We start from the raw sequence: 222377 nt of genomic DNA on the forward strand, positions 1-222377 counted from the left end.
AGTTGCTTGGAAAGGAAATAAATAAACGGTGACCCAGTGAAAGAGTACAAAACAATGAGTGGTTTTGGGATGTAAAAATTGGGGGCTTGTTACTCTTTTCTCATAACACAAGAACAAATATATTCTATGAAATTTTAAAGGTTGGATAGTCAAAATCAATGAAATAAATGTTACTCTTATAGTGTCTGAGTAAACTCCAGAATTCAGAGTTATTGTTATTGAGGCTAAAGGCTTAACAAGATCCCAAATTTGACATTTATTTAGATAACAGATGAACTTTGCACAAAGTAAGAGATAGTGGTTATAGAGAATATATATTTCAAAGGTCAGATGTATAATAATGTATAACAATAATAATCTTGATATCAGAAAGTTTTTGTTCTTGACTTTAACAGCAACAACAGGAGGAAAGAAATCTGATGTTGCAAATCCATCTGGCTGGATATACAGAGAGAATCAGGAAAACTATCTGAGAGAGAAAATAGGCAGATGTTCAAAACTACAGACAGGAACTCTGGAAAGAGAGAAAAGAATAGGAGGGACTTCTACATCCTCATGAAAAGTGTCTCGACAGAAAGGAACTAAGGATAAGAAAATTTGTCTTATACCAACTTATAACTGGCCCAGTATTGTAGTGCTGGACCGGTGCAGCTGTGTTGGGCAGGAAAAGGTAAATTGTTTTACCTTCTTTCTTTGTTATATATCAGTAAAGCACTAATACTTAACAGCCTTTAATGTGCAAGTACAGGCAGGGTGCTTATGCAGGTATCCTTAAGCTAACAGAGTTTTAAAGCATGAGTTTAAGTTTGAACTTGTGTACTGTTCCTGTGACTGCACTTGAAGTACAGATATATTAAAGCTGTTCTGCAAAACTGGGCCAGAATGCACAGCCCTTTGCCAGAGAGAGCCATCATGCTTGGCCTGTGACCTGTCAGAAGGAAACCAAAGAAATAGAAAGCCTGTGAAACTGATTTGCATCAACACATCCTATAATTTTTCTGCCTTTAGTAAGGTACTGAAACATTCACTGTTCTTAAAGAGAAGCAATTAATATATTTACATACACAGTACCCTCCACTGCTCGCACTATTAGATGAAATATTGTCTGAAGCCAGTTCATTTACAGGGGTTAGGATTTCTCACAGTGCTTCTTCCTTCTAGGGTATTACAGAAATATATTTCAACAAAGTCTTCTAGGATCCAGCTGCTTTATTTGAAATAGTAGCACCATCTAGAGGACTAATAATTCTTGTTCCTTTTGTTAAACAACATCATTCAAGGCAGACATCATTTTATTTCATAGAGTTTTGCAGAGTATAACCACAGAAATTTGCCAAAGCATTTGAAAGAATTCCTTTGAAAAAAATCGTAATTTAAACCCAACAAGCCATTCGTTTTGCCTCTGGTGGAGAAGGAGACCACAAAAGATGTTTGAAGTAGGCATGTTCAATTTTGTACCATGACAAAGGTGCATTTCTATACACTCGGTAGCAGTCCCTATAGAGGAGATAAGGGCCTCGTTGTGCTCCACACTGAACATGGTAAAAGCCCACATGTTGAACAAGTACAGCTAAGTAAACAAGACAGGCTGAGACAGTGAAACTATAAATATTAATCATAAATGTAGAAAGGGGCTGACTCTATGCCTTTATGTGCCAGGGCAAATTTATGCTTGAAAGCATGACGGGAACATGACGTAGTTGGAAAGCTTTCATTAGATAAAGTTCTTATATCCCCTGGAAGCATTACATGTCTTGTAATTATTGGCTTGTGTAGAGACCTGGTCTTATCCATTAAATTCCACCTTGATTTACATCAGGTGCCAAACCACAAGGACTGATCTCCTGCCATGGGTTACCTGAGCAGAATATAGACCTCTACTTTCCTGTTCCTTTTTTTTTTTTTCTTTTCTGTTCCTGTTTTCAGGATTGCAAAGACCACAGGAGACTTTCTAAAAAAAAAATGAAATGCTAAAGTTCAGAGTAAAAACATACATCAATATAATGCTGTGGTTAAAACTGTAAATACCCTGTAGTTGCAGTATAGGGTGGTGCTGGTGGGTTTTTGGTTACATTTTTTTAAAATCCTTTAGCCTTCTCTGGGAAAGCAAACAAAATTATCTCATTTTTCTAAAGTAAATTATTAGTAAACTGTCAGAATTTCCAGTTATATCATCATTTAGTTACTGCTATGGGCAGTAATTCATTTCCCACAGGTAGGGAGGTATAGCTCGGCAGTGGCTCTAGCCCAGTGCCACACACATTCATTCCGATTCAGCTGGCCATGCCTCTGTTTGCTACAATTTACTTCCTTCATCTGCTTTCCACTTAAGTGCAGAGATTTGCCTCTGGAAAAGAAGGTGCATCTCTGCTCTGGCAGATTGGGTGGGATGCCTGCGGGGAGCACGCTGTTTCTGGACGGACAGAGAGCATGAAGACACGCTCACAGAGTGGAGGGCTGCAAGTAACCCCTGGGCAGAGAGGTGGCTTGCCAGGAAATATTCATGCTTTAAGAATAGCTTTGTTAGGACAGGCATCTTGCTATTCCTGACTGCTAGACACCTCCACTGGCTGAGGAGGAGCGTGGCTAAGGGCTTAATATGAGATGACAACAGCTGTATATATCTACCAGATCCCACTAGCTTAAAAGCAAAGGCAATGAAGGATGCTGATGCTCACCTCCTGTCTGTGGGTGATGACTAATTACAGATGAGTGCAAATGTGCATGCACTGGGAGATAATGAGAAGAAGTGAGTTAGACTAGGATGAGTCAGGCTATGCTTCTTCAATAGTTGAAAACAACCAGATACGATCCCAGTATGTTGCAGCGTTGCAACACCTGAGATGTGACCTGTGTATAGTCAAGCACATGAGCTGAGCTGTCATGTCTTTCAAACTCTAGTAATTTCTGAACTAGCTGAGAAAAACATACATCCTGCCTGTAAGACCTGGAGCCACACAGCCTGTATTTGTGTCTGTGCTCACTGTGCCCTCCGCAACAACTGGCACTGGCATCTAGATAACCCTTGTCCTAATTAAACACTAATGTTAATCCCTCCTTGTGCAGCTCGCTGGTAGTTTCTGGTGGGGTCCATGGGAGATCCAGGGCCCACAAGAGGGCCCCCAAGCCATGTGCAGGGATGCTACCCAGTCCCTCTGGGATACCCCACAGCTAACCTGTCCCAGGAAAGCCCCTCTCCCTCTGACACCACTGCCCTGCTTTGCTGCCCCCGATCAGATTCATTAAGCAGAATCATATTTCTCTTTGCCAAATGACAGCTACTCCCATCATTCTTCTGTGGCAAAGGTCTGTATCATACTAGCATGTTACTCAGCCAAGCATCTTTGCTGGAGTGCTCAATACTCAAAAATCCCCAAGGTGTGTGCCCAGTGAGCACTGCAGCGTTACAAAACACAACGGATCCCACCAACCCCATAGCCTCATGGGATAAAGCCAGTGGACTCAGGTTCTGGCACTAGAGCTTTTCATGTCCCCATCAGTAGGAATTTTGTATATTTTAGAGCAAGCTGTTGTGGTAAATCTTCCAAGCCAAAAGAATTCATGTACGTTAAAAATCCCAGATAAGCTGTACTCAGAGCAACCCACTGTCAGCCAAAGTCTTTGGATATTTAATGTCAGCTTGTATGTTTTGCTGCATTAGAGACAATCCTCTTGTTGTGAAGGTTCTTGTAAGTCTTGCTCCATCAGGCTACAGGCACGGATTTACTAGGGCCTAGGAGGAAGTTGTCTTCACTGACACTGCCAGATGCAGCATGGACATCCTGGGTCTTCTGATGTGGTTACAGGGCTCTGAAGTGCTTCCCATCATGCAGACTGAGATCACTTCTGATGCTGAATTAGTTTCCAAAGAGACAATATGGATGCCCAATTTCTCCTACATCTGACATTAAACTGTGCAAAGCACTTGGAAATGGACAGTGGAGAGCACCCTGTCTCTCTGGCAAGAAGGAGAAATCAACCAAATGACCTCATGAGACTTCTCTCTTTCTGATGTGTTTGTGATTCTGTGGCAAAGCTACATCATCATTAGTAACACTTCCTGTTTCAATACGCAGGCAATAATGAATAGACATGAGGAGACATGAACATTTACGGAATCGCTGTGGTTTTCAGAATCCATCATCATGCAGAATTAATTATATTTCTCCATCATTGCTATATTGGACCTCTGTGAACATTTTAGTCACCTGAACACTGACATGAAAACTCATCTTTCCTGGAATTGCCATGTTGGCCAGCTGTGGAGTAGCCAGCGAGAGCAACTTCCAATTACAGGAACTGGAAGGAAGTATCCTACTCACTTGGCCAGTAAGAGCAGTTTTAAGCCATGTCACCAAATGGAAGTCATTCATTTCCAACCTGACATAGCAGGTTTAGCCCAGACAGTTCCTCATATTCCAAATGAGAATTTGGATGATGAACCACACAGAGAAAAGGGATGGTGTCCTCAGTTGCTCTTAGTCAGAGGGAGAAAGCCAAAAGTGTTTAATTGGTGTAGAGGAAGATATAGGGAGGACATCAGTTCAATGTCCCTCATTACCAGAAGGATATTGAAAAGTGAAGTTCAGTGCTGGAAATGGGTAGAGAGTTCTCAAAAGATTGATTTGCAAGGGCAAGTGGCAACAGTTAACTGTATCTTAGCTAAGTGCTGAATAAGAGAAAATCGAAGCGCTGACAAAGAGAGGAAATGATTTACATAATAAAAGGGGTTTTACTGAGAAAAATAGGTTGAAATTGAAACAGGGAAAATGTATCCTGAAAAGATGATCTGTTTATGGAGAGTATCTGATGTGTGTCTGCCCAAAGAACTCCCTTTGGAAACCCTGGAAGATTCAAACTTCAGCACATGTAAGCAAATATATTCAGTGCCATCATGACAGCAGCAACATGAGACCTGCAGGTTTCAACTCTCTTATTTTAGGGAAACCAAAGTATCAGAGGATTAATTTTGACTAGTAGATGGTCACCTTGAATTCTGCTTTACTTATTTCCCAGAGAGGTCATGATGGTAAATGGAAAGAATCTGCAGGGACTTTAATTTGTTATGGTTAGTGAGTGTCCCATATGCTGCTGCAGTTGATGCAGAATTTAACTCCCAATGTAGGACCTGATAGTGGGTGAATTTTGTTTGGCCTCAGCTTTTTTTCTAGCTCTAATCAGCTTTTTGTGGGGGGAAGGGAAAAGAAATGTTCCCCAGATTTAGATGGAGGAGACAGGTGACATTTTTTTCCTTTTAGAAAAGGAGGCTTGATACTCTTAAAATCAGATGACTGAACTATAAATTCAACCTGAAATTATTATAATATTAAAGTGCCTCCCTGGGTTTGACGATTACCCTCAAAAGGCTGCTTGAGTCAAACAGTAGCAGAACAGACTTGAGCAAAAAATGTGGCACATAGGTGGGGCACATGTTGTACATGGTGTATTCCTTGAGGCATTTTCATATTGCTTAATTCCTCTGCACTGCTAAGTGTTACCAGAAACTACGCACCACAACTGAAGATTTACTAAGGGTACAAACTCTGGCTGAAATAGTTGGAGAACAACCCTGACCTAGTTGGGACTGTGCATCTCAGAACAGCCAAGCAAAGTTTGTACTTTGAAAGATCTGAAAGAAGTGTTACCTGTTGATTCATGTAGGTGCCCTTCTGGGTGACCCTGAAGTCAGAGCCAATGGCCATAAAAGGTGCCTATCTCATGGTCTTAAAACTGGCTTTATTTCTTCCTAAAACAGAAGCCTCAGAAGGTCGCATATACACGTGAGCATCACCCGCTGACTGCACACAGCCTGTGACCTACAGCACCAGCAGATGGCACATGCAGGACAGACACAAGGAAAAGTGCCCAACACAGCACTGATGGATGGAGTGACAATTGGCAAAGGTCTTTGTAGGTCTGCAGTGTCAGTTTGTTAGTTTGCGCCTTGGGAATGGCAGAGAGCACCACCAGTAGCACAGATACGAGAAAAGAGGCAGGAAAAGAGTGACAGAATCATTCTTCCCATCATTTATTATTATCTGGTGTTTATGTAGTCTCCTGTAATTTTGCCAAGAGAGGGGTTAACTGTGACCTGAAGGCAAATGCTGGTGCCACTAACACAAAGTGGATTTTTACTCCACTGATTTCAACCAATTCATGACTGAGCTACTCCCTCTGTAGGGAAGTAGCTACAGGTGTCTACACTCAGTGCAGGAATTGGAGTGATTCAGGTGGAGATGACTGCACTAGCAGGTGGAGAAGGAGTATAAAAAGGGAGAAAGGGAGACTACCCTTTTCCTTTGGCAATAGGGAATGAGTGGAAGCTGGGAGATAGGATTGGGCTGTCTTTTTTTTTTTTTTTTTTTTTTTTTAAATCTCTCTTTCTTATATGTATTAGAATAGTCTCTGTGAGCTCCAGCCATGATTCAGGGCACAGCTATGCTAGGTGCTGTGCAAATACAAATAGAAATGTCCTTCTTTCCAAAGCTAGCAGCTTAGCTATGAAAGACAAGGCAACAGCAGATTAGAGACAGGCTGAGGAGTGTCATGGGCAGTATTACTCATTGGGATAGGCAGGAGTCTCAGGGCATCGGAACCGCACCTGGAGGAATCTGCTTGAGTTGAGTCTAGAAGATTTAGCTTTTGTGTACAGCAAAATAATTAAAGTGTCTGGCTGCTGGGTAATTTTGTCAGTCCCAACAGTGGTGCTATTCCTTCAGTGTACCAGGCTCATCCCTCTTGCTTCTCCTGAGGAAAAAATTGTCAACAAATAAGCTGCATGCATGGTGACATAGTTGCAGAGAAGATGCTTGTGATGGAGGGAAACTGTAATAACACTTCTCTGTCCTCTCGTGAATGTGACTGCTATTCTATGCCAGGAATCCCTGGGGAATAAAAAGTCCAGGTATGGATGCTAAGCAAATGTGCATAATGATATTGCTAAAGAAGCTGACTTTCCCCTGGAGTCTGGACCGTACCAACTGTCAGATGATATCCTAGTATTTTCCTGGAAGGATTTTCCCCCAGGCAGTCTCTTGTTAGGCGATAGCAAATATGTACAGCTTAATACATATCTCTACTGCTCAGCTGTACACAATAATCTCTTATCTTGTAGTGTGCCTAATACTTAAATATTTGCAAGTGCCATTCAGTTGTCTGGGGGTGAAAAGCTCTTCATACAGGTCCAGTTCACAGATATAATCTTATAATGAGTTTAACTTTAGGACTGGAGGAATTGGGGAGATAATGTTACTGAAGCTGGGTACTTAATGCACGGTCAGGAATACACTAATTCTGCTAGCTGCAGTCTCTGCATCTGAAAATGTGTTTTTAACTAGTTGCTTGGCATATTGCACAGTGCATGTGTCTGAAAGTGTTATCACTGTAAAAACAAATTCAGCCCAGAATTCAGCTGTTTCTCAAAGTCCCTTATTTTCCACACTTCAGAGTGAAAATAGCTAAACAAAGTGAGAATTTCAGCAACATCCGGAAAACAAAAGGAATGATTTCGTGAAAAGTTAGGTACAATTATTAAAAAAAGAATCACTTATAGAACTGACTAAAAGCTCATATTGCTAAAATAGTACTTGCTAAGGGGAATTTTTCTGTCTGGGACAACATTTGTATGAATTACTGTGAAAATGGAAAAGCAACCTTTAAACAGCAGCATACATCTCTCTGAGTTCAGGTAAAATTCTGTATTATTAGACTTTCATTTTTTTGCAGTAGGAGAAATTGAAAGAGATAGTAACAGTGATCTGTTAAGCAGTAGTTATTTCGTTATTTTTCCCTTATACAGTTTGTGTAAAATGCCCTGTGAAGGAAAGTGTTAAGGATCAAGGTCAATTTGTTGATTTAAGATGTGTGGATAGGTATCTTTTTTCTTTTCAGCTATGTTTTCTGGTAGCACAAAAAGAACTGTTGCAAGGGAAACAACTGGCTGCTTATATCATAGTTAACTGAAGAGGAATCAATAACACAAATCCCCTCAATGCTGGGGACTAAACATGTATGAAGAAAATCTGACTCCTAAAATCAGGAGTTCAATGTTAGAAAGCAAGCCCATAAGATCAGGAAAGCTCTGCCTTGCTGCATTCCCTGTGGAATGGCTTCTGCATTTACACTCTCAAAGCACACTGTCAACAGCAAAGCGCCCTTTCCATATGCTAGTCGGGGTAGCACAGCAGCACGCTGTTGTAACCTTCCTTTCCTCTCCCTTCTTCCCTCCTTATATCTGGTTTCAAGTTAGCTGAAAAAAATCTATGGGAAAATGATAGTATCTTATGCTTCTTATCATACCCTACTGAAGTACATCTTCATGTGGTTCTTCAACATAAACTGTGCTACTAGCATCAAATACATACACACTATGGTTTTAAAAGAATGTGTATGTGATCTCTTGTGGATTCTCCCCACAACAGAGCAACAGTTCTGAATTCTTTTCTACAGAAATGAAGAGAATTTAAATGCACTTTTTCCACAGTGAAAAATCATGGAGTCTCTTGTGAATCAATTAAACATTAAGCTCAGGGGAACTGGCTGGTACTGGTGGTTGGCATGCACAGTGTTTTAATACTTAAGCTTTGGATTATTTTTTAAGGAGTTTGGGGAATGGAATGCTGACAATAAGTAATTTACAATTATTCTCGCTGTTACCCATTAATGTTAAAAATGCTTTTTGGACAATGGCTTTTCCTCTTAGTTAGTCCCTGTTGGAGCAGTGAAAATCAGAGTTAAATATAACATCTGAATAACTTCCTAATGCGAGTTTGACTCTGATCATGTCACGTAACAGCAGAACAGAAAATGCTGCTCTGACTCCCTGATGTCCGATGGCAGATCTCCAAATGCTCAATCCCTCCCATCTGGGGCTTCCTTCATCTTGTTCTTTTTAGTTTCTAGCAAGTCTAGCACTTGTTAGAAAAACAAAATAATGAATGCCAAATAGGCTGCAAATGTGCTGCTTACTGGTACTGCACAGACTATCCAAAGCTAACTTTTTCAAGTAATTTTTCATAGGAGATCTGTGCCTAGGTATTAACGTTTCTGACCTTTATGGCATCTCTGTTAGTAACTGGTAAAAAGCAGCATAACATTATTGTTTAAGGCCCTTTTGACATTAAAGCAGCTGGTAACTGTTGTAAAACTCTGTAAAATGGTCTACACAGCCATGATACAGCCTATTGCAAAACCCTCCATGGCGTCTGAAAAATGCTAGCCTTGTCAGAAATCTCAGGGTGGAACAGGTCTGGGAACATAAAGGTTAAGCAGGTTAATGATTAAAACCGTAAGAAAATGTTTGCACAGATGTGACTTACTGTAGTTCTGCCTCTCATTTCCTGCCTCTTAAGTCTGCCCTTAAAAATAACTCAGTTCAAGCTCACAACACCTATGTCTAACATGTGCCATTCTCATCTGTTTTCAGGAGGATTAGCTAGGAACAGTCTGGGCTCATGTTTCCTGAATCTGACAGTTGCACAGAAAAGGCCATGCTTAGGTATAGCGAGTCAAGGCTGTCCTCATAATGGAATGAGAAGCTGTTAGCACATCAGGTGGGATGAAGTGTAATTTCCAAGCATGTGAACTGTTACAGCTCTTGTAATCCTCTACCCCTTTTCCTAGGCAGGTTTGATGCAGGGGTCCAGCTCTCTTGCTGTAGCTTGTCCTAGTTTTTCTTTTGGGGTATCTGGCACTACATTACAAATAGGCCATACTGCTAGATCCTGTATTCTGCTAAACCATGCAGATCTGTGTCCTTTCAAATCTAGCTGCTTTCTGAGTTCAAGGTACTGCTTGCTGCCAAATTCATTTTTTCTCTCTCTTTACCAGAGGAATTTCTTAACCAGTCTATTACTGTGGTTTAGATGAGAGTTAAAGCAGGAGTCCTCAAATGCACCTTCCCACAGTTTTAATCTAACTTTGCCTGTTTTCACATGTGGCTCTCCCACATAAAAATGACTTCAATTAAACAGTCTTCTGCAGTTTATGTGGACAGCTAAGTCAATTATCTCCCAGGCAAGCTTAAATGCCAGGATTCAGCCCTTATTCCAGGTGGGTAGAGCAGCACCTGGGAGACTATCAAAGCAGCTGACTCAATATTGTAGTATATTAGCTTAGGCACAGTCATTGGACAAGGTGTGAATCACCTTTCTGGTACAGGATTTGGAGTATATCATCATAAACTTGCCTCAGGCAAAGCTGGATGTGTGCTCAGCACATCCGACCAAAGGTCTTGCGGTGCAAAATCAAGCTGGCCTAGGCATGGCCCATTTCACCACACTGCTTACGGGAAGCTAATTCACTTCCAGAGACAGGGCAGTGCTCCCTGGTATTTCACACGTTGATTTGAGGCAAATATAATGCTCAGCAGTCCTCGTCTTTAAAGAGATCTACTTAATGAACAGGAGGGGTTTGCCTAGTTTGCAGATGTATTTTCAAGCCATATTCTTCAGGTTTCAAATGTCTGATTTTAGGTCTTAACATTCTAAGGTATTTTATATTTTGCTTTCCAAGCTCTCTATCCACCTTCCACCCAACTCCCCCCAAATTTGGAGCTTTCTTCCCTTGTCTATAGCCTGAGGAAGCTTTCTGTTTGGCTGATGTGCATAAATCCCCTTAAACCCACATAAGTATATATAAGTCTGTAAAGGAGAGAGCAGTAGCCATAAGAACATCTCTTAGGCATCACTACAAAGATGTGCAAGTTTTAAATATGCTGTTTCTAATGATAAAGGAAAAACTCTGTCCAGCATGTCCGATAAAGAAGTCTGTATTAGCAGTTGCTCAAGAGCTCAAAATGAGCAAAGCTGGAAAATGCCAATTCCTGCAGATGGCACAGCAAGAAATAACACCACTACTGTTTACATGTAACATGCCTGTTTGTATCCTTGCAGAGCTTAAAAGTACACGTTCATCAAAACCTAGATAGGGAAGGATCTAAAGACATCCGCTGGGTTTTCACTGCCATTGTCCCTGTGAAAATGTAAGTTTTTTCTAAGTCCATTTCTATTTTCTCAATAACAGCAAATATTTTTGCTTTCTGGAACACTTACCATGATCTTTTCTCATTTTTACCTTGTGCTTTCTGAAAGGTACCATAATATACAATAAACTAAGCATGACATAAAGGGATGTCATTTGTGACCCAAATGCGTGTGCGTAACCATTTTCTTCTGAAAACAGTATGTGAATTGCAGAGGGCTGTGATCGCTTTAGATACTCTACTGCTGCCATTAAGTCATCCTTAAGTGCCTCAGCCTTAGTAACACTTTGGTATATAATTATTGCGTGTGTATGTGTCATCCCAGTTTGGCAGCTATGAAGTAAAGAGTTTGTTGTCTAGCAAGTTTCTCTCAGCTCCCTAATTTAGGATGTAACAAATCCTGTAGGGCTGCAGTACTCCAGCACTGTACTTCTCTGGGCTTTCCATCAGCCGAGAAAACCCGTCGACTGGAGGAGGGTGTTTTTGCGTTTTTCGGATAGTTTTGAGCCTGATTATAGTTTTACTCATTTGGCAGATTAGTGTCTTTGGATGTTGTCGCAGTGTCAGCGGGATCCTACAGTTCTGAGGTGCCTTTTCTACACCTGAATGTGAGTTTCATCAGCGTGGTAAGTTCTGTGAGCGCTGCTGTGAGTGTTTGGTGTAGGTGTGATGCTCTTATGGAGAATGAAATCTTCAAAAGACAAAGACTAAACCTACCTTTCAACTGGAGAAAGCTGTTCTGTTGTGCTGCTTGCTGTTTTTCTGGTTTATTAATCTTTCTCCTGAGCCATGTCACATTGACTCCTTGGGCATTCAGAAGTTTAAAAAAAAAAAAAAGAAACAGCTGATTTCATTTATATTTTTCAACTTGATGCACCATAGCATTTCCTAATTTCTGTGCTAAGGGGATCCAAAATATAATCTCATACAAACTAAACTTAAATAATAGTTTCACCTCCTATTGAAAGTCTCAGTTACTGAAGTGGCTGTTAAAATACCTGGCCAGGTGGAACAATCTTTATTTCAACTCATTAAAATGTCTTTTTTTTTTTTTTTTCTAATATGGGCATAGGCAGGTGAATAATTTTAAAGCATTTTCCTCAGGGAAGAAAGGTTGCTCTTCACAGAGATTTTTTTAAATTCCTCTTTAAAAAAACCTTCTTAGAAAGGAACAAATTTCTCACCAAAAAGAAAATTACTTTTAGATAGCACCTAATCTCTACTACAGCCTCTCAAAAGTTTGTAAATCTTACAGAAAGGTGAAACTCTTTTTCTATCAAGAATAACTTTCTCTTGATATGATTCATACCATATCATAAATAATACACAAAAGCCAAAATGGAGTTTTATCATCTTTCCCTGGGGAAGGGGATATTTTTTCTATGAGCTAGTAAAAATTAGCTTGTAGGTGCTGGAAAGAGTGGTCTGTGCTGTGGATTTTCAGAGGATCCTGTGAATTAAATGGCTATTAGTAGTCACTTCTGCTCCTCTGCCCCTAAGGAAGTAGAGTTTGTCCTGTGATAGCACAGCTGAGTGTTTCTTGTCATTTGTATGATTCTCTCTTCAGCTACTGTGTTTGTGCTATCATTGATCTATAGAGATACAAATATGTATGATTTTTCTTGGTCTCAGATAAGCATGAGAAGAGTCTGTGATAATGCATAAAGTACCACTTGCTGCAAGAGTGACAGTGTCTCATTCACCATTACGGATAAATGGCCTTTTCTTATCCCCAGCACACCGGAGGTGAGATACTAAGTCCTCAGTGTACTCACTCTCCTCTCCAAATTAATTCTTAATACTGTAAATCAACATAGTATTTTTGTCTCATTGCCCACTTCAAATAAACCACGTCTCTGGTGGCCTGAAGGTAACAATTAACTAGATAATGAGAGTAAAAGATAGTTACACCAAAAGAATGCAGTCCGTATCAGGTTATGGAAGCTGCACTACATATGATTCGACATTCTCTGGACTGTTGCACTATTTTACTCTATATACCATAGATCAGTGATAGTGCAGGGTGAGAGCTCGGATAATGATGAAAGCAGCTGGTCATTAAACTAACAAGGCAGAGGGAGGGAAGAAGCTGCTAAGCATAAAAAAGCTCCATTAACTTCCATGAGATTTGCATGAATAAAGCTAGAACACGAAGTGAGCTCCATAGGCCATACTGTCAAAAGCTCTGCCTTGGTTTTCATCCGAGCATGCAATTAATTGTGATTGCAAATGAGAAACAGATGCTACCTCAGCACAGTAGCAAGGTGGTACTTCCACTGTGCCTGCAGTTATTTACCTGTGCAGACTTGAGATCTCATTTAAAATCGTCTCTGTGGCTGTGACAGCACAGTCCAGTCTCCCAAGTGCCTCTGAAAGCTGTAGTCCATGTATGCAAAAATGAATCTTTCTTCTTTTTCCTCCCCAGATTGTTTCCTTAAATCACTGATGGTTCAGTAATCTTTCATTACACAGTACAACCTCAGTGCTCTAACATTACGTCTCCTAAACCACCTCACCTACTCTTAAGCCATTGCTAAAACCTCTTCTGTGAAAACTGGCTGCAGACGAGGCTTAAACTTGCTCTGCTGCAGCTGGCCCAAGCAGAAGCATGGTGGTGTATCTGGACAGCTCTGGCATCACTCACAAATGAGCGGCTCTTCCCTATGTCCCTTGTGTGCTTTACAGGCGTCAACCACAATTTTTATTTTCTCCAGCTCTTCCCAGCGCGCTCTCTGACTTCTCCAACTCACGCACACCTGCCGGCCGGGCCCATCTCAGCTCAGCAACTCCTTTTGCGCAGCCCCCCGTTGGACTTGCTTTTCCACCTCTCGGTCTGTTTCCAGCTATTCTTTCTCTAAAGTCGCTGCTTCTGTGAAAGTATTTAGTGCCAGTCTCTATCTTATTCTAGTCCCCTTTATTTGATTTATGTCAAATATCTCATTTATCTCTTCCTCCGGATGGGAACCATGTCTTTAATGCGCTCATAAACTGCAGTGTATTCTTATGGCACTCTGCAAGAAATAAATGGCAGAATTATTTGTCAACTAAACAAGACAACAGTAATTTGTTTTAGTTGTGTTTTAATAACTGATACATGTCTGCAGATCTACAGTAGTGCATTTTTCAAAGGCATGGACAAAACTCTATTTCCTACCTCAAATTATGTAATATCCAAGTTCTGTTCTTTTGTACACTTACTGCTGTGAATAATACTGTGTCCTTTGTTTGCAAGTGTGTGAAGTAACAACAGATTTGCCCTTTATGAATTATTTCTGTGAGTGTTGTGCTGTGAATTGTCAAGAAATGCATCCAAATTATGCACATTTATGAGTTGCGCTAGTGTGATTTCACATTTGTCATGTAAAAATGTCTACCAATGGTAGAAAAGACAGTAACTTTTTTTGACATGTTCATTTTTTAAACAATGTTCAGGGTAAGGAGTACTTTCCAGTATTTCAGATTTCTTCTCTATTCCTGTTAGTTACAAGAAATTTCAACTGCATTTACAGGTGTTTGTGCCTTGCAAATTCTCAGTTCTCTATCCTTGGGACTGAAAATCTTCCTATATTAAACAATTGTCGTATACGCACTAATGGATTTTCATTCAAATATCAATGTATTCCATGTGTCCATTTCCTCTGTAACACCAGCAATCATGTCCGTTCAAACACACTCCAGAGTCTGCTTTCTGCATCTTGTTATTCCCATAATGAACAAATTCTAGTTGACAACACTGTGACAGGAATATAAAAAATTCTTTGTACATTTGTCACATTAAGGAAAGTGGAGACAGGAGGGGAAAAATCATTTTGTTCAAACCTGCAGGCAGTGATTATTGTATGTCCTTGGTTGTGGAGGGCACTTCCCCGATTTGCTCGCGAATGAATCCATGACCTCGTAAAACCTGCTATTTCTACATGCAATGAATTTTAAAGGATCTTAAATTTACCCTTTTGCTTTTAAGCTATCCTTGGTGATTTAAAATGATGCCCTTAAGTATTATATTGAGAAATAGGAAGATAATTATTCATTATTACTTACAGAATTCATGCTGTGAGTGTTCATAGGCAGATACATGCATTAAGGTCCTTTTGTGTCACATGGTGGTGATTGTTCACACTTAGTGATGATTTTTCTTTTTCCTGAAGAAATGTTAAGAGGTGTCACCAGGACACAAATGTCCTTGGTGTGATCCAGGTCATAGTTCGTTTTTAGCTGAGCTCTGCTTGGGGTTAGTATTCAGATTCTGTTTTTTCTGTTATTCCCACACTTTGAAAAACTTCAGGGCTTTTTTTGTGCTCACTGCACTTCATGTCCAAAACCTTCCTTCGCACATTGTACCTGTTGCAGCAGATGTTCCCAGAATTTACCAGTTTCCTAAAGTTATCTTGGATAAGTAAGAACGGATTCCTTAGATTAACTGCAGAGATGCACAAACTTTGGGGCTACTTATAAAAGTCATTCTGCTATTTTTGTTTCTCTAAACAACATATACTGTCATTGTGATTGACAGGCTCCCTTCCGTTTATTTAGGTGCATGCTTGAAGTTACAGTTCTTCTGGATTTATGGTATCTCTCTTTATGCCACTTGTGTTAGAATGTAATTTAATCAGTCATGAATATAACCTTCCAACCTTGACACACAAAACAGTATGTATGTGCTTAACTGAAAATGAAAAACTTTGAAAAAAAGTCAAGATTTGTGTGCTTACATGTGAAGAGAGTGAAAATAGGCAATTTAGTAACCATACTTTCTTCAAATGAACAGGGAGTTGAATAACTGTAAATCTATCTACTGCAGAAACATGATTAAAGATAACAATGAAATTATTCCACTAATGGGCAAGAAAGCAAATCCGTCTGCTATTCCCCCTTCAAACCAGCAAGAGAAAAAGACGACTGAAAGCACTCCCACAAAGAAAAGGTAGGACTTCAGCTTAGTCTAAAATAATAAAACTACCTTTTTTATCTCCTTTAGTAGATGTTTGCACTGAAATATCACTAACAACTTTATTCATGTAGTGTATATGAATGAGATGGGCCTGAGGAACACAAGGTGCCCTAAATAATAGTGTGCTTATGCTGTTAATAAGTGGAAGATTATCCTGGTAGTTCGGTAGATGTATAATGTGCTCACTTTAATGGGACAATGACTTAATCCCTATACCAGAGATGATATACTTGTGCACTAGTCTTAAGCTTGAGTCTCATGTCAGCTGGGCTTTCTGCATCTACTCTTTATGTCTGTGTAAGCCTACAAGAATTACAATGGTCTAACAATGGTCAGCGCTTTGATAAGAGAAGGTGGAGAGACCTTTTTAAAGAGATCACACGGCAGGGTACTCTGGCTTTTAAAAAAGAGGAATGCTGACCTGGAGAAAAGGAGTATTTCACACTTAGCCTCACATGGGAACATGACAGATAATGGGGAGGCAGAGGTCAAATTAAAAGATGAGGGCTGGCAGAGCAGGCGGTTTGAGAAATCCCGTCACAGACAGAAACCTGAATTCACTCTATTTTTCGTGACTCTGATTAATGAGTTTTCTCAACTATTTTATTTTATAGAATAAAATATTGATTTTCATGTATAATTTATGCTGGAGAATTAAGATGTGGATTAAAGGTTTGTATTTAATATGAATAGGGAAATATAAGTAGTCATTCATCCCTGATAGTTACTGTGGAGTGAGCATGAATTTTCATTCATAAACTTTTCACTCTGTGGCTAATTACTAGTTATTAGAGCAATTTTTGAAACTCTCAAGGCCCAGGGAACTGTGGCTGTTCTGACATTCATAATTCTTAATAATTGGAGGAATCACTTTCTACAGAAATGGTGTAATTAGTTATTTGAGACCCACCGCCTGGGTGACCCAATTTCTCCTTCTGTCATTAAGTTCAAAAAGAGAAGTTCTTCATTTGTATCATCACAGCAGTTGTAAAAGAGTGAGACAAGGTGTCTGAACAGCTCACAATATACATAGTACTTCAAAAAGAGGCAATTCAATGGAAGATTATCTAGTTACAGCAAATACTGACAAATATTGCCCCTCAGTTACTTAAGCTCCTATCTCACATTGAGTTTTGTGGCATCAATAACAGTAACCTAGGGGTTTTTCCCATCTCACAACCAAGAGCTCAGGGTGTGGCAGACAACATTCCTGTAATATAAGGAATGAAGATCACATGAATTTTAATACAGAGGCTTAGCATGTTCTATTAATTATATGTTTCCATGCTGCTGTCCTTCTGTTGCTTCCTTCTGGTGTACTGTACCACTAAGCAGCTAGTACACTTCCACGGGTGGCATTTCTAACTTGTCAAATGTGCTGACAATATATACTTTATGACGACAATGACTTCTCCCTTCTTGAAGCCCCTGGTATTTGGGTGAACTAACAGTATATAATTAAGTACAGGAAAACCGACAGGCAGGCTGGGAGGAGTGCTGCCAATTTTGTCAGAGCCTGATTGCGTTTGTGGGCAGTGTTCCTGACAGTGAGCACCACGGCCACGTAAGCCCTTGGGTATTTGTTGGCAATTGTCCACTTGTTTTGCATGGCTTTTTTTTTTTTTTTTTTTTTGCATGTAGTGTCCCCAGATAACCTACATGCTGGGATAGGTTAGATATGTCAACCTCCAAAATAGGGCCCACTTCATAGCTGCTATAAATCCATTGAATGCCAAATTCTTCAGCATGAAGGCACTTTTGTGAGAGCAGGAGCTGCTCTCAGGGACATCAGCTGGTGGCACGCACTTCCCTTCCAGTGCTGAGCCAAGGGCAGGGGAGATGGTCCACAAAGCCTCAAGTGTGGCACTTCTCCAGGCTTTCCATAGGTTCCCTGTGGCCACCAAAAGCTGTTTGCCTGTTGGGGCAGATCCTGCACATCATAGTTAGGGAATGCAAAAAAACAGGATGAACCCATGCTTTTTCCACTCCTTAGTCTCTGTGCCAAATTCAGATCCCAAAGAAGCAACAGTGATTTGCAGCAGCTGTGAATCTGGCAAGTGTGGTATAAGTAATGGCAAAGGTCCTGTTTCTGCCTGGGTCCTTCCTACACTGTGAAGAGCACCCCCCTGCCTAAGTGATTGCAGGGACACAGTGCTGCTAACCAGAAGTGACATTTTATTTGCTGCATGCTTAGAATGCGTTCACAGGCATGTCTCAAATGTTAAAAGGTCATATAAATTTAAACATCTACACACAGTGAATTAACACTTGGATCACCAAGACACTGGAAAATGAGATGGATGTTAGATCATGCTATTTTTAGCAGGCATCAACAGGTTGTTCTGTAGTATCCTAATAACGTACTGCTTTTTAACATCAATATGTGTACTTTAATTCAACTGGATTCTTTGTGGGGGGTGAGGAGAGTGCAAGTAAAAGAAAGGAAGAAATATCCCACTGTTTAAACTACAGATATTAGGTGAATTTGAAATATTTTCCAAGTGATTACTGGAACATTTTAGAAATATAAGATAGATTCTAAACTATAGGCCATGTGGGAATCGCTGCATTCACCACTGAAATTCCCATGTCTTAGGTGAAATGTAACAATGGTTTAATGAGACATAGTAATCTCAAGCCATTGACTTTTCCTCTGAACTCCACAGGCTTTTAAAGGGCTAAATCTTACTATTTTTCTCATGCTCCTTTTCCCTGTGTTGTTTCACATTTCATTTCTTTTCCCTATAAATAGCTATCCATTAGCTAGATATAGTTAAATGTCATGCTCTGACTGGATTATGCATTCAGTCCTGGAGGGTGGAAATGTCTTATGTCATTTAATGTGTGACCTTTCCAGCTTTCTGATTTAATGTTTATCACTGCTGATGGGCTTGGAACGATCCATTTTGCTGGTTCCTAGCTGGACATATAGGGGCTAGAATGCAGTAGATTAAAAAGCATATGCATATGTATGTGTGTACACATACATGTGTGGCTGTTCAAAAAATGGCTGGTGTTGCATTTAGCTATTTGCACAGAGGTTAGATGCAACGCTGTTTTTAGACTGCTGGGGTGGCTGCTTAGATGCATCAAGATCTGATGCCATGTCTCTTAAAAATATCTCAGGATCTTTTGCCCATCTGCCAGCACAAAAGTGCTGGGCATGATGTTTGAGGCTGGGATTCCCCCAGGGAGAAGTAGATATGCCTCTATTCCAGCATCTTATTAGACATGATGCCAGAAAATATAAACTGTCAAGCTTGTCCAAGGCATGTGTGTGTATTGCTTTGTTTATTTTATGGTCGTTTGCCTTTTTACTAACAATTTTTTAATGCAATGTGTTCAACAGTTCACACTTTTTTCTAGAGATTGATGGTTTTGAAAGCAATGCAACTCCAAATAATACATCTCCCCCCGTATTTTCAAAACCCATGGATTCAAATATTCGTCCGTGGTAAGTTATAGATGCATAAGCAATAGTCATATTGGAAATATAGCTACTTTCTTTTCAGCATTTACTCCTCATTTCTCCCTATATTTCAGAGCTAAAATTTCAGGTGGCTTTTCATAGCTTTTGATTACATCAGAGACAGAACTCTGGATGTCAGTTGTTGCCAGATGACTTATCTTTATATATTGCTGTCATTTACTCTGAATAAATTAGGCCTCAAATTTGAATAAATTTAAAATCAATACTTTCTATTTTAGTGGGGGGGTTTTCTTAGCCCCTTATTTGTGATATAGTAGGAGGAAATCCACTTACCCATTTGTGTATTTTCTGCTGCAAAACCAGCATGAAGACCTCAGCTTAATTTAGCAAGCCCTATTCCCAGCTGTGTGCCAGCACCCTCCCTCTGTTGCTCATCAACAATCAAACAATAGGAAGATGCTGAGTATGAGATATTTAAAGATAGACGTTTATGCCCAATGAATAGAGAATAATTATGACTGGGAAGGATGCACTTAATTTTTAAAATGTTGAGAGGTACTAAAAGCCAATAATTATGAATAAGGGAAATATGCCTCAAATCTAGCATAAGCCCAGAATGGCCAAATGTTTTTGTCTGTTGGGTGTTTGGTCAACTATGTGGAATTAGCTGACAATCCTGTTTAGGTTTCAGAGAGGTATCCAAATATCTTCCTCTCATTCAGAGTCAGACCTGCACACCACACACGCGCATTGTCACCAGATTCCTCACGGTTTTCTGCAGAGAAGTGATGGACTGAATAAGAATGGATTCTGAGCTACCAGCCTTATTTCAGAGGGATGGGAATATCTGCAGAGCAGTGCAGAATTTCTGCATTACTGTCCGTGTACCCATTTTGTCAATAATAGTTCAGTCTCCTACATCATTAACCTGAGGTTGTTCATAAAATATAAACCTTATAGAAAACCAAAATACAAGTAAGAAAAACTACCATCAATTCATCTTTAAGTGAGATCTGCATTCAGAAATATCTGGAAAAGGGTGTACAGTAATTACAGAATACCAATGCCACTGGAATCCTTTAAACTTATTACCTAAATATGTATTTAGGGCCCAGTCTTCAATTTCTTTTAGTTGAAGCTTCCATTCCAGTCAGCTGCCAAATTCCTCTTCAGTTACCTACAGTGTACTGCATAGTAAATCTTTAGGTATATCACTTTCATTGGGTGTTTGCAACCCATGCACAGTAACTGCTTTAATATTTGTTTTGTGGTAGATGACAAATTCAGCATGCAAAAAGAAAAAACATAATCTTTGCATTCAGGGAGATGCATAAAAAGCAGTGAACTTGGAAAAAAAAACCCACAACTTCAGGATCTGTAATGAAATAACATAGAAATACACAAAATAGGTTGTTTTCATAATGATTTTTAACATAATAAAATCCTGCGAGTCTTCTCATTTTTATCACTTATTTTAAAATACACAGGGGAGATAAAATGATAGAATTAAAAAACACGTCAAATTAGATTAATTTCAGCTCTACTGTAGATACTGCTTCCTAGTATTGACTGTTTCTTCATGCAGTTTGCCAAAATGTCTGCCTGACTTAGCACTTATCCTCTTCTGTGCTGCTTTTAGTGCATCTGGAAATGGGGAAGATATGGATTCCCCACAGTCTCTTCAGGATGATGTGACTGAATATAGCCCTAATGTGGAGAGCTGGTGAGTGGAGACATGAAGTATTTCTTAGGGCATTTTCTGTGGATTAAGTATAGGATAGGGTAGGTATTACTGATTTTTACCTGCCATTATTTAGAAATAAGGTCATATGTACGTATACATTTCTGAATCTTCAGTAATTAAACTAAGAAATTATATATCAAGCATCCTTACACTAAATATGAGATCTGAGAAAAGCAGAGGTTAGAGTTAAGTTTCACTGAAGACAATGCAGGACCTAAACATCACACAAGAAGGCATGAGCAAAAGCTCAAATATCAATATTCTTTAGCAGCAGTACAACACTTTCTTACTTTGAAAGCAAACTCTTCTAAATATAGAAAATATTTATTTTAGAGGTGAAGTATTGCCCTCTATTTCAGTCAGTATTAAGAAATATTTGTTAGCTTGATGGAATGAACAAAATGCACTCACTTAACTTGCTTAAGGGGGGAGATATTAAATTCTTGTTCCAGAATAATGTTTCACCAGGAAAGCTGTGTAAGATGATGTGAGGTTAAAACTTATCCTCTGCTGCAAGTGGGGTGGTCACAGCTGGCATGCAGCATCAGGTCTGGGCACCGAGGACAGGTGTGGACAGGTCAAGGAAGCAGGGAGAGCAGCAGCACTGAAGACACTGTAAAGAAAGGTGGAAAGAACCGAGTTCACTAGGATTACTTAGCTTTTGTATTAGAAGAATGTACAAACTGACAAAAATGCAAAAAAATCGCGTGAAAAATATACACTTTTTATAGTAAAAACTTCTAATTGCTTAACTGTAGAGAAGTGGCTATCTGCAGAAACATTTTGAGATACAAGTCAAGAATATATATGGTAATGGGGCAAGTATTTATAGTCTGGGGCAAGTAATTCTATTTCTTTTTCCTCTTCTCTTACCTAGAAAATAAAACACAGTAAATTGAATTGGCTATTTCATTGTTATTTTTGATAATTCAGTGCTAACGTATCGCAAGGACCTGAGCAGACTGGCGCCCGGAAGAAGTTGAAAAAGTATATATTTAGGGCAGTATCTGAGGGGAATATAGAAGAATTGCAATGTCTGCTTGCAGAGCTGAAGCAAAGATCGAACACATGTACAAACATGACTGTGCCAGGTAAGCTGTGGAGTTGCCTAATGGAACATTGTTACCTCTTCTGGCGGCATCTATATAGTCTAAAACTGGTAAATATCTCTGGGCAAGAGCTACTTGCCTGTCAATATGAAGTCAACTGGTTGCAGTTTAATGTCTGTCACATGTAAGCTTTCATTTAGAAATAAGAAGATATCCAATAAGCTACCTGCTCGCAGCCTCTGAGGCAATGCTGGAGAGCATTTCTCTTTTGTTTGTGATATACCGAGGGTGTATCTGTGCCATATTCCCACAGGCGTACCCGAGCTAGCCTGCTGCAGCGTGAGACTCAAGGCTGATGTGTCTATTCAAACCGCAGCCAGTTTAATTGCAGTAAACAGTTTAATTGCAGTAACAGAACTTGCAATGCAGGTAGCCTGGAAGAGCAGGCAGAGAAGTTAGGAACAGCTATGCTCTTCTGGCCTTTCTGCCAGGGAAACCTATGCTTAAAGCTGGCTTTGGGTTTGTCTAGAGTTAACAGGGCAATGGGATGTCAAAGAGAAACCTAGCCCATTGGTTAACTTATTCACGAGTACCCATCTCTGAAAATATTCTCTTGCCAAGTAAGCATAACTCAAATAGAGCACATAGGATGGAATAATTGTTTGCCAAATAGTTTATGCGCATATATTTCCCCCAGGTTCCACCCATAATAAACAAAAGGTTGGAATTTCTCAATACACTCAATAAATAATGAAGCCTACCCTGATTTAATCTCAAAATTCACTCTTGCAGATTATCTGATGAAAAAATTCACAGCTTCAGATACTGGCAAAACTTGTTTGATGAAAGCTCTGCTGAACATCAACCAAAACACAAATGAGATAGTGAATATGCTACTATCCTTTGCAGAAGAAAATGGTATTTTGGAGAGGTTTATCAATGCGGCATACACAGAAGAGGCATATAAAGGTATTGATATTTGATACCAATTTCAGGTATGGGGTCAAATGTACCATCCATAAATATAATAGTTTCCTCAAGCATTCTAATGATGGTTTACATTTTTTTAAACAATTTTTATTCAGTATTACTGGTGCTATCTGTTATGAAACATCAGTGTGCTTAATGCTGTAGAGAGATTCAACGCTTTAAATATTGTGTCTGTTCCAGGTCAGTCGGCTCTAAATATTGCCATTGAAAGAAGACAATCTGAAATCACTCAGATCCTTATAGAAAAAGGAGCTGATGTCAATGCTCATGCCCAGGGTATTTTCTTTAATCCCAAGCATAAACATGAAGGTTTCTATTTTGGTAAGTGGAAGTGCAATCTCTCTGGAAAAGTTGGGAAGGAACAACCAAACAAGACACTATGAAAGAGGGGGCAAGTGCAGATCATTACTGTAGCTAAACCTAGATTAAGAAACTCAGGCACAAGATACAATAATGGCACAGTACTTTTATTTTTTAAAATTTAGTGTAAGTAGAAGTAACTTGCTGGAGTGCAATGTATTACAAACACTCAGAAATGATTGTAAAGCAATTACTTTTAAATGCTGAATGGTAAATAAAATGTAACTAATTTGCATTTGAAGATTTTTCTCCAAATAATGTTTTCATGCAAATTAAGCTTTTCTATAAACCGAGAGCTAAATTCTATGTAATCAATATGTAACTGTGCCTTAACATATTAAGATGCTTAAAACAGTCACTCTCTTGTAACATGAGTCGGGTGCCGTGAACGCTTGTTATGTTTTGTAATTTTGTAGGTGAAACTGCACTGGCATTAGCTGCATGTACCAATCAACCAGACATAATTCAGCTATTAATGGACAATACCAGGACAAACATTACTTCTCAGGATTCCAGAGGAAACAATATCTTGCATGCACTAGTCACTGTGGCAGAAGACTTTAAAACCCAGAATGACTTTGTAATCAGAATGTATGATATGATTTTATTGAAAAGTAAAGATAGAAATTTGGAAACTGCGAAGAATAAGGAGGGTCTAACACCACTACAATTAGCTGCAAAAACTGGGAAATTGGAGGTGGGTCTTATTTCAGTAGTCTCTAAGAGAAAGTAAATATGGTGAAGGAGTCTCGGCCAACTGTATACTCAGACATTAGTGCTCTGATACGTAGTTTTCCATGCTGGTTATGCTGTACTAAGCATCCGTTGTATTTGGTGAGCCAATTTTATTCAAAATGCAAGCAGATGTTTCTACTGTGATGTTGCTTCTACTCTTCAAAGTTTTATCTAACAACCCCTCTGCTTTATTTAAAAGCAGCCTTGCAAACCTTTCTGTTGTATGGAGGGAGGTTCTGGAGGAGGAGGTGGACGCTCATTGTGTTAAACGCGCTCACAGTAACAAGATGCAGAGACATTTGCCTGGTGCTAAACACTGTGCTTAGTGCAGGGGCGAGCGGCATCACCCCATACCAAGTTGTACTTGTTTTTCTGTCCTGTGAACGTGGTGTTTCAGAGAGAATGGGCCTGACACAGCCAAGGAGGGGTGTCCTCAGCACTGTGTGCTGCTTCGTGTAACCGAGAAGTGATTTGCTCACAGTACAGATCTCACTATCATGCTGAGTGACTGTTTTGGTATTTTGTGCTTCATTCCTGCTTCCTGCTGGGCGAAGAAATAAAAACACCTTCGCTGAGAGCTTAGCAACAGGAATGAAATCTATTCTCAACCTTTCTAAGTAAAACATGTAATTTCAATCAAGAATTTTAGCTTCTGAAAGCTGATATTGATAGTATGGCTTTAAAGATTAAAATAAAATTTGCTTTTATGCAAATATAACTTTTTTGCAGTATTTGGAATTTTGTGCTGGTATAAAAAAAAGTGAAAGAAATCTGGGAATCTTGGAGCTGAACTTCAAAATCTAAACAAACAATTACATATGTAGTTTAAAACTATTCTAAGAGTGTTTCTGGCAGATCTTGAGAGAATAAATGATAAATTGAAATAATGTTTAGCTCAGAAATATTGCATTTATTATATTACACTTGTACAATTGCAGAACCTATGAATAATTCCAGAAAACTCACCAGAAATGTTCTGTTGCGCTGCTATAGAATTCGGCCCTCAGAAATCAAGTGGTTGTATTGTGGTAAATAACTGAAAATGGGACAGTTTAGAAAGTTATTGACTAAGTTAACAGAAAATACAAGCGTGAACATAAGGAAAACTGCTTTCATTTCTGAGAAAAATGTCTCTCTAACAGAAGATCCAGAGGCATGAAAAATACTGTGTTTATTTCCCAGGGATCTGTCACCTCTAACACCACTTACTGAATGACAGAATTACAAATACATTGAATTGCACCACTGTAGCAAATGTGATAGTTATAAGGTACAGGTTTGGCAAGGATGTATGTGCACTCTCCCATGAAGAAGAATATATCTGCTTACAAATGATTTTGTTAATGTTTTAGGTTCTGAAATACATCCTCAGCAGAGAGATAAGAGATAAGCCTAACAGGAGCCTGTCAAGAAAATTCACGGACTGGGCTTATGGTCCTGTTCAGTCTTCCCTTTACGATCTGACAGAACTAGATACCACCACAGACAATTCAGTACTGGAAATTATTGTCTATAATACGAATATTGGCGTAAGTTGCTTGTTATTAAAATCTATATATTTTCTAGCAGAACACTCATTTCAAGTATGTTAACCTGTACATTTGATTGAAGAACCTGTAAAACAGGAAGATATATAACTTTTAGTTCTTGGTTTTCTATTGGGAGCAAGATGAATTTTATACCTCTGCGGACTCTCAAATGTTAGCACATATGCATTCAGCTCCTGAAACTTTGGCTAGGCATTTGGGGAGCACCTCTTCTACATTTGGAGCATTAATTTGCCATGCATAAGAACATAAAAATGGCCCAGCTGGTGAGACCAAAGCTAGTATCTGGACTCCTTCAGTGGCCGTTAGCAGCTGCCTAGGAAGGGCGTTGCTGCCCCAAAATGCTCTGCCTGTCCCCAAGTTGCACCGTACCGGCTTCCTGAGTCAGAGGTGGCAGTTTTCTGTTTTGTGCCCTGATGAAGTGTCTGTCAATGTTTAGCACCCATAAAAGCCTGTGGACAGGAGTTCCCTGTCTCTGTTAATAGCACTGTTGTTGCTGTGCTGCTGTTTCTTCTCATGGCATATAAAATGTTTTCAGGCTGTCAGAGAACACTATTTTTTTTCTGGTTAATACAGCTAATGCAATTACTACCATTAACTGGTACATTGTACACAGCTGATTTAAAAGAAGATGCTATTAAGAGTCAATACAATGTGGCTTTACCTAAAACAGTTGCAAACTTTTCCTAACATGTATATTCTAGGTGTTTAAGCAGCACCTTATCACAGAATTTTAGCTTTTTAAAGCTAGTGTTTGGCATTTGTTTAAATACTGCAGTAAAACTTCTGTAGGAGGCCAGATCAGAAGTTCACACTACAGTTTTAGCTCAGTGACACTTTACTAGAGTATGGCTGGTTATCTCAGTGTGAGTTGGAGTAGGCGCCGACTGTATTTTGCCGGTTTAGGACCTGACATGTATCCTTGAGCATAGATGTGTTTCTGGATCAACAAGGACAGATGAAACACAAAATACACGCCTGAAATTGTCTCAGTTTCCTTACAAGCAACAAGTTCAAATATTGCTCTCTTTCTTCTACAGAATCGTCATGAAATGCTGACTTTGGAGCCTCTGAATTCACTTCTGAGAATGAAATGGAAGAAGTTTGCACGACACATGTTTTTTATGTCATGTTGCTTTTATTTCCTGTACAATGTAACACTCACATTAGTTTCCTACCACAGGCCTAATATAGATGAAGTGAGTACAGCAACTTAAAAACTCAACCAACTTCCCTGCTTTAAAATGCAATAGTATTTCCTGATTCATATTTAACATGTTAGTGAATCTAAAAAACAAAAACAGATGTCAGAATATCTGACTGTAGTGAGACCAGGTTCTCCCACACTGGATCTATGCATCTGGAAGGAAGGAGAGCAGTAATAGAGGAGATAATTCCATTTACATTTTGCGAAAGCATTCCAAAAGCCACTTAATATAAAGAGAGGTAGTTAAATTTCTAAAAGCATGGGAAGCGTTTTTTTCTTTTGCTTAATTTCTAACAAACTGAGAAAGAAACTTCTGCCATTTCAAATATGCGTGTTAGGAGTCTGATCCTGTAAATCCTCCATGAAGAAAACTTTGAATGAAATGGAAGAAATTGGGTACCCAGAGGGCTACATACATGAGGCTTCCTATTATTTTGCCTTTTACCCTACAGATATTGAACTCAGAATCTTTCCTGTCCATTTTGGACCTGTCTTGCAGGCTCCACCTTATCCACTAGCACTAACACGTGGCGTGGGATGGCTGCAGTTATCAGGACAGGTGATGGTTATGTTAGGAGCAATATTTTTAGCCATAAAAGAGGTAAGACTTTTTAATAACAAATACATAACGAAATATGTAAAGAACTTCTCTGGATCTGTGAATGTATTGCTGATAACCTTGGCAACACGTTGGCAATATCTTTGTCATTTCTATAATGTCGAGAAGTCTTTGGCACAATACATCACTCATTCCGAATGACCCTAGATATATATCTGATCATAACTGTATTGCTCCGTGAAACAGCTATGAGAGTTCTTTCCTTTGGACAAAGAGATTCAGTATTGGTTTTAAGGACACTGCTGAATTAGACCCTGCAACAGAAAGGACCAGGATATATTGTTTACCTTATACTATAAGTAATTAAAAATAATTAGTAACTCCTTTTCAAAAGTTAACTATTAAATTATGCCAGAGATGACAGAAACTCATACTCTCATGTTGTGCTTTGTAAACTTCTGTAAAAGTATTTTTGAAGTTACAGCACTAGGAAAAGATTTTTAATTCTAGAGGCTATCATATCTTATCAGCAGACAATTTTTTTAAAAGATCAACTTCAAATACATGATTTTGAAAAATCAGCTATGATCCCTGCTTTCTCTTATTACCATTTCTGTATTTTATATATCTGTCTACCTAGAGTGTAGCCATCTTTCTGCTTAGGCCTTCAGACCTGCAGTCTATTCTCTCTGATGCGTGGTTCCACTTTGCATTGTAAGTCTGGCTTGCATATATTTTATATTTGTAGGTAATATGTAGCATCTGTTATCTGTCCCATGGTCACAAAGAATGTACTCCTGTAGCAGATACTCACTTTTTCTTTAGACTATCAGTTTTCAGAGGGATGGATGTAATGTTACATGCAGCTTCACTGTAACATGCAAAAATGCTTTTACTGGTCAATAACAGTACTGGGGGTTCATTTGTACAGACTGCTTGTGTTTTTGTTCTTGTTTTTTCCACAAGTACAGTACTGTCTTTAGCTTCTCTAGGTGTTTTATCTCTTAAGAGCTTTAACTAGAGAAAAGTACTTAAAAAACTGGTTAATAAACCAGATCTAGCTTCCAACACTTCTTGGCTACTCCAGGAAGGAAAAGTAGCATAAAACTGGTTCAGCTGGCCTAGATACAACATAGGTGATTCCTTCTTGGTCCTGGCAAAATAAGTATTGCCAGAGCTAGGTCTGCCCAGTTTGCTATTGTACTTCTGTAATCTGACCCTCTGAAATGACCCTCTGGGAAAAAGGTTTATTCCTGTCTGGTAGGATTTAAGGTAGCTCTAAGGTTGATCTAAATTACTCTGCATTTGGTCTGGCTCCTTCTGGTTGTAGGACCAAGGAAAAGAGAGCTGGCTTAACTCTACCTTTCCTCCTGCTTCTCCTGCCGCACCAAGATCAATCTTGCGCTGCCGAGAGTCTGGCCCACGTGCTACCACAGCACATCACGGGTTCTCTTAGCAGATAGCGTCTTCCTTGCGTAGAGGTTCATGGAAACTCTGTAATGATTTTAACAGCTTGTTAAACTAAACCATTAATAATTGCTTCAGAGATACTGTTCAGAATTCCTGACCTCTCTTGTCAGCAAAATCTACATTGACCAGCTGTTGTTGGGAGAATAGTTTAATGAAAGTAAACTTTAATGAGCATTACAGTATGTTAATATACCTACCTTTTCTGTACTCATCTACATAATTGTTAAATTATAATAATGTTCATAGGAGAGAATGGAATGAAATATGAAATTAGAAGTGAAGCATAAGAAGCGAAATCTTGTTTTCGTATTTTTCCACTGTATTGTTGGTTTTGTGCTAGTGCATTCCTTTTACATAATGTGTTTGTTTTTTAACAGTTTTATACAAGCTGTGCTTGTGATCTTCTCTGTCTTTTTGTACTTGTTTTCCTACAAAGAACACCTCGTGTGTCTTGTTTTGGCAATGGCCCTAGGATGGGCTAATATGCTCTATTTCACCAGAGGTTTCCAGTCCATGGGAATTTACAGTGTTATGATTCAAAAGGCAAGTATATTTTTTTACCTGCCTTGTTATGATGTTTACTTATTTATACAATTTCAATCATGCATGTTCAGCAATTTAGACATATTTTATAGTTCACATTAAAATTTCCTATTTTTAGTCAGCAGAATGCACTATATAATGCACTTCAATGGCAGAAATTAGCTTATTTCTTAAAAATAACAACATTGTATTAAATACGCAAGCAATTTGTGGGTTTTTTTCCATCTAATAGAGTTCTGCAGTTTTTTTGCAGCATCCTCTGTGATGCCACTATCATGCACAGTTGTATTCACTCTTGGAAGTGCACAAACAGACCAGGCTGTCAGTCATATCATGAAAAATCAGACCTATATCTTCTCTAGATTTCTCACTGAGACTACAACCAGTTTGCTTAATGAAAACAATCTGATTCTGTAGTGTGTACCACACCTGTACCCCTGCAGAACACATACCTGTAAAACTAGTTCTCAATTTTCATTTCTGATAAATATTTAATTTAATTTTTAGGTCATCCTTCAAGATGTGATAAAGTTTTTAGTTGTCTATATCGTGTTTTTGCTGGGATTTGGCGTAGGTAAATATTATTGGAGAAAAGCACTGATGCTCTGTGTGAGTAAAAATTTTGGCATTATTATGAATAAGAACCCTATTGTCATGATGAGAGCTCATGTCAGGGTTTCTGCTGGATATTAAAAAGCCAAGTTTAGAGTTTTAAACTCTGTCTAGAGAATATCTGAACAGATAAGTAATTTGGCTCTTGTTCAATTACCTGCAATTTCATTTGGATGTGGGCTCTTCTTGCTTCATTTTGCTAATCTGTCATCTAGCTGCTGCTGGGCATGTTGCTGGGCAGCTGTAGCTCTTTACTATGCAGTGCATCTTGATTTCTTTAGCATAAAATGCAATGTATGCATAAAGCATTATTACGATCAAATTTTTCTCATGTTTTTTTCTCAGCTCTTGCTGCGTTGACTGAAACTTGCCCAAAGGGCAGTGAATGCCATTCCAACAGTCTGGGACCTGTTCTGATGGATCTTTTTAAGCTCGCCCTAGGACTGGGAGATCTGGAGATCCAGGAGAATTCAAAGTATCCTGTGCTGTTTCTTCTTCTCCTCATAACTTACGTTGTGTTGACTTTTGTTCTTCTCTTGAACATGCTTATTGCATTAATGGGAGAGACTGTGGAAGACATTTCTAAAGAGAGTGAGCACATTTGGAAACTCCAGGTTTGTTTGCAGGCTAGTTTGCTTAGTGAAGTAGAAATGCATTGGCCAAAATCTTCTGAGCTGTACCTATGATCACTTACCACACTGATAGCTGGGATTATGTATTAATTATGGGAGTCATCAAGAATTATATGAATGTAAATAATGGAAATTATTTAATTGTAGTATTGGGGTAACCTAATAACTCTGGAATTAACAGCTATTCTAAAGGTAATTTTGTGGCTCAGATTTTCAACCTCATGCATGGTCACATACCTTTATGACATTCCCCTTGATACGTCCCCAGGAAGATGTGTGTTATGATCTGCCCAGATACCTGTAACATATTGTGTTCTGCTACTCCTTCTCTTGAATTTGCACAATGCATGAGTTCACTCCCGTTTCTCATACCCTCCCTGAGTCTGGTCTCTTACCAAGACTAGTCAGCTCAGAGCCCCAAGCTGCCAGCGAGGAAGCAGTCAGAATTAGGACTGGAGTCGCTCTGTGTGGTTGGCAGCATCCTACTACAGGATCTATATCCCTGTGGCAGAGCATTGCATGACGGTGTTAGAGTTAAACCCTAACACTGACTCTAGAGTCAGCTTTCTTGATTCATCTCCGAGTATGCCTCCTGCAGTGGGACTGATTAGAGGAAGCTGCAGACTTCCTATTGCGCATGCCAAATAACAAATGGTATGAAATAATATTTGCTGCTGTTGATATCAGTGTGGATTACGCGTGGTGGATGGAGGCATGATGCGTTATAATGAAACATGGAGCCTGCAAACTGTATATGCTATGAAATCAGGCAATTTTGAATACGGTTAGCCATACTTGTGTTACTTCTTGTTGTTAACAGAGAGCCAGGACCATTTTGGAATTTGAAAAATTCTTACCAACATCTTTGAAGAAAAAATTCCAATTGGGAGAACGGTGTAAAGTGGCTGAAAATGACACAAGGGTGTGTTTAAGGTAAAGCAAAGCTAGAATATTGTGCTACTGACTCTTCTTGAATGTCTCTTCAAGGTTATTTCTATTAAAAGCCTCTTCGAAACATTCTCTATACTTATTTTCTGCTTTTAATGTTTAGATTTTTATATGAAGAAATAGTAAATATATTAGTTGTACGAAAATCCAATTAGGGTCTTTCAGCTGTGATCAATGGTTAAAATAGGGAAAAAGCATAGCTTTTTATGTAGACTTTTTTGGCAGAAAACAGGTTTTCTTCAACTTCATGTATGTTTTTAAAGTATGAGTACCAAGTCTTTGCCAGTAGATGTTATTTTGTTGTAATCTCCTTTGAATGTTAGTTTAAAAGAAATTATAATTGATTGCTAATTGATGAGATTAGCATATTGAAAAGATGTTACTCTGCTGTTTTATGAAAAATACTCATATGTGTAATGTTAATTTTGAGCTTGTGCTCATAATGTGTGAAATTATTAAATAGTCTGAGCATTACTCTCCTCTGCATACAGTATGTAATACTGCAAAAGACATTCATCCTTTTAGTACTAGTAAAGCAGGTATTGATGGTAAGCCATGACAATTCCAAGGAGGAATGCAGAAATAAAAGGGGAAGTGCAGGTATGTAGCTGGAAGATAATGCATGCTAATAACACACTTTATATATAATATAAACAGAATTAATGAAGTGAAATGGACCGAGTGGAAAACACATGTTTCATTTATTAATGAAGATCCAGGGCCAACAGGTACTGCTGAATTTTACACCACCATATTTGTGAAACTGTTTTCTTTAAATGCTGTAATAATTTTATATCCTTTAAAATATAAACTCTCATAATCTGGATCCTCTGCCACTCTCTTTACTGCTAGGGAAACTGGTGGCTAATATGGTGGGGACGTAAACTTATTTTTAAAGATTTGGAGAGAGAGTTGATCACTAATTCTTATTAGTTATGTCGTGGCACCAAAGCATCATGTTTTTACCTTTTCTTTATTCATTTTTCTCTAAGCAGTTATGCTTGATCCAAGCGTTACATTTTCTTACGGCATTTGAATGGTATAAGGCCAAATAACTTTTCAACAGTCAGAAAACACTAAATTGCCATAAATTACATTGCTTTACTCCTTGCATAGTCATATATATCATTGCAAAATTCGTCAAGAAGTCATGCTGACTCTACCCAATAGCGTGCTGTGTTTTAGCCTTGGAAGATTCATGTTTACATTTTGTGATACATTTTGGATGACAAATTGCCCCTTGAGAATGTTAACCAGGAAATTCAAGATACCCATCTGCTGACATTGTTGGAAGTGTAATACATAAATGACCTAACTTTGAGGTATCAGATGTCCTTCTGGCAGCCAGCCTCAGAGTTTACCATAGGGGCATATGAGGATCAGAGAGATTAGTTTAGAATTTGTTCTTTAGTCAATTAGGACATATGATTCTTAGTAGAATGATCTCAGTAATAGCCAAAAGGGGCAGACAGAAAAACTTCTGTATAAGATATGGTAGTAAACTGACAGTTCACTTTTTAAATAAATGCATGGGGTTTTTTTTAATTTGATCTTGCATGTACACAGTTTCTACCATATCCTGTTTTGTTTATAATGCATTTTTTTGCAGATCCAAGTAAAGTTCAAGATAATTCAAGAAGTAATAGCAAAAACACCCTGAATACATTTGATGAAATGGATGATTTGCCTGAAACTTCTGTTTAGTTGCACACTGTTTCTGTTTAGTTGCACATCAGCATCAGGAGCTGATGTTGAAATCTTTGTTGATATTTTGGACAGCTGTAACCAGCTGTAACACAAACTTTCAGTGACACGATCCAATAACTTTAACCCATCAAATCAGGGCAGCTAAGCTGAAATAAAGTGCACTATTTCAGTTTTGAGCCTCTTGGGGAAAAAAAAACATTGTCCAAGTTTGCACGACATTACTCAAATTTGGCTCTAGACTTTGTACTGTTTGAAAGAGAGTCAAATGTGAGATATTTCTTCCTTTTGTGGAAAGTTAAGATCTTTGATCTAGTCCACTGTCTTTTGTTTTGGAAACTTTAACTCATGAGGGACATTATGCTGAAAAAAGTTCTTGTTACGGAGAAAAGAAAGGCATTTCAATTTTGAATACTACCAAATGAAGTATGTTGTTTTGAAATAACAATGTTCTGAATATATTTGAAGCTTTCATATTGACTGTCAGTGTTACTGGGGGCCTGATCTAGCAAGCTGAAGAAAGCCTCAAGTGAAAAGACACCCTCTTCAGTTCTCATTAGCTTTGCCTGATCTGTATTCTTGTGTATAATGCCTAGGGTATAATGAGTTTACTGCTTTTTATTCTGGAGGATATATATACACCTTGCTATAAAATAACAGGGCAGAAACATAATGCATTTAATGAAGAATACTTCTGAGTTGGTTCAAATCACAGTGACTTTAATTTTCCTGTTACTACTTGGATTTTCCATGCTGTTACATCTTGCTTAAAAAAAAGTAATCGTATCTGAAGCTCTTCAGGTTTAAGTAAATTAACTTCTACATTGAACTACTTCACAAAAATTGGAAGTCAGTATTTTTTCCCAAAGAAACAAAATAAGTTAAGTGCAATGCAATTACAGGCCTTTTAAGATTTTTTTTTTATTCAGTTTGTAATGCATTTCTGTAGTACTTTTTATTTCATTATCTGTGATGACCTAGGACTATGAATTATATTTTTAGTTTTCTATTTTATTTGTGTATGTATAAAAAGAAATATTTGTGTTCTGTGGACTTTCAGTATTCAGTTAATACAGTATGTGTTTAAACTGTCATGAGTTTTCATCTAATATATTGATTTGGTGCCTGTTTTAAAGGTGCTATTTAGAAAACAGGTGAATTCTGTTCTATGTTTGAATGATAATATGAGTTGCATTGGATTCTTATAGTTAATCCTAAAGTGGGCAAAATGATCCAAAAGACTGTCTCGCCACAAAAGGGAGCATGAATGAACTCTGCAGCAGAGAGGATAGTGCAAAGCTATTTGCAGGAATGGCGAACATGGTTCTCGCTCCCACCTGGTCTTCTCTGGATGGCGTATCCTGTGTTCCCTACCGTGCACGGCCTGATGGAGAGGTCAAAGTGAAATCTTCCATTCGGTTACTTTTTTAGAGGGGATAGGAATCTGAGGGCAAGAATAGTCATGAGTATCAGTATACCAGTATAATATCTAAGCATTGTTTGGTCGTCTTAGTAGAGTATGTGAGTATGAGAAGAAAAATTCCTGCCTTCTGGGAATCTTTAATCTCTGCTGGTTAATTTTGCATTGAAACTGCCAACAAAGAATATTGCTTTAGGGCTATGCAGTTCTGTTTGGATTCTTTCGAATGCCAGTTTTTGTACCAAAAATACCTCTTCACATATACTCAGGAACCAGAATAAACTAGCTTGCACTGTACTCCATGTTGCTATGGTTAGACTTCTCATTTAAAACAAGTTCAGATGTCTCTGTGCTATATTGAGGTCGCTATGTAGGCATAGCCATAAAATAGAGAAGGCACAACAAATGCAAGGAACTTGCTGTGATGATGTCCAGGTACAAAAGTGTGTGATAAAACTGAGGAAGGAGCTAGGGGATTGTTTCTAGAAGTTCCTCACTAAGAAAATACTTTGTGTTTGTGGCCACAGAGCCTTGCCAGATCATGCAAACCAGTTGTTTCCTATCTCATATGATTGCTGAGGCTCTGATCAAGAACTCTATGAATGACTACAACAGATCAGTCTGAATTTTTTGTACAATATTTATTTAAATATAAAGAAATAAAACATGTAATTCAATAAACATCTCGTTCTGCCCTGTGTTTTTATTTTATTGCCATGGCATCAGAACTGCAGAAAGCAAGGAAAAAAGGATTTTGACTGAGAGTAGTGAATAAGGAATACATCACTTTCCAAATGATATAATTTGGGGGTTATCTGGACAAAGAACCTTTTAGTAAATAGCTAATTATTGTATGCTTTCAAAATTTATGTAAAGTTTTTAATGTTTTCTCTGTCCCTGATTATTGTCAAATATATTAAAACAACTTTAGAAAGTTAATTAAATCCCCATTTTCCTCCTCAGCCACTCTGACAGTCAGGCTTTGTTTCTACAAATACAGAACAAGTGAGTCTCGAAATTCTGAGAAGTCTCCAGAGATAGAATCCTTCTCAATTTCCCTTCTGAGATGCTTACATATGATCTGTGCATTGCTTTTCATCAAAATCCAAATAATTTTACCTCATCCTGTCACCTTCTTTAAAAGCTTTTGGGGTACAACAGTTGATGAATATTGTATTTGGAAAATGTTACAAGCAGTAGGTGGATGCAGCTAAAAAAGTTATAAAGCTATGAACAACTCTTGTCTCCATTGCAATAGAGATATCCTTGGAAAAGGATAAACACCTTTTTCATAAAGTGTAGAATACTGCTCCAGTATGTTTTTAAGTACTGGATACTTTCTAAACTCAAAACTATTTGTCTTTAAAGATAAATCAGAAACAGCTTGAATTAATCTTACAATACTCTGTTTCAACAAGTATTTTAATGTATTTTTTTCTCAAAAATCATATGTTTTTAGCATGTACTATATCTTTATAAGCATAAAAAGCAGAATAAAACCAACCCTAAGCCCTCCACTTCAACTGCAATAGGGGTTAGTCACATATGCAGATAATACGAAGGCATTTTAATCCACAGCTCCCCTCTCCCAGTTTCTTCCTCCCAGCTTATTTCTTTTGACTCACATCATGTATGGGTTATCTGAGGAATTATTTTCAAGAATCATCCCATCTTTAAAGTGTGGGTTATCTTAGGTTTGGGATTATAAAGGAAAAATTCTGTAGTTTTTTATATAATGTAATTTGGGGAATAAGCATGTTTATATGTGACTCTGAAGGAAGTTTTATAGCTACTAATCCATATATGTGGTTTATTGTTTAAACATTTTATATAGCATGAATTAACAAACTACATAAAAATATTTATTCTTTGTATCTATAGTTATCTATTAGAATGGGTAAACAGTAGTCATAATTCATATTATGACAGTAGTTTTGGTCTTAAAAGTGCTCAGCAATGTTAATTAAATTACTATTTTAAACTAGATTCTGCATTTATTTATTCAGTAAATTACTACTATCTGAAACTCAGTTTCACAGAGGAGAAATACACGCTTTGAACATAAAATCTGTAATCAGCTTTTAAGTGTTCTGGTCTAAGATCTGATGTGTTCTGCAGTGAGTTTTACTTTGACTGTTTTTACAAAAGCTTGTTTCTTTTCGTAATATGCAGCTTCATTAATAAATGTTGGATAGACAGTACTGTCCCCTTTATATGCAATTACTTCTCCATCAAGAGTCAAAAATAGAGGATCGCCTTTATTCAGTGGCTGCCAATCTTGATCCTTTGAGAAAGAAAATAAATAGAATATATTTATTTTCAAGGTTTTGTAACTTTCATGTGATTTCTAAGCTTATGCTCTTAAGAGACATTCTCTGCAGTTTATGGCAAAAGCTTTTAAAAGAATTCCTTTTAATCTTTACTACCTAAGTTTGGTTTCTGGCCTTTGTTTTCAGGCTTTTATAGAATTCACTGGTAAAGGTGAGCTAAAAGGAAATTGTATATGTTCACAATTGATTAAAAACAGACCTTCATTTCAGAATCTAAAATTAGATTCACCTTTTAGTAGAATATAAGCTATCATTCTAGATATAGTCTTTTCCTTTCAGTTTTGAGTTCAAAATTGGATTTAGGTTCAGAGATTCCCAAGTCAGTTACTGAAATACTGTATGACTTTAGTGATACAACTTACTAGATGGAGAGCCTAAAGTATTCAGTAAATCCACTGGCAATATTGTCATTTTCAATATCTTATTTGCTATTAAAAATATACTATACTATAAAATAAGCAGCACATGAATACTTACAAACTGTTTCAAATGGAAGTATTATAGAATTTACCTGCAGTTTAGGGTGAATAATAGCAATAATTTCATCATTTTTATTCCTGGGATAATCTACTTTCTCCATTATTTTGTAAACCTCAATTGTACATGGTGGAAATTCTTTTCCTAGAAAGAATAAATGTAATTTAAGGTTGAAATGAACAACTGCCTGTTAAAAAGAGCATTGCATTACTTATTCTCTTTAGAATGGCTTAAGTCATAAGGTTGTAACTCATCAAAGTTTAGTGATTAGAGTAAAGATTAGTGGTTAGCTCATGTATCATAAAAATGTCCAGGTCCAGATTTTTAGTCGCCTGAAAGCCAAGTTGCAGAAAGAGGATCCAGTTGCGTACTGTTGCATACAGAGCCCTGATCTCAATTTGATCAGTAGTGCTGAAATGTGACCTTCCAGTCAGTTCTGTATACTTAATTTCCTCATCTATAAAATATATCTTCTTAATGTAATACCTGTGTTTGGTAGTGTTGCATAACATGGAATGATATCAGTGCTATCGAATCTTTACCATTTCAGCACAATAATGGCAATCCTGACATGCACAACTATATTCTTTTCCTTCTGCTTCCAAAAAAAACCCTGCTGACAAAATGTACTCAGAAGCAACCTTCAACACCCATTTTTGTCAGTATGTATTTTATATAGTACATAGGTGTAGAACAATCGTACAAAATTTCTTGATAATTTGAGATAACCATGCACAGAAGGCATGGAAATTAAACACTTTTCTTAATATTAATTTATGTATATAGTGTTTTCCATGTACATACTACTATACAAATACTGCTAACTACTATTTCAGTTTTGCAAAGCAACTTTAAGATCAAGATTCAGAATACTTACTGAATCTTCAGAAAGGGGAAATATCCTTAAAGCTATCCTAAGGAGCTATGCAGGTGTTCTTCTGACCTAAAACTAACATGTAGGTGGTATACAGAATGTATGACAGTATTAATGAAAGATTAGTTAACACTGAGCATTTCTGATTTAAGTATCCTAGCTGCAATTAGCCAGCAAAGATTAGAGCAACCCTGAGACTAACTCAGCTCTGAAATATGTACCCACCACATACATGCTGTTAGGGGATAAGTACCCTTTATTGATTAAAGCTATTATGGAACTAATACACTTTTACCAATATTAGCAAAAAGGATGTAGTTTTGTAATTTATCTTTGGTACTACTGAAATTAATGCAGTAAGTTTTGCAAATTCTTAGTTCATGAATAATAGCTTATAACTTAAATAAAAGATCACTTATGGTCACAAATAGCTACTGGCTTAAAATCCCCAAATTTAACCCGTTTAACTGTAAAATGTCGTAGCCCAATTTTTATTTTTATTATTATTTTTTTTTAACTATTCTCTTGCAATAATCTACTGACATGACACACGGGAATTTATTCTTGCATTACTTACTCTACCTTTATTGAAAAGGTGTACAAAATCAAGACCATGTTTGACAATCTTCCTCATTTTCTCCAAAATATCAGCTCTAACAACACCGTGTGGTTGCGGACCCACCTCCACGCCTGTTTACAAATGAGGGAGATTATTAATATAGCCATCACATATGACATGCTTAGAAGACACAGCAGAAATACATCACTCTCTGTTTTATGTTTAAGAGGAATTTTAAAGTACAAAAGTATGTGATTGTGTAAAGTAAGAAGGAAATTTAGCTCACTAGTCAGTATCAGTTAAAAGAACTGTATGTACATTTTTGGATGTGCTACTAGGGTAAGAGGAAAGGGTCACAATATATGTTCATTTCTCTTATTCTTTTCCCTCCTTTCCATGCTACCTTTCACAGAACTCATTGTTTAATATGAAAGGCAAAATAATGATTTTTTTTTTGTTTATGGCTATGGTTTGATTCCATAAATGGAAAAGTAAACCACTTCTATCCAGAACATCATTTCCCCCTTCCTTCCTCACATCAATTCTTTTCCCCTTCTTGGCTAGCAAACCACATTTCATCCAAGGCTTATTTAGAGGAAGTAAACATTTTTTTTTCTGAAGCTGATATTTCTTCCTTATCCTCAAATATTATAAATATTTTCTGAAAACAGTGGGTTAACTCAATTTATGAAATTCCATCAGGCTTCTGTATTTTGTAAGCCAAGCAAAAATGAGTGCTCTTTAGAAAGATAATCATGTATGTTTTATTTGGTAAATACATTGTCAAACAAATAGTTACTGCTATCAGAGCACTCTGTAATGTAATGAAATAAACAGATAAGGACACAGGCGTGTCTTTAATCATTTCTGGTTGGTTAAAAATGGTCTTTATTTTTCATATTTACCAACAGGATGTTTTGCTACAGAGCGAGTTGTTGCATATTTCAAGGTTGGATGTTCAATCAGCAAAATAGGACAGCATTCTGGAGCCAAAGCGTTCTGTGAAGATTGTTTAAAAATGTCTTTGTTATGCAAATATTTTTAAATGTTGTGCTACAAAAGATTACTGATGCAGAAGTGATTTACACAATGTCTTCAATATGTTGCCTTTATTTCATGGCCCTCAAAGAAGTAGGACATCTTTAGAAAACAAACAAAGCTGTATTTGTTGGTCTCCTTTCCGTTAGCTCATGCCAGGCATGCTCCACTGAACTTTGCTGTCTGCTAATATAAATGAACACAGTTCTAGTCTTAAATTGCTAACAGGAAAAAAACCCTACTCGTCAATGTTTCAAAACAGAATCAAAACACTGTAAAGCAGATTTCAAATATTTTTCATGTTAAATTTAGACATTAATTGTGAACTAACCCTTTTTTTCAACTTTTTTTACATAGAATCCTCCTTCAGACCTTTTTCCTCATTGCTGCCTACCACTGCTTTATTGGATATCAGTCTTCATATGATTTCAGCCATAAGCTGTCTGTATCTTCAAATGCTTTATAAAGATTTAAATAGGATACAGGTAACAAGAAAAAATCAGATCTTGTATATCTTCTTTCTAAAGTAAGAAATTTTTAAAAAACTGCTCTATTGGCTTAATCTTGATGTCATCAGTCACTGTCTAAATCACTAATTGCTTCAACCAGAATACACTTAAGCCAGCACTTTTGAAAGCCCCACTCTTCCAATACTTATCAGCTTCAGGAATAGCAAAATCAAGCAACTTTCAAAGACATATCACTATTCCTATGAATACTGATCAAGGGAACATTTGCCATTACCTAATTGCATTATTTTTTTCCATATCTTTAATTCATAAAAGTAATGTTTTAACTTTTCAGCATCTGTGACCCAAATTTTTCTAAGTTTCTGACAGAACAGTGTAAAAGCAGATTCAATTACATTTATTTTCATATGTATTATTTATTTTCATATATATTATTTGAGGCGTTACTCTTAGCCCCTCAATTATTAATACATGAAGATTAAGAGAATTCAAATCTGAATTATCTGGTACTACAATCATATTCTTAATTATCTCTGATATTAAATAACCTGTCCTATGAGTAATTAGTTTAAACAGTTTTGCAGAAAAAAGTGTAAAGAAACTACAAAGTAATATATAGTAATACAATATTACAAATAAGAATCTATTTTAATAGTTCATTTAGTTTTACCTTGATATAATGAGACATTTGAATTGTAAAGTCATCCCTGGAGTTTTCAAGAATAAGAGTACAACCCATGTTAGAAGTGGTGTTGTGAAGGTCAAAAATAAGGTCATAGGCATCATCACTACCTTTTGGACCAAATATATGATTGATTTCCTGAGCCCTTCTCACTTCATATGGAATATCTTCCACCACTGTCCTGCTGTTAATATTAGTACAAAGAAATTAGCAAACTCATTCCATGGCTTTACAGTCAACAAAAATACGTACAGCCTTTTCTTTTTATTTTAATTCCATATTTGACTGGAATTGAAACCTCCTATTTAATTACCAATCTGTTAGAAGTTGATGAATTTGTGCTTGAACAAAGCAAGTATGACTGTTAATATAAAACAGGCCTTATTGTTATGTATCTCGTGCAAATGGTAGTAAGAATTTTTTAATCTGATCTTAGCTGGAGAACTATTTACTTCTTTTATTTCTTTACTTTGATTTCTAGTCCATATAACTCAGAATTTCTCTATATGCAGAAAACTAACTCCAAATTTATCGAACTTAAAGCCTCTTCCAAGATTAGATCCAGCTCCTACTGAAGATGATAATCACTCAGATAATGGTTCATGCCCTTTCATCTTGGACCTCAGTTGCAAAGTCTTTCATAACTTGCTTCATTTCTTGTCTTCTCATGTTCTGATCAGACTTTCACAATCTATTATTTGGAGCCTTCTTGACCCACAAAGCTCATAGCTTTGTGAGGTAGCTCATCTTGCTACCTCAGATCTGTTCATCCAAGGTCTTGATATTTTTAATCACAAGTGACTAGGACTATACTACACTTAAAGAATGGTCTTAGCCTAAGGAAAGGTCTAAGATCTTCTATTTCCTGTCTGTATTGGGGCCCTACAGGCAATTCATGTATGACACAAGATATCTTTCTTACATTAACAGTGTACAAAACTACTCTAGGTTCAGGCTTGTTCTGCATAGACAGCAAACCTGTTTTTGATGACAGACTTGGGATAACACACATATGCAATATAGAAACACCTATTATCTTTTGGGCTAAATCAAGCTTGCTTTCTTACTACAGCTCAAGCTTTATAAGACTTTATTAATTTCATAAGACATAATGGTATTAAGTTGCATAAAGAAAGGTTTGTTAGATATTAACAAAACACCTTACTAACTGCAAGTATATTTACGCATCAGAAGAAGTTGCTGAGGAAAATTATGGGATCACCATTGCTGGAGTTTTCTAAGAATCAGCAAGGCACAATCTATTAGGAATGGTTGCCATGAATTGATCTAGTAGTGGGACAAGAGATGGTTAAGAATTTTTATGTGACCACTCAAGCTCCTTTTCTATTTTTATGATTCTGTATATAACATATTCTACCTTTGTATTCTTTAGTTCTGCCTTTGAAATTAAAGGTTTCTTCCAGTAAGACTCTTACAGTCATCTTATTAAAGCCAATGGGACATCCACCATTACCTTCAGTAGTATCAGGATTTCATTCTCTTTTTTCTTATTTTGTAAAATCACTTGTAATCTTCAAGAGTCTACAGTTGGAGGGGTCAGGTGAAAGTCTTTCAAAAATACTCACTAATGCTGCAAAAGGACTGGGCAATGGAAGAGGATTTACTAAGAAACATTAGTAAAAATTGCAAAAAATGAAGACAACCCACAGGTGTCTTAACCTAATATTTACTCAAGCCTTTCATGTTCAAAACAGCTGAAAACAAACAAGCCCACCTTTTTCATATATATTTATCCTAAATATTTCATATATGTTTATCCTAAGTAAGCAATTAAAAGAATGGCCTAAACACTTGTCACATTTCTTTAAAAGTCTGTTTACCTTATATATAATAACTAACAACAAAATTCTCTGTAGGATAAAAAGTCAGATGAAAAGGCATGGATGCACTGTAAAAAGAACCATACTTATAAAATATATGTGATGTATATTTTTCCTTCAGTGATATTCATCCTTAAGACCTTTCTGATACATTATTATCTCTTTATCCTGCAACTATATCAAGTATAAAAATGTTTGGTTCATACAGCAAAGTACACATCTGGAAGAGCTTCCTCAAAAGCAGAATAACATAAAATCCCATTAAAAATTTAAAATAGATTTCTCAAATATGAACAGGTGGATTCATGTCAATTTTCATATTATAGATTGTATTCCTTCTTTTTAAAATAATGTGTCAGTTTGTGTACCATTTTGCCATAGTATACTTATTTCTAACTTGGCTAATTTCAAGATTTCATGTTTTATTATATATAACAGAAATTAAATATACTTCCCCAAGTGCAGGCCATTTTTATTCTTTTTTTCAGATGCATAGTAATATGTTTCTATTTAAATGGCTTTGTGTTTTCACATCTGCTACCTTCCTGCAAATATAATTGTATTCAGAAGAGATCCAAAGGTGAATTGCACGACTCAGAAAAGCAACAATGCTTTAACTTTACACAAATACAGCTGATCTAATACTGATTTAAAATACAATGTTTAAGACTGATGTTTTGGTTTGAGACTCCTTGTACTAACAATATTTTTTAAATGAATCTGTTACATTAAGGCAATTTGTTATTTTGGGGTTAAAGGTCAATAATTTCAGTTATGTGACTCCACAGTTAAAATAGTAGTGGAAGTTGTGTTAACATTTAATCTAGAAGGGAAACTCCTGACAATTTTAAAAGCAGAAAATTAAAACAACACAAAGAACAGCTATTCTTACCCAAGATTATCAGGGTCAAAAACACGGTTCAGATCACAGTCAATGTATCTAGTACATTTCTTCACAGCTCTTGGGTTGCTTATAAATGGTTTCACTTCCATTCCTGCTCTTTGAATCTCAGCTCCATGCTCTTGCCAGTGCTTGACCAAATATATCCCTGATAACTCATTACCATGAGTTCCTCCAAAGATAGCAACTTTTCTTACCGGAGGTTTATGAACAGAACGGGAAGTCATGTTATTCAGCAGCTTTAAGAATTGCTGAAAGCAAAACAGAAAATAATGATAAAGTAAAACTTTTGTTTTCAAGAAAAAATTATTTTAACTTTTTGTAATAGGAACTTCTTTAAGCCTGTTTAGGTCAGATGTGAATGAAAGCGTATTAACATTTCTGCAACAGTTTTAGATTCCCGTTGCAACAGGGGGAGTTGCTAAACTGACACTCCTCCCTCTAAAGGTTCCCTCCCCTTTATTTACCATATTTAGTAATATCTCTAAGTCTGTTAATGGTACTGTCATACAGTTCAAAAGTTAACTTCTTCAGGCAATCTCCATTAATATATGAAATATAGGTAAATAATGTACTAATGAAAAAAGGTATGAAAAGACTTTTCTAATGTATGCTTTAAAACAATATTCACTTAAAAGTCTGATAGTTTTGCATTTCAAACTAGGTGTAACAAGTATACTCATGTATGTTTTAAATTGCATAAACATCACAGTATATGAGAGCAGAATGATTTAAACTGAGCAAAACCAGTAAAATATGAATCATATCTTGGCTTGAGATCAGCACATAATGATGAAACATCAAGTACTTCCATCTATAAAACAAGAACAGCTGAGTTCCTCAAAACGTGTTGTTGCTTGTATGACCCTTTTGTTCGTTTGTTTTATAGTATCTGAAGCACAGTGATTGGACGGAATACTAACTAAAATTAAAGTGCAATTTAGCCACAATTTATCTAGTATTCTTCACTATAGTTCTGTATGGGGATCTGCTAACACAGACCTTTGTGACATTGAAACAACTTAGTTGGTGATGACCCTTCTAACTTCTGTAATCCTCTTATAAAAAAAGGAAATAGCCACAATGGAGCAAGAGTTGTGCTCTCCTCCCCAAAAACTTAGTCAACAAACCTGACTTTTTCCAGTTCTAACAGTATTCAGATAGATAGGTTTACTCAAAGGAAACTTAAGCTAAACAGCAGCCAGAACTTCCATTATACTCCTACAACCTGATGCTGATCTAGCCTTCCGTGTACAGTCCAGCTTCAGCCTTGAACTCCTTGAGTGCATGACAATAAACACTTTCATTCCCAAATGCTTTACTATAGACGGCTAAAACTTTTCAAATAAAAGGTCTCAATAACAAACAATAAGTTTTACCACTATACACAACAGAAGTACTTACAATCAGTGCCTGGCACACAACATAAACATAAAAATAGTGCATTTAAAGGAATAAAAGTGTTTATTAAAACTGAATTCCTTTTTATTAAGATTATACTCCAGTGATTTAGAAGATTTGGCTAGTATCTGGGAGAGGTTTTGTAACCCCAGATTGATAGGTTATAGGTATACGAAAAGAAAGCTAAACACAGTACTTACACATCCAGATGAATTCTGCTGTGAGTGTACTTCCTACAAAAGTTATTCTCTGCATTTCAGCTTATGCATACAGATTTGCTGAACCGTATAGTGACTTAATACTGTGTTTACTTAGTCAGCTGTATTACTCCTATACTTGTACGTTGTTAGATATGCAATCATAGTAAGTAATTTATTAAACAAAGCAGTAAAGCTGTATTTTACAACGCTGGACAGTTTGTACTGTCCTTTGACCCTCTTCTCTTTAGTGATGGTGCCAAAACTGCTATTTACACGCCGCCTGAAAAAATGACTCACACTTTGAATCTTGGTTTGTTGAATTTCAACAACACAGCACTTTGAAGAGTAAATGGGAAAATGCAAATATGCACTGCTAGTAAATATAGTGTCTTTCATTTCTGATGGTATTGTAATGGTTATAATTCCTTGCAAAAGGTTGAATGAAATACAGAGATCGTCTATGCACTTACCTCATTTAATATGCAAGAAGTATGTCTCCTAAGAAGGGCTTTCTTAGGACAGATACAGTGCATTTCCAAACATGAGTTTAGGAACTAAAGCCATGGAAGCCTCTTTTATACCCTTAGAGCAACTTAACTTCCAAACAGTTTTTAACTCCTGGACTCCCAGGACATTACTAGTGCCTGTGAACTTACGGGCGTAAATGAAAACACTGGAAAAGTTTTCATTCTGCTGAATTAAATGCTGGGAACAATTCTTTATTACTGTGCTTGGGCAATATTCATACTTTGAAAAAATATTTACAGAAGCATGTGGTTTATTAAGAATTCAGTATTGCTTTTGTGCACGGCATTTTTTCTTTTCAACAAAACTAACGGTCTATGAGTAAGGAGTGTAGGATGATATACAGTTATCGACAATGATACTACATAGCATAAAATATTTTATGTACCTCTCTCCCCACTGAGTTGACCTGCTCTAAACTCTGTAGAAGAGAACAGGCCACTCTCCAAAGCATATCAACTTGGGATTGAATCTACAAGGCAGCGGAGAGAGTTGCCTGTTGGAAAAAGCAAGTGGGAACCTCAAAACGTTCGGTAAGCCGTATGGGCTCAGCACGGGTCACCGCAGACAGGCAGCAGTCGTTACCTGCAGCACCAAAACCCCCTAAGCCATCCCATCGCCACTCCTACCTAGAGCACAGCTGGGGGTTTCACTACAACAGGAACCCCTCGGATGGACAGCGCAGGCTCTGCAGCTCCTGCCAGCTCAGAGGTGACCCGTACTTTCGGTAGGATCCCCCTGCGTGAATTAAAAGCAACTGCTGTGAGCTACTAGATGGACCTAGATCGTAATTGTAATGGTGCGTACTAGAAATGCCCTTCCCCAGCCAGTCCCAGCTGGTGTATGCAGAGCCCACCGGGGACGCTTGGACATTTTTACTCGGTCCCTTTCCTTAACACCTCACCAGTAGTTGCATTAAGGGCACTATACAGCTTCACTTTTTTTTGTTCTAATACTATGTACTTGAGTATCTGGCAGTGCATCGGAAAGCTCAGAATGTGTGCCAAATGAGCTGAAATACATAAGCAATAATAAAAAGAAAGTAAATGAGATAAAGGCTGGGTATCAAAACGACAAAGGTATACATAAATGTAGTAACACTGCACGCTTTAGTGCCTAGCCAAAGCCTTCCCAAGTACCGGCTGAACAAAAAGGGATTATGAAAAGACGACAGGCTGAAACCCTGCCTAGAGCTAAGACTTTACACAGGAGCCAGTCAGAAGTTAAACGTTTGAAAACAGCGGTGGGTAAAACCCAGCCCAGAGCTAGTGGTCAAGGAGCAAAACAGCCTGAAAAACGAAGGTACATTTATATCCACATTTGTGTGTCCTGGAAGTCCCAAATACGCCACCACGGGCGGCACTACCACGAGCAGGGAGATGCTCAACGAACCCTACAGACAGCCCCCCTGTCAGCGCCCTCCTCGCTTCGCTCTCCCCCGCCGGGCACGAGCAGCTCCCAGCCAGGCCGGTGGCCCCGCGCAGCCCCTCCCGCGGGGCGCGGCTCCTGCCCCCCGCCCGCCCCCCTCGCCAACGGCCGCCCGCCCGCCCGCTGCCAACGGCGGCTGCGCGAGCGGCGGGCGGTGCCGCGCCGCCTTCCCGCCCTTTTCCGCCTCGCGCTGGGGGAAGCGCGGGGAGCGAGGGGGTGACCGTTTTTTCCGTTAATGTTTGGCGGGCTTCACCTCAGGCGTATCCTTGGGGTCCAAAGCGTTTCCTTTAGCCTGCCGCTGAGTACCGCTGCTGTCTGAGCACTGAGGAGGGTTACACTGAGGGATACCCTTCCATTCCCCATCTTTAGATCTGCTTTTTTCCCTCAACATTTAGCTCTGAGCTTTTGTTTTCTGTTTACTCAGCTTCAAGAAAAGGCAATAAGCAAAATAATTCAATCTAAAATACTATACAACACCAAAGCTGGCTTCGTAAACTGAAACGTCAGGTTTATGGGGCTTTATTTTACAAGTATATTACTTACTGATGGCTATTAAGCTTTATTGTGCCACCAAAGCAGTTTAAATGTAAATTATATTGCACCAATGAACCAGAAGCTGCTCTAATGTTATCGAACATGTAATTCATGTATATCACAGAAGGAAAGAGCAAATTGACCAGCTCTTCTGGTCTAGTTGTGGTAGATACTTGGGCTTAATTCTGATCAACATGTTTAATAGCTGCATGCAGTTAACTACTGAATCAACAAAATAAATGTAGAGGCAATGTTTTATATTGGTGATGTTCACATGCCATTAAAAGCAAGTATACACAACTAACTTCAATAGAATAGCAACTGATACAATATTCAAGCTGTGTAGTGACTTCAATGTAAACAATAATATATGGATGTTTACTTTAGAAGTAGGTTAATCAGAAAGCAAATACAGCAAGCTATCTGTTATCTAACATGTACTTTTTCTGTTCATAGTCATTAAAGAATGTTTGTTGGGTAATAATGGTTTCTTATATGTAAAATGTCTTCTATATGAGGAAATCAGTTAAAAGTTTTAGGTCTGCACTATAACATACAGAAAAGTAATTTATTTTTTGAAGTATGACACTATTTTTCACAGAATAGTTAAATCATCAGTTTTGTATTCAAAGCCATATACCTTGCCATCACAGTTTGCAGCAATGTTTAAGTGAAGTATTCATTTTCTATTAATACTGTATTTTCAGGAATTCAGAAATATATCTTGTATTTGAGTGTATAGATACGTTTGAATTCAGAAGTGGATTCAGTATTTTTACAGCATTTATCTTTTTAAAAAAGGTAGAGAATATGACTTCTCCTTCAGGAATGCAATCATTTGGGCCTTTGCTCTGCAAAGACCAATTTGCATGTTACTTGACTGCCTGTGAATGCATCCTAAATCCAGTACAACTACTCACACATTTTAGAAATGTTGTCTAAATTGATGCATGCAATGGGGTATACAGAGAATTAAGACAAATTGCCACAACTTTGCATATAAATTGGATGTCTTTAGTGCATGAATTGGTTTACTTTCTCCACTTATATAACTTTCATACAGTGAATTTGGAGTAAGCAATATGTTCTTGTTTATTAGGATACACAAAGAGAAATGAAAAGGAGTTTAACTGACACTTCAACTCGTAGCACAGCAGGTACCAGTCATTCTTTTGTACCTTACAGTTTACACCTCATTATGCTTGTGTGTGTGTGTGTACACTATATATAGAGAGAAACTATATATGTTATATATATAGTATATATACTATACATATATGTATATGTAGTATTCAGTCTAGACTCCGTTTCCAGAGTGGACCAGTATGGATTGTCTGTTTTATTACAGCCCAAGGCAAAATTCAGAATGGATTCGGGGGACTGGTCACCAAGTGAAAAGTTCAACTGAGGGAAGTATTTGCAGGACAGAGGTCTGGGCATATAAATTCTGTAGAACAATAGCCAGTCTATCTTACCTTTTTATGGAATATCATTCCTCGGGGTAATGTAAAATAATAGAATTGTTAGGTAATTATTATTCACATATTTAAGTATAGGTTGTGTATCCTTTTGCTGCTGATATGGTATTATTATGTGAATTTTAATTTTAGGTTGTCTGCCAGTACCTCTGTTCAATCAGAAAAAAAGAAACAGACAGCCTCTCACTTCAAATCCACTTAAAAATGAGCCCTGTACCAGTTCCGGAACTCAGGCTTATGACTTTTCTGTCACATCACTGGGTAAATAAGATAGTTATATTTTTAAATGGCTGTACATCCATTTAAACGTTAACTTTATTATGTATTTTATTAAATTAGACATCATCCTTATCAAGAACTATATGCCTCCTTTATGGTTATTGCTGAAAAGTTCATTATGTAAAAAATGTCCTCCAGGAAGTTTCTTTCTCCTCTACACAATTGAGCTTTTTTACTTTGTGCCTGGAGGGAGGTTGACTCTTTGTGTGTTAGAGAATGCAGTAGCATGCTGGCATTTAAATGGAGTCTCTTGGAACTCTGACCTTTTGTTTTCAGTTGATTTCAATCAAAATTCAAGGCCTGTGTTACAAGAAGAAACATTTATAAGATGTCTTTTTTGTAATCCAGAAGAGAACTTCTGTTCCCCAAATCGTGCTTTGAAAGAATGATACAGAAATCTATCTCTATTATTTTCATTGTTTATTATGGTTCACTTACAGCAAAAATGTCTCTTTGCTAACAAGAAATAAGTCTAATGTTTGTAATTTAAGCATTGTCTAGAAAAGGCCTATAATTACAGATATCAGAGGATCAGATTCCTTCTTTTTTTTTTTTGAATGAGTGAGACTATTTGTGGAGTATTAAGCAAATAAATGATAGGAGCCCTAAGTATACTTATTGCCTTTCAGTCTTTTCAGTTTGTATCCATATGCAATGCTTTGTCTTTTGAGAATTAGGCTGGGGAATTGCAAACCCAGAAGTGGCTGAACTACAGAAAGCAGCAAACGATGGGTATGTAAACCAGATTATTTTGCTTTTTAATTTTCATCTGGTTATTATTTGTTTCATAAACTACAATTCATGTGTCTATCTTACAATAAAGATGGTACTATGTCTCTGATACTTTAAATTTATCTTTAAAAGTCAAACAGAACATCAGATGGCTCCTTCCCTTATGAAACCACAAAATGCATCACAGTATAATTCAGCAAATACTGGAAAAAACTTGTATGCCTTCAGGTTGGTAAAGTCTGTAATTTTTATTATCCTTAACCCAAGCTATTCTTATTCTCATATGAAAATATATCCTGTATCATTCTATATTCTAGTAGCATTCAGAAATACCCTTTTAATCCTCAGATCATCACTGTACTCCTAAACGATTAAATTCTGCTTATGAGCCAAAACCAGTGAAATCAGTGAGTATCTTTCCGGTGTACTATTGAGGCCTATTAGTTAGACCTAATATCTCGCCTTATTATCAGGCCTGAAATTCAACCTTGCAATAAAAGTTGCTAGAATTCTGCTGTTCTTGTATGTTACTGAGTTATGGCTTAAAGTATCAGGCATGTCTGAGATTAACTAGATAAACTACTTTACTAATTCTAATTTTCATAGTACAAAAAAATCATAAGTTTTTGAGACTCCACTTTGCTTGCATTGAAGTTTTGCCCACTTGCAACCTATATTTGTTTTTTTATTGTGATGGTTTCATATCTGCAAAACACTCAAGCACATACATAAGCCTCTTTGCTGAATCAGAACCTTTACAAATAAATGCTTTAGAAAGGAAGGGGATCAACAGAGAGCTAGGAGAGAAACTCAGAATTAGAATTCCAGGAATTATTTATCAACAAGTTCAAAAAAGTTTCTCTCAGTGTGCAGTGGGGCAGTTATACATCAGAACATTCAATCAAAACTGAATTTAATTGTGAATTCTATGGTCTTGCAAACCAAGCAAAAGCTTACAGGCTCAGATGCCCAGAGCTGGTAGAAAATCTTCCAGCAATGTTATAATTATCCTTTTCTCTCTTCCCTTCCTCCTGTTCTTTTCAAATGGCAAGAAGAGAGTGTAAGTATCTTTCAAAGAAGTGCCTTCTAAGGCAAAATGGAATGGAAATGGAAGCAATTTCTGGACCTCCTTTTTAAAATGTAGACTTAGGAAATCATAAAGTCAGCACTAGAGTTTGATGTAAATGGTTTCTTTAGTAATGGTGGTAGAAGGATAATTCAGAAATATCATGCTCAGAAGAAATTTTGCTTATTTTATTTTAAAGTTAAGAAAAACATGTAAATCTTAGGTCAGGAAAGCCCTTATGCAGGACAGAAATTAAGAAAGTTTTTAAGTCCTAATGAATTCAGCGGGATTTAAACACATGTAATTACAGCTCTGTATATGGACAAGTTTAAGTGCACAATCAAGTGGAGTCTGTTGGAGTGGAGTTTATTGGAGTCTAAATATATGCCAGATTTTTTTTAAAATCTGAAAGAATGACACATAGAATTCCTTTACTTTCCTATACTTTATTTACTTATCTGAATATTCAGAATAGGTATTGTAATATTGAATTATATATTATGTTACACTGCAGGGCAGAAGAGAAGACTACCAGTACTAAAGGTTGGAACAGAAATGCGTATACTCCTTTAAGTAACAGAACAGATTTAATATCTGATAGTGGAATTATTCGAAAGTTTGAGAACATTTCAAGTAGTTTGAAAACTATTCAGCAGCAAAAAAACCCTGGTAACCATAATTCTTCTCAGCATATCAAAACAACAGAAATCAGCCAAACATACTCATCTAAAGCACAATGGCCAGCGAAACCTAACACTGTATCAAGAAGTCTGCAGGATCATCATAGTGTGGCATATAAATTTAACCACAATATGCAGCAAAATAAAATGAATGAAAAACAATTTGTTTGTGTTCAAGAAGACAAAATTCAGGTAAATTTATGCAGAGAATTAACAGGACGGTACAATGAGGAAAACAGTAAAGGGAAAGAAAATTGATGAGGCTTTTATCAATTCTAGCTGTCTTAGTAAACCCTTAAGTTTCTGAAAATTTAAATTTGAGATTTTTGTGTTATAATATCCTAAAATCCCCAGCATGATCATATAAATTGACAGGGAGTTATTTGTCCAGTCTGAAAAAATATTCTAATGTTAATGTAAATATTGCATATTTAACATAACATGTAAATGGCTGTCTGCCTTTTAAAAGTCTGTAAGTGTTTCTAACTGGAGTTTTCGTCTTTCTCTGAAAGGAAGTTTCATCATCTCAATTAAAACTTAAAGAAAAACAGAATTCTTTGCGAATCATATCTGCAGTCATTGAAAGTATGAAGCACTGGAGTCAGTATACTTATAAAACTGCACTATTATTTGAAGTTTTAGGTAAGTGTGGTAGATTGTGCTGTAACTGTTAATAATGGTAGGACAGCCACCAAGAAAAAATGTGTTATTAACTGTAGGAACAATAGAAATACTTTGAAACCCAAAATACTGGCATGAGTGCCATTTAATTTTTCTGCTAGGAGATCCATTCAGCTATTAAAGGTGAACAAAATAGGAACAAAATTAATAATACAGTCATCCTCCAATATTTAAACTCTATCCTGTTTCTTTTCTTTCCTTTTTTTGATATGTATTACAATGAATTTTCCTACTAAATAGGGACCTTTTGTAGGGAGGTACAGTTTTACAGTAATTTTTAATAGAATTAATCTGGGAATCAGTCCAAACCTGGAGTGCTTCTAAATGTAGATGACGTTTAGTGGCTTCACTTTCCATTATAACTGACGTTATCTGAGAAATGAACATAACCAGAGATGACAGAAATGACTGAAGTCTTTAAATCAAGATGAATAAGAATATACATTATAATGGGATCTCAGGAGACTCCTATATTGACAAGACTGCAAATATTTGTAAAGTTGATTTGCATATAAAGATAAACAAAGCTTTAAGAGAATTTTGTTTTGCTCTGGTTTAAAGTGATGGTGATGAAAACCACATTTGGTCACTCACTATGTAAAACCCCTAATTTGCATTGGAACTTCCAGTATTGCCAACATGAGTTGTGGTAGAAAGCTGATGCTAATATATATCTTAGTGCTTTTATGTAGTAGATGTTGTCACAATATCTTTGTATATCGTATTTAGTACTGCACTGATATTAACGTCCTAACTTATTTTTACTAAATGGTGTAGGCACACTCGATTCTGCAGTCACACCTGGAGCATATGGGGCAAAGAATTTTCTTTTGAGAGATGGAAAGGAGAGTCTGCCATGTGTGTTTTATGAAATTGTAAGCATTTCCATATCCATACATAATGCAGACACCACTAACTACAGTCCCTTTTATGAAGTTAATAATGCATGTTCTAATAAAAGAGAAAGTTAATGTATAAAAGAAAAGCTGGAAACATATATACTGTATTGCTCCCAAACTGGTCTAGAGCAATAACACAGCCACTATTTAAGCAGCCTTAGACTTCTATTTTACCAAAAATATTGAAGATGTAGATGGGAATTTCATTTCAGCTCCTAAGTAGTTGATAATGGCCAAGAAGCTGGCATGGAGGTAAATGCCTTCTACATTTGATACAGTCTTCAGAAATCCACTAATAACAAACAACATTTATTCCCCAGGTATTTTGAAAGCTTTTTTCATATCAGAAAGGTGATTTTTTGTTTGTTTGTTTATTATGCTCATTGTGAAGGACCGGGAGCTTCCAAGACTGATTAGAGGTCGAGTGCACAGGTGCATGGGAAACTATGACACAAAAAGGAACATTTTCAAGTGCGTCTCTGTAAGACCAGCAACTATTCCAGAACAAAACACTTTCCAAGAATTTGTTAAAATTGCAGATGTTGAGATGACAGCATATGTAAAAACAATGAACGAAATTTAAAACAGTTGAAATGGTTGTCCAAAGCTTATTTTCATTCATCACTACCCATAAAGGCTGGATATCCTAAAGCATTTACCAAAACTAATACTGAAAATCTTATTAAATAATTCAAAATGTCACTAGGCTGTATTATCCAGCAAATATTGATAACAATGTTTTGATGTTTCCACATGTTACTTTTCAGAGTTTATCTTTGCTAGTTATCAATGCAATAACAGGTTTTTGTTGCTTACTTGATTAGAGTTCATTGAAAAAATTCTGAATAAAAAATGTTGAATTTATAAGTACATTATTTATACAAACTGTTCCTGTTTAACTAGGAGTAACCAAGTCCTATCCTTTGTAATGGAATGGATTTTTTACTCAATTTTGTCAAAAAAAATAATACCCTTACGGTCCTTTCTGACTGAAAATTGCAAGGAGTATCCCATTCATAGCACTTCTGTCTGTTATCCCTTGTGGATGGAGGTATATGGATCACTGAAGCTGTAGAAAAATTGCTCAAGGGCACAAAAGAGTTTGGGGAGAGGTGACGAACACAGAACTTCCCTGCCCTTGCCATGGGACCATCTTTCATGATGGATGGACCAGGTTCCTGTTTATGTGTCTTTGCCTTCAAACATTAACTTTCATAGATTATTCCTGCTGTTTATATTTCCTTTCCCCTTATACCATTACCTTACTTCAGAAGCTTTTAACCAAATCTGATGGGAACTGTAAGCCAAAAAAAAGTCAAGAAAATAGTGAACAGTGTGATTTTTTTATTATACAGTGTTGGCAATTGGAAATTTCACATTTAAAATAATTGAAATATTGTATCCAACAAGTCAAATACAGAAAACAGTTAATATTCTAAAAAGGAGTCAGCTAGTCAACGCAGAAACACATTAATGGAAAATACAGCTTTAGTTACACTTAAAAAATTATATATTTAGAATAAAACTTGAACCTGATCCAGTAAATTGTTTGACTTTTAACAAGAAAACGCTTTTACACAATTTAACTTCCAGACAGTCTTTATAAAAAAAGTGATCTGTCAGTGTTAGAAAATGTATTGTTAACAACATCCCACTCTAAGTTCCAATTGAGGATCTAAAGTATATGCTTTACTAACTGTTGTTAGAATCATTTATATTATCAACTCTAGCTTCTGTGGTAAACTAATTCTGAACATGGACATTTACATGACAGTTTCGTCTATCCAGTTGTAGAGGTCATATACATATCCTCAATTTCCTTTAAATATAAAATATTAAAGAAAGTTCCAAATGGAGGCATTAGTTTAATTCATAAAAGGTGAAGAAGGTTACAGGAAGTAGAGCTTGAAAATGTTCAAAGCAGAAAAAATCAAGTTTTAAAAAGTAAAGGGTTTGGTACAGCAGTGTTGTAAATTGTAAGACTCCATTGTAACAGTAAGTTAAAATTACAAAGGAAGCTTGAAGGATGGGACCAGGCCTGCAAGCCCACGTGCACACAATCAGCAGCACACAAGTGTGGTGGTCCTGCTGGTTCTATTGAATGAATGATGGTTCCAGTCTTGCACGTATGAAAGTTATATTAACAAGCAGTGACAGGAATGGGCCATTTATGTCTACTAGGTGTGTTATGGATATTAATAAAAATCTAACATAATTTTACTGTCAGTAAGCATTTGGATCTTTGCAAAAAATGTTTTCTATTTTACACTAACAAATCACTTTTTCTAGCGAAACATTAAGTGAACAATCGTAAACATTACACAAAACAAAAAACCCTACATAATACAGTTTTTACACATTATTCAACATTTTTCAGTTGTTGATTTTTTTTACCGTATTGATCCTGTCTTGTATAATGGTTCTAGTGTAAAGGCACAGGTCGGTTAGGAAAGAAAAGCCTGCATCTCTTTCTCTCTCTTTGTTGCAGTTATGATTTTCTTTTTACCTGTTTTTGTTCATTTTTCCTCACTTTTCTGACTTTTATATGAAAATTATCAATTTCAGCCATTCATAAAAAAAAGTGTAAGACATTACTAAAAAGTACATTGCTATAAAGAAATGACTGGAATTTATTCTTTTTACTTTAGAGACTTTCCTTCAACCTATTTCGTTAAATATTTGGAAGATTTAATTCCTTAGTTACTGTGGGTAAAAACACATAGCTCTCTATGTACTTACTTCTACTATGAAATCTGTATTGTAGAAGATTAGTAATGGAAGTTAATAAGTTTATGTGCAGAATTGGCTTTTAGAGTGCATGAAAATGTAAGAACAGACAATTATTTTGGAAAATAATAACGTTCCATTGACGTTCAGAAGGTGGAGGAATGTAAACAAGACTGTAGAACTCTTTGACATGTATTAAAATAAAACTATCTGTTCTGTCTGTTTGCATTTTCTTAAACATCCTCAACATTTCTCTATCAGTCCCTTCATGTACACTTTTAATTAAAAAAAAAAGAAATTCACAAATTAGTTGGGTTCAACTAAGTGAAGAATAATAAATTTGATCACTTGGTTTGTGCCAAAATACAAAACTGAGAAGTACAGCTCTGAATTAAATATAAACTATGCTGTTTATTTCTTTATTAATAAATAATAGAAAATAAAAGATTATGTAGTAAAATGAAAATAGGATTAGAATTCAATTTCTATTTTAAATGAAAAACAAAAGAGTGGAGTGAGATTAGAAGCCAATGTTTCTTCTGCATAAGGCAATCAAAAGTGCACTTATTTCAATCCTTGATAGTAATGAATCCAAATGCTATTGTGGAAATTAGACTTCACAAATTTCGCATGCAAATACCCATGAAATAGGGTCATTTGCTTGTTCTGACATGGCATCAGATTCTTATTCATGTTAAGTAGCATTTCACTTCACAATAATTTTAGTTAGGATAATGGGCTATTCGATAGGAATGGAAATATCAGAATCCAGTCCATTCTCACTTGCATTGTCACTCCAGAAAAGGGCCTATGGGCACATATGTTTTTTAAACAAAGTATTTGCTTTTCCAGCCTTAAAAAACATCCAACAAAAAACAAAACCTACAGTTGTCATAGTTCAAATGATTTTGTAAAACTCCACATAAAATTATAATCTAGACAAATATGTAAAACAAATTCTTATCACTTTTTTTCCTGTTGTTAAACAGATCATCATTGAGCCTTTGGAAGTAGTCAGATCCCTCTCTGACAAAAAGTCATCATCTAAAACATATGCAAGTCTCCATTAAGATGACTTTATATCTTGAATATCAGCTTAATATTAAAAAAGTATGCCTACAACTTACAATATGCAGGTACTACTAAAACATATAGATTAAAAAGAAACTGTTTGCTTGTATACAATTCTTTTTAGATATCAAGCTTAATTTTAGGCCACAGCTACTAGCAGGCTTTTTTTCACAAATCAAAATAATCATAACAAAATATTATTGGTTTTAAAATTATTGGGTTCATAAAAGTTTTGACTTTAATAATATATAAAAAGTGAATCGAAGCTCTTAAAAGACTTAAGGTTTTGAGACACAAAAGAAACTGTTTGGGAGGTAGACAGATGTATTGAGGATAAACAGATTTTTTTTTTTGTCTAAGGCATTATGCCAGTATATGTTTAGAGCAGTATAAAGGCTGCTGATTAATCTTAGTTCAATTCCAGAGTGTTCGCTACTCATACTTACGGAAGACTATCAAAGCACTTTTGGTCTTTGTGTGTCTGACCTTCTCTCCCCATCTCCTTTTTTCTTTAGCCATACAGCTAAATGGAAGTGCTATAATAATTTCTGCCCGTTGCCTGTAGACAGGGATGTTTTGTTCTTAAACAATAATAAAATACTATAAAATAGTAGGTATTGGAGTTGGAGATATGTGCTCTTTTGGTGCATATTTTGCAAAGAATGGTAAAAAGACAGACAACATGACCCCAACAATTGCCAGCATGTACCCCCATCCAATCTGGCAGTTTCCTGCATAGTAGATGTCTGAATTCTCACAGAATCTCTTCACAGTAGCAGAGTTGAAACCAAAAGGATAAACCAAAAGCCCGGAAGCCATTATGAACACTAGAGAGGAGGAAAAAAACAACAATTATTATCGAGCACTTAGTTGCTTGAAAAAAAAAAATGTTTACTTTAGAAAGGCAAATGTATGTTATATTAACGGAAAAAGTCAAAGCTTAAAAAAACACTTATGATTTGTCTCAGAATATCTTCCCTTTCATAATTACCTCTTAAGGACAGCAATGTCATAACATGGTAGCAAGTTGGCATAGGGATTATTTTCGTGAGAATTGCTGCCCATTGCATAACTTCAAAAGTGTTGTAATCTAAATTATGTAGCCATTTACAAAGTAAGGTTCAAATATGAGGGACTCCAGAGGAGAAGAATTCCTAAGTCTGCAGATTCTAAAACAGCTTGATTTTCTTCTGAATAGCATTTTTGCACTTGTGAGAAACTATTACTTCGTTCTGCCAAATAAAAACTTTCAGTGAAGGGTTTAAATGTAGTTTTTCAGATTCTGCTAATTAGGTTCTAATAATATAAGCATTTTCTCATTATTCTCAATATAACAAACTTATATTGTTAAAAACAATCCTGTGTTTGGCCCAAAGATCATGAGATGAAAAACAATATAGTCTGTGTTCTTTTTAATTGCCTTTTAGCATTTCAGCCTTTCAGAGAGTATTTTTGTGGAGGTTTCTCTGTAAACTTGAGGATAAGAAAAAAATTCCAACCTAAATTTCCCATATCATCCAGTTTTGACAGCTTGGGCTCTAAAAAACCCACACTAAAGCCTGTCCTCAGCATCTTGGCTCACGCTGAAGCTAAATACACAGAATAAAGGTGTATATGATGCAGAACTTTTCTAACTACACACATTAGACCACTGAAAACAATACAAAACTAAAAATGAAGCTAAACTAGATGCACACGAACATCTAGTCTAGCAAAGGTCACTGAGCTTCCCCAGAGGAAGAAAAAGCACCAGGACCGGCACGCGTGCGCTGCGCAGAGCTGAGCCCCAAAGCTGTGTCGCACTCCTGCCCGCCCAGGAAAACCCCGGAGCGCCACCGCTGCAGGAGAAACACACCCAAGCAACCCTGGAGAACGACCAGGAGCGGAGACTTTTCCTGTTGGAAGGTCTGTGTGTGTTTAAACCACTGAAGTTGAGCAATAAACCGTGTTCACCCCTAGGCCTATATGTGCTGCAGCATTCACTCGTGGGCTACTGCAGCTAAGAAGCCGAACAAGAGACTGCGATGTAAACTGGATACGCCGCGTGGCCACGCTCCAACACCAAGCTGCACAAGAGTGTCACGCTGCAGGAAGGCTCCTGAAATAGCCCCACGGTGCAAAACCTTCTGTAAAATGTTGGGCCCATTTGTGAAAGAAACTGAGCCAGTTTTAAGAGAAACAGCAACTGTTCTGAGCAAGAAGCAGCTCTAAAATTTAAATTTCAGTGTGTTCATCTATTCAAAGCCAAAATAGTCCACACATCTCATTCTGCAAAACAAAACATTATGCAGAATTGTAAGCAATGATTTTATCATAATCCTTTAAAAACTTTGTTAACTGTTAAAATTTGGTATTTTTCTGACACTCTCTCAAACCCTTGCTCTACTTCACATATCTGTCCATATAGATATTTTCTTTTCGATTGGTTTGCACAGAATTATGCTGAAGGTTGTGCTTTATAGTGACAACCAGTGTTTTGATTACCACTTGGTGCTGATGTTTTATAGTTGGATTTAATGGAAGAAGATTGGTTTTTTGAAGGCTGGAAATAATCTGTCACAGGAGAATGCAATGTGTTCACATATCAAACAGGCTAAAAAGTTACCCAGGATTTTATATCCTCAGGCATGTCATAGAATGCCCTCATTATTCTCATTTAGGTGCCCTTTTTCTTACAAAGGCTCAAAATACTGAATGGCCTGTTATTATCGGCAGAAGCCAAGCTTGCGGCCGTGGTGCTAATGACTGCGTAATGGTGCTGTCCATCAGGGGGGCCGGTAGCTGGGAGCCGCACGAGGAAGCAGCAGGGCTCCATTTGGGCTCTTCATATAACACTCAGCCTTCTGCACCGTTTTCCGGCAGCAAGCATCGCTTTTAAAGGTGTCAGAGTACGGCGGTGAGCGTGTATCACCATTACATGGAGTATAACCGCCCTGTCATGCAAGATGATCAGAAAGCTGTAAGTTACTTTTTATTTCTGCTTTCTGATCTTCTGCCCTCCCAAACAGCTGCAGTCTCAGCCCCTTCCTCTTCACTTTGCTGGGGTCCCGCAGCCAGGCAGTACCTGGCCGCTGCTCCTCGGCGGGGTTTGGCAGCCGAGGCAGTGCCGCGGGGCTCTGCTCTCGCTCCTTGGGCTGGCCCACAGCTTTAAAAAGGTGGTTTTCCTCTTTTTCTTTAAAAGGGGCTCCCGAATTTGTCAATTTTTAAAGCAAGTAACTTTAATTAATAGGAATAAGAGAATATTAGGAAGGCACTTCTTTTTATGGGAACCTCGGCATTTTGTACAAAAAGTTTTAAACGATTGGTGATAATAGTAATGAATTAATGTCACTTCTACTCGGGAAAAAAAGCAATTTTTGCTATTTTAAAATCCAATAAACTGTAGCTCTCTATCATTGCACTGGTTCATTCATTTCACTAAGCTCCTGAAGCAGTGGTTTGCAGTTCACTAGAGTGTGTGTAGAGGGCACCAATGTACAACTCTCTTAAATACCAGGCACAAAAAAGCCCAAATGGCTATTCTTTCTCTAAGACTGCTGGAGTTTTCAAGGTACAAAACAGAAATAATTGGACAGTTTTCTGTACCATGAGGCAGGAGTATGAAAGTTTACTTACGCTTATGTTTCTGTATCATTCCAGAGAACAACCACAAGTGCAAACAGGTTAAGAAAATAATTTCCATCAGCATTAATCTCTTGCTTGTTCACATCGTCTTTTCACACATTTTCTAATTTAGAGGCAGTACTGAAAACACATCTTTTTCTTCCAGCGGGTTTCCATCCAAGTTATGCAAGAATAAACTCTTAATCATGATTAAGCTAAGTATTATCAGGAATCATTGATCATAAAAATGAAATATTTCTTGTCACTCAAAATGCTCCATTTCTACAGGGCATATTTACCGTTTTCTGTTTCTGCGTCTGGTGACATCAATAGGACAGGAACCCAGAAGGGTTTCCAACCTGATTCCCATTCCAGGTTCACAAACATCCTTCCACTGGCTACCAACAAAGACAGTGGCAAAATCATATCATACATTTCCATTATTTTCCTTGTGTATTTAACGTATGGATAATCAACAGGAATTGTAACTGAGCGTTCATCACCTGTTGTGCGTTCCTGGCGATCATGCCTATACCAGCTGGCCGGCAGTAGGCAACCCATAACGCTGTTTTCACAGTTAATTCTCAGAATATACCTGAACAATGATCCACGTTTAGGCCATCTCTTTTCTAAAACACAGCCAAGCCCCCTGTGACTTCCCTCCCCCTTTTAGACTGTCAAAACACTACTGAATTAATACAAAAAGAATGATAACTTCTTCTTTTTAGTGTAGGATTGTGCTTTTTACATTCCTTAATGAAAACAGGGACCAGGAGGATCTGTACCTTCGGTATTTGATAATGAAGGGCACTGTAACTAACGTTTGAACTCTGCGAACTGCGGATGGAAATCCAAAAAGGGACCATAAATGTGACAGAGATCAAAAAGAACTGTGTGTGGGGGGGATTATTTTATTTTATTGTATTTGCTAATACGTTCAGACGATGTGTCCACTGTCAGTCAGACCAGTGACCATCTACCTTCTATATCCTTGGAGCTGAGAGCCGGTATCGCGCCTCCCCATGGCATCCATGAATTGAGAGCCCTCTCAATCGAGTGATTCTCTGCATGGGGCTAATAGCCCATGGACAGGGCGGCCAACGCACAGGCTCCCTTCTGAGCGACGCCGAGCCGTCCAGTAAACTTCAGGTCTTTATTTATACTTTGCTGCATTTGTGATTTATCAGGACTCGCGATACACTTACGAATCTACTGGCTGAAACAAAGATTCATCAGAGAGTCAGCTGCCTGGACTGGATGTGAAAACGCTCGGAATAGAACTGCTGACACTTTTAAAAATAAATGTATTTGAAAAAGCAATGGCCTACTTTTGCTCATTGCTTTGAGGTTAGTTTGATCCTATTAAGCCATGAAAGGAACGCCACAAAAGTGAGAGGTGAATTCAAGGAATAGGATAGTCATTTTCTTCTGTGGAAGGAATTTTAAAATCAACTCAAGCGTCACACAGGACCCCTTCTAATGCAGACTAGGAGAGGCTACGTTAGGAAACGGCACTGCTCCGGGCCCCAGGGAACAGATGACCATGGGCGGCGTGGGGATCTGTCTCTAGTCCAGCTAAGCCACTGGTGCTGTGGCTTCAAAGGCAAAAGAGCGAATATGGGTTATGGCCTTGGCAAGAGGTAACAGCAAAATATACTTCTGGAAAAAAATCACATTTCCATTTCACTTCATTCCGTACCCAATATGCATGTAAAATATAATTGACATAGCAGAGCTGCAAGGGTTTGCAAATAACACATGATGTCAGGGATTTCTAATTAAAAGTCTACTTGTTACAAACAAACTGCTGAAGCCACAGGTAGCAAAATATGCTGTGTGCCTGAATTATCTTCCTGAAAATACTTACTGTAAGAAGATTAGTTTGTCTTAGAATTTTAATTTGCTTATTTTAGCAGTATGTTATATTCCTGACACTTGTGACTGTGATGGATTAATTGGAAATTGCAGGACGTGTCAGCCAATCAGTAGAATTAGGGCTGAATCGTAGGCCAGCAAGAGTATTCTTCCAGCCCTATTACAGATTATCACAGTTTTATCTCTTCCTGCAACATTTTTATTGACAGAGCTTAAGCTACCAAAGCAGTCAGCTATACTTTCTCACTCATCTCATCAGGAAGTTTCCTCTCACAGAAAATCCATTTTTGCTCTTCTCAAACCTGGTGGTTCTTCTTATGCACCCTCAGCTGACTTTGAATAACACATTTCCTTTCAGCTTTACACAGCATTTGCTAATCATTTTATTAGCTTTTCTTAAGCTTTCCTGAGGTTTATTTGATTTTATTTCTGTCATTTTAAATAAGAAAGCAGATGCTGATCAAAAGCACAGAGACCCTAATGCAAAGCCAGGAGTGCAGCTGACATCTGAGCAGCACCAGGAAAACCCTTCAGCCGTAACCCAGCCAGGCAGCGACCAGACCAGCACCTCTTGCTCTCCCGCACTGCCTGGCCCGCGCTCAGTAATTTCCAGCACTCTTCCCAAGCGTATATTTTTGTAGCATGTCTGAAAGGCTACCACATTTAGGGCATTTTGGACACAGGTGGTACGAGTTCCCCTAAAGGCAATGCTAAATAAGATCAAAGCACAGTTGCTCTCCATGGTAATATTTGCACACGAGTGCACAAAACAAGCAGCAGGACGGAATTTGGGGCGATGCGCAAGTTACTGATCCTCCGTGGCTACTTCAGAAAAGGACAAATTACTTCGGGTAATTTTGGTGAAAGCTGAAATGCACCCAAAATCAGCAGGCAGCGTTTTAAATGTCAATCGAGCGTAAATACAATGCACAGGAAAGTGACTTTTCAAAGATAAAACCAAACCAGACCGAATCCCGCTGTTACGGAGGGAAAACTTTGGAGGGATGAGACACAGATGCCCCGGGTTTCTGCGAGATGACTAGCAGTGCAGGTCAGGCACGCACAGCTCGGACTCCTGAGAGCAGCCCCAGCAATTATTCCCTCCAAGGGAAATGGAGAGCAGGGAAAAGGGATAATAACACCCGCATATTTGGCCTCAAAATGCAGCTATCTTCCTTTGTAACTGCACAAAGAGCTGGAACGAGTAATAATGACACAGCCACTTCTGACATATTACAGCTTAGCTCTTCTCTTTTGTAAAAAAATTATTCTGTTGGCTTCATTTCAGTCATGTTGTGATTTGAAGAACATGTATCAGTCCTGGACTGTTGCCAAATAAATAGAAGATTATGCCAGGTTTTTTTCTAGCTTGTCTAAATGGTGCAACTCGCAAGGTAGCATTTAACAGCTACAGTATAAATGTGGTTATAAAGCAAGCTATAGAGCTTGTCAAAACCCTTTGTTAGCTAACAAAGAAAATGTACTAGTTTGTGTAATGTCTCCAAACTCTATGATTAAATAAATGCCAGATATGTTACTGCAGCTCACAAGCTAAGTTACTGCATCAGATACAGGAATTGGTATTTTTATTTATGTACGTGTGCAAAACTGCTGGGAAATACATGTATGCAGAAGGCTGGACAACGTTACTGCAGCATTCCAGTTTGTCTGGATTTGGCTGAAGTTGATTAGGAACAGATGATTTAAACAAAACCAACACAGAGGAGCACCCACACATCTTTGTACCCATCTTTTGGGGACTACTTAAACATTCATCTGAGCTCTGTTGGCACAACCTCCTCGTTCAGACAGGCCCTTGTTGCACAAATAGGCTAACAGTGTTTCAGAATTGTCTAACAATTGCACAAATAGCTAAATCTATCCCACTTTTTTAACCGAAGGGAGTGAAATCTAACTAGCCAGACTTTGGAAGAGCAACACTGAAGCCGGCACAGAAGTAATTGGGTTTGGTAATTGCTGCATTAGCTGCAAGTTTATTAAGGGCCGCAAAAGGAAATGCCATCCCAGTGACCTTTGAGGTTGCATTTCCCGGCGTGTTTTCTACATGAGGACAAATGATGAAACTTCACTACTTCTGCCAAGTGAGTGGTAGCTATGGTGGAGATTTATAGGTGTAATCTGGTAATCTATGGGCCTAATCATGCAGTTATAGAGTTGCATGCCACATACTCCAAAAGGCTGAAATGATCTAGCACCGTGTGGTCTGAGGTGAAGGAGTGCATTTTGTCATCTGCAAGGTTAGAAGACATACGGCCTATTTAGCCGACTGTAAAGGGGAGAGACAAGTGCTAATGTGTCTCAAAACGGGAAACTGTGTTACACAAAATCTTACAAGACTCAGGGAGTTAAGAAATGGGGACTGTCAGATACACTCTAATCTGGAAGCCTTTACAATTTTCTTTTTGTGTTGCTTCAATAATTATATATATTTTCTATTTAGCTTTTTGGAAATTAGATAAGTCATGCTCACTTTAGCTTTTTCAGAACAGCAAGCACAGAAGCAGACTAATACTATAATATTGACTTGTTTAAGTGTTGCATCCTTTAGGTGAGAGCAGCAGGTTCAGACTGTATTGTGCCTGCAAGGTGCCTGTATTCCCTTATCTCTGTGCTACATTTTAGTCAACAGTTAAGAAGTGCTAATAAAATGTGTATCTTTTACTTTCTCTGTTTTAGATAAAAATAATATGGTGCACATTTTCCAAGCAATGCACACTGCTTAACTGCTCAGCTCCACTTCTACTAATAGAAACAAAGGGGGCAAAAGCTTTGCTTCTCTTTGGGTTTTACCCACCCGTGCCAGCTTCTACCGCGTTCTCCCAGCGCAGGCAGGGAACGAAAGCGATGACTGAAAAATTAATTAATATTTCTTCTTGTGAGCTTTTGGCTAAGCACAAGCGCAGCTTCAACTCGCTGTTGGACGCGCTGGCTGGCAAGGAGGGGCACCAGCGTGGGCCCGCGTGCCGCCGGAGGCAGCGAGGCAGCAGACGCTTTCCTGGCAGCGCATCGGCTCTCCCGAGGAGCCGGCTCGGCTGGGAAGCGACGCTCTGCCCGGCCTACGGCACGGCTTGGCTCTTGCCAGCTCCAAGCTCCTAAAGAACCCCTATTTAGGGCAGGGGGTGAGGGCCGGAAGAGGGGCAGCGATGCGCAGCTCACCCGCAATGGCATCGTTTGGCAGGACCCGTTTGCCCCCTTCTCTTCCCCACCTGCTCGCCTCGCAGGGCTGCTTTAAACCAAATTTTCCCCACCTCTCCCAAGACTCACAATTTAAGCGGCGCAGACGTTCAGGAAGACGGGATTTATAATGAAACAGGGAGCCATTAAATACCGGTCTTACATCAGAGGTGGCCTTCCCGCACGGGCACTGTGCAGCGCATGCATTTTGGCTCTGCACCTCGTCCCCCTCGGGGCTGAGCCGAGCCGGCCGGCAGCCGAGCCGGCGGCGGCGGCAGCAGGCGCGGAGCCTCGGGAAGGTGCCGCGGCTCCCGGCGCTGCCGCCCGAGCCTCCGGGCTGTCGCAGTCGTTGCTTCTCGCAGAGGCGGGTAGTTTACACAGACGCCTGAGAGGCGATTAGAAACCCTGACGGCAGAGCGTTTTACAGGGAACGCTGCCATGAAAAATGCACGCCGGCACCAAAAAAGGCATCCGCAGCCTCCTCCTCGTTGATCCAAGCTACAAAGACGAGCTTCGGCTTTCCCAGGGCGCGGGAAGTACCAGGAAGACGCAAATTGCTCGTTTTCATACTTCCTGATGAAAACTCTTCGACAGAGGGGTCAAAGCCAGAGAGTCCTACTCCTCGGACGTCCTCGCCCTGTGAAAGTCATCCCTCCGGAGAAGCGAGCACGCTGCCACCGGCTCATAAAACCCCTTCAGTAACAGCCCTCATTTCACGCTCCCGATTCCAGCGCGCCGTAAATCAGCAGCGCCACAAGCAATGTGGGAAATCACGGTCCGCTCCGGGGCTCCCCTCCTTCTCCGGCCCGGGTGCCGCGCGGCCCTCACTGTGCCGGGCACCGCGTCCCACCGGAGCCCGCTGCAGCCGCACCTCCGGCACCAGGCTCCCTGGGTGCTGCTGGGCTTCCGGATGCTGCGGACTGCAAACGGGCGGCTTGGATCGTGCAGCGATTTTTCCCGGCCTGCAGCAACGCTGCGGGAGGAATCCGCTCCGCCTTGACCCGGACGCGCTGCGAGCAGGGACAGGGATCGTCGCCGCGGGTCCGCTGAGACCTGCCTGCCGACGCGGCGGGTCGGTGCAGGCGCGAATCCTCGCACGGGGCCGCCAGCGCGCGAACGGCGCCCAATGCAGCCGTCCACAGCGCCGGCAGAAACGTCCCCCGGGACCGGCTGGATACAAGGGGATTTGGGATAGCTGGCGTCGGGCTGGCCCCGCCGCACGCGTTCCCGTCTTCAGTCGCGCCGAAAGGGCCCACACGTCCCCCTTCGTTAATGCACTTCAAGGGTTTAACGGATTACTTTGCGAGGTTAATACAGCCCTCCGATAATTTTATTACGCTTCAATGCAATTATTCAAGCGGCGCAGCTAACAAATGATCATCATTTATATTTCTTGACAGCATAACTTAGTTAACGCATTTGGAGCATGAAATGCAAAGGCCATAAATAAACTGCGGGGGCAGCTGAACGTCCTTCTGGGGAAGGGAATTCTTGCACCTCCGCTCAAGGCAGCGTGCGAATCCTCTCTGCCTCGGGCAGCGGCCCGGCACGCGGCCGGCGGGGACGAAGCCGGGCTGGTTCGTTCCGCCGCGTGGCCGGTGCAAAGCCCCGCTTCGCCGAGGCGAGGCCGCTCCTCGAGGCTGAGCGCCGCGGCTAACGGGGGCAAGGTGCAGCGACGCCGCCGCCGAATAATACCCCGTTCCGGGAATTGTTTTAGAGCGAAATTGAATTGGCTGCCGTGCCGTCTGGCTGTCCTGTGGCGTGATAGTAAATGACACCATCAGCGGAATAACCTTAGGGGCAAGGATGTTTGCGGGGCCTGAACCGCCGAATGGGCAGCTACCGCTTCCTATTACCAGAAACAGTATTTATGGGCGGTAGACTGCGGGAACAGGCCCGTACCATTTATTTACTTACGCTTGATAGCCACCTCTGGCAAGAACAAATTTTCCATTAATCACCCTCTTATCTCTGTAAGAAACAGTTACTCTCAAGGACATCTGTATTGTTCCCTTTGTTTTATTAATATCGGGAATAGTGCTGCTATGGATCATCTGCCACTGACATTTATTTGCTTTGGAGGCTTCCTCCTCAACGGAGAGCTGAGACGCTTGTGTAAAATACGCGTTGATCTGTCTTGAAAAACAAACTGCGTAAGGCCCCAAGCCACAGAGAGGGGCATCGGCACTGGAAATTTGTCTAAATACATAAAGAAACTGAAAATCGGTCTCTACCTCTTTGTTTCTATCTGCCGGCCCCCGTCAGGCACCGGGAGTCTCGGCCGGGCGTGCGGCTGCGCTCGTCCGCGCGCGGCGGTGCCGGAAGCGCGGTGCCCTCCCGGCCGGCGGCGCGGCGCTGGGACAGGCTCGAAGCTCACGTCTTGGCTTGTACTAAAAAAAAAAAATGCAAATTCCGCTTCCTTGGCAAACAGTCTTCAGCTGCGTTTTTGCACTGACACGCTACGCTGAGCTGCAGAGCGATTTGCTTTCCCGGTTTTCCCGGAGCACCGCGTCACGTGTTTTCATCTTTAAGAAAGAAATCAATACGAGCCCGGCACGAGACGATATTGGGCAGCCAAATTCGCTCATGTGCGAAAAGCGTTAGCGGGAAGACTTGCACGAGCTGAAATCTGCGGCGCTTTCTCCCAGCCCGGGTGTTTGCTCCGTAACCAAATATAAAGCGATGGAGAGAGGCGTCGCTGCAGGGCTCGCTTAAAAATGTTCCGCATCTCTAGCAGGGATTATTTATGGGAAATAAAAGCAGTTAAAGAGTGGGAATGAAATCCTGCCCGGATGGAAATGCGGCCGCTGGTGTCGCTTGGCCAGGTTTTGCTCCCACGTATCTACAAAGAACCACAATTCTTCTGCAATGGGACAAGCAGATAAATATGCAACACCACCAGGCGTTTCTGAAGCTACAGTAACAAAGTGCTTACAGTTTATCCTTCCCTACACAATCCTTTATTTTTATTCCTCTGGCCTGAAAATTTTGCTCTACAAGTTTGTTTTCCAGTGCAAGACAGACGCTGATCCGTGCCCCTTTTTTAGCCCGTTTGCCTAACGTGGCCATTTCCGCTTTGCTTAAGCACCTTTTGAAATTATTATTTTGTCTCCATCATCCTTATAACATTCTTTTTTTTTCTTCTGAGGTATCTACTTTCTCGTCAGCAATTCTGAGGCATTTCAGGCTACCGAAAGACTATAAAATTAACACTGTGCTCGTATATAATGCCATAAAGAACATGCTCCTTTAACCCCGTCCTTCAAAAGCCCGTCAGCACTTGCCGTGCTCCAGCGATCTGCCATATGCTTTCGCAAGGAACATTTTGCACCTGCCACCGCAGCGCAGGGAAAACGCCAGTCCCGCAGAAGAAAACATTAACTAATTTACGCAAAGCCGGAGCTGGTCTATTAGCCCGGCACGAAAACAAGAACGTGTCGTTAGCAGAGCCACGGACGCCTTGAAATTTGATGGACTACGACGAAGGAACGAGGGGAGCAATTAATGCAGAGCCCAGGCTGCACCTCCGGGCTGGGGACCCACGGCCTCGCCGAAGGGCGCATGGGACGCGTCCGCCCAAAAACCCGAACGAAGCGACGGGCTGAACGTCAGTCAGGGCCAGCTGTGGGCAGATTAACTTCGTTAGGGTAATTGTCACTGGGCAGAAACACTTAAATTTGGGAGGGCAAAGCCTGGCTGTTCCCACCTTGGCTGCCCTCTGGGCTTTGATTTAACGCCTCCCGCCAGCAGCGGCACCTCGGGGCTTGTAATAAGCAAATGTCGCAGAGGCGCCTGCCTGGTGCGACCGCTCCCGGCTTTGACAGCTCAAATTTACAGCTTTAATTCAGGAGCCGGGAAGCCGGGTGCTCTGTACGCACGTAGCCGAAGGAGCAATATTTCACGGAACGACCCGCCTGTGGCCGGGGACCCGTCGCAGGTTGCCCCCTCGGCCGCGCTGGGGTGATGTGCTGAGAAATTTGGAGCCGGGATTTTCCAATGGCGAATTGCAAAGTCCTAGGTCATCCCCCGCGTGCCGGGGCGCCGCGGCTGGACCGCTTCGCCTCCGTACTCCGCACTCAGGTAGGCGTGAGCACGCTGCGCTTGGGAGCTGCTCCGTCCTTACTGTGTCCTCTTTTGGTCTGCATTTTGTCGTGTGTTCTCCATGCATGTGCACGTCCTCAAAACCCCTTCTGGAACGGCTTTGCTCCTTGCTTGCATCAGAACAGTTTAACCCTCTGCTCCCAAAGTGCCTGTATGTCCCCCGTTAAAAACAACGCAGGGAGTATTTGCAAGCTCGGATCGGCCGAAGCCGCACAGAGATGCATGCGGCGGCGAAGGGAGATGGCACCAACCCGTGCCGTACGTGCGGCTGTTTAATGAGGCCTGCTGCCCTTAGAGCAAAGGGACTCGGGACTTTCTTAAAAAAGCCTCTTCTTTATAGTATCACAGATTACCTTTTCACTTGCCTTTTCACTGGGAGGTGCAAACATCACAAAATGGTCCCCAAATAATGTGAATTTTAACAGAAGCTAACAAGGAAAGCAAAAACACTAGGTGGAGGAGAAAGCATTTGCTGAAATATATTTTTGGCAAGGGAATATATATATTTTTCTTTTAAATATGCACTTTTGAGCTAGAGTTTTACAGTGCATCTTCCACATGGGCATCAGCACAAGCAAGTGCTCAGGCACCAGCTCCTGATGGGCAGCTCCATGTGCGAAGGGTAAAGATCAGCAAGAATTTTCCCCTACCAGCAAAACAACCTAAAAAAAACAACATTACAGGGCAATGTCATTATTCATCCATAATCTTCAGAAGGAGAGAAATAATTTTTCCAGGCAGCATCTGTGCTGGAAATGTGCAGAACAGTTTTCGAAGCGAACATCAAAAACCTTTATTAATAGCCACATCCCTCCAGAGCTCTACATAACTCTATCTATAATCTAATTTTTCATCTATACCATCTCACCCCAAAGTTTTCCTTCTTACTGACTTTCATAAGTTTCCTGTCCGCTCTCATTTTTATGCCAGCCGCTATCCTGTGGTTTACCAGGAATTATCTGACTTTTGTTGGCACTTCGGCCTCCTTCCATCCTTCCCATCACACTTCTACCACATCCTCGCTTCTTCACAAAGTACGGACTGAGCATTTTTGTATTGCGTCCTCTTCTTATTTTATGGCATTTGTTCTAGTTTATGCCTTAATCTGTAACGGGGAGATGGATAATTTAATTGGTACCGCTGCGCGTGTGCGTGTTAGAGGAGACTTTCTCACTCCAGCTCAACCACTAATAGCCCAGATCAACCCTCCACGTAGCTACAGCTCTGCAGCCTGGTTTGAACGGGAAGAATATCTGAAGTATGCGGCTGGTGGAAAGATGCCCTAGCCAGGGCGTGCTGGTTATAACCCGGCCAGGTCCTCGTGTTCACACCGCGGGTAATTCCAGGTGGAAGCTTAAATGGAAACGTGTTTATCAGACCAGGATCTGCTGCCAGTGCCCTTCCCGGCAAAACTCACCAGCAGCAAGGAAAATGAAGTGCTCACGAGAGAGGCTCCACTTGGTCTCCGAATCTTTTTGCTTTGGCTATCCATATTTTAATGAGATCGATACGCTTTTTAATGTAGGAGAGGTTAAGATGATCTTAAATCCAGTCTCTAATTAAACAGTCTCTAATTAAACTTCTTGCTTTATCTATGTAAAATGCCAAGAAACTGGAGCAAGCCTTATTCCGGCAGGTGAAGCCCTGCTTCAGCTCCAGGCCGTGCCGGGCAGCGGGTCTCCAGCCTCGGGAGTCACCACCAGCCGCGGGCCGGCGCCGGAGCAGAGCCGCAGGCACGCCAAGGCACGAGACACGAGACTTTTTCCCCAACCTTTGATGAGATTCCCCTGTGGGATGTGGCATTTGTGAGCCATAGGCTATTTTATTCAGAAAAGAACATTTTGGACAACATGCAGAAGACGCAGGGATACTGGGTTCTGGCTGTCTTCGCTCTTACATGCCGATGTATAACCTTGCATCTGTTCAAAATACATTTTAAATAACCACTCTAATTAATTTGTGGCGGGCCTGGCTCCCGTCTCGCAGGCAGATCCGTGCCGTATCCGCCTTTGTTTGTGGCATCTGTGAAACACCCATTACTCTTCCCTGCGCATAAGCCATCTCGGGGCTGCTGTTTTCCCTGCAGCATGGTGCCACGTGCGTTCCTCCTCCGAAAATTTCAGAAAGCGAAGCAATTCGTGAGAATGACAGAAAAACGGCTTCTTACTTGTGTACAGCCCAGGGATCTGCCGCACGGAGGGAGGCTCAGCTAAGGCGCCTTGCGCAAGCCCCAGCTCTCGCCGAGCTTCAGGCAGCCCAGATTTAAAAAAAAAAATAAAAAAATCACGGCAGCCAATTTGATCATAACGATCCTAATTCGGCGCAGGTTAATTGAGAAGTCAGATTTCACGCCCTGGCTCCTGGGAGGCGGGAGATAAGGCTGCACAAGGACGCTTTATCAACAGCACCGCGGCTTCATTTAAAGAGCGCGTTAGGTTACGGGCTGGAAGATGAGGAGCAATCGGGCCGCTCTCCGCAAAGAAAATGCGCTGGGTAATAAAGATAGAAGGCGCGAAGCAGGATGCGCAGAAATGAGGTTTGATGCCGAATATTACAGGTCAGAGCTAAGCTATCTGTCAAGTTGGCACTGATCATCTCCGTGCACGCTTATTATTGCTCACCTGTGATCAGGTCATTTACCACTATCAAGCCAACGGCTCCTCCCACCCATTCCATTAGAAAATGGCATTTTAATGGAGAGAAAGGGAAAAAAAAAGTCCATTTATTATCTCTTTAAGATCACTAATCATTGCATTATAGCACGGAATACATTTACTTTTTCCCAGTCTCCCATAAGAAGATATCAGCTGTTACTGTTTCTCAGCCCCAACCCCATAAATCTGAGCCCCGTCCGGTGTTTAAAGGCGGCAGGCTGGTTTTCCCTTTTGCTTTGTGCGCCATGTGTTTCCCATACCAAAAAGTGCCTGTTTTGTTGCAAGTGACAGAAGGAGAATTTAACGGGATGCTGGAGGATCGTAAAGGCCTCCCCCTGCCCGGTCCCCAGCACGCATCTGCCTTAGTGTTCTGCTGACTAAAGAATTAGAAACTATTAATATTGTCTCTGCTGGCAGGTCGGAAAAATACTTATCCTGTAGGCGAGGAGATTAATCCGAAGGGGGAAATAACCCCGCGAAGCCCTGCAGAAGCTCGCTGTCTAACCAACCCATTTGCTAAACCCAGCTGCTCTCAGTCTGGAAGCGTTAATCTCGCGCTATTTCTTTTTACGCCTAGCGAAACGATTTCCCCGTGCGCGGGACTCGCAGAGGACGCGCGGCTTTAGCGCGGCCGTTTCGCCTCCCGCAGGAGCCCTTCGCGGAGCCCGGCGCCCGGGAGCGGGCCGGAGGAGCTCTGCCCCGTGGCGCGGGCAGCCGCATCCCTGGCACCGGTGTAGCCCGGTTTTGACGAAATCGTGTCGGTTTAACCTTTGCAAAAGGCCCCCGGCGGCGGGGCGGCCGCTTCGCCACCGCTCCTTGTGCCTTTAGCTCCCCTTTGCATTGCTTGCGCTACGCTAAGCAGAATCGCCCTGGAAATGCAATCTTTTTCACAAAATCCAGCCCGCCGGGCCCTCGCGGGCAGGGAGAGGTCCGGCTCTGCGCGGCGCCCCGCATTTTTTTCCCCGTAGGAAAGGAAATCCCCCGGCGACCGAAAACGGACGTTTGCATTTCCAGGGCGCCGCGTCCCTCTCGCCCCTTGGCGTGCCCGGCGCCTCCTTCGCCAGCCGGCTGCGTTTAAAAGCCGAGTTAACCAACCCCAGCAGATTTCCCAGGAGGCGGCAGCAAGGCGGGCGGGCGGCTCGCGCGCTCGGCGGCTGGCCTCTGCGGCGTGACGGCTGCATGCACCAGTTCAGCGCGATTTTTTTCCCCGGACGCCGCGTGCTGATAGAGCAGCGCCGGTTCACGGCAACGCGTCGCGGCGTTTCGGCAAAATAGCATCACCGCGTGTTGCTTGCCGGGACGAGCCCTCGGCGGAGGCTTGCGCACGAGGACAACCCCCGCCACGAAGGTGCATCACGCCAGGTTCCTGCGACTTTGCAACGAAATCAAAACCTCGGTGGAAAATAAGTACAGTTTTTCTTTAAACCTTATTTTCGGAGTCAGGTAGGATGGCGTGCGTTTAGCGCTTTGATAAATCTAACCGTCAGGTCGGCCCTGCTGTATACCATATCTAATACTTGAATTAATAAGCAAAAATGCATGAACAGTGCTTTCCTCTTAATACGGCACGGGGAACTGAAATTAGAGCCGTGCCAATGACAGATCACTTGACATTATAATTGAGGAAAGTACGCAACGGCAGATTACAGAGGAGAATGATCGGTCTTGGTGACACAGAAGAACTGGAAAGTGCCAATATTACAGGAGAAAGAAAGGCAGATGACAAGGCAAGGATTCAAGGATAACCGCTCATAAAGGATGACATGTCACAGCAGTTGGCTGGGTCACAAGACATTCATAAAATACTTGGTTTCTATTAAGTCGCTGGTGTCCCATTGACTCAATACTGATAAATGGCCCAAGGTAGGTTGGTGGTGGGTTTTGCTTTTGTTTTTAATTGCTTGGTATTCAGATATGAAACCAGCATTCAGCTCTTAAAACTTAAAGTTTCCAAAGGATTTGTCCCTAAACTATACATAAATTGTGAGGCCAGGCACCGGCTTCGCAGCCTGGTGGGAGACGCCTTCCCTCGGGAAGTGCTCCGGCAGCTATCCAGGACGAGCCAAAGCCTCCGCCGGACGCGGACAGGACGTAGTGATAACATACTCTTTCTAGCCATGTAGCCTCGGCTCTGTTATTTTTTGCATTTTGCAGAATCTTTTGACTTCGGCTATTGATAAATAAATTGCTTTACGCACCAGCGAGTAAATCGCCATTCACTGCTGCGCCGCGATTGCGCCCCTCACCTGTAAGGCAGCTCTCAGGCTTGGTTTTTAATCAGTTTGGCTTGACGTTTTGTTTTCCCACTATTACTTATGAGCTGTATCTTATGAATGGATTAGGTAAAACAGTTTGATGCCAGTTGCGGCGGACAATTTCTCACACAAGCTTTCTGGGAGCAGCACACTCAGGTCCGGATTTTGTTCTCAGTTGGGCCGATGCGAATTAGACCGTCAACCACTGAGATCAAGAGGACTTTCCTCAGATTTCCAACCATATGATTGCTTTTAAAAATATATATATATATATATATATATATATATATATATATATATATATGAGCAATGCTCTTCGGGGAGCGTGCGAAGGCCCGTCACGGCTCCCGGCAGGGCACGCTGCAGGTGGGTTAACCCGCAGGGTCCGCAGCTCCGCGACCCAACGGCTGCGTCTTCTGCAAGGGATTATCAGCTCGTGCGGCTTTCAGCTGCGACTCGCTTTGGTTCGAGCACGTCAGAACCACGGCACCACTCGTGCTGGGCGGGTTTTATAACCCTTGCTTTCCAAAAGCCGGGATGCAGCCCCTTCCGAGCAACCTCGTTGGATATACCAGCTCCTCTGCAGCTAATTAAAGCAAGTGCATTAGTGCCTTGCGCTGAGGGTGTTGGCTCTTTTCTTCGAGAGAGGAAGCAGAGCGGCAGCACTTGAGCTTTTGCTTGCAAAAACTGTCTCCAGATGCCAAAAGCTTTGCCAGTTATTACACTTGGATTTCACAGGTTTCTCTGATCTCTCACTGTCTGAGTTCACACCTGAGTGTGGAACAGCAAACGCGTGAAAACGGGATCCGAGGTGCTAAGGAGCAGCTGGCGTTTATTTTTGCTGTTTATTTCCCTGTTCTAAATTCATTTCTCCGGAAGAAACACGTGCCGTGGCCTGAAGTGGCTGCAGATGAGGTGCCGTATTGAGCACATGGAGGTGAGCGGAAAAGCGGCGACTAGAAACCCCAGCTCGGCGCTGGCTCGGTGGGGCCGGCCCAGGGCTGCCCGGAGCCGCGGCCGGAAAGCGGCCGGAGTCGGGGGCCCGCAAGCCCAGCTGGTTGCGTTTTTCATCTCAGCACGCGGAAATAAACGTGGTTAATTCCCATGGCAGCGCTGTGACAGCGCGGTGCCGCAAAGATGACGGATGTCGCCTGAGCTATTAAAGGGCGGTTTTTCAAAGATGCCTGCAAACGTGGTGCCGTGCAAAATGCACAAAACTTTGCGCACGTAACTGAGGCAGGGACCACCGGAGGCGCGCGGACCGAGCGCTTGCTGGAGACGGGCCCCGCGGTTCAGCTACACCCGGCTGTTCCCATGTGTCCTGGCACGATAGAGGGAGCAGCGGCAGGAGCCGGCCGTTCCCGCGTGGCCTGGACACGTCCCGGCGGTCCCACGCACGAGACCATCCCCGCTCCTCGTCCTGCAAGCTGCCGAGCTCCCGGCACCAGCCTTTCCTGGGAGCAGGGAGTCCTCCCGCACGGAGCAGTCGGCAGTAACCCACCCCTGTTTGTAAGCGCGTGTTATTCCGATGGCACGCGTGCCAGGCGCGACCCGGCTCCAGTGCTCCCACCGGCTGCAAGCGCGACCTTCGTTAACTTGCCGTTGCGCGCCTGGTCCTACGGGAACAGCTCATTGCACTTCCAGTCTAATTTAATTTGGGTGATAATTTAAAAGTTGTTGGATGCAAACGCGGCCATCTGCAGCCTCGCAGCTGACGGGGTCTTAAAAGCGAGCTCGGCGGCGGGGGCGAGCTGGAAGCGCTCGGCCGACTTTGCGAGCATCGTCCTGCCGCAAGCCCGGATGAGGGAAGGAGGAAAATGCATCTTCCCGGTAAGGAGGAGCCGCGTCCTCGCGTGCTGCCTTCTCGGAGGGAAAGTCTGCGCTGCTTCCGCACCGTGCAGAGGAAATGCGACTCGTGCCGAAGCAAGGAGGACGCGAGTCCCAAACCACGAGCTCGCCGTCGCGGACCTCGGCGGTGAACGGGGCATCACTGGAAAAACGCTGCAGCAGCTTTCGGTTGCAGAGACTCAACTACCGGTGCATTTCCTTGCCCGTCATTAAAAATATGTTTTCTGTCACTTCTCTTCTCCTCCCTAAACTGGGGCATGAAAAATCACAGCACCCGCGACAGCAAGAGCAATTGCCTGCAGCTCCCCGTGAGGCTCGGCCGGCGGCGGCGTTTCGGGCAGTGCCGGGAGCAGCGTTCGCCGTCGGCCGAGCGCAGAGACGCTCGCGTGGCCGCGCTTTGGGGAGCGAGGGGCACAAGCGACCGGGCTGAGCTCGGTCCCGCTTGGAGCCGCCCTCACAAGGAGCCTGTCGGCATCCCGGGCTTCCTGTTGGGCAGGAGCGACTGGGTTTCTGCACTTCTAATGGATGGTTCTTATGCTGCAAACTGCGTTTTTATTGTGTTTATGGGCATATTGAAAAAAATGCGATTTACACCTAATTTTTTTTTCTTTCCCCATGCAAGAGGCCCCTGGTTTTCCGAGGGATCCAGCCGGGCACGCTGGGTGCAGAGGCTTTAATTCGCAACCGCACAGCTGGTTCCCGGCCCTGCATCGGCTCTGCGTCGGCACTGCTGCTCACTGAACCCATTAGAGAAACACTTAACGGGGGAAAAAGCCCCCCCCGGGAGCACCTTCCACCTCCCCGAGAGCCTGGGAAGGAGCCTCGCAGCTACCCATTAGGGGAAAAAGTACTTTTAGCTTTTAAGCTCAAATTAGGGATCCAAACAGCATGTGCTGGAGCTGAACCCAGCCTTGCTGAGAGCGGATTCGCCAAATCAAAGGCTGCTCTAGCGATAAATAATAAACCTAATTAGGCTCCTTCCCTCCGGAGCACCCGATTTTGCGACGGTGATACACCAGGGCATTGGAGCCTCTCCTCCTAATAGGTATTCGGGACAGTGCTGAAGCGCAACAAAAAAAATCCACTTTTCTTGGACAGCCAGTTATAGACAGCTACATTATTTGCGGTTGCATTTTCCTACCATTGTACATCAGCCGCTGCTTTAAAAAAATAAAGAGAAGAAAAATTAAAGAGCAGCTGGTCTGACCACTGTGCAGCTCTATGCAAGATGGGGGAAGCGGCTAGTTTGTACGAATGCTGAGTGAAACGTGAGAAAATTATGCTCACTCCTGCTTTCCCTCGCAGCGCTTTGTTTCCCGGTACCAAACGTCTCTCTGATGGAAACCTCACAGTTCGGCTTTCAAGGGGGGGGGGGAAAAACTGATGAAAATGTAGAACTAGCAGAACGTACCATTTTTGCCTGCTCTTCGGTGCAACCCAAGCCCTCCGTCCCGCTACGAGGCTTTGCGGCACGCCACGGCAGGTACGCCCGCCCTCGCTCTGACTTGCCCCAAAAGGGTTCAGCGCTCCAAAATAACACGGGATTATTCGGAAAATGTAAGCCAAGAGCTTACATCTGCTCCTCGCCAGCAAAGAGCTCAGACTGGCCCAGAAATGACTTTCCAGGGGGATCTGTGGAGAGCACGAGCTTCGTCTAATCTCCGGGAAGCAGCTTTGGGGCATCACAGATGCTCCGAGGCTTTGTGGCATCGGGTTTTCTTGCCCCGCGGCCGTGCGACCCATGAGCTGAACTTGCCACGGAGGACGGAGCCGCTCGTGCAGCGCTTCGCTCCCGGCACGGCCGACAGCGCAGTTCAGCCCCGGGCAAAGGGAAGCCGATTGCCTCTGAAACCGGAGCATCGGTTTCCCCACGGCCCGAAGAGCGAGCGGGAAGCTGCGCGGAGGCAGAGACCCGTCAGGCTCGTTGCAGGGGCGGCTGAGGGCAGGAACGGGGCACCCGGAGCCCAGCCTGCTCCCAGCAGCATCCACGGAGCCGGCTGGAGCACCCGGAGCCAGCAGGGGCCGCGGTGCCGGGGAAAAAATGGCAAAAAACGCAGCAGCTCGGAGCGCTCATGGCGGTGCGAGAGGGGGAAGAGCGAGGCCGGGCGCGGGGGGGGGACAGGAAAAGAAAGCAAAGAAACTAAAAAAACCGGGACGGGACGCTCATGGCCACGCTCGGCACCCACAGGAAGAGGAGCCGCCTGCGCTCTGGGATCAAGGACTGGATGCTATTTTTAAACCAGGAATTGGAGGGGAGGGGGGAGCTTTGGGTTGCTTTAAATAAAAATCAATGCCCGGACGACAGGGCGCTGCTTTTCCCCTCTCTCCCAGCTGCCAAATTTCCTCTTCCAAATCCCAGGGTCGTTTTTTTCGGACAAACAATCCTTCGGCATCAACAGGACGGGGCGGCCACGGCGGCGAGGGAAAAGGCCCGTCGGGAGCCGGCTGCCGTGCGCCACCTCTGCCCGCTCGGCCCCAAAACCCGCCCCGGTTTTGCAGGAAGATGCACTTGCACTTCCAAACCGGGGGTTAAGACGAGGTGAAATAAGGGAATTGCATAACTTTTTTTTTTTTTTTTTTTTTTGGTTTTTGCCCATTTTCCTTAGGGCTGTTCTCATTCTGTCACGACGATGCCAGGAAATCGCTTTCTGAGACGAGTGGAGCCGTCGCACAGCGCGGGCAGGTGGAGGCAGCTGCCGGCGAGCGCGGGGCGCCGGCTCCGCTCGCAAAGCAGGGCGAGGACGAGCCGCCAGGGAACCATCCGGGGGCGCCTCCGGTTGTGAAAAGCCAACGGATCGGCCCCGCTTTCCGCCTGGCAAAATGCCTGCAAAAAAGCGGCGTGATCCTGGCTTTTATCAGGGGATTTTGCAGCAGCAAAAGGGCGAGGAGCCGGGGGAGAGGCTGCCCCCGGCCAGCACACCCGGCTTTTCCCAAGCAGCCTCCTGGGGCAGCTGCCGGCAGCCTAATCCAGCCCTTTGGGGCTTCCCAACACGCCGCAGCTGCGGGGCCGGCCCGGGGATAAATGGGGCTGGTGGAAATTCAGCCTTAGCAAGCTGGTGCTGGGCTCTGCGAGGTTTGGGGGATGAGCTGTGCCCCTGGTCTCGGGGCAGCTTTGGCTTTGCTCGTGGGCTGTATCGGTGAGCGAATGCTCCTGCTTTTATCTTTCCTCTCCCTGATGCTCGTCCGCCCTTTCAGAAGGGATCGTGCTCTTGCAATTCGTTTGGATGGGTTTATTTTGAACCACATGCAGCAATTATCCCGGCTCTCTGGACCCTGATGGCGCAGTGGCGGCGGCTGCAATTAGTGCTCTGCTTCATCTGCATGGGGTTTCTGGCTTTATTCCTCCTGCAGCTGGAAAGGGCACAGCTCCGGCCTCTAAAAATAGCAGGAAAGTGCTAAATGCATGGCCTGAGTCTTGCTCTGCGGGGCTGCGCTCGGGATCGGGCCGCTGCGCTGTCGTAGGGCTCAGCCTGGCCTTGCACAGGCATCTCCCGAGCTCTCGCGTGATGGGAAAGCGGGAGCAAAGCGCCGCTCTGGGGAGGAAAGCAGCAGCGGAGGCGGTGCGGGGGGCACGGGCCGGCGGGCACCGACGGGGCGAGCTGCAACGCGGTTCAGAGCAGAATTCACAGCGCTGGCGACTCTTTTTGGGGCCGTGCAGCCCCGCGGGGCGGGAGGCGTTTGCAGCTGCGCTGGGGCCGAGCCTGCTCCCCAGGGAGGCGCTCCAGCGGGAGCGAAGCCGGGGGCTGGTGCTTCCAAGCCGGAATAACCTCAGCCACTCGGTTTTGCCTCGGGACCACCTCGTGCTGAACAGGAATTTATCCGCCAGGAGCCGAAGCAAGACGGGCAGTGCAAAGCGCTCAGCCAGGCGCGGCCGGGAGGGTAAGAGAAAACCATCAGCCTGAGCGAAGGCGCCCAGCGAGTTTTCACTTGCCGCTAACGCCTGGAGCCTGCGGTTTATCCGCAGCCCGTTCAACACCGCCGAAACGCGCGGACGGCCTCGCCTGTTCCCGTCGGCTGCGGCCGGGGGCCGGATCCCAGCCCCACGCGCATCGTCGCTCCGGCATGAGGAAGGTGGGCGCAAACTCACCGCCCCGTGCCGAAAACACCGGTCTGTGAAGCAGATTCCTGGGATCAGCCGGGAGCGAGGGGCCCCCGGCGCGAGGGCCGCAGGAGCGGGACGCGGCTGAGCCCAAGCAGCCGGTGTTAAGCGGCTCCGGCCGCGGGAAACGGCTCCGGCCATCTGTTCCTCAGTCAGCTCCCTTGGGATTGGAGGCGGGAGGCCACGTAACGGGATTTCCCCCGCCGCCCCAGAAAGCCGGGTGGCTTCTGCCAGGCCAATGCTGGCCAGCAGGAGGGTTTCTCCGAAGCAAATTTATTCCCAGGCACGGACAGGACGGGGGCACAATCCCCTGCGGATGCAGCGGGGGCGACTGTCCTCGCTGGCGCGGTGGCAAACGGGGCAGTTCTAGCACGGTGCCGGGTGCTCGGGGCTCCCCAAACCGCCCGCGGCCTCCCCTCCGCACCAGCCCTTCCCCGCGGCATCGCGCGGGACCCGCCGGTCGGGGCAGGTGACACAAGTGCGCCAGGTCTCTTGGGGTCCCGCAAAACCCAGGAGGGACGATGCAGCGCGGCAACGCGGACCGGCCGGCGCCGCGCGGGTCTGCAGCCCGGGCGCCCCGCGGAGCCCCCCGTAGGCATCGGGGTGCGGGGAGGCTTAGTGCGTTTCTCCGGGGCACGTGCAGGATGCGGCCCGACAGCGGGGGCTGCTCCCTCCATCCCTCCCTCCCTCCCACCGTGGGAATGAACTCGGCTCCGCGCGGGAAATGCAAAAACAAAAAATCCCGCGCAGGGGGGGAACCCGTCCCCCACCCTCCCCCCCCGCAAAGGGACCCCGTCACTTGCCTGCGGCGGTCTGCACGTAGCCGGCCAGGGTGCACGCTCGCCTCTCGCAGGCTCCGGCGGGCAGCAGGACGGCGACGAGGGCCAGCAGGGCGCCGAGGGCCAGCAGGGCGCCGCCGCCCGCGCACAGCACCGCGCTCGCCTGCAACGACAGCCGCCGTCAGCGCCTGCTCCCGCCTGCCCTTGCAGGTGGGAATAATACAATTCATCTACATAATTTTTTTATATATATTAAAAAAATAAAAAAGGTGTCTCGACAAGTGTTTCGGGCTCTCCCCGTGCCCGGCGCGGGGGCGTCTGCCCCTTTTCCGGGGTTTCGAAGCCGTTGAGCTCCACCGAAGCAAGTGATGGGGCCCATTAAATATTTAGCGGGATGAATATTTCAGCGGAAAGGGGCCACGGGAAGCCGGCCCGCTCCTCTCCCGCGCGGCACGCGTTATTTTTAATGGCCTAGGCTCGTCTCGGTTCCGTTGGCGCCAATCCCTGAAAACTCGCAGCTCCCGCTGGCAGCGAGCTCTAGCAGCTCGCGCTGCCGATCCCGGCGAAGAGGCTGCGGCGCAGAGGCCCGGGGTGGTTTTCGGGCCACTGTGCCGGGAGAAAAGGCCGGATCCATGCGGATCAGAGTTATATCTAAAGAAGAGCTGCTTTTTATGTGGGTCCTGCCCTCGGCGTTTACAAGGGCGACAGCGGGCGCCCGGCGATGGCTGGCGGAGGATCCCCCGCGGGAACTGGTGTGTTTGTATATATATATATATAGATAAAAATACATATTTATAAAAAAAAAAAAAACGGGGAAAGGGAGCCCCAAATGGAGATGATTTCAAGGAGCAGGATCCTTCCTCTGCCGTCGGCCGTCGGCAGGCTCTTGCCACAGGCTAAGTAATATTTAGCTCTAGAAAAGGCTAAATTCATCACGCCGCGATTAATAAACCCCAAGCGCCCAGGGCAGGACAGGGCAGCTCTAGGAGCCGTCATGTTTTATTCCGCCAACGCGGATCCGCTTTGCCGTGGCGTGGGGCCGTCGCTGCGTCCCGCGAGACAGATGGGAGCAGCCGGCGGGGCTGGAGCCGGCACAGCTGGGCGATTCGGGCCGGGGCGGAAAGGCCGGCGGCTGCCCGCCGGGGCAGGAGCGCGTAAAACCAACGCGCAGCTTGCCGCCCCGCAGCCCCCCCCGCGGCGGAGCGGCTCAGCGAAAGCAACGCGTTGCCAAGGGCTTTCACGCGTTTCGTTCAAAAATCCCTGCTCCTCGCCGGGGAACTCGGAGCTGCCGCTACGGCTTGCTTTCGCCCTGAGCCTTTCGGTGGCTTTTTGGGAACGCGGCCCTGCGCCGCAGTCGTGCCCCCAGCCCAAACAGCGGCTTTCCAAGAAAAAATCACAAGGCTTTGGGAAAAAAGCTGATGGGTGAAGATGGATATTATCAGCTGGAAAGCCTCTGTGCCGCCACGCTGTGCGGCGCCTCCCTCCCTCCCTCCCTCCCTCCCGCCGGCCGCCGCATCCCAGCGGAAACGGTTCGGGAAACAGGATGCAGCCAGCGCGTGAGAACCAAAAACACACGGAGGGGGAAAAACCCGGGGTCCATCGAGGCTGCTTGCGGGCACCCGGCTGGGGGGGGTTGGAAAGGCTCCTTCGGCGCCGCGGAAAGCGCAGGAGAACGACCGGGTAGAAGCGGGAGCCGGGACAGGGAGCCGGCGCCCGCCGGCAGCTCGGTCCCGCCAGCGAAAGACGTAAAAACCCGTTGTCTTTGCTGCTCCCCGGGAGATTAATTGTTCATCCCCAAACAAATTAAGGGGCCCCCGGTGGGGCCGTAAATGCTCTTTTGTGCAGCATAACAAATTGCGATAACCAGCAGCCCCCCACCAGCTATTTTAACGTCCCGCAGGCTGGAGGTGCGGAAGCGCGGCCTGGGAGGGCTGGGACCCCCCGGCGAGGGCGAAAAGGAGCAGAAAAGGTCCGGGGGGTTGGTGCTGCGGGACGGCAGCGCCCTGCCTTGGCCGAGGGCGGAGAGGGAGGGTTCGCAAAAAGCAGGTGTCTCCGCGGCCGGATAGAGGAGCTCTCGCCTTCCTGGTCGGTGCCCCCTCGCTGCTCGCTCCCCAACGGATGCGCCAGGCAGCACCCAAACCGATTCGAGGGGAAAAAAAAAAAATGCTTTTTTTTTAATTAGGGAATAAGTAAGAGACTGGTAATACGTCCGATGGACGACGGCTGCCTCTTTTGCGGAGCCGCTGCATCTGGGGACGCGGGAAAGCGCTTCCCAACGGCGCTGCTCTAGCCGAGAGGATGACGGACAGCGGTGAAAGCGGCAAAAAAGAAAAGGGAAAAATGAAGCCATGAGCACGTCGATGGTGGCCCGTGACCTCCATCGCGGGACGCAAACCAACCCGATGAAATGCTAATCAGGCAGCAGGCAGCGCGCTGCCGCTGGGCGCCAGGTCGTGCCGCCTTGCCGCACGCCGCTATCGCCTCTCCCCGGGATGAGCCCAACGGGCCGGGAAGGAGCTGCGCTCTCGGGAGGCCCCTAGAACGGGGGCAAAAAGCGCGTTTGCTGCTAAACACGAATTTAACGCGCCAGCCCGGCACACTGCTCTGCCGGTGCCTCCCGGGCTCGCTCCGGCGCCACGACAAAGGGAGCAAAATCCACGCGGGAGAGCACCGGCGCGGGGGCCACTCCAGCACCCTCAGCAGGCACGGAAAAGGCCACATTTTCCGGGGCATTTAAGGGGCAAAGGAGCAGGGCAACACCCCGCGGGCTCTCTCCCGGGCTGCCGCGTAGCTCCGCGCGGCTCATCCCAACAGACAAGCCCGGACTGACGTCGGGAGCCCGGCGGCAGGGCTGCAGCTGGCAGGAACTGGGAGTAACTGTGTTTTCCACCTGAATATCACAGGCCGATCAGCTCCTTGGCTAGTTTAAATCACGTGCTCAGCAAAGCCTGAAAATAATTGGGACTATTTGGGAAAAAAATGGAAATAGACATTGGAAATCAAGCAGCGCTCGCTGCCCACGTGCAGCGCTGGGCGCAGGAGCCCGGGAGCCAAACGCTCCCAGCGCGAGGGAAAATAACCCAGCGCGGGGTGAAGCCCTGTTTTGCATGTGCCCATGGCCGAAAGAAGAGACCCGGCAGGACGCGACGGGCCTCCGAAGGGCCTCCGCGCTCCCCAGCGCCGCCTTCGCCCAGCCCTGCCGGCCGGCGCCCCAGGGAGACGCCAGCCCCGCTCCAGCCCCCGCCGGCCACATCCTGCCCCGGCGGCTCCTCGTGTCCGTGCAGGCTCCCAAGGAGGCTCCTGCCCAGGCATCGGCTGCGGCAGGAGCAGCGGCGTCCCCAGCACCGCGGCGCTGAGCCCGGGCAAAGGGGCCGATGGGGTTAAATTAAAGGTGCCCGGGACAGCGGAAAGCTGCGCTGTAATTAGGAAGGGAAGCAGAAAAGAAGCAGCAGCTCCAAGCAGACAAGAAGGTCCTCTTAAGAGAAGAAAGGCATGTTAATTAACCTCTAGACATGATTCAAAGCATCATTTGCAGGATGATTAACATAATCCCCCAAGTGCAAACACACAACTGGCATTAAGGATCATTTGCAGAGCTGAATGCTCCCCCACCCCTTCCCCGAATCGGCGGATTTGAATGGGAAATGCGGTCACGGCTTTGGTGGTGCCTGGTGCAGGAAGCCAAAAGAGCACCGTTCCCGGGGAAGGGGCATCCCGGCCGCCGCCGTTCGTGCCCCTCTGCACACTGCAGGTGTGCGTCCTCCCTAGCTGTGCCACCAGCATCCTCTCCAGATGTGATGTCAACATCCTTATGGGACATGTTGTCAGCACCCTCCCCAGACGTGGGGTCAGCATCCCCTCCAGATGTGCCATCAGCATCCTTACGGGATGTGTGGTCAGCATCCTGCCCAGATGTGCCATCAGCATCCTCCCCAGACATGGTGTCAACATCCCCCCAGATGCCACCCACGTCCCACCGGAAGAGCTGCGGAGCCCCACACCGGCTTTGGCCTGCTGAGCCCCCCACAGCCACGGGTGCAAACCCACTACTCCCCCAGCTTGCCGGCTTCCGCGATTTCATCAAAAAGCTGGTGATTGTCATGAAAAGCTCCCAGGTCTGAGTGGCTTTCACTTAAAGGAGCTGCCCGCAAGACAGCTTGAAAGATGGGAAATCTGGTCTGAAAGCCAAGAGAGCTCCGTTTTCCCCCATTGCTCCGGAAAGGAGACCCTCGCGCCCGAGCTCCAGCACCGCAGCCTCAGCGCGCCGGCGCAGGCGGCAGAGCCGAAGGCAGCGCTCTCCTTAGCACAGACGCCAGGGACGTTTTATTATATGTCACCCTGTCGAACCACCGTCGTGACAGGGATCCCCGTCGCTGCTGACGGCGGGCAGGAGAGCGTTTTTCTCCCCCGTCCTCCTGAAGCCAGCGGCACTGTTTGTTGCTCATGAATTATCTGAGCGGTGTTAATGGCAGCGGCAAAGGCGTGTGACCAAAATCCTCCAACTGTCACCGCTCGGTACCGCGATATTATTCATTCCGACCACAGCCCGACTGAGAAGCTCCGAGGCTTTGTGTTACGTTATATTCTGTGTCTAGAGTCTTTTTAAAGGATATTAGATGGCTGAGGCTCTGCCTAGTTGAATCCTGTTTAAATGAGTCACTGTTGAGCTTCTTTCTTATCTTTAAAGTTTGTTATTACTTGGACGTGTTTATCTGAATTGCATTTTGCAAAAACATCTCATGAAAGCCAAGTTCTAGGAACGGCATCATTTTTGCATGTTATTGTATAAATAGGAAGGATTTTTTTGCAGCCAGCTCTTGCCTTTGCAATGCACAAATTGCTTACTAGTCTTTAACAACAATTTTAAGGAGCATGGCAGCATGTAAGCAGGCAATCCGGCAGGGACCTTGCTTCCCGGGCGAGATAACAGCGCAATTTCGTGACAGACTCACAAATCCGGCAACTGAGCACCCACTGTGTCGGGCACAGACTCATTCCCCCCGGGATTCATCCCTCGCGCTGGGATTTCTGCCGCGTAGCAACCCCGAGCGAATCCAAGCTCGTCTGTTTCAGGAAGCTGCGGCGAAATTATAGCTGCAGCCTCCCGGCAGCAAGCTGGGGATAAAAGGGCAGGAAAGGGGGCAGCAGGGGAAAGGCCAGGGCGAGCGGCCGGCCGGGCGCCAAGCTGGGACATCCCCACGACCCCAGGCCTGGCTCCCCCTTGGGCCTCCCGAAACTCGGCGTGCGCCGGGCCGACGGCGGCGGCACCCCAGCAGGCAGGGAAAAGGCAGCTGCTTCACCGTCGAGGCTCGATTTCTGCCTCGGTGCATCCCGGAGGCGGCAGTTTTGGGCCCCTCCGCTCACCCGCCCGCTGAGCGAACCTCGGCGCAATCTGAGGGAGGTCAAAGCTGCCCCGTTTCTCCCCCGATTTCGTCCCGCGCGCCCGCGTTGCAGCCCCGGGGTGAAGCGTGGCGGGACCCCGGCTGCCCCATGCCACCCCCAGCCCCAGCGGGGCCGGTTGGGGATCTCCCCCGAGGCCGCGGCCAGGCAGCCCGGGCTGCCGGCACCTGCGCCAAGGCGCCCGGGAGGTTTGCACGTGGCACCCGGAGCGCCCGAGGGACGTCCCTGCCGCACCTGCACCCCGGGGCCCCGGGGACACACGGGGCAGGACAGGGGGATGCAGGGGATGTTTGGGGGCAGGACGGGGGGATGCAGATGATGCTCGGGGGTTGCTGGTGGGATGCAGGGGATGCTCGGGGACAGGATGGGGGGATGCAGGGGATGTTTGGGGGCAGGAGGGGGGGATGCAGGGGACGCTCGGGGGCAGGATGGGAGGATGCCGGTGGGATGCAGGGTGTGCCGGGAGCACGGGGCAGGACCATGCGATGCTGGGAGGATGCTGGGGAGCCCGGGATGGGGGTAGCCGGGCGCCGGAGGGATGCTGGGGAGCCCGGGGCAGGATGGGGGGATGTCGGGGAGATGTCAGGGGGGTGCTGTGGGGCCCGGGGCAGGACGGAGGGATGCGGGGGGATGTTGGGGGGATGCCGGGAGCCCGGGGCAGGACGGAGGGATGCAGGGGGATGTCGGGGGGATGCCGGGGAGCCCGGGGCAGGACAGAGGGATGCAGGGGGATGTCGGGGGGATGCTGCGGAGCCCAGGGCAGGACGGAGGGATGCAGGGGGATGTCGGGGGGATGCCGGGGAGCCCGGGGCAGGACAGAGGGATGCAGGGGGATGTCGGGGGGATGCTGCGGAGCCCAGGGCAGGACGGAGGGATGCAGGGGGATGTCGGGGGGATGCCGGGGAGCCCGGGGCAGGACGGAGGGATGCAGGGGGATGTCGGGGGGATGCCGGGGAGCCCGGGGCAGGACGGAGGGATGCAGGGGGATGTCGGGGGGAGGCGGCGGAGCCCGGGGCAGGCCGGGGGGATGCGGGTCGACGCCGGGGGGAGGCGGCGGAGGCCGGGGCAGGCCGGGGGGAGGGGGGGGGTTGCGCTCACCTGCCAGGAGCCGGAGGCGATGTCCCCGAAGCGGCCGGGCCCCGCGGAGCCGTAGCAGCCGCGGGGCGGCTCGGCGCAGCGCCACAGCAAGCCGAAGCCGGCGGCGGCGCGGCCCGGCGGCAGCAGCCAGGCGGGCGAGAGGAAGGCGGAGGCGCAGGCGGCCAGGAGCCCCGCCGAGAGCAGCGCCCAGAAGCAGCCCACGCCGCTGCACATCCTCGGCCGGCGGGGCGGGGAGCCGCCGGGCCGCGCCGCCCCCGCGCCCCGCTCCGCGCCCGGCCGCGACAGCATCGGCGGGGCCGGCGCGGCCGCGCATCCGCCGCGGCGCGGGGCGGCCGCCGGGGCCAGGCGCGGGGGCCCTGCCCGCGCCCTGCCTGCGCGCTGCCTGCGCGCTGCCTGCGCGCCGCCGCCGCCGCCGCCGCGGGGCGCGGCTGAGGCCGGGCGCGCTCGCGACACCCGCCGCGGGGCGGGCCGCGCTGCGCCGCGCCGCGCCGCCGAGGACACGGTTATTTTCGAGAAGTTGGAGTCATTTCGGGAGCGCTGCCCGCCGCGAGGCGCGGGGGACGGGCGCTGAGTCACGTCGCCCCTCCGCACGGCAGGTCTGACACCCCCCCCCCCCCGGGGCCGATCGTGACTTTCTCCTTCAGTGTCGCAGCTTTCTCCGCAAAGCCGCAAATGCAAAGAGAATAAAAACACAGAACCGCTGCTGGGAATTTGTTCCCTTTAAATACAGAAGCCGTGATTTGCTCACTTCAAACGCGGTGGCTGCGATTTGCCTGCTTTAACTGCCCAAGCTGCGCCGTCTGCCGCACGCCGCTATTTGTTAAGGCTCCCTGAAACCCCGCGGGTCGCTCCCGGGTTTCCTCCTGCCAGACCTGCAGGTCGCTTTGCGGTGCGCATCGGCCTCTCGGCCGTGTCCGCAGGCCCCGCGGGGTCCCACGGCGGTGCCCGGCGGCTCCGCGGCCGCCCCTCACCGTCCCGGCGGGGCGCACCGGCACCGGCCCAGGGGACACGGCTTTTCCAGGCGTGACCCCCCCCCTGCCAGGCGGTGCACATCCAGGTCCGCGGAGCTGGTGTCCCTCCCTGACGTGCTGAAATAATAAGCAAACGGGGATTTAGCAGGAAATTGTTTGTTCTGCCCTAGCGGCCTCAAGTGGGTTTCAGGTGCTGATCCCGCTCAAGCAGAGGTAAGGCAAAAAAAGGCGCTTTCCCTTCAAATTTGGGGCTCGGTGGTTGGTGGCTTCTTAATTTCGACCTTTTGAGACTAAGTGCGGGGCTTTGCTGGTGAAACCGGTGCAGCGTTTGGTGGCTCAGCAGCAAGGAGCCGGGCCCCCTCTCCTGGTGCGCGCCGGGACTGCGGCCCGAGGGCGAATCCGGCCTGCGGAGCCCGTGGTTTAGCGGGATGGACAAGTCATTTTACGGTTGAATTCGTGGACAAAGCAGCTGGATGAAATGCTACAGATTGAGCTTTTGCGTGTCTCCTTCTTGCACTTAAAAAATGTTGTGCGTGCTTTTTCTCCTATAAGCTCCAGAAAAGCCATTTGAAGGGACAAAACAGCATCGAGGCTTGTCTTTTCCCAGGATCCCTGGCTTGCAGAAATACCTGACCACCACCACGTAGTGTGTCACTTCTCATACTCTTTGAGGCATTTAGGAAAGCCAAATGGAAATAAAAAATGTAAATGGAAAAAGAGGTAGGTAGTAGTTTTGAACCAGATCTTTTTTTCCACTTGGTATAAAATTCAAGTATTTGTGACACCATAAGCGACCATGGACTTGGAAACAGCACTATGAATCGGAGCAGGTCCTCTGTAGCGAGGAGGCCCACACAGCGCTGGCCTCACCGCGTGGCAAAGAGGCAAGAAGGATCTGGGTTGTTTTCAGTAAATCAAAATAAGTCCAAAGTGGGACAAAACCCGCTGCAGAACGGGCAGCGAGGAACAAACCAATGCGGCAGAGTCGGGGCTGGGGAAGAGCTGCAGAAAAAACTGATGAAACTGCAGGTCCCTGCAGCTCTTTATTACTGATTGAGGCATTTTTGGGTCACTTTGTTCTGTATTTCACATCCAAGTTCAGTTTTAACCCGCTCACCCACTGCTGTGGGCAGACGGGAGCCCCTTGCCCCGGCTCACGCCAAGAGGCCCCCATGGCGTCCTGACGGCCTGGCCAGGAGGAACGACACTCGTTCCCTGCGCAGGTGGGAAGGAGACACTGAGGGCAAAAACTAATTTAAGAGCTAATTTTTGCCTGCCTGGAACGTGGGATAATTCCCTTCTTTGAAATCCTCAGCACGGCGGCAAAGACAGTATCGAGCCTCCCACTGCCGGGGCGGCTAATGGGCTGAGGTCAGCCACCCTGAAATCTGTGATGAGTTTTATGTGCGCGTGCAGCCGCTTGTTTTCCTGCAGACACAGAAAAAAAGCCGCCGGCTGAGGCTGTGTGAGAGCCCCCCGCTGCAACGGTAGCAGTCACTTCTCTCCATCCTACAGCTTCCCCGGCACCCTGCTGTGCCCCGTTATATGGCCTGTATCTCTCCTGCTACGTTCTCCCTCTCCATTAATCCTTGGATTCTTCAGGACTAATATTTTTATTGCTTACTTTTCAAGCTGGGCTAAGATGTTTAATTACTTCTCTTTCATTAATCATCTGTAATGGTTTTAATAATGATAATGGCAATGTTTAGAATACATGATTTTTAAGCTGTAATGTGTTTCTGTAAAGACAGCCTTGACTCCTAATGTATTTTGGATATTATTACCCTGATTTCAGAAAAAGATACAGGCTCTTAAGCCCCGTATCCGTATAATTTTTTATTATTTGTATTTCCAAAGTAGTTAGTAGTCTACTCATGAGATAGGATCCCAACACCATATAAAAACACATAAATAAATGAATAGCCTGTCCCTGTCTCAAAGATGTGAGAATTGGAAATGGCCTGTACCATGATTTGTTACACTTGTGTTTTTCTGATGCTGTAATTGAACGGAGAGGTTTGCTTTGGTTAATTAGCCGAGTCAAAGATGCCAAGCCATCAAAAAGCCTTGTGTTTTCTTAATTCTGCCCAAACAGCACATCCCATTTAGATCTTTTCAAATACTGAAGTTTGTTTATTTTTCTCACTATGGAGACATGGCAAAATCACTAGGCAATGAGGAACTAGGGAGATTTCATTTTTCTTTGTATATTTTAATTTGGGGGAGGCTTCCCCCAGCCTCTTTGATGTTGGCCAACCTATGTCCTGAAGTCATATTTCAACTGACTGCTCAGTTAATTAAATTGTCATGTTCTGTTAAAAGCTCCAGAACCTGCTGCTTTTCATGCTTCCAGTTTAGACCTCCAGGGTCCGAGGCTGACTGACGTAGCGTGGATTGGAGCTTCAGCCCTTCTGCACGTTCCCAAAACGGGAAGGAAATTTCAGCCCAGGAAGTGTGATTCAGGCCAAACATGCTTGTAGCTTGACACTTCATCAATTATCTAGGATGTGACGCAAAGATATTTGAATCAGCCCAAAGACGTTGACGGGTTTTGGATGAGGTTTTTGGAAAAGGAGCTGCTGCTTGAAAATTAATCGCAAAATGGAAGTTCTTCCTCATCTGGTGCAACGGGGGAAGCCCACACTGTACCTGCGCCAAAATCACACCACCAGCTGGCCAGGTTTCTGGCAGCTTCACCTCATTTATGGTAGCAATTGTCACGCTGCAGCTGGCAGTGCTGTCTCCAGAGGTTAGGTGTCCCAGCATGGTAAGGTCCAGTTGGACTGAAGCTTGAAGACTGACCTCCTGGTTTCTGTTATTATGGCTGTAGAAAAAGATCAGTGTATAAGGTCAGAAAGAGGACCCAGAACCCAGACTTCCATGGGAATTTTACCCCAGACTGCAATGTAGTCAGCACATCAGGCCAGGATTTTTTAATACATCGCATCCTGCTTCAAGCCCAACATGTAAATTGAAGGACAGATGAATATACCATCTCATTAATTTACCTGCTCCTAATCATGGTGTTCAAGAACTTAATAGAGTGTAATTAAATATAAAATCTCCACCATTTGGAGCTCTGCAGGCACAAAATGAGGGCTTTATAATTTGGATTCTGTTTTACCGAGGATACCTGTGATCTGTACAATACCATAAATCTGCAGAAAGAAACTGGGTGAAAATTCAGCTTTAGAGATAGCAGTGAAAGCTTTATCAGTCATTTAAATGGGTCTCAGATTTCATGCAACATTTGTGTCTCTAAAACTGTGTTGTACAAGCCAGGGTCCCAAACCTACAGCTTGATCTGCAAAAATGAACCTTTTAACTACACAAAATCACATAGAAATGAAGAGAAATCTGTGTGCCGTATACTGGAGGATCAGACTGGTTGTATTAGGGTTTTCTTTATGATGTAAGTTATTACGCATGTTCATAGATGGCTGGATGAAAACTTTTTTTTGATAGAAGATGTTAATTTAGTGGCCCATAACTGATTCATCCCATTCTTTTAAATCTACTCACCTTTTGAATAATTTAGTCCATTACTAACCTATTATATGCCAATTAGATAATTCAATTCATTATGCAGAAAAGAATTCCTCAAACCAGCCTCTGGGCATATGTACAAAAATGTATTAAAAAGCATCAGTTGGCAAAAATAATATTAAAAGAGAAAATGCAACCGCTATAGGGTGTTAATCACCTGTGACATCCTGCCCAAGAGACGGCTTCATTTCGGTCCTGAAGAGATCCCCATATGCCTGTTATGCAATTCGCAATTTATGAGTCTTAATTAATGAGCGTTTGCGAAGTGCTTTGGAACACTTGGATGAAAGACACTAAAGGCATCTACGTAACGATTATGAATGACATCATTTTCTTACGGCTCAAACGCTGACAGCAGGACAGTTACATTGCAGAGGGATGATACCGCATCGATCCGGCATGGCACGGCAATGGAGACGCCTCCTACGAGTCCTGCACAACCCGCAGGGTTTGTTTCGGGACCTGAGTTGGTGCCTTGCCCCAAGGGACAAGGTCTCTGGGACCAAGCCCAGAGGTGGGGCGGAAATGTCTTGGCAGCGAGGAGCCTAAATGGGAGCTGGGCTGAGAGCTATGTGTTTGGAAAGGTAATTCCTGGCCATTGGTATGGAGTGCCAAAGCCTGCCGGAAAGGAGACTGGATTTGTCTTTGCTCCGTGTTCACCACAGCTGGACGTCATAGCACTCGACTGGTTCTCTGTCGTTCGTAGCAATTACAGAGGCATAAGCTTGATTCACGGAAAAGGCGTACCCATGTGATTTCGGGAGAGCTGGTTTCTGGCTCTGTGACTCAGTTTCCTCTTACATAAAACAGAAATTGTAAGAATAGTGCTGATAAAGCGTTTGTACCATATACTGCTCTTCAGAAGTAAATACAAGTAATGTGTTATAACTACAAATGTCCTTTGTGGTTGGTAAAATACAAAATTTGGCTCCGAAGGATAACTCAGGGGAATTTTGTGGAAAGATTCGGGCCATAGACAAAATTGACTTATCAAACAATCTGTGCTTTTTAGTATCAGCATGCACCATCCCTAAATCTGGACCAGCGGTATGCAGTTTTGCAGGCTTTTCGGGTTGCGCCGCACCAATACCCTGATATTCTGTGCTGAAACAACAGTGCTGAGAAAAGCTCTGCAAAGTTTTTGGCTCTGCGATGTTTTTGGCACCGCGCAAACATGCTGCCAGGTGCGGCGGCATAACCACTGCGTGGTGGGACGGCATTTTGTCTGCAGTGACTGGACCGCACAGCAGGATGCTCTGGAGAAGAGCCACAGCTTGAGGTTGCCTCGGTCGGTTTGTGGACGAGGGGACGCTGCGGCGATGCAGCATGAAGCCCCGCAGCCCTGTGGCGATGTTTAGACAGGTGTGAGGTTGTACCACAGACGGCCGCTGCCGCCACATCCCCTCTGCCACATCCCCTCAGGGCCGGGGAGGCCATTCTGGGCCTTGCACCCCAGGGGACGTGGAGCCACTGGGCTGCGTGTCGTGCAGCACCTCAGCCCTGCCGGGCGGCTCTCTCCTGACCCTCCATTGCTGTCACCTGCCCCCAGGGCAGGCAGCCACCCATGACATGTGCCCAAAGAGCTGGAGCTTCCCGAAAATGGCTCTTCAGGGCCACGACGCTGCCCTGCTCCCAAGCAAAGGCCACCCCGCTGCCACCTCCAGGACATCTTGCCCTCATTCAAGATGGCCCCCTGAGCCTCGCTCAGTCAGGCGCCCCCCCTTGCCCTGAACAAAGATGGACGCCCCCCCCCCCCGCCACCGTTTAACACCCCCCCCTCCTCCCGAGCTTCTTGCCCTCATTCAATATGGCTCCGCCCCGCGGATTGGCCGGGCCGCCTGACGCCGAGGCGGCCATGTTGAGTGAGGGGGGAGGGGGGTCCGCCGGCGGCCGGGCCGCATCCCGTGATGCCTCACGCGCCGCCCGCCGCCCGGAAGAAGGAGCGGGGCGGTTGTTGACAACATGGCGGCCGCTGGCCCCTCCGCGGGAGGAAGAGGCGGAGGGAGAGGAGGCGGCGGGCGGAGGAAGGAGTCTCATTCATAGGGAGCCCGGCTCGCTGCCCTCGCCCCCTCCCTCCCCTTCTCCCCCCCTCCCCGGCGGCCGCCTCGCCCCCTCCCCGGCACCATGTCCTTCTTCAGGCGGAAAGGTAGGGGGGCGGGAGGCGCGGGGGCCCGGCCCGGCCCTGGCCCGGCGGCTCCGCGGCGGCGGGGGTGAGGCCGCTGCCTCCCGCCGTGCTGAGGGCAAAGCGTCTGTTTTGGGGGTCGCGGCAGTGCCGGATTAGGGGGGTGAGGTGTCCGCTGCCCGCCCCCCTTGCTCGGGGAGCCGCCGCTGTGCGCGGGGAGCAGCGCCGGCTCCAAACGGTGCTGCCGGCGCCGGCGTTTCCCCCGCGGGGGCGGCTCGGAATAGCTGCAGCCGGCAGCGCTGGGACTGGGCTTTCCGCGCTCCTTTAAGGAAGAAATGTGGCTTGACAGTGCTGGAGCAGGGGACTGTCGTGCAGTCTAGGGAGGCTGGTATAAAATGTCAGTTACTCCATGCAATTTTCGAGCGTTTTGGTTCACTTTTTACTGAACTAATACATTTTTTACAATGCTAGTGTAAATGCTTTTTTTTTTTTTTTTTTTGTAAAAATATAATTGGCCTTATACATTATAGCAGTGGCTAAAAATCCTAATCAAAAACAAGACATCATGCTGAGTTCTTCAAAAAGCCCAAGAAATCGTTGACAAAGGTTTTCATGAATTTACTCAGTAATATGTTTGTAGATGTTATGTGCCACAAGTTAAATTATAGGTATTTTAGGCCCCCTAAATTTTAAAATGTTCCTGTGGCTCAAAAGGGTATAGTTAACTGTTCTTTGAGCATTAAACGTTCTGAAGGCACTGGTGCTACAACTTGTGATTAAAGTGTGGTATAGTATGCCTTCAGTCTGCATGATATGTGGTTTGAGTGTTTTTGTTGAAAGTTGCCCCTCTTAGGAAAGCAGTTCTATTAGCTTGTAGTGCTGTGGTTCGAGTAGTAAACCATTATTCTTTCAGCAGTGGCTGATCCAATGCTCCTCTGAAGTGTTTCTTAATTACTGAAACCCAAACTGCACTTCTTGGGAGATAAGACTAAGTTAGGAGGAAAGAATATATTATCTGAGCCTGTGTTTTTGCTCTTGATTGGCATGTTCTATTATAAGCTTTCTCAGCCAAAGTAGCAGCATTAAAAAATTCGTTCTTTTTGGAGGTTAGTGCAGTAGTCCTGGAAAAAGAGTTTAAACTTCTGTTCTTATTAGGAGAAGTTCTGAAGACTCTTTGAAATCCACTGAAGGTTTTACAAGTACCGTAATCCTTTATGGGGTGTTTACATTCTAAAGTTGAGCTGTAGAATATAAGTTCTGTGCTGCTTATAAACTCTTCAAAAACATCTTCCAATGCTTCACTGACAAAGAGAATCGTGGAGCTGGTATTCCATCCCGATGCTTAATCATAGCGTGGCAGAAAATTTCTCAAGGAGAAAGTAGTGAAACGTCTAATGCAGTATCTATTTATGTTACTTTGATTAAAAGATCTTTGGTCAGAGAAGCACAGTTAGAACTAAATGCATTAGAGAGGCACTCTTAAGGAGAAGAGATAAGTAAGCCTTCATCTGGGTTGTACCTAAAATAACATTGTTTCATGCATCTCCATTAGAGATAGTGTTTTTTAGAGAAGATCTTAAATTGCAGCTGGGAGAAAAGCAACATACAAAGGCTTATGTAAAACTCTGACTAGACGCATGCATTCCAAAACCATATAAAAAAGCATCAGTATCTCTGGGTTGAGTTATCATTGTTTAAGAGGATACAGCATTAGATAAGAAATTAACCCTTTTTTTTTGTTGTTTTAATGAAATCAAACAAAGAAGGATAAAAGTACTGACGTGTAGAGAAATCTCAAAAATAATAGTGAAATAATTGATCAGAAAGTACTTTAAAATAAAGGTCTAGTAAAATTCAGGGTGGATAATAGGCTGAGAAATTAAACAATAACAGTTGGACCAGCAGCCGGGGGGCTTGAGGGCAGATTATGAAATTGTTAACAGTGAAAACATTCAGACTGTGTAATAATTTACTAGGGATATTTTGGAAATAATGCATCGAACCCTACTAGCTGGCTGACCTGTCAAGTTGTCTATTGCTTTTTGTGTAAGTACATGCATGGACGGTTTAGATTTGTTCATTCTGTATTTCAAAATGTCAGTTACAATTCTCTAATCTCGTGTGGTCAGCTTTAGTCGGTTTGATGTATTACTCCTTTGCAAATGGAGTTTGCTACTGCAAACTTTGACAAACGTTTAGTCCCTGATAATCATGTACCATAGCCAACTTCACACACAGACACAAAATGACATCTGGTTTTGTGAGGAAAATGAAAGTAAATTCCTGTAGTGAAACTTTGCTTTCTAAAATGCACTCTTGTCACATGTACCAGTTTTCATCTGTCTTCAGCTGTTACTTTTTAATTATGGCCTGCTTGAGGCTAGTAGTGACACAAGAAGCTTACGTATCAAAGAGGTTGGCAGTGTGAATCAGGAGTTTGTACTGCTAGTAATAAGTTGGTAATCAGGTGGAGAGCAACTGGGCAGCTGGTAAGAAAACAAGTATGTTTAAACTAAAAGTAGGCTTATGGAGGACTCTTCTGTGGAAACTCAGAAATTATTGCTGCTGGTTGGGAATCAGTTTGATCAATCAACTATTGGAATCATTTTAGAAAAAGAGTTCATAATACTGTGTACAGGTTGCATCATTTCCATTCTACCTCAGTGTTATTTCAGATATGTACAGATTTTTAGGATATTTTTTCCTGCATAGCAGCATTCAATCAGTTATGTAAAAAATGGTTATCCTAAATGCCTTTTTATCTTTACAGTTAAACTGAACTTCTACAGCCAGATGTAAAAAGAGTCCAGGTCATTAAGCTGAGGCTTAAGCCTTTCTATCGCAAAGAGAATGTGCTAACCGGTAGCATAAATTTTAAATGCTGAGTTGCCAATTTACAGATCTGCAACACTTATAGTTCTCATAGAAAAGGTTGGCAGCATGATAATACTGCAGCTACGATTGTGCAGGACAATTATGTAACAAGAGATTGAAGTTTCCCCTTAAAATATGTGAAATACTTAGGTCAGAATAGGAAGGTTTTTTTAATCTGTTCATGTTTTGTAATGCAAACGTTTGATTCTACTTGGTTATGATTTGTGGTTAGATTTGGAAGGACTTGAAAAATCTGTGTTCAAAGATGACCTATTTGTAGTAATAATCCCAGCCTGTAGCAGCCATAGACGGTTTCACTAGTAGACTGCATGCTTAAATATCACTGATTTATTTATTGCTTGCCATGCCATCATGTTTATGTACTCCTTCAGTTTCTTTATTTTTGTTTTATTTTTTATTGTCTTATTCTCTGTATAAAATCTTCCTTTAAAAAAAAAAAATCTTTTTTCATCAAAACTTTTCTTTTAACTGCTATCTTTCCATCATTTGTTTGTCATATGCTTGATGATATTTTGGCAATATTGTCTGTGAGGGAATTAACTATTTATAGTGAATTTCCAAAACACTTCTGTGGTATCCGTTCATGAGTGAGAGAGAGCAGTGCCTGGTTTCACGGAGCTTGTTCCATTTACATCCTTCCCACTGTGCGTGTTCTACCGGTCTGCCTGTAATAGTAGGGAGATGTTGTTCTTGGACATTTGATTTGTCATTCATAGAAAACATCTGCTGATACTCTGCTCTTAAAACACATCTACTCCATTCTTTCCAGTTCATGCAATTTATTAAACCTTATATAACCTTGAATGTGGCCTTGGTTTAACCATGTAGACAGCAAGCATCTTTCAGAATGTTTTAGAAAATTTAACACACTGTTTCATTAGACTTAATCCATGAGTATGAATGACAAAGTTTTGCTTTTGAAAAGCAGAGAAACACAGGAGCTTTGAAATTCTCTATTACTTGATGTCAGATCAGAAAAATTACTTTTAACAAAATCATGGTTTGCATCTTCCAGTTGTATGTTCATTCACCTGTTAAATGCCATTAGTCACCCAAAATAGCCTTAACATTTTCCTTTATGCTTTACAGTGAAAGGCAAGGAACAAGAAAAGACCACAGATGTGAAAGCAATTAAAAGTAAGATCAATATTTACTTTTTTTATAAATTCATATCTCTGATATTATCTGCCATCTTTCTTTTAACCAGAGGAACAGTTTCCTTATGGCTGAACACAAACATGACCTGTGCCTCAAAAACAAAGCTGATCCAAAACTTGATTCTGAGCAACTGATCTTTCCTAGTCATCTTGCTGAATCTGTAAGGACAGAAGATTATTAAACTGTCAGACATGATCTTTAATTCAAAGTGATAGTAAAACTCAGTCACCCTGCAAATAGTGGTTACTCCTTATCTAAGCAAATTGCTTCTGAGATTCCATGCTAGTATGTCGTATATTTTAGTTTTAAAAATGTGGCTTTATTGTGCCTAATTTGCAAAACAGGATGCCAGTGTCTGAGTTAACTTTGACTGGTGTGTCTTGTGAGCTTGAAGATCTGAATCTTGTTCAGAATACATAGCTATTCTAATACTGCTCCATGTGCTCCAGAAACTTTTCTGCTCTCTCTGTTGGGAGAGAAAAAAATCTTGATGGGAATTAAGCCAGTAAACTATGGGAAAACAAGTTAGTTTGTCCTGTCGGTTTTTATTGCGTTACTGCAAGGAGATGAAGTAATATGTATAAATCTGATCTGTTGCTTTTATCTTCCCCAGACAGAATCCTCTTTCTATACTTTTTAATGTGTTATCTGGCTATCAAGAGAAAATTAAAGACTTCTTTCACATTGTTGGTCTGTCTCTGAAGTCAAATATAGGAAACTGTCAATCTTATCCATTTTATAGCACACGCTATTATTACAGTGTAATTAACAATGACCAGTGACTAGCTGAAACAGGTAGCCAGGGAAGGGCTGCAGTATGGTCTCTGTGTAAATAAAAATTTTCAAATTTATTTTATTATAAATCATGAGCTGCTGACATTAAATAAACAGGAAGCATCTTTCTGGTTTGGCAAAACACTGCTCTGTGATCTGTATGATGTTAGGTTAGTGATGTAGTGTTATCTAGAAGCTTTAGAACAAGTATTTGATCCTTTGATTAAATACAACACTTTTGCCCCAAATGTTTACAATACAAAATTAAGTCCAATTCACAAAAGCCTAAACAATTAAGAGGCGTGCAGCTATGGTTCTACAGAAGTAGCTTCCAGCAAGTTATCCTCAGCTACTGTCATCAGCCAAGCAACTGGCTGCCTTCCATTGGCCTAGAAAAACTGTTTTTTCCATTATTGCTGATAATAAATACCAAGGGCTTTGTAAAAGGTGGCAAGCAGTATCTTGGTACCAAATACTTTAACTGGAGAAACACTTTGGAGTATCTTGAACATTTTAGCTCTCCTATACCATTGCTTTTAAGGTGTCTGGTACCATGAACATTTTAGCTCTCCTATACCATTGCTTTTAAGGTGTCTGGTACCATGACATGTAAGTGTGAAATTGTCAGCTTCTGTCATCATGTGTCATCAAATTGTGAACAAAAATGAAGTTATGCAGCATGAAGGTCATCAAAACAAACTTTCTTGACACCTTGACGAAATGCATCATTATGAAATGGCGTACTGAGATAGCATGTCATCTGACTCACTTTATTTTTAAGTCAGGGGTGTAAGATGTCCTTGCATGACATCCTAATCAAATGTAATTTCCTGAGTCTTTGAAAGTGGTATCATTTTGTTATGGGATTTTTTTTTTTTAGCTTTGTCATCAATTAAAAATTTCTTGATGCTTTTTCACAGACAGTTTTATGTGAGGAAATTATTCTTTGTTCTCTTTGTTCTCAAGTAGCCAACCATGTTCTAAAACAGCTAGAGGAGATTAAGCCTTATAATCATCTGAGTTTCATCAGAGATGTTTGCATATTGCTTTTTTCTCTTTAACTAAATAGAGACAAAGAAACTATTTTGGAAAAAATGTTCTTGTTAAAGCTCACAGTTAGCTTCATAGTTCAGGGTTTTCTGAACACACGTAAAACTTGAAAAATGTAAGGAAATGGATTTGCCGCGACCATTGCAACTAAACTATATTGTTGATGAAGTATTAGACCGCTATGATAGCGGTTATCACAGTGGTACAATAGGTTTTTAATAAGACTGACGCATGCAAATTCTTCGGTTTATCTTGGGGTGCTTAGCATTGGATGCTGCATAGAAGAGGTCTTAGGTTCTTTCTAATCACTGTTGTCTTGATTCCAGCTCCAATACCCATACATTCCCCTCAAAGAAGCACTAGAAATCATGCCTTGCTGGAGGCTGCAGGACCAAGCCATGTGGCAATTAATGCCATCTCTGCCAACATGGACTCTTTTTCTAGCAGTCGGACAGCTGCCCTTAAGAAGCAGCCAAGTCACATGGAAGCTGCTCATTTTGGAGACTTAGGTAAGGCTTCATCTGTTCTATAATACAGTTAACGTTACTTTGTATTGTTGGTATGCTCACCATCCCTTGGTTGTGAGGCAAGTAGATTAGGTAATAACAAAATTTTACATTCCTATTGCAGTAGCATCTATGTTGCCCTAGAAGGGTTTTGAATAGACAGTGTACTTGTTTCCTGCTCAATAAAAGAGGTTCCTTTACTTTATGTACAACCATTGTATTATAAAAATTCTCCTGCTATCCTTTAAATTGTCATAATTGGCCCTATTAAACAGTGTACTCAGCAGACTCTGTAGTCTAATCTGGTGTGGACAGTATTATTCTCTTGCATGTTCATACACAAAGTGTTCATAAAGTCATGTTTTTAAAAGTTTATTTCCTAAAAATGTAAGTAGTCTTTTGATCTCAATCTTGTAAATGTGATGTGCAGAGAAGGTTTATTAAAAGAAAATGATGAGGTACATTATTCTTCAGAATTTATTGCTGTGTCTCTATGATGAAGGCAGTATATTTGTGTCTGATTTTTAAGGCCACTCTACCTGGGATCAGTTTTCTGTTGCCTTAATCAAACCCAGACTTTATTGAACTAAATTTCTAATAGTCATGAGTTTAGCTACTGAACATAGTTGAAGAATTTAGATACGGGACATTGAAGCTTGGCGCTTCCAGTCACTAGCATATGGATCTTTGGAGATGGTTGGAGCAGCAGGGAACTGTTGCAAACAGTAGGATAATGAGTTTTACTAAAGACTACAAAGCCCCTATTATACAAATCTCTTGGTTCATGTGTGGGTGTGGGGGTTTCTTGTTTTCTTGTGTATGTGTTTTTTAGTTTTTGTTTTTTTGTTTTAAACAAGACAAAACTAACTGATACAAAAGTTGTTCATAGAAATCAGTAAGGAATTTGCTGCTGAACTGCAAATGTTAATACATATGCAAACCGTTTAGACATATGAGAAGTTCAGTAGAAAGTTTACTATTAAGTTGCAAGCTGGACATTTCTGGAAGTGAAATAATAAATCTTAATGAAAACGGAGGGATTCTTCTGATTTAGTCTTCTCCCTGTATCTGAGAATATTCAACAAGCAGCATGTAGAATAAGCCTTGTGGCACTGCTAAATGTACCATTTACTGACTGCTATAGACAGATTACACTAATGAATGATGGCATAGCATGCGAGGAAAAGCAGGCTAGACTGTTCAATATGTCTAAGGGACTGGGCACATATTCTAATGGCTTATCATCATTGTACATCTACCTGTGTAGTCACTTTTCAGGGAGAGTTCAGTTGGCATTTAATTTGGCTATCATGGATTTAATATTTGAAAGTATTGGATATAGAGGACAGAATGTGGAACAACATCTTAATACTGCTACCTTTTGTTTGTACCTTGCACAACATAACCAGGCAGAAAGTGGTTGTGAGCTTGCTTTCTTTAAGATGCTGTTGGACTCAAATTATTAGTATGTTGACCAGACTCTTTTTTTAATAGTAGAATTGGACTTTTAGAGTATTGATCAGATATCAATGTTCAGTGATATGTGTTTTTGTTGTCTGCTTGTTTATTGGTAGGAAATACGTTTTATTTCAAGTATATGTTGCAGTCCTTAGAATCGTTTCTTCAGCAGCTGCATTCCAGGACACTTCTGTATCAAATACCAATGCCTGTAGTGTAATACAGAGTCATTCCCTTGATATTTTTCTTTAGGCAGATCGTGTCTGAATTATCAGGCCCAAGAGACCAAATCAAGCCTTTCAAAGACCCTTGAACAAGTTTTGCAGGACAACGTAGCCCTCCCTTATTTTATCCAGTTTATGGAACTACGTAGAATGGAACACTTGGTTAAATTTTGGTTAGAGGCCGAAAGCTTTCACTCCACGACATGGTCCCGCATAAGAGCACATAGCCTGAACACAGTTAAGCAGAGTTCATTGGCAGAGCCAGTGTCGCCCTCAAAACAGCAGGAAATCACGTCATCTTCTCCAACTGGATTGCTTGAAGAGAGACTGGAGAATTCTAGCACAGCCCATCTGCTCAGGACCAAGCCAGTGGCTCCAGACAAGAGCGACAGAACTAGCAACAGCCAGAACCACGTGCTCTCAGGTCAGGAGAGTGACAATGCCGGTGTTCTTTGTCTGAGAAAATCTGAGGCGGGGACCCATTCTGTTCCAGCTGATCAGCAAGAATCTTCCAAGCTTACAGTATCAAATAGAAACAGCCCCTCCTCTGCACTAAAGGACTTGTCAGGAAAACTAATGAAAAGTAAGTGTTCTGTATTAACTTTCTCTAAAAATGGTGGGATGGGGGCGTACTGGTTGCTGCTTGCTTGGTGTGGTATGGTAAGCTGCCTCATTTTTCATATGTGCTTTGTAAGTATCATATGGTGTTGGGAGGAGGAAAATAATTTTGAAAGTGGGTAATGTTAACATTCTGAATAAGCTAATGGTCATTTTAAGATCTATGTATTGTTTGACTGTCTGGTTGTTTAAAAAATAAACGTGCCACTGAAGACACTTCAGAATCATTACATATTCTGATAAGCTTAGTTTGCTTCTGTTCCTATGTGTGTAATCTTAAGAAACAAAGACGAGCATTGCAATGTCCTGTTTTCCCCCCTTCTCTTCCCTCTGCCCCAGTTTAAAAGTATTGCAGAAAATTTGGATGATGGTGGGGCTGAGAAGTGATAATTAACTTTCCGTGGAAGATAAATATTCTGTATCGTGTAAAATGACATAAGTAATGGTTGCAAAAAGATTTGTAGAGACTTTGTATGGAACATACTCTTTCTGTTCTTAGATTTATTTGATAGAGTTCCTCCCCTTGTAACTGATTTGTTCTCATTTGGAGTCCACCTCTTCAAAGGCTACTGGAAGTAAGGATGAAATTAAAATATTTACTTCTGATAGTAAGCTACATGCACAGTAACCTGTTTTCTTTACTCTGTACCTACTCAGTCCTTCCTTGTTTGTGACAGCTTACAGACAAAAAAGGAAATACTCCTTTCTTCATATTGGTTCCTCTCATTTGCCCAACTGTTTCCTTATGTTGCATCCCTTTCTCTTGCTATTTGTCTCTCTTGTATAGTTGGTTATCATATAGTTCCACAATGTGTAACCTCAGCCACAAAGTATCTTAGACAAACACAATGATGCTTGAGTCATGAATAACACCTCTGGTTCTAACGTATGAAAATATTGAATTTCAAGGAACTGGGTCCTTTCTGAGAAATCTGACGTTTGGAATATAATTACAAATTTTTTTTTGTGTACCTAAGCAGTGTCCCAACTCTCTCTTGAAAGGTGACATGTAAAAGGTACACTATAGCTTATTCTGAGTCATCTCGTTTTAAGATTTTGTTTGTTTGTTTAATTCCTTTGTAATGCAAGTGCTTTCTATTCTACTATGGTGAGGACCAGAAATTGGGAACTTCATCACAGCTCTTGCTGCAAAGGCATTACTACTGGGACTAGGGTGTGCAGCTGAGGAAGAGGTTCTGTCTGTTTGGTGGTACGAAATTAAGAGTTAGATTGCTTTATTCCATCTTGCTAGTCGATTCATTGTGGGCTTATTGTGACCTGGCTATAGATAACACAGTCATGGTAGTTTGCCAGTAGCAAAGTATTGAATAGTGCACTGAAAGCTTCATGGGAAATAAACTGTGACCGTTAATCAGATACTTGCTTTTCTGGAGAGCAGATGTTTGTTGTTCACTCCTCTCTTTAGACCTATGCTAGTGAATTTAAAGTTTGATTCTATATTTCCTCTTTGTAGGTATAGAACGGGACGCAGTTAGTACTTTTACCAAATATATTTCTCCAGATGCTGCTAAACCAATACCAATTACAGAGGCAATGAGAAATGATATAGTTGGTAAGAATATATACTATCTCCTACTTTAGAACTCCTCCTTCCCCATAAATACATCTTTAATACACTCCCACACGTGCACATAAAGGTATTTCTTTTTGTTTTTATGAATTTTAAAGTCAATGGTAAAAAGATAAAGTATGTATAATGATTGCAGAACACTTCCTCACACTTATTTTGATAGCATATAAACACATTACAAATGGCAATGGATCAGCACTTTCAGTAACCCTGTGCAATATTCCCTGAAGAACTTTCATAGACTTTTCTTAAATTAGTGAAAGAACTCCAGGTGGCTATTGGGTGAATCCAGATATCTACTCAATACAGTATTTTAGCCATAATATCATCATCCAGCTATCTGTAATGCTAAAGAAAACAGTGCTGATATCTTTTAAAAGCTCTCTGCGCAGTCAGAGCCAGCTGATTCTAGTGGATTTGAAATGCAGTTTTTCATTAACTAGTCATCACTTGTGTCCTTCAGCTCATTAAACCAAATGCACATTAAAATTAACCTGATCTCTCTTTACAGCAAAGATTTGTGGGGAAGATGGGCAAGTGGATCCTAACTGTTTTGTTACGGCACAGTCAATAGTGTTTAATGCAATGGAACAAGAGTAAGTTGATTGAATGGTTTGGCTTCTCTTGTATACTGTCCGTTTGCAAAACACAGTTCCATAAAAATGTGTTTATGAAGACATAACTGTAAAGTAACTTTTCTGTGCAGTCTCCTGTATTTTAAACTGTCTTCCGGTGTCTTCCTCCAAATCCATTCTTGTGATCACTTGCTGAAATTTTGTGTGTGCTGTTACTATGTTCTTTATATAATTTTCATGATGTTCATATACCCTGTATTGTTTCTTGCTTCTTTTGCTTTTGTCAGACTAAAATTATAAGACTTCTGAGACAAGAACTAGTTGTTTCATAAAGTGCCTTGGTGCTGTTGGCCGTTGATAACTATTATTCTATCTGTGTGCAGGCACTTTAGTGAATTTTTGCGAAGTCATCATTTCTGTAAATATCAGATTGAGGTGCTGACTAGTGGGACTGTTTATCTGGCTGACATACTTTTCTGTGAATCAGCCCTGTTTTATTTCTCTGAGGTAAGTGTTAGGGCTGTGGGGTTTTTTATTCCTTGTTTTTTTTTCCTTTATCAAGTGGGAAAGCATCCATGCCCTGAAGGCTTTAATAAAGATACCTCAACATAAGGAAAAAAAACGAGGTGTATATTGTTCTGAGAGAAAATGCATTAACAGCTTCCTGTCTATGTAGAACTATTCCAGATGTTTGAACTTTCACACCGTATTGTAGAATGAGTATTAATGTACATCTTCTCCAGTTTAGTGGCCTCTCTTTTTTTCCTTTGCTTTGTAGAAGCTCTGATGTAGACTTCTTAATCTTGCTAAATGAAGCTGTGACTTTGAAAGCCTTAAGCAAAGTACTGTTCTTTGTGACCCTCTAACAGATAAAGAATAATTCTCTAGCTTTGCTTAGAAGATCAGATCAGAATGTGATAGATTAAGTGCATAAGTTCACAGTCGCAGTATCCTGTACCTTTAGGGAATCATCTATTAGTAGTAAAATACTTGTGCTGATAGTCTGACAAGCCAATATGGTTTGAAATGGCAAGCTGTGAAGAACAGACAATATGCTGTATTCAGTCTAAGTTAAGCATAGCTTGAAAATGGGTTTTCTCTGTCTTTAATATGAAACAAATAGCTAAAATGTTTGGAAACTAAATGTGAAAATCACTAAGGAAAAGAGATTTCACTAGTTTCTTTAACAAGCTGAGCAGACTAAATCTGTCTGCAGGGCTACATCTGAAAATTCAGAATAATTTTATCCCCTGGTGACGATTTTGTATCATTGATATATGGGCTACATTTATTTTAAATGGGAAGGGGTGGGTTTGTCTGTGCTTGCTGTAGTTTCTTGCTAAAACTTCTGCTTTAATTTTTCTTCTTTTTTTCTAATTTCCCTTCTAGTATATGGAAAAGGAAGACGCAGTTAACGTATTGCAGTTCTGGTTGGCAGCAGATAACTTCCAGTCTCAACTTGCTGCCAAAGAAGGCCAATATGATGGGCAAGAAGCACAGAACGATGCTATGATTTTGTATGACAAGTGAGTGAGTTCAACATTTACTTACTTCTGAAGCTGGTAATTTTATCTTTGCATCTTTCTGTTGCATTGTGCTAAAGGCACTTTTCATTTTCAAACTATGCCTTGCATTCTTGTGCTCTTGTCTTAACGTATGCTGAAATACCTGTTTATTACGGCAGCCTCCAGTGTATGCAGGCAAGAACTTTTTTTTTTTTGCATTTCCTTATGCATAAAGAGAAAATCCTTATAAAGATTTTATGTTTGTAGACAAAATTCAGAATTTCCAGGACTCACTGCTTGAGAACTAAGGTTTTTCTCATAAGGTATCAAAGCCAATTGGTAGTCACTTGGAAAAGCTTTAATGCTAATAGCAGCTGCATAACTGTAGAAAAATCTTAAGGTTCAGATACTGTTATCCATTTAAAAGAGGCTTCAAGAGCTTTTACAACACAAAATAGGAGTCCTGCCAGGAAGAAAAAAACAAGCCAAATAGTGCTGGTTCTTAATATTTCGAAAATGCTTTGGAGGGTTTTTGTGGAGGGGTTCTTTCTTTTTCTTTTTTTGTTTTCCTTTCTGTAAGGAAGCAAACAGATTCTCTTTAATGTCAGACTTTCCTCTTGCTCTCAGTAGTGTAACTTTTTTCCTCTTTGTGCTTCAACTTATCAATTGTGCAACTGAAGGACAGACATCAAAACTGCTTCCAGGAAAGAGTTTGCTCTTAAGCTTAAGTGCAAATTTGACAAATTATTGCCCGGAGAGGAAATGAACAATTTCCTTTCATTTTCGCCTCATCAGCCATCTCCCTGCTTCATCCACAAACTCTATAATGATGTGATTAAAAGAGCAAACGCTGCTTCCGTTCTGGGTGTTTGCTGTGTTCCTTGCCCTATTACAAAGTGTGTGCATGTGCGCTCATGCACACGTGTGTGTGATTCTGCTCATCAGTAGTCACATGACGCTCTATTCGTTTTACCTGTATCTTCAGAGTAAAGCTTTATCAAAAACATTTCTGTGAATTGGGTTTTTCTTTCTCTGCACTTAGTATCCGTTGTACCTGCATGTTTAAAGCAGCACCATCTAGTGGCTGCAGCATGATTAATAACTTTCGGTGGAAAAAGGTAGTTACTAACCACCTGCAAAGTTTTGGAAATCCTTTTGTGTTGCTTTCTTCCCCTGTCCTGTGCTGCAGATACTTCTCCCTTCAAGCCACGCATCCTCTTGGGTTTGATGACTCTGTGAGGCTAGAGATTGAATCCAACATCTGCAGGGAAGGTGGTCCCCTCCCTAACTGTTTCACTACTCCCTTGCGGCAGGCCTGGACTACCATGGAGACGGTGAGATACCTTCTTCAGGCTGGTTTTGGTAGTTAGTGAAGATGATGGGGAGATTCTGCTATGTGTCAAGTATTCCCCTCAGCATCTCGGATTTGTCCTGTTATTTTACTGACTTCCTTTTTTACCTGGATAATACAACAATATTAGTTAAATTTTCTCCAGCGTAATTTGAAAAGATGCAACTCCCATGGCTTCTGTTAATTCTCTGTGAAATGCTTGTCTTGGGTGACTGTTACAATTTAATGGAAGTAACAGAATTCCCTCTCATATCAATTGCCATCAGCAGCTTATTGTATCTTTTGAAAATTTTCCTTCCTCACCACTCCCCTGCCTGGTGCTACCCCACAGCTAGCTGGTAGCAGGTATTTGCAAGCCCCATACCAGTGCTGTGGTTATAGTGGTACCCTGGGGTACCTGGAGATCAGTGGTTTGCTTCTGGAGCTGCTGCTGATTCTTGGACAGCATAGCAAAATAACTGCAAAAGTATTGGGATGTCAGGCCTTTCTCGGGGAAAACAACCTGAACTTGGCTCCCATTCGGGGAGGGTTTAGCTAACATATGGCTGGTTTTGCTGCTTCATTCCGAAGTAGGATTCAGATCTATAGCAGTGCAATAGCTAATCCAGAATAATTCCATTTATGTACATTTTTACTTGTGTGCCATCTACACAGGACTGAGATGTCCAGTTGACCTTTCTGTTCTGTAAATGGTCTATAGTAATCATGCAGACTGGATCTGTTGATTAAAGAGGCCTCATTCTTCTGTCTCTCAGGTTTTTTTGCCTGGTTTCTTGTCCAGCAACCTTTACTACAAATACTTGAATGATCTCATCCATTCAGTACGAGGAGATGAATTTCCAGGAGGGAATATTGCACTGAGTATTCAAGGCCCCAGTAGCTCTCCTGATAGCGATTCTCAGATAGGGGGCCCTGATGGCTCTGCCGCCCAGGTAGGAGTTTCTTGTTTTGATTCTGTTCTAATAAATAGTGCAGTTACTTTTCTATATTGAAATCAAAGTTTGTACCCTTTAAGGAAACATCTTGTAATTTTAAGCTTCCCATTTCACTTTAAGGACACATTTAATCTGCTTTCTATTGATTTCAAGTAAATAGTATTTGGCATAGAAGTTATTTATTGTATCTTCTGCATCCAAGGTCTTTTACCACTTTTATTAAAAGCAGAACTTTGATTCAAGGAATTAAGCTATTAATATTAGCTGAAGACTGCTTTGTAGTACTGTAGCACTTAAGAATGCTTTTCATTAGAAATAAGCTTGCTTTTTTTTCTTTAATAATATATCTTTAGGCAAAAGTTATATCTTTAAGCAAAAATTGACATTGTGAACATGCTGTAGAATTTAAATATAAGTATGCGAATTGTGTGCTCAATTCCATTGAAGTGACAGACCTTAAACCCTAGAACTGAGTGGACTCTTCAGGGTACAAGTCCTCTGCTCATGCATAGAGCAGTGACAGTTAATATCTGACCAGCTGCTGTTCACAGGTTTGTCTCAGCAGATTTTCCATGCTGTAGTCCTCAAGCTAGTTACTTGTGTCAGTCTGATAGAAAGCGGCCAGACTCCTGACCTTCCCCGTAGAGAGCTCTGGCAGTTTACTGTATTACCACTGAGATGCAGCATTCCGGGGGCAATATCTGAATTTTGTTTGCATACATGTAGTTTGATGTAAAGCTGGGAATAAAGACTTAAATGTCCATTGCTGGGTAAAGCAGAGAGCTTTCTAATCGCTCATTAAGCATGATTAGAGCTATGTGGCTGCTGCTTCACTGTGCTATGCAGAAGCGAGTATGTAACTGGGTCCCTTTGGCTCTGTCACCTTTCCAGTGTCATTGAGGTGGCCGCTGCGGGTAAGCTTTGTGCGGTTCTCTGGTCACAGGCCAGCAGCTTGCTGCTTAATCTCCTTCGTGATGCTGCTCTGAGAGCTGTGTTCCCATGTGGGCCTAGCCTCAGAAATGGGCAGTGGAGCACTTTACGATATGAAACCGTCCACGTAATGACAGAGATACATTTTTAACTGAGTTGTCTGTTCCAAAAATTCTAGTTTTATTTAATTCCAATGTGGAAAAGGGAGAGGATAAACAGATTCTAGTTTATCTGTAGCCAGTTCAGTCTGTCAAGCCCAGCTGAGAGCAGAAAAGCTAAGCAAAACCTGCTTCTGCTGAATTGCTTTTATTGAAGGCTGCAACACTACCATGAGTTTTAAATAACAGTATCTAGATCAATAGTATTGACTTTCTGTGTTTCAAGCAACGTGGAAGCTGTACTACCTGCTTTTAATTTTTTTTTATACCTTCTAATGAGGTTGTAAAGTGGGGAATAAAATCTGTGTTCTGACTATCTTGGAAAAATCCTGATGTCCAATAGCCTGAACAGGAAAAACTGCTGGGATTTGCCTTGTTTGGAGTGCTTAGGAACAAAGTGCTGCGTTTTTGTGGTGTGCATTCCTACGTATCTGCATAGAAGGGTCACCAGGTCTTTGTGTCTTTTTGCATAAAGAACAGCACTTGGTGCAGACCAACAGGAGAGGACTTTACAAGGCAGCTACCATTAGTGTTTCTGTTCCAAGTTAAGGTGCTAATAGATTGCTATGCTTTTGTGCTCTCCTTGCTCTTGCTCAAATGTTTCCTTGGGGTATTTTTTTTTTCCCCCCTATAGTCTTATACTGTAGACCAAAAGGTAAACGCATGTTCTCTCTGTTTGGGAGAGCACAGTGTGTTTCATGGGAGCTGCTTACCAAGTACATGACAGGGATGAGGGCAGTTGCTGCCACTTTTGAGGTGGCTCAGGGTTATGCACTCAGAAGCAAATAATTTGCATGCGCACACAGATCTAGTCAATTGATACTGCTTAGACAGCAGTCTCTACATATATGCATGCTGACCTGTACCTTGTGTTTTTGGCTCTGTTCATGCAACTTTATCATCCTCTGTTTAAAAACAATGTCATACCAAGTTAGGAATTCATCATTTGTGTAGCTGTTCTCTTAATTCTTTTATGCTTGTGTAGAGACTTCACAGAGATTTGTCAAACTGTAAAAGCACTAAAAATAGCAGTTTTGTTAAGAAGCTACTAGTTGTCTGCATTGGGCACTAATATTTAGAATTTTTGTTTGTAGTCCAATGTCAAAAAGGCTAATGTTAAAATCCTGAAAAATTTTGATGAAGCAATAATTGTAGATGCTGCAAGTCTGGATCCAGAATCTTTATATCAACGAACATATGCAGGGTAAGGTTCATTCAGTGTATCTCATTCTTTTCAGTACGTTTCACCTCTGTTTCATTTTTGTTGTGTCCTTCTGCATTGAGAGTCCACATAAATGCAAGATGTTGCAATCTTAGTATATGTCTTAATACTTGAAAGTAAGTTGTTTTCTCAGTAGTGCAATTTAATGCCAATGTCATGGTGACTGTTTCTCTGATGAGAACAGCAGTCAGAAAAATATTTCCAATTGTTTTTCTCTTTCTACTAGATATTTTATTTCTCTCTGGCTCCAAAATATAACTAGTAGTTCCTGTTTGGGTTTGGAATAGGAAAGAACACGCTTGGAAGACTTTGCTACTGTAATATACAGCATTGATTTCTCCCTACTCCCATATAAAGAAGAGCTTGTACTTCATTTCATTAGCAGATTGCACAGCTAGTCTTCTGTTTCTTAAGTTGCTCTTTGATATGAAGCTCTTCTGCTCTGTGGGTCTCAAACAGAAATTCTTTGTTTCTCTAGCTACCTTGCTTTTCTACTGCATACCAGTCTGCTGTGCTTTCAAGTACTGTAAATTGGTTGTTCCCTAATGAAATGTTTCTGTGATAATGTAGAGCACTTGTTCACACTGCATCTTGATATTACATGATTGAGTCATTGAAGTGCTTGCCTACTTTCAGTTTCTAGAAATGTTTTTAAGATTTACTTAGAATTCAGATAAACATGAAGAGCGGGAAGTTTTTCCCAATGTATCAATTTTGGGTGGAAAAGGTGGTAACTGGTAAAATGTCAGTCTTCTGACACAAGTCTTTATTGTAGTGAGATTTTTTTGTTTTGCTGATTGATAACTTTCCATAGTGCTGAAGTTCTCTTGGTAACCTGTGTGGTTTTTCTACTCCTCTCTTCAGGAGGATGACATTTGGAAGAGTCAGTGATCTGGGACAGTTCATCAGAGAATCTGAACCAGAGCCTGATGTCAAGAAATCAAAAGGTTTGCTTTCCTCTTTCTCTCTGTTTCTGTAAACATCTGCAGAACTGCCCTTTTCCTTGCTTTAGCCAAGCAAACCTCTTGACTCCTTCCCGATCTGTTTTAAGCCAAATAGAGATGCTTAGGGGATCATCCTGTACTGAGACAAAACCCATCTCTGGCCCAGTTCTGTAGCCAAATCCTGCTTTTCTGGTCCAGCTGGACTCCTGGGAGTATGCACAGCCTGTGGGAGTTGGAGCTGTCGATGGAACCTGGCAGGGATGAAAGCTGCTAGCAGCTGAACTGATGGTCAAACCTTCAAGGATTTGGTCTCAAGATGAAAAAACTTCAGCTCTCTACATGCTTCCTACCCACTTTGAGATCTGCTGTTAATGCTGCTTTTCAAGTCTGGTTGCTGGGAAAGAATGGTCTGGGCTCAGCGCCTAGTGAACCATGAATCCTGGTAATCCCTCATCTTTCCTGCCACTCTTCTGGGTTCTCTAACACTAGCAGTGCAAACCTTCAGGATAGAAGCAAGTATGTGTTTATAGAGAAGAGAAATGAGATGTGCTGCTGAGTTTGCTAATACGCCTTGCTTGTTGTTTATCTCAACTAGGGTCCATGTTTTCACAAGCAATGAAGAAATGGGTTCAAGGAAACACGGATGAGGTGTGTCCTTGTTATGTTGTCCTTATGACTTACTTCAAATTCAGGTTAGGGAAATAGTGTTCAGGTTCTTAATCCTGGCTGTTTTCTCTGAGTATCTTTCTGATACTCAGACCAACCAGAACTGTCAGTCTCTGCATGCTAAATGTAATTGAATTACATGCACTTGTGAAACCAGTTTGTTCTTTGCCAAGGAGCACTTTGCCTCTCTCTCTCTCTAAGAGAAATAATCTGCAAATAAGAGGAGAGGTACTATTGTTCTTTGGTTTTTACTGTGAAATGACAGCTGTATGTGGATTAAAGGCTGCATTTTTCCCCTCCAGAGGGGCTTGGGCAAGTCCCCAAAAGACTGTCTGAAGACTTCACTTACTCTCTTGGAAATTGGATCAAACTATAAATACTCACGTTAATTAAAACTAACGCTGTACTTAGAAACCAGCTGCATTTTCATCGAGGGAAGATACGTTACGTTTACTACAAGTCAGAGTTGTGAAGGTTAACCATGTCTGTAAGGTTAAGCTTGTGAATTATGCTGAGAGCACTGTATTGTAATTTTAAGAACTTCAGACTACCTGTATTTGGGATGTTTTTTTTTTTTCTACGGCAGGCTCAAGAAGAGATGGCTTGGAGGATAGCAAAGATGATAGTCAATGATGTTATGCAGCAGGCACAATGTGAGCAGCATTTGGAGAAGGTTACAAAGGTAAGAAGGTAGAAACTGTCTGACCTTAGCTAACCTGTGGGAGGAGCAGAGCTTTTGCTCGCTTTCCTAGTGCATCTGAAACCCACACTAATATGAGTTCAGGTTAGTAGCACGACAGGACTTCCAACAAAGGTTGGAAGTGTTTCAGCCCACGTATGGTGTGGTCGGAGTTTCTTGACAGATACCTGCAGTGGTACTCCTGTACGAGTCTTTAAATTGTTTTCGTTACTTTACAGTCTTTATAAGCTGCCTTATTAGTCAAAATGGTGATATATAGTGCAGGGTCAATACTGTAATTTCTTATTTGAGTTTACATTTGCTATTTCATGTTAATGAATGCTAGTATATTTGCCTAAAGTAACACTAAAACCTACTTAAGAGCTAGAAAGTTGTCTTGTTGGGTGTGCTAAATTTACACTGTGCTATGTCTATGCTGTTTTAAAAAAAAAAAAAATACGGTAGCCCTGTTGATAGGCTAGCACTTTGGCGTTATCCATCGATGCTTAGTGACTTTGCTGTTGTACAAGTCTGCGTGTTCTGCGTTACAAAACAGTTGTGATGCAATAGTTACATTTTGTGAAATCCTGAAGACAGCAGTTTGCAAGCTAATATCTGGTGCTTCTGGCTTTCAGACATCTCTAGCATGAATTACAAAAAACAAACAAAAAAAACCTTGCACTTTAATTAAAGAAAGTAAACATGTACCAAAGCCCAGTGATAGGCCTGGGCTAATGGCTCCATAATTTCACTATGTGACTGTTTCCCTATTTCTAGAGCAGTTATGTTTAAAAGACTTGTATAATAACTTCACTTAATAGCTTGGCTGCAAATGATATGATTCCAGCCTGGCTAGTTGAAAAGGTCACTCAGCACAGTATTTAGAAATATCAACTGGCTGCACATGCTCTGGATTCAATTAAGCAAGTATAGTTACAGTAATGGGAAGGTTGAGGTTTGTTGTGTGGGATTTGGGGGGGCTGGGGGGAGGAGGGGCGGGGGGGGTTGTTTGTTTTTTCTTCCCCTCCCAAATTCATCAGCTTACCTGGCTTTCAACGTTTGCAAACACAAAATGTCTTTTTACTGAGTGATTGCCTTGTATTTTTTAGGATGGAATGAGTTCTAACCCTATTTTTCCTTTTCCAGCTATGATTTTTAAATGCCAGAACAGGAAATCTAATTTTCTGCTTTGAGAATGAGTGAACTTTCCCTTTTGGTGGATTCTTTAACACAGCCAATAAAAGCAAAGCACTGTTACTACATACCGCCGATGTCTCCCTCATTTAGAAGGAAGAATTAAAAAGAAGCAATCCTGTACCTCCACTGTAGAGAGCAAAGAAACACTTTTTCCTGTTGTATACGGCATTCACAATGATAATGGTTTTTAAAGAGATGAAGACAGTTTATGAACATGTCACTGAGAAACTGTGATCAACCTCACAAATACTTGACCCTGTCTCAAAAAGACTTTTAAGCAAAATATCTGGAATGGGACACAAGCCACACCAAGGAGGGGAAGGTTTTGCTGTAGTTTCTAGTTCTACTGCTCGTAATTTTTAAACACGTAATTGCAAAGGTCATGGGATGTCTCCCTGACACTTGACCATTGGAGAAGTGAATCTGAAGCCGTGAATTCATTGGCAGTGAATGACCTTAAAAGTTCTAAGTTTTATTTTTCCTTCCTTGAAATAGATGAGTATTCAACTGTAAGATAAATGTATTTTACTTCATAATTACATTAACTTTGAAGGGAGCATAGAATGATGAGGAGTGAAGCCTGGACAGTGTAACTCTTCCTTGTCAAGCTCTTACACATGCATACGCCCATCCCCTGCTTCTAACACACAGCAGACTTGCAAGCTGATCTTGCACTTGTGCAATGCCCTGTTCCTGAGCCGTGGCTCTCGATGCAGCCCACGTTCTGAGGCGATGGTACCCAGTAGACTGCTCCATTTTCCTTCCTCTTCATTCCACAACTGAGGAAAAATTAATTGCTGCCATGTATTACTGCCATTCTCCATAGCTTGTTGTCCTCAAACCAAGATAATATGTAATTCCAGATGTTTGGTTTATAAAGAAAAATAATTTTTAATGACCTCTAGCTTTCTTTTCCCTGACATTGACAACACTTGAAACTTGTGTAAACTTTAAGTAAAAAGCCACTGTGTGAAACGGCACCTGTATTCTTTCTCATGCATTGATTTTACAGAGTATCTGAAGTACTCAGTGTGTCACTCCATTATGTTATTGCTGCATTTTTAGTATACAACACTTCTATTTGGGGTTTTTATTCTACTCTTATGATTGCTTTTTTTTTTTTCCCTCAACCTTGTGCAAAAAAAATCACTTTATAAAGAACTCAATCATCTCCAATGTTCAGAATATCTTGATTGACTAGCAAGTGTTATTCTGTTGCAATATTTGATTGTATAGAGACACACTGTATTATCTATGAAAAGAAGCAAAAAGGCTGTGTATAGGTTTTTGGTACTATGTACCACCTCTTATTTCTCTCATGCCTAAGTATTCATGTACTTAAAACATACTATATTTAATTGTGTTTTGATTTAAAATATATGAATATTAAAATTTGTGTCAATTTTCTGTTTTCATGGGATTGGACTAACCTCCATGGGTTTTTTTAAATGGGGGTCTCAAAAGAAACAACCCCCTGAAACATCTGTCTTTGGAATATTTGCCCAGGTTTCTTATTCTTTTAATTGACTGTGTTAATGGCAGTGTAGTGGCTATGAATCGTTTCTAGCTAAATATTAAAAAAGGCTTTGAGTGGAAGGATGGTTCCCTCGCCTCTCTGCACCTTGGCAGGATTCAAAGGGAGCAAGCTTTTGGCTCTCCCAGCTGAGCACGTTGAGGGATTACAGGCCCCAGGTTTGGGCGCAAGTCCCATCCGGGGCTGCGGTTCTTGGAGCTTCTGCAGCCCCAAGGGGTGGATGTGGCCAGACCGTGCCTGAGGGCTCTCCTTAGCTCACCACACCTTCGGAGCGCTGGGGCTCCTAGAGGCTGATAGGAGAAACTTTCATCCCCCGAATTAGGGAGAGGTCACTGCCAGGACTGCACCTCATTTGCTGGGCCAGCTCCTCCCTTCAAGGGCGAAGCTGATGCTCCGAGGACTGCCAACGGCCGGCCCAGTGCGCGCTTCGGGCAATTTCTCTAAGCTGCTTCGCTTAGCCTGAGCCTGAGCCCAGCTGCTGAGCAGTGCTTGAGTCGCTGCTTTGGGCGCACGTGCTGGTTTTCCTTCTCCTCTCCGTAAGCCATGTTTGGATGCGATTGAGCTGCTCTCCAGGGTTGCATTTGAGTACCTGATGCCTGCTGTGGTGGTGGTGGTTAAATTGGTTCTACTGGAAGGGAAGTTTACTGGTGCCAAGCTCCGCTCTGCTGGAGAGGAGCCTGGACAGCCGGGGGCCGGGCGGCCTGGTGGATGGTGGTATGTCAAGGGCGAGTGCTGCTTCCCGCCCTGCGTGTCCTCTCCGGCGAGGAGCTTCTCCGCGCTGCGAGGAGGAGAAGGGAGACTAGGCTGGGTGATGCCCAACTTGCTGCTTGGTGCATTGCGTGTCTTCGTAGCGGGTTTGAGCCTCCTCTTCCTCCATGCAGTATCCGCCCCCTCCTTGTCTTCTGAACCAGCCGCGGTTGCAGGGCATGGGAAACGTTTTGAATGTTCCTGCTGCAGCAGGAGCTGCTAGGCTGCTGCATTAATCCTGCCGGATTACGTTCTGGGGATTGCCGCAGAGTAACGCTTTCTGCTGGCCTCCTCCGCAAGGGCTGCGGCCGCGGGCCGAGTCTCCCCCGCGCTGCTACAGCCCCAAAATCCGCGGGGTGGAGGCGCGGGGCGGAGCTCGCCGACCGCAGCCTCGAACCCGCGGCCCCGCGGCTCTAGGGCGCCGCTCGCCCCCGCCGGCCGCCAGGGGGCGGCAGCGCCCCCCCACCCAGCCCCCCCGCCGCCCCCCCCTCCCGCGCAGGCGCCGCTTCCGGCCCACGTGGGTCGCGCCCGCACATGGCCGCGGTGAGCGGGGCCGGGGGGTGTCGGGGCTGGGGGGGGGGGTCTGGTGTGCGGGGCCTGCCCGCTTCCCTATAGGGTGTCCTCTACCCCCCCCCATACGGGGTCCGTGCCCGGTTCCCCCCATAGTGGCTCCTTCTGCCCCCCCCCCCCCCCCGTGGGTACCTCTGCCTGGGGCCGGGGTCCCTTGGGGCCCCCCGCCCCCCCGATATTGCCCTGCCCGGGGCTAGTCCTGCTCCTCCTCACCCCAAACTGGGGGTCCCCCCTGCGTGGGGCCGGGGAACCCTTTCACCTCCCCCTCCCCACTTTGGGGGTCCCAGGCTGGGGCGCCGTCGGCCCCTTCTGCCCCCCCCCCCCCCAAAAAACAGCGGGGACCCCGCGGGTGTCCTGAGCCCCTTGTCCTGCAGATCATGTCGCCGAGCGAGGACGCGGAGCGGCTCCTGATCCAGTTCCGGGACGAGGCCGGGGAGCCCCTGGGCTCCCCCTTCGACGTCCCCATCGGCATCACCGCGGACAAGCTGCAGCTGGTCTGCAACGCTCTCCTGCAGAAGGTGAGGGGGCCTGGGGGGCCGCCCCGCGCGCAGACCCTGCCCCGGCGCCGCGCCGAGCTCCTCTCGCCCCGCCGAGACCCCCGCGCCGGCGCTCCCGCCGCCTCTCTCCCATAGGATGAGCCGGTGCCTTTGGCCTTCTACGTCCACGACGCCGAGATCGTCACCTCGCTGGAGAAGACCTTGGCGGGGCTGGCCCTGGAGACCGAGAAGGTGCTCGACATCATCTACCAGCCGCAGGCGGTGTTCAGGGTGCGGGCGGTGACGCGCTGCACCAGCTCCCTGGAGGGGCACACCGAGGCCGTCATCTCCGTGGCCTTCAGCCCCACCGGAAAGTAAGAGGCTCCGGCGGGGGGCACGGCGGGGGGAACCGGTGGCAGCCGCGGTCCCGCCTGGGGGGCACCGCACCGAGCCAGGCTCCTTCTCCCTGTGCAGGTACCTGGCGAGCGGCTCCGGAGACACCACCGTCCGCTTCTGGGACCTCAGCACGGAGACACCGCAGTTCACGGCCAAAGGTGGGTGCGGGGTGTCCCGGGAGGGCGGCTCCTGCCCCGCTGCCCGCGCAGGGGGGCGAACAGACCGAAACCGTGGGTGCCGGCTGAGCCATGAAGCCTGGGAGCGCGGCTCGGGGAGAGGAGCAGCTCCGTCTCCCTAACGAGGCGGAGAAACAGGGTCTGGGCAGGAGGAACGTGGCGGGTTTCCTCCCTCCTGCTGCCGGGCTGCCGCGTGCCCGGGATGCCGCTCTCGGCTCACGCCGGCTCCTGCTCTCTGCCAGGTCACCGGCACTGGGTGCTCAGCATCGCCTGGTCGCCCGACGGCAAGAAGCTGGCCTCGGGCTGCAAGAACAGCCAGGTACGTGGCGGCTCCGTCTTCCCTTGCCAAGGGGCCAAACGCGCCGGCACAGCCGGGCCGAAGGGGATCTAGTAGGATCTGCGGGAGCGCGGAGCGGCCTGGCCCAGGGGATCCTCTGCAGCCCTGTCCTGGGCTGAGATGAAACCTGGCAAACGGGCTGCGGGGGACGAGGGGCCCCGGCTTTGCCCCGCGGCCTTTAAAGAAGCCTTTCGAGGGGCCGCGTGCCGGCGCTGAGCTCTGCTGTCTGCCTTGCAGCCGCTTTCCCCTTTGCACGGGAAAGAGTCCAGGCTTTGGATGTGGTCCCTGGCACGCGGACGTGTCACGAGGGAGGTGTCTGGAGCGAGAAAGGGCATCGCCCGGCCAAGCCGGGGCCGCTGTTTGCGTGACCCAGACATGCAGCCTGTTCCCCAGCGCGGCAGGGCCAGGGCTCCCGCGCAGCCGCGGCCAAATTCCCCCTGGCAGGGTCGGCGCGGGCCGTGCCCCAGCCACTGGGCGAGCTGCGGTTGCTCGAGGCGCTTAGGGAATCACCCGCGGAAGCAGGAGCGCTCACGGGCAATGAAAAGAGAGGCAGGGCCTTGCTGAGCTGCGGCGGGGCGCTCGCTTTGGATGCGGCGCCCTGACCTTCGGGCGGCCCGGGAGCAGCAGGAGCGGCCGCGGCAGCGCCGCTGTCCTGCGCTCAGTCGCCGAAAAGCCGCTGTGATACAAGGCCCCAAGGGACCCGGGGCAGCTCTGCCCCGCTCTGGTGGCGTTTGGCTGTAACCTGGGGTGCTGCTTGTCCTCCGCTTCCCAGCTTCTCCCAGGTTCTCCAGTAGCAGATGACTAATGCCTTGGCTCTCCGGATGAACATTTATATATATAGAGAAAAAACAACAGAAAACCAGCATGTGTCCCACCCACAGAATCCGATAATAAGGAGCATTTAGCGCTCTCTGGCTTTCATCGCGCTCTGCAAACATTCCCAAACTCTCCGGCGCGAGGTGTCAGAGGCTCAGGCTGGCTTTCCGGAGACCTGGATTGGTTTTGAGACGAGACAGATATTTTTGTCGCAGCAGCATCGCAGGCAGAGTGGAGGGCGGTCGGGTCTCATGCTTTTGAGATGTCAGCTGATTGCTGCAGGGACCTGGAACGCCATCCAGCCCTCCCTTTCTCATCCTTGCTTCTGCCAATTCAAATCCCGGCACCGCGAGCCCGAGGACACCTCTCCTTTCTAAAAGGAGCTTGAATGTCCCTGGGATTCACATGATGCGCGGCCTCACGCGACCCTCTCGCTTCCTCTCTCGGTCAGATCTTTCTCTGGGATCCAGCCACGGGGAATCAGATCAGCCGGGTGCTCACCGGCCACTCCAAATGGATCACGTGGCTGTGCTGGGAGCCGCTCCACCTGTAAGTGACGGGCCAGCCTACGCCTTCCCCTTTACTTTTAAGGAAAAGAGCAGCTCGGCCTTCGGGGTCCCGTTGCTTCAGGCCTTCTCGTGTTACAGCGCGCAGAGGGAGGACAGCTGCCAGGTGTGCCAGGAGAAAAGCAGCTGGCGCGTGCACAGGAGACCCAGCTTCTCCCTACGGTCCTGGTGTGCTTGGGAACTTGCTGTGCCTCAGTTTCCCCCTCCGTATAAACAGGATACCTGCCTATGGAAAATGCTTCAGCGCTGGACGAACGTTAGCCGTGCTCCTCCCCAGCGCTGAGCCGGGAACAGGAAAGCCCGTCCGCGTGGTGCCTGGGCTCGGCCCTGCCAAGCGCTCCCTTTCTGCCCTCCTGCATCGTGGTTGCCTCTGTCGTCCGTTTTATTTGTCGTGAGGGCTGATTAACCGTGCAGTCCCCTTATCCCTTTGATCAGCCAAAGCTCTGCCTGGGGGAGGTGGGCGGAGGGGGAAAGTTGTAGTTAATAATCCAAGACATTATAGGAATAAAAAAGGGCCCCTTCGGAGCAGAGCCCTGCAAATTGAATTCCCCAGTAGGAGTCTCCAGCTATTGCAAACAGTTAACTGAGTTAGCAAAAACTGATTACGAGGGAGGACCAGGAAATGGAGAGGAGGGAGACGACCCTGCTAGTGCTCGGCCGCGGTGTCTCCGGCCAGCTGCGCTCCCTGCTCGGCTCCTGCGCAAAGCAGGAGCCAGGTCCTTCCTCACCCTGGCGTTGCTCGGGCGCTGGCAGCGCGGCGGGTCGTGGTGCTGGTCATTAACGAGCCTCCTGGCTGGCCTGGCATCGCTCTGTGCTGCTCAGCTTCGCTTCTCTTCTGAGGATGGTTTTGTCTCCACTGCGCTGTTCCTCGCTGTCACCTGCCTGCGACCAGCTGAAGGGAGACACAAGCTGGTGCAGCGGGAACGCCGCTCCTGGGAGCAGCGATGCCGCAGGGCGGTGGGTCTCTGTGACCCTCCCTGGCCTCTCTGATCTTAAGCCTAAAGAGCAAGTTGTCTTGTATTGACTTCTGGGCCCTTATATCCTCTGGGAATGACATGGGGAAGGTCTTGGTGGAGGAGCTGCGCGTGCTCTGCGACCGTGTGTGGTCTTCTCTCCACCCAGAAACCCCGAGTGCCGCTACCTGGCGAGTGCCTCCAAGGACGGCAGCATCCGCATCTGGGACACGCTGATGGGCAGGTGTGACAAAATCCTCACAGGCCACACGCAGTCGGTGACGTGCGTGAAGTGGGGGGGAGATGGCCTGCTCTACTCCTCCTCCCAGGACAGAACCATCAAAGTCTGGAGGAGCCAGGACGTGAGTGAGATGGGCGGGCAGGCAGCCCGGGGGCCAGCAGCGGCGGCGGGGGCTGCTCGTGCCGCACTGGAGCGGCTGCATTTTCTCTCCCTGTCTGCTCCTCACAGCACGGATCGTGCCCTGGAAAATGTAGCTGCAGCCTGCATGCTGTATCCTCTAACACCCTTGGAGCAGCACCCCTTGGTTAACACCATTTGGAGGGAGTAGCTGTTGTGCAAGCAAATGTTTTCATCCCTGAAAGCATAAAATGGGCTTAAAAGCTGGAAATGCCCCTAGAGTCACCTCTCCTGGTGGTTTCCTTGCAAGGCTCTACTGGAAGCCTGTCCCAGAGGTTCTGCAGTGTCATTTCTTCCCAGCCAGCATGACTGCAGTCCTGCTGCGCAGCTAGGAGGGCTTGGAAAGTTTTGGGTGGTCCCAGTAGCACGATGGGTTTGGCGGGTCCCGTGCAGTCTGGCTCTGCCCTACCCATCCCTCTCTAAGCGGGTGGTTTTGTTTCCAGGGGGTCCTGTGCCGCACGTTGCAGGGCCACGCTCACTGGGTGAACACCATGGCTCTTAGCACCGACTACGTTCTCCGCACCGGGGCCTTCGAACCCGCCGAAGCCTCCATCAACCCACAGGACGTGAGCGGCTCCTGTAAGCGCACCACCTGCGTCGTAGGCTGGGGGAGGCGGTGGGAAGGGCAGGAGCTCTGGGGTGCAGCGAGGAGACCTGCTGTCTCCTCTTAGTGCTGCCACGAGCCAAAACCATCCTGAGAGCTGGGAGCAGGCCCTGGGCCAGTGTTGGCCACGCTGACAGCCACGGTCCTCCCTGCCCGTGCACAGAGTCCCGCAGCACAGGGATTGGGAAGGCCACCTTGTGCTCAAGGGCTTTTGCCCCCGGTGTGGCCCTCAGCAAAGGGGAAGCGGGTGAGCAGTTACAAATGCGTCTGCTTGGCCCACAGACCCTGGAGTAGAGGTGGCATCACAGGGTTGTAAAGTTTCCTTTCACCTAAGGATTTCAAATATCTCCTCTTCTCCCTCTCCCTTTCCCTCTTCCAGTGGCAGAACTGAAGGACAAGGCACAGCAGAGGTATGACCAAGTCAGGGTAAGTCCGCACGGGGAAGTTTGCCCCTGCTGTATTTTATTTTACTGATGGAAGCACTAAATGTGTGCAGTTGGCTCTTGACCCCAACACTGGGTATGCTTCTACGAGCTCTCCAAGCCTGGCTTGTACAAGACTTAGGCTCTTTCATCCCCTTCTCAGGGCCAGGGGCCAGAAAGGCTCGTCTCAGGGTCGGATGATTTCACATTGTTTCTTTGGAGGCCAGCAGAAGACAAGAAGCCGCTGGAGAGGATGACAGGCCACCAGGCATTGATCAACCAAGTCCTCTTCTCGCCAGACACCCGGATAATAGCTAGTGCTTCCTTTGACAAGTCCATAAAGCTCTGGGATGGCAGGACAGGAAAGTGAGTTTTTTTGCCCCGTTACAGATGTGTACTGTAGGCTGACCCAGTTTAAACAGCAGCTGTGCAAGAGAACACCTTGTTCTGGGTGATGCAAGTTCTTTCTTGAAGTTGCGAGGGGTGCAGTTGGTGTTTGGATGCCCCTGCAATCCAGGCTTTAACCTCCTGCTGGAGTATCCCTGAGCTCTCGGGGCAGCAGTCCCTCCTTTGTTCTGCGGTTGTAATTAGTAATCGGTGGTTTAGTGGCCTTTCTAAATCCTGCAGGAGTCCAGGCCTGTGTTTGCTCAGGTAGAGGGAGGAAGGACACATCTGTACCGTACAGCTGCAGTGTTGATAAGGGTTTCTCAGCGGAGGGGTCGATGTGAAGGGCTCGTCCTCTCGAAGGCTGTGAGCTCATCTCAGAGGGTTTCTAGACAGACCAAGTCACCAGCAGTCGATTGCCTTTTGTGTACAAAGCATGCGTGCTGGCTCGGGGTGTGCTGGGCGTCCCGTGCCCTTGCTTGCTGGGAGCCAGAGAAGAAACATGAAGGCTGGGCGAGGACAGGTTGGAAGACACCCAGCTGCCCGCTCATCTAACAGCTTCTTGGTGCCTCCTTCGCGCCAGGTACCTCACGTCGCTGAGAGGACACGTCTCGGCGGTGTACCAGATCGCCTGGTCGGCAGACAGCCGCTTGCTGGTGAGCGGGAGCAGCGACAGCACGCTGAAGGTCTGGGACGCCAAGACGAAGAAACTGGCCATCGATCTCCCCGGCCATGCAGACGAGGTGAGACGTCTGGGTGAGCTGGGAGAGGCGGGAGTGACTCTTCCTGCGACAGCAGAAATAACTGGGTCTCCCTCTAATACTAGGTGTTTGCAACAGACTGGAGCCCGGACGGACAGAGGGTGGCAAGTGGAGGGAAAGATAAGTGTTTACGGATGTAAGTATCCCATGGTCTGTCCCTGGAAGAGCAGGATGTCGCGACTGCTCTGTGTGTCCTTCAAAGCCGCGGTTTCCTTGCAGAGGCCCTCACCGTTGGGGCATGATCTCTCCTTGCAGAGAGCACAGCGCTGGGCCAAACCCAGCCTGGAGACCCCCCTCAGTGCAGGACCTGTTGCTCCCCCCCCCAGTAGATGACTAGAGAGCAGAGTCCCTCCAGCTGCGCAGCCAGGGCTGCAGTTGGGCTCTGATGTTTTGGCCCTCTTGCGCTGGGCTGGAGAGGGGCAGGACAGTTGTACGGCGGGTCAGACCTTCCTTTCTCACCTTGCTCTGCCTCCCCTCCCAGTCATGCAGACAGACAGACAGCCACAGGCTCACGGGAATTTAACTGCGGCAGGCGAAAGAGCCTGCTCCGGCGGCTCCCGCTGTGCTGCTCCCCCATGGTACGTGCTGGGCTGCGCGGCAGCGCTGGCGCCGGACCGCGGGGACTCACGGCTCTTTCTGTTCGCAGATGGCGTAGGTAGGAGCAGTGACCAGAAGCCACCGGTCCTCAGCTGGCCCAGCCTTCGGCTCCGTCTGTCTGGGGAGATCTGGGGGCGATGGACGACGGAGGCCATCCTGAGCACGTCTCCTTGGACCCATCAGCTGCTCTCCCTCATGGATTCTTTCCTTCTATTTATTTAAGGAAATTTTAATTCCAGTCCTTACCAAGAGCTGCACTTTGCAGGATGATTTCCTCTGAACATTACAGCAGGGATATCTCATCTGCCTCCATCTCAAGCTGCTTTTTATTGACATTTCTGCCTTGCAGTAGCCTGCCCCCTTTAAAGGGAAAAGCAAAGGCGGGGGCGGCTCATGCTCTTTGCCTTGGGAGGAATCCTGCAGGGAGGAAGGCTTTTGTGGGAACAGGCAGGGGTGTCCTTGCATGACCTTCAGAGGGGGCGAGAGGAAGGGGAAAACGCAGAACATCGTTGCGTTGCAGGCTTCTGCCCGGCTGCGTGCCTGCGGCGAAGATCTGCCGAGAATAAGGGCTGGGGGCTTCTCGTTGCTCCAGGAGGGTTTTGCCTTTACGCTCGTCCCGTTCCTTACGGGCTGCACTGAGGGGTGCTGCGGTCAGCCGGCGATCTGCCACGTCCACGGGGACGAGAGTGCCCTGCTTTGCTCGTGCATTCAGGGCTGGGTGCAGCAGGCACGGACTTTGCACTGCCAGAGCTGCGCTGAGTTTTCAGGTCTCAGTGCTTCTTGGAGCTGGGGAAATGAGAGCATTTGTGTCTCTGCACAGGGATTTTTCCATTTCCCTTCCATCGGGGGAAGGAAGGGAGGGTTAGAAGGGGGAAGGATGGAGCAGGTGTTTTGAGCGTTGTGTCCCCTGGCCTGGGTTTGTGTTGGCAGCAAGGCTGGGACTGCCTCCGAGATCCCGTCACGGCAAATGTCAAAACTTCCATTGCACACACCTGGCTCCTTCTGGATTTTTCAAGCATGTTTTCTTGCCCAGTGGGTGAGAGGGATCCATGCTCGTGGTTAAAACACTGCTTTTAATATTTGTAAGCTTGCTTATAAGTCTTTTTTTATTATTTTATTATTATTTTTTTTAGTCAATACAGGCTTCCAACAGTCATGAAGCAAATATACCAGGGTTTAGTGTTTATTTCCAGGATGGTTAGAAAACAGTGGAAATCAAAATGTGGTTAATAAGGAGTAGAGATTGTATGGCCGGGTTTAGTTGCAGCAAATTAGTATGAGGACTGAAACATTCTCCATAGCCCTCGTACTGCGGTTGATGCTCAGTGGCTAATTCAGCTCAAACTGGGCGGTTGGCTCTCGGATGTTTCCTAGCTGCAGAAGATAACATTTTAGGACTTTGTTCCTGCTGGCAGGATTGCTGTGGAGCACAAAGAGGGGATGGCGCGGGAAGGATGTTAATGGCTATTTGCTTGTCTGCTCTTCAAACAGTCACGTGAGCAAAAGCCTGGAACAACGAGTTACATCTCTGATGTGGCTGAGAACACAAATTATTGTCCCTTTTGTTGGTGGTGGTGGTATCTTTTTCCGCCAGCCGGATCAGCTGGCTCTGTCTTTGTGGGATCTTTTGGGAAGAACTCAATGTCCTGTACCTGCTCTTTCGTTCGGGTGGTTTTGGGGGGCTGTGAACGCTGTGTCGGGTCCATTTGCATAGGTTTTGCCTAAACAAAGGCTTTTGCAATTCGCTGCAGCGAATGTCACGAATGTCACGGCAGAGGGCGGTTCAAAGCTGTAGTGGTACGTGTGCCCCGCAGGCGGCCGTGCCCTGGGAAGCGGAGGCGTGCGGAAGCGTGCCGGCGGAGCGGCTGCGACGGACCTCCAGCCGAAGCCAGGCCGCTAAGCCGTTTCCTGGGCTGTGCGTAAGGGAAGCTCGTGCACCCTCCCGAGCTCGGCTCCGTCCCCGTCCCCTGGTTCGGCTCGGGGAGAGCAGCAGCCCACGGCTTTTCCCACTGGGAGAGGGGCCGGTCTCCGCTTGCTCTCCCGAAGGACTGCCCGGGGGTGCCGTGCCCCGTGAACATTTCCTTGTCCGCTGATCTCCAAAGTGAAGCAGCTGCCGTGCCCCGGCCCTGCTCCTCGCCTGGGTAAGCTGCCGCCGTCCCCGTAGTACTAGGCATTGAATAGAGGCTGATTAAAACTCGGCTTCCTAAGACTGGACCGCAAAGCTTTTCCAAAGCAAAATGCAAATTCTTGAACAAAGAGGTGGCCTGGAAGTAAGTTTGCACCAAAACAAGCTGCCCCAGCCTTCTTCTTTCTTTGACCTGATAGCGGGTAGATTTTGAGCCCTGCTATGTGATGACTTTGCGCATAGACCAAATTGTATTTTCCTATCTAAGCAGCTGCTACTATTTTTATCATTCATACAGTACCAGCCTTCATGCATATTAAGTTCTGGCTCTTTTCCATCTGTATTCCTCAGCAATCCGCTGCCGCTCCTCCCGGCCACATTGGATGCGTGCAGCAGAGCCGGGGCCTCGCTCTGCAGCCTCCTCGCCGCTCGGGAAGCAGCGGCCGCGCTTCGCTTCGGAGGCGGCTGCCTTTTTGGCAGGAAGCAAATAGGAGCACTTGATCTCCCTTGCTCTCCTGGCGGCCTGAGCTTTAATTAGCTGATCGGAATTGCGTTTGCAGCTTTGGGTGGAAGGTTTTATTAATGTGCAAGATATTGCCACTTTTTATTAAAATACAAATCTAGAAGGTGAGCTTGAGTTTTCTATCTGCCTGGTACCTTTTCCAGTAACCGTACTGCTACCCTTACAAAAAGGCATGTACGGAAATATTCAGACTTCTCAAAAGCTGTGTGATACAAAGCTCGGTATATGCTGCTGTTTTAGTCCAGTATTACCCAACTTATCCATTACGAGTACTGCACAGGTATGCCTACGACGTGGGCGTTACTTTTTGTTGATAATTTTAAGTACATCCAGCTGATACGGTGCTCCTCCCGAAACGCTCCCTGACACTTTTCCCTGTAAAAGCTGTGATACCTCAAGTCGTGCCACCGTTAATTTTGTTATTACGAACGCCTGTCCCGAGTGGTGTGAGGACAGTGATGACCAGGACGGGGAAGTACGCCAGCGCGCCGAGTGAAGTTCAGCTCTCTCGGTTGCCTTCCTGGGTGTAATGTGAGGCAAGAGGACGGCGAGAGCATCCGCAGTGAAATAGGCTGTCGTGTACAGCGAGGAGGCTGCGGTGGGATGGTGACAGGCTCCTGTCCCATCTAGATGAGCAGGGCCGTAACATCCTCCTGGGAATTGCTGCCAGGGCTGCGCGAGGCAGCTCTGCTCGTCGCTGCAGAAGGGCTTGTGAAGGGGCTTCGGCGCTGCGCTGCCCGGGCCCGGCCTCCTTGGAGCCCCACGCTCATCTGCTACCCGACTTGTCTGATCTCCTGAGTGTTTTCCCAGCTATCCAGCTTCCTTGTGGCTTATTGCCTGGGGAGAGACTAGGAAAAAAAATGTTTTGATGAACAGAAAGAAATTCCTCATCTTAATTATTCTGCATGAGCATCAGGAAGAGCAGTCTTCTCTCCACCTTGCACCAGGTCAGCTGGGGCACCGTTTGGGGCGGTTTCTGCCTCGGAAACAACTGCGTTTTGGTGGCATGGTAGCAAAGTGTTTGTGAAGACCAATAGCGTTTTCAAGGATGAAAGATGGCTGGAAACTCGAACGCTGACGTCGGTGTCCCAAGGAGCTGCTGCCAGACGAACGGACACTTCCCCTGTGTACTTAGACGGACAACCGAGAAGGTGCTAATTTCTTCCCAGGTCTGTAGCTCCTGCAATCGCGAGTCCTGGCTTACAGCTGAGGAACTAATTTGGCTGAACCACCATCCGGCCAAGGAAATTCCTGCAGCATCTTTCTCTCTTCAAAAGGGACCCGTCTGTGCATTTTTTAGCATCCCTAAAACGCAGCTTGTGGCACAGGCTTTGGGTTGAGGGTACGTGCCGATGCCGAGAGAATTAACACTGAGCGTGAAAGTCAGCGGATGGGAATAAGCAGCCCGTTCTCCTGGGGAAAATATTTCCTGAATCGGAATATTTAACACATTATGACTTGTGGGCTTTTTCCTGGTTTTAAAGGGCCACTGTGAATACATGCTGGAAAGAGCTTGCAACACCTTAATTTCTGATTAACTTGAAATATTTTTACATCTCATTTATTCTTTCCACGGTGTTCTTCTAAGCCACTGAAATTATTGGGTTGGCTTTGCTTTCTCAGCTTTGTATGTTAAACTGGGGCTATGTAGGATTTTTTGGAGGGAGGCTCAAAACTTCAGAAAATAAAGGGGGGGGGATAGGCTTTTTTTTTTTTTTTTTTTTAGGTTCTTTGGTTCTCTGATACAAAGTAGATTTCTTAGGATTTCCCGGATGCCCCCATAGGATGCACACACAGCTTAAAACGTCCTTCATAAAGCTGCTAATATCTCTTGCTGAACTTCTTTTTTTTGTCCAGGTGCGTTGCCTTTGGAGCAGCCTTTAGCTGCGAAGGTTTTGACGTGGCGCACGCAGCTATTAGCACGTGGCTTCGAGCTGCAGTAAGTCAACAGAGATAAGTGAAGAGTAAGGAGAGAAGCGGCTGCCTAACTCTCTGCTCGGTCGCTGTTTCGGTCCGCCAGCACCGCAAGCAGAGCAGCAAAGCGCAGGCAGTGCTGCCCCGTCCCCGTCCCCGTCTGCAAGCCGTCCACCAAACGCCTTCCCGCAGGCGTGCAGCGGGGTTAATCATTACTGCGGGGGGAGGCAGTGACCGGAGCGCTGGAGGCATCCGGGGATATTGAGGAGGCCTGACACGGCTTGGCGCACGTGAAACAGGGACGCCGAGGCGGCGCGATGGAAAATGCGGACGGAGAAAGGAAGTGAAAGGGAGCAGTGAGGAGGGGAAAGCCAAGGCAGGGAGCCTAAGGCCAAAGGCTCCATGTGACTGCAGTGTGGGGTGCGCGGGGTTTTTTTTTGGATGCACACGTGTGTTGCTGGAAACGTCCCCCCGCTGATGTGGAAGTGCTGGGGACAGAGGCTGTAAATTAAAGGGCTCATTCGGTCTGTAAGGAGAGCGAGCCACGAGCAACTCGGACCGCACATCCTTCAGCACTTGGCGTGCGCGTTCCTCCATCGCCTCTCCCTTCCCTGACGTTCCTCCTGCTAGGCCTGATGTACGGCCCGGGGAAGGGGAATGGCTCCGGAGGCCTGGCACCCCGGGGAGCGGGAATGGCTCTGGAGGTCTGGCACCCCTGGGAATGGCTCCGGAGGCCCAGAGGTCCCTGGAGAGTGGGAATGGCTCCAGGGGCCTGGCATGCCCAGGAGCGCGAATGGCTCCAGAGGCCTCGCATCCCTGGGAGCAGGAATGGCTCCGGAGGCCCGATGGTCTGTGGGGAGCAGGAATGGCTCCGGAGGCCCGGCACCCCCGGGAGCAGGAATGGCTCTGGAGGCCCGATGGTTCCTGGGGAGCAGGAATGGCTCCGGAGGCCCGGCACCCCCAGGAGCAGGAATGGCTCTGGAGGCCCGATGGTTCCTGGGGAGCAGGAATGGCTCTGGAGGCCTGAAGGCCCCCGGGTGCGCGGGGCCCCGGCCGGGCCAGGCCGCGGGTCGGCACGGGCCGATCCCAGCTCCCCACCGCCGGCTGCTTCGTGGTGGCGCCGGCCCTCGGCTCGGCTCGGCCCGGCCCGGCGCCTCGGTCGCCCGGGGCGGCCCCTCAGCCCGGCCCGGCCTGGCCTCGCCGGGGCGCCCCGAGGCCGCTGGAGGCCGGCGGGGCTCGCGGGGGCCCGGCCCGAGCGCGGCGGCGGCGGCGGAGCGGTCCCGCCTGCCGCCTCCGCCGGGTTACCCGGGGTGACGCACTCTTTGGCCGCCGGCGGAAGCAGCCGAGCGCTGGGGACCTGCGCGCTTCGGCCTATAAAAGGCGGCGGGCGGCGCGGAGGCGCGGGCAGTCGGAGCCGGCGCCGGCGGGGTGCGGGTAGCAGCGCAGCGGCCTGGGAGCGGCGCTTCCACCCGTCTCCCCCATATACACCCCCGCTCCCTCCCATCCCGCGGGGCGGGGGAGGGCGGCCGGCGGCGGCGGCGAAGGCGGCAGCACCCACCCCCGGCCGCTCTTCCCCAGCCCCGCTGGATGCTCCGGGGCTCGGTGCCTGAGGGGGGCCGCGGGGCCATGGGGGCGGGCCGCGGCGGGGCGCCGAGCCCCCTTCGCCGCTGAGGGGGGCCGCCTCACCCCGGCGCCCATGCCGCGCCGGCGCCGCGCGCCCGGCCCCTGAGAGGCTTCGCCGCCGCTTCCGCCTCGCCCTCCCCATGCCCCACGGAGCCCCTCGCCTCGGAGACGCCCTGCAGCAGCAGCCCCGGCGGCCCGGCGCTATGAGAGCAGCTGCCCCCGGCGCCGGCGGCAGCCAGGAAAGGGGCGGGCTCCCGCCCCGCCGCCGGCTGCCGTGAGGCGGCCGCAGCTGCCGGGAAGAGCCGCTTTGTCCGCCCGCCCTTCCTCCCTCCCTCCCCGGGGCTTCATGCCCGGCTGAGGGGTGATGGAGGCGGTGGGGGACTTTGAGTACAGCAAGAAGGACCTCATCGGGCACGGAGCCTTCGCCGTGGTCTTCAAAGGTCGCCACCGCAAGGTAAACAGCGCGGGGCGGGTTACACAACCCCGCCGCCGCCCGCGCCTGGCAGCTGGGGGGGGGGGGCTCTTCTGGGGGGCTTTCCTGTGATTTGGGTGTTATGGGGGGAGGGGGGGGGTCGAGCTGCCCGGGGCGTGAGGGCCAGGCCGCTGCTGCCGGGGCCGAGCCTGCCGCCACGAGCCTTGCCAAACCCCTTAGTATTATTATTATTAATTATTATTATTATCCTCTTTTATTATTTTTCTAATTTTAAAGCACCCTGGCTGCCTTCCCACCTGCGCCGTGCCGCCGCCTCGCATAACGGCGGCTGCCGCTGCAGGGGCGGCCGAGCCCTTTGTTTGGCAGCGGGGTCATGTTTATCTCGCTGGATAACGAGGAGGAGAGAGGGGAAAAGCAAAAAAAAAAAAACAAAAACAAAATCCTCCCCTTCAGGATTGGCCGAAGATTTCCTAAATTCGGAGGTGTCGCCTGGCCCGGCCCGGCTTGCTTCATCGCCCCGGGTGCTCGCAGCTTCGCGATGGGTTTCTCGAGGCCGTGGGAGTTTATTTTGGTGCCGGTGCCCGAAAGCGCCCCGCTTTCCAGAAAACCGCTCTGCGAATTTGGGGATTTATCCTTTCAGAGCAGGGGGAGAGTGACCGCGGCTTGGAGGGGTGCAGTATAGGGATTTTTTTTTGCTTTAAGAAAAATGAAAACGTTAGAAACTTTAAAGGCCGATGGAGACGCTTCCACCTTACAGATAAATAGCCGAGCTATTTTTAAACAACATGTTTTCCTGCGCTGTTTTTGGTACGAGCGTGTAAGGGTGTGAGAAAGCTGAAGCTAGGAAGTCTTTGAAGGAGATTAAAAGTACCTTAATGATTGAGAGGGGACTAAAAAGCAAACAGCACAGCTACTGAAATGGCATGTGCATGATTATTTACGTTTTAATAATTTTTTTGAGGCTTTAGAGTCAATGGAAATGCAGCGTATCTGGATTTTGATAGCTCTGAACTGTTGAGGAATGGAACGGAGTTCTTGATGGTGTCATGTGATGTAGGAGTAATCACAAGCAGGTAGAGCAGGGATGATCTTACTGCATTTCCTCCACTGCTTTACCAGCTAGCTGTTAGTGGATAAAGTGTATAAAACTGACAATACTTTTCTTTTTATTTGCAGAAAACTGATTGGGAAGTAGCCATAAAGAGTATTAACAAAAAGAACTTGTCAAAGTCACAAATTCTACTTGGGAAAGAAATAAAAATCTTGAAGGTATGTTAATTTGCAGTGGTTTCTAAAGCTGCTTTACTTTAAAAAGAAAAGAGACTTTTGACCTAGTTCATTCTGGGTCATGGGTAATATCACAGTAATTGCTATCCCACCTTTCGCTTCTTCATTCCAGAAGATCTCCAGAACTGAAAAGACCAAGAAAAGAGGCAGATTTTTTTGTTGTTCGGGCAATAGCCTCGGAAGAGGTTAAAGGCATATTTTTTAGTTTTAGTGGAAAACTGTTGTAGAGCCAGTTTCTGTGCTTTACCTACTGCACATGTAGAAAACTTTGTCCTTCAGGATGCTTAGTCTGGCGCCTTTCCCAAGCAGTATGTGTAGCAAAAGTCATAGCAGAGGCCGAAACATCAATCTTTGATCTTTATCTTCTTTGCCCAAAGGTGGCTTGAAAACTAAAATTGGCGTGCTGAATTTGATTCATAAAGCAGTCTTCCCACTTCTGAGTTGTGTTAATTGACTTAAAAGTATAGTGTGGGTCTAACAAAATAAAACAGAGCATCGTTTAGTTCTTCTGTGCCATTTTCCATGAAATGCCTCTGTGGATGCTCTCTGAACATCACTAAATTTCATCTTATGTAGCTTTGTGGTAATTATTAGTGTTGCTGTCTTTACATGTTTTCAAGCTTCTTGAGACGCATCACTATATTATATTCTAGTGTATATATTATATTCTAGAAATTCTAGTGTTGGTTAAGTTAGTGTGCTGCAAGTACTCAGCAGAGACACTTTTATTTTGAGCAGTTGCAAGTAATCACGTGAACTGACCTGCAAGTTTTATTTGGTGTTATTTGGCATGATTTCCATTTTATGTAAAATGGGAAGATTGACTTGAAAATAATGTTATTGATTTCTCCCCTAAGCAAGAAGTTGTGTGAGACTGCAAAATTAAATTTAGTTAGTTTTCAGTACTCATCAAAGGATCTTGTGCTGTAGTACTTCCTATAACAAGACGTTGAAAAAAAATTCTTGAATCAAACCTTCTTATGATTGCTCTGAAGTTATTGTCTAATTCCCTGTTCCTCCTATTATTGTCTAAATAGCTGAGATTTCCGCCAAATTCCATCAGATGGCAAAAAAAAGGATACTATCTTTCTGTGTAAAATTTGATTCTCTTTCATTATCACCTGGCATATTCAATTTAAACAATCATAATAATGGGCTATTTCCATAATACAGATATTTTGTTTTACAGGAACTTCAGCATGAGAACATTGTAGCTCTCTATGATGTCCAGGTAAATTATATCCTGATGCCTTTCTCAACATTAAAATTTATTTATGAAAATATAATGCATATATATGGCAAGTAGAAATTTTTAAATGGCATTTTGTTGGTGTAACTGATTTGGTATTAAGAAAAAGAAATCCAGTTCCCTAGCAGCAGCCTGGGGATGTTCTCTCATCCTCAGCACATCATGCGCTTGTTTTATATTGGCTCTTCTTAATAAGCAGGTGCACAGTTGCGATAGAAAGCTGTGAGGAGTCCGGTTCGCTTTCTGGCAGCAGGGGCGAATGAAAGCCTGAGAATCTCTGCAGAGGCTGTTTGTGTAGTCTGGTCCTGTCTCTAGAGAAAAAGCATCAGCTGGCTGGGCTGGGTGCTGTATCGCTGTATCCGTGGCAGTAGCTATTCTCCTCCTGAACTAGCATTGTTTCCTTGGCCCTGTAATTTAATTGGGAAGTGGGTGTTTGTGGATAACGAGTGAATACACCTGAAGGAAAATGTACTGGTAGGAGTTGATCTGAAGCAAGTGACGTTAAGAAGACATCATGACTTTAAATACTCTGTGTAGAAAAGGAGCAGCGCCTTTGAGGTATCTGTAGCAAAGAAATGTATTGCATGGCTCTGTGTCACTGTGAGGAAGAACTGACGGAAGTAGAAGAATGTGATCACCCACATATATACTGCTGTTACTTACCTATGCTAAACAGATAGGATAAAGAGAGAATAAAGGTTGGGCAGATTATTTGGATCTTTTCAAGTAGAAGTAGGTATTAAATTGCTTCAAGTTGTCTTCCTCTTATTACTTATTTACTTATTTATTCCCAGGATTCTGATTGATGAGGTGAAGGAGTATTTTTCCTTAGTTATCACCTATTTAGGGTAACATATCCTACTTGGTAGGAAGTTGATTTTTTTGTATCCTAAAGCCTGTTAGTGCTGAGTAAAGCTAAATACAAGATGATGTAAGTTATGCAGCCATTCCTTCTGCTTGAATAAGAACTATACGTTTATCTCCTGGGCTCAATTCTAATCTTAAATACAGAATCACATTTACAAATAAAATTATTAAGAACAGCCCTTGGGGCGCTGCATAGTTAAAGCAATGTAAAATAGACATTTCAACATTCTTCAGCATTTTCTGTCTTTGCATGCCTGCGTCCTAAAAGATTTTCAGCTTACACATAGATGTTTATCTCTAGATATGGAAATCTGTGTTCACAGGATATACACTGAGTAGACTCAGGTTTTATTGTATATAGCCCTACACGACGTGTAACTTCTATTGACCCTTGATACAATTAATGGTGTTCATGTTGTAATGGGCTGTGCATCAAAACTTCCCATTTGGGTGTGTAGACTCTCTCCCTTCTGTGTCTTGACTTCAGAACTCTGCGTTTTGAATGATATTAGCTGCTGTGAAAGTATAACCTCTTGTACTTCTTGAAGAGATGAAGCTTTCCTGAGAGATGCTACATGGAAATAATGTCTCAGCATCCTAAATTTAGTATATCCAGACATCTTAAGAGAAACTGCAGTTGCTGACTGAGGGTGTTGGTGTGTGAGTAAGCAGCTGACTTTCTGATTTATCATGTACAGTTGTTTATATGTGAAGATTACTTCTTAAGTTTTGCAGCTTAACCTGAAGGTGGTTGACTTGGTATGATGTGTTTTGATAATTTAGCATTGTACATCATGCAACTCTAAGCCTTGAAGACGCTCTTGCTCCTTTTGATTTATGCACTGAGCATCCATTATGGAGGAGAGGACAGAGTACTACACTTGTCTGTGATTTCTTTACATAAAGGTTATTTAGAAACATAACTTTTATACATACCTGTTCTGCTACAGGTGAAAGAGTGCTCTTAGAGTCAGTCTCAAGACTTCTTAAGTGATTAGTCCTGTGTTCTCAATTTGAGAAGGGGATGTTCCTGCTTGTCACTGAATGCTGCACTTAAATAAAAAGAACAGTTACAGCAAAGAGAAGGAAAAAATGTGTCTCATACCTTGGATATATTTCAAATACATTCATAGCGAATATAAAGCTTGGCAGTATGATGCTACTTCTGTAGAAGAAATTGCTTTGCAAATACAGTCTAGAGAATGTGACACTTGCACAAATAAGCCTTTCCTTTTCTACATAGGGCTATGTTTGCGAAATACTATACATCATTAACTTGTATGATTACATTAATTTATAGCCCAGCAAGAATGAACACTATGCAAGGCATTCGCATGTCTGGTAGTCTGGTACACCTACTAATTTTCTTTAGGATTTCATGTTCTAGCATGTACTGCCCTTTTTGTTTGTCATAGTATTGCAAACACAGAGATATAGTACAGTAGATAAGACTTTGGGAATTTAGGCAATTTTTAAGCTACAGAAACTATTTTTTTCCTCTCCATGCTGGAGCCAGTGGAGTCTGTATCACAGTAGGGAGTTCTCAGTGTGACTGGCAGTTTGTTTTATTTTTATAGTTGTGTTGGTCTGAAATTTTTTTTAACCTTAGTTTGAAATAAGAAAATGCTCGTGTTTCAGATATACTGTTTGGCAGACCGTTTAGCTGAATAATCCCCAAACTAATTGTTGTACGAAGTTTTCAGATGGAAAAGTTGGTGTGCAATGTAAGTGGCAAAACCATGTGAAAAAAGTGTAAATGAATTGTAATGAAGAATAGATATTTTTACATCTTTTGTGGTAAGTGAAATTACTTGTACATAATGGCAGTACTTTGAGATTAAAGCTGTATGCCTACACAGCAATTTGGAATTTATCTTTTAAGTTTGAGAATGAAAGGGTAGTTAATGTTTTGCATATTGCAGAAGGCTTCTTTTTGAGTTGTATTCACATAAGGTAGTTTCACATATTTCTTCTCTTTCATCTCTCTGTTCATTTATGGTTGTCTTCTTATTGCATGATCTGTGATCAGTCGCACAAGTCCATGTAATAAAAACATGTATGCCATTAAGACTTTTAATTAGATCTAAGGAGAACCTGTGAGCCATGCTGCTGATAACACACGAACCTTTAAAAACCTTCTACACTGCTGTTGATTCAGCTCCTTATGAACACCATTTTCATATATTACTTTTAGTATGTGTGGCCTCCACTGAGGTAAATTACTAGACATGCCCATTCATCTGGAGACATCCCCAAATGAATTGGTAAGCCGTTAATGTTCTATATGCATTGGTTGGCACTAAAATCTCTTGGACTGATGCCAACACAATAATTGTCCTTGATTTCTGTAAGGTGGTTACATGCAGTGCTAGCAGGTTTGATCTGCAGTTAAGCATTTTACGTGAGCAGTCTATCCTTGCTGTTTGTGCCGTCTCGGAAGCCGAGGGATCTGCACAAAACAGGATGTGGAGAGCAGTGGTTCTAAGACTAAAGACTTTTGTGGAGACATTTAAATATGAAGTTTCCATCTGTGAGAAAGAAATGTTTTGCAGTAGCAGGGCTCTGAAAAAAGAATATATGCAATTCACCTCTAAAGGTGAAATCAATTTTTTCACAAAGTGAGGTGTTTAAAAAAATCAGAACGTAATAGGTGGATAGCAAGACATAAACTGTTGAGACGTTTCTTTTACTTGTCGTCTTGTGCAAGAGTTTGGTATTCTTTCATTCCAGAATAAACTCCCATAACACTAAAATGGTGTAAGAATATATATTATATATAGAGAGAGAGCTTTTGTCCTGTGGTAATGCTATGGGATATCATTCATCCTGCAAAGAAGATCAGAGAATCTTGGATCTCATCACATTAATTAGGGAATTGTAATCCACTGTTTCTCAAAAGCAAAGAGAGTCTAAAACAACATTAACTTAACAGCGTAAAGTGCCTTGAGGTCCTTGAACAAAATACTCTACTGAGTATGAAGGTATCAGTAAGTTATTTGGAATGTGCTATATTTAGACCGTGAATTTACAGTTTTGTACAGTTCATGATCCCAAGTGTGTGTTGAATAGAGCTAATCTTTTCACAGTGCCAGACAGTGCTTGTTTTAGCAAATAATTTAATTCAAAACCTCTTTAAAATGTCAGACACCAGAATGAAAGCCTGTAATGTATCTTGGAGAGAGGTGTTTTAGTAGAATGAATTAATGCCTTCGCTGTATGGAGTCTGAAGTTTGCTATTTGAACAGTAGTTTAGAGATAACTAATTTCTGGCTTGTTATTGGAGAAACAATATCTGAACAGAAATTGTTCCTTGTCTAAGCTTGTTGGTGCAGAGCAGATAAAATACTGACAGCTGCTTCTGCTGTTTTACCAATGTGAATCAAGTATTCTTGTTAGGTTTACCCAAAGAGTCCTGCTGGTCTGGTGGAATTGCCTGTGTTTCTTGGGGTGATTGCTTCAAGCGTTCTGGGGTGTGCTCTTGAGCTTGGTGTCTCACTGCTTTGATTGCCTCCATTCTCTCATCGTAGCCTTTTCTGGACCATCATCTTTTAAGTGAGGATGTCTCAATAGCTTTGTTTTTTCCTCAGCTCTTTGATTAAGGCCTCTGTATTTTCAGTATCCATCCTTCCTGAGTGGGAATAGTTGTATGAAAACATGTTGTCCAGATAATTTTGCTGCTGTTTTTTTCTCTCAGAATGATAAAAATAGTTTTAGACAAAAAAAACCCCACCCTTTAGGAAATGTAAAGGTTTTGAAATACCACCTGGCAGTCGGTGGTAACCGGAAGGTCACCCACCACAGTATTGGCCTGCGAAGAATGATGCTAGAACAGGAGTTGAAGGCCAGGGAGAGCCAGTTAGTTTGTCCGACCCATAGAAGCAAAGAGCTGAAGTTACCACGTAGTCCTTAACTCACCTGCTGTGCCTGCATGCTATAGTCTGTATTTCAAAACTGTTTCAGAAGGTCTTCAAGCATGTGAGTGCGCTGAATGGTGTTTGTTGTGCTAAGAACAGTTTTGCCTTTCTTTTGGGTTGTGTGTTTGACTATTCAGATTCATACCTGCCATGTATATTAAAGTATGGCGTTTCACATACCAGCAAGTGAGTGATACTGCTGTTGTGGCGTGTTTCCCAAGGCTGATTGCTCTTTTATGTGAATAATTGGCAGCTTACATACTATTTGAATCCTACAGGCAGATGTCAACTGACATTTAGTCTGAGACTTAACATTTAGTCGGAACTAACAGAATGTTCAGTCCTTTCATGTTAGAAGCTGCTGCTGTGGTGCACTCGCAAAGCAAAATGGAAGTGTCATGTAATACAGTCAGAAATAACTTCAAAAAAATGTGTATCAGTACTTTTTCACTAAATCGTTAGAACTTTTGCCAAATAATTTTTATGTTCCAAAAAATGAAGATTATACTTCTGGTCAAGAAATTATAGCAAATAGAGCACAAATTAACATCAGAAAATTAATCAGATAATAGCAGCACACAAGCTGTCAGGCTAACTCATACTCTTGGGACTCAGATCATGAACTGTAGCTAAACAGAATTTACAAACTTGGAGCAAAAGTGTAGTAACTATTTATTTGCCACCGTTTCTGCTTTGGCAGCTCACTAAAAGCTCATTGCAGACTTTAGCTTTTTCTAAAGGAGGACTTCCTAACCAAAAAGAAATCTAGGGTATGTGTCTGCCAATACTCTAGAGTTCTAGCAACAACTGTCAGAAGTAACCATGGATGTTTTGACTTCTTTTTCAATTAATGTCTTTTAAATGGAACTACTCTGCTGAGCCTGTGATTTGGGTTGGAACTTTGCTTCCCCTGAGACAACTGCTGGAAGTCTGGGATTAAAACACAGCAAGTTTTGGCAAATATATTGCCTCTTAATCTCTTTCCAGAAGGTATACCTGTTAACTTTCAGAATTGTAAAATTGTTTCTATTAGCCTTTGCTATCTTTTACTTCATCTTGCAAGGAAAACCTAGATTCAGAATAAGAAGGAACAAAACCAGGTTTTTGTCAAGAAAACTTAGAGCAATAAAGCAAGACTTTCAGGGAAAAGTCACGTTCCGTAATTTTTTTTCAACAGAACATACATTTGTTTTGCTAGATTTTTTTTCTTCTCCTAGGCCAGGTAGAAGTGTAGGCCAGAACAACTTCAGCTGCAATAATTTTATGAACTGTATGTAAATGTAAATTTTTGAAAGCTTTTACTGTTTCGAGAAGCAGTTTACAATAGCTTGCTGGATCAGCTTTATTCCTGAATGTTGGATCAGAAGTGTGTTGGTTTACTAATCTTCCTTTTTGAGCACTCTGCTCTGTTTAGCAAGTCAACAAAGATCATTAGTCAAGAGAACGATGATAGGAATAGTTTTCTCAGCAAAATAATTTAAATGGGGAAAAAAGTGTATACTGAATTTGACTTGTTTTCTGAATGTATTCTCAAAATGGAGATTGTATTCTCAGTCAGGCTGGCCAAAAACAGTAATGCAAAATGTGCGAAACTGTGAATTGATGAACTATTCCAGATGTTTTGAACTGAAGTTTGCATGGGTGGGGTATTGAAAGATGTTTGGTTATGAGGGAAAATTGGTACGAAATGTGGCTGGACAGCTTGGTATGAGCACTATGCAAAACATTACTTCTGCAATACAAATTAGATATGACTTTTGACCAGATTGGGAAAATCTTTGTGAAACCTCTAATCTGCTCTGCTGATTTAATAAAAAAGGATTCATCTGACCTGCAATAAGGCACTCTACTTCTTACTATGACTTTAACCCAGTGATTTGTTTGATTATTATTAGTCAAAAATATTAGTCAAGAAAAAACTGAGTAATGCTATTTGAGGAAAACTGAGTGTAGTCTATAGTCTGTAGTTCCAACAGCAGTTGGAAATGGTATTTAATGTTTGTTGCATTTCATATTCCTAAATCATATTATTGTGAAGAAGCTCCCTTTCCGAACTGTGAATGCAAATTATGAAGGAACCAAGATAACTTGTATAATCTTGTTGTGAGCAAAGTTGCACATTGGGCTAAAAAAAAGCCCCAGTGATCCGTAAAATGCCTAGTGAATTGTGGAGCAGGTCCCAGATATCTGGAGGATAGACTGGAATGGGTAATTTGAATGCAGTGGGTAAGCTTCAGCATATTTGTAGAACTGTTGCAGAAAATACCTGAACACTACAGTCAAAATATTTACTGTAAATTATTGTAAGCATTCTGTATTTTCATTAAAAATATAACTGTTAAAGACTCCATCAGATCAAGCACTTGATTTTAGATGATACAAACTCTCAAAATAACACTGATAATACTGTTTTTAAACACCAAAATTTTATAGGAACTAAATATTCAGGGATTAATTTGGAGAGATTTAGAAGTCCAGATAAAGTTTGGGAGTTTGATAGAATAGTTCAGTTCTTAAGTCTTCTAAACATAACTTTAAAATATGCTGAGTGCATGTTTAATGTAGGGTTTGTAATTTTACTCTATTGTCAGTTTGCCATTATTTCTCAGAAACCAAAGATTAAATTCATGGTGCTACCTATATGCAGTAGTCAGAAGAGCCTGCCTTTACTTTGCAGTCTTTACTTTGACTTCAGCAGCATGCTCACGTGTAGTGAGAATCTGCTTTCCTGCCTGGGGAGGTAAGGGCTAGTATGACAGGACAAATAATAAACTCTGTTTCTGGAGGGAAGGGTTTCATCTGAAATGACTTTGCTTCCAAGGGAATCCAGAAAACAGATTCTCTTAGTTCTGTGATGCTAAATGTCTGTCATGAGCTGAGCATTATGATCATAAACTGCTGTTTTTCTACAGTGTATGTTGCGTAGTTGAGCCACTAATTCTGTGGGACTTTTATTTCTGATTTGTGGGATTACTGTGTTTGGATGGATATTCACCTGCTAAGCTTTCTTCTTGTCACTGGAGAAGAGACAAATTCCATGCTTTTAGCATATCATCGTTGTCCTGTAAGTGAAGTGATCCTCAGCTGGCAGAATTCTCAGCTTGATAAACCACAATCTCGGAGTATGGATTGATGCATTACAGTTTGAAGCACAAGAGAAGCTAGTGATAACTGCTGATAGCTTTCTGTTTTCTCATTTTGTATGAGAAAATTCCTCAACTCCTGTTCCAAAGACTTCAGAGCATTTTACGGTGAATTGCTTCTTATGATTCCAGTTTGAGGGAATGGTGGTTCCTCTCGTCAAGCTTGGAAAAAAGAGTCAGGGAGGCTTATTTGCAGTCACAGAGCAAGTGTGTCAGAGACGAGAGTGGAAGCAGGTGTCCTGGCTTCTTCCCTTTTTCTTCAAGTATGAGACTAGCTTTTGTTGGGCAAAATGATGAAAAGTATTTGGAATTAGTTTAGTTAGTGCTGATAGACTATTCAGATGCTGTGATTCTAGATGTGGGTTGCTGCTTGGCGTCCTTAGGTTTCCTGAAAGAAGATGAATTTTTATTTCAGGAGACTTTCTTGCAAAGGAGCAACGTAGAAAGAAACAAGCTTTATCATTACATATTTTTAGTAATCTATGGGGGAGGTAGTCACTTGTCTTTCTTTGCTTTAATGTATTGACTTTCTAATAAAATGCACCTAGGTTTTGAGGCATTTTTAAGATTGCAAATTATGGTTCATGTTGGCCGCGGTTGTTCCAGAAACACTGAAAAATTGGGTCTTCCCCAAATGTGATCTACTGCTGCTTTAATATTCTATATTGGTTGGAGTTAGCTCTTCATTCCCAGCAGATTTGACTAATGTTCCTAGAAACTTGCTTTCTTTGAAACTGATTTCAGAATGTAAACAAATCTGTAATACGCTTGATGTTCTGAGCTGGAAGAAACCTCAAGTGCCTTTCTGGAACGCAGATGAGAGTGACTAAAGTAAATGCTTCCAGAAAGTGAAGTGGCCTAGTATAATTAACCTTAAAACATCCGGTTCATCTCAAAACTGTATTTGTTCTTGCAGTTGAATATGTATTAGGTATCATCTTAATAAAGATCTCTTGAAGAGCAATAATGCTTGACAGTACCTTAGAAGTTACTGTTCAAAGCGGTTGTAAACTTTATCTTTTCATTCTTCTAGCGTAACATCATTTGAACTTCAGGAGTTTTTGAGTAAAAGTTTCTCCTTCAGGAAAGAGAATTTTTCATGAAACCATTTTGCTCTGATGTTTGTTTTATGTCTTTGAGTTTTGCCAGACAGAACTGGTTTTGCTTAGTGTTGATGTTTATTTAGATTTAAATATATATTCTTGGAAGCTTCAGTGAGTGTCTGTATCTGTGATGTGCTGGTAGCGCTTGGCTCGTATTGGTTATGATGTCCCATGTGCTCTGTGTTGTAGTTGACATTTAGGGAAATTGTTTTCCCTAGTTTGGGCCTGTGGTGAGCACCTACATCAGAGTCCCCCAGTTCATCTTTGCATCCCGCTCTGGGGTTATAGTCAAAGCACAGGGGTTTGTTTGTTTGCTTGTTTTGTTTTGTTTGTTTTTAGTTTCCTAGCTGATACTGACCTGTTTGTGGACCCTTGAAAATGATTCTCTGTTGTGATAGTTCTTGCCAGGGTGGTCAAATTGAACATGTGCTAAGATTTTAAAGGAACACTGCGCAAGATGGCTAAGTTCACAGCTTTTGTTTTGCCATGCAATGTCTCTCTTGACTTTTTTGGCAGTAGTCTGCAGAATATAGTCAGACTGTCTACAGTTCTGCTTCCAAATGTGGTGCATGCCTGACCTTGTCTGGTATGCCCTCTCACTCTCTTAAAGTATCTTTAAAACATATTTTCCCACAAACTCTCAAACAACTCATGCTTAAATTCATTTTAAAGTGAACACTACCTCAGTGTACTGTTTAACTAAAACATCATCCTATTTAGCATATGTTTGCCTGTTTCTTCCTTCTAGTTCTTTGTGTTCTTTGCTTTCATTCTTACTCACCTTAGAGGGGAAAAATGTTTTTACGTTGTCTAAAATCTCTGAGCATCTTCAGCTTTATAGGCACAGCAGAAATGTTTTACGCAGGAGACTTTGTAGAAAACTTAATGTTGATTATTGGTGTGTGTGTATATATAGGCAGGCTTTTTTTTCTTTCCTGACACAAAATAAATGTTTGTAAAAAGATGAATATTCTTGTAACAGTCCAGTTGAAGCACAGAAGTCTTCACTGCATTTTGTGAAGTGTGTAGACAATCTATAGCTAGAAGTTAGCTAATGTGTCTTTCAGTGACTCTTACTCAGTTATAAGAGAGGCAATTCAAGTTGCAAATAGGTCAAAAATGGTCAGTGCATTGGAAAATCTCAATAGGACTGTCATCCTATTGATATGATCAAATCATATCTTTGCTATAAGGTATTAAGGCTGTGCTAGGGACATGCTTCTGTCAGTGACTCCTTGAGGGAGATAATTTACAAAAATATGCAAGAATCCTGAACCAAGTATCCTGCAAAACAGGGCATTTGGGGATCCAAAGTTTATTTCAGACATGTAACGGACTGCTCTGTGGTTTCTGACTGACCTGCAGTTTTTCAGATGGCAGAACCAAAGCTGTTTTGCCAAGAAGCAAGGAACATAATTTTGGAATTCCTCCTGTAGAAAACTGGTTTTCATAGCTGAATTGTCTTGCTTTCAATTTTGAATTGTATCCAGTATATTTGTGACTAAATATTACTATCCCATCACTGACTCATTTCAGTGATCTGTGATAACAAGGTACGCTGATTAGTAGGGGCTCTTAATATAGAGGTTATATTAGTGGAGAGATCAGTCTGAGGCAATTGAAAGCTAAGGGAGCAAAATACACCAGAAGCTGATACTATTTACTGTATGATGCTTTTTGAAAGGACAGCTTCAGTCTTCAGGATTTTGTCTGGTGATTGTTTTATGCATATTAATGCCTCTTTAAAATGTGAAATCTTTCATTATAGGGAACTTAGTATTTGCTACCATCAGAACAGTGCCTTTAACGTAAGGTCTGTTGATCGATTGAAGATCGCGTATTACACTTGGTTAATGCGAGTATTCTAGGCTCTGTCTTGTCACGTTCATAAATGGAACTTGTTTTCCTTCTCTTTTAGGAAATGCCTAATTCTGTCTTTTTGGTAATGGAGGTATGTGTCAATGTATATTTCTTTCTGGCTGATTTTAAAGGTGATTTTTGGACAAAACTCTTAAGAAAAGATTAACTTAATGGACACAGCTACAAAATAACCTTGACTTGCTAAAATAAGTAATTCTGAAAACTAGATCATTGATTTCATGTGCAGTACTAAATTTATCAGTTTTTTTGTTTCATAAATTATTCAGTGTTGTTTTTTGAAACTGAAAGTATTAATGAAATGTTACACCTTGAATTAATAATTATAAATAATTGACAAAACAGTATTAAGACAAACAACTGGAAAGGATCTTCTAATTTTAATAAAAAGATTACAAAGTAAATTCTCATGTGTATTTCAGTGCTCATGTTTTGAGTAAAAACTCTTTTTCTTAACAGTACTGCAATGGTGGGGATTTGGCAGATTACTTACAAGGTAATTGATTGCTATATTTCCCTGTTAGGAAGCTATTGCATTACATGTTTATATTCTGTATTTGTGTAATCCATCAGTATTTCTCTGAGACTTTGCTTGTGGTTTAAATACTTTATTTTCCTATTTGTGGAATGGCTGAATTCCATAATGCTTGTTCACCCGGTGTGATCTTAGAGTGCCCTTGTTATAAGATTCATTGAATTCATTAATCGTTCCTATAAAGCAGCTAATGTAGAACTGATTTTGAACAAATGCTAGGGATGCTGCATTCAGATATAGTAAGGCTGTTTCCCGTTACACAGAGGTGCATGGATATGGAGCGGAACTGGAGCTGTCCTTCCTCCTTGTTCTTCCTTCCCAAAGGCATAATTTGGAAGAAAGTACACTCTTGTATGTCAAAACTTTCTGGGCGCATTTCAGTTAATTTTCAGGATACTTGATCGTGTTTTGTGATGCCTGTTTGGTCTTAGCACTAGTAAAGCTAGATAGACAAGTGCTTCAAAATGGCAAAGCTCCAATTGTAAATGTTAAGCCAGAATTACACATTGCAAGTTTTGGGTTGCAACATGTCCCTTGCTTTGAGCATGCATCAATTTTTTGTTGGTTGCTCCACTTTCTTTTATTTGGAAAAAAGAGGGAAAAAAAAAAGCCTTTTGCTTTTGGAGAGCTGGACTGCTGTCACCTGTCTCTGTTGTACAACCTTTCCAATGGTTTTCTTGAAACTAATGGAGAAAAATCTTAATGTCTGTACAGGGACAGACCAAGGGTCTGTTTAGTGTTGTATACTGTCTCCAGTCAAGGTCATCAGTGGAGCGCTGTTTGTTGTGTTTTGTATACGACTCCAGGAACTTGAAAACTAAATTTTGATGATGCAGGGAGAAACAAGGTTTTGCATTTGTTTAAAAATAATTCCAAGTTATTTTAAATATCACTGTAATTAAAAATAAAACCCACAAACTAAGAATAAAAGTGAATAAAATAATGCATAGACAGAAAATGCTTTTTGTCACTCCTTCCAAAACACTTGAATATAATGTTCCCTTATTTGTATATATGAAAAAAGTTATCTAGCCAGAAGTAGCATGGTGAACAACTTGCTGAGTTCCTATTTTTAAAGTCATATTTTTGGGTGTTGCTCCCTGTCTCCTGATTGTACCCACTTTCTTTTCCAAGATGTGACCTTAAAAATGCATTGAATTACTTATATAATGAGGCTTTGTACAAAAAGAGGAGGTTTGGGCTCAATAGAGATTTCGCCCTTCAGCATGGCTCTGCCCAAAGTGAAGGCAGAAGTTACAGAATCATGACAAGTTGATTCTTCTTAAAAACAAAATTTTGAGCAGATATTTTAATCTTCATATTTTTCTGGTGAACATCTTTATTGTTCTTCTTGCCTTTACGTCTACAGTATGTTGAATGAATCTCTTTGTGAACAGCTATTGTTATGGTAACTGTATATTAAAAGCTTAATTCACCTCCCATTAAAATCCTTGGAAAGACTCTTATGGTGTAATCCAGCTCCTGTGTTCAGTACTTTTTCAGACTGCAGTATGAGCTAATATATTCTGAAGAGACTTGCAAAAATACATTTTATTTTTTCCCTTCAGAATATATTTTATCATGGATGAATTCTGTGATCGGAGTGGTTATCAGCATTCACATAACTTGTTTAAAGAAAAAACAGATTTAAAGTTTCAGGTTGTAACATGATCGTGCATACTGTTAATGCTATAAATTGTGGAGTTTTATTTTCATGGCTTCTGTGGTTCTTTGCCTTTTTAGAGGGTTTAGAATTACATGGTAATTGAAGTTTTACAATTATTATGCTACTGTATTGAATAAACTACTGTAAAACAGATAATTTAGAGTGCTGAAGCTAGGGTAACACTATGGAGATGAATATATAATTAGAGAGTATACATTTATAGAAAAATACAGGAAACCAGATCGTTTTGAATAGATTTCACTGATTTGATTGTCTTCGTTGTTTTCACTGTTGATTACTGTGAAATTTATTGCTTTTTGCCCAAAGGTGACATTTATTTTCTCATCTCTGCTACCGTATATATTATTTTCAGCTAAAGGAACTCTTAGTGAAGATACCATCCGAGTGTTCCTCCAGCAGATTGCAGCAGCTATGCGTATTCTGCACAGTAAAGGAATCATTCATAGAGATCTTAAACCACAGAACATTTTGTTGTCTTACGCAAGTCGTAGGAAGTCGAGTGTCAGTGGCATACGCATCAAAATAGGTAAATATGCTTTTCTCTCATCTAAAGGTAAATCATCACTATTGGTTGTTTCCTCTACTCAAAAGTAGTTAAAGCACAGAGGATGCACTGGCTATGGAGTTGATGCTGTGTATTAAACTGATGCAAATCAGACAGTCCAGAAGAATGAGCTTTATGCTGCAATGCAGATTTTCAGTATAAAAAAACTTGAGTCATAAAGACCTTTTTGATTAAATCTGCAGGAAGAAAAACCCTATCAAGCTGATGTTTCTAATATTAAACTATTTTAATTAGATGTAAATCTGTAATTTTTGAAACTTTGATTGGCCTTTAGCCCATTTCAAAAAAGTATGCATGTGGGATGTCAGTCAGTTCCAGATGGGCTTTTTTTGTGGTAGACCCGCCTATGGGTTTTTTGAAAGGTTTAGAAATGTAGGCTATGGCCTATTTTTGGCAGAAGGAGATTTGGCATTGTAACTGGGGAGAGATATCAGCTGTTCAGGATACTACCAAACTTCTCTTCTTAGAAGACTTCAGGCATTTTGATCTCTCGTTGTTCTGTCTGTTGAGTGTCCATTGAAAAAGACCTTGCTTTTAACAGGTTCTTTGTATGCTTTTGCTTATGCAAGATTTGAGGTCTATTCCAACAAAATCACTCCATCTTCTGAACAGCACAGAGGCAAAACTTCCTCTCTTGCTTTCCTTACTTGATAATTTCAGATCCTGTTGCCTGTGTGAAAATTCAGGCATCTGAAAACTTCATTTCTTAAACTTTTACCTGATGTGATTTAACTGAAGCAGATTGTATATTCATCACTCTTAATGAACCATTTATATTTAGCCACTGACTTTAATCCTTTCCTGCTGACGCCAGGCAGCATACTCTGCAGCTGGAGAATTGGCTGAGCGGCAGTTTGTACAAATGATGCCACTGCTGTTTCTTGGCTTGCTATTTGGAAGATGATGCATTCTTCTTTCAGTGTATAACACAGATTTTGCTATTCCATGAAGTTAGCTATATATTTTACCTGCTTTTTTTTTCTCTCTGACTGGTAATTATATTAGATTTCAATAAAAGATCATTTCTAGACCATAAAAAGTAGAAAATTATCTTTCTTTTCATTGACAAATGTGTTTCTTTATATAGCTGACTTTGGTTTTGCTCGTTATCTGCATAGCAACATGATGGCCGCAACTCTGTGCGGTTCCCCTATGTATATGGTAAGTAACAATATTTTTCAGATTATGTTGCTTATCTCAAGCATTCTGTTACCAAATGAAATAATTTACTGTTTGCAGACGGGCAAATGCCTGTTGTTGCTTCAGGAGTATTAGGAGTGGCATGCAGTTCACCTTTCCATAGTTTCACTAACATCTGTTGTCTTGTGATTTGGAGATCACAATTGTTAAAATGAAAAGGAATGAGAGACAAATTGAATGTTCCTTAGCACTGCAGGAAAGAAAAATCTTGGCAAATTAAAAGGTGGTACATCTTGGCATCAATTTTTTGGCTCATAAAGTAGTTAATTCCCCTATGCAAGCCTTTTTTTTTTTTTCCTGAAATAGACATTGTCCCTTTTCCAGTTTCTGGAGAAGTGGAAGATGATGGAATACAAGCTAGAAGATCTTTACACTAATACTAGAAAACAACTTGATGTTTTCATTCCAGTTATTTAATGTATTCTCTCATACATGGATGTCTTTTTGTTCATTTTTTTTTTTTAAACAATTTGGAGTTAATCACTTCTAATTTTTTGAGCTATTTGTGGCACTGCCACTAACCTGCTGTATGGTCATAGGAAAATCATTTCACTTTCCCTTGTCTTGATGTTCTTATCTGTAAAATGGTGATGATGGTATTGCTTGTGAAGTGCTTGGTTATTTGCCCACAAATTGGACTGCGTAAATGAAATAACACCTATTATTTCCATACATGCAGATTGTTAGCCTGTTTCTTTAGAACATCGACATTTCTAACCTATGTTTTTAAAACATAGCTTTCATTTTAGATAATATACAATTGTTACCTTTCAATTTGCATAATGATGCAGACTAAAATGTTACTTTTGCCTTAAAATATTTACTCTTTTCAGTAAATTGGTCTCTTAATACTGCTCTGAGATTGATGTGGCAGACGAACTGCGTAATTTGTGCTTCTATGGCTTTGTTTTTTGTTTTGCCTTCCAAGATTCTCCTGTACTTTTCAGGCCCCTGAAGTGATTATGTCTCAACACTATGATGCTAAAGCAGACCTGTGGAGCATAGGAACTGTGATTTATCAATGTCTTGTTGGAAAACCACCTTTTCAGGTAACACTTTTCTGCCTTTCCTCTTTCCATTGCTGTTTATATTGTCATGGGAATTCCTGGAGCGTTTCCTTCTAGTGATGAAAGCAGAAGTAAGGAGTGATGCCCTGAGTGTAGTGTGAGTGCTTCAAAGGCCAAGTAGCTTGAGGATACCAAAGGAGAAGTTGCTCAGAATTAAGTCTTTGTAGATCAGTGTGTTCAGTCCTGGACAAAAGTATAAGGATACTCAGAACTGAAGTCACTGCTGTGCTTGGATTTTCTCCTTAATGCCCATATGCAAAACCCTCCTTTTTGTGTGTGTGTGTGTGTGTGTGTGTGTGTGTGTAGATAAGAAAGCTATTTTCTCCCTTAAACTGAGCTTTAATTAATGTACATTTTTATCTGACAGGCCAATAGTCCTCAAGACTTGAGAATGTTTTATGAAAAGAACAGGAATTTGATTCCTAGGTACGTCACCATCGCCTTTTCTTCACTCATATTTGTTGACTGAACACTTTTTCATTTTGGGAATGCCTGGGATTGATAAAAACACTTGATGTTGCTTACTTGACAGGGAAGATTATAATATCTCAGGCTCATGTTGCATTTTGCCTTTGTTGTACCTTGCTGAGCTGAAAGTGTCTTGTCTTAGGGCTATTGAGCGTGTGTAGTGAAGACTTAGGGACATGGCAGAATGTTGACTTCCTGGGTAGTTAATAGAAATGTAATGTATGTTTTGCTTCCTTTTGTGTGCAGCATTCCTAGGGAAACATCAGCTTATCTGGCTGACCTGCTGTTGGGTTTGCTTCAGAGGAACCAAAAAGATAGGATGGACTTTGGTATGTAACTCTTCCTTTTGCTCTCTTGACTCTCATTGTTGTTTGTGTAGCCAGAATAACTGTCTTGACTTTTTGTCTCCAGCCAGTTACACCAAGTGAAACCTTTTTTTTCTTCTCTGTTGTCATAAAGGAGATGGAGTAGCCAAAAAAAAACCTATTGGGTAACTGCTGTCAGTCAGTAGTAAGTGGTATATGTAAAGTATGACTTTGTGGTTGAGTTGTGAAATGTAGATGGGTTTAATTCTTCCAAGTACGGTCTCCCCCCCCGCCAGTGTTAGTTCACAAAAGTGGTGGTAACTGAATGTTATGGAGAGTGGATAGTTTGTTTTTAAATTTTCTGCTTCCTGCAGTGTTCCATTCAAGCCCAAAAGCAGTTGATGTGGAGCACCTACTCCTTGATACAAGATCATAAAGTGCAAATGCCCCACATGCAATTCTTTGCTTCCAAGAAACAACGTTTTTGTAATCATTGTATGCCTGTAAGTCTTTAGAAAGTTAGTGATTAGTAAAACATAAGAAACAGTATTGACATTACTGGATCGTACACTATTTATAGTTTTTCTCTTCTGATACCTGTGTCTGTAACCGTTGGGGAAGTCTTCAACTAAACCCTTGTTCTGCAAGCTGAGGTTTTACCTCTGACCAGCAAATATATGGTAGCAATTTGCACAAAGACTAAGGAAAACGGCTTTTCCAGTCTGGTTATTTTCCAGGGGATGCAACTGTCTTCCTTATAATATACCTTAAATTTCACATCACAGTCATTTTTATGTTACGTTAGTTCCTCTTTTGGCTTCAAACTGCCTGAAAACATTTCTGATCTCCATGTCATTTTGGTTGCAGAAATGTAATAAAAAATAATGGAAGAACCCCACTTCAGGAAGCTGCTTTAAATTGTTTACTCCTTGTTACTTTCTCTTGAAGACTGCAAATACCTTAAGTGTTTTAATGGTGGCACAGGTTGTGTCTGATTTGACCTGGAAGCTATATGTATATGTACAGGAGAGCAATGAGAGATGTGATGTAACAAAATTGTTCATATTTGCTAAAGTGAATTCCTACTATTATGCTTAAAAATTGCTAGCTTTAGAGACTTCTGTGTTTTAGTGAGATATTTCCACTACTTTTTTTTTTTTTAAGCCAAAAAGCAGTAGAAACAACAGTTGTATCTTGATAATTGTGAGAGTTCTAAAATTTTAAAAAGGACAGAAAGCATCTGATTTTGATATGCTGTGGAAAATGTTTTTTGCTTTCAGGAAGAAGTATGGCATCTGCAAAGCAGAATTCTTCATTGATCGCTTTGCATGAATACTTCCTCCCCAGTCTGAAAAGAGATCTCCGGAGGGAAAGAACCCTGTCTCTGGGTCACTTTAATTCTACCTAATTTGCTGATTCTGTGATGTGGACATTTGGCTACCTCACTTAAAAGTGGAAATGAGGCAGACATTTCACACAGGCCAGTGGAAACTGGCCAAACTGCTAGCTTGTTTTTTTAGTCATTCCTGGCACAGGTGTATGTTGATACAGAAAACTAGCAGTGAGGGATTCTGTAGGGTCGGTTAGATGAGATGACATGTGTTTTCCCCATCTTTATTAGACTTTGGAAGCAACACATGGAAGAGCAGAGCATCTCTCCTTAGGATCTGACCTGGGAGATTAACATATTTCTCAAGAAAACCATGACCAGTTTAACTTTGTAGGCCACAGATCTTGAGATACTTCTCAGTCAACCTCTAAAACAGCAGTAAGATTTAAATCAGAGTCTTTGGAGAACACACATGCCTTAGGAGCCTCAGGCAATCACAAATGTGAAGTGTGCACTTGGGGGATACTCTCGTTTCCACTGTATAACTCCAGAGGAAGCTTGGCCTGCAACTTGGTCAGCATCTTTATTGTGCCTTGACTGAAGTTAGCATACTATTAGATTCCTGCAATGCCTGCTTAGGTCTGCATTTTGATTAGCTGGGAAGCTAAGCCTAGTGCATGCTAGGTTGACAGTCTCTTAACAAAAGTGAGGTTGTTTGGCTCCAGTTTACTGCTGTGTTTGGCTTTTCCTCTTTAGCTGGAGATCTTTGGTTGCAGAACATTGTGTTCTATCCTCTTAAGATTTCAAGGCCATCAGATCAGTACCATTGACTCATTCAGAATGGCTAGAACTGTTCCCTCTTCAAAATTAGTCAAGAGTAGAGTTTAGGTTTGTGTGCGCTTTGTACTGGCTGGATTGTCTGTTACTCACTTCAGTCCTGAAAAGAGTTTTTGTTGCTGTTGTTTTTGCTAGCTATTCCTGCTAATGAAGTAATTTTTTTTAACGTGAACCAAGGCAGCATTTTTAGAAGAAGAAAACTGAAAAGTTAAATCTTGATCAGTTCTTCATACTTGCATCTGTATGTCATGTTATTCATGATGGTGGTTTAAATTACTGCACTGTTGGTTATTGTGGTTTTATCATAGCTCCCAGGAAATTTTCATCTTGAACTTTTTAGCTAATTAAAGTTAACTTAGCTAAAGTTAACTATTTTTATCAATAACAATGCATTTTATACTGAGGTGTGTTTTAGCAACAAAATAGGTGATCCATCATGTTAATCTATGGAATGGGGTGAAAGAGCTTAAACTGTGGAGTTTCTTCAGGCTGTTTTTGTAGATAAGGCCTAGCTTTTCCTTGCCACGAGCTATTAGCCCTTGTGATGCTGAGATCCTAGGGTGAGTCGCAACAAGAATTGAGACGTGCTCAGTTTGGTTTCTGCTTATGAAATTGGAGCATCGCTATTTAGTTATACATGCAAGCTGGGGTTTGATGCAGTACTGAAATATGCAAATGGACTCATTTATTGCATGTGGTTCCTGTGTGTTTGTGATAAGAAAACTAACTTTTCATATTTGTTAGGTTGTGGAGAGAAGAATATTCAAAGGGTTTTTGGTTCTTCACTGGATGCTTAAGACCTCCCTGATTACTTTTTTTTTTCCATTTTAATTTCTGCTATGTTTTGCTCTCAAGAAATATCAAACAATTTTTAGGGAGATAATTTGAAATTTAAAACATCAATAGCAGCATAATTTAAGATATTGCTCTTCTGAGAACCAGGCATGTATTTCTGTGTGTGGACATGACTGAAATAAATTGGTTTAGTTGCCCTCCTTAGAAACTTCAGCAGAAATCATATCCAGAAGAAACTCAAGATATTCGGGTAAAATTTCCCATATGACAGTGACGGTATTCAGATGTTGATTTGTAAACTAGTGTGTGTAGAAGAGTTGATATGTCACAAACACAGACTTTGAGTAACCACTTCCACCTTGCTCTCTGCGTGTGCTGATCCCTACAGTTTCTTCAAACAGGGGAAACTCATTGCATCCTGTACAGTAGTGGAGGACTGTATTTGTGCTTAGAAAGAAAAATACAGAGCAGACTGGTAGTGATGAAAGTCATGTTTCCCTTGGCCGAGCCACTGAAGGGCCTCAAAGGGGCTGCTCTGGAATGTGCTTAGCAAAGGGAGTGAAAGGGAGAGTGTATAACCAAGCACAGTTGCTTGTTGTTAAAGTAAAAATAGCATTGGAAATCTTGCTGATCTCACAGCAATATAAAGTAGAACAGCAGGTGTTGTACGAAAGCTCGAACACCTGATCCTCGTATTAAAGTTAATCATTATATTGTTCCTATGTTACAGCTAGCCTCCCTTCCTTATCAGGTCATTGAAGAAAGTGTTGTTGAAGGAAGAGAGACTGCAGGCCTCAGTGTTTCATTTTTTTTCTTGTTATTTGCTTAGGTCCAATGAACAGCATTGTTTTTCCTCAACTGCTAGAACATTATAGTTCACAAAGATCTGCAGCTAGTTTCCGCCATCCCTCAGTTTTCCCTAGTTAGAGGAAGGTCTCTTCTTGCAGAATGAAACCAGCCATGCAAACTGTTAGCCAACTGGATGCGCTAAGTCAGTTAAGTGCATCGCAGTGTATCCAGTTACAAACAAAAGCAAATGCTTCTGTTGTTGAAACAGTAACAAGTTAACTGACCAAATTGTTAAAGAAAATTGTATGTAATTCTGCTCTAAATTGTGAAGCAACTGCCCAGGCAGTGTGTTTTGCTGTTGGGAAGAGGGAAGGAGAATTGCTGCTGCTCTGTTTTGATCTTTGGCCACCTAAGGAGCAGCATTAACAGATTAAAAAATAAGTTAGCATCAGTTCTTGGGAAAGATGCTCGCACTGTCGAAGTGGAAATACTTAGTGTTTGAAGTGAAAGATACTCATCGTTTTGAAAAACAAATTAAAACTGAACTAAGCCATGCTGAATATAGAGAACCTAATTTCATGATGACTAAGAGGAGGCTTCTACTGTATGTGATCCTTAAGCCCAGTCATAAAATGTTCTTTAGTAATCCTGCCTGGTTTGCCTTGCTGGCTCTTGCTTTGAAGTTATTCAGTTGATTGTGTTTCCTTTCCAAATGAGTTGCAACATATAACATAAAGGCTTTAGTCTTTTATAAGCCCTTCACCCTCTGGCTATGAAATATTGATTCAGGAAAAGCAATGATTTATCATCTGCAGTATAGGCTTCAAGTTCTATGTCGTTTGTATGTTAACTCACATTAGTTATTGTTTCTTGTTCTGCAGAAGCATTTTTCAACCACCCTTTCCTGGATCAGGTTTCAACAGTCAAAAAGTGTAAGTAGTTTTGTTCTTCCACTTATTTGTGTAAATGGTAAATGTTGGGGAGGAGGGGAAACCTGCCAGACATCACAGTGAGTATTTTTGAGACATTTTCCTGAGTTTGACTGTGACGCTGTGTTGTAAGCCTAAAAGAGTTGGATCCTTTTGTATTATGATGTACTGAAATGTGATACTTATTTACCAGTTCCTTTGACATTTAAACTAAATACCTTTGTGTGTTTCAGGATGTGTTGTGCTTATAAGCTGTATAAGAGTTTATGAAAGCAAATCAGTGAGGAAATGAATTTGTTTGAAGTTCAGCCTTTCAGAATGTTCCATTTTTTCTTTTCTCATGAATTTTCCTCTTCTAGCTTGTCCTGTACCAGTGCCCACATACACAGGCTCAGTCTCTGGCAGTTCCTGTGGTAGTTCTCCTTCGTGTCGTTTTGCTTCTCCTCCAGTAAGTTCTCTGTTTTTCAAAACAGTCTCTTGAAAATATTTTCTGCAGTGTTTAGGCAGGAGTTGCTGAATCTTTGATTTTTCCAATTCTTGGACAGTGTAAACTGTCATGTTAAAGAATGCAGAGCAAGGAATGCCACTGTCTTTTGGTAGAACATTTTGGTCTTCTCTTGCTCCTTGTGTTGTGCTTTGTGGGTTTTTTGTTGTTGTTTTTTGTTTGGTAAAAAAGAAAAATCAAATATTAGAGTAACGAACCTTTAGGTCTGTTGATATGACTTGCAACATAATGAATGCTACAGATAATTCTTGAATTGGCCTTTGTGGTCAAGGTCCCTTATTCTGATATGAACTGTTGGCTTTCATTTTATGTGGTTTTTAGAAGAGGTGCATCTGTATCATCAGGAATGATTGATTAAATAGCAGTCAATTAAATACACTGCCAATTTAATATAGAGCTGTCTAAATTGACATTACAGGATTATTTGGTATTTGAAGTCTTCAAATTCAAATACAACTTATATTTTTAAAGACTTAAGAAATCCAAAACCAGCCTGAAATGTGTCTGGTTTTCAACTTTTTGCTCCCTGCATCCTTTTCAACAAGTTGTGCAGAAGCTAGTGATGATTCTTATTTTGGAAGCTTTATAGTTAAAAGAACAATTCTACATTCTGAATCACTGGATTTATAGCTGTTTTTTACTTTTTTTTTTTCCCCCTCCCCTCCAGTCTCTGCCAGACATGCAGCATATTCAAGAAGAAAATTTGTCCTCCCCTCCGTTGGGTCCTCCTAACTATCTTCAAGTGTCTAAAGACTCTGCCAGTACCAGTAGCAAGAACTCCTCTTGTGACACTGATGACTTTGTTCTTGTCCCACACAACATCTCTTCAGATCACTCATGTAAGTGATCTGAAGAACTTTCCTTATTTTTGCATTTTAACACTTTTTCCACTCGTAGCATGCCTTTATGTCCTGTTATGGTTTGGCCTTCTTTTCTCTAAATGTATATTAATTCACATTGGGAACTCATTTCTTCAGTTTGATTGCTCTTTGAGGAGAGGCTATCTGATATCCATGCATCCTAATGTCCCTCTGGGATGTTTTCACCTTCTGCTAAGTGGCTACACATGCCAATGATGCAGGCAGAGAGTTCAGTAATACCAAAGTCATTTAAAGTCACAAAAAACACTGGTGTTTTGGCACTAGAAACAATGAGTCTTTTGTAAACAACCGCTGATGATAAACCCAAGGAATCTCTCAGCGGAGGCAGGCTCATTGTGACCTCTGGACTAACTGAACAGTCCATGCTGTAGAACGTTAGATAATAAACAAGTGCAGGTAAAACACAACAAATGCTTAACATGAAAGGCTAGGCTTCAGATCTGGCTTATACAGTAGACAGACTTGGATTTAGCACATTACCATTTTATGACGTCTTCTAAACCTGACTTGCTGTTATGAAGCCAGTCAGCTGGTTTCCACACAGTGCCACCAACTCGTGTTGTATATTTGACTAAATTAGTGCCTTGATCTCTGAAGTGTTTCTGTGATACACTATTATAAGTTTCCCAATGCTGATACCTTGTAACCTTAAACAGTAGATTTTATTTCAAAATTGTTAGTATAGCAAAAAAAAAACCCCAAACCCTTCTTAAAGAACTTCTTTCTCTGATTATGTTTTTATTGTAGGTCATATCTGAGGTATTTTCGTACACAGAGCAGTTTGTGGAAAATTTTTATATGTTCACAAAAGCTTGTCAGTAATGGCTATTTCTACAACAGTAATACTGGAGATGTTTTTTGAGATTCTGCTGTGATGTGGGTTTTTAATGTGTTCTTCTGCTTACTGTAGATGATATGCCATTGGGAGCAGCTGGCAGGCGGGCTTCAAGCGAGTTCTTGATGTGTGGAGGGTAGGTGTGCTGAGCTTTATCCAAAAGAAATCTCATGTTCTAAAATTGATACTGCAGCTTTAGAAGGGGTTGCTGGGTTTTTGGCAGTGGTGGGCTTACATTGCTGTGTGGACTTTCTTTAAGATTAATATGCCAAGTTGAATTTAATATGAATATGTAAACAGCTCGAATTCAGAAAGCTTTGCTGGAAAGCAAATACTTTCTCTTGTATGAAGAACAGTCTTTTGACAGTGTTTCTTGTTTTCACAGGCAGTCACCATTAACTATTTCTGGAAGCTCAGGAACTGTACAGAAACCGTCCTCAGCCTCGTCTCGAAGTACTGCTTCTGGTACAGCTAATAGGTGCGTGATGAAGGCTTAATTCCTCTCTTGTAAAAAGTTTCCCTTCTATTTGTATCTTTATTGTGGATGACTACTAGAAACTGAATTGAAATAGAAGCTAGGTTATCATTCCAGGCTTCCTACACTTAATGTGTTGTAGTGGCTGACGGTTGTGTAGCTAACTTCTGGCTCGGATGCATCCCAAAAAGATTTCCTTGAAGCAGAGTATTCTTTTGTCTGTAGGGTATTCTTTTGTCTGTTTAAATTTAGAACTGATGAAAAGCAGAAACTTCAGAGAGATAACTGGTCTGTCCCTTTGGTGTTATGAAATACAGCATGTTCCTCATTTAGTGAGTCAAGATGCTGAATGCAGTATATGTTTTCAGAAGCTGTGTGAGAAGAGGAACTTCTAAGGCCCAGTTTCCTATGGATGTGTGTCTTGTGGCTAGATTGTCTTGTGCTTGATAATTGGGTGTGGGCTCCGTAGAAGCTGTTACCATGAATTTGACATTTGTGTCTCTCAAAATACCAAAGAAACCACATGAAAAAGTTGGATGTGTATTGCAGCTTTTCCATCAGCAGGGCTGTTAATAAGGTCCCTTTGTTTCGTATGGATGGCGACGAAGTTTCCGATGGTTTGAAATAAAATTGGTATTCATCAGTGCTGCCCGGGATCTTTCCTTTACTGGAAAATGTAAAGCACAATGTTGAACTATTCATTTAATATCTAAACAGGAGGGTTAAATTTGTCGTTTGACCAAGTAATGCATTTCATACTGGTTTTAGTACAAAATAGAAAGAGGATGAGTGGCCAAATGGGAAATCAAGTTATGATGTTGGCTGTATTTTTGGCTTATGCTAATATTGCAGAACTGTGAGTCAGCATTATTTGTTTAGAAATGCTTGTCATAAAAAAAGTTTGCTGCTTTGTGCTGATCAGAAAAGCAGTTTGTGTAATTTCCTGACATGGGCTATTAAGAAAGCATTAGTCTTAACCTGAAGGGCAGATAATGTGGATGGTTTGTCTTTTAAAGACCTGTTTGATCTACTTTGTCCATGTCCAACTCTTTTTATAAATACCTTGTAATTTCTTATTTTAAGTCATACACAGTTTTTAGAATTTTGTAAAAAATACAGGTGTGTTCTTTATACAGTAGTAAGATAAGAGCTAAATTTTTGTGTGATTAGAAACAAGTGCCTAGTGTTCACGCTTTCCAGTACTATAATAGTTTGATCTGGTTATTGGTTGAGCAAATCTGATGACTAACTCGCTGCTTTGGACATGGTTTGAAGGAAGCAGAGCATGTGTCTGGTTCTACAGGATGCTGCTTTTATTTTTTCAGGCTGAGAAATGTTCTTTCATAGTGGGTGATTTTTCACCAAATGTCCTTATTCCCTGTGAAACAGTGGATTTTTCTGATTAGTTCATCAAATGATGAATTGCACCCATAGTTATGTTGCTTTATGGCAAGCGGAAGAAGTTGTGACACTTCTCAGGCTCTGGTCAGAACAGGCAGAATAGGTGGTGGCGGTTCACTCTTATGTGGTTAAATGCTTATTTTGCTCTCTAGACCCACAGAAACAAGATTTGTCTGTAACTCTGCACGTGTCTATATAGCGTCTTTCTCTAATCAGTAACAAACCACATCAGACTAGATGTGTAACCGGAGCGCTCTGGGCCTGAGCTGGGGAGCCCTGATGGAAGGAAGACCAAGTACTTTATCTCACCTCCGCACCATGCTAATGCAGCATTGCTGCTTCCGCTTAGCTTACAGCACGCAGGGCTTGCTCAAATCTACCTGCAAAGCTGCCTGAGAGCAGGGGGAGGCACTTCATGCGCTGAGCACTATAAAAACTACCTACCTGCATAGGCTCCGCAGTGTCACTGTTGCAGGTGCTGCTGCTTCCCCTCTCCGGGAGGTCGGGCCTGTGGAGCCTCCCTGCGCTGCCTCGGCTTGTCGCGTTAGTCCTAGCAGGCTGCCCGCTGCGTTCATGGGGATTTCACTTGTTGAGGCCTTCTCTTTGCGTGGATGCTTTCAGGCTTTCCACCTAGCGTGTGGTCACAGCTGCAGATTTATCCTGTCTTCTGCCAGGCTGGCCGCTGTGGTACACCAGGCTGGGGACTTCCTTCACGTGCAGCTGAGGAACTTTGCAAGTATGGGTTTGAAATCAGTAAAACTCATGAGGCTGCCAAAGAGCGCCAACACAGATTTATTCAGATCTAGTCAAGCTGGCTTCCAAATTATTTGGTAGTATCTAGTAACTAGGTGACCGTAAAAGGACAAACCTCTTCCTTTTGCTAAGGAAGGACTGTGCGTATTAGGAAGTAGTATTTCATTCCCAGTGATAGCAAAGGGAATGGGACAAACAGAATCAGAAATCCAGATTTCTGTTCAGCTGTAGCCAAGCAGTGAGTGCTCTAACTACTTTTTTTCTAGAGCTTGTGGCAAGAGTGGTAGAACTTTTTCTACATTTCCTCTAATAATTTCTCTTCTTTGCCTTTCCATTCTCTGAAGAGATGGTCAATAAAGGACTAGATACTAAGCTGATTGTCTTCCAAAAAGCCCTTTAGTTTGTAATTCTTTCAGCGTAATTCTGTCGTCTTTTAAAAGTGTTGATAACTGATTACGTTGCAGTGGTTTGATTTCCTTTATCGGCTGGAACATGGAGGCAAGCCAGGTCACTGACACCGAGCTGAACTCGGGTAATGCTAATCTGCAGTTTGAGTCAGTGGATTAATGTTCAGGTGTGTGGCTTTGGTCACTTTGTCAGGAGTTGGTTACATAACGTGTTTTCTTTTTGTAAGTTCACTGTGTCTCTTGGGCTATCTCTGACTGTGCTTTGGTGGCTTTTGTACACATTCCAGGCTCGCTGAACTTCCTGTTCCTAACGCAGTGGGCTTTCCTAGAACGCTATTTTGAAATGTGGTAAACAGAGCAGGCTGATAGGCAGGAAATCCCCAGGATTGGCAGATTGCTGTGATGCATGACGGAGGGCTTGAGCTAGTACTGCCCTCTCGGCTCAATCCGATACTGGCCAGTGTAAGAAAGCTAGTTAGTAAGAAATGGTTCTTTGTCTTCCTCTGTGAAGTGTTAGAGCTAGATTTGGACAAGCTAAGGTTATACTGCATGCAGGGAGTATAGAATCGGTTTATTTACCTGCTTCTCAGATTTTCTTGAAATTCAGACAATGGTACAGTTTAGAGAGAGACCTGGCTACCTCTATTCATCTCCTCTCTCAATGCCTTCCAACTTCAGGCATTGTCAGCCTTCAGTATCGCCCCGCAGTGAAACAGCACCTATTCCAGTTCCCACTCAGCTACGGAATTATCAGCGTATCGAACAGAACCTCTCCTCCACTGCCAGCCCTGTGTCAAACCCCCATGGATCACCAAGGTGAGTTTTAACTCCTTTTTCTTGCTTTTAGTTTGTGTTTGTACCCTGACAGACATCCATGCTTTCTTGTTGATGTCATGTTTTTCTTCACAAGACCATGCTAAAGAGGCATTTTAACAATAACAAGTAATAGTCCCTCAGAATCTGTAGTAAGATCGCTGAATGGGCAGTTGGAATTTTCCTCTATTACAGAATATGCATATTCTTTCACTCAAATGTTACCCAAGAAGGTAAAACATCAAGTCTTGCTTTTTTATTCCTCTGTGTAGCATGTGGCATTACATCATGAACTAGAATGTCAGTAAAAGTTGTGTTTTGTTTTCACATGTCAGTGATGAGATGAATGCATTGTTCTGTAGAATATCAAGGAACATTTTTTTGGCGTGCTGATTAACCAGTGTGTCTTAATACAAAGCTCTAGCGTGACGAACTTACTATAGACCATGAGGCAGACAGGATCGGGAGGGTGAAAGCTGAAGAAACAGACTACCCAAAACCAGTGATCTTTCTAAAAATAGACCCATGGTTCTTTGGGTTTTTCAGGATCTCTGATTTTATAGCTGCTGCTACATGTGGGAAGGATCTTTCTCTTGAATAATCCTCTCTAAGTTTGTGACCTATATGCCAGGTCCAGTCCTTAAAACTTTTTGTCTTTTTTTTTTTTTGTAGGTCCCTTCCTTTTCCTACCATAAAAACTGGCATTTGCAGCATTGCATTTCACTCAGTTGTGAAATTACAAATGTGATTGAGTTGTCTGAAGAGTAGGAGTCCATGTACTAAGGGATATCTGTTTTAAATTTCTCTAGTTAAACAAGCTATTATGGCATTAAAAGTTAAAATCCCAATATGAACAAAGGGAATTAAATGTTGCTTTTTTCAGTGTGGAAGGCTCAGCTTATTAGTTTAATAAACTTCAGCTTCACAGCTTTCTTGTTAAATATCGGTGTTTTCTTTAACTGATTATTGTACTCTTTAGAGGATTCTGAAGCTTATCTTGAAGAACCACAGTTACTATAGTGTTTGTAACCTTCCTTTCACTGTGTTAGAGCTGCGGTTGTGAGGCGCTCGAATACTAGCCCGATGGGCTTTGTGAAGATGGGCTCCTGTTCTCCAGTACCAGCAGACACTGCACAGGGTGTTGGGCGCAGGTTATCCACAGGATCTTCAAGACCGTACTCTCCTTCACCACTAGGTGAGCCCATAAATTCTTAATAATTACTGGAGGTTTATCTGCAACAGTAATTCGGAACAGTAATTTGTGCTTGAAATTATCTTAAAACTAAAATCTGCCCAGCTAGATCATGTTTGCAGAAATCATTTCTGTTAAATGACTGACAAAAGTAAACAAAATAAGTTTTGTTTTGCTTTGTTTTCCTTTGTAGGTGAAGTATAAAATGTAAATTTGCATTTTGATTTTGTTTGCATAGTTGGAACCATACCTGAGCAGCTTGGACACTGTTGTTGCGGACAGCTTCAAGGACATGAATCAAGGAGTAGAAATTTTTCAGGTGAGTGACTTCAGACAATGCAACCAGTACTATTTTGATACAGCTTCTACAGGATTTTGTGAAGGGGGAGGAGGGTCAGCACTACATTAATATGAGTTAATAGGAGACGCTGGATAAGTGATGAACTGATGTTTCATAAAAACTTAGCCCAGTTCTGGCTATGTCAAGACTCTTTTCCCCATAATTAACTCTCTAGGCAATGAGGGATGCCATGGTTTCTTTTTCTCAAAATTAAAAAGGAACTCTGATAATGTCTGTCTTCAGATTGCTGATCAGGGGTGGAAGTGGATAGATGATAATGAATGGTAGTAACATACTTAGAATCTGGTTTTGATAGACCAGTTCTGTCATGCTGGTGCTCAGAAAAGGGAGGAAGAGCTGCCAGTGTTCAGCATACAACACATTTTCGTCATTCCCTTTGGAAATTGACTGGGGTCTGATGTTAGTATTGCTAAGCGTTCAGTAAGCTTTGCCAGTCATAAATTGTTTGGGCATGCCAGCAGAAAAAGCAGTGATCAGAGAGAATAAAAGGACTTCAAGATGTTTTGAGACCCTGTGAGACTGAATGTTTCTGTAACATCAGACAGATGGGATGAAAGAATGTGCAACTTAGCAGCACATTGTTCTTCTGCTCTACTCACAGCTTAGGTGCAAGTTCTTTATCTAAAATATTAAATATACTCTCTTTTTTTGACATTGTAAGAGGTAGTGCTGAACTTGCAGTGTGATTTCTGCCCTCTTCCCCCATGTTTAAACACTTCCCAAAATCACCTGGAGATGATAGAGCATTCATTTCTTGGAGTACTTATATATTTCTAATACCTGGGCATTGTTTCATCCATATGAAATAAGTCCTACACCGTGTCTCAAAAATTGCCATCGTATTTGCCATACTACTGGCAGTTTCAGCAGAAGACAAGGAATGACTGAATCATCAGATTTGAAATAATTATTTTCTCTTTAAAAAGAAAAACTGAGGGAAAATGAAGAGAATATGAAGAATGTTTTTGTTGCATCTTTTCTTTGGGTGCAGTCTTGTAGAACTGTTGATTTAGTGCCTTTTGCCAGCAGTAAACTCACTTGTAACATACCACGGTTCTGTTTTTCTGGCTTTAAGAGTACTTAATGTTTCACTTCATCATCATCTTCCTGCATTCTTTTCCCATTTGACTTGTATTATTTCTTAATTTCAAGTGACTGTGGTGGTATTCTGTTTGTAAAATACCACAAATTGCAGCATGTCTGTTTCTAAGCATGTAAATGAGTCTGGGAAGCTGTCTCTGCTTCTGGGTGAAGTGAGGTCATCTGTACTGAGACTTCCTAGGGACTGAAGATGTCTGTCTTAATGTAGCATCTCAGCTAGTTGAGTTGCTTTTGCTGCCAGTGGCAGCAGAAGAGAAACTCTGAATTCAGAAGCCTTCCCTGTGATGGTGATGACACTACAAGGACAGCCAGTGGGGTTTAAAACTCGTTTCTGAAGCAACAGCTGATGAGTTTCAATGCTATTGACAGAGGAGCAGAGGGATTTCAAACAAGGAAACTCTTGGCTGGGAATTCAGTGAGAAATAGACTTGAGCACTCTGTTGGAGCTGTGGGCAGAAAGGTGATTTTAAAACACATTGTTTAAGGGACTGGAGTGAAATCAAGATGAAGTAGCTCATATTCAAAATTTAACTAGTAAAATCACAGGCTTAAGAAGGTTGATGAAAGATGTGGCTTAACAGCTAGGCACTTTACTGAGCAAACTGCAAGAAAGTGTTTGAGGTGGTTTTTCAAACACACATTTATGAAATGGAGCCAATCTCGGAAGATTGCCTTATCCAGCACTTACGAATTTTGCATATTAATTTACAGTGCAGCCTACGAAAAACTATTTAATATGGTTCATTCTAAGTTTTGCAGTTTTCTAAAGGGTGAGTGTAATTGTCATCACTTCAATGTCAGTTCTTGGAGGTTACAAAGACAAGTGTTTCATCTGGGAAGCTGTGACCATAAAGCTGATGTCTTAACTACTATTTGTAAGTTGACACAGTTCCTCATCATGAAAACATAAAAATATCACAAGTAAGAGACAGTTTAATCGAATTTCAGGTTATTTCCCCTTATATTGAAAGGGGAATGGCACTTCTTAGCAGGTGAGATGTTTGTAGGAAATCTCTCCAAAGCCCACTGTTTAAATGTCTGTTTATAGCTCTCTTGTTTCCATTTGCTTCAGGAGAAACTTTACACTCATACTGTAGCAGAGACTTATTTTGTACGTAGTGAGCTTTTGAAAAATAGTCCTTCTGACCGAGGAAAACATGAATGACTGCCCAAAGTAAAGATCCTGAACCATTTCATCTGAATAACACAGTTCTTTTAGGATCTACTTTTTATGCAGAACCATGAGATGCCTTTTGTGGCTGTGAACCAAGTCATTACATTATGTAACATGCAATGTTGCATTCACCATGCTGTTTGCAAGAATATAATTCCAGTGTTTGAGAACCTCTATTCAACCTAGAGTCTTGGCTGCTGCACTTGAAACTTAAGTGTTGGTTATGCCATTTCTGCTGAATCCAACCACTTTATTTGTCTTGGTGCAGCTTGCCAAAGGTACTGTGGCTGCCAGTACAGCTGTCACCCTGAAATCTTGCCTCTTGGCAGCTTGAACATGTGCATCATCTGATCAGTGTATGTAGCCTTCGTCCAAAAAAATGGTAAATGCATTCTCTTTGCCTTCTAGCCAGCTGATGATCAAGTCCTATTTCCTTTCAGATTGCCATCAGTCTCTAACGTTTTGGGTTTCATTGATATGTTTCCAAGCACTGCAAGTAGAATTTTTCTTTGTTGTTGTCTGTTGTCCCTCCAGGTTCTCCAATACCACCGTCTCAGTCTCCACAGTCGCTTTTGATGGGAGCTAGGTTGCAGAGTGCTCCTACTCTCACAGATATCTATCAAAACAAACAGAAGCTCAGAAAGCAGCATTCAGACCCGGTGTGCCCATCCTATGCTGGGTACGGATATAGCCATTCGCCACAACCAAGTAGGCCGGGCAGCCTGGGAACATCACCTACCAAACATATGGGATCGTCACCTCGGAGTTCAGACTGGCTGTTCAAAACTCCATTACCAACAATCATTGGCTCTCCTACTAAGGTTCGTTAAGTTATACGCTGTTTGTAAAGTGTGAAATGGTAACACATTGCCTGAAACTATCCCCAAGAATATTTTGGGATGCTAACCTTGTTTTTGGTGTGTTCTTGGTCTTTGATTCTTTAAGGCAACAGCTCCTTTCAAAATACCTAAAACTCAAGCGTCCTCAAACTTGCTAGCCCTGGCTAGTCGCCAGGGATCAGTAGATGCCCCTTTGCAGCCTAAAGACATCACTGACCCAAGGGATTTCACCCACTTCCACTCAACGCAAGGGAGTGAAAAGCAGGCAATAGAACAGCACAATAAAGCTGCGTTTGGCAGGTAGGCACCGTAACACTTACAACCTGTAAAGCTGCTTAGGTAACTTGGCAGGAGAAAGTCCATTGCGCACAGCAATTTGGAGAGGCAAAGCATGCAGAAAGTGGTCTCTGTCAGGTCTATAACTCTTGCTGAGTGGATGTTGAGGTTTAGTATATACAACAGAAACTTTCTGTACTGTGTATAAATATAGCATGGACTTCCTGAAGCAGTTCATGTTGCTGTCTAGTTCCCTTTTGTTTGTTTTTATTATCTGAATATGGATTTCTTATTGCCTTTGTGAAGCCTTTTCAGTTTTTAGTTCAAAATCCGTATGACAAAAATTGGAATATAACTTTCTAAGAGAAAAAGTCTCTGTATTTTTATGGTTAGCTCTATTACAGTAGGTCTGTGGTGAACAGTGAGACTTTCAGACTTTCTGTTCTTTTGTTGAAGAATTATTTGTAAGAAATACCAATAATTTGAAAGTCAGCGTCAGCTGCAAGTTAGATTTACCTTAAGAATTTTGTTGTGAATTCATGAATTTTTCTGTCTAGATCTGTCAGTACTGGGAAGCTATCGGATCAACAAGTAAAGACTACCCTTGGTGGCCAGTTATATCAAGGCAGTACAGACAGCCTCAATACAGAGCGACCAATGGATACAGGTAATGAACAGATTGATACATCCCAGTTGTCATTATGGAGTGCCAACGAGATAGAGTTCTGCTTTCAAGTTTCATAAATGGTTCCAACAATTTTTAGCACTGCTGTAATCAGTGAAGGAGGCTTTTTTTTGGGGGGGGGGGAGGGAATAAAAAATAACATTACCTTAAAAATATCTATCACAGGATTTTGTTAAACAGCGATATCACAACTGCTTGTGCTGGTTAGGGATTTTTTTTAAACCTCATCTGTGGCTGTTTCATTTCCTAATTCTACCTTGTTTTCATATGAAAGTCAGTTTATGTAATTCTGGCTCATCTCTCTCTTTTTTTATTTTATCTCTTTTTAATATCACTGGTGCCTTGCCACAAGTGGCTGCCAGGCTTTCTCACCTTGTTTTTAAGCAGAGGAAAGGAGTTCTGCAGACAGGGCTGGTTTTTGGCCCCTAGGTCATCCATGGTCTGTCTTCAGAATTTTTCTGTCGCATCGTTTTACTGCAGGACTGAAGCGTTGTCCTCAGGCTTTCACAAAGAGCCTCTGTTGCTCTTCTCTAGGCAAGATTAGAGCTGAGAGAGATGGAAAGTAGAAAGATGCATGAAGGCACTGGCTGCATGTTGATCTGTTTGTGTATGGCCAAGGCCATCCACTCTGCTTCTTGTGTTTTTTTGCTGTCAGACCTTCTGACTAGTCCAAGTCTTGGATCTATGTCAAACCATGTTGTGTTGCAGTGCTACCGAGTTGCTGCATGTAACTACTAATTTATATGGTCATATGTAAATAAGGCCTGACTTGATACAATTTTTTCTCCCAGCTCCAGCAGGGGCCTGTGGAATTGCAATGGTACCTCCTTCCATGGGAAGTGGGGCAAGTTCTCGGGCTGTCATGTTTACTGTTGGGTCCCCTCCGAGCAGCGCCACCCCTCCTACCTGCACCCATATGATCCTCAGAACAAGAACCACCTCAGGTAAGGCTTCCCTGGCAACTGTGGATTGCTGTCAAATGCAATATTCAGCCTTCCCCACTTCTTGGGACAGTAACCTGCTTACTGCCTAGTGCAGTAGGTCCTCTAGGCCATACAATGAGAAGTGCCATGTAAATGATGATGCATATCAGACTTTCTGCCTTTTCTCCTAAAGAGAGGGCCAGAGCCACCAATTTACTGTTCAGTCATGTGCAAATTGTTGTACACAGTTTTACTCCACCCTAGGGCGTTCTAACAGCATCTATGCTATGGTGGAGAGGAAAAATTAGTGGTTTTGATTCTGCATTTTTACCCACTGCTGTGCAGTGTACAAGAAACAACACCCAAGCATGAGCTTGACTGCATTTCAGCACACATTGACTATGTTGCCCAATATCAAAGATCACAAGGTAAAGGCCTTCGTCTGCTGAAGGTGAATCGGAGTCTAAATCTGCAGCAGTGTGCTTTTGTGAGCTGTAGCACAACCTTTGGTTTGTACTATTAGACTGTCTGCCTTGGAATCCTTGTCAGCTCTTTTCCAGTGTCTGTTTTATAAATCATCACTGTCCATTAAGGTGTAGCCTTTGCATTCTCTACAGAGTAATGCAAGGAACAGCGAGGAGAGCTTCCCAAGAGTTAATCTGTGGTGGCTACTGATTTGTCATTTGCTACCATCTGCAGCCCCAGAGCTGTGAGATGGAACAACCTATTAGACTGAATGTGTGTGTTATTTTTCTTGTAGTTGGATCAAACAGTTCTGGAGGGTCTCTCTGCTCTACTAGTGGCCGTGTATATATGGGCTCCCCTCCTGGTATTTATATGGGTTCTTCTCCTCCGGGAGCCGAGGCAGCTCCGAGTCTGAAGTACATGCCTTATGGTACTTCGCCTCCCAGCTTAGAGGGCTTTATCACTTTTGAAGCTCCTGAATTGCCTGAGGAAACTTTAATGGAGGTATAGAAAAAATAATTTAATGTTTTATAATGTATAATGCTAATAAAACAGAGACATGGTACAAACAGAACTGCTCAGTGTTCTTGGTAGTTTCCTCTTCACTATCCCATACTCCTTCTTAAAACCTTGAAAATGTTCATGTATCAATTGTGGCCATTTCCCTTTGGTGGTTATTCCTGGCATTTCATGTATTTGAATAGGTAACCAAAGGAACATGACTGCTTTTGTTCACCAGAGCCTTCCAAAGATGCCTGTGTTTTAATGCCAACTCTCTGGACGTGGGTGCTGACAGTAGCAATGTCCCTCTGGGCATTGGTTTTTAGCTGCTGCTTCACAGTCAGCAGATGACATTAAATCCTACTCGTGGGAAGTGTGTCCTATATTTTTTTGAATATGTGGAGGAGTGACACTTTAAAAACACAGATCAGGGATGGTCTTTCACCAGAATGCTATCCTTGGACTGCAGATGTCTCAAGGCAGACTGCTGTTCTGTTTTCTCATTCACATCTTGCTGAAGGTGCTTAGATACATATTGAATCTTTATGTTGTGAATGTTTGACAGTATACTCTATTCTTCCCGCAGATAGTGTTTAAAAGGTATTTAGACCCGTATTTCTAATTAAAAGGTTTTAAGTATTGCTAAGATATGTTTGACTAGTTTTGAAGTCTGATTTTTTTTTTTTCTTGAACAGAAACTATGCATGTGGTATCTTTTAGTCACCAACAAGGCATGAGTTGTTAGCTCCAAGAGAAGTGATTTAAATTGTGAACTTTGGCAACAGCCACCTTTAACAAAATATAATTCAAGATCTAAGTGTAAATTGGAGTGAAGCAGATAAGTATGAAGCTTTAGATCAGTTCTCTTGTAGATATCAGGTCTGTTATATAATAAAAGCCAAATGTTCTTCCTGGCTTCTCATACAAGTGCCGAGCATACTTTTGAGTTGCTGATAATATAATAATAAATAGTATGTCCCTCTTGTGATTCCTTTAGTCTCTCAGGTTTCAACAAACATAGAATTCCATGTCCAAATTCCTTTGACTTTGTCAAAAGACTCTGAAGTATAAGCTGCAATATCTTGAAATCATTAAGAAAGAAAAAAACAAGTTAATGTCTGTTAATCCTTTTGGATCCACTTGGTCCTGTAGTCCCTAGTGCTGGCTGTACTGCAATGTGATTTCTGCATAGAGTTGACATACTGAGGAAATCCTCCAGTGACTAACAAGAGTTTTATGTGTATTTATTTGCCTTATAGTTTATAATGGTTAAATTGTTGTCTTTTTTTCCCTCTGACAGAGAGAACATACAGATACACTGCGTCATCTAAACATGATGCTGACATTTACAGAATGTGTTCTGGATCTGACAGCAGTACGAGGAGGAAACCCAGACCTGTGCACTTCTGCAGTTTCACTGTACCAAATCCAAGAGAGCATAGTTGTTGATCAGATCAGCCAGCTAAGCAAAGAATGGGGGTAAGTATGCAGTCAAATAGTATCCAGAGAGTTAGTGAATATCAAATACATCAAAAATGTATTCAGACAAACTGTGCCTTCCCTTTGTTGGGACTGATTGCTTTACTGTATAGAATACTTTATAGGAATACATTTCTGACAACTGAAAAGAGATCAGAAAGAGCAAAGGACAGAGACATTTGCTGGCAGGTAAATAAGAGGACAGTGTTTTCTGGCCTGCTGCTTGAATTGGGGAAAATAGGGGCTGCAGGCTTGAGGCATGGTAGTGTATTGCCAGGCCTGGAAATCTGTGCAGCAGCTTCAATGAGTTCTGAGCCCTCTGCGTTACTGGTGACCGGGCTGAAACAGCAGCACTGGGGTGGAAATCAGATGGGGAGTCAAATTTGACCTTTTTTCAGTGGAACCGATCAGCCCTAACACAGAGTCAGAAGTAAGGAGAAATAAGAGAGATTTGGAGTGGTGGGAAAGGGCAGTTCCATTTCCTGCCTTCTTCCTGAAAAAGAAACTGCAAAGTGTGTTTGCTTTTCACGACTGTGAGAATTCCAGGGCACAGGAAATGACGCTGCTAGAAAAGCACACCCAGTCACTTGTGGTAGGACGTTGACCTCGGGCAGTCAGTCCCCATAAATAAGTGCTCCTTTCTAAAATGCGTATACATTAAAGCAGTTTGTATTTGCTGCTGCATCTACCAGATGAGCAGATGGACTCCCAACCCGTGACAGGGTGTTTGTGGAGTGAGGGGAGGGTGGGGTTGCATTTTAGACATCTGTCTTCCCTTTCTGCTGCTGGCATGTCCTGTGTACAGTTGTGATTAAAAGCAGTGTCTGCCCAAAGCTTGAATGTGTTCAAAAAAGGTTTTTTGATACATAATTATTTTCTTTTTCCCCAGACAAGTAGAGCAGCTGGTGTTGTATATGAAAGCAGCCCAGTTGCTAGCATCTTCTCTGCATCTTGCCAAAGCACAGGTCAAATCAGGGAAACTGAATCCATCCACTGCTGTTAAGCAAGGTAGATGCAATATAATCTAATTTGCTTTGCTTGTGAATTTTCTTTAGTGATACATCACTAAAAAAGCTTAAGCTGCAACATTTATGTTTGTTTCCTTCTGAACAAGAGAACTGTAGACGTATACAACTGCATGATTATGATGGCAAAAAGGATGCAGTTAATAACTTTTTAGAAAGGGCAGTTGTTAACATGAAGTGGAAAGAATTTGATATATACTTCTTTCATAAAGTGGCCGAGTAAATAAACATTAAAAGCAGAATTTTAAACAGACTTTGCTAATGCTGGAAAAAGCTGAACTTAGGTTATGAGGTATTTAAATCTCCTCTTAACTTTTTTCCAGTTGTGAAAAGCCTCAATGAGAGATACAAATTCTGTATCGGTATGTGCAAGAAACTAACAGAAAAGTTGAATCGTTTCTTCTCGGATAAGCAAAGGTTCATTGATGAAATCAACAGTGTAACTGCAGAGAAACTCATCTATAACTGTGCTGTAGAAATGGTAAGTCACTCCTGTTGCTTAGATGATAAGATATTGAGATCAGTAATACATTGCTTCATTCTCTCACATACCTCTTCAGCATAACCAGAAAATAGCATATATGTCTCCAGAATTTTGTTCATGGTAATTTTTGCTAGTCTTTCATTTTCCTTCCTGCTCTCCCTTAACTGTAGTTAAAGTTCCTGGCAGATGCTGTTCCTCGGAGATGTTCCCCCACATCAGCACATTTGCTACATAAACACTAGGGAAATGAACTCCTAAGCTGCAGAGTCTCTAACAGGACTCTGCATGCTGAAGCCCTGTTCAATAAGGCTTACTGAAGTGTAGAAACAACAGCAGTAGCTTCCTTAATCCACTAGTCCTGTTTGAGGAACATCAGCCTGTCCAGACAAAGCAACTCCAGTACAAAGCATGCGGAAGTTTTTTCATGCAGCTAATAAACGTTGTTTATATCTGCTGGCGAGCAGATGCAGAAAGCATATAGGAGACTTAACTGCCTTTCTGATGAGAGGGAAGTCTTTTCTAACGGAGGTGTCGCACAAAAGATCTTGGCAAATAGTGCTTAACCCTGATAATGATGTAGTCGTACACACTTAACCTGTCCTCTTCACAAGAGGATGTAGGCATGAGAACAAGCATGTTTATTCATGTGTTGTTGTAATTTCAGAATATATTATAACACATGTAGACAACAGATGAAAAAGTGTTTTATAGCCTACGGGTGTAGAACATCCTGAGCTAATACAGCACAGGGACTATATTCTCTTAAACTTCATTTTGTTGTCTTACTGTCATAAAAACAGATCAGCTTAGTTAAGACTCAAAAATAGTTTCTTAATGACACTTTTATATCATTCATTTTTCATTTTTCATTTCAATATTTGCTTTAAGCAATTTATGTAACTCAATCTACTGAATGATTCCAGGTTCAGTCAGCAGCTCTAGATGAGATGTTTCAGCAAACTGAAGATATTACATATCGATACCACAAAGCAGCCCTGCTGCTGGAAGGACTGACTAAAATACTGCAGGACCCTGCAGATATAGAAAATGTACACAAATGTAAGTTTATGCTGAATAATGAAAGTACTGAAAATTACATGCAGTTAATGAATTGTAAGATTAATCTGTTTTTAACCTCTGTTTTCAGATAAATCTAGCATCGAGCGAAGGCTTTCTGCACTTTGCTATAGCACAGTGGCTGTATATGAGCAGTAGGAATATCCCAAGGACCAGATGGTGTGAACATAAGGGACCACATCAGTGATACTGCACTTTTTTCACTACAGCTTAATTGTTGTCCTTGTTCTGCCCCATGTAGAAGATGATTCTTACATTTCTGTGGTGACTACCAAAGAAACAGCAGCATATTCAAAGAGGAGAAATTCCAAAAGTACACTTGTAGAAAACCTGCCTTACTGATCCAGCAGCTCCTTTTTTGGTTGATTTTTTTTTTTTTTTTTTCCTAGCAGCAGAGTTTAAGAGAATCTGTCTTTGCATTTCAGACTGATTCTTGTACGTGTGCTTTGACTTGAATGACAGGGGCTTTTTCCTCCTGAGGTATATAGAGAGTGGATCCTTCTGCATCAGGTACATAAAGACATTTCCCTCGGAAGATTCCCTGAAATGTTTGTGGAAATATTTTTTAACTGTCATTAAAATGTGGCTGAGTGAATTTGGGAAATCCTAACCATGTACAAGTGCTGTTTGAAGCTTTTGGAGCTAAGTTGGCTTGGATCTGAGTTCATATATTGTAAACTTGGCTCAGCTTGTCATATGAAGGGATGGTGAGGAAGCACTTTTTACATGGTGGAAAGCTGGTAATGGAAGAAAATGCGCTCCATCTGTGCAGAATCCCCTGTGGATTTTCGGCTGATGTGGATACAATTTGATGATCTTCTTCCAAAACACTGTTTTGCACTAATTTACTAAAGCAACTGTATATTCATTTTTGAAGAACTGTATAAAAAAAAAAAAAAAAGAAGGCACAACAGACTTGGCTGAATTTCATTTCAGTGTACATAAAATTCTTTTAAGAATTTCAAATGTAGCTTCTAGAAGACTTTCAAACAAACTGTAAAAACTTGTATTCATGTGAACCTTTCCATTTTATACCTATTTGTCTAATACTTGAGTAACTACTGCTCTGGACTTTCTCAGTAATAGAAATGTTTTGAGTTGCTGGTTGGTTGCTTTTTATATAGATTTGGTTGCATCTTTTGTTGTGCATGCGATATGTGCATTGATGCCTGCAGTCTCTAGGGGTGTAATGACAGTTCTCTGTAGTTCGTTGCTTGGGCAGTATTACAAGGAATACTGTAAAATGAGAGGTTTTGCAAGGAGCCGTGCAAAAACAGAAAAAAAGCTGGGATTTGGGATGCTGATAGGTCGACGTAGAATTTCTACGTGCAGTGTGTGAAAAATCAGGATTATTTTGTGTGCATTTTGGGGGAGAGGTGGGAAGCTTCATTTAGCCTTATAGGCATTATCATTTCAAGCATCCCATGAGATCATCAGGACCGTTTTGCAAAGTATTTAGGCAGATCAGCTTCTCTGGAAATGGTTCCTATATTTTATTTTTGGGACTCTTTTGTTACTCAACTGCTTGAATACTTGAATAAACCATTCTCCAGGACAAAATCATTTTAATCCTCTTAAACACAGTGGTCTGAACTATTTGACAAAATTGTACAGGGCTTACACATCAAAATATTGTTTCAGTGTTCGGATAACCATGTGTTTCCTTTACTTTGACAGAGTAATGTACTTTTTACCTTATTTATCTGTATGAAATTCCAACAGTTAATTTGAAAGTGTTTATATAATGTTTGTATTTTTAGGTCTTTAATACGGTGTTTCTACCTCTCCTTTGTAATTGCATGCATTATTCTTGAAACTAGGTAATAACTCACTGAACTGTTGCGTAATAGCCTTTTTATTATGGCCTGTATAAATGTATATTAAGGTAAAATAAATACTGACACTAGAAGTGTTTCTATGGTAAAACTGAGTTTGTTTCTCTCTGTAACCAAAGACCAATTGTGTTAATGTCAAAACCAAAAAATCTTTCCTTGCCTGTTGAAATCGGTTGTTGAATGTTCCCTGGAGGCTAAATCTGCTACTGGTCAAGGGATGCTCTCCGTAGCAGCTGGACCTACCATCAGGGCAGGAGAGGGCAACTCGCTCGAGTTCTTGGTAAAATTGGGCTCCAGCACAAAGCGTCCCCGAGTTTGTTTTCGTTGGCTTTAGGAAGACAGTTTAGCCTGCCTGTTTTGTTCTGTTTTAACTTGGATCTGAAAGCAGATACAGTGAGTAGGTTCCTGGGTAACAGCTGTACGTTCTTTCAGCGAGGTGCTTATTTGTTGCCTCTCGCAGAGAGGAGCTGTCTTGGCTGCCAAAACAGCCTATACGCAGCTAACTGGCAAAGACTGGCAGTAAGTTACAATTTCTGTTCGAGTCTAACAGAAACCAGGCTTTGTCCAGCTAATATCCTCTCCCCAGCTGAGAGGTGTGCTGTGATAGCTGGTATATGGCTGTTGCTCTCTTAGCTGTACTATTAAATTTTTTTCAATCTGTTGTTTAAAAAAAAAAAAAAAAAACCTATGCTTGTGGCTGGCACATCATGATAAAAGAGGATGAGGAGGGAGCGAGCAGGGAATGCTAATGAAATGTCTGAACATGAATCTAGGAACAAAGCAAAAGCCTTAACGTGCAAGTCTGGGTGATAGGGTGCTTTTCCCAGGAACTCACTTTTTTTTTTCTCCCCTTTCTCCAGGGTTCAAGCTCATTCTCCCTCTGCCAGCGAGACTACAGCTGCACAAACAGGAGGAGAAGAAAAGGGCTATTCTTGTTTGCTGTTTTCAGGAGGAGGAGACCAGTGTTCATGGCCTGTCTTTCTGCATAAACTCATTTCACAAAGGTCCTGAAGCTGTCCTCTGTCTTCAGCTCTCCGCACTGAGCAGCAGGTGCTTGTTTCTACGAAATGCTTTCCAGCCTTTTGAAGGAGAACTTGAAAGGAGAAATTTAATGTAGTGCTCTTCTAGCTAAACTCTGTAGCATCTACTCAAGAGCACCATGTTCTGTACTTGCATGTTTTCACTCTCTCCATAATATATGATGTCCACCAAGGAATCTGAAACACATTTCAATTCTGACATTTGCTTTCTTCTTTTTTTTTCTTTCTTTCAAAGCAGGAAGTTGAATTCTCACCCCTTCCTCTGATACAGATGATGAAATCGAGTTAACTTTGCAGCTAAGGTCTTATATATTACTTTGAGAAGCATTTTTCAGTCGAGAGATGTGAGAAGTTGTTCCTCGGATTTGCTAGGTTCTGCATTGCTGCTTGCTGCTTTCTTGTACAGCAGTATCAAGGTATGACTGTTATCCCTCTGGGTTCAGAGACGGTAACTGTTGCGCTCCACGGGTATCGCAACGCTGTGCAGTGTGACAGCCCGGCTGCCCTGAAAAGGGAAGCTCGCTTGTGCTTCTAGAGCGAGTAAAGCTGGACACTGCTGCTCTCAAAGCTTGTTGATGCTTTGATATTCACGAAAGCTGGCTTGTGATCTCACTTGTGACCTGCCTCCTTTCTGCCTCCTGCTTCTGCTGCTTTTTTTTGCTTTTTTAAATTTTGATCCTTGAAACTTTTTTCCTGCTCTGAACTCTGCCTGCAGCTGTCTTTTTAAATGGCCAGGATGTCTTTCAAGTCTTTAAGCAAATCTCCTTTTATCCCGAACTTCCCTGCCCAACCTGAGCAGTAGCCCTAGCTGTGGCTTTAACTGTGTGCTTAGCTCCTCTGTGCTGTACATCAGTAAGGCATATCTCAGTAACCCCTCTCCTGAGGTCTGTAAGTCAGTTGGAGACCAGTCTGTCTAACTCTTGGCACTGCTCCTTCGGACAAACACCTTTTCAATAGCCTTTTGTATGCGGCAGACTCCCCCCTCCTCTGCGGCTGAAAGCAAACTGAATGCCAGTGGTGCTGTTGAGTCTTGTTGCAGTCGTCGTGCCAATCACTTGCATTGTTTCTTTGTGTCGCTTTCACATTTTCCATTGCCCCAGCTATGTCTACAATGCAGCCCACAGATCACCGCTCTGTACTCCAGTGTCTCGTTCTCACACATGTGAGATCAGCCACAGCTTTCAAAACAAGTGATGCCATAAATGAACTGAGCTGCATTTATTCATGCAGGATCCTAAAAACCTCTCCCTGTTGTTAATCTTTTGTAGCCGCCGTTATGATTGAGTGCTGCTTGGGCTTCTGTATCTGCCCATCTCACTGTGCCTCTGGCCGCATTGCATGACTTTTTAGAAAACGCTTGGAGCGCTGGACGAGATAGACATTGAAACAGAAGTTGAGGATTGTTAGTCAGCCTAGCTAAAAACTTGAAGCTCCATGGAGGAATGTGAGATAGTAAACTGCTTATTGATTAGCTGTATTATTCAGTGGACTGATGCAACCAAATCCTGCATGGCTCATCTTCTGAACCTGCTTCCCCAGGCTCTGCTGGGCACCTTTGGGAGCAGGGCGCAAGGCATGGCACCAAGGCTTGTTCTCCAGGGCAGAGTCTGTCTGGCCACACTGTCCTGCTAATTGGCTCCAGGAGGGGAGCTGGAGCAAGGGGCTGCCAGCAAAGGAGGGGCAGTTTCTCAGTAAACATCTCCGGCTGCTGCAAGCATAGCCCTGGGGATTAGAGCACCCCAGCGCTGCTTACCTCCCCGTTCCTCTGGAGTGCAATTACTTTCCCATAAATAGTTCCCTCCTTTATTGTTTCTTAGTGACTGAGTAAAAATAGAAAATGCTGTCAGCTCCTAGGCGTGAGGCGCGCGCTGCGGCCCGTGCGTTTCGCTGGGTTCACTCTGGGCTATTCTTCCTTCTCACTCAGGATCCCAGACTTCCCCAAAATCCACGTGTCTCGCCCAGCCAGTCCAGAGAGACTCAACTGATATTTTGCAAGACTTAAAACTCCTCAGCCGATTTCCTGTCCATAATTGGCTAAAAGATGTCCCTGACAAGGACGAAAAGGGACTGTTTTCCCAGGATGCCAGCATGCTGCTGCTTTCTCATTCCTGCCGATACAGGTGGTGTTTCTCCTAAAGCGTGGCACGGGAGTAGCCTGCTGGCCACCAGGAGGAACAGGGAGCTGGGGCATTTGCCTCCTGTGCGTGTGACACTGAGCGCAAGGAGCACTGCTGTGGCATGAAAATCCACAGGCTGAAGGGTGAAAACTTTACACCCAGAAGAGCAGATTCTGGAAAACAGCCACTCTGGAAAACATAGGTAAAAACAATCTCCCTGTTCCACAAAAGGTCCCTTTGGTTCCCTGACTGCAGAGGGTACGTTACATTGCCGTTTCCCGAGGCACGGTGTAATACTCTGCTCTGAAAGTTCGGAGGCAAAGACTTTTGCTCTGACTGCAGTAGAGTTTACTCCTCATCTAATTTTCCCTGCTCTTGGACAGCGTGGTGCCCGGACGAAGCTCCAATTCCCTGTGTGCAAGGATGCCAACAGGATCAAGGAGAGGGTGCTTTCACCAGGTGACGCTCCTGTGGGGCAAGTTCTCACTTCTACCTGGGTCTTTCTGAGTTCAAACAAACCCAGCTCCTTTTTGTGTATCGCCGTGCAAGGGATCCTTTGGGCCCTGGCTGCTTTTCTTTCACATGCTCCCTCCTGCATGCAAGTTTTGGCAGTTGCTCTTGTCATTCTTTTCCATAGCGGTCTGTTTACTGCTGAGACTTGTGCAATAGCTTGTGAAATCTTCATGCGCTGGCTCAGCTGCAGCTCGTGAGGGGTTAGCAAAGCCAGCTAACTTCATGAAAGGCAATTCCTGTATTTTGAAGGGTGGAGTAAGGTGAAGGGGGTGGGCAGTGGCAAAGTCAGCAAGTCTGGCCCCCAAATCTCTGGGGAATATTTCTAGGGTCGTGGCGCGAGCACCTGGCTGCTGCCCAGGCAGCTCCACGCAGCACAGGGGTGAATGAGCCCCTGTGGGTTTTGGGGTCACCACGACACTGTCCTCGTTCCCAGGCGCAGAATGGCTGTGCGGGGCTGAGGCACCGGCGAGTTGGCACAGCCTTTGCCCTGCGGGGAGGCGATGGGGGCAAAGGGCTGCCTCTGGCCTTTGCCCTTGGATAAGGGCCCCCGACGGAGACTCTGTCCCCAGGCTCGCGCGCGGCGCAGGGCTCTGCCTGGCACCTGCCCGCGCTGCACCGGGTGCAGCCGAGACCCTGGTGATCAGTGATCGTGCACGGGCAGCCAGCGGCGCGGACGGGAGGAGTGCGTCCCCCCGGCGGCGATCCAGGTAGGGGCTCCTCTGGCCACCAGGGTGTGCGGGGCCGCGTGGGACCTGCCCTGCTCCTGGCGCGGCGGCTGGGCACGTTTCAGCTGGTGCTGGTCTTCCGTGCCCCACTCGGGTGTCTTGCCCCGTCCTCTCTCCGGTCTCCCTGCAGCCCGGCCCAACTAGGGGATCTCCTCAACCGCGTGATCCCGACACCCCCGAGATCACACCTGTGCCGAAACAGCACTGCTGTGGCCTGCCCGGCTCCGCTGGAGAGTCCTGCAGCTTCCTCGGGGCTGAGCCTTGCACCCCTGCACGGCACTGCGCTGCACCCTAACTCGGTGCTGCACCCCCCCCCCAAAAGCTGTACCCCTGCACTGCACTGCACCCTAACTCGGTGTGTACCCCCCCAAGAGCTGCACCCCTGTGCTGCACCCTAACTCGGTGTGCACCCGCCCCCAAAAGCTGCACCACTGCACTGCGCCCTAACTTGGTGTGCACCCCCCCCCAAGAGCTGCACCACTGCATTGCACTGCGTGACTCCTCTGCAGCTGCACCCCTACATTGCACTGCACCCTAACTCGGTGCTGCACCCCCCCAAAAGCTGCACCCTTGCACTGCACCCTAACTCGCTGCTGCGCCCCCCCCCCCCCGGCCGCTTCCATTCCGCCCTCGCGGGGGGAGGGGGCGGGGGCGGGGCGGGGCGCTCCCATTGCCTCTCGGGGGCGGGGGGGGAGGGGGCCGCGGCGCCGTCACGTGAGCGGAAGGAGGCGGAAGCGGCGGGGAGCGCCGAGGCGAGCGGGGCCCTGCGCCCGGTGTGTGTGTGGGGGGGGTGTCACGGGGGGGGGGTCCCGCGGCCGTTAGCGCCCCCCATCCCCCCCTCCCCCCCGCCCTGCCCGGCCGCCGCTTCTGTAAGAAAAGGCCGCGTCCCGGGGGGTGTCACCCTCCGGCCGGGCCCGCGGGCGTCGGCGCGGGGGCCCGAGGCCCGGTTGGGGCGGGGGGCGGGGGGGCAGCGGCGGTTGCCTCCCGCGGGGCGGGGCGGCGCGGTGAGGCCGCTGCGCTGCTCCCTCCCGCAGCGCGGAGCCGCCATGGAGGCGATGAGGCAGGCAGTCGAGCGAGCCAGAGCCGCCTTCAAGTCGGGCCGGTGCCGCTCGCTGGAGTTCCGGATCCAGCAGCTGAAGGCCCTGGAGCGGATGGTGCACGAGAGGGAGAAGGAAATCCTGGGAGCCATCGAGGCGGATCTGCACAAGGTCTGGGTCGGCGGGGAAAGGTTTCTCCGTGCCGCTGTCAGCCGCGCCGAGGGGGAGCCGGGGCTGCCTTGGCCCTCGCGGGTTTCTCTGACGGCCGTCGTGCCCCCGGCTAAGCTTTTGGCGGCGGGCGCGGGAGGTGGGCGCCTTTGCCGCGCTCTCTCCGAGCCCTGTGTCGTTGCAGTGCGGGCACAACGCGTACAGCCACGAGATCCTGGGCGTGCTGGGGGAGCTGGCCCTGGCCATGGCCAAGCTGCCGTCGTGGGCGGCCCCGCAGGCGGTGAAGAGGAACCTGCTGACGCTGCGGGACGAGGCCTACATCTGCGCCGAGCCGCTGGGGGTGGTGCTGATCATCGGGGCCTGGAACTACCCCTTCGTCCTGGTCATGCAGCCTTTGATTGGGGCCATCGCGGCAGGTGGGGACGCGTCGTGGTCGTCGGTTCTCGTGGGCGCTGGGGGAGGTGGGAGAGGAGCGCGGAGGCTCAGCCCTTGCGCTGGGTTTGTCTCCTAGGCAATGCTGTGGTGGTGAAGCCGTCGGAGATCAGCGAGCACACGGCTCAGCTCATAGCGGATCTCCTCCCCCAGTACATCGACCCGGTGAGCGCGGCCCTGTGTCTGATGTTGTAGTTGTCCTGAAGAAAGACTTGCTCTGCTTTTGAAAGGTCTCAGTAGCTTGGAGGAGTCTCAGTTGCCTGCTCTCTCTGAAAATGGTGTACACGGGCAATACCGGAATGGTTGGATCAGTCTTGGAGTACAAAGGCACACTGATACGTTCTTCCTGCTGTTGCATAACCTAACGCACCTAAATAATCCTATTGCAATGTGTTAGTCTTGTTGACAGCTGCTGCTGCTGCTGCTGCTGTGTCAAGAGACATGTAGGTATTTCTTATCTCACCTACTGTTTGGGGCAACGCCTTTGGTTGCCTCTAGGCTGGCAGGAGTTCGTGTTGGGTGCTGGCTGTGCCTGGCTCTTTCTGAGAATCAGGGGCTCTTGGGGAGCTCGGTGGCAGTCAGCCTCCAGTTTTCATGTCCTGCCAGTCCTTGCTCACAGCGCAGCGTTTTGCTTGTCCTCTGCTCACCTGGCAGTTCTCATGTCCCTTGCACTGTTTCCCTGAGACAGGTTGTTGCTCTGACAGCGTGGCCCCACCGTGCAGTTTTCCCTAGGGAATTAGCGCCTCCTTAAAGGGTGGTATAGCTGCGGAAGGGGATAGCTGTCGCGGACAGCCCAGTGGTCATACGTGCTCAAGGTCTTAATGTGTGGAAGTAGCTCTGGCTCAACCCTGGCCTCTGTCTCCATTTCTTTAAGTTAATGAAGGACAACGTGACAAGCGAAATTTGGTTTCAGGGGAAGAAGCAGATATTGTTTCTGTTACTGCTATCCAACATCTAGATCCTAACAGCTTGCAAGAGTCTGTCACCTGGAGAGCTGCTCTCCTGATATTAATTGCTTTAAATCAAGGTAGCTATAAGGCTCTTGTTTGCCCCAACAGGAGTTGTACCCCGTGGTCACTGGAGGAGTACCTGAGACAACGGAGCTGCTGACACAGAGATTCGATCACATCCTCTACACCGGCAACTCTGTGGTGGGCAAAATTGTGATGGCAGCAGCTGCCAAGCACCTGACGCCCGTCACCCTGGAGCTGGGTGGGAAGAGCCCCTGCTACATCGACAAGGACTGTGACCTGGCTGTTGCCTGCAGGTGAGGCTGCCGCAGATCCTCCGCGTGGGCTCAGCCGTGGGGCAGGGACCGCGTGGGGCAGGAGCTGGGGGCACCTCTGGGCTTCTGCACCGGACCCGCAGTTCTCGCTCCCACGCTGACCGCAGGAGTCTGGAAGTGGCTGACTGTGGAGGAACCTTCTCCCTTGTCGCCCTAGGCGGATAACGTGGGGGAAGTACATGAACTGCGGGCAAACCTGCATTGCCCCCGACTACATCCTCTGCGAGCCGTCCATCCAGGACAAGGTGGTGGAGAATATTAAGAGGACTCTGCAGGTGAGTGTGGAGTTCCTTGGGCCGTGGCAATTGCATCCATTAGCGTGGAGCTGCGAGTGCACTTTGGCTTTGAGTTCGTGTGATTGCCGTTCCTTGGAGCTGGAGCCCTTTGGAAGGTTTGTAACGTCCTGCGCTTCCGCTCTGCCCTTTGGCAGGAATTCTACGGGGAGGACGTGAAAAAGTCTCCGGATTACGAGAGGATCATCAACAAGCGTCACTTCAGGAGGGTCCTGGCCCTGCTGGAAGGACAGAAGATCGCTCATGGGGGAGAGGCTGATGAGGCCTCTTGCTTTATAGGTACCAGTGGCACGGGACGGGGACGGGGAGGTGGTGGGCGGAGGAGGGACCTTGTGCTGGCGGCAGGTGCCTTTTGGGAGCTGTGTGCGGCTGTGCCTCGCTTGCTCCGCGTTGAACCCTGGCAGTGCCCAGGACCGAGTCCTGCATTGGGCCCCATCTTCTGTCCCTGCTCACTCAGTGTCCTGCTGTCCGGTTTTCCCCAGCGCCAACGATCCTCACCAATGTTTCCCCGGAGGCCAAGGTGATGGAGGAGGAAATCTTTGGACCCGTCCTTCCCATCGTGACGGTGAAGAGCGTGGACGAGGCCATCGAGTTCATCAACCGTCGGGAGAAGCCGCTCGCCCTGTACGTCTTCTCCAACAACAAGAAGGTGCGTCTGGGCTCTGCTCCGCAGCTGCGGCAGCTCGGGGTGGTTCGATGCTGCGTGTGGCTGATCACAGGCATGGCTCCCCGCAGGGCCCGTGTTGTTGGCTCCTGTTTACACCTGAATCCAGGTGTTTGGCTCCTGTGAGCCGGGAGTGTTCCCTGCGCTGCAGGAGGCTGCCAGGCACCTGCTGAAGGGTTCTGGGTTTTCACCGCATTGTGTCACAGAAGGATAAGCATGGTACCTGTTTAGTACCGCGTAACCTTTCCTGTTTAATTTAGTTGCATGTAAAATCTAGCTAGGGAGGAGAGCTCCTGGCTTTCCAGCTTTCACATCCCTCTGAACTTTACCTCTTGCCTTGAGTTACGTTGCAAAGAGAGGGCTCGTCTGAGCTGACAGCAACAGGAAATTACTCTGGTGGTCCTGTGGCTCATAGCCACCCTCCCAGTCGCGCTTAGTCACATGGTTTGGACTCCTTAGGCCTTTTTAATGTATTTCTTTTCCTATTAGTTAATCAAAAGAGTCATCTCGGAAACCTCCAGTGGAGGAGTTACTGCAAACGACGTCATCATGCACTTCTTCCTCGCAACCTTGCCCTTTGGTGGTGTCGGTGAGTTATTGGAGCTCCTTAAACACTTGTGCCTTGCTGTACGTTGTGACACAGGGCGCAGCAGTGGTTGGTTTGTATTCCACCTACTCCTGTGCCTGTTACAGCTGAACGGTGTCTGCACAGCAGACCTCAGTAATAACTAGGAAAAATTTTTACGAATGTATTAGGAGAGAGGCCAAAGGAGGGGAAAAACTGGTGTGTGTCGCTGGGAAGACTGGAGTGTTTAGTGCAGATGGATGTGAAAGGTGCATTCGAAACATTATCTGCGATCAGGGTGGTTAGCACTAATTGCAGGAAGAGGGGTGGGACTTCAGCTTCGGGGAGAATAGGAAGAGGCTGTGAGCAGCACGTAGAAGCTTTGCAAAGAGGGTTTGGATGTTACAGTGCTCGCAAGCTGAAGGTGAACCGGCAGTGTTCTGCTGGTGTGAACAGGCACGCGCTGTGCTGGGACAGAGAAAGGGGGCACGCCCTGCACGAGTGCTCAGGAACCCCTTCTTACCTGGCATCGGTCAGATCTTGGAGCCTTGGTGTGGTGGTTTGGAGGGGAGCTGAATCTCGAGGAGAGCCAGGGAAGGCTCAGAGGCCTAGGAAAGAGCGCCCACAGGGACACATTGAAATGCTGGAGGTTGCTTAGTCGAAAGGGTATGGGGAAGACGAGGGATGGAGGATGGATGGACGTTTTTGAGACCATGAGAAGTTCTGCAGAAGAGAAGGACTCGTCCTCTCTGCAGGAATATAGAGAAGTTGTGCTTTTAAACTGCAGCGAGGAAGATGCAGAGCAGATGGAAAGCAATTAAAACTTATTTGTGTTTCTATTTGTCCTGCTGGTGGCCTCAAGCAGTCAAGGCTTGGCCAGCTGAGCCCGTGACATGACCTGTCGGGGTTGTGTGTCTCAGGTAACAGCGGGATGGGCGCCTACCACGGCCAGCACAGCTTTGAGACCTTCTCCCACCGCCGGTCCTGCTTGATCAAGGACTTGAAGATGGATGGGGCGAACAAACTCCGGTACCCGCCTAGCAGCCAGAAGAAGGTGGACTGGGCCAAGTTCTTCCTCCTGAAGCGATTTAACAAGGGCCGAGTGGGACTGATCGTTTTGGCGCTGCTGGGGGTCGTGGCAGCGGTGGTGATAAAGGTGAGCCTTGGCTCTCTGCTTCCTACATGAGTGTTCAATTCACTTTATTTTCTGTGAGTTCCTTCTTTGCAACTGCAGTTTTTTCCTAAAGCCTAGCTAGCCTGTTTTCTCTATCTTGGCACTCACAACATTTGGCTCATCTGAAATTACCAAGATTTGTTTCCCATTCTTGCAAGCAGTATCTAGAAAACAAATGTCCTCAGAGAAATCTCCCAGGCTGCCGTACCGTTTGTTGCTCTGCCTTGGTGGGCGACACCTGTGGGGAACTCCCTGCAGCAGTGGAGGCTGTGACATTTTGGATGGCTTTGTCAGGAGTGCCTTCGTTTCCCGGGCTTTCTTCAGCAGTGGTGTGAGCTGCTCAACTGCCTTGCGTGGCAGGCTGGAGTTTTGTGCTGCAGGGCCCTGTGGAAGGGTAGCTGTGACATGAGGCCTAGGCCTAGGAATAGGTCCTGTTCCTCACCCAATTGCAGCCTCTGTCTGACCTTAGCCAAGTTGTTTCCTCCTCTGTTTCCAGCGGGGGAATGCGGAAGGGTGGGATGTCCTTGTCTTTCCGTGGGAGGCAGAGGCCTGCTGGCATTGGTTGGAGGACTCAAGATGCCTCTAGAGATGGAGGAAAAAGCTTTAAACCTGCAAGTGCGACTTGCTCTTGGTTCTCCATGACATGGCAGACGAAGCAGTAGCAGACACTCCTTGCAAAGCTCAACTGTGCATCCTCCTTGGCCCTGCCCTGGTGATTTAGTAGCCCCAAGAGGGCAGCCGCTGAGGAAACAGGAGATGGCAGGGTGGAGCAGGCCTCTCTGCCCTGCAATTTTGTTGTTTTGTGCTGTTACTGCTGCAAAGGGAAGTGCAGGAGCGCAGCAAGTGGGGGGGGAATAATCCTCCATACCATCCATATTGGAGACCAGGAGGAGGCATAAGAGCTAACAACTGGCTCCAGCCCTGAAGCACCCGCAGGGAAGCAGGCTGTCTTGATGAACGCTGCCTCAGCGAAGGGGGGGAAACTCACGATGTCTTGAAATCGTTTGGGTTTTCTCAGAATCGCCAGCCTGTGCTGAAGAGAAAAGCCCTCTCGATTTTGCTGGCTGTTCAGAGGCTGGGCTGGCTCAGTATGTGTTAAGGAGAAGCAGGTTTCAGAGCACTGCTGTTGCTGTTACGGTGAGGTAGGAGTCTTTCTCTTTTACTGTACGCAGACTTGGTTTGAGATTGGGCAAAGCTTTGTTAGAGCAGTGAACCTGGGGCTTGGAGAAGGTTCCCCCAGGAGCCAGAGAACAGCGTTTCCCTGGCATGCCGTGTTTGGAGCTCCCCCAGGGTCAAAGATAACCAGCAGTAAGTGCGTGATGAGGGGATAGGGGCAGGCGAGCTGGGCCAGGCAGCGCCCTGAGGAAGTCGAGGGAGCGAAGGGCTTTGCTTCAGGCTGTTCTAGAAAGGGGATTGGTTTCATTTCAGCAAATCCCTCATAGGATGTTGGTGTTGCTGTGTTTTGCTTTCACAGATGGTTTACTACTGAAGAAGGGAGAAGGTGCCATAATCAGCGTGCCATAATCATATCTTGAGCGCTCGCTTGTTGTCTCTTTTCCTAAGTTGAGAAATCATTTTTTTCTTTGGTAATGGATTCTTTCAGTGAGCTGTCAAGCACACGGAATAGGCTTAGAAAGGCACTAACCAGGACTCATGTTTACTAAAAAGCCGTGCTGAAATAAAGGGACCAGTTGGTACAAGCTATCAAAAGGAGGACTGAAGAGCAAGAAATGCCTGTGCTGCCTGCCACCACCCTGTGCCATGCAGAGCTGCTTCCAGGGATGCGCGCTCTGTGTCTTACACCAAACCACTCAGCTTTCTTCAGTGACAAACGATCTCAGGATTCAGCTGTAATTTGGTGACAGTGTTTTCCCTACAGCTATTAGGATGTCTGTCTTTGGTTGTGCTTGTAACAGCCGCCTTCTGGTAACTAGTCTGAGCCAGAATGTGCTCCTAGTGTGCTGGCTGATGGTTTTTATCAATAATGAATGAATAAACCTAATGAGGTTCCCACTTGCCTTCTAATCAAGGTGAAGTATCTGTGGATTCCTTAAAGCAAGAATTGTCCACGGCTGGTCAGAGGCTGACATCCCTCTTTGGGATCTGGGTTTCATGATGTGCCCATAAGAATTGTTTGGTTTTTAAAAAAATACAAAGAAGGTACTTGCACTACATCTATTTTGCAAATAAGAGTATCCTATGCTTGCACAAAACAACTTCCAGGCCTGTTTAGAGAACTGGGAATGACAAAACCCATTCCTGCTCCAATTCCTCCAAGGAAAAATGACAGAAACAGAGTGTATTCCTTTGTGTTTGAGCCTCTGGGTTTGCTATAATCTTGCATTGGAAATAATGTAGGAACTGTTCTAGCTTGGGGAGTGGATGCTGGAGAAATTTAAAGCTTGATATTAGAAGAAGAAAAAATAAAAAATAGTGTATAAACGCAATTCTCAACAATATATAGTGGAAAATTATATCTACTGTGCAATAGATGGGATTTTTTCATGCCCTGTGAAAACCCATGTGCTAAGCTTTTATAGTAATATATTTTGCAAGTACTAAATAAACACTGAGAATTGTATAACAGAGCAAGCCTCCTGGTAAGTCACTGCGGTCCCCTGGGGAATCCTGCCTGACCTCTGCTGCTCCCGACTCTGGCCGTGGCTTGGACGAGCGTCGTGTGCGTGTTGCAGGGTGGCAGGCTGAGACGGGTGCATCCTCCGCTGCCAGCGCAGGAGCGCAGACCCCTAGCATGGAGATCTCCCTGCTTAGGGGGAAAGAAGAGATCGATCGCTCTTAGGAAGATGCTGTGCTCACAGCAGCTAGGAGGAATCCCCTAATAAACTGCCTCCCACCTGCAGCGGCTGCTGGTTTGGGGTTTGTTCTGATCTGGACAGTAGCGCAGGCTCAGTTCCTTCGCTGCCGGTGGCTCCCGCAGCATGTGCAAACGCTCCGTTGGCCACGTGCGCTAAGTCTGGGCGAAGCCATGTGCTTTTGGAATCGTGTGCAGGCGTCTGAGTCACAGCTGCAGCTGCAGCGCGGTGATCCCAGGCCTGGCCGGTCTTTCTGGGACACACACAACCGTCCCAGCGCCCTTGCGGGTGAACAGCAAGCACTGGTGTGGCTCCGCCATGCGCTGGAGAGGCCATCACCGGCCCTGCCAGGTGTCCCTGTGCTTGAGCAATCCTGAGTGACAAACAAGAGCTCTCGCCTCCTGTGCAGAGTTACCAGCCGTGATTCAAGGTTTGTGTATTCCCAGCACGAGGAAGTATCCGGGTGAAGGATGCGTTGTTTCTAGAGAGAGCCCTGGCCGTGGGCCAGAACCTCTTGAGGGAGGAGAGATTGCTCCAGGCTGTGTCAGGGGAAGGGCTTGTGCCTGTTTGTGCTTGCTTTGTCAGTTGAGGAGATCAGCTGAGAGAGAAGCTGCTCTGAAGGTAACTTTCTTTTTTGTTCTCTTTTTTTAATGAATCATCTCCTTTACTGGTCAGGATCAGGTCAGTGTGACACAGCTGTGGAAGAGCACAGGGAAAGGCAGATTTGAACAGCTTCAAGGAAACCCCAGCGTCTCATTTCGTAAGGCAGGGAGGGATTGCAGGCAGATCTCTTGTCCTGATTAAAAAGTAAAGCATTGTGGAAGTCTCATTCTGCTTCCTGGGAGCAATGTTTTGTAACAGCAATGTCCCGCGAACACGAGGGCCTCACGGGGTGAGATGCTGCAAGTTGGCTCAGAGCACCCAGCTCCGTTTGCAACCCGGCGCCCAGTGAGGCTGTGGCGCTGGCTGTGTTCCAGCTCCTTGGGAGCATCCCTGCAAGCGAGGGGGAGAGCAGTTTGGTATTTTAAGCGCATTTCCAAAGTAGGGGAAAGCACCTATGGAGCAAAATTTATCAGCCATCCCCAGAGATGCTGTTTCACCATGAAAGATGCCCTTGGTTCCTGGATCCTGCACAGGTAGGATGGGGCGTCCGTGGGTGGGCAGCCCTGAGCAGCCGCTTTGGGAGCAGGAGGCCACTCAGAAGGAGAGCACGTCCCAGCCTTGTGCGGGGTGGGACATCTCCAGGTGGTGGCCCCACACTCGGTATTCCAAGACCTAGGAGGCTGCTCTGCGCCTTGGCCGCCTGCGCAAGGTCTCTTGGCAGCCCTGCACAAAGCCATTGCCCTGGTCTTCATGCATCTGTCAAACACCACATCAGCCCTAGAGCTCCTGCTCTAGCAGAGCCCGCTTCTGCTGCATGTTTTTAGACATGGTGTTTCCAAAGTGAAGCCTAGTGTCCATTGGGCTTTAGGACAGTGCAGGGAATGACCTTTAAATTGCGTACACATGATTGCAAACTTGGGTAAAAGAGAGTTTAATGCCTGCAGGAAATGACAGTGGAAGGGATTTGAGCTGGGCGGTCTGCAAGGGGCCCCGTTGTGAGAAGACTTGTGCTGCTCTCTCCCATCAGCATTGAGCCACCATGGAGGCGATAAGGCAGGCGGTCGAGCGAGCCAGAGCCGCCTTCAAGTCGGGCCGATGCCGCTCGCTGGAGTTCCGGATCCAGCAGCTGAAGGCCCTGGAGCGGATGGTGCACGAGAGGGAGAAGGAAATCCTGGGAGCCATCGAGGCGGATCTGCACAAGGTCTGGGTCGGCGGGGAAAGGTTTCTCCGTGCCGCTGTCAGCCGCGCCGAGGGGGAGCCGGGGCTGCCTTGGCCCTCGCGGGTTTCTCTGACGGCCGTCGTGCCCCCGGCTAAGCTTTCGGCGGCGGGCGCGGGAGGTGGGCGCCTTTGCCGCGCTCTCTCCGAGCTCTGTGTCGTTGCAGTGCGGGCACAACGCGTACAGCCACGAGATCCTGGGCGTGCTGGGGGAGCTGGCCCTGGCCATGGCCAAGCTGCCGTCGTGGGCGGCCCCGCAGGCGGTGAAGAGGAACCTGCTGACGCTGCGGGACGAGGCCTACATCTGCGCCGAGCCGCTGGGGGTGGTGCTGATCATCGGGGCCTGGAACTACCCCTTCGTCCTGGTCATGCAGCCTTTGATTGGGGCCATCGCGGCAGGTGGGGACGCGTCGTGGTCGTCGGTTCTCGTGGGCGCTGGGGGAGGTGGGAGAGGAGCGCGGAGGCTCAGCCCTTGCGCTGGGTTTGTCTCCTAGGCAATGCTGTGGTGGCGAAGCCGTCGGAGATCAGCGAGCACACGGCTCAGCTCATAGCGGATCTCCTCCCCCAGTACATCGACCCGGTGAGCGCGGCCCTGTGTCTGATGTTGTAGTTGTCCTGAAGAAAGACTTGCTCTGCTTTTGAAAGGTCTCAGTAGCTTGGAGGAGTCTCAGTTGCCTGCTCTCTCTGAAAATGGTGTACACGGGCAATACCGGAATGGTTGGATCGGTCTTGGAGTACAAAGGCACACTGATATGTTCTTCCTGCTGTTGCATAACCTAACGCACCTAAATAATCCTATTGCAATGTGTTAGTCTTGTTGACAGCTGTTGCTGCTGCTGCTGTGTCAAGAGACATGTAGGTATTTCTTATCTCACCTACTGTTTGGGGCAACGCCTTTGGTTGCCTCTAGGCTGGCAGGAGTTCGTGTTGGGTGCTGGCTGTGCCTGGCTCTTTCTGAGAATCAGGGGCTCTTGGGGAGCTCGGTGGCAGTCAGCCTCCAGTTTTCATGTCCTGCCAGTCCTTGCTCACAGCACAGCGTTTTGCTTGTCCTCTGCTCACCTGGCAGTTCTCATGTCCCTTGCACTGTTTCCCTGAGACAGGTTGTTGCTCTGACAGCGTGGCCCCACCGTGCAGTTTTCCCTAGGGAATAAGCGCCTCCTTAAAGGGTGGTATAGCTGCAGAAGGGGATAGCTGTCACGGACAGCCCAGTGGTCATACGTGCTCAAGGTCTTAATGTGTGGAAGTAGCTCTGGCTCAACCCTGGCCTCTGTCTCCATTTCTTTAAGTTAACGTAGGACAACGTGACAAGCGAAATTTGGTTTCAGGGGAAGAAGCAGATATTGTTTCTGTTACTGCTATCCAACATCTAGATCCTAACAGCTTGCAAGAGTCTGTCACCTGGAGAGCTGCTCTCCTGATATTAATTGCTTTAAATCAAGGTAGCTATAAGGCTCTTGTTTGCCCCAACAGGAGTTGTACCCCGTGGTCACTGGAGGAGTACCTGAGACAACGGAGCTGCTGACACAGAGATTCGATCACATCCTCTACACCGGCAACTCTGTGGTGGGCAAAATTGTGATGGCAGCGGCTGCCAAGCACCTGACGCCCGTCACCCTGGAGCTGGGTGGGAAGAGCCCCTGCTACATCGACAAGGACTGTGACCTGGCCGTCGCCTGCAGGTGAGGCTGCCGCAGATCCTCCGCGTGGGCTCAGCTGTGGGGCAGGAGCTGGGGGCACCTCTGGGCTTCTGCACCGGACCCGCAGTTCTCGCTCCCACGCTGACCGCAGGGGTCTGGAAGTGGCTGACTGTGGAGGAAACTTCTCCCTTGTTGCCCTAGGCGGATAACGTGGGGGAAGTACATGAACTGCGGGCAAACCTGCATTGCCCCCGACTACATCCTCTGCGAGCCGTCCATCCAGGACAAGGTGGTGGAGAATATTAAGAGGACTCTGCAGGTGAGTGTGGAGTTCCTTGGGCCGTGGCAATTGCATGCATTAGCATGGAGCTGCGGTGCGCTTTGGCTTTGAGTTCGTGTGATTGCTGTTCCTTGGAGCTGGAGCCCTTTGGAAGGTTTGTAACGTCCTGCGCTTCCGCTCTGCCCTTTGGCAGGAATTCTACGGGGAGGACGTGAAAAAGTCTCCGGATTACGAGAGGATCATCAACAAGCGTCACTTCAGGAGGGTCCTGGCCCTGCTGGAAGGACAGAAGATCGCTCATGGGGGAGAGGCTGATGAGGCCTCTTGCTTTATAGGTAGCTGTGGCACGGGACGGGGACGGGGAGATGGTGGGCGGAGGAGGGACCTTGTGCTGGCGGCAGGTGCCTTTTGGGAGCTGTGTGCGGCTGTGCCTCGCTTGCTCCGCGTTGAACCCTGGCAGTGCCCAGGACCGAGTCCTGCATTGGGCCCCATCTTCTGTCCCTGCTCACTCAGTGTCCTGCTGTCTGGTTTTCCCCAGCGCCAACGATCCTCACCAATGTTTCCCCGGAGGCCAAGGTGATGGAGGAGGAAATCTTTGGACCCGTCCTTCCCATCGTGACGGTGAAGAGCGTGGACGAGGCCATCGAGTTCATCAACCGTCGGGAGAAGCCGCTCGCCCTGTACGTCTTCTCCAACAACAAGAAGGTGCGTCTGGGCTCTGCTCCGCAGCTGCGGCAGCTCGGGGTGGTTCGATGCTGCGTGTGGCTGATCACAGGCATGGCTCCCCGCAGGGCCCGTGTTGTTGGCTCCTGTTTACACCTGAATCCAGGTGTTTGGCTCCTGTGAGCCGGGAGTGTTCCCTGCGCTGCAGGAGGCTGCCAGGCACCTGCTGAAGGGTTCTGGGTTTTCACCGCATTGTGTCACAGAAGGATAAGCATGGTACCTGTTTAGTACCGCGTAACCTTTCCTGTTTAATTTAGTTGCATGTAAAATCTAGCTAGGGAGGAGAGCTCCTGGCTTTCCAGCTTTCACATCCCTCTGAACTTTACCTCTTGCCTTGAGTTACGTTGCAAAGAGAGGGCTCGTCTGAGCTGACAGCAACAGGAAATTACTCTGGTGGTCCTGTGGCTCATAGCCACCCTCCCAGTCGCGCTTAGTCACATGGTTTGGACTCCTTAGGCCTTTTTAATGTATTTCTTTTCCTATTAGTTAATCAAAAGAGTCATCTCGGAAACCTCCAGTGGAGGAGTTACTGCAAACGACGTCATCATGCACTTCTTCCTCGCAACCTTGCCCTTTGGTGGTGTCGGTGAGTTATTGGAGCTCCTTAAACACTTGTGCCTTGCTGTACGTTGTGACACAGGGCGCAGCAGTGGTTGGTTTGTATTCCACCTACTCCTGTGCCTGTTACAGCTGAACGGTGTCTGCACAGCAGACCTCAGTAATAACTAGGAAAAATTTTTACGAATGTATTAGGAGAGAGGCCAAAGGAGGGGAAAAACTGGTGTGTGTCGCTGGGAAGACTGGAGTGTTTAGTGCAGATGGATGTGAAAGGTGCATTCGAAACATTATCTGCGATCAGGGTGGTTAGCACTAATTGCAGGAAGAGGGGTGGGACTTCAGCTTCGGGGAGAATAGGAAGAGGCTGTGAGCAGCACGTAGAAGCTTTGCAAAGAGGGTTTGGATGTTACAGTGCTCGCAAGCTGAAGGTGAACCGGCAGTGTTCTGCTGGTGTGAACAGGCACGCGCTGTGCTGGGACAGAGAAAGGGGGCACGCCCTGCACGAGTGCTCAGGAACCCCTTCTTACCTGGCATCGGTCAGATCTTGGAGCCTTGGTGTGGTGGTTTGGAGGGGAGCTGAATCTCGAGGAGAGCCAGAGAAGGCTCAGAGGCCTAGGAAAGAGCGCCCACAGGGACACATTGAAATGCTGGAGGTTGCTTAGTCGAAAGGGTATGGGGAAGACGAGGGATGGAGGATGGAGGGACATTTTTGAGACCATGAGAAGTTCTGCAGAAGAGAAGGACTCGTCCTTTCTGCAGGAATATAGAGAAGTTGTGCTTTTAAACTGCAGCGAGGAAGATGCAGAGCAGATGGAAAGCAATTAAAACTTATTTGTGTTTCTATTTGTCCTGCTGGTGGCCTCAAGCAGTCAAGGCTTGGCCAGCTGAGCCCGTGACATGACCTGTCGGGGTTGTGTGTCTCAGGTAACAGCGGGATGGGCGCCTACCACGGCCAGCACAGCTTTGAGACCTTCTCCCACCGCCGGTCCTGCTTGATCAAGGACTTGAAGATGGATGGGGTGAACAAACTCCGGTACCCGCCTAGCAGCCAGAAGAAGGTGGACTGGGCCAAGTTCTTCCTCCTGAAGTGATTTAACAAGGGCCAAGTGGGACTGGTCATTCTGGTGCTGCTGGGGGTCGCGGCTCAGGTGAGCCTTGGCTCTTGCCTTTCTATGTGAGTGCATGTTCCCAGCTCCATCTCCCAGAGCTCGGCCAGGTCTCCGCCTCCACTGCCCCCCTCACCAATGGCCTGAGTGAGCTCTGCTCCCTCTCTGTGGGACTCAGTCTTGTCTCTGCCTTCCTAGATGCTGTCCCAGTGAAGAGAGGGTGATCTGCAATCAGCCGCGCGGTGGTCCTGTAACCCGGCATTCACTTCCTGCATTGCTATTACTATACTTGATTTTGCTGCAATTTCTTTTCTTCTGAGATATCCAGTCCACTGAAGAGGTAGAAGGAAACGAAACCAAGCTAAAGCAGAGAAGCGCTGAGCAAGTGAAGGCTCAGACTCTTGCTGAAATACAGCAATTGATTCAGACCTAAACCATCAGTCGTGCCTCAACAGTTATTTAAGGCAGGTGGAAGGAGGGCATGTCTTGCCCCGTGGTGCAAACAGGAATCTTTGTAGGTCTTGGGAACTGGGGAATCATTCGTCACAAGCGTGTGAAAGCAAAGAAACTTGTTCCTGAGCCTGTTATCTGTGTATTATGTCTTGGGTGAGCCCTATAGAAAACTGTTAGGTATCAGTAACGAGCCTAACAAAACGTATGTGTTACTCATGTCTTGTGTAACTTCACATCCTCACAGTCCTGGTGGCTCTGGGAACAGTCCAGGTTTGTTGTCCCCTAGTAGGCTGCCCAGGAGCAGAAGGGAAATAGCCTCTAAGAACATGCACCATCCTGTCTTTGAAAGGACTTACAGCGACATGAGTGATGTCTCGGCACGTGGGAAATCACTGTTAGGCACCCAAAGTGCAAAAAGGCTACATGAAGAGAGAGCAAAGGATTTTTGAGCTGTAGCCAAACTCTGCCCCAAGGACACGAGGAGCGCTGGGGAACGTGGTGCGGTCGGTACATGGTATTTGGGGCTGTGCACTGATGAGGGGGAGTTGCTGTGACTTGAGTCTCCAGGTCCAGGAGAGTCCTTGGCCTCCTTTGCCAGAGAGGCTGAGCACAGTTTCCTAAACTCATGCTTAGGAAATTAATTGAATTTCCATTTTTTTTATTGGTTTACTGGTAGTCTTTTATCTCCAAGCTTGTAACTGGAAACCTGACCTTGAGCTTTGCTGAATAAAAGCTGTTTATTGTGAAGGCCACCTGGTGCTACAGGGCAGGGGAGCAGAGTGCCCGGCTGAGACCTCTGTGCTCCAGGACGCAGCAAGTCACTGCGGGGGGAAAGCACCCACTGTCACTGTCCACACTGACACCTTATCGCTGCTGCGTCGTGGGGAGCAGCTTGGTGTGAGCCAGCAGGGCCTCGAATGCCACAGCAGAGTCGGAAGGGCTCTTAAATTCTCATTCCCCTAAAAAGAAACAGGAACAACCCCAGTTGGGGCTGCAGCTCACAGCAGCTGATGTTTTGCTCTGGCAGCCAGCTCTGCCTGAGCCTCCAAGCAAAGGAGCCAGCCTGGGTCTAGCTGGGTTTATTCTTTATTAGGCAGTGGTGCGAGCCGGGCTGTGCTCAGCTCCGGTCGGCAGGTGAGAGCTGGCAGTGCGAGGTTCGGGCGCGGAAGGGGTTACCCCACGCTCAGCGGGCGTAGGGCAGTCTGGACAGCGCTTGGGGTGATGCATAGGGCCCGTTCCCGAGTGATACCCGGTCAGGTACTGCCAGGTGCTGAGTGGGGCCCTTCTGCCCCGACAGGCCACTCAGGAGCTGGATTCTTCTGTTGGTCAGTCTGTGCTTTGTGTGTCCATCAGTCAGGAGGTGCCTTTGTCCCCAAAGTCCCCAGAGTGTGTGGTGCCATTCAGTGTTTGCTGGTCGTGAGCTTTATTACGATGCCGAGCACAAGCACTGCGACAGCCACGGTCCCTGCCAGCCCGCGCCGGAGAAGCAGCTCTTTCATGGGCATGACGGTGCCTGGAGCTGGTGGGGCAGGCGCTGCTTCCTGGGGCTGCGGCTGGTACGTTGGTCCCTCGATCCTGGTGACGCCCACGAGCGTGATGCCATTCTGGGCATCCATTCCCGCTGCAACAAGAATGAGGTAGGGTTACCGAGGGCTTTTGGGGAGGTGGAGGGTTTTCTCCTAGGGCTGAAAGCACTTTATAGACCATGCCTGGCCTGCTGAGAGTGGCACCACAGTCTTGCAGGGATCTCCAGCCCTCGGCAAGCAGGGTTTAGCCAAGCTTTAGTGGGGTCCCAGTGTTTCCAAGGTGAAAACTCCCCAGGGTGTCTCTCCCCAGATAATCCCCCTCTGCCAACATGCTTCATCTCCTAAGGTCCCGTGGCTGTAGTTACTGTTTGCCTCCCTTTCCCCAAGGCTTAAGGGGCAAAGCTCTAGGGAAACCCTTTCCCGCTAGCTTGGACACAAACACCATGCGCACAGCCTTGAGAGGTGCCACGGTGCCCTGGCGTGGGATCCCTCGGTGCCGGGGCTGCTAGCCTGGGGAGCATCCCAGCATGACGCAGGTTCGCTGAGAGCGGCACGCCGGCGCACAGTACCTATGCACCCCCGCACCGCCGCATGGGGCGGGGGGGCCGGCCCTGGGCCGCAGGGCAGAGCCTTGCAGGGTGCTTCGGGACCTGGGTTCAGCTCCTCTGCTGACTGCTGGGTCACTCCTGCACGGAGCTGAGCCTAGGGGAGGGAATACATCGAGTTTAATGAGCAGCACCTGGTGCGGGATGGGAATTCCCCACCAAGCAAAGCTGCCATGCTGCGTCTTGCACAGCTGGTCTGGTGAGAAATGGCACTCTGTGGCTGAGAGATGCACCCGAAATAACCAAGAAATGCTTGCTGGTGCAGACGCCAGTGCTGCTACTGCATAACGTGGTGCCCAGTGGCTGCAGCCCAGGTGAGCAGAGCTGGGTTATGCCTTGGTGGCCCCATCTAATCTGTGCTTCATGCCTCAAGTCAGGCATGGCACAGAGAGAAACCCCAAGGCGCGCGTGGCACGTGGGAGGGTTACCTCCTCGGCCGCCCTCTTCCAGTCCATGCGGACGATGTAGGCGACGAAGCAGCTGCAGAGGATGGAGACGCAGATGAGCATGCTGAGCCAGAGACCTGTGGAGGGAGGCCAGCGTCAGCCAGCTGCCGCAGCTGGGCAGAGCTGTGACAGCCAGCGTCTCGCGGCAGGAAGGGACACCTCGCCCCAGCGCCCAGGTCAGCAGGGATGGGGCCAGCCACGAGCGCCTGCTGCGGAGCTGCCTGGCAGACCCAGCCGGGCACTGCTGCCGTGACGGGGCCACAGTCGGGAGGGTTGTGATGAGCCGTCGGTGGGATCGCAGCGGGGGAAGCCGCATCCCAGCCGCGGGGGATTTGGGGGCAGGGTGTGGGGCCATGTTTCAGCACGGCGGCAGAGGGATGCCAGCCCTCCCCTCCCGTCGGTACCTATGACGCCGATCTTGGCCACGAAGAGGAGCACGCCTCCCACAGGCAGGCCCACGCCATAGTAAGCCACGGCGTTGAGGATGGCACCGAACTTCTGCTTGCCTATGCCTCTGAGCACCCCGCCGCAGGCGCCCTGCGAGGCAGGAGAGCGGGAGAGGGACTGGAGCGAGGGCCGGGGCCTCCATCCCGGGGTGTCCACCTGGGCTGAATTCAGGGTCTGCCCCCGCCTTGGGGCAGCCGCTGTGGGGCGCCTGGAGAACCAGCCCCAAGGGCAAGGTCCCTCCCTCCTCAACCCCAGCCCTTCCCAGGGCCTGTGACTGCCGAGGGCTCTCAGGGAATTGTAAGGTCCCCTATCAATTGTAGCAGTATCCCTGAGGACTTACACACGTGGCTTCAAATAAGTGGAAGACAACATAGACGGGCATGACCCAGGCCACCAAGTCAATGATCTCCCTGGGGACAGAGAAGAGGCAACGGTTATTTTGGGGAACCGGCTGCTGCTCTGTGCACGCTGGGGCCGGGAGCCAGGGCACTCACTTGTCACTGGTAAAGATATAGCCCAGCACATCCTTGGTGGCTGCTAAAATGGCCCCCACTGCTATGCAAAATCCCCCTGAAAAACAGAGCAAAGGGTTGAGCCTGCTGCAGAGGGGGAGCCGGCCCTCGCCCCGCGCTTGGAGGTGTGCTGCCAGGCTGGCCCTGCGCCCGCAACACCGGCAGGACACGGAGGGTATTAAAGGGCAACTTGGGTGCATTGCAGGCAGAGGACTGCAAAACGTGCCCTGCTTTGGGGGGTCTGGAGCTAGCCTGGCATGGCCAGAGCGAGGGATGAGTGGTGGGAAGGGCTGGGTCGGGTGCTCGGGCTACCTCACCTGTGCACAGCAGACAGGTGGAGGAAGATCTCTTGGCTGTCTCCATGTCCCCAGCGCCAAGCGCGTTGCCCACCTGGACGCTGGCAGCTGTGCCGAGCCCTAGGGGAATCTGTAACCACAGAGCGCTGATGCTGACGTGTGCGGCTGGGTGACACCAGGCCCTGTGGTAACAGGCCATCGCAGCCAGAGGAACAGCAAAACAGGGACCCAGCAGAGCAAGGGCAGAAGGCTGGGGTTTAATTTAAAACATATCCCAGGAGGGACAGGCAGGAGCAAGGAGTGACTGAAGCACAGAGGGGGAAGAGAGGAGACCTGAATTTGTTGGAGTTGATTCTTGCTGGAGCCTGTACTGAGACTGTTCCTATGGAGGCCTAATCTTAAATAATAATCTTCACACCTTACCATGTAGGCAACCACAGACACCTCATAGATGATGGACTGTGCAGAGAGCTCAACGACGCTCAGCAGGCCTGAAAGGGAGAGGAGTCGGCGGTGAGTTCAAGCGCCCGGCAAAGAGAGCGCTCTCGGCCCCCGCTGACCCTCGCCAGCCACCGGACACAGCACCCTCAGACGCGCCCTGCCCACCTCCGTGTAGCTCCTTCTCTCCACTGACCTATCAAGAAGCTCCCGATTTCGTAGGTCCACCACTCAATGCACATCATGAGCATGCTGGGGACAGCTAGTGAGGTGAAGCTGTCCCAGTCCAGGAGGCACTCCCTGGACCAGCCTGGGGAAAGGAGACGAGAAATGTTGCCTGACAGAGGAGCAAACTGGCCAAGTTTTGCATCTCCGAGAATGCTTGAGGCAGCCAACTGTGCCTTTCACACTGGGACCCCCGTGTAAAGCCCCCGAGTCAATGCTCATCAACTTGGCAGAATCTCCAGCAATGGTGGGTGTATGTACATGCTCTGCTGCTGCATTGCTGGGGCCCGCAGAGCTGTGCATCTTCAGCTGATCCCTCTAGGACCAGAGCATCCAAGGAGAGCCTTGCACCTACGTCTGGGTTGCTTCTGCTTTGGGACCAAACCCAACAAGGCTTCAGCAGAAAGTTTCAGTCTTCAAGAATTAATGTTTACTGCCCAGCGTAGTGCTCATGCATCACGTGCTGCCACCGAAGCAGCACAGTGCTCCAGGCAGAGGTTAATATTACACCTTTAGGACTAACAAAATGCACTTGATAGAAATGGTGGAAGATTTACGGACATTCAGGTAAAGCAGGAACAGAGGGGCACATGGGAAGATGCCTTACCTCCCCATGTCTCCACATGTAGCTTCTTGCCTACAATATACAGGAACAAGAAAATGGTTTGAGAATACTGAGCAACGGTGTTAGCCCAGGCTGAGCCCCTGGAAAGGAAACGAGAAATGCTGTCTGTGTCCTGTTCACACCTCCCCGGCACAACCGCTCCTGCTCTGACGGTGACGGAGCGCAACGTCCTGCTGGCCCCCAAGGGTGCTGGCGCCGCTGCAGTCAGGGCGCACAGCCGGGCTGCCCTGGCTAAGGGCTCCCAGTACCTGGCTCCAGCCCCTCATGGGCCAGGGCATTGGAGGACAAGCATGCTGGGGCAGCTGTAGCACCTTGGGCATTAACTCCCGGATCTGCAGCTTCAGGAATTGGTCCCTTCGTGAGGACAAACCAGAGTCCTGGCTGAGTAGGAATAATCTTATGTTTCAAAACATAGATGAGCTGTTTCAAGCTAGGCTCCCAAAGTGAGTCCTTTTTGAAAATACTGTGTTTCTCAGGGTAAAAGCCTGTTTCCTTTAAGCCACTTGCTGTTTGGGGCCCTTGGGATGAAGCTGCAGTTACAGGGTGTCATTTTTTTCCCCCCCGTGGGACTCAAGTGCTACTCACGCAATGCCCAAGCCCAGCACATAGAGAAAGATGCAGTTTGCGATCACGTTGACGGCGTTGCCGAGGATGCCACTCAGCACTTGGGGCCACATGATCATCTGTAAGGAAGAGGAGGTGGGCCTGCATCATTGTTGTGAAAGCCTCGGAAGAGAGATCCAAAGGCCCCTGCTGGGCCCGTTCTCAGTTCAAAGAGTAAACTTGTGACGTTAGTCACCTACTTTGAAAATGATTGAGCTGGAGGTAAATCCCCAATGTGGGAAAGTGCAAAGGAAGGTCCATCAGGCAGACAGGTACAACTATCCATGTGACACGAGTGATCTCCAGGGAAGAGCCTGGAGCCACCAGCAGTGGCAAGCACAAAAACCCAGGAGTGCGGCTGAGGGGAGCCCCAAGCCCATGCCCAGGGCAGAAGATGACCCTCCGTAGATGTGAGTGTTGTGGGACACCTACCTGGTTCTGCAGGTATCTCGTCTCCAACTGATACAGAAAAACTGCCTGAAAAGCAAATTGGTGCATGAGACGAGGCCAACACTCAGTGTGGGTTGCGCTGCTGTGGCTGAAAACGAGAGCTGCACAGCCGCTCTGTGCCCAGCTGCAGCCCTGGTGCTGCCCCGCGCTCTGCGGCTTGGACCTTCCTCCCAGGCAGAGCCTGCTCCTCGCAGCACCATGCAGCAAGCCGCAGCCCACAGGGACCACGGGGCCGGGCAGGACACAGGGCTCTGTGCGTACGGACTTACGGGAAGAGCAGGAATGAACGCCATCACGTAGAGCTGGGTTAACCTGGGGGGACACGAGAGGACACAGTCAGCGAGGGGGCTGAGGCTGCCACCCCCCCCCCCCCAGGGAAGGACAAGGTGTTGGTGTTGGAGACTGTCCCGGCCGTGGGGCTGCCCAACCTGGAGACCTCAGGGTCCTGGCGGATGAGGAGCAGGAGCTGCTCGATGTTGATGAGGATGGCGCAGCAGGGGAGGCAGCACAGCAGGAGGATGAGGGTGGCACGCTGTAGGATCACCCCCACACGCCGCAGGTTCTTGCTGCCATAGGTCTGCGAGGCAAGAGTGGGGCAGTGAGCCCTGGCATGCCGGCGAGCCGCTGCGACCGTGGAGCAGCCCCGACCCCAGCTCGTCCTGGAGACCACTTGGGAAGGACTCGGTGTTTCAAGGAGAGCTCGGACCTCCCTGCCAGCTGGCTGCGGGATTGCTGCTCAGGGCCAGACTTCCCCAGCTCCCCGCACAGCAGCTTGCTCGTGCAGCCTGGGCTCCCGCAGCACGGTCCTGCCTCACGCCGTGCCGTAAACCCCAGTGTCTCCAGGACCAACGTTAGCATCTCATACCCACCTGGGATATCAAGGTGTCACATGCTGAAGACAAACCATATCCTACAGAGATGGCAGTAACATTTATAACCTGGAAGAAGCAGAGGAATAAAAAAAAATAGTAAATGTGTATAATATTAGACTTTCAGGTAGGGAGAGTTGCTAAAAGGCAAAGTGGGAGTCTAAAGTCTCCTTGGTCCTTGTCTGTCTCCATGTCACAGGACAGGTCCCCCTATCTCCATAACCATATTGCAGTGTTATCGGGTCAGAGCTGGTGCCTGGCCAGGTGCTAAGGCAGCGCCACAGAAATACTTACAGCGATGGCCAGTGTGACAGAGGCCAGTTCGACCTTCCCCAGGTGGCCACAGAATATGGAGCTGACAAGGTGGATCAGGAAAATCATGAGCTGGTTCACGATCTAGGTGCGAGGAAGAGGAGACGGGGAGAGACGGAGGTGAGCAAGGGGCGGCCGTGCTGGAGGCAGAGACCTGGCAATGCTGCTCTCCTCCTGGGCCTGAGCAGGGCCCAGGACAGGAGGGTAGCTGTACGCATTCACCAGGATATAACTAGTCAAGCAAACAAATCCCTCGTGGCGCCTCGGATAAAACTGATTTGAGGTTTCTGCCCCCTTGCTAGGCATTTAGTAGTGCTCCACATCCATCTTCTCCAGGAGTGTCTTGCATCGTTTTGGCTCCACTGGCCGAGGAACCCACTCCCTGCTGTGCCCACGGCATCGTGCTGCAGCTGAAGCCACCCCGACCTACTCTACTGACGCGCCAGTACTCTCCACCTTGGATCCCTACCAGTGGCCCTGCCAGCACCAGCAGCTTCTTTGTGTCCTCCCAGAAGTTGTCCGGGATCAGACGTTGAAACCAGTGGCGTTTCTTCCCGCAGCTGCCAGGTGCAGGATCATGAGTGCTGCTGGCCATCACCTCGCTGAAGCCGTTCTCCTCGGGGCAGTTCGCCTGCTTCATGTTGCGGCTCTGCTAGGAGAGTGAAAGAACCCTCCTTCTCTGCACGCCGTTAAAACCGTCGAGTGCCCTGCCTCGCGAGGGTAAGCAATGTGTAACCACGGCAGGGTGAACTTCAGCCAGGGCTGAGCAAGCCGTCCGCGTGCTTCCTGCTGCCGACGCTGGTGCGGCGATGGGGATCGTGGGCAGCGGGCTGGGGTCAGGGCAGGACATGCTGCCGGGCTCACGGCTGGGGCAGCCAAGCGAGGGTCCTGCCTGCCGATGTGGGCAGCACAGAGGAGCCCAGCTGCGTGGGTCCACCGGTGTAAGGCGCTTGCTGCCTGCCCCGAGCCAGCGCGTTGTGGGGGAGCCTTCCCAAATCGCTCCCACAAGCCCTACAGAGCTGCCCGCTTACCTCCTGCTGCTGGCACAGCCCTGCTGCGCTGGTAGCGTGTCCTGCCCGGTTCCCAAGCGGCTGGCAACTGCCAGCAGTTTGGAAACAGTTGCTAGCGGGTCGTCTGGCTGCCCCGTGGCGCGCTGCCCCTGGCCAAGCCCACACAGGCTGCCTGGGGGGCTGCGGTTCCTTTACCGCTGGCAGCCAGGCAGAACAAGGGCTGCGTAAAGGAGCCTGCAGCCCCCTTGCCCAGCGCCAGTTCTCGCACCCACCTACCTTTCTCCTACTCTGCTGTGGCTCTGCTAGCTGGCAGGCTGAAGGGTTGCTCTCCTCTTCCAGCTGAGATGGAGGATTCATGGGTCCCTGTGCTGTCTCTCGTGAGCTCCTGCCTCCAAGTGCTTCGTCTGCAGTGGCTGGGCTGCTGCCCGTCTCAGCCCTTCTCATCGCAGCACGGTGGCGGCCAAAACAAGCCAGCCCCATTGGCTCCAGCTGTTGGCCTTGCACAGTGTGCACAGCGTCGGGTTTCACCAGCACTGCTCTGCCAGGCCAAATATAGCGTCCTGCTTTGGCCCACCGCAGGGCAAGGGAGGTGGAAGAGCGCTACCACGGTGTTTACAGACCTCTCCTGCAAAGCGGTAGGTGGGCTCTGGCAGGCAGGGCCTGGGGTAGTCCGCATGGCAGAGCAAGGCAGATTTCCTCCTCTCCCCAAGCTTCAGTCCCAAAATGTTTCAAGCTGATTTACTATGTGTTATTTCTCCTTTTTTTTTTATTTCCAGCCTACAGGTGACCAGCTCTATGGGCCAGGAGACCTGCAGGGTGGCTGAGACCAGCAAGGAGTTGCCATGCGCAGGCTGTATGTGGCATTCGCCTTGAATGATTGAGCACTGCTACACCACCGTGCCAGCAGCCTTCCTGCCACTGCACAGTCGCAGGTAAGAGGGGGAGCCCAGCAGCCAGCCTGTCCTGGGACAGGTCCTGCGAGCCCCCGGGGCTGCATGTTGAGGCAGGCAATGGCAGGGGTGTTTGCATTAAGTTGTAAGGCACTTCCTTGGCAGCTCTCCCCACACTCAGACTTTGGTCTGGGGCTGCACAGCTGTGTATCAAATGCTTTCCATTATGGTTCAGCGATGGGGTGGGAGCAGCCAAAGTGCGGAAGCCCTGCTTGCACTAGAGGGGAGCTGTGTGCTCAGTGAGCCAGGCTAAAACAGGCCACGTTGCTGTAACAACTGCTCAGATGCCAGTGTCAGGAACTAGTACCAGCATTTAAGGCTCTTTCCCTGCAAAAGCTGGCCACTCTGCACAGAACCGCTCAGCTGAGGCTTGTGCTAGAAACCAAGCACACATCTCCCTGCTAATAGCTTAGCAGCGCCCATGACCGGGGCCATGCTCACAGCCCATTAACGACACAACGTTTACTCAGAAAACTTTATTATATCAAAATCCCAGGTTACAAAAGTGCAAAGAAGAGTTGCTCTAGGCTCTGTGCCTGCCAAACACGGAGGAGAGCAGGGCCAGGAGCCAGCGACCAACGCCTTGGTGGGAGTCAGCCATTTTCTAGCAAATGTGGCCTTGCACTGCAATGCACTGTTGTAGCGTTAGCAAGCAGGCTCTGACATGCCAAGATGCTGGCACGGGCAGCTCGGTGAGAGAACACGCTTTGTGGGCAGCATGAGCTTCTGCCATTACCAAAGCACATGGTCAAATGCTCCCTGTGACTAGGAAGCAGGAGGACAGTAGCACAAGGCCCATCTCCTTCCCTGGCCAGTCCTAAGACACACTCTAGCCGCATCACAAGCGACATCCCCAGTGCAGTGCTGGAGAGGGGACAGCCTCTCACGCACTTCCTTCCTGGGTGCTGCATCCTCCTCTCCTTTAAGGACTGAGTGTGTGGGATAAGACATTTTGACTTAACCACAAACCGAGTGAAGTGACTCTTAACAAGCTACTGAGGGGGAAATTCCTTCCCTGATCATCATCTTCCTAGGACATTACCATGTGCCTTCCTGCTCTGTGCCGTCACAGTTCCTCGGTGGCATGCTGATGCTAGCTCTATCTATTGCCAGTCAGGAGCCGGACCAGCATGCCGGTGAGCAGGATGGCGACAGCTACAGCAGCAGCCAGCACTCGGCGGAGGATGAGGGCTCTCCCTACCACAGGAGGAGCAGGGGAGGCAGCAGGCTCCTCCTGCACGATGAGCTGGTGATCAGGTTGCCTCTCACTTCCCACAGTGCTGTCGGGCAAGACCACGGTGTCCAAGGTGTCCACAGTGTCTGCATCAACGGAGACGTAATCTGTGCAACAGAGAGGTGAGTGCTTCGGGGAAGCCCAGCTGCAGAGCCAGGAGAGCCCAGCCTTATACTGCACAAGCACTACTGACAGTCCTGAGGCTCAAGGCTCCAAGGCTCAAGGACACCGGGACACGCAGCAGCAAAGTAGCATGTGTTCCCTGGTAATGCAGACAGTGGCGGTCCCGGCTCTTCCCTGGAGCAGCCAGGGTAGCAACAGGGGACAGGTACCTTGTACCCCCTATTACTGAATGCAGCAGAAGTGCCACTGGTCTGGGACCAGCACCAGACACTGCGCGCTTTCCCCCTGTCTGGGCCTGCAGGACAGAACTGCTGCCATGACTGTGAAGGAAAGGAAGGGCTGGGTGGAGAACTTGGGCTCCCTCCCTGTTATCAGGCCTGGTTACATACCCAGAGCAGATGTTTTGTTAGCAGCTGTGCCATTGGAGTTCACATCTTCCAGTTGTTTTTTCAGTCCAGCTCGGATTTGAGCCTAAAAACACACAGAAGAGTTGCTCTCCTTGGAGCAGGGATGTCCTGCCCAGCCAAGCAAACCTCAGCCTCCTTCCTCTACCTTCCCAAGGGAAGCATGCTCAGCACCAAATCGTTCCTGTGCTATAGCAGAGGGACAGATCTTGTTTTGCTTCCGTTTCCCCACAAACAGCTGCAGGGCTGTAGCATTGTACTGGGACAGGAACTGGTCTAACACCTTTTAAGAGCTACTTGAGGGGAAACACAAGTCTTACCTCTTCTGCAGCTTTCTTCCAGTCTATGCGCATGACAAAGGTTGAGAAGGAAAGGGCTTGCAAAGAGATGCAAACGATCATCCCCACCCACAGACCTGCAACAACGGAGTTATTTTAGTGAGGGCTTGAGGAAACCCTGCTTTTGTCAGAGTGCCTGCCAAAATGCCCAAGGACTTTGGTGGGCTCAGGACTTTGCTGTCTAACCCAGTCTTGACCTGAGAGCTGCCCCTGAGAGGCAGCGAGAGGAAACAGCTCCTGGGTAAGCTCTATGCTGGGAGCAAGCCTGGGTTTACTGGACCATCTTGGGAACTCTGCCACTGAGCTCGCTCACTCACAGCAAGTGCATCAGACCTGGGTCCAGTTACCACCAAAGGGAGGGTGCCCCAAGTCTGGTGTTAATTACAGTCACAGCAGACTAAGCCCTTTTCTCTGTAGCTTAATCGCGCAGGCTTGGAAATGGCAGAAATTTGGCAGAGAATTTGTTTCTTAAGGTGCTGGACTTTTACCTCTGTTCATGCTCTGGAGTTGAGATGCTGCCATTCACCCAAATCTCCATTTGATGGGGGCTACCCAAAGCCCACCTCAGCTAAACAATTCAGTGTGCAATTCAGCCCCGCCAAACCCGAAGGAGGATCCAAGCACAAGTCCCAGGACTGAGCCTCTGCCCAAGGCCACGGGGTTTGGCCCAGCAGCAGCAGTGCTGGCAGCTCGTACAAAGCCAGACCCCCAATGCCAAACAAGAGGACAAACATACCTAACACCCCCAGCTGAGCTGCGAACATCAGTGAGATGCCGATGGGCAAGCCGACGGCGTAATAGCCAATAGCGTTGGCGATAGCACCCATCTTCTGTTTCCCTGCGCCCCTCAGCACACCGCCACAGGTTGCCTAAGGAGAGCAGGCAGAGGAATCAACATGTAGGTCAGCATTTACCACGGCTGGTACCACTAGAGAAGCTCAGGGTATGGCACGGCCCTGGAAATAGGGGAGCCCAGTGTCCCGCAGAGCTGAGAGGGACCAAGGCCACATCTCAAAGAACATGGTGTAAAGTTCCTCTTGTTTAGCCACTGACCTAAGTGCAGGAAGTGGAGCTGTCTGCGGACATAGAGGTGTGCCAGCAGACTGTAGGGCCTTCTACACCGCTTGGATCGCTCTCCCCAGAACAGGACAGGAGGAAACAGCCTGAAATTATCATCTAATAGGCTGTACGAGCACTGCCACTGGGCTGTGGGTACCTGACATCCCTAAAAATCCAGCTGCTTGCTTGTGTTGCTCTGACAAACTAGTAGAAAACTGAAGTCTTGGTAGGGAGAGGAGAGGGAGAACTGGGTTTTTCTGCAGTAATGCCAACGGGCAGCTACAAGCACAGGGGGACGTTGAAGTTGAAGCTATGGCTAATGCAAGCAACTTCTTTGGCAGTTTTTCAGGTTGCTTCTCTGTATCATTTTAACAGATTAAGAGCAAAAGATAGTTCTGTACTCTCCATGACACTGCAACCTGCAGAGAGGAATTGCTCCACATCCTGGAATACTCACTGCTGCTGCATCAAACAAGTGGAACGGAGCAAAGATGATCATCACTTTGGACACCAAGGTAACAATCTCCCTGTTGGGAAAATGTACGTGCTGGTCAGGGAAAGTAGGGTAGCCTGGCCCAAAGGTTCTCACACATCACCCTTGTCCAGCAGGGAAAGCCAGATCCCAGCCTGCTGGACCTGCAGCTTGGAGTGCATGCAGTTTGGATACAGCCATAGTGTTGTCCCAGAGACAGCAGCATCCATGCTGTCCAGTGACACAAGGCAGTGGGGAGGAACCTTTGGGGAACATTTGCCAGATGGAGGTTTATGAACTCCACCTATCAGCTGCTTCAGAGCTGTTCCTGGGACATTATATATCAGGCCCTCCAAGAAAGTTAATTGTACTTAAAAGAAAGCAGTCAACCCACTTGTCACTGGTGAAGATGTAGCCCACCACATCCTTTAGGACTCCCAGTAATGTTGCAACCACTACAGCAAACACTCCTGAAAGAAAAAGAAACAGTCAAACAGCTTGCCTCAGAACAGAACAGGACATACTGCCTATCCCAGGCCCAGATCTCAGTGGTTCTGTGTTGTGGGGTTTGGACTTGGCTCACCTCTAAGTGTTACTGCAGTAGAGGACAAGTCAGTTTTCCCCATTTCCTCCCCAAATACTCCCTCCACCTTCTGGAGCTGTAGGACAGAATGCTAAATTGCATTTTTAACTATTAAAGCCTTTTCACCAGGCTCCTAACAGAGAGGAGAAACTGCCAGAGTCCCACCTTCCCCATTTGAGGGTCCAAACAAGTGGGTCTCAGCTGCTAGAGGTTCCCCAGCCCTGTGAACCCTTTGTTGATAACTGCCCTTTAATCCCCTCTGCAGGGGCCTGGGCTGACCTGAGCACAGCAGGGCAGTGATGCAGGAGGTCTTGGCTTGCACTGCATCCCCCGATCCCAAGGCATTGCCCACTCGGACGCTCGTGGCCACGCTGAAGCCTAGTGGCACCTGAGTAGCAGGAGACAATGAGGAGGTGGGTGGCAGCAGAGACTGCAACAGTTTGTCTCTTCCCGGGTAGACAATTAGGGGCAAAGTGTTGTCATGAACACCCAGTCCCAGGCTACTCTCTGCAGCTGCAAGCTATTGCCTGCCCCATGGGCATAAAGTCTTTTTGGATGCATCAGAGGAGGCTGAAAAATGCAACAGCCAAACTCAGGAACACAACGATGCTAACGTGAGCATAGTCTAGGTATCCCCTGAGCAGGTGTTTGCAGGCTGCAGTAAGGGATTTCACATCTGCAGCACACCTCTGGACGTGCAGCTGCACAGCAGGCCAGAAAGTCATCGCCAGCCTGGTACCAGGTTCTGCTTCCCACCCCTGCTTCCCTCCTGAGCCAGTCCCAGCTTGATGCACCCAGCCCTTACCATGTACGCTGCACAGGAGAGCTCGTAGATCACAGACTGTGCGCCCAGCTCCACCACGCTGAGCAGCCCTGGAAGAGATTTATCACTTCCTTCATTAGGTCAGAATTAAAGCTCCTTTGCTGGTGAGGAGGCAGCAGCTATAGGGCTCCCATGTAATGGATGCAGCATCCTGCTGAACCAGCCCTGCATGCAAGGGGGCTGCTGGCAGGAGATGCTTTGGGGGCACAGCAGAGAGGCAGCCACCAAGGCAGGCATGACTGGAAGATGCTCTGTTGAGTCAGAGGAAGGAAGAGGATTTGGACTCACCTGCCAGGAAGCTCCCAATCTCAAAGGTCCACCACTCAATACACATCATGAGCATGCCGGGCACAGCCAGATGGATAAAGGAACCCCAGTCCTGGAGGCAGTCCCTGGTCCAGCCTGCAACGAGGAGGTGAAGCAGAATGAATGCACTGTCCTCCTCTCCCTCAGAAGGGGACTAACATGCTCTTCTGGACGCTCTGAGGACAGCAACCACAAGCCACAGCTCCCAGAACATCAGCCTAGTCTTCCCGTATAGCAGTGTGTCCCTGAGCCAGGGCAAAGAGAATGGACTTGGGGTCACAGGCACGGTCTTGGGCTCAGGGCTACAGGCTCTCCCTGCACAGAGGGGATTATAATCTCTGTATCAGACCTACAGCCCGAGTCCTGGCAACAGGGCCAGACAGCAGTATTTTAAAAGGATTAAGCCATGAACAGTACCTCCCCAGGTCTCCACATGGATCTTCTTCCACCACACATAAAGGAAGAGGAGAATGGCCTGGGTGTACTGAGAAACAGTGTTGGCCCAGGCAGAGCCCCTGGGGAGAAACACGGACAGGTTACAAACAACATCTGTTGGAGTCAAGGTTGGGAAGCAAGAGACCTGGTGGCACCCATGGGAGCCTTGTGGCAGCTGTGGGAAAGAGGCAGATGCACAAGGCTTTGCTGCCTCTTGGGTCATGAGCCAGGCCTGCACATGCATGTCTTCCCCCAGCCTTTTCTTTCCAGGCTGGTTGGCTGAGAGCAGAGGGCTGCAGAACTGGGCACCCAAGACACCCTCCCACAGCCCTGAGCAATCCCCTTCACCTAGGGAGAGGCTGCCACCACCTCTGCTGACACTTACACCATGCCCAGCTTCAGTGCATACAGAAAGATGGCGTTCATGGCCCCGTTGAGGATGTTGGCTGCAATACCCGTAATCACCTGAGGCAAAATGATCGCCTGGAAGCCAAAGAGACTTTGGAGTTTGCTTTCCCAGCATTGCCCAAACCCACAGCCATCACAGACCCTTGCTGTCATCCAGCGAACACTGCGGAGACGATCCGCAATGCCCAAGGAGAAAGCCAAAAGGAGGGCTCCTGTTGCAGGTGAAGCAGGATTGTGTTAGACAGGCAGAAAGCAGCATGCAGGGCGCAAGAGCTGGAGCAATCAACTCAGTGCAGAGAACTGGGAGGCAGCGATGGGGAGACTGTAGCAATCCAAGGCTGGTCCCCATGGCTTCTCCCTGCTTTGCAGGGCTGGCTGAAGACTACAGATCAGACGTTTCTCAACCCAGCGCTCCCCAAGACAGAGTGAACTTAGATCACCAAACTTATCTACGTTCCTAGGAATACCTTTAATCTGTGGCCCAGAGCCCAGTTAGTTACACAATACCTGACTTTGTAAATATCTTGTCTGCAGCTGGTACAGAAACGCCGCCTGCAAAAGTAAGGATTCATTTCCTCAGCACTGCCGCACGCTCTCCAGGCAGTCCGGAAACCCTCGCCACCGCCCCGCACAAGAGAGGAACCCTGGTGCCGCTATGGTTCAACAGCCAGCTACAATTTAACACTCACGGATAAATCCTTTCCTCAGCTCCTCCCGCCACCTTGTCAGGATGCCACAGCCAGGCACGTTGCAACAGTACGTGGGTCCTGCGGTCTGTTTTAAGCTCGGTGGCTGCTGACACTGCTGAACCCCAAGCCAGGAGTAACAAAAGGCAAACTACGAAGCAGCTTCCCTTGCTGGGCCCTGAGGAGAATCTCTGCCTTGCAGAGCAGCACCACCCCTCCCCTTGGCTGGACACTAACCCTCTCCATTCCCACCAGGATGAGAGATCAGTCTCCAAACTGCAGATCTCCCAAGATTCCCCATCAGCACGAGAGAGCCTGTAAATCTTGGAAGAAAGCAATAACCTACAGACTTGTTTTCTAGGGGTACTGCTCCCTGTCTTAGGGGAGTCTCTTCAGAAAGAGTAACTAGCCAAGAACCAGGCGGCTACGAGCGTGTGCTAATAGCAACCTGCAGCCTTTATCTCTGAGCTAAGAGCAAGCCGTGAAGCCCCTGGTTCCAATGTCTGTAGACAGTTATTTATTGTGCAGAGATGTGGCCTGCAGTAAAAGCCTTTGCACAGTAAGATGAAAGAGTGCATGTTTGCTAGTCCAACAGCCACTGGCCAGAACACATCTGTTAAGGCCTAAGATCAAGGGACCCATTGTAAAACCCTAAATCATGCTGCCCTGTGATCCACAGAGCAAAGACCCTCCCTCCTTCCCCGAAACGTTACTGAGGGATATAGAGCTTGTAATAGCTTTAAAAGCAACTTACAGGAAGAGCTGGGATAAAGATCATCACGTAGACCTGCGTTAACCTGGAAAAAGAGTTGTTGCCCCAGTTAATGATACAGGAAAGCAAGAGCCAAACCACGCAGGGATGCACTCAAATCCTGCATAGCCTTGACTTCAACACTATGCAGCAACCCAACCACAGCCAAATGCCAGTCCAGAAGGGCTGGAGGAGATAAAGCAGCCATTGCCACCCTTATCTGCAGCAAGCTTGAATGGCGATGGGCAATCGCTGCAGTCCTCTTGCTGCAGAGGACACAGACAGAGGCCCCAGCAGTGCCTCACCTCCTAGGCATGCTGGCCTGGGGACCCTAAAGGTTCCCAGAGAAGGTTCAGGGGCCCCTAGACCCATAACCTTGGTTTCTGGTGGCCCTGTGGGCAAGCAAGATCCCAGAGTTCATCCCCCCCCCCACCAGAGCCTTGGAAAGACCTGTCTGAATCAGAGTCTTCAGAGCCTGGAGGGCTGACACCTGACACACTGCAGACCAGAGAGGGGTCAGACTTGATCTCACCCCTGACCTGGAGACCTCGGGGTCCTGTCCGATGAGCAGGAGGATCCGCTCGGTGTTGATGAAGATAGCCCAGCAAGGGAAGCAGCACAGCAGCAGGATGAGGATCCCCCGCTGCAGGATGGTTCCCACCTGCTTCAGGTTCTTGCCACCATACATCTGAGTGGAGAGACAGCACCAAGGTCAGAGTTAAGGTTGGGGGGAAAGGATCTGGGCAGATGCTCTGGTCCAGAAGCAGCAACAGGCCGATTAAATGCAGTTTCTTCCCCCACTCCCAGCAGCAGCTAGCACTGGGCTGGTTAGATTTAACTGGACCTCAGCGGGGATGCACATCCCTTTGCTACCCAGGCATGACCCAGTGCTCCTTGGGGAGTCTGGCTCAGCCCCATCCCTTCCTAGTCTGTGCCCCTCCTGTCCCACATGGGGAGAGCAAGCTCCAGACATTGCATTTGGAGCCTCAGGCTGGCTGGAAGCTGCCATCCTCCCACCTTCTGTGCCCAGGTCATGCTGCATAGGAGGCGAGACACCACCATGTTGAACCCTCAGCAGGCACAAAACGGGGAGCAGCTACTGACCTGGGACATCAGCGTGTCGCATGCTGAGGCTAAACCAGAGCCAATGGAGATGCCTGTCACGTTGATAACCTGGAGGAGAGAGGTAATTTGGGCTGTGAGGGAGGGTCACAGGGGATCTGGCCCAAATCACTGTGTCCCTCCCAGCTGGGTGGGGAGACAGTTCTGCTATGAGTTTTTGGGCAGTTTCCAGACCTTCTCTACTTCTCAGAATAACACATAAATGTTATCCAAATAGGCTCTTCCCTCTTCTGCTGCGGGAAAGGATCCTCCAGCAAAGGCCAAATATCTAAAAGACCACTAACAGTGCTATTCCTAGCCGCAGGTACATGCCTAGGCGTGGCAGGTTCAAAGAGCTGGGTCACAGGCTCAAGCTCCCTGCCCAGGTGCTGGCCTTGAGCTGGCACAATCATTTACATCTCCTGGCTGCGCTCTGGGCAAAAGCAATTTGGTAGGTGCAGTGTCAGTGTTGCATCAGGCTGTGCTTAAACATGGGGTTCTCAGGTAAGCGTTGCTCCAGGAATTTTTTTAGTTTTTGAGGGGAGCACACAATTTGTATGCTTTTAAATGAGAGAAGAAAAAGTAATACTTACGGACACAGCCAGTGTCACAGCATCCAGCTCAGCTTTCCCCAGATGGCCACAGAATATGGAGCTGACCACACTGATCAGGAAACCCAGCAGCTGGGCTACGAACTAAGATGGAGAAAGAGACCATGAGGTAAGTGCTGATTGCAGCTTGACAAACACCACCTTGCCCCAGGAGTCGGACTGTGAACAGTCCAAGTTCCCTGGTGTTACAGCAGTGCCTTGAGGCCAGGGCTCTGCTGTCCTAGGAACCGGTCCCTGTAGCAAGAGGCACTCCCTGTCTGCCTGCCTCTTGCAGCAAACGCTGCCTGGGGCAGACAAGCCAGCACTAGGCGTCTCAGATGCTCCAGGTGGCTTTCTTTGTGTCCTAAAGCTGTCCGCTGCCTGCCCTGTGGAATTTAGGCATTACATAGTCAATCTGCTAGATGACTTTGTTTTACACAGGGTTTAACAGATCCATTAAAAATCTGCTTTTCCAGTAAGAAAGCAGTGTAGAGTGCAAAAAAACCAACATTCTTTTACCCTTATATGTATCTGAGTTATTGCTATGCTAAGGGGAAAACTCTTCTCCCCAAACCACGTTGTCCTCTCCTCCTGGACGAATGCTAAGTCCAGCTTGCTTGTTCCTAGCCAGGGGCTATAGAAAGGGCTAAAGATACTGTAGCGGAGATTGCACTCAAGACCTTTTTTCCCTTTGGCAAGAGGGCAGCCCCTCTGCAGGTATCCAAGGCACAGGGTTGTGGCAGAGCAAGGACCAGTTGGTAGGAGCTAGAGGTGTTTATACCCTGCTGACTGGTGGGCATAGCCGGGAACCGTGCCCAGTGTTCACTCACACTGCTTTCCTCCCAGCGGTTTGCAAGCTGGGAGCCCGCAGCTGCTGGAGAGCCACCTCCTGTGGGGTTGGAGGAAGAGCAGAGCAAAGCCTGCTCCTCTGCAGACCTTCCACTGCTGCCTGCAGATGCCATCCTCCTCCTGAACGGCCCGGGCACGTTCAGCCGGCTGTGAGTAATCCCCACAGGAGGGGTCTGTACCTCCACGGTTGTTCCCGCACAGGAATTGACACAAAATGAGCATTTACTGACGACAGCTCCACCTGGAAGGCAGCTTTAGGTTTGATTTTGAGGTTATCTGGGCATATGGAAAAATATACTGAACCAAATGTAAAACCGCTGTGGGGACCGAGCTGGGGCTGAGGGATTCAGCTACAGAAAGAGAAACCAGACTTTACTTCCTGTGCTGTCTGATCACAGCAGGTTAGTGCTCTGATGTCAGAGAGGAGGTCTCAGAAAAATTCTTCACTTGGTACTTATTTACCAGATGGAGTAGAAGATTCAAGTCACAAAACTTAATGTTTGATGGATTTAGACCAGGGCCCATTTCTGACTGTGGCGGTGCACTGAGGGGAGCCGGGATGTGCTCAGTGCTGCGCAGTCAGTCCGGCTCCACAGAGATGGGAGAGGGGAAGGGTTTGTCTTCTTGCAGATGCACCTCAATCCACGAAGGATTTGAGGAGAGCCCGCCTTAGGGTGCCTCAGCACTCGGCGTCTTTTGGGAGGCCCGGCCGCAGAGCAGGCGTCAACCACCGTGACTTGCCTAAGGTCACATGAGGGCAATGTGGCAGAGCCAGGGGCTGCAGCCAGGTTTTGCTGGACAATTTAAACGGCTTAAACACCCCCCTCCCCCCCCCAAATCCACTGCTCCTCTAAAGCCACATTCACAGGTCCTGCCAGAGCCGCTGCTGGCTCAATGGACAGGAATTCCTGTGACAAAGAACAAACACGTGGATGACAACTAAGGAATAAGTGAATGTGCGTTAATTCTAGCTGGGCCTTAAGCAAATTAGCTAGCAGGTCAAGACAAGCACAAAGGCATGAGCTGAGACAGCACAGAAAGCTCGGCGCCTCCGAGCCCTTTAGGTTATTAAGGGGGAAACCACCTCGCTGTCCCTTTCAGGGCGCAAGCCGCGGGCCGGTTGGATGGGCATCATCAAGCAGCCGCGCTGGAGCCCGGCGCAGCGCCCGCCGGCCGGCAGGGCTGCCTCGAAAGCCGCCGCCTCCCTCAGCGCCGCGACCGTTACCCCCCGCGCGCCGCGACCGTTACCCCCGGCGACCGTTACCCCCCGCGCGCCCGGCGGCCATTTCCCGCGCGCCCCCGTCAGGGAGGCGACCTTCGCCGGGGCAGGGATGGCGCCGTCCCATCGGGACAGCTCCCGGCTCCCCGCGGCCGGCCCCGGTTTCACACAGCGCCTCCCTCCCTGCCGCCGCATCCCACGTCCCCTCCCGCCGCCAGCCTCCCCGGCGAGGCGCCCCGCGCCCCGGCTCTCACCACGGGCCCCGCCAGCCGGGCCAGCTCGCAGCTCTCCCGCCGGGCGCCCACGGGCAGGAGGCGCCGGGCGCCTCGCAGGCACCGCGCCGCTACCGCCGCCGCCGCCGCCGCCGCCATGGGCCACGCCGCCGCCACGGCCGCCGCCGCCGCCGCCCGCCTTATGGGCACGGCCGGGGCCGCCCCGCCGCCTCCCCGCCCCCGGCGGCCGGGCTGGGGCCGCGGGGCTGCCGCCTGGGGGCGGACCGGGCCGGACCGGACCGGCACGGCACGGGGGGAGGCGAGGGGCTGTGGGGCCGGGAGCGGGGCTTGTCCCCGTCCGAAGTTGTGGCTCTTGGGGACCCCTCCGTGCGCCCCGCCGGGGGGCTGGGGGGTGCCAGGGGCTGGGAACCCTCCCCACGCGCGCTGGCTAGGGACGGGGACCTGCCGCCTGGCACCAGGGCTGCGTCCCCCTGCGCAGGGGCCAGGGGCTTGGCCTCTGCGGCGGTGGCGTGTCTGGAGGCCGAGCAGGGGAGGTTGGGGGAAATTTACCGCTTTAAAGGCAGGGGCTTCCCGCACATCCCCCAGGGCCAAAGGCACCTGGCGAGAAGGGGCCGTGTGACAGCTTGGGTTGTTAGGGGAGTGAAATCCTACCTAAGTGCAGGTGCTTGTACCGGAGTACCTGTAACCGAATCTATTTCTAATGCATGGAAAATTACGGTGGAAAGCAAGGTCTGGTTTTACAGCTGCTCAAATGACGCCCCGGTGTCCCACGGCTGTGATGTCACTGCTCAGGAATGTAAAGCCTCGTTAATGTTTCACTTACCCTCTTGCCCTTTTGGATATAAAATGACATCAGGAAAAATTGCGTAGTAGCAGCGGTGAGGCATATCCGCACTGATTTTATGTGCCTTGATGAAATCAGGGTGTCTCGTGACAAGAGTGTCTGATCCTGCTGCGGTCTGGTCCTTGAGTTCCTGCTCGTTTTGGTAGTAATCAAGGGGGAAACAGCATCTTGCAAAATTCCCTGGAAGCTGTTTCTTCAAGAAATTCACATTTCACAATGAAGCCAGACAATTTCCTTCACGGATCACCAAAACCTTTCCATAAACGGGGAAAGAACAGTGTAAAGATGGGAAGCTCAGTTAATGGTTTGAGAGCATATTTTAACTTCGGAACGGTTTCCTCTTCCTTAGGCGGCGTTCACACCCCCGTGAGCCACCCTACGTGGTTCGGGTGACCCGGTTTGCTTTGCAGCTGCCACAGGCTGAGTTCAGGTAAACACGTACCCCAACATCCCTCATCGGAGCATGCTGATGTTGCTCCTTCTCAGCAGGGGAAAGGACCTTGGTTGCAGGGGACTGTCCCCTTTCTGGTCTGGTCCCTCAGGGACAAAGTCACTTGCAGAATGGAAACGCTCTGGGCCAATGTTTTCAGACACAGACACTTCAAGTCAGACTTATGTTAATGTTTCAGACACCTGAGGCCTTTCTTGCCCTAAGTGCTCAGCACTCGCACCATCCAGTGCACTCGGATGCAGATGGGACTGCTCAGCACCACTGAAAAGAAGGGCTGAATAGAAATTTTCATGCCGATGTTAGACAGGCGGCGTGCAAATCTCAGCTACAGCTTCTGAGGGGGGGGAATGGGCTGAAGAAAAAGAGGCTGATGTCACCTCAATCTCGTGCTAGGCAAGAGACAGCAGAACTCCAGCAACGTGCTGGAGTTTGATTCGAACAGCACAGGGCCAAACGGCTGGGGCTGCCGCTTCCCGCCGTGATCCTTCCCTTCCCTCCGCCGCTTGCCCGAGCGCGCAGCCGGCAGAGCAGCGGGACGATTTGCTGTGTGTCCGGGAGTTTATGCTGCCTACGGGGTGGCGCACTGTTGGCAGCTCTGAAGAAATGGAAGTTGTTAGCGGTGAAAGATGTGCGTCCCGCCTGGCAGTCTGGCTGCTGTCGCCTGGCCGGCTGCGTGATGGCCAGAGGCTCCTGTGGCCGCGTTATCTCACACGGAGGCAGGGAGGGGAACGATAAGGCTCAGATTGGTGCCATTCACGGTCCTCAACAAGCAGCGCAAGTGTGAGGCCCTTTGAAGTTTGCTTGTGATCCTGCTGAGATCAATACCCTGGCTTGGCAAAGAGGAGGGAGCGAATCAGTCAGAAACCTGGGGAAAAGGACTTTGGGAAGAATAAAAACCTGGCTTTTCAGAGGGGAGAAACGTTACCTTCCAGTCCCAGGAGCCAGGTGCTGGGACCGGCCCCCGGAGATCCCAACACACAGACAGACTGTGATTGAAAACCCTTTTCTTGTAGGGTTTTGTTGCTGCTGTTTGAAGTCAAAGGATTTGCTTTCAGAGGGGCTATTTTGGGTGTCTGTGGTCACATGTGGCTCTCAGTCCTGCAGGGAAATCTTGCTGGGAAGCAGCACAGGCACCCCAGGACCAGGTCTGATGGATGGGCAGGGATATCCTGAGATCCCACTGCAGAGCGGGGCTGTTTTGCTGCAGGCACGACAGAGCTGGTGGTGCTTCAGCCTCCCCGTTCTTGGACGAGCGCTGGAGCTGCCCAGGGGGATGTAAATCAGTGCGAGCTTGCACAGGTTGCAGGCACGTCTGCTCCTTCCCTCTCGTGACGGGGGCAAGGAGCTCGTCAGCTGCCCCGCAAGATTCGGCAGGGCTCATCTGCCAGAGCCCCCCGGACAGACGGGAAGGGTCAAAGGTACTGCTAGCCTAGAACCCAGCTGCCCTCGTCCATCCGGATGTTAACTATATTGCAACACCAGTTAGAAGAATTTGAAGGGTCAAATTCCTCCGGAGCATAACATCATTGGACTCCGTAGGTTAGACCTCCAGTGAATTTGGAGCAGTGTTTTGGAAGCCCGATACCTTAACAAAGACCTGTTTAAAGGAGTTAATGTGTGACTGGCTATAAACCATCTGGAGCACACAGATGGCCTGCCCTGTTGGAGCTGGTTTCAACAGCTGGGACCCAGTGCAGTTCTCAGTGGTGCTGATGTAAATCCAGCAGAAAGCAGATGAAGGGAGAGCGATTGCATTTGCTTGCATCATCAGGAGAGCAGGATTAGGCCTTTTCTCTGCAGATTCCCAGCAGGATGACTATCCAGAGCTTTTGCTAGATATGTGTGTCCATATTCTGAAATGCAGCCAACATCATGTTACTAAAATAAAACACACAAATGTACCATGTCTGGAACCATTAAGATTAAGAGCTACCAAATAAGAAAAATGTCAGAACACAATGGATTAATGTTAAATGCTTAACTGTTTGAGGAGTGTTCCTTTCTTTTAAGAGACCCTGCTGCTGGCTGATGTCCAAATGCCATGGAAAACCCACTCCCCTCTGCGCAGTTTGGAGTTCAGGATACAGCTAAATTAAAAACTAAAGAGCCTTTTGCAATCAAAATGTTTTTTATTTAAGTACTGCATCATAGGATCACATGCTCAGAGCCACTGTCTGTCAGCAGATAGAGGCTGTGTAACTGTTCCCAAATTCATCTTGTGGATTGATGTGGCTTCCTCAGACCCGGGCAAAGCATCCTTCCACTGCTCCCTGCGTCCCCAAGGTATAAAGCCTTCAGTAATGTTTTAAGTGATGCTGGCTGCTGCTGCAGTGAAGCAGTTACAGGAACTACAGCTATATGGCTGCCAGAAAGGTTTTGACTCCTGCCTGCGAAGGGAAGCTGCCGACTCGCCCTGGTTCAGGAGTGTGCAGCTCGAACATTAGGTTCCTGGATGCTCTTACTGCCAGCGACTGCATCCTCCCATAACAGAGGGAGGGTGAAATAGCAATAGGAAAGGGGACTGAAGGAGCAGAGGAGGAGGTGGACAGTAGCAGAGACTGTATGCTGGGGCGGGATGCTCACTTGAGCTCTGCCACACAAAGTGGCTATCAAACAGATGGGTTTTTTTGGTGTAGACAAGGCCACAGAAACAGAACTGTCCACACCTTTTCTTTGCCCTACCTTGCTAGAGAAGTCATGCCTCTGGAAGGAGGGTTGTAGAAAAGCTCGTAACTGATGGTCACAACAGATGGAATTTTTCCAAGAGGCAGTGTTTGTTTAAAAACAGCAAGGAGAAATCTGGGGTCTCAGTGGCATCTGCAAGCCTTGCTGTTCCTCTGTGCCTCTGCTTTGCCGTGCACCCGCCACCGTGCGCTGCTGCCTGCCCACGCCCTTACGACTCTCTGCGTGTTTGGGAAGCAACCAGAAGCTTCTCGGCATCTCCTGGCAAGCTGCCTTCCTAAAGATCAGGATTAACCAGGCTGCTTCTTTCTGCTGGCGGTGAAAAGGAGTTTTCTTTTATGTCTTCTTTTAATCTATGGCTTTAGGGTAATTCAACTGCTCCTCTTTAAAAACCACCCCCAACATACCTTTCTTTTTTCTTTTTGATCCCAGGGGTTTAATTTGTTCAAGCTGATGAGCATATATCACCACACCTTTGTATCATCAACTTTGGGCAGAAACCATTAAAGCATGAAAAGCTTCTCCAATTAGAACAGGAAGTGTGAACCCTGCTCAATTTGCAATTGCTGCTTATGCCCCTAACCGCTGCGGGCAGGACTGGCAGCACTCATCTTTAAGCCCTGGTTTTGTGGGCAGAGCCACACACCCGTTTGGTAACCTGTAAATATGCATTGTAGGTCCTGGGCACAAATATGAATTTTCGGAGGTGCTGGCTCCCCTTCGTCTCGGTCTGGAAAAGCGTCTGACGTTGCGGGATTGCTGCTATTCTGCAGTCTGGTTTAATGCTTGTTTTGCAAATGTAAATCCCAACCCTGCTGCCTTTAGCCAGTAGATGTCACTTGAGCCTTATTAACTGCACGGGTACAGCGCTTAAAATGTATTCATCCACAGCAGTTTTAACACGATTCCACCAGCTCTTTCTAAAAATCTGGTACTTTCACTAGTTTCCATTAAGATCCAAGATTAGTAGAACAGGAGGAAGCCAGTGATGAAAGTGTTTCCTTTTCCCCAAAGTTTCTTTTGTTTATTTGACAACATTTTGAGACGAATCAGTTTCACTTTCTCCTGGAAAACTTCTGTAGTTGTTTTTCTTGCAGAAAGACCCTAACAAACACTGACTGTGGGGGAAACAAATCAAGGCGAATAATAATATTTGCTTAAAGGACATGCTGTTTACAGAAAAGCACAGTGCACACTATTTAAAGGGGGCGCAGTACAAAAAACAGTAGTTAGAAAAATGCAGATTGGCAGCATCTCTCTGAGGAGAGGAAACTTTATTAAAAGCCCCATGAAGTCCTTCTGCCTCTTCAGGTCTGATCTATCAGGCTGGTTCAGACACGGGCGCTCTGATTCTGCTGTGGAGTCGGCGTGTGAAGAGGCATCCAGCCGCTCGTGGGGACAAGACTTGCAAACATTTGCATGGTTTAACCACAGTTTAGCCATACTCAGGTTAGTGGTGGTGGTCAGATAAGTACAGCTGTTTCCTCGTTTTATTTTCTTGTTCTTTAAGAGAGGGAAATACTTTTTACTTGTTCTGTATTTCGGAGGATCTTCTGCTTTGTTCATTCAAAATGGGGTCAGACAAATTGACTGTGACCATAAATATTATTTTTACAGCAGAGTATTTATATAGCCACATAGGCTTGTCTGGAGTTCAGGGCTGCAGACTTAAAACAGCTTCCCTGCCCTAAAGAGCCCAAATACTTAATTAAGGCAGATAAGGCAGGACAAATAAAAACAAGACAAAACTCCTCTTGCTTTGAATCACCTCTAGGGAGCAGGTCTTGGCAAAAGAAAAGAGAGATTGTAATGTTGTAATAATAATAATGATAATTAATTGTATTTATAAAACTTCCTCTAATGGCTCTGGATGCTATACAATAATTTGAAATAAAATTGAAAGCAGCAACAAGAAGCCAAATGAAAAGTCATATAAGGACGTGTTGCAAAAATAAAGGAGTCTTTTACAGTAGCTAGCAAGATTTAAGACTGCTGTTTTGGGGCTCTTTCAAAGAGTAGAAAGGCATAAAGCGTATAACTTACGTACACGCTTTCCTCACAGTGTGGCTATAGCGTCTACACATCCGCACATGTCTGGGGAAAGGCGTGCAGATGTTCTAAAACAAAAGTTTCCAACCTAAAACCCCCAAATCCATATATTGGACTTAACCGTGCCAATACTCGCAGGTCTGTTCGTGCTGCCAGGAGCGTGCTCGGGGAAGGGCCGGCGGCGGCCCCGGCGCAGAGGGGTTTGCGGCGGGGGGAGCGCAGCACCAGCCGCGGCGGGGGGAAGCTGCGCCGCCGGCACGAGGCCCGCAGCACATGCTGCGTGTTTGCAGATTGCAAACTTTGATTATAAAAAGCAAACAGCCTTAAAGCCCGGTTTGCATGTCACTGTTTATGCTTTATTTCCTTTCTGTATTTCAGCCAGAGGACACTGTAATTCAATGAAGCCAAATTCAGTGGTGTTTACACTTCTGGATTTCAGAATTTCAGTTTGTCTGACCCCATTTTTAATTAACAG

The 222377-nt window shown here is 45.4% G+C and overlaps 11 protein-coding genes and 1 long non-coding RNA gene across 25 annotated transcripts; 8 read left to right on the forward strand and 4 right to left on the reverse strand.

Moving 5' to 3' along the window:
- The first annotated feature begins 15786 nt into the window (after nt 1–15786).
- TRPV3 (transient receptor potential cation channel subfamily V member 3) lies at nt 15787–33490 on the forward strand. The gene is made up of 17 exons (XM_013953853.2): nt 15787–15905; nt 19282–19386; nt 21002–21085; nt 22040–22197; nt 22948–23124; nt 23326–23466; nt 23922–24202; nt 25593–25769; nt 26828–26986; nt 27494–27595; nt 28194–28267; nt 29401–29566; nt 30074–30140; nt 30524–30792; nt 31631–31743; nt 32416–32486; nt 33368–33490. Exons 1-17 carry the CDS (start codon nt 15787–15789, stop codon nt 33460–33462), a joined length of 2358 nt encoding a protein of 785 aa, XP_013809307.2. The 3' UTR covers nt 33463–33490.
- Nucleotides 33491–36736: 3246 nt separating this feature from the next.
- On the reverse strand, nt 36737–45697 carry ASPA (aspartoacylase). Of its 2 annotated transcripts, none has more exons than XM_013953858.2 (7): nt 45656–45697; nt 44046–44293; nt 41301–41496; nt 40028–40121; nt 39146–39253; nt 37724–37833; nt 36737–37166 (listed from the first exon to the last, which is right to left on the reverse strand). In XM_013953858.2, exons 2-7 carry the CDS (start codon nt 44279–44281, stop codon nt 36978–36980), a joined length of 933 nt encoding a protein of 310 aa, XP_013809312.1. In that variant the 5' UTR covers nt 44282–44293; nt 45656–45697; the 3' UTR covers nt 36737–36977. The 2 variants fall into 2 exon arrangements, with proteins under 2 accessions (XP_013809312.1, XP_013809311.1); XM_013953857.2 differs by having other exon boundaries at nt 44046–44305; nt 45656–45696.
- A 3559-nt stretch (nt 45698–49256) lies between these two features.
- On the forward strand, nt 49257–54540 carry SPATA22 (spermatogenesis associated 22). The gene is made up of 8 exons (XM_013953859.2): nt 49257–49299; nt 49753–49881; nt 50577–50631; nt 50764–50859; nt 52212–52569; nt 52890–53019; nt 53836–53933; nt 54349–54540. Exons 1-8 carry the CDS (start codon nt 49257–49259, stop codon nt 54538–54540), a joined length of 1101 nt encoding a protein of 366 aa, XP_013809313.2.
- A 741-nt stretch (nt 54541–55281) lies between these two features.
- LHFPL7 (LHFPL tetraspan subfamily member 7) lies at nt 55282–88950 on the reverse strand. The gene is made up of 3 exons (XM_067309943.1): nt 88663–88950; nt 82189–82327; nt 55282–58582 (listed from the first exon to the last, which is right to left on the reverse strand). The coding sequence occupies exons 1-3, from the start codon at nt 88948–88950 to the stop codon at nt 58356–58358; spliced, it is 654 nt and encodes a 217-aa protein (XP_067166044.1). The 3' UTR covers nt 55282–58355.
- Nucleotides 88951–95285: 6335 nt separating this feature from the next.
- AKAP10 (A-kinase anchoring protein 10) lies at nt 95286–117157 on the forward strand. 5 transcript variants are annotated; one of them, XM_067309423.1, is made up of 15 exons: nt 95286–95325; nt 99286–99333; nt 101505–101687; nt 103395–103949; nt 105459–105557; nt 106087–106171; nt 106534–106657; nt 107540–107676; nt 108845–108989; nt 109762–109938; nt 112124–112233; nt 113116–113198; nt 113791–113843; nt 114448–114543; nt 115687–117157. In XM_067309423.1, exons 1-15 carry the CDS (start codon nt 95304–95306, stop codon nt 115690–115692), a joined length of 1923 nt encoding a protein of 640 aa, XP_067165524.1. In that variant the 5' UTR covers nt 95286–95303; the 3' UTR covers nt 115693–117157. The 5 variants fall into 5 exon arrangements, 3 of the variants coding, with proteins under 3 accessions (XP_067165524.1, XP_067165525.1, XP_067165526.1); XM_067309424.1 differs by lacking the exon at nt 113791–113843; XR_010886177.1 differs by lacking the exons at nt 112124–112233; nt 113791–113843; nt 115687–117157 and having other exon boundaries at nt 114448–114523.
- Nucleotides 117158–118535: 1378 nt separating this feature from the next.
- Nucleotides 118536–128245, forward strand: NLE1 (notchless homolog 1). Of its 2 annotated transcripts, XM_067309688.1 has the most exons (13): nt 118536–118561; nt 118963–119106; nt 119221–119438; nt 119539–119618; nt 119879–119955; nt 121241–121338; nt 122478–122670; nt 123170–123305; nt 123710–123756; nt 123916–124118; nt 124720–124879; nt 124963–125033; nt 125544–128245. In XM_067309688.1, exons 1-13 carry the CDS (start codon nt 118553–118555, stop codon nt 125554–125556), a joined length of 1449 nt encoding a protein of 482 aa, XP_067165789.1. In that variant the 5' UTR covers nt 118536–118552; the 3' UTR covers nt 125557–128245. The 2 variants fall into 2 exon arrangements, with proteins under 2 accessions (XP_067165789.1, XP_067165791.1); XM_067309690.1 differs by lacking the exon at nt 118536–118561 and having other exon boundaries at nt 119034–119106; nt 119221–119316.
- Nucleotides 128246–131866: 3621 nt separating this feature from the next.
- On the forward strand, nt 131867–175638 carry ULK2 (unc-51 like autophagy activating kinase 2). The gene is made up of 28 exons (XM_067309549.1): nt 131867–132133; nt 133289–133381; nt 134589–134630; nt 145594–145626; nt 146013–146049; nt 148128–148301; nt 149428–149501; nt 150488–150589; nt 150975–151033; nt 151322–151404; nt 156013–156063; nt 156420–156508; nt 157233–157404; nt 158357–158417; nt 158667–158759; nt 161996–162133; nt 163180–163325; nt 163561–163641; nt 166493–166779; nt 166904–167097; nt 167631–167740; nt 168550–168702; nt 169442–169650; nt 170948–171126; nt 172016–172134; nt 172475–172632; nt 173559–173694; nt 173783–175638. Exons 1-28 carry the CDS (start codon nt 132044–132046, stop codon nt 173848–173850), a joined length of 3231 nt encoding a protein of 1076 aa, XP_067165650.1. The 5' UTR covers nt 131867–132043; the 3' UTR covers nt 173851–175638.
- Nucleotides 175639–176424: 786 nt separating this feature from the next.
- Nucleotides 176425–179117, forward strand: LOC136993912 (uncharacterized). Its single transcript, XR_010886180.1, has 3 exons — nt 176425–177003; nt 178512–178906; nt 179088–179117. It is a non-coding gene; the product is annotated as an uncharacterized lncRNA (long non-coding RNA).
- Nucleotides 179118–179904: 787 nt separating this feature from the next.
- Nucleotides 179905–188146, forward strand: LOC106496029 (aldehyde dehydrogenase family 3 member A2-like). Of its 5 annotated transcripts, none has more exons than XM_067309474.1 (12): nt 179905–179924; nt 180977–181150; nt 181332–181563; nt 181659–181744; nt 182638–182846; nt 183022–183139; nt 183295–183436; nt 183640–183806; nt 184311–184410; nt 185307–185542; nt 186579–186702; nt 187035–188146. In XM_067309474.1, the coding sequence occupies exons 2-11, from the start codon at nt 180989–180991 to the stop codon at nt 186657–186659; spliced, it is 1533 nt and encodes a 510-aa protein (XP_067165575.1). In that variant the 5' UTR covers nt 179905–179924; nt 180977–180988; the 3' UTR covers nt 186660–186702; nt 187035–188146. The 5 variants fall into 5 exon arrangements, with proteins under 5 accessions (XP_067165575.1, XP_067165574.1, XP_067165577.1 ...); XM_067309473.1 differs by lacking the exon at nt 179905–179924 and adding an exon at nt 180638–180715; XM_067309475.1 differs by lacking the exon at nt 179905–179924 and adding an exon at nt 180803–180811.
- A 1852-nt stretch (nt 188147–189998) lies between these two features.
- On the forward strand, nt 189999–195695 carry LOC106496042 (aldehyde dehydrogenase family 3 member A2-like). Its single transcript, XM_013956624.2, has 10 exons — nt 189999–190177; nt 190359–190590; nt 190686–190771; nt 191662–191870; nt 192030–192147; nt 192302–192443; nt 192647–192813; nt 193318–193417; nt 194314–194537; nt 194694–195695. Exons 1-9 carry the CDS (start codon nt 190016–190018, stop codon nt 194478–194480), a joined length of 1383 nt encoding a protein of 460 aa, XP_013812078.2. The 5' UTR covers nt 189999–190015; the 3' UTR covers nt 194481–194537; nt 194694–195695.
- A 493-nt stretch (nt 195696–196188) lies between these two features.
- Nucleotides 196189–203756, reverse strand: LOC106496041 (multidrug and toxin extrusion protein 2-like). The gene is made up of 18 exons (XM_013956623.2): nt 203589–203756; nt 202772–202951; nt 202285–202386; nt 201991–202059; nt 201550–201698; nt 201391–201433; nt 201104–201148; nt 200654–200751; nt 200051–200148; nt 199415–199528; nt 199204–199271; nt 198802–198910; nt 198467–198542; nt 198313–198382; nt 197930–198062; nt 197508–197602; nt 197044–197176; nt 196189–196569 (listed from the first exon to the last, which is right to left on the reverse strand). Exons 1-18 carry the CDS (start codon nt 203754–203756, stop codon nt 196349–196351), a joined length of 1971 nt encoding a protein of 656 aa, XP_013812077.2. The 3' UTR covers nt 196189–196348.
- A 967-nt stretch (nt 203757–204723) lies between these two features.
- On the reverse strand, nt 204724–213685 carry LOC106496030 (multidrug and toxin extrusion protein 2). 4 transcript variants are annotated; one of them, XM_067309662.1, is made up of 16 exons: nt 213579–213582; nt 212989–213057; nt 212424–212572; nt 211888–211930; nt 210955–210999; nt 210425–210522; nt 210022–210119; nt 209587–209700; nt 209281–209348; nt 208755–208863; nt 208287–208362; nt 207878–207947; nt 207098–207230; nt 206344–206438; nt 206009–206090; nt 204724–205603 (listed from the first exon to the last, which is right to left on the reverse strand). In XM_067309662.1, exons 2-16 carry the CDS (start codon nt 212995–212997, stop codon nt 205362–205364), a joined length of 1431 nt encoding a protein of 476 aa, XP_067165763.1. In that variant the 5' UTR covers nt 212998–213057; nt 213579–213582; the 3' UTR covers nt 204724–205361. The 4 variants fall into 4 exon arrangements, with proteins under 4 accessions (XP_067165763.1, XP_067165761.1, XP_067165762.1 ...); XM_067309660.1 differs by having other exon boundaries at nt 210022–210522; nt 213579–213685; XM_067309661.1 differs by lacking the exon at nt 206009–206090 and having other exon boundaries at nt 205371–205603; nt 210022–210522; nt 213579–213685.
- Between the last annotated feature and the right edge of the window lie 8692 nt (nt 213686–222377).

The sequence above is a fragment of the Apteryx mantelli genome, chromosome 22, assembly GCF_036417845.1.
Source record: "Apteryx mantelli isolate bAptMan1 chromosome 22, bAptMan1.hap1, whole genome shotgun sequence".
Lineage (NCBI taxonomy): Eukaryota > Metazoa > Chordata > Aves > Apterygiformes > Apterygidae > Apteryx > Apteryx mantelli.

Excerpts from the sequence above, each read along its gene's own strand:
- ULK2 (XM_067309549.1), top strand. The coding sequence starts at position 132,044 with ATGGAGGCGGTGGGGGACTTTGAGTACAGCAAGAAGGACCTCATCGGG. Across the intron at positions 157,405-158,356 it reads CATCTCTTCAGATCACTCAT|ATGATATGCCATTGGGAGCA; the intron begins GTAAGTGATCTG and ends TGCTTACTGTAG. Across the intron at positions 171,127-172,015 it reads CAGCTAAGCAAAGAATGGGG|ACAAGTAGAGCAGCTGGTGT; the intron begins GTAAGTATGCAG and ends CTTTTTCCCCAG.
- TRPV3 (XM_013953853.2), top strand. The coding sequence starts at position 15,787 with ATGATTAAAGATAACAATGAAATTATTCCACTAATGGGCAAGAAAGCA. Across the intron at positions 23,125-23,325 it reads CACAGAAGAGGCATATAAAG|GTCAGTCGGCTCTAAATATT; the intron begins GTATTGATATTT and ends TGTCTGTTCCAG. Across the intron at positions 28,268-29,400 it reads GCGTGGTTCCACTTTGCATT|TTTTATACAAGCTGTGCTTG; the intron begins GTAAGTCTGGCT and ends GTTTTTTAACAG.
- LHFPL7 (XM_067309943.1), bottom strand. The coding sequence starts at position 88,950 with ATGCTGTCGCGGCCGGGCGCGGAGCGGGGCGCGGGGGCGGCGCGGCCC. Across the intron at positions 82,328-88,662 it reads TCGCCTCCGGCTCCTGGCAG|GCGAGCGCGGTGCTGTGCGC; the intron begins GTGAGCGCAACC and ends CTGTCGTTGCAG. Across the intron at positions 58,583-82,188 it reads CTACGTGCAGACCGCCGCAG|TGTTCATAATGGCTTCCGGG; the intron begins GCAAGTGACGGG and ends CCTCCTCTCTAG.
- ASPA (XM_013953858.2), bottom strand. The coding sequence starts at position 44,281 with ATGACTTCCCGTTCTGTTCATAAACCTCCGGTAAGAAAAGTTGCTATC. Across the intron at positions 41,497-44,045 it reads TTTGACCCTGATAATCTTGG|CAGGACAGTGGTGGAAGATA; the intron begins GTAAGAATAGCT and ends TAATATTAACAG. Across the intron at positions 37,834-39,145 it reads TGTACACCTTTTCAATAAAG|GAAAAGAATTTCCACCATGT; the intron begins GTAGAGTAAGTA and ends TATTCTTTCTAG.
- LOC106496029 (XM_067309474.1), top strand. The coding sequence starts at position 180,989 with ATGGAGGCGATGAGGCAGGCAGTCGAGCGAGCCAGAGCCGCCTTCAAG. Across the intron at positions 183,140-183,294 it reads ATATTAAGAGGACTCTGCAG|GAATTCTACGGGGAGGACGT; the intron begins GTGAGTGTGGAG and ends GCCCTTTGGCAG. Across the intron at positions 185,543-186,578 it reads TGGCAGCGGTGGTGATAAAG|AATCGCCAGCCTGTGCTGAA; the intron begins GTGAGCCTTGGC and ends GGGTTTTCTCAG.
- NLE1 (XM_067309688.1), top strand. Across the intron at positions 121,339-122,477 it reads TGCTGGGAGCCGCTCCACCT|AAACCCCGAGTGCCGCTACC; the intron begins GTAAGTGACGGG and ends CTCTCCACCCAG. Across the intron at positions 124,119-124,719 it reads TGGGATGGCAGGACAGGAAA|GTACCTCACGTCGCTGAGAG; the intron begins GTGAGTTTTTTT and ends CCTTCGCGCCAG.
- LOC106496030 (XM_067309660.1), bottom strand. The coding sequence starts at position 213,010 with ATGCGACACGCTGATGTCCCAG. Across the intron at positions 208,864-209,280 it reads TCTCCTGTGCAGCGTACATG|GTGCCACTAGGCTTCAGCGT; the intron begins GTAAGGGCTGGG and ends CCTGCTACTCAG. Across the intron at positions 207,231-207,877 it reads ACTTGTTTGATGCAGCAGCA|GCAACCTGTGGCGGTGTGCT; the intron begins GTGAGTATTCCA and ends TGCTCTCCTTAG.
- SPATA22 (XM_013953859.2), top strand. The coding sequence starts at position 49,257 with ATGAAAAGGAGTTTAACTGACACTTCAACTCGTAGCACAGCAG. Across the intron at positions 52,570-52,889 it reads TTCAAGAAGACAAAATTCAG|GAAGTTTCATCATCTCAATT; the intron begins GTAAATTTATGC and ends TTTCTCTGAAAG. Across the intron at positions 53,934-54,348 it reads CATGTGTGTTTTATGAAATT|GACCGGGAGCTTCCAAGACT; the intron begins GTAAGCATTTCC and ends CTCATTGTGAAG.
- LOC106496042 (XM_013956624.2), top strand. The coding sequence starts at position 190,016 with ATGGAGGCGATAAGGCAGGCGGTCGAGCGAGCCAGAGCCGCCTTCAAG. Across the intron at positions 192,814-193,317 it reads TCTTCTCCAACAACAAGAAG|TTAATCAAAAGAGTCATCTC; the intron begins GTGCGTCTGGGC and ends TTTTCCTATTAG. Across the intron at positions 193,418-194,313 it reads CTTGCCCTTTGGTGGTGTCG|GTAACAGCGGGATGGGCGCC; the intron begins GTGAGTTATTGG and ends TGTGTGTCTCAG.
- LOC106496041 (XM_013956623.2), bottom strand. The coding sequence starts at position 203,756 with ATGAGAAGGGCTGAGACGGGCAGCAGCCCAGCCACTGCAGACGAAGCA. Across the intron at positions 202,952-203,588 it reads CACAGCAGAGTAGGAGAAAG|AGCCGCAACATGAAGCAGGC; the intron begins GTAGGTGGGTGC and ends CTCTCCTAGCAG. Across the intron at positions 198,383-198,466 it reads TATATCTTTACCAGTGACAA|GGAGATCATTGACTTGGTGG; the intron begins GTGAGTGCCCTG and ends CTCTGTCCCCAG.
- AKAP10 (XM_067309423.1), top strand. The coding sequence starts at position 95,304 with ATGTCCTTCTTCAGGCGGAAAG. Across the intron at positions 101,688-103,394 it reads TGCTCATTTTGGAGACTTAG|GCAGATCGTGTCTGAATTAT; the intron begins GTAAGGCTTCAT and ends ATTTTTCTTTAG. Across the intron at positions 113,844-114,447 it reads TTCAAGGAAACACGGATGAG|GCTCAAGAAGAGATGGCTTG; the intron begins GTGTGTCCTTGT and ends TTTCTACGGCAG.